The sequence below is a fragment of the Dermochelys coriacea genome, chromosome 2 (assembly GCF_009764565.3).
Source record: "Dermochelys coriacea isolate rDerCor1 chromosome 2, rDerCor1.pri.v4, whole genome shotgun sequence".
Taxonomy (NCBI): Eukaryota; Metazoa; Chordata; order Testudines; family Dermochelyidae; genus Dermochelys; species Dermochelys coriacea.
In genome coordinates, this window is record NC_050069.1 from 1,185,671 (window position 1) to 1,450,789 (window position 265,119).

The window sequence follows — 265,119 nt, forward strand, 5'->3', positions numbered from 1 at the left end:
TATGCTTATGATATGAATATGATGCGACTGGAATATGTTTCATGCAAAAGGTCTCTTGTAAGGTATCATTACAAAGCCTATAACCTACTGAGTGTGGTCATCCCATTTGTTTGCATGTGTTATTTCTAGGTCTGGAGTCAGGATAATAAGATATAAACTTGTATTACTGATGTAAACACATTAAGTGGAAGCCATGAAGGGTGCTTCAGAATCAATGACCTGTAAATGGCTCTGTTTACCTGCAAGCCTTCCTGTGTACGTGTGGGCCAGCCCAGGAAGAATGGAGGCTGGCATCTCACAGGACATGTGACCATGTTACCTGATACTGGAATCCATTCTAAATCTGGGACTTTTCCATTTAGAAGGAGGGGTGGGGACCCAGAGACAAAAGATTCCCACCTTGTGCCAAAGCTATAAAAGGGGGATGGAACAGAACAAAGTGTGGTGGCCAGTCATGAGAAAACTCCTAGTTAACACCTGAGATGTCTGCTGGAACTAACAAGGACTGTACCAGGGGAAAGGATTGGGCCCAGACTTGGAAGGTTTCTAGTCTGTGAAAGAAGCTTATTGGAACATCTCTAAGGGTGAGATATTACCTGTATTCAGTTTCTTAATTTATTAGCCTTAGACTTGCTTTAATTTTGCTTGGTGACTTACTTTGGTCTGTCTGTTATTACTTGAAACCACTTAAATCCTACGTTTTTTACTTCATAAATCACTTTTGTTTATTAGTAAACACAGAGTAAGTGATTAATACCCAGAGGAGCAAACAGCTGTGCATCTCTCTCTATCAGTGTTATAGAGGGTGGACAATTTAGGAGTTTACCCTGTATAAGCTTTATACAGAGTAAAATGGATTTATTTGGATTTATTTGGTTTGGATCCCATTGGGAGCTGGGAGTCTGGGTGCTGAAGACAGGTGTACTTTCTGAGAGCGTAATGTGACACAAATGTGTGGACGATGATCAGGCAGTGGCCTGACAGATCTCTGGGATCGGCACCTGCACCAGAAAGGCTGCCCATGACACCTGTGTCCTAGTCAAGTGACCCATCACAGTCACCGCCGGGGGCACCTTCGCCAGCTCATAGCAGTGGTGGATGCAGGCTGTGATCCAGGACGAAATCCTCTGCGCAGACACTGGGCGACCTTTCATCCTGTCTGCCACTGCCATGAACAACTGTGTTGACTTATGGAATGGCTTCGTTCTATCTATGTAGAAGACCAGCGCCCTCCTGATGTCCAGGGTGTGTAGCCTGAGTTCCTCGTCAGACGCAAGGAGCTTCAGACAGAAGACGGGTAAGTAAATGTCCTGGCCAGTATGAAACTGGGAAATGATCTTGGGCAGAAACGCCAGATGCAGGACAACTTTGTCCTTGTAGAAGACCATATAGGGTGGCTCAGAGGTGAGCACCCTGATCTCGAATACCCTGCGGGCTGACGTTATGGTAACCAGGAATTAAACTTTCCAGGAGAGAAGCAGGAGGGAGCAGGAAGCCAGAGGCTCGTAGGGAGACCCCATGAGCCTTGACAGCACAAGATGCAGGTCCCAGGGGGGACCAGATCTCAGACTTGCGGATAGAAGCGCTCCAGATCGTTCAAGAGCTGCGCCATCATAGGATGGGCAAAGAGAGACCTGTCTTGGAACAGAGGATACAGTGCCGAAATGGCAGCAGGAGGACCTTGATCAAACAGAGGGACAACCCTTGGAGTATGAGGTGCAGCAGATAATCCAACATGTCCTGCAGCGAGGCTTGCTCAGCCCTGAGACACCACTCCAAGGCCCAGCACTCGAACCTTTGCCATTTAGCCAGGTGGGTTGCCCTGGTGGAGGGTTTCCTGCGACCCAGCAAGACCTGTTGGGCATGGGTGGAGCTTCCCCCCCGTCCGCACTTAGCCACGCAATAGCCAAGCCGTCAAGTGCAGCCCTGCCAGGTTCAGGTGTGGCAGATTGCAGTGGTTCTAGAACAGCCGATCCGGCTGAAGAGGCAGTGGAAGAGGGATGGCTGCCGAAAAGCTCAGCAACATGCCGAACTGGTGCTGATGGGCTATGCAAGGGCTACCAGGATAACTGTTGTTCTGTCCTGCTTGACTTTCACGAGGACCCCGTGAATTAATGGCACTGGTGGGAAGGCAAACATCAGCGCCCCCGACCACGCAATGAGGAAAGGTGTCCGAAAGGGAACCTCTTGTCCAGACCCCGAATCGAATAGAACCCATGACACTTTCTGTTCTGCTGGGACGCAAACAGGTCCACCTGGGGAGTCCCCCACGATGGAAGATGATGCTGTCCACCTCTGAGATGAGACGGTCCTGTTGAGGGGTAGGTGGGTAGGTGCCGGGCAGGTGGGCAGCGTTCAGATAAATGTTGTGCCGCACACAGAAGTCCCAGAGGCTGAGCACCTCTTGACAAAGGGCCGAAGACCTTGCACTGCCCTGCCTGTTGATCTAATACATCGTGCCGGTGTTGTCCGTCAGGACCTGCACCCCTTTGCCTCCCAGGTGGGGCAAGAAGGCCTGGCTGGCCCGGGGAACCGCCCTGAGCTCCCTCATCTTGATGTGGAGGGCGAGGTTGTCCCGCAGCCAGTGGCCTGGGTGATCAGCCTGCCTAGGTGGGCTCCCCAGACCAAATATGAAGCGTTGGAGACCAGGATCAGCAACAGGGTGGGGGCCACGAAGGGAACTCCCTGTAGCACTGACGTGGGGTCCAACCACCAATACAAGGGTAACAGGATGTAGTTTGACACCCTGACCACCGGGTCCAGCCCGTCTCTATTGGGAATATAGACCGAGGCCAGCCACGCTTGCAGAGGCGGTAGATGGAGCTGAGTATGGGTGACCACATACGTGCACGCGACCATGTGGCCCATCAGACGTGGGCCCTAGTGAGTGGGTGGCTCTTCAAATGGGAGATCAGGTCTGACATGGCCTGAAAACGCGCCTGCAGAAGGAAGGCCCTGGCTCGCATGGAGCCAAGGACTGCCCCAAAGAATTCTATGCACTGGACTGGCATTAACATGACTTTTTTTATGTTTATTAACAGGCCCAGATTGTGGCAGGTGCAACTCACCAGATCGAGGCTTCTCTGCACCTGCTCCTGAGACCTGCCCTTGGTGAGCCAGTCAGTGAGATATGGGAAAATTGGACCCCTCGACGTCTCAGGTATGTGGCCACCGGCACCATGCATTCTGTGAACACCCTGGGGGCCGAGGACAGGCCAAAGGGCAGTGCTGTGAATTGAAAATGGCGCCCGCCCACCATGAATCGGAGGAAACACCTGTGACCAGGAAATATGGAAATGTGGAAATAAGCGCCCCATAAGTCGAGAGCCATGTATCAGTCTCCCGCATCCAGGGAAGGGATGGTGGAGGCCAGTGAAACCATGCGAAACTTCAATTTCTTGAGAGTCTTGTTGAGGCTCCGCAGGTCTAGGATGGGTCTGATGCCCCCTTTTGCTTTTGGGATTAGGAAGTACCAGGAGCAGAACCCCTTCCCTTTCATTTCCCGAGGGATCTCCTCCACCCTCTCAGGCAAGAAGGTTCTTGACTTCCTGAATGAGGAGTTGCTTGTGAAAAGGGTCCCTGAAGAGGGACAGAGAAGGGCGGTGAGGTGGGAGGGAGGGGAGGCTGTAAACTGCAGGGTATATCCCTGAGATATTACGTCCAGCACCCAGCGGTCTGAGGTGACCTGCGACCAGGCTGAACGGCGGGGTGAAGGTGGGGGACGGGAAAAGGAACTGCGGATCTGGGGAATTGGCTGGGGTGTCGCTCTCAAGCACGCCATCAAAACACGCACGTCTGGCCTCCGGACTGTTTCGCCAGGCCAGGCTGCGCCGGGGAGCGGGAGGCAGAAGGGTGGCGCTGGCTGAACCCAGTGTCTCTGTCCCTTCTCCCAGCAGACCCCACACGAGGCTGCCATGGCCTTGCCGGCGGAGGTGGCCGGAACTGCGGCATGTGCCGACCGTGGTGTGTGCCTGCCCAGCGAGCGAAGGGTGCCTCTGGTGTCCTTCAGCCCAGGCAGCCTCGCGTCCATCTGGTCAAATAACAGACTGTTCCCTTCGAATGGGAGGTCTTGGACGGAGGTCAGCGTCTCCTGGGAGAGCCCGGCGAGTCTGCGTCTCCTGGGAGAGCCCAGCGGTTTGAAGCCAGAAGCTGCGCCTCATCCCCACCGTGGACGCTACCACCCTGGCTGCCAAGTCCGGTTCATCCCAGGTCATCTGGAAGGAGTACCGGGCCATCGCGGTGTATCCAACTGGTGGGCCAAAGCCTGCAGAAGGGACTCCTTGAACTTAAGGAGGATTTAGAAGAATTTAATTCATAAATTAAAATTGTAACAGCCCAAGAGGGCCTGATGATTTGCCACCTGTCATGGCATGAGGGGGAGTCAGGGCCCTGCACTCCCGCACTTCCTGCGATTCCCCATGACTCTCAGCCAGGCAGTAAAATGGAAGATTTATAAGGGATAACAGGAACACAGTCCAGACCGGAGCTTGTAGTTATAAATGGGACCCCTCAGTCAGGTCCTTCTGGGAGCAGGGGGATTAAAACCCAGACTTGGGGGCTCCCTCCTCTTCCCCAGCCAACTCCAAACTGGACAAATCCCTCCAGCCATCTCACCCTGCCTCCCCTGAGCTCCTCCTCCAGCCTTTGTCCAGTTTCCCAAGCAGAAGGTGTTACCTGGACCCAACCCCCCTCCCGGCTCAGGTGACAGGCTCAGGTATTGTCCCAGCCAGTAAAGTCACCCCCTGCTATCCCCTCAGCGATCAGACAGTCCCAGTAAACTCCCCTGCCACATTCCTAGGTCAATCTGCCCCACTCAGTCCCTGCTGCATCCCATCTCTCCCCACTTCCAGACTGAACTGAGTGGGGTCACTCTGACCCGTGATCTGGGGAAGTTCAGGGCCCCCTCTCCGGGACAACGCATCCGCTATCACGTTGGTACTTCCCTTCACATGGACCATGCCCATGTCGTAATCCTGCAGGAGCAGGCTCCACCTTAGGAGTTTGGCGTTGGCTCCTTTCATCTGGTGCAGCCAGGTCAGGGGAGAGTGGTTGGTGTACACAGTGAAGTGTCACCCGAAGAGATATGGCTCTAGTTTCTTGAGGGTCCACGCCGTGGCCAGGCACTCCTTCTCGATGGCCATGTAGTGTTGCTCCCAGGGTAGCAACTTCTTGCTCAGGTACACGATGGGGTGTCTCTCCCCCTTTTCACCCTCCTGCATTAACACCGCCCCCAGTCACAGAATCATAGAATCATAGAATATCAGGGTTGCAAGGGACCCCAGAAGGTCATCTAGTCCAACCCCCTGCTCAAAGCAGGACCAAGTCCCAGTTAAATCATCCCAGCCAGGGCTTTGTCAAGCCTGACCTTAAAAACCTCTAAGGAAGGAGATTCTACCACCTCCCTAGGTAACGCATTCCAGTGTTTCACCACCCTCTTAGTGAAAAAGTTTTTCCTAATATCCAATCTAAACCTCCCCCATTGCAACTTGAGACCATTACTCCTCGTTCTGTCATCTGCTACCATTGAGAACAGTCTAGAGCCATCCTCTTTGAAACCCCCTTTCAGGTAGTTGAAAGCAGCTATCAAATCCCCCCTCATTCTTCTCTTCTGCAGACTAAACAATCCCAGCTCCCTCAGCCTCTCCTCATAAGTCATGTGCTCTAGACCCCTAATCATTTTTGTTGCCCTTCGCTGTACTCTTTCCAATTTATCCACATCCTTCTTGTAGTGTGGGGCCCAAAACTGGACACAGTACTCCAGATGAGGCCTCACCAGTGTCGAATAGAGGGGAACGATCACGTCCCTCGATCTGCTCGCTATGCCCCTACTTATACATCCCAAAATGCCATTGGCCTTCTTGGCAACAAGGGCACACTGCTGACTCATATCCAGCTTCTCGTCCACTGTCACCCCTAGGTCCTTTTCCGCAGAACTGCTGCCGAGCCATTCGGTCCCTTGTCTGTAGCGGTGCATTGGATTCTTCCATCCTAAGTGCAGGACCCTGCACTTATCCTTATTGAACCTCATTAGATTTCTTTTGGCCCAATCTTCCAATTTGTCTAGGTCCTTCTGTATCCTATCCCTCCCCTCCAGCGTATCTACCACTCCTCCCAGTTTAGTATCATCCGCAAATTTGCTGAGAGTGCAATCCACACCATCCTCCAGATCATTTATGAAGATATTGAACAAAACGGGCCCCAGGACCGACCCCTGGGGCACTCCACTTGACACCGGCTGCCAACTAGACATGGAGCCATTGATCACTACCCGTTGAGCCCGACAATCTAGCCAGCTTTCTACCCACCTTATAGTGCATTCATCCAGCCCATACTTCCTTAACTTGCTGACAAGAATGCTGTGGGAGACCGTGTCAAAAGCTTTGCTAAAGTCAAGAAACAATACATCCACTGCTTTCCCTTCATCCACAGAACCAGTAATCTCATCATAAAAGGCGATTAGATTAGTCAGGCATGACCTTCCCTTGGTGAATCCATGCTGACTGTTCCTGATCACTTTCCTCTCCTCTAAGTGCTTCAGGATTGATTCTTTGAGGACCTGCTCCATGATTTTTCCAGGGACTGAGTCCTGTGTCTGAGGCGTCAGTGAACACCATAAAGGCTTGTCAAAGTCTGGGTTTGCCAGAACTGGGCCACTGACCAGAGCCTCCAACGCCCGGAGAGCCTCCTGGCACTGCTCGGTCCAGACCACCTTGTCTGGTTTCCCCTTCTTGCATAGATCGGTGATGGGGGCGGCTATGGTGCTAAAGCGGGGCACAAACCTTTGGTAGTATCCTGCCAACCCAATAAAGGCTTGGACCTACTTTTTGGTGTGGGGAGCGGGCCAGTCTTGATCACCTCCACTTTGGCTGGTTCCGGCTTTAGGCAGCCGCTCCCCACCCGATGGCCCAGGTAAGATGCTTCAGGCATCCCCACCTTGCACGTCTCAGCTTTTACAGTCAGCCCAGCCCCCTGGAGTCGGTCCAGCACTTGTCTAACCTGGGACACATGGTCCTCCCAGGTCTGGCTAAAGACACAGATATCATCAATATACGCCATGGCAAAACTCTCCATGCCCCTCAGTAGCTGATCCACCAGGCGCTGGAAGGTGGCCGGCGCTCCCTTGAGGCTGAAAGGCAGGTCAGGAACTCAGAGCCCCAGAGGGGTGATAAAGGCCAATTTCAGCCGGGCATCTGCATCCAGCGGCACTTGCCAGTAGCCCTTTGTAAGGTCCATGGTCTAGGTCCTTCCAATTTGTCTAGGAGCTCATCAGACCTGGGCATGGGGTAGGCATCAGATACAGTGATGGCATTGAGCTTCCAATAGTCCACACAGAACTGGATCGACCCGTCCTTTTTGGGGACCAGCACTACCGGCGAGGCCCAAGGGCTGGCAGATGGCTGGATAACACCCAAAGCCAGCATGTCCCTGACCTCTCTTTCCAGGTCCTGAGCAGTTTTCCCTGTCACTCGGAAGGGGGAGCATCTTATCGGCGGGTGCAATCCTGTCTGTACCCGGTGGACAGTCAAATTAGTGCGTCCAGGCTGGTTGGAAAACAGCTGTCGGTACGGTTGCAGCACCCCCCTGATCTCAGCTTGCTGTGCAGGGGTTAGCTGATCCGAGAGGGGAATTGTTTCCAGGGGGGAGCCAGCTCTGGTCCCAGGGAATAGATCTACTAAAGGGTCATCTCCCTGCTCCTCTCAATGTCTACACACGGCCAACACCACATTCCCCTTGTCATAATATGGCTTCATCATATTCACATGGTACACCCGGCGGTGGTGCGCCCGGTTCGACAGCTCCACCACATAGTTTAACTCATTTAGCTGCTTGACAACCTGGAAAGGGCCCTCCCAGGCGGCCTGTAGTTTGTTTTTTCTCACAGGGATGAGAACTATCACCAGATCCCCAGTGGCATAGGCTTGGGCCCGCGCCGTGCGGTCATACCAGACCTTCTGCTTCCTCTGGGCTCTGGCCAGATCCTCCCTGGCCAGGCCCATGAGCTCAGCAAGTCTCTCTTGGAAGATCAGGACATACTCCACCACTGACTCTCCATCGGGAGTGGCCTTCCCCTCCCATTCCTCTCTCATCAGGTCCAGGGGGCCCCTCACCCTCCTTCCATATAACAGTTGGAAAGGTGAAAATCCGGTAGACTCCTGGAATACCTCCCTGTATGCAAACAGCAGGTGAGGTAAGTACTTGTCCCAATCCTGCGGGTGCCGGTTCATAAAGGTTTTCAGCATCATCTTTAGCGTCCCATTGAACCTCTCCACCAGCCCATTGAATTGGGGGTGATACGCTGAGGCCCAGCTGTGCCAGACCCCACATTTCTCCCACAAGCACCGGAGCAGGGCTGACATGAAGTTGGATCTTTGGTCTGTCAAGACTTCCTTGGGGAATCCCACTCGGCTGAAAGTGGTCAGCAGCGCATCTGCCACGGTGTCTGCTTCAGTGGAAGCTCAGGGCACTGCCTCGGGGTAGCGGGTGGCAAAATCTACCACCACCAGAATGTATTTCTTCCCCGACCGGGTCGTCTCGCTGAGAGGCCCCACTATGTCCATGGCCACCTCCTGGAAAGCTCCTCTATGATGGGCAAAGGTTTCAAAGCCGTTTCCCCTTGTCCCGGGCGGTCCCCATCCTCTGACAGGGGTCGCAGGATCGGCAATACTGCCGGACAGTGGTAAAGACCCCAGGCCAATAAAAGTTCTGTAGCAGCCTCTGCCGGGTGCCCAGATTCCCTGGTGCCCTGAGAGGGGGATGTCATGGGCCAGGTACAGTAGCTTGCGGCGATACTTCTGGGGTACCACCAGCTGCCTCCTGACCCCACAGGACTCCACTTCCCCTGGGGGAGCCCATTCTCGGTACAGGAACCCCTTCTCCCACAGGAACCTCTCCTGGCAACCTCTCCCCATGGTCTGTACCACACTGAGGTTGGCCAGGTCCCCGAGCTTCCCCAAGGAGGGGTTTTGCTGCAACTCGGCCTGGAACTCAGCGTCTGGGGAAGGGATGGGGCCCGGTTCCCTCTCATTGGCCGGGTCTGAGGCCACAGCCTCTCTGAACCGTGCCCCTCGGCGCTCCCTCCCCACCAGGGTAGGGTCCTGCGCCTCCGGTGTGGTACCCTCCCCAAGGTTGGGGCGCAGTGCCCCTCGCCGGCTCTGGCTACGGGTCACCACCAGGGCGTTCTGGGGGTTGCTTGGCCAGTCCTCTAGGTCCCCCCCATCAACACCTCAGTGGGCAAATGGTGATGCACCCACACCTCCTTGGGGCCCTCCTGGCCCCCCATTTCAGATGTATCCTCACCACAGGTACCTTGAATGGGGTCCTGCCCATCCCTGTCAGGATCGGGTAAGTGTTGGACACCACCCGATTTGGGGCCACCACCTCGGGCCAGGCCAGCGTCATCTCCACGCCCATATTTCAGTATCCATTCACCTTCCTCCCATCCACCTCCAGGGGAACAAGGCCCTCTCTCCGGAGGGACAGCCCCACGCCCACCCTGTAAACCAAGAACCCTGAGTCCAGAGCCTCCAACCCTCCGGAGGAGCTGGCCTGGGGTACTCTTCCCTCCTGAGCAGGTGGTAAGCTGGCAGCCCCCCTTGTCTGGGTCGTCTGCCCCTCGTCCAGCTGGGTCCCTACCCAGTTAACCCTGGGTAGGTTGGGTCTGCTCAGTCTTTCCCTGAGCCTGGGGCACTGGGTCCGTACGTGGCCTCTCTCGCCACAGTGATTGCAGCTCAGGTCACGTTGGTCCCCTCTAGCAGGTCGGATGGTCCTGACGCCAGGCATTCCCCTTGGGAGGGGGTTCTCCATATTTCCCCACTGGGAGGTCCCATGGTGACTCTCTCTCTGCATTGTGGGGGGCCTGTTCTTTTGGGACTCCTCCCTGCTACCCCCCCCCGAACGACTGTTCACAAACTTGTCAGCCAGCTGCCCTGCATGCTGTGGGTTCTCTGGCTTTTTGTTCACCAACCATAGCCTCGGGTCAGATGGGCACTGTTCATACAGTTGCTCTAGTATGATTAGGTTGAGCAGGTCCTCCTTAGTTTGGGCCCCATCTGCCCACTTGCGGGCATATCCCTGCATCCGGAGGGCCAGTTTTAGGTATGTGACCTCAGGGGCTTTACGCTGACTCCAGAACCTTCTCCAGTACATCTCAGGCATCAACCCAAACTCACGGAGCACGGTCTTTTTGACTAGTTCGTAGTCCCCTGCATCTGCCCCTTTCTTTCGGCTGTACACCTCCACAGCTTTGGGGTCCGGTATGGGGGTGAGAAACTGGAGCCTGTCTGCAGGGTCAACCCTGTGCAGCTCACAGGCTGTCTCAAAGGCCGTCAGGAAGCTATCTATGTCCTCCCCCTCCTTACGCTGGGCCAGGACACACTTATCAAAGCTCCGTGCAGTCCTGGGTCCTCCCTTGCTCACCGCAGCCCGGGGCTTGCTGCTCCTCAGCCTGGCCAGCTCCAACTCTTGCTGCCGCTGTTTTTCATGATCCTCCAGCTCTCTCAATTTATCTCTCTCTCTCATTCCTGCCGCCTCAGCTCCAGGGATGGGGAGCTCTGCCAGGAGGATCCCCTGCTGGCTGCCGGGGTCACGGTGCCTTTACCATTTTCCTTATCATTGCCTTGAGGGTTCAGTTAAACCTTTCTACCAGCCCATCAGTCTGCGGATGTTAGACTGAAGTTCTCAGGGTATGTATATGGAGTAGCGTACAGAGGTCCTTCATTAGCTTCGACATAAATGGGGTACCTTGGTCTGTTAATTTTCTGGGTTCCTCCCAGCCCCTCCCCTAGACATAGGAAGGAGGGGTCTCGGGATGCCCTTGGCAGCAGTCTGACCCCTCCCGGCCGGGTCAGGCACCGGGGCCAGCACTGCATCTGCCAGGCTGCTCCCCTCAGAGGCAGGGATCATCCGAGCGATCTCCCTCCTCCAGCTGGGCAGTCAGCTGTTCCTTGGTGAGCCTCCCAATGCGCAGCCCCCTCGGCCTGCACAGCTCCATCAGGTCGCTCTTAAGGCGCTTCACATACATCTTTAGTCTGCAGAAGAGAAGAATGAGGGGGGATTTGATAGCTGCTTTCAACTACCTGAAAGGGGGTTTCAAAGAGGATGGCTCTAGACTGTTCTCAATGGTAGCAGATGACAGAACGAGGAGTAATGGTCTCAAGTTGCAATGGGGGAGGTTTAGATTGGATATTAGGAAAAACTTTTTCACTAAGAGGGTGGTGAAACACTGGAATGCGTTACCTAGGGAGGTGGTAGAATCTCCTTCCTTAGAGGTTTTTAAGGTCAGGCTTGACAAAGCCCTGGCTAGGATGATTTAACTGGGACTTGGTCCTGCTTTGAGCAGGGGGTTGGACTAGATGACCTTCTGGGGTCCCTTCCAACCCTGATATTCTATGATTCTATGATCTTCCTGCTGGCCACTCGCAGGCCGGGGTGCTCTCAGCTCCCCACGGTTTCCAGGAGGACCCCCTAGTGTGCCAGCCCTTCTCCAGGTCACCAGCTCTCTCTGAGGGTCAAGCCTCAGACTCCTCCATCCCTGAGGCTGCTTGCTGCCGTCCCCAGGGGGGTCCCCATTATTGCAACAGTCCTTCTTCCTGTTCTCACACCCCAGGGGTTAAGCGTAGCTCCTCTGCCACCCGAAACTGCTCCTCTCTGAATCTTCAGCACGCCTGGTCCCCGTCAATCCCCCTTCGTTTACTGCTCCCCGGTCACTTACTGCAGGAAGTGCTGTCCACGGGGTGCAGTAGATTCCACCTCTGCCACCAGTTGTCACAAAGTGTGTGGGAGACATGGCCCTGCACCCCCACTTCCTGCGATTCACTGTGACGATGTGCGATTCCTCAGCCAGCCAGTAAAATGGAAGATTTATTAGTGATGACAGGAACACGGTCCAGACCAGAGCTTGCAGGTACAAACAGGACCCCTCAGTCAGGTCCTTCTGGGGGGCAGGGAGATTAAACCCCAGACCTGGGGCTCCCTCCTCTTCCCCAGCCAACTCCAAACTGGACAAACCCCTCCAACTGTCTCACCCAGCCTCCCCCTGGCTCCTCCTCCAGCCTTTGTCCAGTTTCCCGGGCAGAAGGTGTCACCTGGACCCAACCCCCCTCCTGGGCTCAGGTGACAGGCTCAGGTATCGTCTCAGACAGTAAAGTCACCCCCTGCTATCTCATCACTGATCAGACAGTCCCAGTAAAACTCCCCTGCCACATTCCTAGGTCAATCCGCCCCACTCAGTCCCTGCTGTGTCACACCACCCGGAACTGTAGACTGGTGGTGGAATAAATTTTCCTCCCAAACAAGTCCATTCATTTGGCCTCTTTATTTTTGGGGTTTGAGCTGGACTGACCCTGCTTTTCCTTTTCGTTGGCTGCTGGGACCACCAGTGAGCTGGGGGGAGGGTGCGTATACAGTGTGACAAAGTTCCTCCTCTACCTTGGTGGATCCTGTGCTTATTGGCGGATTTGCTTGCCTCGGAGATTCACGGCAGCCCTCAGTTTGGCCACTTTCGTGGCTCAAATCTGCTGTTCTACTCAGATAACCTCATCACCGGCCAGCATGGGGAAAAGGAAGGAGAACAATCCCCACAGTCTCTGCTGATCCACCATGTGGGTCGGGGAACAGCCCATAGACCTTCCCCTCTGGTGGAGCCCACAGTCCAGATCAACTCCTCCTGTGTCTGACCAGGAGTTGGGAGGAACCCAGGCCCGCCCTCTACTCCGGGTTCCAGCCCAGGGCCCTGTGGAATGCAGCTGTCTAGAGAGCCTCCGGGAACAGCTGTGCGACAGCTACACTCCCTGGGTACTTCCCCATGGCCTCCTCCCAACCCCTTCTTTATCCTCACCCCATGACCTTCCTCCTGGTGTCTGATAATGCTTGTACCCCTCTGTCCTCCAATGGTCCACATTCTCACTCTCAGCTCCTAACACCTCTTGCTCCCAGCTCCTCACACACGCACCACAAACTGAAGTGAGCTCCTTTTTAAACCCAGGTGCCCTGATTAGCCAGCCTGTCCTAATTGATTCTAGCAGCTTCTTGATTGGCTCCAGGTGTTCTAATTAGCCTGCCTGCCTTAATTGGTTCCAGCAAGTTCCTGCTTGTTCTGGAACTGCCCCTATTATCTTACCCAAGGAAAAGGGATCTACTTATCTGGGACTAATGTATCTGCTTTCTAACACTCTCTCTTGTAGCCATCTGGCCTGACCCTGTCACATATCCCGCCCCCCCTACCCCGCTCACCACTCCGGGGTTGGGCAACTTGGGGCATCAGGCAGTGTACCCTTGACAAGCCATCTCTATTGCCATGGTGGCTTCCAGCCCGGTGTTGTATGGTGAATTGAAAAGGTTGTAGGGACAGGAACCATCTGATCACCCTTGCATTCTTCTCTTTATTTCGCTGCATCCACTGGAGGGGTGCATGGTTGGTCACAAGGGTAAACCGTCCTCCCAGAAGGTAATAACGTAGTGTTTCCATGGCCAATTTCACAGCTAGGCACTCTCTCTCAGCCACGGCATACTTCTGCTCTCTGGGGAGGAGTTTCCTGCTGAGGTAGAGGATTGGGTGTTCTTCATCTCCAACCATCGGCGATAGGATAGCTCCCAATCCTACTTCAGATGCATCTGTTTGTAAAATGAATTCTTTGTTGAAGTCTGGGGCTATAAGCATGGGATTACTGCAGAGGGCTGCCTGTAGATCCATGAATGCTTTCTCTGCGGCATCTGTCCACTTCACCATGTCTGGACCCCAGGCTTTTATCAGGTCTGTCAGGGAACTCGCTCTGGTAGCAAAGTGGGGAATAAATCGTCGGTAGTACCCCCACACCCAGGAATTCCTGGACTTGCTTTTTCCGATTTGGCCAGGGCCAATTTTGGATAGCCTCTAGTTTGTTCAGTTGGGGCTTGACCATGCCCCTTCCTACAATGTAGTCAAGGTATTTAGCCTCAGCTAGCCCTATAGCACACTTGGCGGGATTGGCTGTGAGGCCAGCCTGTCTTAGCATGTCCAGAACCGCTTCCACTTTTTCCAAGTAGGTCTTCCAGTTGGGGATATGCATAATTACATCATCCAGGTACGCAGCTGCATAACTGTTATGGGGTCGCAGAAGCTTGTCCATGAGATGCTGGAAGGTGGCAGGTGCCCCATGCAGTCCAAAAGGAAGAACAGTATATTGAAACAGACCCTCTGGGGTAGAGAGAATGCCGTCTTTTCTTTTGCATCTTTGTCAAGGGGAATCTGCCAGTATTCCTTTGTTAAATCAAGGGGTGTCAAAAATCAGGCATTGCCCAGGCGGTCAACTAACTCATCGATATGGCATATGGGGTATGCATCAAATTTGGATATCTCATTCAGCTGGTAAAAATCATTACAAAACCTAGTGGTGCTATCGGGTTTGGGCACCAACACAATCGGGCTTGACCACTGACTGTGGGACTCTTCGATGACTCCCAGCTCCAACATCCTTTTTACCTCTGCCTTGATATCCACCCTTTTTGCTGCTGGGACCTGATAGAGCCTAAAGTTACCTTTGCCCCAGGGTCTGTGATAATGTGGTGATATGCTTTGGTGGTCCGGCCTGGTTTGGTTGAAAACACATCCTGGTACCGGTTGATCATCTCAGTTACCTCCTTCTTTTGGTTTGGTGTCAGATCAGTGGATATCCTGATCTGCTCCTGCATGTTATTTCCCTGGATCAGGGTCTCTTGGGCCACTACACACACCTGTCGTTGGTGCCAAGGCTTTAAGAGGTTAATGTGATAAATTTGTTCTTGTTTCTGGCTTCCTGGCTGCCGCACCTTGTAGGTTACTTCCCCCATGGGTTCAACCATCTCATAGGGCCCCTGCCATTGGGCCAGAAGCTTGCTTTCTGCCATGGGTACCAACACCATCACCCGATCCCCTGGTTGGGACTGTCGGACTTTTGCCTGGCGATCGTAATGGGTTCGCTGGGCCTCCTGCACCTTTTCCAAATGTTCCCGTACAATAGGGGTGACCCGGGCTATCCGTTCTCACATCTGCAACACATGGTCAATTATATTTCTCCCCTCACTGGGTTCCTCTTCCCCGATTTCTTTTGCAATATCTAGCATGCCATGGGGGTGGTGTCCGTATAATAATTCAAAGGGGGAAAATCCAGTTGAGGCCTGAAGTACCTCCCAGATGGCGAACATAAGGTAGGGTAGTAGGGTATCCCAATCCTTCCTGTCTCGACTTACCACTTTCCTTATCATTGCCTTGAGGGTTCGGTTAAACCTTTCTACCAGCCCATCGGTCTGCGGATGTTAGACTGAAGTTCTCAGGGTATGTATATGGAGTAGCGTACAGAAGTCTTTCATTAGCTTCGACATAAATGGGGTACCTTGGTCTGTTAATATCTCCTTTGGTAGCCCCACTCGGGCAAAGATCCTCACCAGCTCTTTAGCTATCGTTTTAGATGCCGTGTTCCACAGGGGGACGGCTTCTGGGTAGCGAGTAGCATAATCCACAACGACAAGTATGTATTGGTGGCCCCGGGCTGTCTTCTCCAGGGGTTCCACCAGGTCCATGGCTATTCACTCGAAGGGGACCTCTATGATGGGAAGGGGTACTAAAGGTGCCCTCAAATGAGGACAGGGACTGTAAAGCTGACACTCCGGGCAGGACGCACAGTACCTCCGCACTTCTCCATGTACTCCGGGCCAGAAGAATCGTCGCAGGATCCGTGCCAGGGTCTTCTCTACCCCCAAATGCCCCCCAAAAGATGACTATGGGCCAGACTTAATACAGCGTTCTGGTGTTTTTGAGGTACTAGGATCTGCTGTACCTTCTGCCCCTGTACTGGTGCAACCCGGTATAAGAGATTCTTCTTCATTATGAAGTAGGGTCCTGGTCCCTGGGTTTTCCCTTCCACGGGGACTGCATCTATTTCGGTCACCTCTTTCCTAATGATGTCATACCTTGGGTCTTCAGCCTGGTCCCGTCCAAAATTTCCTCTCCTGGGGCTAATCTGCCCGAGATCTAGGGGGCCAGTCTCTGTTGCCTCTCCTGGTTCAGAGGCATTAGGGTGTGGGTCAGACTCGGGTGCTTCTCTCTCCTGGGCGGCCTTCTTTTCAGCGACCACTTCATCCAGGACAAAGACGAGGACTGTACCGCAGGCGGGGGGCCCTGGTGCTCCATCTCTGTGGGGGAGGGTGGCTAAGGAGTGAGCACAACCTCTTCAGCCTGGCTTCCGGGCATTCGTCCCACTCCCAGCCCAGTGCCGGCGGCCGACGAGTGGAGCAACGGCTGCATAGTCATGACTGGAACTTCCCACCTGTTCCAGTGAGGCCACTAACCCAGCTACCGCTGACCCGACTCTGGTGCCGTGGCCTCAGTCACCCAGTCATGCTGTTGAGGTCTAGGCGAGGGGGCTAAACCATCCTTCAGTACTGGAGGAACCACCTGCCGGAGACCGCGGCAGGGCCGTAGATGTCTGAGTCTGCATAGAGACCACAGATAACGGTGCCCAGTATGAGGGGACCAGGACCGGATGTGTGGAGACCAGTGTCGGTGCTGCGAGGAATGGAGGTGGGACAGAGAATGCTCCCACAGCATAGGCGACCTGGATCGGCGTCAAGACGGCAACCGGCGGGGAGGTGATTGGGACTGGTAATAAGGGGAACTATGTCTCCCTCTCGGTGATCCACGTCGAGATGATGGATCGCGATTGTGGTGCCGGTGACGGATGGCGAGCCCCGGAGGATCTCGGCGGCAGCTCCAGAGACTGGCAGCGCGGAGGTGGAGAGAGTGTCATTGTCTCAGGGAATCGCCGGTGCTCCACTGCTCCCTGAGGAGTCTGATAGGCTGGCTTGCCCTCTTGGGGAGCCTTTGCCGAAGCCTTCAGGCCCTGGGGACCAAGTGAGGGCGTCGGTGCTGGCAGGGGAGCTGGTCGGATATCGCTTACCAGAGTCAGAGGAGGATCTTTCATGGGGCTAATGGCTCTGACCAGAGAAGGCCAACTGCGGGGCTCCGGGGTGGATGGGCGGCCCAAGGCAGGTCCTTTGTCCGATGCCACCTGGCCCTTCTTTCCCAGCACCGAGGAGCTGTGCTTCTTGGCCTTCTTCTTAGGCCCCGGCGATGGGGAACGGTGCCAGGCAGAGCTTGGTGCCTCGGGTGCACTTTGCACTGATGCGGAGGTGCTTGGCGAATCCTGTCAACACATCTCGGAGGTCGGACTCCATCAGGAGGGCCCGAAGTCGAATGTCCCGCTCCTTCTGCATGCGGGGCCAAAAGTTTTGACAGATACAGCACTTGTCTTTTATGTGTGCCTCCCCCAAGCTCTTCAGACAGCTGTTGTAGGGGTCACTAACCGGCATAAGCCTGTTACAGTCTGCGCAGGGCTTGAACCCCAGAGACCGGGGCCAGCTCTGCCGGGGCCAAAGTCCCCGCTGGGACTCTACTAACAACTAAACACTTAACAGGTACCTCACACTAACTACTGAAGCATCAACTGTATACAAGGCCTTAAAGCACGAAGTCCAAAGATGAAAAGCCACTAGCCCTTGCCAAGCAAGGAAGGCGCTCCGACTAACCGTGACCACTGGCGGTAAGAAGGAACTGAGAGGGCACAGGGCCAGCAGTGCCTGATGTACCAGCGCATGGGCACGGCACTCCAGGGGGTGCCACGGCTGGCCCTATGGATAGCGCCAAGGCAAGTCTCTGATGACTGTGCACCTGGGCGCACACACACCTAGAATGGAATCGACGTGAGCAAGCACTCGAAGAAGAATAGTCATTGATAGACCTATCCTCCATGAATGTATCTAGTTCTTTTTTGAACCCTGTTATAGTCTTGGCCTTCACAACATCCTCTAGCAAGGAGTTCCACAGGTTGACTGTGCATTGTATGAAGAAATACTTCCTTTTGTTTGTTTTAAATCTGCTGCCTATTCATTTCATTGGGTGACCCCTAGTTCTTGTATTATGAGAAGGAGTAAATAACACTTCCTTATTCACTTTCTCCACACCAGTCCTGATATTATAGACCTCTGTCATATCCCCCCTAAGTCGTCTCTTTTCCAAGCTGAAAAGTCCCAGTTTTATTAATCTCTCCTCATATGGAAGCCGTTTCATACCCCTCATCATTTTTGTTGCCCTTTCCTGTACCTTTTCCTATTCCAATATATTTTTTTTGAGATGGGGCAACCAGATATGCACGCAGTATTCAAGCTGTGGACATACCATGGATTTATATCGAGGCAATATGGTATTTTCTGTCTTATTATCTATCCCTTTCTTAATGATTCCCAGCATTCTGTTCATTTTTTGACGGCTGCTGCCCATTGAGTGGATATTTTCAGAGAACTCTCCACACTGACTCCAAGATCTCTTTCTTGAGTGGTAACAAGAAAGAGATTTAGACCCCATCATTGTATATGTAGAGTTGGGATGATGTTTTCCAATGTACATTACTTTGCATTTATCAACACTGAATTTCATCTGCCATTTGGTTGCCCAGTCACCCAGTTTTATGAGATGTTTTTGATGAGATCACAAGTTTGGGCGGTCAAGATAACTATGACATAATAAGGTATTTAGTGCTCCATGCCATTCTGACAAAAACAGCACTAGTCACAAGCAATGTAGCTCTTATTGCATGAATTTAACAATGGTTAATTGCTAGACTGAAAAAAGTAATTGTTAATGGTGAATCATCATCCCATGAGGGTGTTTCCCGTGACCTTTCAGAACTGTTCCTGGCCCAATGCTATTCAATAGCTTTATCAGTGAACTAGAAGAAAATATAAAATAATTCCTGGTAAAGTTTGCAGAAATTGGTGAGTGGTAAATAACAGTGAGGATGGGTGGGTTATGCAGACTGAGCTGCATGGCTTGGTAAGGTGGGTTCTTTTGAGAAACTTGTGTTTTAACACAGCCAAATGAAAAGTTATGCATCTAAGAACAAAGACTATAGGCCACACTTATAAGATTGGGCCCTGTATCCTAGCTAGCAGGGATGTTGGCAAAGCGATGGCAGAGACGGGTTGAACATGAGCTCCCAGGGTGATGCTGTAGCTAAGAGAGTGAGCACAATCCTCGGCTGTGTAGGATGCTGAGAAGGAGAAGGGAAGTGATATTGTCTCTGCATACAACCTGTGTGAGCCCACCACTGAACACTGGGTCCAGGTCTGGTGTCCACACTTCACAGAGGGTTTGATGAATAGGAATGGGTCCAGAAAACCTGCCTTAAGGTGTGAGAGAAAAGAAACTAAATCGATTTACTGCAGGAAGGGACTTGGCCAGGACAGCCACAGAGAGGAGACATGCAAGTACAGTGCTCTGTGACTAACTGATCCTGGTTCTCAGGTAACATGCAGAGATGAGACTTTCTAACACAGCCATTTCTTCACTGCCAGTTACAGCCTCCACGGGCTCTGGAACATGCCCCAGCACGGGGGGCAGGTATAATAGGCCGGGGGGGCTCTGCCTCCCCTAGCGCAGCGGCTGCTGCAGGACCCCAGTTGCACATTTGGCGGGAGAAGGTTTTGGTTGATCATGCCCCATGCCGGCTCCGGGGTGGCTGAGGAGGCCTATGAGCTACTCAGCTTCCTGATGCTCTGGACTCCCGGGAGGTGACTGATGAACCCGGGAAGCTAAGGAGCAGAATCTGCCTCCTCAATTCCCTGCAACCTGCATGGGGCAGAGCAAAGCTCAGGTTCCTCTCCAGGAAGCGAGAAGAAGAGAAGAGCTTTTGAATTTTCGCGAGGCAGCTTGGGGTCTGTGAAGGGAAGGCACGGCTGCGGGGGGCTCTGGCAAGCCTGGGGTGCCTCCAAGCAGGTAGGGGGGCACTTAGGGCTCTGGCTGGCCTGGGGCCTCTCTGGCTGCAAGGGGGTCTCGGGGGTCATCGGGGGGGGGGCAGAAGGGGTGGAGCTGGCGGTATGTTAGCAACAAGAAGGTGGTAAAGGAAAGTGTAGGCCCCTTACTGAATGAGGGAGGCAACCTAGTGACAGAGGATATGGAAAAAGCTAATGTACTCAATGCTTTTTTTGCCTCTGTCTTCACGAACAAGGTCAGCTCCCAGACTGCTGTACTGGGCAGCACAGCATGGGGAGGAGGTGACCAGCCCTCTGTGGAGAAAGAAGTGGTTCGGGACTATTTAGAAAAGCTGGATGAGCACAAGTCCATGGGACTGGATGCGCTGCATCCGAGAGTGCTAAAGGAGTTGGCAGATGAGATTGCAGAGCCACTGGCCATTATCTTTGAAAACTCATGGAGATCAGGGGAGGTCCCAGATGATTGGAAAAAGGCTAATGTAGTGCCCATCTTTAAAAAAGGGAAGGAGGAGGATCTGGGGAACTACAGGCCAGTCAGACTCACCTCAGTCCCTGGAAAATCATGGAGCAGGTCCTCAAGGAATCAATTCTGAAGCACTTAGATGAGAGGAAGGTGATCAGGAACAGTCAGCATGGATTCACCAAGGACAAGTCATGCCTGACCAACCTGATTGCCTTCTATGATGAGATAACTGGCTTTGGATCAGGGGAAAGCAGTGGACGTGTTATTCCTTGACTTTAGCAAAACTTTTGACACAGTCTCCCACAGTATTCTTGCCAGCAAGTTAAAGAAGTATGGACTGGATGAATGGACTATAAGGTGGATAGAAAGCTGGCTAGATTGTCGGGCTCAACAGGTAGTGAGCAATGGCTCTACGTCTAGTTGGCAGCCGATATCAAGCGGAGGGCCCCAAGGGTCGGTCCTGGGGCTGGTTTTGTTCAATATCTTCATTAATGATCTGGAGGATGGTGTGGACTGCACCCTCAGCAAGTTTGCAGATGACACTAAACTGGGAGGAGAGGTAGATACGCTGGAGGGTAGGGATAGGCTACAGAGGGCCCTAGACAAATCAGAGGATTGGGCCAGAAGAAATCTGATGAGGTTCAACAAGGACAAGTGCAGAGCCCTGCACTTAGGATGGAAGAATCCCATGCACCGCTACAGACCAGGGACCAAATGGCTAGGCAGCAGTTCTGCAGAAAAGGACCTAGGGGTTACAGTGGATGAGAAGCTGGATATGAGTCAACAGTGTGCCCTTGTTGCCAAGAAGGCGAAAGGCATTTTGGGCTGTATAAGTAGGAGCATTGCCAGCAGATCGAGGGACGTGATCGTTCCCCGATATTCGACATTGGTGAGGCCTCATCTGGAGTACTGTGTCCAGTTTTGGGCCCCACAGTACAAGAAGGATGTGGAAAAATTGGAAAATGTCCAGCCGAGGGCAACGAAAATGATAAGGGGGCTGGAGCACACGATTTACAAGGAGCGGCTGAGGGAACTGGGATTATTTAGTCTGCAGAAGAGAAGAGTGGGCGGTGGGGGGCGGGATTTGATAGCTGCTTTCAACTAGCTGAAGGGGGGTTCCACAGAGGATGGATCTAGACTGTTCTCAGTGGTGGCAGATGACAGAACAAGGAGCAATGGTCTCAAGTTGCAGTGGGGGATGTCTAAGTTGGATATTAGGAAACACTATTTCACTTGGAGGGTGATGAAGCACTGGAATGGGTTCCCTAGGGAGGTGGTAGAATCTCCTTCCCTTGAGGTTTTTAAGGTCAGGCTTGACAAAGCCCTGTCTGGGATGATTTAGTTGGCGATTGGTCCTGTTTGAGCAGGGTTGGACTAGATGACCTCCTGAGGTCCCTTCCAACCCTGAGATTCTATGATTCTATGGCCCCAGCTTTCAAACAGTCTCTTGGCAGGTTTCAGAGTAGCAGCCGTGTTAGTCTGTATTCGCAAAAAGAAAAGCAGTACTTGTGGCACCTTAGAGACTAACAAATTTATTAGAGCATAAGCTTTCATGAGCTACAGCTCACTTCATCGGATGCATCCGATGAAGTGAGCTGTAGCTCACAAAAGCTTATGCTCTAATAAATTTGTTAGTCTCTAAGGTGCCACAAGTACTGCTAGTCTCTTGGCAGAACCCCTTTAGCGTGCCAGACCCCCAGTGGGGCTCACTCTTCTTTCAGGGTAGGTCACACAGCCCCACTGCCTCCCTGACTGAGCTACCAGGCTCCAGCCTCCCGCCTTACCCCTTGTGCTCTGCTCAGCCCGTCCCGCTGAGCCAGACGCCTGGTGGAGACCTGGACACTGCAGGGACCCATGGGCCCAGCCAGTATTTGCAGTGACACCCCAAGCAGAATGGGAGTCGGAGTTGTTAGTCCAGCGGAACACAGCCCTGGCAGGCCGGAGGGTAACACAGATCCGGAAAGGTCACAGCACAGTCCAGCCTGGTCCAGCCACAATTCCCCAGCCAAGCTGCCGTGAACTCCATTGTCAGGCTCTGTCTGGCTCTGACTTCCTTCCTCTGTTAGTCCCCAGGTGAGAGCCCCTAGCCACTTCCACAGCCCACAGCTCCCACCTCCCAGTGCTTCCTTCTCCTGCTGGGTTTCCTCCTCTGCCCTGCTGGGAGGTGGGGAAGCCCCCTCCCTCCGCTCCTTGGTCGCTGGGGTCCATCTCCCAGCAACTGGGCTTTCCATCCTCTCGGATTGCCCATCAAGATAGGTTGGCCTCGGTCAGTCTTTTTAATGAGCCATTCAGGCCACTCAGAGAGCTGGGCAGCACAAGCTTTCACACACACAGACACATACACAAACATACACAGACACACACACATACAGACATACATACACACACACACAGCCACAGAGACACAGCCACAGGCGCGCACACACAGACACACAGACATAAGACACAACACACACACACACAGACACACAGATATAGACACACACACATTGTCTTGGTCTGCCCCGAGCACAAACTTAATCCTTTCTCCCCCATTGGGTAGCAATACCAAGTATGGGGGAAACTGAGGCATACATAAGATTGATAAACCATATTACCAAAAATTCCCGCTTCCTCACAGTGATTCCTTCAGCCTGAGGGGCCTGGTGCTCTAACGAAGGGTATGTACCCTAGAGACACACGTCCCAAAGGCCATTTGTAGGCCCCCCAGGAAACATGAAAGCCTAATTCTCATTTCTCCAGCTCAGTGGCTGACCCAGCCGGTTTCAGGTCTCACTGATGCTAATGTGCTGCCTAAGGCCGACTGTCTGCACGATTGGGCCCCAGGTCTGTGAAGGCCGACATGCCCAAACTGCAGCAAAAGGTTGGCGCTGGAGATTGGCTGTTGTCTATTCCTACCACCATCTGCTGAGGAAACTATTGGCACGCCCAGAGCAGGGAGCACTGGAGGCCAGTCCTGCAGATCTGCAGACTGTGTCCTTGGCTTTGCTGCTGTTCTAGAGACCCAGGTGTAACGATGCTGCCTTTGGCAGGACACAACTGAGATTATCAATTCAGGACAAATTGCTTAGAGCAGGGCAGTCACAGTGCAAGGTTGGGGTCCTTTGCACACCAAACCAGCCAGACAGAGAGGACTTCGGTCTGACCCCACTGGCTAACCAGAAGTCACACAAGCAATTTCCTCGGACACTCCTGTTCCCTTGTATCACCACCAGCACAGCTCCATATGCGGACAAATGGTTATGAAAACCAATACCCCAGTAAAAGAAAAAAGGTTCTCCTGATCTCAAAGGACCAAGCCCCAGACCCAAACTCTTTCTGTGACCTGGTTACCACATTAATGTAGCCAGGCACCTCCAGTAGGTTATTTCCTACCAAAACATCAGCTGCAATTAAATCCAGGACAGCAGCCTTCACAGCTCCTTGAGAGCCCTCCCACTCCAGGTGGATTCTAGCCATCGGCAGGTCCAAAGAGTATTCAGATAGAGCCATTACCGTCACATACTCCCCTGGCAACATGTCCTCTGGCTTCACCAGATGTCCCTTAACTAAAGTCACATCAGAGCCAGTATCTTGCCATCCCGTGCATTCAATACCATTGACGTTTGCCTCCATAATAAACCTCTCACTCCCCTGCCATGTCTCAGTCCTAACATAACTGGTGAGCTCGTCACCTCCTTCCATACTACTAAAAAGAAAAGGAGTACTTGTGGCACCTTAGAGACTAATAAATTTATTTGAGCATAAGTTTTCATGAGCTACAGCTCACTTCATCGGATGCATTCAGTGGAAAATACAGTGGGGAGATTTATATACATAGAGAACAGGAAACAATGGGTGTTACCATACACACTGTAAGGAGAGTGATCACTTAAGATGAGCTATTACCAGCAGGAGAGCGGGGGACTAGGAGTGGATGGTGCATTACACAAAGTAAAACTATTTCCCCATGTTATATCCACCCACCTTCCCCCCCCTGCCCCCCCCCCGTTTCTCAGACGTTCTTGTCAACTGCTGGAAATGGCCCACCTTGATTATCACTACAAAAGGTTTTCTTCCTCCCCCTGTACCTTCCCCCCCACTGGTAATAGCTCATCTTAAGTGATCACTCTCCTTACAGTGTGTATGGTAAGACCCATTGTTTCATGTTCTCTGTGTATATAAATCTCCCCACTGTATTTTCCACTGAATGCATCCAATGAAGTGAGCCGTAGCTCACGAAAGCTTATGCTCAAATAAATTTGTTAGTCTCTATGGTGCCACAAGTACCCCTTTTCTTTTTGCGAATACAGACTAACACGGCTGCTGCTCTGAAACCTCCCATACCACTGAAGACTATGGGGCTGGCATTAGCCACTGCCGGGCTTGTACCTGGACTCAAGGTGGTGCTGTTGTGGCTTGGGTCAGCCTGGGGGCTCAGAGTAATGGAGTTGGCATTCACCGTAGCTTTTGGGGTTGCTGGTTTTGGACTGCTCTTCAGGGCCAGGGAATCTGGTCTCATGTGGCCAAGCACACCACAGTGATAGCATGTAACCGGTTTATTCTTGAGCTGAGAGCTCCTACCCTCTGGGCCCCCCTGAGCTCCTCTATAAGAATAAGGGCCAGGTTTACTTTTAAATTCTTCCCTCCTCTTGAACTGGAGAGGATGGTGATTAATTTTCCCCTGGGGTATACACCTTTCCCGAGACCTGTTTTGAGTATGTTCTGCAATTTCCACAGCCTGTAGGACTGACTCAGGGTCCCTATCACACACAGCTGCTCTCACCTGGTCAGGCACGATGTCTAAGAACTGTTCCAAAGTTATTAACTCCAGCAGTTTTTCAAAACTCCCATGCGCCTTTGCTCCCACAACCCACTTTTTAACAAAACCCATCAGCTTATGATCACATTCTACAAAAGTACAATCATTGGACACTTTAAACTTTCTAAACTTAACCCTGTAAGACTCAAAAGTGACCCTGAATCGCCTCAACACAGAATCTTTAAACAGCACATAATCTAAGGCTTCTTGTTCCCTTAATTCATTGAATACTTCCCTGGCTTTTCCAGTCAGTCTGATCAACAGGCCAGGCATTCGCTGATCATCTGGGATCCTATGAAGAGTGCATAGACATTGGAAGGTAGACAAAGACTCCGCTATGTCTTCAGTATCTTTGTAAATGGGACAGATCCTTTCCCAGTTTCTTTCATTATGGCAGGGAAGCGGAGCACCAGGTGGCGATGGCTTTCTCTGCTCTTCCATGACTTGGAGCTGAAGCTGGTGAGCCCTCTCCTCAGCAACTAAATGCTCCATGTGTCTTTCATGAGCCCGTTCCTCTCTTTCCGCCGCTTCCCTTTCTAATTCGGCCATTCTTTCTTTGGCTTCTTTCTCTAATTCAGCATTCTTTTGCTTTTCCAGCCATCCAATGTCTGCTAGTTTCTGTTCATGCTCCAGTTGCAGTTTACTTGATGCCTTTTGCATTCTAATTACTTCTGTAGCCTCAGGTAAGGGCTGTGCTCCTGCCTCCTGATCACTGGCCATTAACAGATCTCTCAGTTCTTGATTTGTAGCTTTCTTTCTAAGGTTTATTCTCTTTTCTGAACACAGATCTTCCAGGGCTTTTTTGCCAAGGCCCTCATATGCTCTTTGCTCACCCATTGCAACTGCTCTTCAACCAAACTCTCAATACCAAAATTCAAATTTGGATAGCGTGGGGTTCTGACCCAAAGCTTAATTGACCTGGGTTCTGTGGCTCCTAGCACGACTATGCCACTGTAACGATGCTGCCTTTGGTAGGACAAAACTGAGAGTATTAATTCAGGACAAATTGATTAGATCAGGGCAGTCACAGCCCAAGGCTGAGTTTCCTTTATGATGCATCCGATGAAGTGAGCTGTAGCTCACGAAAGCTTATGCTCTAATAAATTTGTTAGTCTCTAAGGTGCCACAAGTACTCCTTTTCTTTTTGCGAATACAGACTAACACGGCTGCTACTCTGAAATTTATGATTAAGGTAAACCAAACCAGCCAAACAGAGAGGACTTTGGTTTCATCCTACTGGCTAACCAGAAGTTATACAAACAATTACCTTAGACACTCCAGTTTCCCAGTATCACCACCAGTACTACTCATTATGGGGATGACCGGTTATGAAAACCCAGTAAAAGAAAAAAGGTTCTCCTGATCCCAAAGGATGATGCCCCAGACCCAGGTCAAATGATAACTTAGATCTTACCCAGAATACATGCTGTGACAAAGTGGGACTGTTCTTAATGTTTCCTCTGAATACTGTGGGGGTGCCTCAGTTTCCCCTAGCCAGTTCTTAAGTATCTAGGGGGTGGGATAAGGGTGTATGATCGTTGCAGAGCCCTAGAGGGCAGGTGCGGGCAGGGGTCTGGACACAGAGAATGGCCGACACCCTGTTCCCTGGCCACTGATGGCCTGGGCCCTTCCCCCCTGCAAGGTGAGAGCTAAAGGGTTGGAGAACAAAGGAATCAGGTGCCCTCCTGGCGGGAAAGGGACAAAGCCCAGAGGAGTGGGGGCGGGAGAGACTTTCAGTTTGGGGCTGGCTGGGGACATGGAGTGAAGTGCAGACATGGTTGTCTGGCTCACTGCCCCCCCAAAATGGACCCAGCTGAGGGGTCCTGGTCTCCGCACCTACAAGCTCTGTGTTAGACCATGTTCCTGTCGTCTAATAAACCTTCTGTTTTACTGGCTGGCTGAGAGTCATGTCTGATTGCGGAGTTGGGGTGCGGGACCCTCTAGCAGCCCCAGGACCCCGCCTTGGCGGACTCGCTGGGGGAAGCGCACGGTGGGGCAGAGGATGCTGAATGCTCCGAGGTCAGACCCAGGAAGGGGGAAGCCGGGTGAGCTGTGTGTCCTGCAGACAGGCTGCTCCCAGAGAGAAGACGCCCCAGAGTCCTGCCTGGCTTCATAGATTCATAGATACTAAGGTCAGAAGGGACCATTCTGATCATCTTGTCCGACCTCCTGCACAGCGCAGGCCACAGAATCTCACCCACCCACTCCTATGAAAAACCTCACCCATGTCTGAGCTATTGAAATCCTTAAATCATGGTTCAAAGACTTCAAGGAGCAGAGAAGCCTCCCTCAAGTCAACCATGCCCCATGCTACAGAGGAAGGCGAAAAACCTCCAGGCCTCTCCAATCTGCCCTGGAGGAAAATTCCTTCCCGACCCCAAATATGGCGATCAGCTAAACCCTGAGCATATGGGCAAGATTCACCAGCCAGATACCCAGGAAAGGTTTCAGAGTAGCAGCCGTGTTAGTCTGTTTTCGCAAAAAGAAAAGGAGTACTTGTGGCACCTTAGAGACTAACAAATTTATTAGAGCATAAGCTTTCGTGAGCTACAGCTCACTTCATCGGATGCATTTGGTGGAAAAAACAGAGGAGAGATTTATATACACACACACAGAGAACATGAAACAATGGGTTTATCATACACACTGTAAGGAGAGTGATCACTTAAGATAAGCCATCACCCACAGCAGGGGGGGGAAAGGAGGAAAACCTTCCATGGTGACAAGCAGGTAGACTAATTCCAGCAGTTAACAAGAATATCAGAGGATATTCATGTTCTCTGTGTGTGTGTATATAAATCTCTCCTCTGTTTTTTCCACCAAATGCATCCGATGAAGTGAGCTGTAGCTCACGAAAGCTTATGCTCTAATAAATTTGTTAGTCTCTAAGGTGCCACAAGTACTCCTTTTCTTTATACCCAGGAAAGAATTTTCTATAGTAACTCAGATCCCATCCATCTAATATCCCATCTCAGGGGATTTGGCCTATTTACCCTGAATATTTAAAGATCAATTACTTACCAAAATCCCATTATCCCATCATACCATCTCCTCCATAAACTTATCGAGTAGAATCTTAAAACCAGATAGATCTTTTGCCCCCACTGCTTCCCTTGGAAGGCTATTCCAAAACTTCACTCCTCTGATGGTTAAAAATCTTCGTCTGATTTCAAGTCTAAACTTCCTGGTGGCCAGTTTATACCCATTTGTTCTTGTGTCCACATTGGTGCTGAGGTTAATTAGGGAGCAGTTCTAGAGCATCACCTGGGGACTCCGTGACACACGCTTATAGCCAGTTCTTATTCACTAAACTAAAATTTATTGAAAAAGAAAAGAGAGAAAGTTGGTTGAAAGATCAATATACATACAGATTTGAGTTCAATTTCTTGAGGTCCAGATACATAGCAGAGATGGTGAGTTTGTAGCTGCCAAAAGTTCTTTTAGAAATAGTCCACAGGTTATAGTCCAATGTCCATATTCAGGGTGACTCCAGTCAGTGACTGGGGATCTCAATCCTTATGGCTTAAGATTTCCCCCTCTTGAAACCCAAAGCAGATCTGAGATGAAGAAGGATCGTGTCCCAGGGTTTTTATATATTTCCTGCAGCCTTTTGGCCTGAGAAAACAATAGGCTTGACTTTCCTTCTCCCAAACATCATGGCAATTAGCACAGTGTAATTTATCCATTAAACAGTTCAGAAACATATAGACATATATACTATGTCACTCACGTGTCTTCCTAAATGTTAATATTCCTTTTTTTGATCTTTGAATCAAAGCTATAGCAATAGACAAGACTTGTTTGCTGACATCACAAGACCTGAGCAAACATCTCCCCTTCTCTCTCTAACAATGCCGGCTACATTTCAAAGCTCTCTTCATTTCCATCTCTTCCTAACCAGTCTCTAAAGTTCGGCCATGTGTCAGGTCAGTCTGTGAGTTAATTAACTCTTTCTGGCCCTGTGTCACCTGTCAATGCCACATAAGGCTCCCGGGTGACAGTTGCTTGTTGTACAGCCATGACTGCAGAGGGTCCCAGGGCTTTGCGTACCATCGCTCTGAGCGGTAACTCTGCAGAATATTGGTTTAAGTCTGGAAAAGTGTGACCTCTGGCCTCGCTTCAGCAACGAGTTAAGATGTGGTGCAGGAGAAAAGGAGTTATCCATAAGAGTACCTCAGACTTATTAGGAACTGGGGAAACTTTGGGGATAGGGGGAGCATATACAGGAAGGATGGGCTCCACCTAAACCAAAGTGGATCCAGGCTGCTGGCACTTCACATTGAAAAGGTTGCAGGGCAGTTTTTAAACTAAGAGATGGGGGAAAGCTGATTGCTTCAGAGGTGCACGTGAATTGGACAGAGACCTCTTTTAGAGGAGAGTCTATTGATAGAGATTCTTTAGGGTTTAGTCAGGAGGAGGGGATGGAAGAGGATGAAGTATGGGCAAGATCAGACGAGAAACATTCACATAAAAAAGAATCTGACACATCAGAAAAGGGCAGACAAACAGTGACAAGTTTTTAAAGTGCTTGTACACAAATGCTAGAAGTCTAAATAATAAGATGGCTGAACTAAAGTGCCTCGTGGTAAAGGAGGATATTGATATAATAGGCATCACAGAAACCTGGTGGAGTGAGGACAATCAATGAGATGCAATCATTCCAGGGTACAAAATATATCGGAAGGACAGAACAGGTCCTGCGGGGGGGGAGGGGAGTGGCATTATATGTGAAAGAAAATGTAGAATCAAATGAAATAAAAATCTTAAATGAATCCACATGTTCCATAGAATATCTATGGATAGTAATTCCAGGCTCTAATAAGAATATAAAACAGTAGAGATCTATTATCGACCACCTGACCAGGACAGTGATAGTGACGATGAAATGCTAAGGGAGATTAGAGAGGCTATCAAAATAAAGAACTCAATAATAGTGGGGGATTTCAATTATCCCCATACTGACTGGGTACATGTCACCTCAGGACGAAATGCAGAGACAAAATTTCTCGATACTTTAAATGACTGCTTCTTGGAGCAGCTGGTACAGGAACCCACAAGGGGAGAGGCAACTCTCGATCTAGTCCTGAGTGGAGCGCAGGATCTGGTCCAAGAGGTAACTATAATAGGACCGCTTGGAAATAGTGATCATAATATAACAACATTTAACATTCCTGTGGTGGGAAAAACACTTCAACACCCTGACACCGTGGCATTTAATTTCAGAAAGGGGAATTATGCAAAAATGAGGAGGTTAGTTAAGCAGAAAGTAAAAGGTACAGTGACTAGAATGAAATCCCTGCAAGCTGCATGGACACTTTTTGAAGACACCATAATAGAGGCTCAACTTAAATGTATACCCCAAATTAAAAAACACAGTAAACGAACTAAAAAAGAGCCACCGTGGCTTAACAACCATGTAAAAGAAGCAGAGAGAGATAAAAAAGCATCTTTTAAAAAGTGGAAGTCAAATCCTAGTGAGGTAAATAGAAAGGAGCATAAACACTGCCAAATTAAGTGTAAAAATGTAATAAGAAAAGCCAAAAAGGAGTTTGAAGAACAGCTAGCCAAAAACTCAAAAGCTAATAACAAAATGTTTAAGTACATCAGAAGCAGGAAGCCTGCTAAACAACCAGTGGGGCCCCTAGACGATCCAGATACAAAAGGAGCACTTCAAGACGATCAAGTCATCGTAGAGAAACTAAATGAATTCTTTGCTTCAGTCTTCACGGCTGAGGATGTGAGGGAGATTCCCAAACTGAAGCCATCCTTTGTAGGTGACAGATCTGAGGAATTGTCACAGATTGAAGTGTCATTAGAGGAGGTTTTGGAATTAATTGAGAAACTTAACAGTAACAAGTCACCGGGACCAGATGGTATTCACCTAAGAGTTCTGAAAGAACTCAAATGTGAAATTGCAAAACTATTAATTATGGTTTGTATGTAACCTGTCCTTTAAATCAGCTTCTGTACCCAGAGACTGGAAGATAGCTAATGTAACGCCAATATTTAAGAAGGGCTCTAGAGGTGATCCTGGCGATTACAGACCGGTAAGTCGAACGTCAGTACCAGGCAAATTAGTTGAAACAATAATAAAGCATAAAATGGTCAGATACATAGAAGAACATAAATTGTTAGGCAAAAGTCAACATGGTTTCTGTAAAGGGAGATCATGTCTTACTAATCTATTAGAGTTCTTTGAGGGGGTCAGTAAACATGTGGACAAGGGGGATCCTGTGGACATAGTTTTCAGAGTAGCAGTCGTGTTAGTCTGTATTCGCAAAAAGAAAAGGAGTACTTGTGGCACCTTAGAGACTAACAAATTTATTTGAGCATAAGCTTTCATGAGCTACAGCTCACTTCATTGGATGCATTTGGTGGAAAATACAGTGGGGAGATTTATATACGCACACAGAGAACATGAAACAATGGGTTTATCATACACACTGTAAGGAGAGTGATCACTTAAGATAAGCCATCACCAGCAGCGGGTCGTGGGGGGGAGGAGGAAAACCTTTCATGGTGACAAGCAAGGTCGGCTATTTCCAGCAGTTAACAAGAACATCTGAGGAACGGTGGGGGGTGGGGTGGGGGGGAGAAATAACATGGGGAAATAGTTTTACTTTGTGTAATGACTCATCCATTCCCAGTCTCTAGTCAAGCTTAAATTAATTGTATCCAGTTTGCAAATTAATTCCAATTCAGCAGTCTCTCCTTGGAGTCTGTTTTTGAAGTTTTTTTGTTGAAGTATAGCCACTCTCAGGTCTGTAATCGAGTGACCGGAGAGATTGAAGTGTTCTCCGAATGGTTTTTGAATGTCAAGAATTATAACATCTGATTTGTGTCCATTCATTCTTTTACGTAGAGACTGTCCAGTTTGGCCAATGTACATGGCAGAGGGGCATTGCTGGCACATGATGGCATATATCACATTGGTAGATGCGCAGGTGAACGAGCCTCTGATAGTTTGGCTGATGTGATTAGGCCCTATGATGGTGTCCCCTGAATAGATATGGGTGAACACAGTTGGCAACGGGCTTTGTTGCAAGGATAGGTTCCTGGGTTAGTGGTTCTGTTGTGTAGTGTGTGGTTGCTGGTGAGTATTTGCTTCAGATTGGGGGGCTGTCTGTAAGCAAGGACTGGCCTGTCTCCCAAGATCTGTGAGAGTGATGGGTCATCCTTCAGGATAGGTTGTAGATCCTTGATGATGCGTTGGAGAGGTTTTAGTTGGGGGCTGAAGGTGATGGCTAGTGGCGTTCTGTTATTTTCTTTGTTGGGCCTGTCCCGTAGTAGGTGACTTCTGGGTACTCTTCTGGCTCTGTCAGTCTGTTTCTTCACCTCAGCAGGTGGGTATTGTAGTTGTAAGAATGCATGATAGAGATCTTGTAGGTGTTTGTCTCTGTCCGAGGGGTTGGAGCAAATGCGGTTATATTGTAGAGCTTGGTTGTAGACAATGGATCGTGTGGTATGATCTGGATGAAAGCTAGAGGCATGTAGGTAGGAATAGCGGTCAGTAGGTTTCCGATATAGGGTGGTATTTATGTGACCATCGCTTATTAGCATTGTAGTGTCCAGGAAGTGGATCTCTTGTGTGGACTGGTCCAGGCTGAGGTTGATGGTGGGATGGAAATTATTGAAATCATGGTGGAATTCCTCAAGGGCTTCTTTTCCATGGGTCCAGATGATGAAGATGTCATCAATGTAGCGCCAGTAGAGTAGGGGCATTAGGAGACGAGAGCTGAGGAAGCGTTGTTCTAAGTCAGCCATAAAAATGTTGGCATACTGTGGGGCCATGCGGGTACGGCAGTCAAAAAAGCGAACAGGATGTTCGGAATCATTAAAAAAGGGATAGAGAATAAGACGGAGAATATCTTATTGCCCTTATATAAATCCATCGTACGCCCACATCTTGAATACTGCATACAGATGTGGTCCCCTCATCTCATAAAAGATATGAAGTGAGCTGTAGCTCACGAAAGCTTATGCTCAAATAAATTTGTTAGTCTCTAAGGTGCTACAAGTGGTCCTTTTCTTTTTTACTGGCATTAGAAAAGGTCCAGAGAAAGGCAACTAAAATGATGAGGGGTTTGGAACGGGTCCCATATGAGGAGAGATTAAAGAGGCGAGGACTTTTCAGCTTGGAAAAGAGGAGACTAAGGGGGGAAATAATAGAGGTCTATAAAATCATGAGTGGTGTGGAAAAAGTGAATAAGGAAAAAGAAAAGGAGGATTTGTGGCACCTTAGAGACTAACAAATTTATTTGAGCATTAGTCTCTAAGGTGCCACAAGTACTCCTTTTCTTTTTGCGGATACAGACTAACACGGCTGCTACTCTGAAACCTGAATAAGGAAAAGTTATTTACTTGTTCCCACAATATAAGAACTAGGGGCCACCAAATGAAATTAGTGGGTAGCAGGTTTAAAACAAATAAAAGGAAGTTCTTCTTCACTCAGCGCACAGTCAACCTGTGGAACTCCTTGCCTGAGGAGGTTGTGAATGCCAGGACTACAACAGGGTTAAAAGAGAACTGGATAAATTCATGGAGGTTAAGTCCATTAATGGCTATTAGCCAGGATGGGTAAGGAATGGTATCCCTAGCCTGTTTGTCAGAGGGTGGAGATGGATGGCAGGAGAGAGATCACTTGATCATTACCTATTAGGATCACTCCCTCTGGGGCACCTGGCACAGGCCACTGTCAGTAGACAGGATACTGGGCTGGATGAACCTTTGGTCTGACCCAGTAGGGCTGTTCTTATGTTCTTCTGATTCCACTCTCTGTAACCCAACTCTCAAGCCTGGCCCGCCGAGGGCGATGTGGAGACCCCACAGTTCCAAGCCGGGCCCCCAAGCACGGTGTGGGGACGCCGCAGCTACAAGGCTGGCCCCCTGAAAGCAGTGTGGGGATCCCACACTGCCCCATTTTGACACGCATATATTAGGAAAAGTCACAGACATGTCACAGGTTTCCATGAATTTTTCTCTATTGCCCGTGACCTGTCCATGACTTATACTAAGATGAAGTGAGCTGTAGCTCACGAAAGCTTATGCTCTAATAAATTTGTTAGTCTCTAAGGTGCCACAAGTCCTCCTTTTCTTTTTGCGAATACAGACTAACACGGCTGCTACTCTGAAACTAAAAATAACTGTGACAAAATCTTAGCCTTACCCATCACCCATCTAGGGGAAAACAGAGACTGCCAGGCTCAGGGGAGGCCTAACAGTGTGTATGTGTGTGTGTGTGGCCTGATGAGACCAGCCTGCCCCAAGGCCAGGAGAACAGACTGGAGGCTGCCAGTGCCAGTCTCGAGGGTGCTGCCTAGCACCAGGGAATGTAGGGGAGGTTGCTGAGCTGTGACACCCTGTCCTCTGCCATGCCAGCCATCCTGAGGGAGGTCTAATGGCACCTGGATGCCACCAGTGTCCAGCGGGTGCCACGGGTAACCTGAACATAGGGAACCCTGGAACTTCAGCTTACTCCTCGCCAAGCCCACAATAGGGACTTGGTACCACACGACATGCTAATTAACCCACTAAAATGCTATTGACGTCACCTGGCAGCAGTGACTGGCCAGGTCTCCGAAGGTACCGGGAAATGGGGAGTCATCACTGAGTCAGCCTGTTTCTAGTGGGGCCCTGCAGGGAGTACGGCTTGGCCCTACACTAGTTGGCATCTTTATCAATGACTGTGAAGAAAACATAAAATCATCACTGACAACGTATGTAGATGACACATAAATGGCAGGGGTGGCAAATAATGAAGAGGGCAGGTCACTGATCTCGCTCTGTAAACATGAGGCCAATTCCTCCAGCCATATTGTGACGCCTGAGGCCTTTGTCTGCAGCCACCTTAGGACAGCAGCAGCCAGGAGCCAAGAAGCAGGAAGTCACAGCCCCACATTCCTTGTACATTACATTAAACGCTGTCCTATCCGACTGTTCAGAAGGCTCCTGTCCCTGTAGCACCCACCAACACCAGACAAAAATGGTTAAAGAAAACTTAGTTTGACGGCATTCTGTCTGGCTAGCAATCACTTATCAATGATTGTGGTTGTGAAACCTTCATTTCTTTATTGTTTTATCTTTATGGTCCCCATTGCCCTATTGTTTGTCTGTACGATCCCTGTCTGGTTCTTTGATTGTTTCTGTCTGTTATGTAACTAATTTTGCTAAGTGTAAATCAATTAAGGTGGTGGGGTATGATTGGTTAGAGAATTTTGTTACAATATGTTAGGATTGGTTAGTAAAATGACTGGTTACGGCACAGCTAAGCAAGACTCAAGTTTCACTATGTAAACTGGGGTCCAAGAAGGAGACCAGCAGAAAGAACACAAGAAACGAAAGAAGGAAAGACCAGGAAGAAGAAGAACTCACCTCTGAGACACAGCCTAAGATCAGAGCTGCTAAGAATCCTCCGCACGACTGTGACGTGCAGCAACCGACTTTGCCTGGCCAACAGGGAAAGGCCGCCTGCCTGACCAGGATTGGTGAGCAGAGCACTGTATGCTTCAGGTGTGCATTCTGCTTGGTGAGTGTTAATAAATAGAGGACAAGGATATTACTGTGTAAGGCTCTTTCACTGTGAAAAGGTCGGGCAAACCCGCAGAAGGTTACGCCCCGAGCCCTAGGAATGGGGTAAGGGCGGGTGCCCTAGAGTGTGTGGGTACCAGCTCTGGGTCGCTTGGTAAGCTGGGGCCATGCTTAGTGGCTGGGGGCTCTCTCCAGGGAAGCAGCGACTCTGAGAAGGGTTTGGGGGTCATGGTGAATTATCATCAACACTGACCATGAGCTCCTTGTGCGACGCTGGGGCCAAAGGATCCTGATGCTAATGCGATCCTGGGGTGTATAAACTGGGGAACCTAGAGCTGGAGCAGAGAATTTATCATACCTCTGTACTGGGCACCAGTGCGACCACTGCTGGAATCCTGGGTCCAGTTCTGGAGCCCTAGTTCAGGAAGGATGTTCATGAAGGGTCAGAGATGACCCACAAGAATGATTAAAGGGTTAGAAAACCTGCCGTAGAGTGATAGACTCAAGGAGCTCAGTCTACTTAACTTAACAAAGAGAAGGTTAAGGGGTGACTTAGAAGAGTTAGGGTCAGAGAGTTAGGGTCATCTAGTCTAACCCCCCTGCCAAGATGCAGAACTACATACAGACTTGCAGTCTATAAGCACCTACATGGGGAAGAAGTATTTGACCGTGGACTATCTGGTCTACCAGAGAAAGATCTAGCACGAGCCAATGGCTGGAAGTTGAATCTAGACACCTTCAGACTGGAGATAAGGCCTAGGTTTGTACCAGCGAGGGTCACTAACCCATGGAACAACTTACCAGGGTGATGGTGGATTCTCCGTCACTGCCAAATCAGGACGGGTTTTTTTTCCTAAAGCTCTGGCCTAGGACTGATTTGGAGCAGTTCCTTGGCCTGTGTCACACAGGGGGTCAGACTGCGTGATCAGAATGGTCCCTTCTAGTCTCTAAATCTGTGACCACCCAGAGCCCTCTCTACTCCCCCGGTCCATTCTCTGCCCTGACACACGCGCCTCCTTTCACTGAGGATGGAGCATGTCGACCCCCACCTCCATTCCCTATTTTCTAACATCTCCTCCTCTGACTCCCAAAGCCCCCTTGCACTGTCACGTGCCTCATCTGAGCACCCCACCCACCTCGCCCCCAGGGCATTGCCCAGTGACTGAGCTCTTGAGCACCTTGGCCCATGACTCTCAGCCCCTTGTCCAACCCTGGCCGCCCCCTCCAAAACCTACATGTGAGCGCAGTGCCTCATCCTGCCCAGTGTACTGACCAGCCAGGGGCCTACAGGGAGGCCTCGACGGTCCACTGTGTGCACCACACTCCGGTCCAGAATCTCAGCAGCTGCACTGTGGGTGGGGGTTCATTCCTCATCCCCTTGTCCCTCTGCCTGCCCGTCCAGTCTCACCTCTGCTCTAGCTCTCCTCTCGCCTCTGCCATTCCTGCAGCTTCCTTCTGCCCCAGTCCAGGATAGTATCTGTCTGACCCCGTCACGTTATTGACTTGAACTGGGACCATACAGAACATGGTTGAGATCCTGTAGTGGCACCAAATCTTGTACAAAGGAGGTTAAGTAAGGGGTTTATGAAAAGCTTATGGTTGGCTGGTTATGATTATGCTGTCTGTATGTAGGTATCATTTTTGTATTTAAAGTTATAAGCTTTGGCACTATACTGTCTGCATTTCAAACTTGTGCTGTGCTTCTGGGTGACACCCCAGACAAGTAGGTGTCAGCTCTGCCTAGCCTGCTGGATGCCCATTAAGGACCATCAGCTACACAACTGACCCACTGAGAGAAGGCAGACACGCCTTGGGACTTGGTATGGACAGACCTCTGAGGTGTTTCCAGGCCATGGGCAGCTTGTTTTTGGAACAAAGGAAGCACAGGCCGCGTGGCAAGAGACTATAAAAGGCAGCTGCATCATCTCCATTTTGTCTTCAGTCCTGCTTCTTATTTCTGGAGGAACCTTGCTACAAACTGAAGATCTGAACCAAGGACTGAATGACCCATCCCAGCTGGGGATGTTCTCCAGAGACTTGATTTGAACCTGCACTTTATTCTCTCACTGCTGCAAGCCTGAACTAAGAACTTTGCCATCACTGTATGTCATGGATTCCATTTAACCCATTCTAGCTCTCCTCTATATCCTTTTTCTTTTCTGAATAAACCTTTAGATTTTAGATTCGAAAGGATTGGCAACAGCATGATTTGTGGGTAAGATCTGATTTGTATATTGACCTGGGTCTGGGGCTTGGTCCTTTGGGATTGAGAGAACCTTTTTTCTTTTACTGGGGTACTGGTTTTCATAACCATCTGTCTCCATAATGAGGGGCACTGGTGGTGATACTGGGAAACTGGAGTGTCTAAGGGAATTGCTTGTGTGACTTGTGGTTAGCCAGTGGGGTAAAAACCAAAGTCCTCTCTGTCTGGCTGGTTTGGTTTGCCTTGATGTGCATAGAAACCCCAGCCTTGGGCTATGACTGTCCTGCTTTAAGCAATTTGTCCTGAATTGGCACTCTCAGTTGGGCCCCACCAGAACCAGCCTCGTTACACCCCCGCGCCTCCCCCTGCCTTCTTACCTCCCTGCCCCCAGCCATCCCGACTCAGCCAGGCCCACAGGAATGCTGCAGTGCCTCCTCCTAGGACCTCTACCCCTCCCCTTGCTCTTCCAGCTCGGCTCAGTTACTGGCCCTATGGGCTGCTCCCTGCCCCTGGGCTGGGTCCCCCTGCTCCTTCACAAGCTCTGCCTTGACCCTGCCCTCCCGCCCCATCTGAGCAAAGTGCCTGAGAAAGTGGCCGCCTCTCAGCCCTCAAAGCCCCGTGCTCAGCCCAGCCTCATCTGACGTCAGCCTGGGCTGCCCGCGGGGCATAGCCCATGAGCCCCTCACCTCCCTGCAGCTAATGGCTCCTCCCAGTGCCAGCTCAGTGCCCTGGGGCCAGGCCTGAGCTGTCCACCCCTTCCCTTAGGCAAGCACCGACCATGCAAGTCCCTCTGAGTGGGCGCATGCTCGTGAGCCTCACCTGGGCTCATCCCTCTCCCGCTGTGCTGGACTTTGAGCATGCGGGGCGGCATTGCATGAACAGCCATCGTGTGCTCTGGCGACACGACCCGGGCATCAGCTCAGCACCCTGTCAGCCGACTGGGCTCCTTGGTCCAGCAGGGACCGTGGGCTAGAGCAGCCAGGACATTGGGGCTCACAGTTGTCTGACCGCGGCAGCTTGCTGTCTCCTCACTGGGCCATGCTAAACATGCCCATAACTCAGCCCCCTCCAGCCCCTGAGTAGTCCCCCTCCTAGTAATGTGGGTCCCCAAAACATCCCCCAATACCCTGGCTCCCAGAGCCCCGTGGAGAAGGGCTGTCCAGCTCTGCTCCAGGATGGGAGGCCAGAGCGGAGCACACTTTCGGGGAGGGGGGGTTTCTAGTGGCAGCTTGCACCTGGTAGCAGGAGCCCCACTCTGAGACCAGAGACTGCTGCACACGCAGCTACAACAATCACACCTATTTCCCCTGCTAAATAGCATTGTAAGCACAGCTCTCGTTGACTGTGAGTCGGGGCAGAGGCCGGGAACGTCCCAGCGTCCGGCCTCCCAGCCTGCTGCCATCGCATTAGTGTCCCGGTGCCCACAGGCTTTGCAACCGTGTCGTGCTGGATTTAAAAGTCAGGCCATTCCATTACAACGCGAGGCCTGGGTCTTGTGTCTCCATGCCAAGATGGACATGATGGCACCTCCCACTGCCCATAGCCCCACTCTCTCACCCCGCCTCCACTGCCAGCTCCCTGACGTTATCCAGCACCCGTCCTGCCCACACGCTATACCACACTGGGACACCCCACAGCAGCTGGGCTCTGGCCCCTTGGCCCCGCTGCGCCTCAGGTCAGTACTGGGGCCAGTAGCGCTTGTGGGGAGACGCAGAACAAAGCTGCCCGTGGTCCTGCTGTTGGGGAGGGGGCTGCATGCCAGCGGTTTATGGGTGGCTGTAAGTGCAGTCACTGGTTGGCCCTTGGCAAGCCCTTTACTGGCAGCAGCTTGCCCACTGACGGGGAACCGGCCCTGAGCCAGGTTGCGGGGGGAACCCTGGGAACTAGGCAAGAGGCGGGAGTTCTGGGACCCGACTCCCCAGCAAGGGGAAGGGTGGCCAGTCCTGCAGACTTGGGCTTGCTTGGACTGGCTCCTGCTGCCCATTGGGGCCTCTCAGCCTGGCGTTTCATGGCACATGCTTAGCACCAGCGGGCATGGGGCCATCACACCTGGCCCTAGAGCCTGGCGGGTGTGGCTCCTGCTCTTCATAGCCCTTTGGGCCCAAGGCTGGGCTGCTGCAGCGTTTCCCTGGCCTGGCCACCGCAGGATCCCCCGTGCCGCTGGCCATGGCCCTGCCCCGGGCTTCGCTGGCTGGGGGGGAGCTCAGGGGAGCACAGACCCCCCCAGCAGAGAGGAACTCCTGGTAAAAAGCCTGGGGAGGGCCCTGGCCTGGCAGCCCTGGCTGCAGGGGTTCAGCACCGGAGTCCTCCTGTGGGCTAATGTCTGGGGGTGGGGGAGTGGGGGCTGGCTGTGCTTGCGGGGAGGTTGGTTGAAGGGGTTCTTGGTATCTGGGGGGAGTTTGGCCCTGAGGGGGTTTTCGGGGGGAAGCGTTTGGCCCGGAGGTGTCTGTGCGAGAGGGAAATGGCCCTGGGGGCGGGTCTGGGCTTTAGGGGTTTCTCTGCATGGGGAGGCAGCGTTTGACCTGGAGGGGAATCAGGGTGGGACTGACCCTGAGGGGATGTGGGGGGAGGAGAGGGCAGGAGGGGGTCTCTGTGGACAAGGGGAGGAGTGTGGCCCTCAGAGATTTGTGGGGTGTGGGGGAAGGAATGGGCCTGTCTGCTAGGAGCTGGGAATGGGGGGCAGGGCATGGATCACTTGATGATCCCCTGGGGATCCCTGACACTGGCCGCTGTCGACAGACAGGACACTGGGCTGGATGGACCTTGGGTCTGACCCCGTCTGGCCGTTCCTATGGTGGGAGGGGACTCATGAGGGGCTGGGCCCGAGGGGTTTGGGGGGGGGAGCTTGGCTGTGAGGGGACTGGGGGGGGGGCAGAGTTGGGGCCAAGGGGTTTCTCGGTGTATGTGTGGGGGGTGATAGGTCTTGGCTGTGATGAGACTGGGGGAAGGTCAGAGGGGGGTGTTTGGCCCCAGCAGTTCCTGGTGTGGAGCTGGGGCTGGCCTGAGGCGCGGGGGGTCCCCAGGGAGTTAGCCCTGCAGGGGGTCCTAGAGGCTGGTGGGTGTTTGGCCCCGAAGGCCCAGGGTGGGAAAGGGGGCTTGGTCCAGGGGTGTCTTGCAGGGCGGGGGGCTGATGCTGAGGGGAGCTCTGAGGGGGGCCTTGGAGTTGGGGGAACTGTGGGCCAAATGCCCCCGCCCCAGGCCCAAACCCATTCCCCAGAGGGGATTCTCAGGTGGGGCTGGGGGGCAGACGAGGGAGGGTACAATAGGGGCCTGAGGGGCCAGGGAGGTTTCTTGGCGGCTGGGCGGATTAAGGCCGGAGGAGAAGATACAGCGCAGCGTGGCTTTCCCGTGGGGGAGCCTGGGGGCTGGCTGGGTGCTGTGAGCGCTGCCACCCCAGCTGCAACGGGGCAGACCCACCCTGGGGAGCTCTGCTCCCCAGCTTGGCGTTTAGTGCATGGGCTGGAGCAGCCCTGCTCCCAGCTCGGTCCCTCCCTGCCCTTCGCAAAGAGGCCCAGCTGCTCCATAGGGGACAGGCCTGAGGCAACCCCAGCCCCAAGCTCTTGCCCCCAGTACCCCTCACCATAGTGTCTCAGGCTGGGGCTCCGGCCTGACTGCAGGCCCAGGGACAGCACCGGCGACCCCCAGCAGCGAGGTCAGAGAAGCAGCCTTGGTTCACCTTGTTGCAGGGACGGACTCCGCTTTGAATTGACGACCCGTAACATACAATGGGCATCCAGGCGGCTGCCCCTTGTCCAGGCTCCAGCTCAAGCCGGGCGGGATGCAGAAAAGAAGCTGGTCTTTCCTTGGGCCCGAGGGCTGAGCGGAGATAGGCCTGCTCGTGCTGGCCAGCTAGGGAAGAGGTGATGCTGCAGGAATTGGTTCTTGCAAACACTGTTGAAAACATCCCTCTGCTGCTGAAGGGGGTGGCCCCATGTTTCAGGCCCTATGGGTATTTCACACAGCTGAGAGCTTTGCTTGGCCATTCCCCAGCTGGCCATCACCTTGTTACCCTAGGTCCTACCTCGGCGGCAGGTGAAGGATTTAGTGAGGGCAGGGTGCCTGCAATGTCCTCACTCCCTTTGGGAAGATTCAGGGACTGACAAGGTACGACTGATGCCTGAATTCTCTGTCGTTGCTCCTGCTGCAGCCTCCATGTTAGCTCCTTCCTGGGTCTCTTCTAAACAGCAGGCAGTATTCCTGTACCTCTCAGCGCTCCGGTTCCCAGGGTGACTGCCCAGAACCCAGCGCCTGCAGGGCTAGCACTACCGGCACAGACCCAGCTCTTTCCACACTTGCTTGTTCCACTCAGCCTAGCAAAGTGCGACCATTCCTGTGTGCAGGCTGCAGAGCACCAAGGAGGGACCAGCCCACACTCCAGCAATGGAGGAAAGGAGCAGCCCTCAGGGCACCAGCATCATTAGCTGAGCTTGCTTTCTGCACCTCAGCCATGTCCCAGGAAACCGGGCCGCGGCCCCAGAATCCAATACGCAAAAGGGCCTGCAGCCAGAGCGAGGCAGGCAATAGGAAACATTGCAGCAGATGCAACATCTGGGTTTTTCCCCCACTGCAGAAATCTCTCCCCTCTGTAGAAGAACCTATATTCCTCAGGGAATACAGGCGAGCTGAGCAGCGGGGCCCAGCAGCTGGGATTCTAGCCGAGGCCTTGGGAGACGGGGTTCAAGAGGGAAATCTGGGTTCACTCTGCCACAGACTTTGTGCATGCTCTTTGCCCAGGTACTTAGCCTCCGTGGTGTGGTTCCCAGCTGTCCCATGGGAGAACAGCTCTGCCCTGCCTTTGGGGGTGGGTGAGAATTGGGAGGTGCTCAGCTACTGCAGGGCTGGGATCCATGCGAGGATCAGAGTTGGAGGGCTTGGGGGGAGCTCTTTGGGACGAACACAGCTCACGACTCGGGCTGTGCCTGGCAGCGCCGCCGGTATAACCATGTTTAGGAGGCCAGGGGAGTGGAAGCAGACTGAGCTGGCTGGGGGCTCTGCCTTGGCAGGGTTCCGGCGAGTCCAGGACTGTGGAATCCCTGGGCACGAGAGCGAGAAAGCTGTGAACAGAGCACGCAGAGCTGCCGGCCGGTTTCCGATAATCTCCTTTACTGCTCTCCCTGTGGAGAGGACCTGGGTCCATACTGCATGTTTTACAAACACTTCACGGTATATACAAGTCAGGTTTTAGTGTTTTGCCCCCCAAAAAGAGAGATGCATTTGGCTTGTTAATCAGCCCCTGCTGCCCTGAACAGAAACAAGCGGGAGCCAGGGGAGCCCAGCGTCCCGAGGGGAGGGAGCTGGGACCGGGCACCCCGGCTCAGGCTGGAGTATGTTACACAATTGCCCAGGTTAGTACATCATGCAAAAGCAAAAACTGGATAATGAGAATAATATAGTGACAAATGCTGAGGGATAACATGACTTGATTTACATGTAGCCGATGAGAGCGGGCGGCGGGGGGGAGGAGGAGGAGAAATGGGTTTGGATCCACATGTATGAGGGGTCGCTGCTGCAACATGACACATGCCGTTCTTTGCCCATTGCTGGTGATGGGGGAGGGGAAAGGCCGTATTAGTGCAAGGAGTCCGGTGCCCTTGTCTGGGGAGCTGGAGCTGGGAAGGCCCTAGAAGCCAGGGCTCGCCCAAAAGGGGAGCCCCACGTGTACAATTACATCACCAGACAGGGCTGAGCCCCAGGGTGCCTTCACGGCTCTTATTGCTGCAGACAGAGGGCGGAGCACCTTTCCGCCCTGGGGGCTGCTGAGAATGGGAGCGGGCGAGACAAGCTGGGGGTCACCGTGCAGGTCCTGCATCAGGCACACATGCGTGTGTGTGAGCAGGCAGCAACGCTCACCCAGGCTCTGCACGGACACCCTCCCCCCACGCATTCTGCTGCCCTCTTTGCTGGGCTGCAGTTCTCCAGAGCAGCCCCCAGTCACGCCCCAGTCTTCAGGACCGGGGACAGAGGATCAGCTCCCAGTGCTGGTGGGGAAGGACAGCTCCAGCAGCTCCAAGTGGCTTTGCACAGGCTGCCTGGAGGGGTGCTGCCTCTCAGAGTCTCAGACTGGGCCCGTTGGACCAGTGCAAAGGGAGGGGGAGTCCTCAGTGCTGTCCCACTTCCCCCCAACACGGGGGTACGGGCTCCACGGCAGCGGGGAGGATAGTTGGAATGGACATCCAGCAACACTACAATAAAGTAAACAAAATAAAGAAAAGGATGGGATGAGACCGGAGGATTTGTTCATGAGATGACACCATCAAACAGAGCCAAGGACGCTGCACAAATATGCTCACCAACACCCCATCTGTCCCCATCTCTCGCCCTCCCCCCAGCAAGCTAGCACCCTCTCGCCATTAGCCCCTTCAGAAGGTCACGCCAAAGGTAGACGACATAAAACATCCCTGACACTGTGGGCCACTGACTGGTACCATGACTGGCAAGCTCACGTCATTGCAGACAACGGGAGCTGCAGATGCTCAGAACCAATTCAGTGTGTAATTGTAGGTTATTTTACCCCAAGCCCACCTGAGAGCAAAGCAATGGCCACAAGCTAGTTCGTGTGGAACCAGCGCACCTTCAAACTGCTCCAAGGCATGTCGACGCCCCTGTGCTCCAAAGTCTGGGGAACACAAACTTCCAGGTGAGCGCAGCCAGCACTAGATTTGCAGAAAGCCCGGTCTCCAAACACAGAGACTCAAAAGCGGTTGGAGTTACCTGTGTGGAGGAGTGCAGCCAAGGAGCTGCTGAGTCCGGGGCTCCCCGGGAACTGATCCAGGACTTGCTAACGTCAGAGACCCAGCTAAGGAATTCTCCCAGTGGCAAGGGGACTTCTTTGGTGGGACTGGAAAAAGATGTCTGACAGAGAGAGAGAGCATCATTACAGGTGGGAAAACACGGCAGAGAAATGAAGAAGGAAAGAAATCAAGGTGAGAAAGGAAAGTAAGAATCGGAGATTTAACAAAGTCAGCACCTCCAAGCTGCTGTGCTGGACTACGACCCCCTCCGAGCAAGGCAGACCTTGAAACTTACAGCTGCTACAAAGCCTCTCGCTCTGGATCCAAGGTAAGACATTCTGCAAGAACCCCATTTAGCAAAGGGTATGGGGGGGTGTCTGGCAGGCTTCCACCACAGCTGGCATGGGACCTGGGCGCAGAAACCTTGCGTGCATACAGGTGTGCACAGAGGGACCGGGGCTGGTTTGTCAAGGCTCTGGTCAGCCGTGCTGGCAGAGGGGTTCTGATAAACACCTGTCAATTCATTAGTCTCTTGATTCAGTCTAAAAAATCAACCTTGTACAGGGCACTTCCCAGATACACAGAGAGAGACAGAGACAGACAAACAGACAGACAGACACACACATGCAGACATAGCCACTGGCCCACAGCAGCACACGGCAATGTAAGATTCCCCTGGGAGCTTGGGCCGGAAAAGCAAAGCATGATGGAATGAGTCAGAGTGAACAAGCAGGCCGGAGGAGGAGGCGCAGATGCAGAGTAAAACCTCTTGGGGGTGAAGCTGTGAGCAGAGAGGCAGGCAGATCCATCCCCATGGCAGCAGGCTCTGTGAAAGCATAGAGACAGCCCCAGCATGCACTTACAGTCTGAGTGCGGAGCCCACAGCGGCTGTGGGGAGTTCTGGGAGGCAGGCTGAGGAGCTCTTGGGAGGCGGCAGGTAGCGGACAGCAGCCTCCTCCTCTGCCCCACCAAAGGCCAGCAGAAAGGGTCCCTGCCACGGCTCCAGAGCTGGTGTGCTGAGGTCGCTGTCCTGGGCGAAAGCGCTGAGGGACAGTGTGGTCAGCCCAGAGTCCAAGGTCACAGTCTCTTTTCCCGGGGAGGGGGAGGGCAGCCGGCATAAGCAGCAGGTCTGGGAGCTGGGGACAGTACCCTCTCCTCCTCTGGGGATGGTAGGGGATGAAGCTGGCAGAGTTAATAAAAAAAGTCACTAGCTGGTTAGGATCAAAAATGCAAACCTGTTGGCAGGTTCTGCCTGGCTGTGGGAGCGGCTCGGTGGTGGCTGGGTTAGTCTTCTCTGCAGATGGTACGAACCGAAGCAAGCTCCTGGGTTACTGAGCTGGAGGGTAGTGTGTGTTCTCTCACCGCTAAATATACAAATACTGTCCCAACAATCATACATATTAATATATATTAGTCTCGTCTTTTTGGTTAAACTCTAGGCACTGCTTTGGAAGAAAATTGGGGTTTAAAAATAATAATCAGATGATTAGCCAGTAGCTTCACCACATGCAGAGCAGGATAAATGGGAAAGTTCCTCAGTGTTTTGGGGGGCTGGGGCAGGCAGGGAGGGGACTTTATGCCACTGTCAGCTGAGGCCTCTGCAGGTTGGGGAACTTCCTGTTTGCTTCCCATCCACAGCTCCCATTTAGGCTGCACAAGGCGAGAGTGAGTTCAGCAGCATCCACGTTGCTCTGGGGACCAGATGTGTATCTGCGTCCGTAGCTTGAGGAAGAGTAGGAGGAGGAAGAGAAGGTCATGGAGAAGCCGGAGCTGGTGGCATCAATGCTCCCTCGCCTGGAGCCTGATCTAGATCCTGTTCGGGAACCCGATCTAGAGCCAGAGGTGGAGCCTGAGCCACTGACATTGTAGGGGCTGTAGTATCCTTTGCTGGACTGGGAGGAAGCTTCCAGCAGGCGCAGGCCTGTTCCCTCCTCAACCATGCTTCTGTCCATTGCATCCTTGTAGGAGATCTTGAGTTTTGTTTTGGGGCAGGTGAGATACTTGGAGTAGGTGTTCACGTCCCGCAGCTTTTGGGCTGTGCGCGTGTCGATGGTGCCTTTCTGCAGCGCATCATCGAGCGAGACCCGGCCTGGCATGTCGGGCTCAATCAGCCCACCCGTCAGGTACTGTACCTCCAGGAACCGCTGGCCGGCTTCATAGTACAGCCAGCCCTTCTTTAAGGCTTGGGCGGCCGACATTTTCGTCTTGGTTCTCGGATCCTCAAAGCCACAGAAGGCCTTCTGAGCGAGGTTGATCCTGTCCACCATGATTTTGTCAACCAGGCCCTTGTTGACTGCATCAGCAACAGAGAATTTCTCCCCTGTGCTGGGGTCAATGATGCCTCCGGTGCAGGCCTGGGACTCCAGCAGCCGCTGTCCAGTGATGTTGTCTACAAGATTGCGGTGCATGGCCTCCGTGATGGACACTTTCTCCAGGGTGTCCGTGTCCAGGATCCCAGCAATCGGACCGGTCTCTTCAGCAGGGTCGCTCCAGGATGTCAGCTGAGCTCTCGCAGGGGCTGGGCTTATGGGGTAGGAGGAAGAAGACCCAACAGAAGAAGATCTTGATCGGAAGCCACTCACGTTTCCAGAGAGCATGTCTGCGAACTCGGTGATGGACAGGGTGCCGGACCGATACTGGTCCAGGGCAGACTGATCAATCAGGCCCTTTGCAATCGCGTCGTCAATATCGTACTGTCGCCCGGACCTCCTGTCGATGATCATGGACTTGACCACCCCGTCTGAGGAGGAGATGGTGATCTCTTCCCACTCACACTCTTGTTCAGAGAGCTCCAGGTAGGTCTGGTGATCGATGAGGCCTTTGCGGTAGGCTTCGTAAACCGACATCTCCTTCCCTGTCTCTGGGTCAACAATCACCACCCTGCGCTTGCGGACAGACGACTTGGACGAGGTCTTTCTCTCCCGCTTTTTCTCCTTCAGAGGGAGTAGGCACAGCCCAGTCTCCGAGTCAGTGATGCACCGCTCCATGAGCTGCAGGTAGGTCAGGTTCTCCTCGGTGTTGGGATCAAAGAAGCCCTTGGTGTCATCGCTGGGGTCCAGGAGGATCTCGTTCATTTCCTCGTCGAACAGGCCCCGCTTGTAGGCCATCTCCACGGGGAGGCGATGGCTTTCCTCTGGATCGATAATGCCTCCCGTGGCGATCTGGGCCTCTAGCAAACGGATCCCATGATCTTTCAGGATCAGGCCCTTCTTCATGGCCTGAAAGAGGGAGATCAGTTTGCCCGAGTAGGGGTCTTTGTAACCGGTCACCGCCCGCTCCGCCGAAAGGAGCTTGTCCTTGAACTCTGGACCCACAATGCCCATCCGCACCGCCTCCTCCACCGTCAGCTTGAAGCCCTTGATGGGGTCGATCACGTACCCAGTGGCTGCCTGAGCCTCCAGGAGCTCGAAAGCTGTGCCAGGCCGGATGATGCCTTTCTTCATGGCTTGGTACACGGAGAGCCGCTCCTTGGTGGAGTCCATGAAGACACCAGCGATGCAGCTGGTGCCCTCCAGGAACTTCTGCAGGTTTTTGGAGACTTCTTCGATGGAGGTTAAGCCATCCTGGAGGCGCTGGGCTGTTGCTTCGTCCATGACCTGGGACCGCACCAGCTCCTCCACGCTGATCTGCTTCCTCAGGCCCCGGAAGGTCAGTTTCCTCGTGTCGCACAGGGGCAGCAGCAGCTGGCCGTTGTTCTCGTCCTTCCGGCACCGCTTGAGGAGCTGCACGTAGCTGAGCTTCTCGTCCGTGGAGGGGTCCACATAGCTCCGGACCTCACTGGGCTCCGACAGCCTGTCACAAGTCTCCTTGCTGAAGAAGCCACGCTGATAGGCGACCTCCAGAGGCAGGTGGAACCCCAGGAACGGGTCGATGATGCCGCCAGTGGCTAGCTGAGCATCCAGCAGCCGGAGGGCTTCCTCAGCGGCGATCAGATCCTTCTTCATGGCCTGGAAGAGTGAGATCTTCTGCTCGCTGTACGGGTCCCTGTAGCCGGTCACAGCCCTCTCTGCAGACAGCAGCCGGTCGTGGATTTCCGGCCCCACCACTCCTTTCCTGACAGCTTCGTCTACCGTCAGCATCTCATTCTTTATGGGGTTGATCATGAAGCCAGTGGCAGCCTGGGCCTCCAGCAGGGGGCGGGCTACCTCAGGGCTGATCAGCCCTTTCTTCAGGGCCTGATAGACGCTGAGCTTCTGCTTGGTGGAGGGGATGTAGATGCCAGCAATGCAGCCGGTTCCGTACAGGTATTTCCAGACGGTCTCTATCTCCAGGATCTCTCGGATGGTCTTGGAGCCCTGCTTCAGCACGTTGTATATCTCCAGGGAGATGATCCTGGCCTCATAGAGGTCGTCAGCTGTGATCCGGCGCCGGACAAAGTCGTAGGAGGTCAGGTCCTGCTGCCGGACAATCTCTGTCTTCTCGATGATCTCGATGATGATGATGATCATGCGCTCCTTGGTCACATTGCCGGAGCGGAACTCCTCCATCAGCCGCTTCCGCTGCTCCTCAGGGATGAGGTCTGACTGCATGATCTCCCACAGGGACATGGAGGAGCCGGCCATGCTGCCCACGGGGATGCTGACCTGCGTTTCCTCAAATGCTTTCCGGGTCTCTGCCTCCGTGTACACATGGGTCGTCTCCACCATTGTGGGCTTCTCCGGCTGCTTCAGAGGCAGGAGGTACAGGCCGGTCTCGGGGTCCTCAATGCACCTCTCCTTCAGCTGCAGGTAGGTCAGGTTCTCCTGCGTGTTGGGGTCAAAGAAGCCCTTGGTGTCGTCGCTGGGGTCAGAGAGGATCCGGTTCATCTCTTGGTCGAAGTAGCCCCGCTTGTAAGCCACCTCCAAGGGGAGGCGGTGACTGTGCACGGGGTCGATGATGCCGCCGGTGGCGACCTGGGCCTCCAGCAGACGGATGCCATGCTCCTTGAGGATCAGTCCCTTCTTCATGGCTTCGAAGAGGGAGATGGTGTTCCCAGAGTAGGGGTCCTTATACCCAGTGACGGCCTTCTCTGCAGAGAGCAGCTTCTCGTGGAGCTCCGGCCCAACGAGGCCAGCCTTCACAGCCTCGTTGACACACAGCTTTTGGTTACTTTCGGGCTCGACCAGGAACCCACTGGCCGCCTGAGCTTCCATCAGGGTGACAGCGGTGCTTGGCCTCAGGAGGTTTCTCTTCATGGCCTCATAAAGGTTCAGTTTCTCCTTCGTGTCTTCCACGTAGATGCCAGCGACACAGTCGCTGCCCCGCAGGAACCTCTTTACAGAGTCCGTCTCGGAGAGGTCTTTCACTGACTTCTTGCCTTCCCTGAGCTGCTCGTACTGGGCTTTGCTAAGGACCCTCGACTCCAGCAGCTCACTAGCAGGAACAGGTGCTCGGAGGCCGCTGAACGTCAGCTTCTCCTGTTTCTTGCTCTCTGTTTCCTCAATGATGGTGATCATTATCTTGATGATCTTCTCAATGGTGACCTTGCCGGTCTTGTACTGCCGCAGCAGCTCCCTCCTTTGCTCCTCGGTGAAATACTCAGAGTGGATCAGCTCCCAGATCGTCACTGTCCTGCCCTTCAAGCTGCCAGCTGGCACCTCCAGGGTCGCCTTGTCCAAGGACTCCTTCGCCTGGCTGTCCGTGTAGACCTCCTCTTGCTGTGACCGGATGGCCTGGTCTGAGAGGGGCAGCAGGTAGAGGCCAGTCTGCTTGTCCGGTCGGCATTTCTTCTGCAGCTGGGTGTAGGTGAGGTTCTCCTGAGTGTCGGGGTCATAGAAGGCCTTGGTGTCGTCGCTGGGAGTGGATAGGGCCTTGTTTGTCTCCTCGTCAAAGTAGCCCCGCTTACAGGCAACATCGAGCGGCAGGCGGTGGCTGTTCACAGGGTCAACTATGCCACCGGTGGCCAGCTGGACATCCAGCAGGCGGATCCCGGTATCGCTGGGGATCAGGCCTTTCCTTAGTGCTTGGAACAGGGAGACAGTCTGTCCAGTGTACGGGTCTTTGTAGCCAGTCACAGCCTTCTCTGCAGACAGCAGCTTCTCATGGAACTCTGGCCCGACAATCCCAGCTCTCACTGCCTCGTCCACCGAGAGTTTCTCATTCCTAACGGGATCGATGATGTACCCCGTGCCTGCCTGGGCCTCCAGCAGTGGCAGGGCAGCCTCTGGCTTCAGCAGGTTTTTCTTCAGGGCGTCATAGAGCGTGAACTTCTGCCCAGTTGACTCCACCAGGACGCCAGCAATGGTGTCGGTGCCCTTCAGATACCTCTTTATGGCGTCTGCATCAGCCACGTCCTTCACAGACCTCTTGCCCTGGTGCAGCTGGTTGTAGAGATCTTTGTCAATGATTTTGCTCTCTAGCAGCTCGGCGGCAGGGACAGCAGCGCGGAGCCCTTCAAAGCACAGCTGGCTCTTCTTCTCACTCTCTTCCACTACGGTGATGACAATCTTGATGATCTTCTCCACGGTGATCTTGCCAGTCTTGTACTGCCGCAACAGGTCTCGCCTCTGCTCCTCGGTAAAGTACTCCGAGTTGATGATCTCCCAGATGGTCACCGTCTTTCCTTTGAATATGCCGAAGGGGGCAGACACCGTGGTTTTCTTGAAAACATCTTTGGCCTCTTGATCCGTGTAGGCCAGGTCCCCTCCTTTGGCTGCTCTGTCGGTGAGCGGCAAGAGGCAGAGCCCAGTCTCAGGGTCAGTCATGCATCTCTCCATCAGCTGCAGGTAGGTCAGGTTCTCATGCGTGTTGGGGTCAAAGAAGCCCTTGGTGTCATCCGTGGGGTCTGACAGAGTCTGGTTCATCTCTTCGTCGAAGTAGCCCCGCTTGTAGGCCGCTTCCACTGGCAGGCGGTGGCTGTTCACGGGGTCGATGATGCCCCCGGTGGCGATCTGGGCCTCCAGCAGGCGGATGCCATGGTCTTGGACAATGAGATCTTTTGTCATGGCCTGGAAGAGGGAGATCTTGTCTCCGGTGTAGGGGTCTCTGTACCCGGTTACTGCCCTCTCGGCAGACAGCATTTTATTGTGCAGCTCTGGTCCAATTACTCCTTCTTTCACTGCCTCGTTTACAGAGAGCCTCTTGTTTCTCACTGGGTCAATTATGAAGCCGGAGGCAGCTTGTGCTTCCAGGAGGATGAGTGCCGTGCCTGGGCTCAGCAGCTGTTTCTTCATGGCCTTGTAGATACTCATCTTCTCGTCGGTGGGTTTAATAAGCAAGCCGGCGATGCTGCTCTGGCCCTGCAGGTATTTCCTGAGGTCATCCCTCTGCGCAAGCTCAGCCACTGTCACCGTCCCTTTCACCAACTTGTCCAAGATCTCTTTGCCCAGGATGCCGGCCTCAACCAGCTTCTCCGCAGGCACCTTCTGCCGGATGCCATCAAATGCAAACTCCGGCTCCCCGTTCTGAGCCAGGCCATCCACGGCATCTCTGCCATTGGGCACCGCTTTGGTCGGAGTCAGCTGAGTAGGCAAAATCGCGGCATCCTCAGGCATGTCGTCTGTTTGGATCATGATCTCTCGAGTCTGGGCCAGCGCAGCCCTGTGCTCCTCCTGTAGCTGTTCCAGTTTCTCCCTTAGCTTCTGGTTTTCCTCTGCAAGGAGTTTCTCTTGCTGCTGCCGCTGCTCTTCCAGCTGCTGTAGCTCTTCCTGCTTACACTGGACATTTTTCTCCGCCTCTTTCTGCTTCTTCTTTGCATCGTCCAAGGCGGCCTTCAGCTGCTGCTTCTCCTGCTCCATCTGCTTCTGTTGCCGCTCCTGCTCTGCCTTCAGGTTCTGAGCTTTGTTCATCTCATCTTCGAAGAGTTTCTCCAGTTTGACTTTCTCTTCCTCAATGAACCTCTCTTTCTGAAGCAGGCTATCCTTCTCTGTTAAGAAGCTCTGCTGGAGTATGTGAGTCTCCTGACGGAGCTGCTCCTGCTGAGCTGTCTGCATCTGGAGCAGGGAAACAAAGAAACATCTCTTAGACCCAACCCCCCAAATAGAGCCCACAAAAACCTGGTGCAGACAGGGATAACCATTAGTGGGAGGGCGCTAACAGGAAAACGCTTGGGGGATAGCAGCAAGTCGTATTACAGGCTAGTGCCTTGGGCTTATGTTAGCTGGTACACGGGCCAACCCCCTGCTGTGGTGCATTAGGGTTAACGGGGTGGGAAGATGAGAAGGAGTCTGAACAATACTGCATGCTAGACTGGATTAAAGAAGCAGGAGAGGGACACTGTTCTTCTGTGGGGGTAAACAAAGCTAATCGTGCCCCATTATGCATCCCAAGGAGCAGGGTGAATGTCCGTACGGCCAAGGACCTTAGAGTCGCCACCGTCTGTGCCTGGCGCTCAGGGAGTGGACACACTGTGCCTGCAGGAGAACAGCACAACTTGTGCAGGGAGGATGGACCCTGCCAACACCAGTAACAGATGAGCAACCTCCATTGGGGGCGTGGGGCAAAGCTGCTCAAATACACTCCTGGGTCAATTACAGGTCACACTGCAGCTGGAGCCTTAGCACTGCACACACATGTGAGCCGTGTGCATGTGCTCACAGGAACTGCAGGAGCAAGGCTAAGAGTCGGGGTCCGTGGAGCAGGGACTTGGTGCATTAGCTGAGGTTTTCTAGAGCACTCCAGTGACCTGGGAGCACACGTCCCCCGAGAGTCGATGGCACTTGGGCTGCTAAATCGTGGAGGTGCTTTTTAAAATCCTCCCCTTGTCTTTGTCCATGTCCCCTCTGACACTTCACCCGTAACAACCCGGGGGGCTGTGAGACGAGTCTGCGGACAGCCCATGTGGGTTATGGAGGATTGTCAGTTACTAAGGGAATGATGGATGGACCCTGGCTGGCATTTTATGGGCGCAGTCAGCTGTCCGAAGGCTGCCATTTACATGGTCAGCTCAGTTAGGACACTAAGCAGAGGGTATCCCCCAGCATTAACATGACAGCAAGGGAGGAACAGGAAAATCAGTACCTCTTCCGATCTCTGCTGCAGCAGCTCTGCCTCCCGCTTCAGCTTCTCCTTCTCCCTCTCCAGCTCAGCAATCGCCCTCTTCAGATTCTCCGCGTCCCTGTCGCTCTGCTGCCTCTGGATCTCCAGCATGTGGACCAGCGTCATCTTCTCCTGGGTGGCCAGCTCCGTCTCGTGCAGCTTCTCACTGATCTCCTCCGCCTGCTTCTTGAACCGCTTTGCATCCTCCTCTGCCTTGACCTGAGCCATACTCATCTCACTCACATGCAGTTTGAGGCGCTCGGCCTCAGCCATGACCTCCAGCTGCCGCTTGCGCTCGGCCTCCAAGAGTTTCTGGAAGCCCTCAGTCTCCTCAGTCAGGCGCTGCTGCATCTGCTCTTTGTCCTCCTGAAGCTTCTTGGCGTGCTCCTGAGCGAGGTCCTTCTGCCTCTGCAGCATCTCTGCCTCCGCCTTCAGCCGCGTGGCCTCCTGCACTGCTTGCATCTTCTCCTTCAGCATCTTCTCGGCCAGCGCCCGCTGCTGCGCCAGGTCGTCCTCCGCCAGCTTCCGCAAGCGGGCAGCCTCCTGCACCTCCACGCTCAGACGAGCAGCCTCCTCGGCCACTAGCTTCATCTTCTCGGCCTCCTCCACCAGGAACTTCTGGGTGTTGTCCTTGTCCTTCCGGATCAGCACCTTGTTCTCCTGCTCGATGCGGGTCTTCAGTTTGATCAGCTCCTCCATCTGGATTTTCACCTTGAAGAGCTCTTCCTCCACCTGGGCCTTCTGCCTCATGGCGTCCGTCACCTCCTCCTTCAGCCGCTGCAGCTCCTCGTCCAGGATACTTTTCTGGTGGTCCGTCTCCTCTAGCTGCAGCTTGACCTTGGTCAGCTCCTGCTCCACCTGGGCCTTCTGCCTCAGCGTCTGCTCTGCAAACTTCTTGTGCTTTTCCATGTCGGCGTCAGCCAGCTGCTTTTGCTTCAGAGCCACCTGCTCAGCTTGGGCCCGCTTAGCCGCCTCCAGCTCGGCCTCCTTCCTGAGCTTCTCAGCATCCTCCTGGGCTCTGGCTTTGGCCTGCGCCTCCTTCTCAGCTCGCTGCTTCAGGCGCTCTGCCTCCTCCACCTGCTGCCGGGACAGGGTCGCATCCTGCTCAGCCTTAACACGTGCAAACTCCGCGTCCTCCGCTGCTTTCCTGGCCTTCTCGGCCTCTTCCCTCAGCTTGTCCAGGATGTTCTGTTCCTGGCGCCTTGTCTGCAGCAGCTCCTGCTCCTTCTGCTGCACGGCAGCCAGGTGGGCCTTCTCCTCAGCCTGAATTCTCCTCTGAGCCGCTTCCTGGGCCAGCTGGATCTGCCTTTCCGACTCCTTCTCCGCCAGCTCCTTCTGCCCCTTGGCCTCCTCCACCTTGGCTTTCAGGCGCTCCACCTCGTCCAGGGCCACCTTGCGCTGCCGGGCGGCTTCCTGCTCTGCAGCCAAGATCTTCTTCACCTTCTCCTCAGCCTCCCTGCGGCGGTTCTCCTCCTCCAGGGCCAGCTGCCGCTGCTTCTCAGCCTCCCGCTCGGCTTTCTCCTTGCTGCGCTGGATCTCCTCCGCGCTGCTCTTGATCTTGCTCAGCTCCAGCTCCAGCTCCGTCTTGCCCGCCGATGCCTTCTCAAAGTTGATCTTGAGGATGTGGATCTCCTCCTCGATGAGGCGCCGCTGCTTCAGCGTATCATCCACAATGCCCTTCTGCCGCGCCAGCTCGGTGTCGGAGGACTTCTTCAGCAGGGTGATCTTCTCCTCGATGTCCTGCTTGTGCCGGGCTGCCAGCTCCTCCAGCAGCTTGCGCTGGTAGGCCTCGTCCTCTGCCAGCCGCCTCAGCCGCTCGTTCTCCGCCTCCTTCTCCTTCAGGGCGATCTCTGCCTCCGCCTTCAGCTGGGAGGCTTCGCTGATGGCGGCCAGCTTCTCCTTCAGGGTCCTCTCGGCCTCGGCTCGCTGTCGGGCTGCTTCCTCCTCAGCCAGCTGTCGCTGCCGCTTGGCCTCCTCCGACAAGGCGCGCAGCCGAGCCGCCTCCTCGGCCAGCTCCCGTAGCTTGCTGGCCTCGGCTTCCAGCTTCTGCTTGGACTTCTCGCTGCTGGAACGGGAACCCTCCTCGGCCTTGGCCTTGCTCTCCAAGAGGGTCTCCATCTCGGTACGCAGCTTGGCCAGCTCCTCCTCCACCTCCTTCCTCTTATGAATGGCCCCACTGATCTCATTCTTCAGGCGGAAGAGCTCCTCCTGCAGCAGCAGGTGTTGCTGCTCCCTGTTCTCCATCTCTGCCTTCAGCCGGATCAGCTCCTGCTCAGCTGAGAACTTCTGCTGGGCGGTGCCCTCTGCCAGCTTCCTCTGCTTCTCCAGCTCCTCCTCGGCCAGCTCCTTCTGCCGCCGGGCAGACTCCTCCATCTTCGCTCTCTTCCTGGCCTCCCTCTCCGCATCCTCCTTCTGCTTCTCAGCCTCCTCCTGAGCCAGGCTCTTCTCGTGAGCCACCTCCTCTGCCTGCAGCCGGAGGCGCAGGGCCTCGTTCGCCTTCTGCCGCCATTTCTCCAGCTCCTTCTCTGCCTCCTGCCTGCACTTCTCTGCCTCCAGCTGCTGCTTCTTCATGCGCTCCGCCTCCTCCTGCAGGTGGGCGACTGTGAGGTGCTCCTGCTTCAGGGACATCTCCAGCCGGGCTGCCGTCTCCACGAAGGGCACCGCGCTCTTCTGCGCCATTTCCTGAGCCACTTGGATCTGCTGCTCCTTCTCCAGCTCAGCCTGCTTCATCCTCCTCTCTGTCTCCTCCGCCTGCATGCGCAGCTTCTCCAGCTCCTCCACGGCCTCCCGCTTCTCCCGGGCTGCGTCCTTCTCTGCCTGTACCTTGCGCTTCAGCTCCTCCTCCGCCTCCCGCTTCCTCTGCGTCTCCTCCTCCACCTGCTTGCGCAGGCGCTCCGCCTCCTCGTGGGCCAGCTTCTTCTGCCGCTCAGCCTCCTCGGCCCGGGCCCGCAGCTGCCGCAGCTCCATCTCCGCGCTGGACTTCTGCTTCTCCGAGGTCTCGAGCTGCAGGCGGACGGCATGGATCTCCTCCTCCACCTTCCTGCGGCTGCACTCCACCTGCTCGATCAGCTCGTCCTTGGACTTGATCTGGGCGTCCGAGTTCTGCTTCAGCTGCATCAACTCCTGCTGGATGTTCTGCTTCTGCCGTTCAGCGTCCACAGCCGCCACCTCCCTCTTGGAGACCTCCTCCTGCATGCGGCGGCGCAGCTCCTGGGCTTCCCTCCCAGCCAGCGCTTCGGCTTCGGCATGTGCCTCAGCCAGCTGCCTCTGCTTCTCCAGCTGGGCCTCCGCCTCCACCAGCCGTTTCCTCTCCTGCTCCTTCACCTTCTCCGCGGCTCTCTGGGAGGGGACGAGTGCAGAGAAAACAAAAGGGAGAAGACGAAATCACAACACAAACCACAGAACCAGCAGCACACACACGACCGGTGAGAGGTGGTCTGGGGCGGGGGTGGAGGATGTGGCATGGGGAAGGCCTGGAGCCCCCGGCTGGCTTCGGGAAGATGTATGGCAGACAGAGGGGACACGGCACTGCTATATCTCACTTAGTACAGCTCAGGGAGGCGGGTGACAGAGCGTGACACAGCAAGCGGGGCGGCTGTGCAGGAAGCAGGGTGACGAACGAAGCAAGAGCAAACAATGGAGCCCGAGCAAAGCCCACGGCAAATGAAGACAGGAAGCTAGCAGCCTGCACACCTTCACCATGCCCACTGCAGGCCTCTCCCCCGGCAGCCACAAGAGGAGCCTTCTCCTGCCGGAGGCCCCAGCACAAAAGCAACAGCTGCAGAAAAGTACTGTCATCTCGGGGCGAGTGAGGAGCCCAGTCAGGCTGCAGAGCCGGGAGAAGGCGTGGGAGATACGGGCAGCAGAGAGAGAAGGGAGACCAGGCAGAGGGCAATGGAGGCACAGGGTGACCCTTTCCTCACCGGGACAGAAGAGAGTCTGTGGAGAGAGCTTTGAGTTCTGCCCTGGGCTGCCGAGCTGGCTCTACAGTGCCTCACTGCCCCACTCCCAGCAGCCCAGGCAAGCCAGCCATGTGGAGCGGGAAGGAGACCTGCCAGGGCGCATGCAAACGCTGCCCTTTCCAGCAGTAGGGACATCTGGGAGTGGATTTACAGCTGCCAGTTCTCTCGGGGGGAGGGAGAGGGAAGCAGCAACCTCGCAGGGCTCCGCACTGCAGCAGGGCTGATCCGGGGGGCTGAGGGCTCCTGTTTCTCTTACACAGTGAGCAGGGTGATGTCTGCACAGCCATGACCACGGGCCTGGTGCTTCCAAAGCCAGGGGATCCCTGCTGCGCTCAGGCCCCTCCCTGGTCTCGGGGAAGGGCTGGGCTCCCTGTTTGCCTAGACTGAGTGAGGTCTCCGTTAGTTCCCCCATTTTCCCTGCCCCGATGGCCCTGTGGGTCGGGAGAAGGGCCTGGGGGCAGTTCCTGCAGGGGGTGGAGGAGAAGCAGGAGGCGCAGTGAGCAGGTGCTGGGAGCAGGCTGCTTGTGGCCATGGGGTGAGGCGGAGAGAGGGAGGCTGAGGAGGGGCATGCGCAGAGGGGAGTACCTGGTGCAGAAATCCCAGAGTCATCCTGGTTTTTTACCCTCCATTAGATCCCAACCAACACAAACATCCCCCAAGATAAAGCACCGGCCAAGCGGCTCCTCTTCCAAGGGCGGAAATGAAGAATTAGAGAGGTTACAGCAGAGAACAAACGAGGAGTCGGAGATCCCGCGGCAGGACAGGCTCCATGCTGACACAGACGCTGACTGTACTAAGTGTATCTGGGAAGTGCCCTCCTAATGACCAAGCAGAGCCCTGGCAGACCCTGGCCGGCGCTGGGGGCAGGGCTGACACAGCAGAGCCCTTGATGAGTATCAATTTGCTGTGCCCAGAGCCAGCCGCCAGATCAGCGCCAGGTTAGAGGCCTGGGCTGGGCGTTAGTGATGTGGGACGGGCAGTAAACATGGACCATGTTCCTTGTTGTTATGGAAGGAGCGAGACCAACACAGCTAGATGCATGCCAGGCCCTGGGCCGCCCCCACCCCCCGCTCTCCTACCTCCTCTTCCTCCAGCCGCCGCAGGGTCTCGCTGATGAACTTAATGTACTGGCTGGTGAGAGTGGTCAGCTCGCTGTATTGCGTCCGCAGGTCCACGTACTGCAGCCAGGAAACACAGGTCAGCGGGTGCATCCGAGGCGGGGGGGGAGACAAGTCCGCAGTGCAACCCCCTCCCCTGAGCTCCTTGGTGCCAGACACCAGGGACTGACCCAGGCTTGGCCCACTAGTGCACCACCCGCACCAGTCCCCAGGCCCATATGCAGAGGAGGGCTGCAGCCCTCAGCTTGGGTCCAGAGGCAGCTCCTCCAGGCTGCCACAGCACCATAGCCCCAGCTGCCCATGATCTGCCCTGCACTGGCCCTGGCTGCTCCAGAGAGCCCCCCAAGCCGGGCCTGCCCCCCTCACCTCCTGGATCACGCTGTCAGACGCAGACTGCACTTTGGGTTTCTTGGCTGGGGAAGCCATGGGTTCCACCTGGGCCTTGTATGTCACCAACTGCAGCTCATAATCCTGGGGGAGAAGAGCCCGTGTCAGAGACTGGCAGAGACCCAGGTGCCGGTGACCCGCTCCACAGGCTCCGCGGGATCCCAGCCTGCACTCCACAGCCGGGGCTCTGCTAGAGAGAAACCTCATCTCCTGGGACACCAGAGTACCCTGGCTCCCGCTCAGCCACCGGGCCCTGATGGGAGTGAACTCCGCCCAGGCCAGCTCTGCTGCCATGTCAAGCACCAACCCAGCCCAGCTCCGCCCGCCTGCGCCAGCACCCCTGCTGAAGAGCCTGCAGGCAGAGGGCTCAGCCTGGCAGGCCAGGAAGCAGCGTGGGATTGTGGGAGGAGCCTCAGGCCCGCACCTTGATGGCGTCGATGTACTGCTTGGCGTATCTCTGGCACTCGTCCACCTTCTCCCGGTTCCGGTCGCACTCCTCCAAGAGTTTCTGGGGAGAGACAACTCGTGAACATCGCAGCCCCTACTCCGGAGCATCCTCGCCCCTCGGCTCCAGGCAGCCCACCCAGCAAAGCCACCCAGGCCGATGGGCAGGCAGAGAGAAAAGCAGCCAGTGGAACAGAATCCCGCCACTGCTGGCTTTCATTGCCCCATGCGCCCCTAGGGGCGTCCCTGATGGGTGCCCTGTCACAAGTGTCCCCACTGGGTGCCCTGTCGCAGGCTGTGACGTTATGAGTGTAATATAAATTTCGCACCCCTTGATAATCTGTACCTTATTTCCTGATAACCAGAAACTTCTATGCTTAAACTCTGTACCGTTTTCTTTTTACTTCAACATTATCTTAATAAAATTATTAAATCTCATTGAAACGTGACAGGGCCAGAAAGAGTTAATTAACTCACTGACTGACCTGACCCATGGCCCGCCTTTAGAGACAGGTTAGGAAGTGATGGAAATGAATAGTGCTTTGAATAGAGCTTTGAAATGCAAGTCTGCATGGTTAGAGATAGAAGAGTAGATGTTTGCTCAGGTCTTGTGATGTCAGCAAACCAGTCTTGTCATTGGCTACAGCTTTGATTCAAAGATCAAAAAGGGAATATTAACATTTAGGAAGATGCTTGAGTGACATAGTATTATTGTCTATGTCTCTTTGAAGGTTGTGATAACCTGTGTCTGAACTGTTCAATGGATAAATGACTCTGTGCTAATTGCCAGGATGTTTGGAAGAAGGAAAGTTAAGCCGATTGTTTTCTCAGGCCAAAAGGCTGCAGAAAATGTATAAATGTATGGGACGCGATCTTTCTTCGTCTCAGATCTGCTTTGGGTTTCAGGAGGGGGAAACCTTAAGCCGTAAGGATTGAGATCCCCAGTCACTGACTAGAGTCACCCTGAATATGGCCATTGGACTATAGCCTATGGACTATTCCTAAAAGGACTTTTGGCAACTACAAGCTCATCTCTGCCGTGTATCTGGTCCTCAAGAATTGAACTCAAGGCTGTCTGTATATTGATCTTTTAACCAACACACTCTCTCTGGGGGGAGGGATAGCTCAGTGGTTTGAGCATTGGCCTGCTAACCCCAGAGTTGTGAGCTCAATCCTTGAGGGGGCCATTTAGGAATCTGGGGCAAAAATTGGAGATTGGTCCTGCGTTGAGCAGGGGGTTGGACTAGATACCTCCTGAGGTCCCTTCCAACCCTGATATTCTATGATTCTATTTGGGGTAACATCTAAGGTATAATTGGACCTGGGTCTGGGGCTTGGTCCTTTGGGGTCAGGAGAACCTTTTCTTTTAGATGATGAACTAAGATTTTCAGAATGTATCATCCTATGGTTGACAGGTGTGTCTGGATGGAGGCCTGAGGCTGGTACTTTAAGGGAACTGCATTATTTGGACGTCTGAGTACCCAGGGAGGTGCTACAGAAGCTGCTTTGGGCTGGCTGGGTAAATCTAACTATTGCAATATCCACCAGTGTTTGGGGTTTGTCTGCCACAGTCTGTTTGCGGTTCACCCTAATTCAGTGATCTCAGCTGGCTCCCATGGGCAGCACCGTCACACAGGTGTCCCTGGGGGGTGGTCCCGCCGGGTGCCCTGTCACGGGCATTACCTTCTCCTGCAGGAGCTGCTCCTGCACACTCTTGCTGTCCATGATGGGCACTGACTGGATCTGCTCCTGCCTTTCCTTGGCGTCCTGGATCCACTGGATGAGCCACGCATAGCTCTCCTGGTAGTAGCGCTGCTGGCGGCCCAGCTGTTGCAGCTCACGCTGGCGCAGGTCAATCTGGGTCAGTATGGCCTGCCAGCGCTCCAGGAGCTGCTGGATCCGCTCCCGGTACCGGTCCAGGTCCACGTCCCGCTCGCTGTGGCCCCTCACCATCCGCTCATTGACATCCTTGGCCTTGCTCAGGTCTGACTGCAGGGTGCTGAAGAGGGGCTGGTGCCCTTCCACCTGCCCACGCAGCCTCTGTGGCACACAGGGGACAGGTCAGCGATGGGCAGCTCCCTGCCCCCACAGCCTGGCCATCCCACCCCCGGCTGGATGCAATCAATGCTCCTGGTGAATGCAGCCCTTGCTGGAGCTCCACCACTTTGCTGGACTTGGGTCCTGCCCAGCTGCTGGGCACTGCTCCCCTCCCCTCCAGCCAGGGCCCCGCCTTCCTCCTAACAGTGCCCCCCCAGTGTCTGCATGTGCGCCCATGCTCTCTCGGCTCTGGGGCAGGGCCCTGCCCCGTGTAATCCAGGTCTGTGTAAGAGATCTGGGCCTGTGGAACACCCGCGCTGCACCCAAAGGAACTGATCCTGTCCGGGCAAGCCAGGGGCCTCCCTGGCCATTACCTTCAGCTCTGCCTTGTTAGCCTCCAGTTCCTTGAGGTCAGAGGGCACAGCCTGCACCTCCTTCAGCTGCTCCTCGTAGCTCTGGACCAGCTCCTCCGCCCCCTGTGTGCTGCGGATCACGAGGTTGATGGTCTTCAGCCTGTAGGGGGAGAAGATTAGCTCGCAGAGGGCAGGGAATGGAAGAGACCTGTGCGGGGGGCAGGAGGGCGACCCCCAGCCCCTCTCACCACATGTCCTGTGGTGAGCACTCCCACAGACCTGGCCAGCCCCTGGGGATGGGGGCCAGCCTGGGCTGGTGGCATCGCACTGTCCCAGACACGGCCGCTGCAACAGGAGCCCTGCTGGCCCGTCCCTGATACTGGCCAGGGGGGCGGCTGCAGGCAGGGAGGAGCTGCCGTGCCATGGTGATGCCTACCCCCCTGCGGTGAAAGGGGCTGGCTCCTGCCCTGGAGAAGGGGGGTTGGAGCCTCCCAAATGGTCTCATTCTCCCTCTCTGAACACGCCTCAGCCTTCAGCCCGCCTGCCCCATGTACCAGGGAGCTCTCCCGGCTAATCACGAGAGGAAACACCTCCCTGGCACGGCGTTCAGACGTGCTGCAAGCAAAGGGTCCCTGGGGCCTGTGCATGAGATGGGAAACACCCCAAGCCTCTCCCCTTGCCAGGGCCGCAGACCAGATGGGCAAACACTAGCCCCTGCGCCAGGCCCAGGCGTGAGATGGCCAAACCCCAACCCTCCCCCCGGAACTGTGTGTGAGGCAGGCAAACTCCAACCACTGCCCCCCAATCACTATTCCGTATGTCGTTACTGACATGAACTGTGACCGTATAGATTATTGTTGCAACCAAGGTCCTATAGTGGCACCCAATCTTGTACAAAGGAGGTTAAGTAAGGGGTTTATGAAAAGGTTATGGTTGGCTGGTTATGATTATGCTGTCTGTATGTAGGTATCATTTTTGTATTTAAAGTTATAAGCTTTGGCACTATACTGTCTGCATTTCAAACTTGTGCTGTGCTTCTGGGTGACACCCCAGACAAGTAGGTGTCAGCTCTGCCTAGCCTGCTGGATGCCCATTAAGGACCATCAGCTACACAACTGACCCACTGAGAGAAGGCAGACACGCCTTGGGACTTGGTATGGACAGACCTCTGAGGTGTTTCCAGGCCATGTGCTGGGCAGCTTCTTTTTGGAACAAAGGAAGCACAGGCCGCGTGGCAAGAGACTATAAAAGGCAGCTGCATCATCTCCATTTTGTCTTCAGTCCTGCTTCTTACCTCTGGAGGAACCTTGCTACAAACTGAAGATCTGAACAAAGGACTGAATGACCCATCCAAGCGGAGGATGTTCTCCAGAGACTTGATTTGAACCTGCACTTTATTCTCTCACTGCTACAAGCCTGAACCAAGAACTTTGCCATCACTGTATGTCATTGATTCCATTTCACCAATTCTAGCTCTCATCTATATTTCTTTCTTTTTATGAATAAACCTTTAGATTTTAGATTCTAAAGGATTGGAAACAGCGTGATTTGTGGGTAAGATCTGATTTGTATATTGACCTGGGTCTGGGGCTTGGTCCTTTGGGATTGAGAGAACCTTTTTTCTTTTACTGGGGTATTGGTTTTCATAACCATTTGCCCCCATAACGAGTGGCACTGGTGGTGATATTGGGAAACTGGAGTGTCGAAGGGAATTGCTTGTGTGACTTGTGGTTAGCCAGTGGGGTGAGACCAAAGTCTTCTCTGTCTGGCTGGTTTGGTTCGCCTTGGTGTGCACAGAAACCCCAGCCTGGGGCTGTGACTGCCCTGCTCTCTGCTATTGGTCCTGAATTGACACACTCAGTTGTGTCCCGCTAGAGGCCATCACAGTCCCAGGCTCTGGCTTGCCCGACCAGGGGTCTCTCGGGTCCCAGTCACCCATTGCCCATCTCTGCCTTTCTGAGCTGGGGTGCCCAGCGTCCCGTCCACGTACAGAACGGCACTAGGATGTCCCCCAGCCCCACCCAGCTGTGCACTGAGCGGGGGGCTGCCCAGGCCCCTCTCCAGAGCGGGTGCAGCGAGTGCAGGGCCCAGACCAGGAGAGGAGGTCAGAGCGGCTCAAGTGCTGGCTGGCACCATGCTGCCCGTTCTCAGCTGGGACCCTTGGAGCTCCTCACAGCCCTCACCCACATAACCGCCAGCGCCTGGCACCCGGAGCAGCTTCTCTTCCAGACAGACAGCAAAGAAATGATGATGAGGGGGTGGGGGGTCACAGCACATACAGAGTCCCTGCCATCAGGGGGAGCCTGGAGGAAAACCGCCAGGGGGAGGGGGAGACAGGGGCTGCAGGGAGTCCCTAGAACACAGGGGGCTGAGGGGGGAGGCCTGGGGGCTGGAAGGAGCCCCCAGGTTGCACAGTGAAGCTATTCAGCCCAGGCCCTACACTCACTTCTCCAGGTAGATGGTGGAGAGGCTGTACACCTGGTCCATCTTCTGGAGAGTGATCTCCAGCTCCGAGCGCAAGATGGGGGCCGAGCTCGAGTGCTCCGGCTGGGCCAACACCTTCTCCGTCTTCTCGGTCACCTTCTCCAGATTCTTTCGGATGCTCTCCAGCTCCACGTGGATTTGCTGCAGAAACGGGGTGGGGCCGTTACTCCAGGCAACCCCGCCTGCTGCTCACCGGTGGAAGGCAGCAACGCCTCAGGCTGGCGCCTGGCCTGGCACTAGCTGGGTTTCCCAAGACCCTCCCTAGAGCAGGCCAGTTCTGGTGCCAAGCCATGCCATGCTGCGCCCCAGCTCCAGGGATATGGCAGAGCGTCTTGCTATCCCACGGGTTGCCCTATCACCAAGTGTGACGTTTTTGTAATGGTTTTAGGAAGCCTGCATGTGCCTCAGTTTCCCCGCACATGGCACTGGTCCCTCGGGGGAGGAAAGGGCTGCTTGCTCTCAGGCACGCTCAGCCCCAGATGTGAATGGCGCCTGGCTGGCTGGGGCTAAGTGGGTCACTGGAAAGGGGCTGGCTGAGGCTACGAAGATAATGTCAAATCCAACGACCTGGCAACCCTTGGAGAGGTGGGGACCTATGCCTACAGGAGAGCCCTAGCGTAGGTGGTGTCCACGCTGCAGCTGTACCCCGCCGGTGGCTCCTGTGTAGACGTACCCAGGGAGGGACAGGACGGGCTGAGCCCAGCCCAGCCCAGCCCGTGGGCCTGAAGCAGGATGCAGCAGGGATCCCTTCTGGGGTCAGCCTGGGAGGGGATAAGTCTGGTCTTGTTGTGGGGATGGAGGTGGCTTCTTGCAGACTGGAGCACAGCAGGGGGCCAGTGTCCTGTGGTAGGTGGGTTCTGATGTCTGAGTAGAGAGCTGACTGGGTGCAGGATCCTCACGGGGGGCTGAGGGAGCATATCTGCTGCTCGCTGATGTGCTGGGCACAGGATCCTCAAGGGGGTGGGGAGGGGTGGGCATACCTGCTGCTCGCTGATGCGCTGGGCACACTCCTTGACTGGGTCTTTGTCGAGGGGTGCCCGGATCTTGTGGACTGTGCGGGACTCGCAGCCCTCCAGCTGCAGACGGATGTCCTTCAGCTGGGAGATGTAGCTCTTGCACATGGACTCGTCTTGCTCCCCTGCGCAGGGTCAGTGGCTTTGTTAGTGACGGCTAGGGAGAGGTCTCCTGGGCATGGCCCTATGGGCCCAGAGGGGCCACCCCACACAGGGGAGGGGCCACAGGATGAGAGGTCTCCCGGGCTTGGCCCTATGAGCCCAGAGGTATCGGGGGCATACCCCACACAGGGGAGGGGTTGGGACAGGAGGACTCCTGGGAAGGGTTCTGCTGGGGGGAGGGGCACGTCACAGACACAGCCTGGGCTGGGGATGGGGGAGAGACGGCCACAGTCCTATTGCAGACATGGCCCCGTGGGGGAATGGCCTTGTCACAGACATGGTCCCCAGTGTGTGTATGTGGAAGGGTATCCTGGCTTTGTGGCAGGCCTGGTTGTAGTAGTAGGATTTTATGTTTGTATTTTGTGTAACTCAGAATGAAGTATAAAGGATAATCATGTCGTATGTATTCAATGTATTGATGTATGATATGATTTGATTGTATTCTGCCGGCCACCCTGACTGGATAGCAGGAAGGAACGACCATGGATCGTCGGGAAAAATGCATCAACCAGAACAGTCCTTATGGCTGATTATGGTCACCTTTTGTTTTAGGATAAGTTTTCACTACAGTAATTCTCATCATTGTATCCACTCATTATACTCCACACCTGAACACAGCCATTATATGGACAACATACCCCCGTATCTCAATGTCTGGACTTTGACCCATTAACCTTTTACCCCCAATTAGTTCTTTTGTAATCCCTTTAGTAACCATATCACCCTTTCTAAAATGTAATCCTGTCTGAAATTTTCTGTAAAATTGTTTGGTGTGAGTAAAGGATGTGTGCATGGTGAAGGATGAGTGTGAAAGCCTCAAAAATGTCCAGATGGTCAAGAAGAAGTGAGAGACTTGGAGAGACAGCAGGAAACAATCATTGATTCTGATGCTAAACAAGTGAGCAGCACTGACAACCTCAGAGGTGAGGCAAACACCACCGAAGGTGAGACAACAAGTAAGAGAGAACAGCGGAAAACCCCAAGATTAACACCATTTAAGGGTTAACGATTACAGAAAGACATTGCAAAATCCTTAGACTAGAGTGGGAATTTACAAGTATAAAGCTGGGGTGTTTTGCCAAAAGACTGGGTTCAGTGATCGCGACCGACAAAGCCCAGCTCCTCACTTGCGCTCTGCAGGACACGTGTGTGTGTGTGTGTGGAGGGGGAAGCGGGGGGGTGGGTATGGCCCCGGTTACCTTTCTCCAGGCTGTGAAGCAGGTGCTCGTATTTCTGGGTGCAGACCCTGTACTCGCGCTCCATTTGCAGCCGGTCATCTGGCAGGAAGCTCTGTGAGTCCTGGCTGTCGCGCATGAATTCCTGGAAATGGGTCTCCAGGCTGCGCAGCGTCTGCCGGTATTCCTCGGGCTGCAGCGTCCGGAACTGGGGGCCAGGCATACAGCCTCAGACGGGCGCTGGCCCCCCTTCCCCAGTACCCCCAAGCCCAGCAAGGACAGGGGAGAGGTCCCACCAGCAGGTGGGGGAGACAAAGCCCCCAGACCAACTTCCGCCCCAGGCCAGCTGTGGGGGACACCCTGTTCCCGGTACCCCAGCGACAGGTGGGTGTTGGGGGGCCAGGGGATCCTTCCCCAGCCACGGGGCTCTCTCTTGAGTTTGAGCCTGAATTTCCCAGCTCCCAGCCTGGCCCCACCCTCCCAGCTCCTCCCTGGCATCTCCAGCCCCCCTCCACAAACAGGGCTGGGGCGCAACGCACCATGAGCAGGGACCACGACTGGATCTGCTGGATGTCCCGGACCAGGTACTGCCAGGACAGGAGGCTCTTCATATCCACGTGCAGCTGGTGCCACAGCGTCACCACGTGCTGGTGGCTGACGTCCAGCCTGGGGAGAACGAGAACCAGTGAGCCCAGCACACATGGCTGGACAGAAGGCAGGTCTCCCAGGCATGGACTCGGGGCCCAGGCCCCGGCTGCACCACGAGACTTGGGGGGACCCACAGAGCTTAAGGGGAGAAAGGCTGCTGCCCCCGTGGCTGGCATGGGGGATGGAGACAGGGCCCCGACATGCATTGCCCCAGGCAATGAGGGGAGAGCAGCCCAGGTGGGAGCAAGGGGAGGGGGCAGCAGAGGGGAGGGGAGGGGAGGGGAGGGGAGCAGAGAGACCCAGACAAAAGGGGGAAGGGGAGAGGGCAGCAGAGGAGCTTGGACAGGAAGCAAGGCGATCTAGAGGGGAGCGGAGGCCTGGGCGGGGAGGGGTCCCGCCGGATGGGGAGGGGTCCCGCCGGAGGGGGAGTGCCCCCGAGGGGTCCTGCCGGATGGGGGAGGGGTCCCGCCGGAGGGGGAGGGGTCCCGCCGGAGGGGGAGTGCCCCCGAGGGGTCCTGCCGGATGGGGAGTACCCCGGAGGCCCGGCCCCGCAGCATCCGCATTCGCACCTGCTGACGGCGTCCAGCGCCTCCCTGTTGGGCGGGGGCACGAGGAAGCAGACGGATGGCACGATGGACTCGCTCCCCGAGCCACTGAGCACCTTCCACTTGGAGGGCTGAGCGTTGCTCATCAGGACGCACTCATCTCCCTTGTGCACTGTGATCTAGGGCAGTCAGGGGGCAGCGTCAGCCCCAGACGCCAGCGCCCGTCTGGCCAGCCTGAGCACTGCCCTCTGCACCCACCCACGGGGCCAGTGCCCCGCGCCAGGCTCTCCCTCTGCACCCCCTGCCTGTGCGGCTGGCCTTGCTGGGCAGGGCAGCTGGGCCCCTCCCCTGGGCACCACCCCCAGGCCCGGGCCGCTGCCCCTCACACCTGCCCCCGACCCCCGGGGCACTGCGCCCAGCCCCCGACCCCTGGACCACACCCCTAGGCCTTCGCTCCCAGCCCAGGGCCCCCAGCCCCACACCTGCCCCCCACCCACGGGGCACTGAACCCAGCCCCCGACTCCTGGACCACACCCCTAGGCCTTCGCTCCCAGCCCCGGGCCCCCAGCCCCACACCTGCCCCACACCCACGGGGCACTGCGCCCAGCCCCCGACCCCTGGACCACACCCCTAGGCCTACGCTCCCAGCCCCGGGCCCCCAGCCCCACACCTGCCCCCCACCCCCGGGGCACTGAACCCAGCCCCCGACTCCTGGACCACACCCCTAGGCCTTCGATCCCAGCCCCGGGCCCCCAGCCCCACACCCCCGGGGCACTGCGCCCAGCCCCCGACCCCTGGACCAGACCCCTAGGCCTACGCTCCCAGCCCCACACCTGCCCTCCACTCCCGGGGCACTGCGCCCAGCCCCCGACCCCTGGACCACACCCCTAGGCCTTCGCTCCCAGCCCAGGGCCCCCAGCCCCACACCTGCCCCACACCCCCGGGGCACTGCGCCCAGCCCCCGACCCCTGGACCACACCCCTAGGCCTACGCTCCCGGCCCCGGGCCCCCAGCCCCACACCTGCCCCCCACCCCCGGGGCACTGCGCCCAGCCCCCGACCCCTGGACCACACCCCTAGGCCTTCGATCCCAGCCCCGGGCCCCCAGCCCCACACCCCCGGGGCACTGCGCCCAGCCCCCGACCCCTGGACCACACCCCTAGGCCTACGCTCCCAGCCCCGCACCTGCCCCCCACCCCCGGAGCACTGCGCCCAGCCCCCGACCCCTGGACCACACCCCTAGGCCTTCGCTCCCAGCCCAGGGCCCCCAGCCCCACACCTGCCCCACACCCCCGGGGCACTGCGCCCAGCCCCCGACCCCTGGACCACACCCCTAGGCCTACGCTCCCAGCCCCACACCTGCCCCCCACCCCCGGGGCACTGCGCCCAGCCCCCGACCCCTGGACCACACCCCTAGGCCTTCGCTCCCAGCCCCGGGCCCCCAGCCCCACACCTGCCCCACACCCCCGGGGCACTGCGCCCAGCCCCCGACCCCTGGACCACACCCCTAGGCCTACGCTCCCGGCCCCGGGCCCCCAGCCCCCGACCCCTGGACCACACCCCTAGGCCTACGCTCCCAGCCCCGGGCCCCCAGCCCCCGACCCCTGGACCACACCCCTAGGCCCTCGCTCTCAGCCCTGGGCCCCCAGCCGCACACCTGCCCCCCACCCCTGGGGTCCTGCGCCCAGACCCAGACCCCGCCCCCCACCCCGCCCCCAATCCCCTCTCACCTCCATCTGCTTGTAGTCACAGACGGCCTGCACTGGCAGCCGGCCCTTGAGCGGAGTGGCCGGGTTGCGTGGCCTGAGCTGCACAATGGCTTTGGCCCGCTTGGCCAGCCCTGTCAGGTGCCCTTTGTACTCTGTGATCTGCTCCTTCTCCTCCTGTGGAGAGCACAGGGTAACGGGGGTAGAGGCAGTGCAGGATGATGGGGGGCAGGGTGATGGGGGGATGGGGTGACAGGGGTTAGAGGCAGTGCAGGGTGATGGGGGTAGTGTGACGGGAGGCCAGAGACAGTGCAGGGTGATGGGGGTGGGGTGACGGGGGTTAGAGGCAGTGCAGGGTGATGGGGGCGAGGTGACGGGGGGGTAGAGACAGTGCAGGGTGATGGGGGACAGGGTGATGGGGGTGGGGTGACGGGTTAGAGACAGTGCAGGGTGATGGGGGCGGGGTGATGGGGGTTAGAGGCAGGGCAGGGTGATGGGGGTGGGGTGATGGGGGTTAGAGGCAGTGCAGGGTGATGGGGGCAGGGTGATGGGGGTGGGGTGACGGGGGTTAGAGGCAGTGCAGGGTGACGGGGGTGGGGTGATGGGGGTTAGAGGCAGTGCAGGGTGATGGGGGCGAGGTGACGGGGGGGTAGAGACAGTGCAGGGTGATGGGGGTGGGGTGACGGGTTAGAGACAGTGCAGGGTGATGGGGGCGGGGTGATGGGGGTTAGAGGCAGGGCAGGGTGATGGGGGCAGGGTGATGGGGGTGGGGTGACGGGGGTTAGAGGCAGTGCAGGGTGACGGGGGTGGGGTGATGGGGGTTAGAGGCAGTGCAGGGTGACGGGGGCAGGGTGATGGGGGTGGGGTGATGGGGGTTAGAGGCAGTGCAGGGTGATGGGGGCAGGGTGATGGGGGTTAGAGGCAGTGCAGGGTGATGGGGGCGAGGTGACGGGGGGGTAGAGACAGTGCAGGGTGATGGGGGTGGGGTGACGGGTTAGAGACAGTGCAGGGTGATGGGGGTGGGGTGACGGGGGTTAGAGGCAGTGCAGGGTGACGGGGGTGGGGTGATGGGGGTTAGAGGCAGTGCAGGGTGATGGGGCGAGGTGACGGGGGGGTAGAGACAGTGCAGGGTGATGGGGGCGGGGTGATGGGGGTTAGAGGCAGGGCAGGGTGATGGGGGCGGGGTGATGGGGGTTAGAGGCAGGGCAGGGTGACGGGGGTGGGGTGATGGGGGTTAGAGGCAGTGCAGGGTGATGGGGGCTGGGTGATGGGGGTGGGGTGATGGGGGTTAGAGGCAGTGCAGGGCGATGGGGGCAGGGTGACGGGGGCAGGGTGACGGGGGTTAGAGGCAGTGCAGGGTGACGGGGGTGGGGTGATGGGGGTTAGAGGCAGTGCAGGGTGATGGGGGCAGGGTGATGGGGGTGGGGTGATGGGGGTTAGAGGCAGTGCAGGGTGATGGGGGCAGGGTGATGGGGGTGGGGTGACGGGGGTTAGAGGCAGTGCAGGGTGATGGGGGCAGGGTGATGGGGGTTAGAGGCAGTGCAGGGTGACGGGGGTTAGAGGCAGTGCAGGGTGACGGGGGTGGGGTGATGGGGGTTAGAGGCAGTGCAGGGTGACGGGGGCAGGGTGATGGGGGTGGGGTGATGGGGGTTAGAGGCAGTGCAGGGTGATGGGGGTGGGGTGATGGGGGTTAGAGGCAGTGCAGGGTGATGGGGGCAGGGTGATGGGGGTGGGTGATGGGGGTTAGAGGCAGTGCAGGTGATGGGGGCAGGGTGATGGGGGTGGGGTGACGGGGGTTAGAGGCAGTGCAGGGTGATGGGGGCAGGGTGATGGGGGTGGGGTGACGGGGTTAGAGGCAGTGCAGGGTGACGGGGGTGGGGTGATGGGGGTTAGAGGCAGTGCAGGGTGATGGGGGCAGGGTGATGGGGGTGGGGTGATGGGGGTTAGAGGCAGTGCAGGGTGATGGGGCGAGGTGACGGGGGGGTAGAGACAGTGCAGGGTGATGGGGGCGGGGTGATGGGGGGTTAGAGGCAGGGCAGGGTGATGGGGGCGGGGTGATGGGGGTTAGAGGCAGGGCAGGGTGACGGGGGTGGGGTGATGGGGGTTAGAGGCAGTGCAGGGTGATGGGGGCTGGGTGATGGGGGCAGGGTGACGGGGGTTAGAGGCAGTGCAGGGTGACGGGGGTGGGGTGATGGGGGTGGGGTGATGGGGGTTAGAGGCAGTGCAGGGTGATGGGGCAGGGTGATGGGGGTGGGGTGACGGGGTTAGAGGCAGTGCAGGGTGACGGGGGCAGGGTGATGGGGGTGGGGTGACGGGGGTTAGAGGCAGTGCAGGGTGACGGGGGTGGGGTGATGGGGGTTAGAGGCAGTGCAGGGTGACGGGGGCAGGGTGATGGGGGTGGGGTGATGGGGGTTAGAGGCAGTGCAGGGTGATGGGGGCAGGGTGATGGGGGTGGGGTGATGGGGGTTAGAGGCAGTGCAGGGTGATGGGGGTGGGGTGATGGGGGTTAGAGGCAGTGCAGGGTGATGGGGGTTAGAGGCAGTGCAGGGTGATGGGGGCAGGGTGATGGGGGTGGGGTGACGGGGGTTAGAGGCAGTGCAGGGTGATGGGGGTGGGGTGACGGGGGTTAGAGGCAGTGCAGGGTGACGGGGGCGGGGTGATGGGGGTGGGGTGATGGGGGTTAGAGGCAGTGCAGGGTGATGGGGGCAGGGTGACGGGGGTTAGAGGCAGTGCAGGGTGACGGGGGTGGGGTGATGGGGGTGGGGTGACGGGGGTTAGAGGCAGTGCAGGGTGACGGGGGGCGGGGTGATGGGGGTGGGGTGATGGGGGTTAGAGGCAGTGCAGGGTGATGGGGGCAGGGTGATGGGGGTTAGAGGCAGTGCAGGGTGATGGGGGCAGGGTGATGGGGGTTAGAGGCAGTGCAGGGTGATGGGGGCAGGGTGATGGGGGTGGGGTGATGGGGGTTAGAGGCAGTGCAGGGTGATGGGGGTGGGGTGATGGGGGTTAGAGGCAGTGCAGGGTGATGGGGGCAGGGTGATGGGGGTGGGGTGATGGGGGTTAGAGGCAGTGCAGGGTGATGGGGGCAGGGTGACGGGGGTTAGAGGCAGTGCAGGGTGACGGGGGTGGGGTGATGGGGGTTAGAGGCAGTGCAGGGTGATGGGGGCAGGGTGATGGGGGTGGGGTGATGGGGGTTAGAGGCAGTGCAGGGTGATGGGGCGAGGTGACGGGGGGGTAGAGACAGTGCAGGGTGATGGGGGACAGGGTGATGGGGGTGGGGTGACAGGGGTTAGAGACAGTGCAGGGTGATGGGGGCGGGGTGATGGGGGTTAGAGGCAGTGCAGGGTGATGGGGGCAGGGTGATGGGGGTTAGAGGCAGTGCAGGGTGATGGGGGCAGGGTGATGGGGGTGGGGTGATGGGGGTTATAGGCAGTGCAGGGTGATGGGGGTGGGGTGATGGGGGTTAGAGGCAGTGCAGGGTGATGGGGGCAGGGTGATGGGGGTGGGGTGATGGGGGTTAGAGGCAGTGCAGGGTGATGGGGGCAGGGTGACGGGGGTTAGAGGCAGTGCAGGGTGACGGGGGTGGGGTGATGGGGGTTAGAGGCAGTGCAGGGTGATGGGGGCAGGGGTGATGGGGGTGGGGTGATGGGGGTTAGAGGCAGTGCAGGGTGATGGGGCGAGGTGACGGGGGGGGTAGAGACAGTGCAGGGTGATGGGGGACAGGGTGATGGGGGTGGGGTGACAGGGGTTAGAGACAGTGCAGGGCGATGGGGGCAGGGTGACGGGGGTTAGAGGCAGTGCAGGGTGACGGGGGTGGGGTGATGGGGGTTAGAGGCAGTGCAGGGTGATGGGGGCAGGGTGATGGGGGTGGGGTGATGGGGGTTAGAGGCAGTGCAGGGTGATGGGGGCAGGGTGATGGGGGTGGGGTGACGGGGGTTAGAGGCAGTGCAGGGTGATGGGGGCAGGGTGATGGGGGTGGGGTGACGGGGGTTAGAGGCAGTGCAGGGTGATGGGGGTGGGGTGATGGGGGTTAGAGGCAGTGCAGGGTGACGGGGGCAGGGTGATGGGGGTGGGGTGATGGGGGTTAGAGGCAGTGCAGGGTGATGGGGGCAGGGTGATGGGGGTGGGGTGATGGGGGTTAGAGGCAGTGCAGGGTGATGGGGTGGGGTGATGGGGGTTAGAGGCAGTGCAGGGTGATGGGGGCAGGGTGATGGGGGTGGGGTGATGGGGGTTAGAGGCAGTGCAGGGTGACGGGGGCAGGGTGATGGGGGTGGGGTGATGGGGGTTAGAGGCAGTGCAGGGTGATGGGGGCAGGGTGATGGGGGTGGGGTGACGGGGGTTAGAGGCAGTGCAGGGTGATGGGGCAGGGTGATGGGGGTGGGGTGACGGGGGTTAGAGGCAGTGCAGGGTGACGGGGGCGGGGTGATGGGGGTGGGTGATGGGGGTTAGAGGCAGTGCAGGGTGATGGGGGCAGGGTGACGGGGGTTAGAGGCAGTGCAGGGTGACGGGGGTGGGGTGATGGGGGTGGGGTGACGGGGGTTAGAGGCAGTGCAGGGTGACGGGGGCGGGGTGATGGGGGTGGGGTGATGGGGGGTTAGAGGCAGTGCAGGGTGATGGGGGCAGGGTGATGGGGGTTAGAGGCAGTGCAGGGTGATGGGGGCAGGGTGATGGGGGTTAGAGGCAGTGCAGGGTGATGGGGGCAGGGTGATGGGGGGTGGGGTGATGGGGGTTAGAGGCAGTGCAGGGTGATGGGGGTGGGGTGATGGGGGTTAGAGGCAGTGCAGGGTGATGGGGGCAGGGTGATGGGGGTGGGGTGATGGGGGTTAGAGGCAGTGCAGGGTGATGGGGGCAGGGTGACGGGGGTTAGAGGCAGTGCAGGGTGATGGGGGCAGGGTGATGGGGGTGGGGTGATGGGGGTTAGAGGCAGTGCAGGGTGATGGGGCGAGGTGACGGGGGGGTAGAGACAGTGCAGGGTGATGGGGGACAGGGTGATGGGGGTGGGGTGACAGGGGTTAGAGACAGTGCAGGGTGATGGGGGCGGGGTGATGGGGGTTAGAGGCAGTGCAGGGTGACGGGGGTGGGGTGATGGGGGTTAGAGGCAGGGCAGGGTGATGGGGGCGGGGTGATGGGGGCGGGGTGATGGGGGTTAGAGGCAGGGCAGGGTGACGGGGGTGGGGTGATGGGGGTTAGAGGCAGTGCAGGGTGATGGGGGCAGGGTGACGGGGGCAGGGTGACGGGGGTTAGAGGCAGTGCAGGGTGACGGGGGTGGGGTGATGGGGGTTAGAGGCAGTGCAGGGTGATGGGGGCAGGGTGATGGGGGTGGGGTGATGGGGGTTAGAGGCAGTGCAGGGTGATGGGGGCAGGGGTGATGGGGGTGGGGTGACTGGGGGTTAGAGGCAGTGCAGGGTGACGGGGGGTGGGGTGATGGGGGGTTAGAGGCAGTGCAGGGTGACGGGGGCAGGGTGATGGGGGGGGGGGTGATGGGGGTTAGAGGCAGTGCAGGGTGATGGGGGCAGGGTGATGGGGGTGGGGTATGGGGGTTAGAGGCAGTGCAGGGTGATGGGGGTGGGGTGATGGGGGTTAGAGGCAGTGCAGGGTGATGGGGGCAGGGTGATGGGGGTGGGGTGACGGGGGTTAGAGGCAGTGCAGGGTGATGGGGGCAGGGTGATGGGGGGGGGGGTGATGGGGGTTAGAGGCAGTGCAGGGTGATGGGGGCAGGGTGACGGGGGTTAGAGGCAGTGCAGGGTGACGGGGGTGGGGTGATGGGGGTTAGAGGCAGTGCAGGGTGATGGGGCGAGGTGACGGGGGGGTAGAGACAGTGCAGGGTGATGGGGGACAGGGTGATGGGGGTGGGGTGACAGGGGTTAGAGGCAGTGCAGGGTGACGGGGGTGGGGTGATGGGGGTTAGAGGCAGTGCAGGGTGATGGGGGCAGGGTGATGGGGGTGGGGTGATGGGGGTTAGAGGCAGGGCAGGGTGACGGGGGTGGGGTGATGGGGGTTAGAGGCAGTGCAGGGTGATGGGGGCAGGGTGATGGGGGTGGGGTGATGGGGGTTAGAGGCAGTGCAGGGTGATGGGGGCAGGGTGATGGGGGTGGGGTGACGGGGGTTAGAGGCAGTGCAGGGTGACGGGGGTGGGGTGATGGGGGTTAGAGGCAGTGCAGGGTGACGGGGGTGGGGTGATGGGGGTTAGAGGCAGTGCAGGGTGACGGGGGTGGGGTGATGGGGGTTAGAGGCAGTGCAGGGTGATGGGGGCAGGGTGATGGGGTGGGGTGACGGGGGTTAGAGGCAGTGCAGGGTGACGGGGGTGGGGTGATGGGGGTTAGAGGCAGTGCAGGGTGATGGGGGCAGGGTGATGGGGGTGGGGTGATGGGGGTTAGAGGCAATGCAGGGTGATGGGGGTGGGGTGATGGGGGTTAGAGGCAGTGCAGGGTGACGGGGGCGGGATGACGGGGGTTAGAGACAGTGCAGGGTGATGGGGGCGGGGTGACGGGGTCAGGGGGTGTGTACGGGGGGCTCCCCTTGCTGAGAATCCCAGGACGAGGCTCCCCTCCGGCCAGCCTGTGCCGTGTGCCAGTTACAGGACAAACCGGCTCCTTTGGCAATGCGGCGTGCGCGGCACTGGGGGCAGGAGCATGGGTCCGTGCGGGGGATGAGCCTCCCTCGGGCTCAGCGGGACTCGCTGGAGCTCACGGGGCGGCGAGGGGGGCTGCAGGCCCAGAGCCCCAGCCTGAGGGGGCAGCGCAGCCGGGCGGCTGCCCCGAGGCAGAGCGAGGCCCCCGGGGGTCAGGCCCACTGAAGGGTTCGTCCTAGAGACTCTTCCAAAGCCGGGGCCAGGCACCTCTCCTGGGGGTCCAGGATGGGAGGTGATAGGGGAGGTGGGGAGGGGTTCCTCTGAGTGGCCCCTGCAGGGGAAGGGGGTAGGGCACTCCCGAGGGTGGGGCGAGAGGGAAGGAAGGTGGCAGGGGGCACTCCCGAGGGTGCCCCGCAGCACGGCGGGGGGGGCGCCGGAAGGGGGACAGACGGGAAATGGGGATTGACTCTCACGAAGGCCCCCAGCAACCTGGGGCGGGGGTGGGGGGAGAGGTCACTTACAAGGGCGTCCTGCAGCAGGTCCTCAAGGCGTGTCACGGTGATGGTGCGGTCGCACGAGAATTTCTTCTTCATGGTCTCCTGTGTCTTTCTCAGGAACTCCTCTGCCTCCTTCACGTCTGAGAAGAACTGCGGGGGGAGGGGGGTCAGCACCTGCCAGCCCCATGCGGGGGCCACTCTGCCTGGCCCAGGCCAGCTGCCGGGGGGGCACCTCAGCTCCCGCCCGGCCGAGTGCCGGGCCCCCTTGGGCGCAGAGAGCTGCGTGTATTTACTGATCTGCGCCTGCCTGGGGGAGCAGGGACAGATGCTGCTCAAAGCGTGACCCCCGCCTGCCAGTGGGGGCGCCCTGCCCCCCCACCAGGCACCTCTCCTCCCTGGCCCCCTGCCCCCTCCCCACTAGGGGCTCTGCCCTCCGGTGGGTGCCCACCTCTCCTCTGGCATCCTGCCTCCCCGCCAGGCGCCTCGCCTCCCTGGCCCCCCACTCCCCGCAGCCAGGTGCCCCCTGGCACCTCTCCCCCCAGGCGCTCCTTCCCTCTCGCCCCCGGCCAGGCCGCCCCCGCCCCGTTACCTGGAAGTAGGCCGTGTTCTCCTTCAGATGGGCCTCGATGCAGCAGCACACCTGGAGCATCCAGCTCCACTGGGTCTGCAGAGCAGCCTGGAAGGCCTGGAACAGAACCAGCGTCACCCTGGGCCGAGCCCCGCAGCCGCCCACTGGCACCTGGAGCCCCGGGCAGGGAGATGCACCCAGCGCAGGGCCCCAGACGCCAGCAGCCCCGGGCCCAACACTGGGATTGTCGGGCTCTCGGAGCAGGGGCCGTTCACTGCCACCCCAGCCTCTCGGCTGGCGAGAAGGGCAGGGCCAGAGCCCTTCCTGGGCTGGGCCAGACTCACCCGCTGCCTGGCGGCCATTTACCACACCCCACCCTCGCACCAGTGGCCGCCGGGCTCGGACTCCTCGTGACCAGGCTGGGACCTGCATGTTTCGTGATTTCCCACAGCCACAGGCTGAATCCATCCTGGGAGGGGGGCTGGTGCCACACAGAACTACCCATGCATGATCTGCCCAGTGCCCAGCGAGAACGGGCCCTGCCCCTCGCCTCACCTCCAACGCCTGCCCGCCCGGTGCCCAGCGAGAACGGGCCCTGCCCTGCCCTCATCTCCATGCCCTGCCCGCCCGGTGCCCAGCGAGAACGGGCCCTGTCCTCGGCCTCATCTCCAACGCCCGCCCGCCCGGTGCCCAGCGAGAACGGGCCCTGTCCTCGGCCTCATCTCCAACGCCCGCCCGCCCGGTGCCCAGCGAGAACGGGCCCTGTCCTCGGCCTCATCTCCAACGCCCGCCCGCCCGGTGCCCAGCGAGAACGGGCCCTGCCCCTCGCCTCACCTCCAACGCCTGCCCGCTCGGTGCCCAGCGAGAACGGGCCCTGCCCCTCGCCTCACCTCCAACGCCTGCCCGCCCGGTGCCCAGCGAGAACGGGCCCTGCCCTGCCCTCATCTCCATGCCCTGCCCGCCCGGTGCCCAGCGAGAACGGGCCCTGTCCTCGGCCTCATCTCCAACGCCCGCCCGCCCGGTGCCCAGCGAGAACGGGCCCTGTCCTCGGCCTCATCTCCAACGCCCGCCCGCCCGGTGCCCAGCGAGAACGGGCCCTGCCCCTCGCCTCACCTCCAACGCCTGCCCGCTCGGTGCCCAGCGAGAACGGGCCCTGCCCCTCGCCTCACCTCCAACGCCTGCCCGCCCGGTGCCCAGCGAGAACGGGCCCTGCCCTGCCCTCATCTCCATGCCCTGCCCGCCCGGTGCCCAGCGAGAACGGGCCCTGTCCTCGGCCTCATCTCCAACGCCCGCCCGCCCGGTGCCCAGCGAGAACGGGCCCTGTCCTCGCCTCATCTCCAACGCCCGCCCGCCCGGTGCCCAGCGAGAACGGGCCCTGCCCCTCGCCTCACCTCCAACGCCCGCCCGCCCGGTGCCCAGCGAGAACGGGCCCTGCCCTGCCCTCATCTCCACGCCCTGCCTGCCTGGTGCCCAGCGAGAACGGGCCCTGTCCCCGGCCTCATCTCCAACGCCTGCCCGCTCGGTGCCCAGCGAGAACGGGCCCTGCTCCTCGCCTCACCTCCAACGCCCGCCCGCCCGGTGCCCAGCGAGAACGGGCCCTGCCCTGCCCTCATCTCCACGCCCTGCCTGCCTGGTGCCCAGCGAGAATGGGCCCTGTCCTCGGCCTCATCTCCAACGCCCGCCCGCCCGTTGCCCAGCGAGAACGGGCCCTGTCCCCGGCCTCATCTCCAACGCCTGCCCGCTCGGTGCCCAGCGAGAACGGGCCCTGCTCCTCGCCTCACCTCCAACGCCTGCCCGCCCAGTGCCCAGCGAGAACGGGCCCTGCCCTGCCCTCATCTCCACGCCCTGCCCGCCTGGTGCCCAGCGAGAACAGGCCCTGTCCCCGGCCTCATCTCCATGCCCTGCCCGCCCGGTGCCCAGCGAGAACGGGCCCTGTCCCCGGCCTCACCTCCAACGCCCGCCCGCCCAGAGCCCAGCGAAAACGGGCCCTGCCCTGCCCTCACCTCCAATGCCCGCCCACCCATTGCCCAGCAAAAACGGGCCCTGCCCTGCCCTCCTCTCCACGCCCTGCCTGCCCGGTGCCCAGCGAGAATGGGCCCTGTCCCCGGCCTCACCTCCACGGTCCGCCCGCCTGGGTGGTCCTCGTGCAGCAGCCTGTCCCCCGTGCTCTGGATCTCCTTTATCTTATGCTCCCGCAGCTCCAGCTCCCGCATCAGCCCCTGGTGCGCAGCAGAGACAGGGAGCAGCAGGTGAGCAGCTGGAGGTGCAGCTCCATGCACAGGCCTGAGCTGTGTCCGGGATCCCCCGAGGGGCAGGCCCCTCCCTGGGGACATGGGGCACACGCACAGAGAGCTCAGGGCAGAGCAGCCCTGCAGTCAGCGCTGGGCCCGTCTTTCTTGGGGGTCAGGACGGGGGGATTGGGGCTTGCTGCCTGGCAGGGCAGCGGATCCGGCTGGGGTCCTGCCTGCCCCAGAAGCCGGCAGCCCCGTCACTGGGACACTCGCAGCGAGCCCGGGAAGAGCCCCAGAGGACCCCCCCAGTCCACGGCCTCCTGGACTAGCTGTGCCCCACGGGAGCTTGGGTCCCTGCTTCCCCTTGGCGCTGAGCGCATCCTCCCCAAGGCCAGCCCTGCTCACAGACGCCAGCACCCGGCTTCGCCTTCCGCCGGGAATGCCAACCAGTGCCAGGCAAGTCTCTGCCAGGGCAGCAGGGAGCCAGCACCCGTGCGGGCACTGCAGGCCTGGGACGCAGGCTGCACGGGGGGCAGGAGTGAGTCCCGGGGGGCAGCCCCGGGGCGGGGCAGTACCGAGTAGTTCTCCTTCTTGGCCGCCATGTTGGGGTTGCAGTCGCTCCAGTCGTAGGCCACCTCCTCCTCCTCCTTCTCGTTCAGCCACATCAGCTCCCGGGTGGCGGCGCCCACGAAGGCCTGCAGGCTCTCCAGGTGCCGCAGCCGCGCCTTGGACGAGTTCTGGGGGCACACACGGGGCGCATGAGGGCACCCCCTCCCCTCACACAGGCCCTCAAACCCCCCTCCCCTCACACAGCCCCCCAAACCTCCTCCCCGCACACAGCCCCCCACAGGCCCTCAAACCCCTTCCCCTCACACAGCCCCCCAAACCTCCTCCCCGCACACAGCCCCCCACAGGCCCTCAAACCCCTTCCCCTCACACAGCCCCCCAAACCTTCTCCCTGCACACAGCCCCCCAAACCTCCTCCCCTCACACAGCCCTCCACAGGCCCTCAAACCCCCCTCCCCTCACACAGCCCCCCAAATCCCCTGCCCGCACACAGCCCCCCACGCCCCCTCCCCTAACACAGCCCCCCACAGGCCCTCAAACCCCCCTCCCCTCACACAGCCCCCCACACCCCCTCCCCGCACACAGCCCCCCACAGGCCCTCAAACCCCCACCATCCCACCCAGCTCCCTCGAAGCCCCCCCGCCCCTGCACCCCTCCCGCCCACTCACCAGCAGCTGGGCGTACTGCAGGTCCAGCTTGCCCAGGCAGTCTCGGTAGGCGCTGCGTGGGGCGGACGAGAGCTGGGCCTGTGGGGAGAGAGCGGTGAGCCCCCGGCCGGCACAGAGCTGTGACCCCCGGCCCTGCTCCGGCCGCAGGCCTAGTGCACGAACCCCATCGCCAGCCCAGCGCAGCAGGGGCGTCTCCTCGCGGGCACCGCAGGCCCCGGGATAGCGCCGGGGGTTGGGGGGTGGGCGTCTCCTCGCGGGCACCGCAGGCCCCAGGACGGCGCCGGGGGCTGGGGGGCTCGGCAGGGGGTGCTCTCTTTTGGAGGAGGCTCTCGTACTGGTCTCTGCAGAGAGCTCCGTGTGCTCCACGGCACCATGGCTGGTGTCACTCACTCACCCGGGCGAGACGGGTAAGTATCCCCCATCTCAGACTCTCTGATCCTGGCCTGCCCAGCCCACCCCAGGGTGCTGCCCCCGGTGCCTCCTGGCCGTTCCGGTCGCTCAGGAGGCGACAGCCTTTCGGATCTGTGTCCACACGGCACCCCCAAGTCTCGCCTGCCCTGTGCCCCTGCAGGGGGCTGCAGCTGGCTGGGGGACGTGAGCAGTGCTGAGGCCATGGAGGCTCACCCGCTGGGCACGAGCCCTCGTCAGGTGGCTGGGAATCCCGGCATCCTGGCGAACTGTCCGCTCAGGGGCCCACGCTGTGCCCTGGGTAACTGGCCACGGAGGCTGTGGGCAGCTCCTGTGTCCCTCCAGAGGGGGCTGCACTGCCTTGGTGGGTGTGGGACCCCACGAACACAGCCCACGGCAGGGCTTGGGGAGGGCACGACCCCAGCACGTGGAGGGCAGGGTCTGAAAAGCCACGTCCCAGCCCCTCGGGGTGGGGGCCGGGCTGCCTGTCCTGCTCAGCCCTCTCCCGCCTCACCTCGTCGGCTCGCGCCCGCTCGATCTTGGCCCGGAACTCGTCAATGGACTGGTGCAGGCCCCGGTGGCTGCCCAGCTGTGACTCCACCGTGGGCAGGTCCACACCCCACTCGGCGCCGTTGAGCCGGCTCTGGTTCTCCTCCACCCAGGCCAGCAGGTCCTGCAGGTAGCGCAGTGTGACGTCCTCCAGGTTCTGCCGGGGCCGCTGGCCAAGGGGCAGGGCCACCTGGGCCGGCTGCAAGGAGCCTGACTTCAGGCGCAGGTTGTACTCGGTGCGGATGGCGACCAGACGCTCGTGGAGGCGGTACACCCTGCGGGCAGAGTAGAGGGGCGCTGTTTGGGGGCACTTGTGCCATGCTTGGGGCACAGATGCCAAACCAGGGGGATGGGGGGCCAGTACAGAGCGACATGGACAGCTGAGGTGGTAGCAGCCCCAGAGTGCCCCCGGGAGGGGCAGGTTCCAGCTGGCCTGTGACTGAGTGGGAATTATGCATTATATCGTGTGTGAATAGTGTGTGTTCCTCAGTTTCCCCTATGAGGAGCAGGGTTAACTGGGTTGGGGGGAAAGGTTGTTTACTCTGCAGAGAGCCAGGTGCGACTGATGCCTGGCTGTCATAGAATCATAGACTTTAAGGTCCGAAGGGACCATTCTGATCATCTAGTCTGACCTGCACAACGCAGGCCACAGAATCTCACCCACCCACTCCTGTAACAAATCCCTGACCTATGTCTGAGCTACTGAAGTCCTCAAATCGTGGTTTAAAGACTTCGAGGTGCAGAGAATCCTCCAGCAAGTGACCCATGCTCCACGCTACAGAGGAAGGCGAAAAACCCCCAGGGCCTCTGTCAATCTGCCCTTGGGGAAAATTCCTTCCCGACCCCAAATATGGCAATCAGCTAAACCCGGAGCATGTGGGCAAGACTCATCAGCCAGACACCCAGGAAAGAATTCTCTGTAGTAACTCAGATCCCACCCCATCTAACATCCCATTGGGCATATTTACTGCTGTGACATTATTGACTTGAACTGGGACTGTATAGATCATTGTTGCAACCAAGGTCCTGTAGTGGCACCAAATCTTGTATAAAGGGGGGTCAAATGAGGTGTCTAAGACAAGGTTATGGTTTGCTGGTTATGATTATGCTGTCTATACGTGTGTCTCATTTTTGTAGTTGAAGTTATGAATATTGGCTCTATACTGTCTGCACTTCAAAGTTCTCCTATGCTTCTGGGTGACATCCCAGACAAGTTGGTGTCAGCTCTGCCTAGCCTGCTGGATGGCCCATTAAGGACCATCAGCTACACAACAGACCCATTGAGAGAAGGCAGACACGCCTGGGGACTCAGCAAAGTAGGCAGGGACTTGCCCACGTGACTCCAAACTCCATTTTGCTGTAAAGAACAAAGCAGGGTCCTTATACCTGGAGGAGACTATAAAAGGCTGATGCCTCATCTCCATCTGGTCTTCAGCCCTGCTTCATACCTCTGGAGGGACTCTGCTACAAACAGAAGCTCTGAACTACGGACTGATGTGGATGTTCTCCAGAGACTTGATTTGAACCTGCACTTTATTCTCTCACTGCTGCAAGCCTGAACCAAGAACTTTGCCATCACTGTATGTCATTGATTCCATTTCACCAATTCTAGCTCTCATCTATATCTTTTCCTTTTCTGAATAAACCTTTAGATTTTAGATTCTAAAGGATTGGCAACAGCGTGATTTGTGGGTAAGATCTGATTTGTATATTGACCTGGGTCTGGGCTTGGTCCTTTGGGATTGAGAGAACCTTTTTTCTTTTACTGGGGTATTGGTTTTCATAACCATTCGTCCCCACAACGAGTGGCACTGGTGGTGATACAGGGAAACTGGAGCATCTAAGGGAATTGCTTGTGTGATATGTGGTTAGCCAGTGGGGTAAAACCAAAGTCCTCTGATGGTTAGAAACCTTCATCTAATTTAAAGTCTAAACTTCCTGATGGCCAGTTTTTATCCATTTGTTCTTGTGTCCACATTGGTATTGAGCTTAAATAATTCCTCTCTCTCCGTGGTATTTATCCCTTTGATATATTTATAGAGAGCAATCATATCTCCCCTCAACCTTCTTTTGGTTAGGCTAAACAAGCCAAGCTCCTTGAGCGTCCTTTCATAAGGCACGTTTTCCATTCCTCAGATCATCCTAGTAGCCCTTCTCTGTACCTGCTCCAGTTTGAATTCATCCTTTTTAAACATGGGAGACCAGAACTGCACACAGTATTCCAGATGAGGTCTCACCAGTGCCTTGTATAACGGTACTAAAACCTCCTTATCCCTACTGGAAATGCCCTGCCTGATGCATCGCAAGACTGCATTAGCTTTTTTCACAGCCATATCACGCTGGCAGCTCATAGTCATCCTGTGGTCAACCAATACGCCGAGGTCCTTCTCCTCCTCTGTTACTTCCAAGTGATGCGTCCCCAGTTTATTACTAAATTCTTGTTACTAATCCCTAAATGCATGACCTTGCACTTTTCACTATTAAATTTCATCCTATTACTATTACTCCAATTTACAAGGTCATCCAGATCTTCCTGTATGATATCCCGATCCTTCTCTGAATTGGCAATACCAGCTTTGTGTCATCAGCAAACTTTATTAGCACACTCCCACTTTTTGTGCCAAGGTCAGTAATAAAAAGATTAAATAAGATTGGTTCCAAAACCGATCCCTGAGGAACTCCACTGGTAACCTCCCTCCAACCTGACAGTTCGCCTTTCAGTAGAACCCGTTGCAGCCTCTCCTTTAACCAGTTCCTTATCCACCTTTCAATTTTCATGTTGATTCCCATCTTTTCCAATTTAGCTAATAATTACCCATGTGGAACCGTATCAAATGCCTTACTGAAATTGAGGTAAATTAAATCCACTGCGTTCCCTTTGCCTAAAAAACCTGTTACCGTCTCAAAGTAGGAGATCAGGTTGATTTGATGCAATCTACCTTTTGTAAAACCATGTTGTATTTTGTCCCAATTACCATTGGCCTCAATGTCCTTAACTACTTTCTCCTTCAAAATGTTTTCCAAGACCTTGCATACTACAGATGTCAAACTAACAGGCCTGTAGTTACCCAGATCACTTTTTTTACCTTTCTTAAAAATAGGAACTATGTTAGCAATTCTCCAGTCATATGGTACAACCCCTGAGTTTACAGATTCATTAAAAATCCTTGCTATTGGGCTTGCAATTTCATGTGCCAGTTCCTTTAATATTCTTGGACGAAGATTATCTGGGCCCCCCGATTTAGTCCCATTAAGCTGTTCGAGTTTCGCTTCTACCTCAGATGTGGAAATATCTACTTCCATATCCTCATTCCCATTTGTCATCTTACCATTATCCCTACGCTCCTCATTAGCCTCATTAAAGACCGAGGCAAAGTATTTGTTTAGATATTGGGCCATGCCTAGATTATCCTTAACTTTCACTCCATCCTCAGTGTTAAACGGTTCCACTTCTTCTTTCCTTGTTTTCTTTTTATATATGTGGCTATAGACCCTTTTACTATTGGTTTTAATGCCCTTTGCAAGGTCCACTCTACATGGCTTTTGGCCTTTCTCATGGAGAGCCTGGCAGAGACAATGCCCACTCTAATTACCCAGACATTTGGTACCTAGTAACTAAGGGCTTGTCTACACTGGCAAGTTTTGTCACCAAAAACTGCCTTTTGGTGACAAAACAGCAAGCGCATACACACTACAATGGGACTTTTGTCGTGAAAAACACCCAGTTTTGGTGACAAAAAATTTCCACCGCTACGAGAGACTTGTGTCTTTTCCCCTCCCTTTATTGTCGACAAAGACCCAGTGTAGACACTGCTGATGGTTTTGTCCACAGAACTGGCTTCAGCCAGTATCCCACACTGCCTGCCCTGATCGCTCTGCTCAGTGTCATGATCTCTGCTGCCCTGCAGGCATGCACCCCTCCCCTTTCAATGCTCCAGGAAGTATCTGGGTGCTGCTCCCTTTGGGGAACAAACAAAGAGCAAATCATTGGAGTGCTGCTGTTCCACCCGGCACTAGGAACACAGACGGCTGCTGCAGCCGGACGGGGCAGACTGCTGGGTGCTTTGCCATTCCTCAGCACGGAGTGCTCCCAGAGCTACTCACGATGCTGCTCTCGGCAGCGCTCAGCTCTTCCTTCCCACAACGCTGCACTGTGGGATACATACCCACGGTGCAATATTCACCCAGTCGATGAGGGTGTCCCCAATGTGGACAGGATCTGCCGACAGAGGGAACACGTGTGAACACCCTTTGGCGATTTTTGTTTTGTCAACTTACAAGCCCTGACTCTCGGCAGGATGCCAGCCTGGTGGAACGAGCTGGAGAACAAAGGGCTGAGGGGGAGGCCAGGTTTCCTGGGGAACAAGGACAAAGGACAAAGCAGGGGGCAGGTGGGGTTTTTAAGTGGGGGGCTGCTGGACTGGGACTAGAAGGGTCAGAGAGCTCTGGGCTCTGGACTGACCCAGCTGGACTTTGCTGTAACTTTCCTGTCTGCGTTAGTGAAGGACTCGCTACGCTGAGTTCCAGACACCTAATAACCCCCCAGGCTGAGAGTCACTCCAGATAAAGGAAACTGGGGGTGCTTTGCTCCCTTTGGATGCGTAAGGTTCCTTGCGGTGTTCAATTCAGGTGGACTCCCTGCAGGGAGCTCAGGGCAGGACCCAGGGGAGCTGAAGGCTCCAATGGTCAGTCCCTGCAGATGGTGAAGCCGAGGGGCTGACCCCAGTGACAGAGTGTGACCCTCGGGGGGGCTGACTCACTGAAGGGGTCCTCCCAGGGGCCGTGACAGAGCCGTGCGAGAGCACCAGGCCTGTGGATCTGTCACTGCCCCGCCCCCCCGGCAGGGGCGGGGCTCCGGCTGGGCCCCGCCCCCCCCGGCAGGGGCGGGGCTCCGGCTGGGCCCCGCCCCCCGGCAGGGGCGGGGCTCCGGCTGGGCCGTTACCTGCGGTACATCTGCTCGCCCTGCGGGTGGCGCCCGTCCTTCAGGGCCTGCACATCATTGAAGAGCAGGCGGATCATGGCGTCCGCCTTGTCCAGGTCCCGCTCGATCTCGGCTGCCTTCTGCGGCTGCTTCCCGGCGTTCAGCAGCCGGACGTCCTGCCGGGGGCAGATGTGTTAAACCGGGGGGGGGCGTCTGAGACACGTCCCCCTTGCATGCACTGCTCCGTCCCCTTGCCCCCACGCTCTATGCACTGCCCTACCCCGCAGGCTACCTAGGGGCTGCCCCAGGCCCTCAGGTGTTGGCCAGCGCAGTGGCAGGCCTGTCCCGGGGGTCCCTGGGCAGCCCCCCGCTCCCCCAGGCTTTGCTCTCACCGACTGCAGCAGGGTGTCGGCCTGGTTCAGCTGCTCCTCACACACCCCCGACTCCATCTGCAGCTTGCTGACGATGCGCTGCAGCCACTCCAGCCTGCGCGGGGTGGGGAGGGGAGCACGGTGAACAACTGCGCCCCGCCCCCGCTGGGGGCCCCCCGTGCAGCCCCCCGCCCCCGCTGTGGGCCCCCCGTGCAGCCCCCCGTCCCCCCGTGCAGCCCCCCGCCCCCGCTGGGGGCGCCCCGTGCAGCCCCCCGCCCCCGCTGGGGGCGCCCCGTCCAGCCCCCCGCCCCGCTGGGGGCGCCCCGTCCCCCCGTGCAGCCCCCCGTGCAGCCCCCCGCCCCCGCTGTGGGCTCCCCATCCCCCCGCCCCGCTGTGGGCTCCCCGTCCCCCCATCCAGCCCCCCGCCCCCGCTGGGGGCGCCCCGTCCCCCCGTGCAGCCCCCCGCCCCCGCTGTGGGCGCCCCGTCCAGCCCCACGCCCCGCTGGGGGCGCCCCGTCCCCCCGTCCAACCCCCCCCCCCCCCGCTGGGGGCGCCCCGTCCCCCACCCCTCCTGTGGGCACCCCAGCCCCCCGCCCAGCCCCCGCCTTCCTCTGCCTCACCCCAACCCAGCCCCACTCGTGCGCACCCCAGTCCTGGTGGCCAGGGCAACCCCAGGCCCCCGGGACGCCACCCCTGCTCTGCCACGCGCCTGTGGGAAAGGCAGAGCCCCCCCACCCCCTTCGTCTCTGCTGGAGCCTGGAGCTCAGGGCGAGCCGGGAGCCCCAGCGGCACTGCCCGTGGCCAGCCTGCGCTCGGCTCTGTTTGCTCGGCGGGCAGCCGGGGCTGGGCTTCCTGAGGGAGGCACCCGGCGGGCGGTGAGTCACCAGCCGTATGGTTCCCATTACGGGCTGCGAGGCCAGGGCGGGAACACCCCGGCCCCGAGCCGCTGCCAGCGGCAGCCTGGCCTGGAGAGGGTCCTGGGCCAGCCAGCCCCCCCGAACAACCCCCCCCACCTCAGCCCCCCGACCCCCGTCAGCCAGCCCTTCTCCCCTGCCCACGGCCCCTCCACCGCCAGCCAGCCTTTCCCCACCCCAGATCTCCATCCCCCCCCCCCGATCTCCCTCCCAGCTCCCGCCCCAGGTTCCTTCCCAGCCCTTCCCCACCCCACATTCCCTCCCAGCCCCCTGGGCTCCCACCTTCCCCCCGAAGCACTGACCTCTCAAATTCAGCACGCAGCAGCTTCTCGCGCTCCAGGATGGCGACATGCAGCTTGCCCCACTCCTTCTCCACATCCAGCGGGTGGTAGCCGGGGGACACTTGCAGCTGCCCGGCCTGCACTGTGCCCTGCGCCGGCAAGAGGGGGTGTTACATGGACTAGGAGGGCCACCCCTGAGGCAGATCGGGGGCCAGCTCCTGATACACACAGAAATGGGGCCTTTGAAGCTACGGGGCCATGGGATGGGGGGCCACGTGAGGACCAATCTGCAGCACCCAGCCTGAGGGGTCCATGGGGCAGTGCAGGAGTGGGGGACACAAACACTGGTTGGCCCCACTCGGGAGGGCTTTGCTCTGGGCATGCCCAGGATCTGCAGGGGCTGGGCCGGTGGGGAGCTGGGGATGCCCAGCTGCAGGGCCCACACCGCATGACACAGAGTCACAGGACAGCTCCCCCGGTCACATGCCGGGCGCAGCCCCCTCGTGCTCAGGGATGAGGGGCTCGGCACAGCCCAGGGGGGGATGGGAGGGGAGGGGACGGGAGGGGCTCGGCACAGCCCCAGGGGGGGATGGGAGGGGAGGGGACGGGAGGGGCGTGGCACAGCCCCAGGGGGGGATGGGAGGGAACGGGATGGGAGGGGCGTGGCACAGTCCTGGGGGGGACGGGAGGGGCGTGGCACAGCTCCGGGGGGGATGGGAGGGGCGTGGCACAGCCCCGGGGGGGGGACGGGAGGGGAGGGGCGTGGCACAGCCCTGTCGGCTGTATGTAGGACTCGGGGCGGCTCTCTGCCAGGGGGTCCCTGGGGCATCACCCCGCTCACCTCCAACGACTGGTAAATGACCTTGGAGCGGTTCTTGTCGGCCTCCTTGGCCGGGAGCTCGGTTTCCTTGAACTTCAGGAACTGGCGCCACAGGAGCTGGGGGGGAAGCTGGGGTTAGGGCACAGGGGAGGCAGGGCAGGCCCCGGGGTAGGGGAGGGGCCCCGTGCGACCCACCTGTGACCAGCTGCCCGGGGGCTCTGTGCCAGGAGCAGGGTCACCATCAGTAGGGCCCATGCCTGGCCAGCCTCTTCCTAGCCCAGCACGCAGGGCTTATCCTCACTAGCCCCTGCCCCCCACCGAGGAGACGACATCCCCACTCCGGGCTGGGACAAGGCCCCCCAGCCAGGGGTTGGGATCCGGAGCTGAGCTGGCCCCACGCACGGCCCCGCCCCACGGGTTCTTCTTGGCCGCCTTTGACTCACGAGGGGCTGGCATGGAAGGAATGAGTCAGACGCCCTCCCCCTGCTTGGGGAGCCCCTTGATCCCCCGCCCGCTGCGCTGCCCCACTCCTCTGGCTTGCCTGCCTCCTAGATTCATAGATACTAAGGTCAGAAGGGACCATTCTGATCATCTAGCCCGACCTCCTGCACAGCGCAGGCCACAGAATCTCACCCACCCACTCCTGCGAAAAACCTCACCCATGTCACCACCCTCCTCCCTCCCTCTCTCCCGCCCACCCCCCCGGGGTGAGGAGCTGGGCCCTGCCAGGCCCCCCTGACTCAGCCTGGCCCTCACGGGGCCGGCTGCCCCCTACGCTGGGCTCAGACCCCCCAAGTGAGGGCAGCTGCCAGCGCAGAGACGGGCTGGGCATCCCAGGAGCCAGATGCCAGCTCCCCTACGGCCCCAGGGACCCACAGACTCTGCCTCCCCCTCGCTGCCATCGGGACGCACCCACTCCCTCGGGAGCTCTGTGGGCCCCTCCTTCTGGGGGCGTCCAGGCGGCTCCTGTGTGGGGGTGGGGCCTGGGCACCTGGGCACACTGCCGAGCTCCCCCACCCAGCACCGGGGCCTTTCATCTCCTGCCAGCGGCAGCTGCGTCGGGCCAGGACGAGAAGGGAGCCAGGAGACAGAACACGCGGCTCGGAGACCCTGGCCCCCCCGCCAGCTCAGGCTCTGAGCACACCCCCAGCCCAGCCCAGGAGCCACTCAGTGCGCAGCCCCCCACCGGGAGGGGCACTCCAGCATGGCAAGGCACAGCCTGTGCTGCTCCCTCTCCATGTCCAGCGGTGGGAGATGGGTGGCAGCTGAAGAGGCCATGTGGGCTGCTCCTGCCCCAGCGAGAAGGGGCACTGAAGGAACCGGGGGGCCCCAAAGGGCACCCGTAGCTGGGGAGATGAGGCTGTGCAGCCTGGGGACAAGAGGTCCCCAGAGCCCCATCCCCGGGAATCAGCCCCACATGGCCCAGACAGCCAGGCCCCTCACCTCGATCTCCTCGTAGCTGGCCGGCACCTTGCGCTCCTCGAAGAGGATGGTGTGATTGCGAATCCACTGCAGCAGCGCCGTCACCACCTCGCGGTACTCCTGCCACCGCAGCTGCAGCTCCTAGGGGACAGGCGAGAGCATGGCCCCGGGTCCCCGCAGCTGCCGGGCTGGCCGGCCTCGCCTCCCCTCCCCGGCCCCCAGGAGTGGAGAGAGAGCACAGAAACGGATGGGTGGGATTCGGGGCCGAGCTCCTTGGCGGGCAGGAATCGCTGGTTTCCCTGGGACCATCTCGGCTGGAATCACCCCTGGATGGGAACCTCAGTGACTGGCCAATCACCCCCATCACCGGAATTTTCAGTACTGTTTTTATGACCCCGTGTGTGCCTCAGTTTCCCCTACATGCTGCACCGTTACCCAGTGCGGGAGGAGGGGACAGGACTGTTTGCTCTCAAGGCATGGCTAAGAGCTTGAGAGCACAGGCCTGGGAGGCGGGAGGGGGGGTAGGGAGAGGTTTCCCCACCTCTGCAGGGAGGCTGAGCAAAGACCCCCCCCAGCTCGAGAACAAAGCACTGTGAGGAGTGAGGTGAGGGGGTAGGTGCCGGCTGCTGGAAGGAGCCTGGGCTCACCTGGGAACTGCCCAAGGAGGTCAGACGGACAGACAGACAGAGCTGGAACAACGGGGCTCTTACAGCTGGGCTCCGGGCTCCGGGCTGACCCCACCGGTCGGGGCTTTAACCCGCGTTTCCCTGGGCGACCCTGAGCACATCCCGTGCTGTGAGCAGCTAGCTAACAACCCGGCTGTGACCGCGCGGAGAGTGTCCCTGCGAACGCTGGGCGAGGGGCACTAGCCCCTGCTGCGGGGCCGGGTCTCCCCAGGGGTCTGGCCCAGTTGGATTCGCTGGGCAGAGCTGAGGGTGTGGGGCAGGAGGACTGGAGCCCCCAGGGTTGAGGCTGAGGAGGCCAAGAGGCCGCGTGGCTGCCCGTGAGCCGGGAGAGAGGCCCTGGGGGTCTGGCCCACTGAAGGGTTCCTCCCAGACCATTCCCAAGCCGGGGCCTAGCACCGATCCCGGGGCTCCGTGACACAGGGGACCCCCACCCTCTGCTGGGAAGCACGGCTGAGCGGGAGACAAAGGCCAGAGGCGTCAGGCAAGGGGAGGGAGGGGGAGCTCTATGCTTAGCCTGCTTCTCTGGCGCCAGCCCCCAGCCTCAGGCACCTTCCTGTTCCCTGGCGTCTCTGCAGATTGCCAGGGCTCCCACGGCCTGTGGCTCATCGGGCCCCGCTGCAGGGAGCGTGGAGAGAGGGATTGCCGGCGTATCATGGCCTGTCCCTGTGGCACAGCGGGGCTCCCGGGCCCTGGCAGGCTGGGCACATGCCAGCCCCAGAGACGCAGCGGCCCCGAAGCCCTATGGCCTCCACAGCCCCATACTCACATTAGCCTTGATGCCGACTGACACCTCGGGCACACGGGGCATGACATCGTACAGCGACGAGACATAGGTGATGATGGACTTCTCGTCCGGCTGGGGCACGTCCACATCTGGGGGGAGGGCAGAGCGTGAGCAGCTGTGGGGGAGCCCCAGCCCAGGGGTCTCCACCTGCAGAGGACTGCCCCCCGTACTCATGGGATGCACCCATTCACCACCGGGCCAAGGGGCTGCTGCACCCAAGGGTTCCCTGCAAGGAGCAGAGCCACTGGGTGGCTGCCCCAGGCCAGGAAGGGGCTGTGTGCGTGGCACAGGGACCCTTCCCCACCTCGTACCTTCAGGGTCCAGCAGGCGCGTCACCCCCAGGTCCCGCTCGGCCACGGTGAAGGCCTGGTCCAGGTTCTCCAGGTTGGTCTGGCGATACACCTTGTTCATGTCGATGAGCATGGGCCTGCATCAGAGACGGAGCGTGTGAGGGGCCCGGCATCCCCAGAGCTGTAAACCCCAAGCCCAGCTTGGAGCCTGCTCTGGGGCCCCACTGACAGCTCGGCCCCACCCCCTACGCCATGCCAGGGCTGCAGCAGCTGGGACGCCTGGGGGCACTGTCTGGTGGGAGCTGTGGGCTGGGCCAGGTCTGTGCCCCCCAAAGAGCACATCACCAGCATCCTCCACTGCAGGGGCTAGGAGAACCCCTTGCGGGCCGGGCAAGCCGCAGCACCGGGCCCCCTCGCGGGCCGCAGCACCGGGCCCCCTCGCGGGCCCTAGCACCGGGCCCCCTCGCGGGCTGGGCGGGCCCCAGCACCGGGCCCCCTCGCGGGCCGCAGCACCAGGACCCCTCGCGGGCCGGGCGGGCCCCAGCACCGGGCCCCCTCGCGGGCCGCAGCACCAGGACCCCTCGCGGGCCGGGCGGGCCCCAGCACCGGGCCCCCTCGCGGGCCGGGCGGGCCCCAGCACTTAACCCTTGCACAACTGGGGGAAACGCGAGATGCTGACTCATACCATGGGCCGGGCCGGCAGCCCCTGTGCGCGCCCTCCCTCTCCCCCCTGCAGCTTGTCGGCTGTGGGGCCAGGAGAGCTCTAACCAGCCCCCACAGCTCAGCACAGTCCAACGCTCTCCCCACCCGGCAGTCAGGCTGGCTCCTGCCAGCTCCCCGGCCCGGCCCAGGCGGGGCACCTCAGTACGACACCGGGGGTCATTCCCCCAGCCCTGCCGCTGGCGCCGCGCCCCTCACAGCTACGAGGCAGCTCCCCTGACTTGGGGGCTTGGGCAGCCTGCCGAGCCCCGCGCCCGCAGCAGGAGCCATAGCCCGGCAGAGAGCGGGAGCCGACCTCCCCGAGGCCTTGCCTGGGGAAGCCAGGTAACGCTGCCCCGAGATGGCAGATCTGCTCCGGCTCTGCAGAGCCAACTACCCCCCCCACCGCCGCTGCACCAGATGCCTGGAGGCCCTGTTCCAGTGGGGGCCAGCCCAGGTTTCTGTCCCCCCCCACTCCGCTCAACAGCTGTGAACGCGGGTACTTTTAACTGACTGCTGCACCCCGGGGCGGATGAGTTGAGGCAGAACAAGCTCTGCCCGTCCCCCCCACAAGATCAGCCCCCCAGCCAGTGCAGCCTGGGGGGAGGGGGCAGCTGCGGCCAGTCAAGGCTTTGCCCTGGCTCCCCTAGCCCACCCACTGCACCGGTGCCTACAGTTCCTGAAGCCGCAGGGTGGAGTGCAGGGAGTACAGCGAGCTGCTGACGTTGGGGGTCTCCAGCACAGCGGGGTCGGCGATCTCCTCGCACAGCATCACCACCTGCTCCTCTGCCCCCGCCCGGGACCCCGTTGAGCTGCCTGGCCCCCGCCGGTGCAGCTTCTTCTTCACCCGCTGGCGCGAGCTCCTCTCCATGCCGGGCTCGAGCCTTCCTCTGCTCACTGCGCTGGGGAGCTGAGACCCCTGGCCGAGCCGCCCTGGTGCCGGGGAGCCAGGACCCCTGGCCGAGCCGCCCGCCCTGACGCTGGGGAGCCGGGACCCCTGGCCGAGCCGCCTGTCCTGACGCCGCGATGCCGGGGAGTCACCCTCTCCCTGCAGAGCGGAGGCTGTGCTATGCTGCCAGCCCCACGTTCTCCCCCTGCCTCTCCCGGGGCGGGGCGGCTCCTGCACATACTTGTTACACTTACAAAGGAAGCTGTAAGGGAGCTGACGTAGCCTCCAGCAGGCCCCCGCCCCCCCCCCCCAGCCGAGGGCAGCGCTGTGTGCCGGGGATGGGCAGCGCGGCCCTGGCAGTCCAGGCAGGTGAGGCATACAGGGTCGGAGGGGGTCCGCCTGCCCAGCCCGGCTCTCAGTGACGCTGGCACGACAATGGGCTGATGGGCTGGAACTTGTCTGGAGATTTTGCATTTTACGCAGGCCCCAAGCGCCAGGCCCAGCTGTGGGGGCTCCTCCAACAGCCGCCTCTCCAAGGGAAGGCAAGTGAGATGGGCCCGATCCCGCTGAGACGGGCCCATTGTGATCTGCCTGCACGTGCTGCCCCTACTCTGCTTGGAGAGCCCCCTCCTGGGCCTCCCCAGCCCACAGCCCTGCTCTGGGAGCCCCCCCATGGGGACTGCAGGATGGCAAGGGGCCCAGATGGCTCAGGGACCCTGGCAGCAGCTGCTGTGTGTCAGCTAAGTCACTCGCTCGGGGAGCCCAGGTGGCTAGGAGAGGGGCTAGCTGGGGGGGCTGTGCCAGCCCCCAGGAGCCTGGGAAGGGAAAACAGTTCCTGCTTCCAGGGGTGGCGCAGGGCGCGGCCCGGCTCCACCTCTCTGAACTATCCAGCTAGCTGTCCCGACATGCTCCCGCAGAACTTGCTGCCTAGGGCGATAGGCGCCTGCCAGAGCCAAGTGGGGCGGGGCAGGGCAGGGCACCCTTGCCAGCCTCTCCCGCAGTCTTTGCCAACTCAGGGATGCAGCCCCAGCCAAGGGGGTGGTTGGGCCGAGATCACACAGAGCAGTCACTGCCCCCCAACCCTCCAGTGCGGCGGCCACCCCAGAGCAAGGGAGCCCAGCACCCCTGGGCTCGCAGAGCTGCGTGTGGGGCAGCCCCCGCAGAGCTGTGCACTGACCACTGGGCACACACTTACCAGCCAGCGAGTTTGAGTCCCTGCTCCCCCCGGCTCCCACCCCCAGTGCAGGCCGTGCCCAGCCCCCGCCCATCTCTCACTTGTGATGGTGGATGATGGCGTTGAAGAGACGTCCATCCCGCCAGCTCGTGGTGAAGTTGTCGCAGTGCAGGCCCTGGTAGCCCTCCACCATGCGCTGCGACCACAGCAGCAGCTTCTCCTTGGCCGTCATGTCCTCGGACTGCCCGCTCACCTGGATGTCCGAGATCTGGAAGGGACGGATATGCGTCAGCCAGCCACCCTGGCCCTGTGGAGCCCCTATCCAGCGCTCCGCTGGGAGCCTCCTGCACCCCCTGGCCCAGGGACACCCTGGGACAAAGCGGGAAAGTTCTTAATGTTTTCTCTGAATACTGTGTGTGCCTCAGTTTCCCCTCTGTGTTATTCAGGTCTCTTGGTGGTGGGATAAGGGGGTGTGACCGTTCCAGAGACCCGGAGAGGGCAGGCGCAAGTGCAACTGGCTGCAGAGAACAGTGGACACCCTGTAGCCTGGCAACTGATGGTCGGTCCTGTCGCGGAGTCCCTGGGCGATGCTCTGGAGCTGCTCCCTACGAAGCCAGTCAGGACTCTGGAGAAGTCTCCTGTCTGGGAGCAGCCTGTCTGCAGGACACACAGCTCACCCGGCTCCCCCCTTCCTGGTCTGACCTCAGAGCATTCAGCGTCCTCTGCCCTCCGTGCGCTTCCCACAGCCAATCCGCCCAGGTGGGGTCCTGGGGAAGCCAGAGGGTCCTGCCCCCCAACTCCGCAGTCAGACGTGACTCTCAGCCAGCCAGTAAAACAGAAGGTTTATTAGACAACAGGAACATGGTCTAACACAGAGCTTGGAGGTGCAGAGAACAGGACCCCTCAGCTGGGTCCATTTTGGGGGGCAGTGAGCCAGACAACCACATCTGCACTTCACTCCTCGTCCCCAGCCAGCCCCAAACTGAAACTCCCTCCAGCCCCCTCCCCCCCTCCTCTGGGCTTTGTCCCTTTCCCAGGCCAGGAGGGCACCGGATTCCTTTGTTCTCCAACCTTTTATCTCTCACTTTGCAGGGGGGAAGGGCCCAGGCCATCAGTGGCCAGGAAACAGGGTGTCGGCCATTCTCTGTGTCCAGACCCCTGCCCACACCTGCCCTCCAGGGCTCTGCAAGGATCACGCACCCTTATCCCACCACCTAGACACTTAAGATCTGCATAGGGGAAACTGAGGCACCCCCACACTATTCAGAGGAAACATTCAGAACAGTCCCGCTTCGTCACAGGTCCCCATCCAGCGGGAGGTGTTGGTGCAGAGCAGGTGACCTGCTGGCCTGGGGAAGAAACAAAGGAGGGAGGAGGGGCAATGGGTGTGAGGGAGGCCAGGCAGTTGGAAGGGGTCATCTCCTGGAGCGGGAGACTGGGGCACCAGGCCCTGGATCCCCCCAGGATGGACTTTGCTGCTCCCGATTCCTGTGCTAACACGCTCTGTTCTACGCTGTGTTCCTGTCGACTAATAAACCTCTGTGTTACACGCGGGCTGAAAGTCACTGCTGCCTGCGGCGTTGGGGGGTGTGCAAGGCTTCCCCAGGGGCGAACAGGGGGCTGAACGCTCCGAGGTCAGACCCAGGGAGCACCGAAGCCGAGCAGGCTCCTTGCCCTGGTGCGAGGTTGCCCTGCGGGGAGTCGCGCTACACCAGAGTCCTGCCTGGCTTCACTCGGGGCCACTCCCGAGCACCCTGGGACTCTGTCTCACCCACCCCAGGACGCAGCTGTCTCCAGTGGCGAGGCTCCAGACAGCAGAGCAGCCTCCTTCCTGTTTCACTTGGGACCGCAGCCCGCGGGGGGCGGTTCGGGGCTGCTCGCACTCAACACAAGCGCCCACGCTGGGCACAAACTCTCAACCCCAGCAGAAATGGCACCTGAATCACAGCCCAGCTCTGCACGCCTCCCCCCCGCCGCAGGGGGCTCTCTGGCCCCCAACCAGGGACATGTCCTGTGGCACACGCTGCCCCCGCCCCCACCCGACAGAGGCTGCAGGCTGGGCCACGACAGTGGGCAGAACGGAAGCACCTGCTCCGCCAGCTGCCTGGCATCTCTCCACTCCCGGTGCTCGCCCCAGAGCACATGGCAGGTCCCGATGCTCTGGGCACTCCATGACCAGCCTGCCCCCGCTGCTCCCCCACTGCTGCAGCAGGGATACTGCCCAGACCCCAGCCTGGTCCCGCTCTCCTGACCTGGGCAGGGACAAGAGCCCACAGGCAGCCTCCTGGAACACCAGGACTCCTGGCTCCAGAGCCCTATGGTTGGGCTCTGCAAGCTGAGCTGCCCCTCCTCCCCAGTGCAGCCTGTGGGGAAGGGGGGCCCTGCCCCACCCCGTTCGCACCTCTGGGGGTTGTGTTCTACTGGGACAGAGGAGCTGCAGAGCCTGGCCAGGAAGAGCAGCGTGCGAGTCGGGCTGACAGCCATGCCCAGCTCCAGGCCAGGCAGCACAGGGGTCCCCAGCAAGAGCCAGCCCCAAGGAGCAGTGAGGCGATGTGTGTGCAGCCGCAGGGGGGACCTGCGTGCAATGGACCAGGGGCGGCCGGGCGGCCAGGCCAAGAAGCCTGTGGCTGGGGCCAGCTCCGCTGGTTCCTGCCATTCCCAGGTGGTTGGTGAGAACTGGGCAGCTCCAGCTTCACCAGGGCTCCGCCGGCCCCCGGCACAGCACCCGCGAGAACAGGAAACAACTGTGGCTAGCTCGCGGGAGCAGGCACGGATGCCAGCCAGGGCCCGTGTGTCTGAGTCATCCCGGCGGCCAGGCTCCGCCCTGGGGCTAAGCTGTGCTTCAGCAGCTTGGCACAGGGAGTGGGTGACTCAGCCTCCAAAACACTGCCCCTGCGGCTGCCACGTTCCCGCCCAGGCAGCCGGCGTCGCCCCTCCCGCGCCGCGCCGGGGCTGGTGGAGCCCAGCATTCCCCGCAGAGGCCAAGGGCCATGCCCCAGCCGGAGGGCAGGAGGCTCCCTCGGCAGGGAGTAGCTGAGGTCAGGTCAGGGGGAGGGAGAAGCAAGGAGCCCCCAGGTCTCACCCCACTCCAGAGCAGCTCCCCCCTCAGCCCTGCCCCACGGCCCTCCCGGCCCAAGCCCCGGGTTGCCAGCTCTAGAGATGGGAGCAGGGCCTCGCCCTACCCAATGCCAGCCCCATGGGAGCCAGTGAAAGAGAGCGAGAGCAAGCGCAAGCGCTCTAGCCCTGGCCTTTCCCAGCAGAGGGCCGGGGGGAAAGGGGGCGGGGGGGCGGGCAGGTGGAGCCAGGCTCACCTGGAAGTGGAGGATGATGGTCCAGATGAGGCCCAGCGTAAGCTTGGGGTTGCCGTCGGCGATGTCATCGTTGCGGATGTTCACCAGCTTCACCTGCCGACACCAGAGCCGCAGTTACGTCATGGGGCCCAACGGGCTCCTCAGGCTGCAGGCCTGGGGCCTGCCCCTCTCCCAGCCCCTGGCGAGACCCCCCCCCCATCTCAGCTGGGGTGGAACCTGCCCCTCCTCTGCTCCCCAGCCCCAGCCTACCCCCCCCCCCCGCAGCTCACCTGCCGGTGTTTCAGGTAATCCAGGGCAATCTGCACATTCTGCAGCTTATGGAAGCGCATTCGCCCCTTCTCGCGGGGCTGCAAAGACAGAAGGAGCAGGAGGGTGAGTGGCCGAGCCGGGGCGCCAGGGCCCCCCTAGTGCCCTGAGCACTCCTCCCCCCACGCAGGGCAGGGCCAGCAGCCCTGGTGCAGGTCAGGTCCCCGCTGCCAAACTGCGGAGCCAGGGCTCTGGGGAGAAGTGAGAGCAAGAGGAACTCAACAGCTGGTGCCCCCAGTCAGTAGGTGCCAGGACCCCTCCCCCCATAGGTGTAGCTCAAGGCGGGGCAGAAGCTGAGCGGTCCCCCTTGGCCAGACCTAGCTGCCCTAACTGGCTCCTCTCCCAGGTGCCCATTCCATTGCCCCATGCCCCAGCAGGCCGGGGGCTGCGCAGTCACCCCGAGGGGCTGCAGCAGGAGCAGGCTCAGCCGTCGGCGATGACAGAGCTCCCCAGGGACTGACGGACAGAGTCAATGGGGCAGCCCCTTTCCTCGCACTACCCCCCAGCCCAAGGGCCCTGCCCTGCAACTGCTGGGCCGCAGGAGCCCATTGCTAGAGGAGAAGCCAGGGCCCAGCTCTCCGGGGTCAAAGAAGAACTGCACCCAGGGCATCCCCTGCTGCCTCCAGTTCTCCCCTGCCCCGGCCCCGAGGCTGCAGGGTGCCACGGCCGAGGTGCTCAGGACAGAACCAGGGCTCACGGCGCAAGCAGGGTTAGCACAGGGCTTACAAACCATGCGGACAGAGGACAGGGGCTGGAGAGGAATGGCTGCTGGCCTCGGCGCCCCTGGCAGGTGGGAACCAGGCTGGTGCTCAGTGCCGGGGTCCCGCCAGGCCCCAGAGCCAGCTGCCCACAGCTCAGCCCGCCCGGTCACCGCCTCTCCAGGTCCCTTGGCAGCACCACTCCCCACGCTGCAGGGCCCGAGGGCAGTGCCCAGGAGACGGGGCACATCCCAGCCGGACTGCTGGGCTGGGACCCCCCTTCGCTAGCTGGAACAGGAGGCTCCCAGCAGCGGGCCGGAGCTGTGGGGCGCGGAGCCTGAAGGAAAGGGCAGCGCAGGGGGTGTGGGGCTGGGCCCGGAAATCCTCAGCCACTAGTTGCTCCCACGGGAGGCTGGAAGGAAATGTGCCGAACGAAACAATAGTAAGGAAAGTGCTGAGCACGGCTGGGCTGCGACTCTGAGCTTCCTCCAGGGCACCTGGATACAGCTGGCCAGCCCTGCCCCATGGCCAGCACCCACCAGCCCCAGGGCAGGCCAGGGCCCGGCTCTGCCTTCCTGCGCCCTCCCCGCACAGCCTGGGGGCAGCGAGAGCTCCGGAGCCCGAGATGGCGCCCCTGTGCGGGGAGCACAGCAAAGTGCCACGCCGCACACAGCACGTGGCGCTCCGAGACGCCTGCTCCTCCCGGCGCCTGCAAGGGGTGCCAAGCACAGCCCAGGGAAATGGGCATGACGCAGTGCAAGCCTCCGGCCCTGCAAAAAGGGACCTGGCGCTCGCACGGCCAGGAGGGACCAGGACGTCCGTGTCAGACCGCGCACGGATGCTGGGGCACTGCGGCCACACCAACAGAGGGGAGAGCCCCCCCCCAAGCGCCAAGCTGGGGCACTGGGGCCAGCCCTGCCTGCTGGGGAGAGCACCCGCTGCTGAGCCCCCACCCCGCTCCCTGCCCTATAGCGCTCCTGGGGCCAGCCCTGCCTGCTGGGGAGAGCGCCCCCTGCTGAGCCCCTGCAGCACTCCCAGCCCAGTACAGCCCTCAGAGGACAAGCCCACCCCAAGCACATTGCAGCTGGCCTCTGCACCAACCGCAGCCCCCCCCGCAGCACCCCGCAGCGCCCCGGGCAGCCCCCCTGCAGCAGGTCCCAGCCGGCGGCGCGAGTGGCTGGGGGCGCGGCGGGCTCGGAGAGGTCTCTGCCCCGGCAGGCGCGGCCCCCAGGAGCGCGGCAGGCCCCAGAGCCTCCCCCGGCCGTGCCTGCCCCGCTGCTGCACCCCCCAGCCCGGCTCGCCCCAGCAGCCCAGCCAGTCGCAGGCGAGCGGCGCGCTTAGCCGGGCTGCGAGCGGCTGGGCTTGCCATGACGTCGTGGCTCCCCAGCCAATGGGGCGGCGCGGGGCCGGGCGGGGAGCAAAGGCGGAACCACTCACCAGCCGCAAGCTCCTGATCAGGTCTCGCTCCCTCGGCTAGCCAGCAAGAGCAGTGCAAAGACAGGAGGCCAGAGAGCAGAGGTCAGGGGTCAGCAGACAGGTACAAAGAAGCAGAAAGTTCAGTGTAGCAAAGTAACGTTAGTGTGTTAAAAGCCCACAATGCACCGGGGGGGCCGAGTCTCAGGGCGCGGGGGGGGCGCGAGCCAGGGCCTGAGCCGGGGGAGCCCTGGGGAGCACGGGGGGCCTAGGAACCAGACTGATTTCCCTAGTAGGTACAGCGAGAGGTCGGGGTCAGAGCATGCGGGGTCAGCAGGCAGGTGTGTCAGGGAAGCCAGGTCACGACCCTCCTCCAAGGGGACCGGGCCCGAGTCTGCAGGGTTTGGGGGAGGTGGTGCTGGGCCGGGCAGGGGCCCAGCCTATGGGTCAGCGGGCGAGGACGTGCCTGGGCGGGGGTGGGGGGATGTGACGCGGGGGGGAGAGAAGAGGGTGTGGCATGGGGGGGAGCAGCGCAGAGCAGATACTCGCCCTGAGAACCTCTCCCCTCCCCACCCCCGTCACCGGACCAGAACCTGCTCCTTGCCCCGACCGGGCCGGGCCAGAGCTCCTGCGCTGGGCAGGACGGGCACCGGAGGGGGGAGGCGGGAGGCGGCTGTGTGGAAGCTGCAGTCTGGAAGCCAGTGGTGCCACCTACCAGGGTATCCCCCGAGAGCACCTCCAGCAGCGAGATGAGGTTGTGGCCATCCCGCAGGTCCTCGTACAGGTCGCTAACATGGCGCTGAGCCTGTGGAGACGGAAAGGAACTGTTAACGGGGGCAAAGCTAACAGCAGCCACGGAGCCGCCAGCCAGCCCTCGGCCGAGCCCTGAGCCCGGCGGGCTGCCCTGACCCAGCACCTCTGCAACCCGCTGACAAGGGGTGCAGGTATCTGACTCGGGCCCCAAAGGACATCATGGAAGGGCTCAAATGAAAGCCACGCTCACACGGGTCATCACGGTCACTGCAAAACGCATGTGTGTGCCATGCAAGGCAGCGTGGATCCGAACCAGAGTACTGCGTGCCCAAAGGCGACATGCCTCCACCTGAGTCCTCCAGACAGGAGACAAGGCAGCACTGTACATCAGCGTGGTAAGCTAGACAATGGACGCCCACTTCCACACACACTCAAACGTTAGCCAAGAGCAGTGATGTCACCAGGAAAGGAGCACGCAGGAACAAACAAGCCCCGGGGGTTATCTGGTCTAGGAGTAAAACCAATGAACTCTGGGGGTGTTTCTAGAAAGCAGAGACACCCCCCCACCCTGCTGATGCTCTACCCTAGGAAGTAAATGGACAGCATGTCAGCAGTCAGGAAAGCGGGGTCTCAGCCAGCCTGGGGTGAAAACAGTGGAGAGAACTTGGGGTGAGAAAGCTCTTGAGCCAGGAGGGGAACCGGTTTGCTAAATGCGGTCTCCAGAAAGTGTGCTAGGATTTGGTTTTGCATCCACCGTTTGTTTTCAAAATCCTTCCCCCGTCACCTGGATATTACCTGGATGATCCTTTCCCCTGTCACCTGGACGCCTGGTCTTTCCTGATAAATGCACAGTGCAGAGGGCCAGCAGGCGCTGGCCCTGGGAGGAGTCTTACAGCGGGTGTGTTCTGTTCCTCGGGGCCAGCGGGCCTGGGCATTCTGCAAATGTCCTGGGTGCAGGGGCTGGGCATGTGCCTAGCGCTAACCTGTATGAAGCTAGCTGGGTCTGTGGGGCCTGGCGGGCACCCTTTGCACTGCCAGAGGCTGGTTGTTTCAGGGCCTGACCCACTCCGAGGGCTGGGCTGGGCTGGCCTCCTTCCCCACTGTACTGATGCTGGCAGGGACAGGCTGGGGCCGGAGCCCAGGAGCTCCGATGCCTGGACCTGGCTCCAGGCGCTGTGGTGCACTGGTCCTGAGCCCTGCCAGCCCATGGCCTCTGCCCCCCACAGACCCAAGCCCATGGCCCTGCCTGGGGAGCAGGGAGGGCAGACAGGAGCCATGCGTGGTGCCGTCGGTCACGCCGTGCATAGGACAGGATGCCACCTACCTCTGCTCGCCAGTGCTGCCGCAGGAGGGGACGGCGGGGAGAGAGAGAGAGGGGGGTTAGGGGCAGAGAGGTGGTGCAGATCCGGCGTTCAGCTCCCCAGCCACCGCCCGGCCTGCTGCCCATGCCCCGGGGCCGCGAGCACAGCAGGGATCCTGGGCCCCCCACACTGGACGCTCCACTCCGGGCGGTGCCCCTGGAACCCCTCGGCTTGGGAGAGCCCGGCCCAGCACTCACCCCCTGGGTGGGGCAGGCGCCAGGGAGCGATGGGGAGCCAGCCGAAGCAGAGAGATTCGCCTCCCCACACAGGGGGCCTCCCCATGGCAGAACTGCAGAGCTGCACCGTGCCTGCCCCCTGCACAGAGCAGGGGCTCCCTGTGCCAACCTCACGGCCCACATGGGTCAGGCCAGCGAGCTCCCACCCACCCAGCCCTACAGCCTGGCCAGCCCCTGGCATCTCCCCCGCCTGGCCCCATGTGCTGCCCCCCATGGGCCACCCTGCACTCTGCCTGTGCAGTGTGCCCAGGGCCCTGGCCATAGGCGCCAGGGCTGTCTGTCTGCGCTGGTTTGGGGTGTGCCGGATGCTTCCCAGCCAGGCCAGGCCCTGCCCCCAGGAGCTGAGTGCACAAAGCGTGGGGGCGGGGATTACAGGCCTGGCACAGGACCGGTGCAGGCAGGCACACAAGCATGTGTGTGGCCAGACACGCACGTGGGGGCAGGGCAGGCGGGGTCCAGCGCGTGCTGCTCTCTGGAGCCGGGCCTGGCTCGTGGTGCCAGGGCAAAGAATGATGCTGAGAGGCAGCATGTCCTGTGCGGTGCAGGGCCGTGGCCGTGTCCCCATACTCAGCCGGGCGTTATTGGTTAGACGCGGGGCCGTGGCCGTGTCCCTGTGCCCAGCCGGGCGTTATTGGTTAGACACAGGGCCGTGGCCGTGTCCCCGTGCTCAGCCGGGCGTTACTGGTTAAACGCAGGGCCCTGGCCATGTCCCTGTGCTCAGCCGGGCACTAGTGGTTAGTCACGGGGCCATGGCCGTGTCCCTGTGCCCAGCCGGGCGTTATTGGTTAGACGCGGGGCCGTGGCCGTGTCCCCGTGCTCAGCCGGGCGTTACTGGTTAAACGCAGGGCCCTGGCCATGTCCCTGTGCTCAGCCGGGCACTAGTGGTTAGTCACGGGGCCATGGCCGTGTCCCTGTGCCCAGCCGGGCGTTATTGGTTAGACGCGGGGCCGTGGCCGTGTCCCCGTGCCCAGCTGGGCGTTATTGGTTAGACGCGGGGCCCTGGCCGTGTCCCTGTGCTCAGCCGGGCACTAGCGGTTAGTCACGGGGCCATGGCCGTGTCCCTGTGCCCAGCCGGGCGTTATTGGTTAGACACAGGGCCGTGGCCGTGTCCCCGTGCCCAGCCGGGCGTTATTGGTTAGACACAGGGCCGTGGCCGTGTCCCCGTGCTCAGCAGGGCGTTACTGGTCAGACACAGGGCCGTGGCCGTGTCCCCATGCTCAGCCGGGCGTTACTGGTTAGACGCGGGGCCCTGGCCGTGTCCCCATGCTCAGCCGGGCGTTACTGGTTAGACGCGGGGCCCTGGCTGTGTCCCCGTGCTCAGCCGGGCACTAGTGCTTAGAGGGGGGGCTGTGGCCATGTCCCTGCACTCAGCCGGGCCAGGTGTTACTGGTTCGCCATGGGGCTGGAGCTGTGTCCCTGCACTTGGCCAGGCGTTACTGGTTAGACGCAGTGCCAGGGCCATGTCCCTGCACTCGGCCGGGCCAGGCTCTACTGGTTAGACAGGGGATGGGGCTGGGTCCCTTCATTCGGCCGGGATGGGCGTTACTGGTTAGAGGCGGGGCCAGGGCTGTGTCCCTGTACTGCAGCAACCTGGGGAACTCCCTGCTATAAGATGCCAGCAAGGTTGAGAACTCAGCAATTTCCAGGGCAGAGCAGACAGTGACGTGACTCATGAGAAGAGCCGAGGTTACAATAGAAAGAGCTCCAGTCCCTCCTATCCGGGGTGAGGGGGCTGTCCCGTCAGTCCAGCACTCCCTGCTGCAGGGTTCCTGCCCCTCCCTCTGGTGCCAGCCCCGTCGGGCAGGAGGCAGGGCCCATGCAGATCAAGCCAGGCACTTCCCGTCTCCCCAGGCCCATCGGAAGGGCCTGGCTGAACTGCTGGGGGGCCAGAGCCGACTTTCCACAGTGGAAGATGCAGCAGAGCCCAGTTTTCACAAGCGCCCGGCTGCGCCTGCGGCGGGGGTGGGGGTGGGGGGAGCAGGCGCTGGGTCACACGATGCTGGCCGTGCAGCTCTGAAATCCTGCTTCATCAACGCCACCCGGAACATCCCCTTCTCCACGGGGCCGGAGCACAATCGCCCATTGAGAGCCGGGCCGCAGGCTGCTGTGTGCTCAGCGCGGCTGTGGGAGGAGAGGCAGCCTGCCAGCTAGGCTGGGCATGGGGCAAAGTGGCTCCTTCTGGGCCAGGGAGACTCCAGAGGCTTGCTCCCCAGCCCTCCTGAACTGCCCCTGCCTGGTCAGAGCACACAGCTTCCCACTGCTCGGGCGCCCAGCCCTTGTCTCCTTGTCGCCAGGCACCCCTTCTCCCACCCCGCCAAGCTCTCCGGCTGGGGCCCACGCCAGGAGGCAGAGCAGAGCCAGGTGCTGGATGTGGATGCTCCTCTCAGCAGGAGCTGGGCACCGCCCTCACATACTATGGCACGGCTGGCCGCGGGCAGGGACTGCTTCCCGCGCTCCTGCCCAGGCATTACCAACCAGTGCTGGGCAGCACCCGGTGGCCCCAGCCGGCCCCGTGCTGCACTGTCTGCTCTGGTGCCCACCCCAGCCTGCGAGTTCCAGGCAAGTGCCCCGGGGGGCTGGGGACAGACGCAATCTAGGGCAGCCCAGGCACCTCCACCCCCTGCCCAGCCTAGGCGCCCGGTGCTCCGATCCAGTGCAGACAGTGCCCCCCCGTCACTTACTCTGTGGCTGCCGCTCGGCGGAGCCTGGTCTTCCAGCCCCAGGACACACACGGGGAGGTGTGGGATGCCCTCCATGTGCCCCTCTCCATCCCGGTTCCGGCATCCCACCCCCCACCCAGGGCAAAGCTGAGGCTGGCCCAGGGCAGCCATGGGGGCGAGGGCACAGCGGGTAGCGTGGCAGTATGCAGGCAGACAAGAGTGGTCACACATGGGGCACTCAGGTAGCCAGCAGCTGAAGGAGGCTAGGGCCCCCCAGGGACTGGGTCCCGTCCAAAGGGGTCTCCCCTCTGAGAGCCACCCCTGGGAAAGGGATTGGGGTGTGCTGGCCCTTCCATAACTGGGCCCCCCATGGGGAGAGTCCCAGCTCCAGTGACTGGGGGTGAATTGCCACCAGGGCTGCTGGGCCTGAAAGCAATGCAGTGACCTTCCCCCAAGCCGGCACTTTGCCCCCTACAATAGAAACCACCTATTGTCAGCTGTTCACTTCACCCATCCTGCAGCAGTGAGTTCCACGGGCTAACCAGGCACTGCTGGTTAACAGTGAGGGACCTGCCCAGCCCTGGGCTGTCACCCCTGCTGCCCTGCCCTCCAAAGAGAGGCCCCACCCCCTACCCCTGTCCCTGGGGGGCGAGCACCCTTACCTTGATGAGGTGCTTGTTGACCCATTTGGTGAAGGTTTTCTTCTGGACCCGGTCTCGCTCATCTGCAAGAGAGGAGACCATGGGTGTTAGTGCATGTGGCAGGGTACGAGGGGCTTACAGAGTCTGCGGGGACACAGGGGAGCTTATGGAGTCTGGGGGGGGAAGAGTGGCAGCAACCCCCCCGGCCAGCAGGGCCAGAACTCAGAAGAGGGATGAGCAAGACCCCGCAGGCTCCCGGAGCTCAGCACAGGCAGGAAGGGGCCTGACTCATCGGTGCCAAGGAAATGGTTGCAATGACTCACGCCGCGCCCCCCGCTGTGCCCCATGTCCAGCCCCAGGGCTCGAGAAGCCGATGGCCAATGCCCCAGAGCAGCCCCCTGCGCCTACTCCCACGTGGGTCACAGCAGCCAGGCACCTCTCCGAGCGCAGCAACCTGGGGCGGTCCCGGCCAGCCGGGCCCCAGGGCGCCCCCTCCAGTCCCCCACAGCACTCACCCCACTGCAGGAGCTGCTGCCCCTGGGGCTGGTGCCTCCTGAGCCCCACACGCTCTAGGGGCCCAGGGCAGAGCCGAGAGCCCCCACAAAGGAGCCAGCAAACAGGCCACAGCAGGGACCCAAAGGCAGTAGGGGGCAGGCGAGCCAAGGGGAGCGGCTCTTCGGCGGCGACGGGCGGGGGGGTCCCTGTGTGGGGGCAGGGGTCTCAGTCACTACTGGGAGAGCCATGCGGAGTAGGGGTGCTGGCACACGGCAGGGAGCAGCTGTCTGCACGCCCAGCGGGCCAGGGCCTCCCGGAGAACAGCCCAGGCGCCCCGCCCCGCCGACACTGGGGTGGGCCCCACAGCAGGCTCAGGGGCTGGGACCCGTTTCCGGCAGGACAGGCCGTGCTGCCCCGGTGGGGACCGGCTCAGCCCCATCCAGCTCCAGCTGGGAACATCGAGCCATGGGCAGGCAGTGCCAGGAATGATTCCCAGGTGCCCCCCTGCTCTCTGCCTGAGCCAGGGGACCCATTTCTCACCCCACAGACACCCCCATCTCTGAGGGCTGCAGGAGCAAGACCCAGCCCCATGGCAGGCAGGGAGCAGAGGGGTCACTCCAAACCCCCCCCAAGGCATTTCTGGAACCAGGGCTCCAGCCCCACGGTCCTTCATGCTGAACTCACCCCTCCAGAGCTCTGTGGGGACCCCGACCCCTCCCCAAGGGGCAGCTCATCCCCATCACCCCCAGCACACAGCCCCACAAGCGACAGGCTCCGCCCAGCTCTGCACTGGCCTCAGGGGGCTCAGGGGCTAGGACACCTGGATTCCAATCCGGGCCCCACACTAGCTGCCAGAGCCTGGGCCAGTGGGGTGGGTGGGGGGAGCACTGACCTGCCCGGGACAGGGAGGAGTCTCCCCTAGGCCCCATGTAACACCCCCAGTGAGCAGGTTACAGCCCAGCGGAGACAGGCGAGCTGTGGGTCGTGAGGACCTGGGAGGGGAAGAGGAGGCTGGGAACACCCGGGATGCGCTAGGGCCCCCTCACACGGCAGTTAGCCCGGGATAACATCCCCCCAGCCCAGGAGTAAATGGCCACACTCCCCTCCCCAGAACCCACCCCTCCTCCAAGCCTGAATTGCCCGAATGAAGAGGGGACCCCCCCGCCCCAACAGGCTCATGCCCGGGGATGGGCTGGCACAGCTGCCCTCCCCATGTAGGTTTCACGTGTCGTGTCTTGTCCAGCCAGGAGAGCGTGGAGATCTGCCCCTGCAGCTCGCAGCCGCCCAGGGCCAGACACTTGCTGGGACGGGTGCCCAGCAGGGGCGTGCCTCCGGGGGCAGGGCTGACTTCCCCCACGGGACCCATGGTGGGGGCTGCACCCAAGGGGCAGCCAGGGGCAGAGCAGCTCTCAGCAGACGTGAGGGGGAGGGGGAGGCACAGACACACCCTGGGGCTCAGCTCCAGCTGGGCACCACCCCCAAGGAAGGAGCACGGTGGCAATCGAGCCCCTGGGACGCTTCTCCTAGCCCCCCCCACCTCATTCCAGTGTGGGCACGGCTGCTCCCCACGCAGGCTGGGTGGGGCAGGAAGTGCCACTCCCGCACGCAGGCAGGGTTCCCAGCGCCTGCCAGCCACTGCACCTACCGGGGGGGGGGGCTGCCATGGCGGGGCTCAGAGATGGGGCTGAAAGCAGGGGGCAGAGCTGGCAGGAGACCCCCCCACAGGACCCCATTGACCTCTCCTCCCTCCACAGCCCCAGTGATGCCCAAACACACCCCAGCCAGGGCAGAGGCCCTGGGCCCCTATAGCTATGGCTGGACAGCCAAGGCCCCTGGGGGGTGCTCAGAGTGACCTAGGGGTCACAGTGCCATGGGGGGGTTGCCCCCCAGCATGGAATGCCCAGGGGGTGGGCAGTGTGTGGGGCAGAGCTCACAGCAGCTGGGGTGCCAGGGCACAAACCCCCCCACACACAGAGCACAGCACCAGGGCCCGGAACTGGCACCACAAGGAGGCTCACTGCTGAGGTCAGCCCCCCCCGATTCAGTCCGCCCCCCCCAACAAACACGCCATGCACAGAGCAGCCTCCCAGTCAGCATGGTCTCCCCACAGCTACCTCCCCATGCACAGCCCTAGGACAGAGCCCCCCAACACCAGCAACCCCCACACCCCCTTCACCAGGCACAGCATAGCCCCCTACATCCCAGAGCAGGCAATCCCCCACGCCCCCCAGGTACACCCCCCACACCCCATTCACCAGGCGCAGCATAGCCCCCTACATCCCAGAGCAGGCAATCCCTCATGCCCCCCAGGTACAGCCCCCATCCCCCGTTCCCCAGGAGTACCATAGCCCCCTACATCCCAGAGCAGGCAATCCCTCATGCCCCCCAGGTACAGCCCCCATCCCCCGTTCCCCAGGAGTACCATAGCCCCCTACATCCCAGAGCAGGCAATCCCCCACACCCCCCAGGTACAGCTCCCACACCCCATTCACCAGGTGCAACATAGCCCCCTACATCCTGTGCAGCAGAGCCCCCCCAGCCCATCCCAGGCCCCCCCATCCTGTAGGTACAGCCCCCCAAATCCCCCATCCCCCAGGTCCATCACAGGCCCCCCATCCTGCAGGTACAGCCCCCCATGTCTCCATCCCCTGTCACAGCCCAGCCCCCATGTTCAGCCCCCTCCGCAGAAAGCCCAGGATGGGGGGCAGGCTGGGCAGGGGCTTGGTACCTTTCTTGCCCTCCGTGGCCCTCAGCACGGCCAGGTAGAGGTTCTCCTCGGGGCCCTCCAGCTCCTGGCTCCGCAGCCGCTGCCTGGACATGGTCCCTGGCACTCCCCAGCGATCTCCGCCCTGCCCTGCCCTGCCCTGCCCTGCCCGCGGGTGGCACCCACAGCCCAGCCGCAGCAGCCTGGCCGGTGACTGGAGAAGCAGCGCTGAGCAGCTCTCCCCACCCCGGCTCCAGCTTCTCTGACCCAGGGGGCAGGCCTGCCCCTCCGCTCCCCAGACTCCTCCTCCAGAGAGCAGTTGGCCTGGGGGGGCGGGGGCTCCCCGCCCGGGCACAGCCCTGCCTGCCTGAGTCAGGAAACCTCCGAGCCCACAGCCACCGGCCTCCTGCTCGTAACCCTTTCCTGCCCGCAGCCAGCCTGCCCTGCAGCAGCCAGGCGCAGGGTCAGAGGGCTGCACCCGGGAGCAGGGGGGCCAGGCTGGACTGTCCCGCAGGAGGGGATCTGGGCCCTGGTGCCCATTCGGGTGCCCCCGATGGGACAGCTGCCCCAGGGCCAGGGATCTCCCGCTGTCATTGGGGGCATGGCTCCAGTGTCCCACAGCCCTTGGGGAGACTCCCCCTGTGAGGCTGGGTGGTGGGCACAGGAAAATACACCTCCCCGCCCTGTGCCGCTCCTCCTCGGCTCCAGCCCACCTCAGCCAGGCCTGGGGGGACAAGGCTCAGTCAGCGCGGGCCAGAGAGACCCCAGGAGCCCCAGAGCCAGCATGGGGAGAGGAAAGGGCCAGCACCCCCCCCAGCCCTGTGCACGGCGCAGGGGAGGGGCTGCAGAGGGTAACCCCAGCCGCTCCCCAGGGTATAGGGTGCTCCGCGCAGGAAGCTGGCGCCTGGGTGCAGCATGGACCTTGCACGCACCCCCAGGGCCGGGGGGGGCTGTGACACATGGCTGCACCATGACTCATGCAGCCTCAGGGATGCTCCCTGCTCCTAGCACAACGCCCTCCGGGGACAGAGCCGGAAACTCTCCCCAGCCCCGTGGGCACAAGGAGCCAACGGAGTTCAGCCTAGGGCCTGCCTGGGGGCCAGGGCCACGTCCCACACGCCCCTGGCCCCCCAGAACAGCCCCTCCCCCCGAGCAGGGCTGAGTACACCGGGGACACCCAGGCCACCGGCACACTGGCGTCGCTAGCCCCAGAACAGCCCAGCCTGGGGAACAGAGGCAGAGACAGCACCCCAGCTCGCTGGCCAGCCCCCCGCGAAGGTCAGGGCCAGAGGGAAGGGCCCCACTAGCAGCCAGGTCAGGAGCTGACAGGGCCTCCCCATCCTGTTTGCTGTCTGGGTGTGACCCACTCAGAAATCACAGCCGCCTGGCCCCGCCACTGCCAGAGCATTTCCCCAGCTGCAGGCTAGGGCTGGGGGTCAGAACCCCCTGGCAGGGCGCTGCAAGAGCCGGGGCTCCCCTGTGACAAGCCTGGACCAGAGCCGGCTCTGAGCAGCCCCGGGCGAGGCACTGGGGCAAAGGCAGGGAAAGCGGAGGTGCTAGATCCAGCTGCCCCCCTCGCTTCCCAGCCCGGGCTCCCCCCAGCCGCTGCCCCCTCAGTTACCAAGGAGCAAAGCTGGGCCGGGGCCAGCGCGGGGAGGAATGTGCCCGACAACGGTTTCTAAACCACAAGTATTTTCCAGCCACTGACACATATGGAGCAATGAGCTGCCGGGGCCCGGCTGACGCCAACGCACGTCACAGAGCTGGGCACTCACATGCTGCCCGCAGCCCACCCAGCCAAGACAGTCACTTCCCCGCAGGGGGCGCTGTGGGGGCGGGGCAGGGCGGGGCTGGCTGGGGGGGAGCTCCCAGCAGGGGGCGCTGTGGGGGCGGGGCAGGGCATTGGCTGGGGGGGAACTCCCAGCTGGGGGCGCTGTGGGGGCGGGGCAGGGCTGGGTGCTGGCTGGGGGGAGCTCCCAGCAGGGGGCGCTGTGGGGGCGGGGCAGGGCATTGGCTGGGGGGGAGCTCCCAGCAGGGGGCGCTGTGGGGGCGGGGCAGGGCTGGGTGCTGGCTGGGGGGGAGCTCCCAGCAGGGGGTGCTGTGGGGGCGGGGCGGGGCAGGGCTGGGTGCTGGCTGGGGGGGAGCTCCCAGCAGGGGGCGCTGTGGGGGCGCTGTGGGGCGGGGCGGGGCGGGGCGGGGCAGGGCTGGGGGAGCTCCCAGCAGGGGGCGTTGTGGGCAGGGCGCGGCTGGGGGGGAGCTCCCAGCAGGGGGCGCTGTGGGGGCGGGGCAGGGCATTGGCTGGGGGGGAGCTCCCAGCAGGGGGCGCTGTGGGGGCGGGGCAGGGCATTGGCTGGGGGGGAGCTCCCAGCAGGGGGCGCTGTGGGGGCGGGGCAGGGCATTGGCTGGGGGGGAGCTCCCAGCAGGGGGCGCTGTGGGGGCGGGGCAGGGCATTGGCTGGGGGGGAGCTCCCAGCAGGGGGCGCTGTGGGGGCGGGGCAGGGCTGGGTGCTGGCTGGGGGGAGCTCCCAGCAGGGGGCGCTGTGGGGGCGGGGCAGGACATTGGCTGGGGGGGAACTCCCAGCTGGGGGGGAGCTCCCAGCTGGGGGCGCTGTGGGGGCGGGGCAGGGCTGGGTGCTGGCTGGGGGGGAGCTCCCAGCAGGGGGCGCTGTGGGGGCGGGGCAGGGCATTGGCTGGGGGGGAACTCCCAGCAGGGGGCGCTGTGGGGGCGGGGCGGGGCAGGGCTGGGTGCTGGCTGGGGGGAGCTCCCAGCAGGGGGCGCTGTGGGGGCGGGGCAGGGCATTGGCTGGGGGGGAGCTCCCAGCAGGGGGCGCTGTGGGGGCGGGGCAGGGCTGGGTGCTGGCTGGGGGGGAGCTCCCAGCAGGGGGCGCTGTGGGGGCGCTGTGGGGGCGGGGCGGGGCGGGGCAGGGCTGGGTGCTGGCTGGGGGAGCTCCCAGCAGGGGGCGTTGTGGGCAGGGCGCGGCTGGGGGGGAGCTCCCAGCAGGGGGCGCTGTGGGGGCAGGGCGCGGCTGGGGGGAGCTCCCAGCAGGGGGCGCTGTGGGGGCAGGGCGCGGCTGGGGGGGAGCTCCCAGCAGGGGGCGCTGTGGGGGCGGGGCGGGGCGGGGCAGGGCTGGGTGCTGGCTGGGGGAGCTCCCAGCAGGGGGCGTTGTGGGCAGGGCGCGGCTGGGGGGGGAGCTCCCAGCAGGGGGCACTGTGGGGGCAGGGCAGGGCGCGGCTGGGTGCTGGCTGGGGGGGAGCTCCCAGCAGGGGGCGCTGTGCGGGCGGGGCGGGGCAGGGCTGGGTGCTGGCTGGGGGAGCTCCCAGCAGGGGGCGTTGTGGGCAGGGCGCGGCTGGGGGGGGAGCTCCCAGCAGGGGGCGCTGTGGAGGCAGGGCAGGGCGCGGCTGGGGGGGAGCTCCCAGCAGGGGGTGCTGTGGGGGCAGGGCAGGGCGCAGCTGGGGGGGAGCTCCCAGCAGGGGGCGCTGTGGGGGCAGGGCAGGGCGCGGCTGGGGGGGGAGCTCCCAGCAGGGGGTGCTGCAGGGGTCGGTGTAGTGGTGGCTGCATTTGCCCCAGTCTCTCCCGCGCTGGCGCCCCGCGCACAAGGCCAACCCCCACTTCTCACACCTTCCAATGAGCCCCTTTGGGTTCTCCCAGGCTGCCCCTCATGCCAGGAAAGCGCCTGCCTGACATCTGCAAAATGCCCTCACTGTCCCCCTTCGACCCCCGACAGCTCTCTGCACCAGGCCTTGCGCAGCTCGACCCGGACTAGGGAGCTGGGGTGCTCCTGCTGCCCCTTTCTCACCCCGTGTCTGTACAGTGCCTGGCACAGAGGGTCCTGCCCCGAGGAGGTCTCTGCCCCCATCACAGGAGCTGGCCAGGTCCCTTCGAACCCTGGATCCGGCAGCAAGGGGGGAATTTCTAGGGTACCCCCTGCTGGATCCCACGTGAATCGCACAGCAAGGGCCCAGCTCTGCGCCCAGGGCCTCTGGGAAGATCAGGAGAACTCGCACTGCAGCCGGCCCCGAGGGCAGAGTCCAGGCTGCCCAGGGCTGCAGCAAACCAGGCTGAGAACCATCGAGAGCGGGGCACCCACCTGCGGGTGGGGTCTGAGCCTACTGCTTCTGTCAACCCAGCACCTGCCCCGGCAGCCACCCCCCTTCAGCCGAGCCACAGGCCCCCACACTGCCTCCTACAGCCGGACACCCCCTGCTACAGCCAGCCAGCCCCGCAGACCCATCACCCCTGCTACAGCCGGACACCCCCTGCTACAGCCAGCCAGCCCCGCAGACCCATCACCTCTGCTACAGCCAGCCAGCCCCGCAGACCCATCACCCCTGCTACAGCCGGACAGCCCCTGCTACAGCCAGCCAGCCCCGCAGACCCATCACCCCTGCTACAGCCGGACACCCCCTGCTACAGCCAGCCAGCCCCGCAGACCCATCACCTCTGCTACAGCCAGCCAGCCCCGCAGACCCATCACCCCTGCTACAGCCGGACAGCCCCTGCTACAGCCAGCCAGCCCCGCAGACCCATCACCCCTGCTACAGCCGGACACCCCCTGCTACAGCCAGCCAGCCCCGCAGACCCATCACCCCTGCTACAGCCGGACACCCCCTGCTACAGCCAGCCAGCCCCGCAGACCCATCACCCCTGCTACAGCCGGACACCCCCTGCTACAGCCAGCCAGCCCCGCAGACCCATCACCTCTGCTACAGCCAGCCAGCCCCGCAGACCCATCACCCCTGCTACAGCCGGACACTCCCTGCTACAGCCAGCCAGCCCCGCAGACCCATCACCCCTGCTACAGCCGGACACCCCTGCTACAGCCAGCCAGCCCCGCAGACCCATCACCCCTGCTACAGCCGGACACCCCCTGCTACAGCCAGCCAGCCCCGCAGACCCATCACCCCTGCTACAGCCAGCCAGCCCCGCAGACCCATCACCCCTGCTACAGCCGGACACCCCCTGCTACAGCCAGCCAGCCCCGCAGACCCATCACCCCTGCTACAGCCAGCCAGCCCCGCAGACCCATCACCCCTGCTACAGCCAGCCAGTCCCGCAGACCCATCACCCCTGCTACAGCCAGCCAGTCCCGCAGACCCATCACCCCTGCTACAGCCAGCCAGCCCCGCAGACCCATCACCCCTGCTACAGCCGGACACCCCCTGCCACAGCCAGCCAGCCCCGCAGACCCATCACCCCTGCTACAGTCGGACACCCCCTGCTACAGCCAGCCAGCCCCGCAGACCCATCACCTCTGCTACAGCCAGCCAGCCCCGCAGACCCATCACCCCTGCTACAGCCAGCCAGCCCCGCAGACCCATCACCCCTGCTACAGCCGGACACCCCCTGCTACAGCCAGCCAGCCCTGCAGACCCATCACCTCTGCTACAGCCAGCCAGCCCCGCAGACCCATCACCCCTGCTACAACCAGCCAGCCCGGCAGACCCATCACCCCTGCTACAGCCGGACACCCCCTGCTACAGCCAGCCAGCCCCGCAGACCCATCACCCCTGCTACAGCCGGAAACCCCCTGCTACAGCCAGCCAGCCCCGCAGACCCATCACCCCTGCTACAGCCAGCCAGCCAGCCCCGCAGACCCATCACCCCTGCTACAGCCGGACACCCCCTGCTACAGCCAGCCAGCCCCGCAGACCCATCACCCCTGCTACAGCCAGCCAGCCCCGCAGACCCATCACCCCTGCTACAACCGGAAACCCCCTGCTACAGCCAGCCAGCCCCGCAGATCCATCACCTCTGCTACAGCCAGCCAGCCCCGCAGACCCATCACCCCTGCTACAGCCAGCCAGCCCCGCAGACCCATCACCCCTGCTACAGCCGGACACCCCCTGCTACAGCCAGCCAGCCCCGCAGACCCATCACCCCTGCTACAGCCAGCCAGTCCCGCAGACCCATCACCCCTGCTACAGCCGGACACCCCCTGCTACAGCCAGCCAGCCCTGCAGACCCATCACCTCTGCTACAGCCAGCCAGCCCCGCAGACCCATCACCCCGCTACAGCCGGAAACCCCCTGCTACAGCCAGCCAGCCCCGCAGACCCATCACCTCTGCTACAGCCAGCCAGCCCCGCAGACCCATCACCCCTGCTACAGCCAGCCAGCCCCGCAGACCCATCACCCCTGCTACAGCCAGCCAGCCCCGCAGACCCATCACCCCTGCTACAGCCAGCCAGCCCCGCAGACCCATCACCCCTGCTACAGCCAGCCAGCCCCGCAGACCCATCACCCCTGCTACAGCCAGCCAGCCCCGCAGACCCATCACCCCTGCTACAGCCAGCCAGCCCCGCAGACCCATCACCCCTGCTACAACCGGAAACCCCCTGCTACAGCCAGCCAGCCCCGCAGACCCATCACCTCTGCTACAGCCAGACACCCCCTGCTACAGCCAGCCAGCCCCGCAGACCCATCACCCCTGCTACAGCCAGCCAGCCCCGCAGACCCATCACCCCTGCTACAGCCAGCCAGTCCCGCAGACCCATCACCCCTGCTACAGCCAGCCAGTCCCGCAGACCCATCACCCCTGCTACAGCCAGCCAGCCCCGCAGACCCATCACCCCTGCTACAGCCAGCCAGCCCCGCAGACCCATCACCCCTGCTACAGCCGGACACCCCCTGCTACAGCCAGCCAGCCCCGCAGACCCATCACCTCTGCTACAGCCAGCCAGCCCCGCAGACCCATCACCCCTGCTACAGCCAGCCAGCCCCACAGACCCATCACCCCTGCTACAGCCGGACACCCCCTGCTACAGCCAGCCAGCCCCGCAGACCCATCACCCCTGCTATAGCCAGCCAGCCTCGCAGACCCATCACCTCTGCTACAGCCAACCAGCCCGGCAGACCCATCACCCCTGCTACACCCGGACACCCCCTGCTACAGCCAGCCAGCCCCGCAGACCCATCACCCCTGCTACAGCCAGCCAGCCCCGCAGACCCATCACCCCTGCTACAGCCGGACACCCCCTGCTACAGCCAGCCAGCCCCGCAGACCCATCACCCCTGCTACAGCCGGACACCCCCTGCTACAGCCAGCCAGCCCCGCAGACCCATCACCCCTGCTACAGCCAGACACCCCCTGCTACAGCCAGCCAGCCCCGCAGACCCATCACCCCTGCTACAGCCGGACACCCCCTGCTACAGCCAGCCAGCCCCGCAGACCCATCACCCCTGCTACAGCCGGACACCCCCTGCTACAGCCAGCCAGCCCCGCAGACCCATCACCTCTGCTACAGCCAGACACCCCCTGCTACAGCCAGCCAGCCCCGCAGACCCATCACCCCTGCTACAGCCAGCCAGCCCCGCAGACCCCTCACCCCTGCTACAGCCGGACACCCCCTGCTACAGCCAGCCAGCCCCGCAGACCCATCACCGCTGCTACAGCCAGCCAGCCCCGCAGACCCATCACCCCTGCTACAGCCAGCCAGCCCCACAGACCCATCACCCCTGCTACACCCAGACACCCCCTGCTACAGCCAGCCAGCCCCGCAGACCCATCACCCCTGCTACAGCCAGCCAGCCCCGCAGACCCATCACCTCTGCTATAGCCAGACACCCCCTGCTACAGCCAGCCAGCCCCGCAGACCCATCACCCCTGCTACAGCCAGCCAGCCCCGCAGACCCCTCACCCCTGCTACAGCCGGACACCCCCTGCTACAGCCAGCCAGCCCCGCAGACCCATCACCTCTGCTACAGCCAGCCAGCCCCGCAGACCCATCACCCCTGCTACAGCCGGACACCCCCTGCTACAGCCAGCCAGCCCCGCAGACCCATCACCTCTGCTACAGCCAGCCAGCCCCGCAGACCCATCACCCCTGCTACAGCCAGCCAGCCCCACAGACCCATCACCCCTGCTACACCCAGACACCCCCTGCTACAGCCAGCCAGCCCCGCAGACCCATCACCCCTGCTACAGCCAGCCAGCCCCGCAGACCCATCACCTCTGCTACAGCCGGACACCCCCTGCTACAGCCAGCCAGCCCCGCAGACCCATCACCCCTGCTACAGCCAGCCAGCCCCGCAGACAAGACACCCTTGCTACACCCAGACAGCCCCTGCTACAGCCAGAGAGCCCCTCCTAGAGCCAGAGAGTCCCACAAAAGAATCACCCTCACTACAGCCAGAGACCTGAAGACCAGTCACTCCCTGCTACAGTCAGACATCCTCACTACAGCCAGCCAGCTCCTGCTACAGCCTGAGAGACCCACAAACCAATCACTCCCCTGTGTCCAGCCAGCCCCAGAACTGCAGGCTTCCCAGAGCTGTGCAGCTTGAGGGACCAGCAGTGCCCCATCACTGCCAGCCGCCACGTCTGCTCAACGCCATCCTGGGGGGCCCCTGAGCTTCACCGCCATGGGAGGCACTTCAATTCCCCCAGCTGGACGCACCCACCTGCCGCTCCCCTCCCTTGCCTGTGGCCACCCAGCCAGGGGTCACCAGGGGCGAGGCCCATGCAGGGGGCCCGGGTGTTACCACAGACGGCTAGCAGCTCCACACCCAGCCCTGCATGGCACTGCTCCCCAGCAGCGCAGAACGGGGCAAGGCAGTAGAAGAACTGGGGTCACCCACCGGACGCCTGCCCCAGACAGCTGGGGAACAGGGCCGATTTGGGGCAGTGCTCTGGGGCTGGCAGCTTTGTTAGAGGGGCTGGGGAAGCACAAGCACGTCTCAGCTCCAGGGGGGACCCTGTCCTCTGCCAGCAGACAAGGGCTGCCCCAGCTGGGCTCCCCAAGGCCAAAGGGGTCCATGGGGGGATGGGCCAGCAAGGTGTGCGTGTGATCTGTGCACCTGTCCCTGCAGGGGAGGGGCTGCCCCGCCTCCCGGGGAGCTGGGGGGGGGAGCTGCACGTTGCTCAATCGCTTGGCTCAAGGGTCGCCGTTACCCGGGCAGGGCCCTTCCCACGCCCGATAGCAGGAGGCGGGGCGAGGGCAAGCCCCGCCCCCAAACCATTAACCCGTCGCTGCCCTGAACGCGGGAGCTGGGTCCGCTGAGCTCAGGTAGAACAAACTCGGGGCAGCCGAGTCTAGTGGCAGGAGTGAGGCCTGGGGGTGCCCTTGTACCCCCCCCACCAACCACCCGGACACTGCGCCCGTCACTGCAACCAACCCCCCCCGCTGCATCCCCCCCACCACCCGGACACTGCACCCGTCACTGCAACCAACCCCCCCACTGCACCCCCCTCACCACCCGGACACTGCATCCGTCACTGCAACCAACCCCCCACTGTACCCCCCCTCACCACCCGGACACTGCACCCGTCACTGCAACCAACCCCCCACTGCACCCCCCCACCACCCGGACACTGCATCCGTCACTGCAACCAACCCCCCACTGCACCCCCCTCACCACCCGGACACTGCACCCGTCACTGCAACCAACCCCCCACTGCACCCCCCTCACCACCCGGACACTGCACCCGTCACTGCAACCAACCCCCCACTGCACCCCCCTCACCACCCGGACACTGCACCCCCCTCACCACCCGGACACTGCGCCCGTCACTGCAACCAACCCCCCACTGCACCCCCCCCACCACCCGGACACTGCATCCGTCACTGCAACCAACCCCCCACTGCACTCCCCCCCACCACCCGGACACTGCACCCGTCACTGCAACCAACCCCCCACTGCACCCCCCTCACCACCCGGACACTGCGCCCGTCACTGCAACCAACCCCCCCCTGCACCCCCCCCACCACCCGGACACTGCACCCGTCACTGCAACCAACCCCCCACTGCACCCCCCTCACCACCCGGACACTGCGCCCGTCACTGCAACCAACCCCCCCCGCACCCCCCCACCACCCGGACACTGCATCCGTCACTGCAACCAACCCCCCACTGCCCCCCGGAGCCGCCCGGCCGGACCCACCGACGCAGCAGAGCCGCCGGCTCAGGTAGCTCCTCCGCTCCGGCTCCGAGCGGCCGCTCAGCAGCCCCTCGGAGCCCCGCAGCACCGCCCGCTTGTAGGCGAAGTAGGCGGCCACGGAGGGCGCGGGGTCCGGGCTGCCGGCCATGCCGCGGCGCTGCCTCCTCGGCCCGGCCCGGCCCGGCCCGGAGCCGCCCCGCCCCGCCCCGCCCCGCGCAGCCAGGGCCGCCGCCAGCGCGGAGCCAGCCCCGCCGTGCCCGGGACCGACCCCCCCCGAGTTCCCCAGACTGAGACTGACCCCCCCAACTAACTGGCTGCAGGGGCTGAGACCTGTCCAAGCCATCAAGGAACCCCCCCCAGCACCCTCCCCAGCCTGGGACCGACCCCCCCGGACTGAGACCCCCCCCGGAGTTCCCCAGACTGAGACTGACCCCCCCCCAACTAACTGGCTGCAGGGGCTGAGACCTGTCCAAGCCATCAAGGAACCCCCCCCCAGCACCCCCCCCAGCCTGGGACCGACCCCCCCCGGACTGAGACCCCCCCCGGAGTTCCCCAGACTGAGACTGACCCCCCCAACTAACTGGCTGCAGGGGCTGAGACCTGTCCAAGCCATCAAGGAACCCCCCCAGCACCCCCCCAGCCTGGGACCGGCCCCCCCAGCCTGGGACCGGCCCCCCCCGGAGTTCCCCAGACTGAGACTGACCCCCCCCAACTAACTGGCTGCAGGGGCTGAGACCTGTCCAAGCCATCAAGGAACCCCCCCCAGCACCCTCCCCAGCCTGGGACCGACCCCCCCGGACTGAGACCCCCCCCGGAGTTCCCCAGACTGAGACTGACCCCCCCAACTAACTGGCTGCAGGGGCTGAGACCTGTCCAAGCCATCAAGGAACCCCCCCCAGCACCCCCCCCAGCCTGGGACCGACCCCCCCGGACTGAGACCCCCCCCCCGGAGTTCCCCAGACTGAGACTGATCCCCCCCAACTAACTGGCTGCAGGGGCTGAGACCTGTCCAAGCCATCAAGGAACCCCCCCCAGCACCCCCCCAGCCTGGGACCGGCCCCCCCAGCCTGGGACCGGCCCCCCCCGGAGTTCCCCAGACTGAGACTGACCCCCCCCAACTAACTGGCTGCAGGGGCTGAGACCTGTCCAAGCCATCAAGGAACCCCCCCCAGCACCCCCCCAGCCTGGGACCGACCCCCCCGGACTGAGACCCCCCCCGGAGTTCCCCAGACTGAGACTGACCCCCCCCAACTAACTGGCTGCAGGGGCTGAGACCTGTCCAAGCCATCAAGGAACCCCCCCCCAGCACCCCCCCAGCCTGGGACCGACCCCCCCGGACTGAGACCCCCCCCGGAGTTCCCCAGACTGAGACTGACCCCCCCCAACTAACTGGCTGCAGGGGCTGAGACCTGTCCAAGCCATCAAGGAACCCCCCCCAGCACCCCGCCAGCCTGGGACCGACCCCCCCTGGACCGAGACCCCCCCGGAGTTCCCCAGACTGAGACTGATCCCAACTAACTGGCTGCAGGCCGAGACCTGTCCAAGCCATCACGGACGTGCAGGCTGCGGCCATGTGCGGGGTGGCCCAGGGTGCAGAGCAGTGGTCCCAGCCTGAGGCCAGCTGCACAGGACCCGCGCCAGGGCCCAGCGCAGAGGGGAGCCCTCGGCACGTTCCTCGTTGGCTCCCTTTCCCGTTAGCTCATCGGAGGAGAGCCCATGGCTCCGAAGACCGGGCCAGAGCCGCCCGGGACTCCCCCTGCACCAGAGCTCACAGGACAGCTGCTGACAACGGCCCCTGGCCGCCAGCCACAGCACGGCCAGCTCCCGGAGCAGCCTAGCAAGGCCCCGAGGCCCTGCGAGCCTGGCCCCCGGACGGCCGCAGCCCCAGGCCTACCCATGCCAGGGGGTTGAACCCGGGGCCTGCGGCAGCGCAGCTAGAACTGAGACAACCCCTTGCAGAGGCAGCCCCGGATCACCTGCTAGAACTGCGCCCGTACCACCAGATCGGCACCCTTCCCTCGTACTGCTCCGAGGGGCAGCGCCCCCCCCCCACCCGAACGGTCACAGCAGGGGATCCCCCCCGCCCCGGAGCACCCAGCAGCAGCACGTCCTGGGCCAAGCATGGGGCTCCTGGCGAGAACGGGTCTGTGCCCGGCCCAATGCCCATTGGCGGTCAGTCTTCCCTTGCAGCCCCAGGCGCGGTTCAGAGCAGCAGAGAGCTTGCTGTCTCCCCATGGCCCGGCATGGCGCCAGGCAGCCCCCTAGCAGCGGGGAAGCAAGCGCAGCCGCACGCCATTGGTGCAGCCCGCAGGCCCCCCCTTGCAGACATTTTCAGGGCCACGCTTGGCTCCCCCCAGACCCAGCAGGACTCTCCCCCCCAGGCAGTCACAATGCACCTTGGTGGGTGACTGCTACGCCCCCTCCAGAGGGCAATGGGTCAGCAAGACCTGCCAACCTGCAGAGCATCTCCAGGGCGGGACAGGGCTAGAGAGAACAGCGCTGGGTGGGACCCGTGGGAGGCTGCGCCTGGAGCAGCGCTGAGTCCAGGAGCCCCTGTCCCTGCAGCGAGGAGGGAGGAACATCCTTGAGGCTGGCTCAGTCTGAGCCTTTGGCAGTTTCCCCAGGTGCCTGGGGCCCTCGTCCCCACAACTTAGCACAGAGAACAGCTGCTAGCCAAAGGGAGCAACGTGCCTGGGTTCTGTTCTTAGCCCTGGGAGTGGGGTGTAGGCGTTGGAGGGCAGGACTCCTGGGTTCTATTCCCAGCTCTGCATGTGACCTGGGCCCAGCCCCGTGCCATCTGTGGAGCGGAGATAAGGCAGGAGCTCCGGGTGGGCCGGGCTGCGGTTCTTACCGCTGGTGGGAGGCAGGAGATGGCTCTGGATCTTATAGGCTGCAGTGTCCCATGGGGGGGTTTGTTCCTTTGACATGCCTCAGCCAGTCTGTCCCCTTGGTGGAGCAGGGTAAGGGAGCCCCCCGGCCTCAGCCCCCAGCTGGCAAAGGGCCTCAAGCACACGCTAAAACCAACAGACACCCTGGCCCACAGCCTCTCCCAAGCAGGATGCCCCGGGGCAGCAGGAGACACTGCCCAGAGTCGCTCCCCTGCAGAGCCGTTCCCAGGGAGCGGGGGCAGCTGAGCGGAGGTCCCTTGCTCCCGGCTCTCGGCACAGGGGCTGGTTCCCTTGGCAGGACCTGCCAGCCCAGGCCCAAACTGCAGCCTTTTACCATTTCCTCTCCTTTCCTCGCAGCTGGTGAGTCACTTGGCAAGAACAGCCCCAGCCACCTCCCCGTTCCCAGCCCTGGCCCCGGCCCCAGCCCGGGGGGGAAGGGGGGGCTAGTGGAAAAGCTGACTGGGGAGGGAGGAGGGTTCCCAGGAGTCCCATGGGGCCTTCCCCGCCCACAACAGCCGCTCCTCCTTCATTGTCGCATGCGGCTCCAGCCAGCCTTAGAGACCGGGCAGAGCCCAAACAAACAACAACCGCCCCTTGCGGTTAGTTACGGCATTTCCCTCCCCCGCCCATCAACAAACCCTCCAGCCCTCTGCCCCCCACCACTTCATCAACACATCCTCCCCACCACTCCCACAGGCACAATTTGTCTGCGGAACTCCCTGCCACAGTGCACCAGTGAGGTGGGGAGCTTAGCAGGCCTCAGCAAAAAATTAGACAGTTCTATGGTAAATGAGCCTCAGCGAAGGGACTGGGAGAGGTCCCCACCCACAGGGCATGGGCCAGCCATTGCCAGTGCACGACGTTGCCCATGAACCAGCTGTCCCAGAACTGCCTGCTGGGGGGAGCCTGCATCCTCCCCTGACGCAGCTAATGCTGGTGCTGTCACACATAGGGCTCGATGGGGCTGGGGGCTGCTCCGGCTACCCTTCCCCCTCCACACTCCCCAGCTGCGGGCAGAGGGAGAGGGGAGGGGCCCCCCGGGGGACAGCAGTCTGGCCTGTGCTGAAGTGAGCAGGGGGCTCCAGGTGTGGGCAGCGCATTGACAGACCCCCCTGCCCCAGGCTGGCGGCACGAGCCCTGGGGCCAGACGAGAGCAGCACCTGGGAAATAGCCCTACTGCACAGCTCCCCCCAGCACAGCCCCCTACCACCAAGCCCAGCCCTTTCGGGTCAGCCATGTCCAGACAGGCGGGGGACCGGGTGCACGCTCAGCCACCAATGGGGCACCTGGAGCTGCCCCTGCTGCTGGACATGGGGCTTAGTGGCCAGAGGCACCAAGGAGATTCGGACGCAGCGCCAGGTGCAGCTCAGGCACTGTGGGGCGGGCGGAGCTCCTGAGCCGCAGCCCCCAGCCCTGTGCCCCACGGCAGGGAGGGCGGGCTACAGACACCGTGCCCAGGGCTGGTATTTGGTATCCAGGACAAACACCCTCCCCCTGTGCGACGCAAACAGACGCTGGTGCTAAAAATACCCACACGTGGGGCGGGGCTCTGCAGACGTCACAGGGCAGCTCCCCTGTGGCTCCAGGGACATATACTACAGCAGGCTGGGCTCACCCCATCCAGCCCCCCACACTCCCAGACACACCCAGGCTGTGGCAGCTCACTGGGGGGCGGGGGAATTAACCCTGACTGGGCCAGGCGGGAGCCCAGGCAGCGTCGGGAGCAGGCTGAGCAGAGAACCCAGGAGTCCTGAGCGCAGACCAGGCTGCGTGAGGGGAGGCCGTTACATGCCAAGGCTGGCAGCCCAGCCCCTTCCGCTGTGGGGTCCATCCCAGGTGGCCTGCAGTCCTCATGAGGGCCGGGGGCGGGGGGCAGACACGAGCCCCGTCCCGCTCCAGGACTCTGCCAAAGCCCCTCCGAGATGACAGGCCCTGGCAGGTGCGACCTTGGCCTGGTGGGTGGAGCAAGATGCCCTCTGAGCAGGCATGGCCCCGTGCCCGGGACGTCGGCCCCTGTTCTGCCTGGGAACAGACCCCGCATGCCGTCAAGGTGCCCGGGGGATTCCTGGGGAGGCAGAGCCCCTCGTGGCACTGCCGGGGGACGGACCCCCTGCCCCGCCCCGCCCCCCGCACCCCACTTTGCAAGGGGCAGCACCAGCCTGTGGTTTCCTGAGCACTCGTGCGTGGGCCCTCAGAGCTGCTGCTGCCATGGCAACGCGGGCCAGCGCCCGCCACCAGATGAGGCAGCGTGACATCCCGGAACGCCCTGCACAGATTCCACGGAAACCGCAGCCAGCGCCCTGGAAACGGCGCGGGGGGGGATCCGGCACCAGCTCCTTCCCTTGCTGGCTACTGCAGCCCCCCAGGGCCGCCAGCAGGCACCCGGGGCAGGGCACAGGGCGGCTCAGCACTCCCGGCACCCAGCAGCAGCCCGAGGCGTCTGGCTCCGGCACAGGGCTGCATCCTGCACCCATCCCCAGCACCTCCAGTGCGCTTCAGACGCTAACCCAGCCCCAAGGCCACAGAGCCAACCATTCAGAGAGAGAACTATGGGGCAGAGCGGGGGCCCACCCCAGGTGCACAAGGGCTCAGCTACAGGGAAGGGAAGCCAGGAACCCTCAGCTCCCATCCAGCATCATCCCCTCAAGCTATTTCCGAGGGACCCACTGCCAGGGGGTCTGGAGGAAAAGGGGGCGCAATGGGGATCCCACCATTTCTGCCAGGAGGAAGCAGGCTCCAGCCTCTAGGGCAGGTGTTTGTACGACTCACAGCAACCCCGCCCAGTCCCAGCTCTGCCCATTGTCCTGTAAACACCAGAACACTGGCACAAAGGTGCAGGGGGGAAAGGGAGGTACCATGGGGGGAGGCAGCCCTAGAGTAACCAGTGGGGCTTGGCAGGACGGCCCCCTATGCTGGAGCTGCCTGGGGGAGAAGACTGTTCTGAGAACCAGCATCAGTTTCATATAAAAATAACCTCAGCAGTGCAGCCCTGCTGCCAGCCTCAACAGCTGGGACTTGGGAACCCGCGCGGCAGCTGGAGACGCCAGGGGCCGCTTGTGAACACCTACACCCCACCCCTCCCGGGAGCAGGCCGGAGCCACACCTGGCGCTATGCAGGCACCCCACTCCTCCCACGGGCAGGCCGGAGCCAGGGAGCTGCAGCTCGCAGGGTCACCAGAGAGAAAAGCTTGGCTCTGCGTCCCCAGAGCCTGCAGCCCGTCCCCCAGCCAGCCTCACCCTGAGCGCCCTGCCAGCAAGCGACCCCCCCCAGCCGGGGGAGAGAGCGCATCTCCTCTCCTATTGACACAGCTGCCCCAGAAACGCAGCACTCAACTCTCTGTCACCAAAGGCCTCCAGCACCCAGCCCTGCAGCAAGTGGGCCCTGGGCAGCAGCCAAAGCCAGCCCAGCAATGCGGTGGCAGCGAGGCAAGCCAGCCCGACACCAGTCCAGCAATGCCCAGCCCCACAGACATCCAGCCGGGGAAGCACCTGCCAACGAGACCCCCAAGCTCAGCCGGACACCCCGTCTGGTCCCCCCTCTGGGCAGCATCTCCCTGTTCCCCTGCACCCCACAGACTAAGCTGAAGGGAGAATTCGCCAGGGAGTCCCCCCTTCCGAGTGGAGGAGGCAGAGCCACTCTAGGGACAGAGGCCTCTTGCTGCCTTTAAGCCAGAGCCACCTGATCACCAGCTCACCCAGGACCAAACGGGCCCTGGACAGGGCCCAGAGCGACGGGGGAGAGGGTTCAGAGCAATGTGGGGAGTCCTGGGCCCAGCCACCCCCATCACATTACACACTCTGTACACCCAGCAGCTACCATGGAGTGACCTCTGGGGAGGACAGTAGGCAGGGCAGAGCTCCAGACCCCCGGCCCGGCGCAGCACTGCAGTTGGGGATGCTGAACTAGAGTCAACCCGACGACCCTTAGCACAGCCCCCCGGCCATGGGCTTGGCCCTTAACAAAGACCATGTTCCCTCCCCCCGCAGAAAAGCCCTGGCATTTAAGAGCTCCATGGGAAAGCTTGTCTGGCTAGGGCAGCGGGACCAGCTCTGCAGACCGGGGGTCTGCACATCTCCAAGGCGATGCCGCAGATCCTGAGCCAGCAGCTGCCCCACCCGGTTTACTCCCAAAGCCCAACAACGCCAGGACAACGGCCCCCAACTGGCTCCCGGCTTGGCACCAGCCTCTCCAGGGACCACGGCATCCCCGGGGCTCTGCAGCCTCTTCCCTTCCCTTGGGTGCCCTGCACTGCCCTGGCACCAGAGCCCAGCCCCACGCTGCGGGTGGCACAGATCCAGACAGGGACCCGGTCCGCTGCCTGCATCCCAGGAGAGTCAGCACCGGGGCTGCCTCTGCCCGCTCCGACTGGCACACTACAGCTGCGGAAAAGCCTTTCCAAGCCAGATCTGCGCCCCCGCAGGGCAAGAGCCTGCGCTGCTCTGGGGAAACTGAGGCTTAGGGAAGGAAATGACCTGCCATGGTCGTAGAACAAGCCTGGGACAAAGCCGGGAGAGAACCCAGGAGTCCCGGTCCCAGGGCCCCGACCCACTGCCTCCCCCTGCCCGATCCGGGAGAGAAGCCAGGAGTCCGGCGGTGACGCAGGGGTTAAGCCGGCGCACACGTGTCCGTGTTTGGCGGGCGGGGGAAGCGGCCGCCCACAGACCGGCCTGGCCCCGCCCGGCCCGGCTCGGCTCGGCCCGGCCCGGCCCGGCCGCTCTCACCTGGGGCGCGGCCCCGCCAGCGCCAGGCCAGCAGCAGCGCCAGCACGTGGGCCCCGGCCACCAGCCAGGGGAAGGGGCCGGCGGGGGCGTCCATGGCCGCGGGGCGAGCTCCGGCTGCGGCTCCCTGCGCCCGCCCGGCCGGCCGCGGACCCGGCCCGGCCTCCTCCTGGCCCGGCCCCGCCCCGCCCCGCCCCGCGGCGCCCGGGTCCGCCCCGCCCGCAGACCAGCGCCGCCCTCCCCCGGCCAGGACCCCCGCCCCACTGGACCCGCTGCCAAGACCCCCAGCGCCCCCCCGTCCCGCGAGGACCCTCACAGAGACCAGCACCCCCCATGGGGACCCCTCTGGGGGACCAGCACCCACCCTCCCCCAGCCAGGAGCCCCTGCCCTAAAGGGAGCCAGGAGCCAGCACCCCGCACCCTCCCCGGGGAGCCCCCATCCCACCTGGGACCCTCTCTGTGCCCTAATGGGGAGCAGGACCCCACCCTGTCTGGGACCACTCGGCCCAGAGCCCAGTGCCCCCTCCCCAATGGGGGACTGCTTCTCACAGGGCAACGAGCCCCCTGCGCCCCACAGCTCACCCCCCATGGGCCCATCCCCTTCACTGCGACCACAGCCCAGCCAGCCCACACCAGACCCAGCTGAACCGGCCCCCCCGGGCGGTCCCCCAGCCCCAGACGGTGCAGGGCCCTGCCAGAGCTAAGAACAAAGATTGCCCCGACCCTCGCCAGCAGCACCAGCTCCCCCCAGGGGCAGGTATGGGCACCCTGCTGCCCCTCCGCCAGCCCCAGCTGCACCACGGCTCAGCACCCATCACTCACAGCAGGCATCAGCAGGGGGCTTTTTCTAGCCCAAGCTGCTGCGGTGGAAATAGCCCAGCCGGCGCCTAGGAGCCGGGCACACGCGTGGGCGAGGCACCGGGATCCTACCTGGCACGATCTTCATGGGGAGGCAGCGTCTCCACAGCCCGGGACGGGGCAGAGGGGGCAGGAGCCGGCCGCACAGAGCCCACACGCAGGCTGCAGTGCCCCCGCTGCAGTGCCGCGAGCCCTGTGCCCATGGGGAAGGGGAGGGAGCAGCGGGGATATAAATATCTCCGCACAACCTGTCATGCCTCCCAAGTTAGAACATGACATGGCAGGCTGGAGGAGGGGCCGGCTGCAGCCCCCCACAGCCCCCTGGCTGGAGATCTCCCACCCTGCAGGCCCAGGCTCCGCCGCCCACGAGATGGGAAACGGGGGCTCTGCCACGGCCTGCGGCAGGCCTGCCCCACCTAGGCCCCTCCCCTGGGGGGTCTGTCCGACCCCGCGTTTGTCCTTTCACAGCGCTCGCCCGGCTGGCCTGTGCCCGAACCCGGCAGGCAGCAGCATCAGACAAGCACTTGGCAGGCCAAAGGGGTCCCAATGCAGCATTACCTGACAAAGCCAGCGACTAGGGGCCTTGGGGCCAGTGCCATCCTGACCCGCACTGGCACCTGTCTGGGGCAGAACAGTCATGGGTATGGCCTGCCCCACCCCATGCACACAGGTAGCCCCTTGGCACAGGGCTCTCTGGCTAAAGTGCCCTCCCCACGGTGGGTACTCAACACCGGCATCCCAACCCCTTCCCAGTGCTGCCAGCCCCACACAGCACGGGCGGGTCCTGGCCAGGCCTCCAGCCTGGGTCGCTGGGATTGGAGTGTAAGTGCCAGGGGAGGGCAGGGGAGTGTCAGAGCCCCAGGGGAAGGCAGACCTTGCAGGGCTCACTGCTTTGTTACCTCCCCCCGGCAAAGAGCCCCAAGGCCCCAGGCCTAGCCCCCGAGCGGGAGAGCGGCTAGCCTCCGGGCAGGTGAGCGGGGTGGTGGGGATCTCGGGAGGGTGCTGGCACAGCAGGTGCAAGGCCAATGCCTGCCCAGGCCAGGCATGCGGATAGCAGCTCTAGGGCTCATCCCACAGCAGCAGCTCCCTGGCGGGCCACCCTGCCTGACCCCACCTTGGGGGCACTCAGCGCATGGAGTCAGCAGATGCCACCAACCCACACCCTCTGGCTCCACGTCCAAGGCCCCAGGCACGGCTCAGCCGATCCCAGAGGCCGCGCTCCTGCCAGGGGCCAGACAGCTTGGAGCAGCGCCTGCCTTGACCTTCCTTCCCGTGAGGCTCAGCCAAGACAGCACCTCTGACCCCCTCCTGGTACCTCCCCTACTGCCCCTCAGGCCCAGCTGCCACTGGGTGACCAGAGCCACTTGGATGGGCAGGCCCCCCAGGAACACACCGGCCGCTGCCTCCAGCTGGGGGAGGGCATTAACTGCTGTGCCTGCCCAACATCACACTGCCGGCCAGTGCCACCCGTGGCCCCTGCCCCCCCGCCGCTGGGCTCAGACCCTGCAGGGCCCTCCCCAGGCGGCCACGCCGTGGGCTATGGGCATGACGCCACAACGGCCCCCCTCTGAGCCCTTCTCCCCGTGGAAACGGCGCAGACTGCGCTCGACAGCACCTGCCTCCTGCACAGGGGCTGGACGCGCAGGGCCGGCAGGGGCGCTGCCAGCAAGCTCTGCACCAGGTGACCGGAGCAGGGGCAGGACCCCAATGCCCTAGAGTCCAATCCAGCTGAGCACCTCACTCCAGCCCAGGGTTTCACTGCAACTGACTCACCAGAGGACAAGAGAAGAACCGGAACTGGATCCCTCGGTCCCCGGAACAGGCTCTGGGAAGAGCCTCAAGTTGCAGAGCCAGATCCTGACAGTCAGAGTCATAGGGTCAGGGCTACTGCAGAGCCTGAGCTGGGGGGGTGCTGCCCCGCCCCCTGCGCATCCCGGGTCAGAGCAATTCCTTCCACCCAGCCCAAAGCCACAGGCAGGTCAGGCCCATCACCGGGAGCCCAGCTGGACGGCGGGAGGGGGGCAGGGGGGCCAGGGCCCATCCCCATCCACAGCCCCCACCAGGGCACTTGTACTGTGCCACTGGGCAGCGGGGGCTCTGCCAGCCCCACTCCCTTCACACCTGGGCCCCCCAGGGGGGTCAGGGCTGTGGCACCCCCCCCACCCCAGCCCCAGCACTTTGCAAATTGGGGGGGGGGCTGCTGAGACAGGCAGGGAGAGATCAACGCAGCCAAGATGAGCTTGGACTGAGGCCCAGGGGGGGAAAGCTGGGGGCAGGGCAGGGCCGGGCCCACTCTCCCCAAGCTCCTACCTTGGCCCTGCTGGATGAGATCTTCCATGAAATACCTGCCATCCTCCCAGTCCATGGCTCTGCTGCAGACCCAGGCAGACCCCGGCACAGCTGCTCGGGCTCCCGCTCAGCTCGGAAGCAGCAGCTCCTCACACACCCTCCTGCCAGAGCAAGTCCCAGCAGCGCCAGGAGCTCAGCGCCTGCCTCGCAGGATACGCCAGGGGCTCGGCCTCCCCTCCTCTTCCTCTTGCCAAAGCCTGGCAGCCGGGAGCCCACCCGCAGGCGCCCGCCCCAGCCTCCCAAATTTACTCCAGCTGCTGTGAGAGGAGCGGCCAGGATTCCTGTGGCAATCAGCAATTCAGCCCCTCTGCTCCGCACCAGCGGCCCAGGGGCCTGAGGAACGCGGGTCCCGGGGGGCTTTCCACATGCCCAGCACTGACGCCTATGTCGGGCTGGGGGGCCTCGGCTTGCTGCGGCTCCAGCCAGGGCAGCACGTGGGAATTACAGCACCTGGAGCAACCCGCTGAGGACCCAGCTCCTATGGGCCCTGGGGCAGCTGCGGACAGCTGTGCACAGTGGGCGCTCACCCCCCCCAGCGCTGGGCAGAGGTGTTAATGAGGGCTGGAGCTGGTGGTTTGGCCCCCTTCCAGCAGACTCCACCCTGGGGCAGCGCCCGTCCGAGCTGTCCTGGAGCACTCAGTGCCGAGCCTGGCGCTTTGCCCTCTCCCCACCTGACCCCAGAGCCCTCTGGCACTGGACCCACCCCAGGGACCTCAGCAAGGAGCAGACCCCGGGGCCCTGGCTCTCGCGCTGAACCCCCTCCTCTCCATGAAAACAGGGCTGGAGGGTCCCAGACGCCGGAGACCCTCTCCCACACCTGCAAAGGCCGGGCTATGGGAGAGCACGAAGGAGCCCCCTGCCCTGTGAGAAGGCCCCCGGAGAAGGCCAGCTCTAGCCCCGCTCTCACCCCTCCCCCATCAGGGAGATAGGCTGCGGGTAGAGACCCAGCTGCCCTCCCCATGGCAACCTTCCCACCCAGCGTGCCCGCCTGCAAAGTGCCAGGCAAAGGGTTAACAGCACAGCCATAAGCAAGCTGGGGAGGGCACAGCCATGGGGGGGCAGGGCCATGGGTCAGCACTGAGGGCCGCAGGCAGAGCCATGGGGCGAGGGGTGGAGCCCAGGGCCGTGGAGCAGGACAGAGAGCTGGGGACGAGGGGTGGAGCCCAGGGCCGTGGGGCAGAACAGAGAGCTGGGGGCGAGGGGTGGAGCCCAGGGCCATGGGCAGAGCCATGGGGCGAGGGGTAGAGCCCAGGGCCGTGGGGCAGGACAGAGAGCTGGGGGCGAGGAGTGGAGCCCGGGGGCCACGGGCAGAGCCGTGGGGCAAGGGGTGGAGCCCAGGGCCGTGGGGCAGGACAGAGAGCTGGGGGCGAGGGGGGGGGCGAGGGGTGGAGCCCAGGTCTGTGGGGCAGGACAGCGCGGGGGGGGTGGCTCAGCCCCCCTGGGGAGCAGCTCAGCGTGGCGGGGAACACGCCTGTGCCGGCAGCTGTTGGACAATGAGCCCATTGTCCCAGCAGAGCAGCTGCGGGGCGGGGCGCTACCTGCCAGAGCCGGGGCAGGGTGGGGTGGGGAGCAGCAGGCCCAGCTGACCCACCCAGCCCCCCGCAGCAGGACATGGGGGCCAGGCTGGCCTGGCAGGGAGCCGGGAGCCCCAGGCCACAGCCCAGGAGCTGCGGCTGACTCACGCCCCAGGAACAGGCCAGCTCCGCGCGTTTCCTGGTGGAAACTTGGAGCCGAGGTGCTCAGCCAGCAGCAAGGCTGAGTCACCCCACATGCAGCAGGGCCAGGGCCTCGGGGAGGGCAAGAGGGGGATGGGGCAGCAGGACACCAGCCCCCTCCTCCAGCGACCGGCTGCCACATCTCCATGGGTCCCCCTGGGCTCCGCCGCGTGGCCAGGGAATCGCGGGTGGGCACGGGGCGAAGCTCAGCAGGGCAGGCCGAAGGGGGTGGGAGGCGACTGAGAAGGGGGGTGGGATCCCCCCCCCACACACACACACAGGCCCAGCCCCTGCCGTCACACAGGCTGTCCGGCCATCGGGGCCCATCCAGAGAGCTGGGGGCCTGCCCTGGGCCCGGCCCTCGGACATGGGCTCTGGTCTCCAGCACCCGCAGCAGCCACACCAGCCTGGTCAGGGCACCGCAGGCGAGGCTCCGGGCGGGCAGGGATGAACCCAGGTGGTACAAATGTGCCGCTGACCCCGCTCGCTGCAGCCCCAGGCTGGCAGATGCCCACCCTGAGAAGCGAACACCCCTCTCCTGCCCCTCCTCTGTCCCCTGAAGTCCCTCGTCCCCCATGGCCTCCGTCCCCTCCCCTCCTGCCGCAGGGCTGGGAGCCGGGGGGAGGGGGGGGTGCAGCTAGGCCACTTGATGTGCCCTAAACAGGGAAGGCAGCCTGCCCCATGCGCCCACAGGGCAATGCCAGCTGGGTGGGGTGGGAGCCCCGGCATGAGGACAGGCAGGACTAGCGGGCACTGGCCAGCACTGACCCTGTCCCCGGAGCAGCACCCTCGCTGGCTGGTAAGATGCCCATGCCCCCTCCTGCAGACCGGCTGTGGCATTAGCCTACCAGCCCAGACAGGCTGCACACCTAGCAAGCAACCGGCCCCAGCCCATCCCTCAGCCACTCCACACAGGCTCCTGGCTTGGGACCCCTACCCGGCGTGAGCCTGACCCCCCACAGTTCTGGGCCACTCATGGGCCGAGGGCACATTCTCACTGCTGGGATGGGCACGTGACCCCGCGCTGCCCAAACGCCTGACGGGACGGACGGCCCCGTGCCCAGAACTCCAGCAGGTGCTGGACTCACCCACCCCCAGTGCCCCAGTGGGGCTGAGTGCGGCCATCCCCCAGCCTTGCGGCAAGCCGGACAAAGCCTCTGACCCACAACCGCCCATGGGACCTGGGCCTGGCAGCACCCCCAGGGCTCTCCCCAGACGCTGCCTGCAGCAGGCCCCACAGGTGGAGAGTCGGGGTCCCTCTCCCTGGGGCCGCCTCTGACCTTGGCAGCAGACCGCAGCAGCTGGAGGAGGACGGGGAAACGATGGCCAAGGATAGCACGGGGCCCTGCACCTGTCGGCAAGCCCAGCCCGACGGGGGCTGGGTCCGTGGGGGGGCTGCCTGCTGTCCCTCAGGGCGAGCCAGAGCTCCTGTCTCGCACAGACTGGCTGGGAAAGGGTTACGGGCAGCCCCAGGTCTGGCCAAGGCAGGCACCATGCCTGCCGCTCTGCCAAGCCCCACCCCCCCACGGCATTCAGACGCCCCCAGGGCCCAGCGGAGGGCGACCCCCCCTCCCCAGGAGAGGCCACGGCCATGCTCCCTCCCCCGCTCCCCGCCAGCATCCCTGGCTCGGAACAGAACCGGCGCAAGCTCTCCAGCTACAGGCTCCCCCCCCACCCGAATGAATGAACACAGCTGCCCCGGCCGCCCAGCGCTGCTCCCTCTGGGGGCAGGACCCGGCCCCACATGCCCCCCACTTCAGAACACGCTGCCCCCTCCGGCAAGGGGTGGGTCGCTAACCTGGGGCAGGGCTGGGTACCGGGGCCAGCCTGGACATTCCCCCTGCTGAGGCAGCCTCCACGTGCTGCTCCCGGGTCTCCTCTCTCCTGCGGTACGCCTGGCGCGAGCCCCCGCCCTCCTCGCCGCCCGCCTGGCGTTTGGGGGGGCAGCTGGCCAGGCCTGGCATCCTCTGCACCCGGGGGCCCGCCATGGGCTGCCGAATGGCCATGTCCACAGTGCGGCGGACGCGCTGCAGGGAGGCGGGCACGATCTCGGGCGGCAGGTGCAGGTACTGGCGCAGGTGGCAGATGCCCTCGTTGGTCAGGTACCAGTAGCAGTGGCGCCAGGCGAAGGTCTCGCGCACCAGGCCCCGCGACCGGAGCGAGCCCATGGCCCGCATCACCTGCAGGTTGGTGATGCCGGGCAGCTGCGGGTGGAAGCTCTGCGGCCGCTTGTCCTTCTTGGCCACCATCACGCCCTCGCGGAACAGCAGCTCGTAGATGGCCTGCAGCCGCTCCAGCGGCATCAGCATCCCTGCCACCATGGCGGGCACGGCGCAGGGCACGGGCGGCACGGGGCACGGGCGGCCCTCTCGGCAGAAGCAGCCGGAGCAGCCTCCCTCCCGGCCTGGCTCAGACCGAGCAGCCGGAGCAGCCGCGCGCTGGCGAGTGACAGCAGCTCCACCCCCGCTCAGGCATGGGGGGGGCATGCCCGCTCACTCCCTGGCTGTGACACACACACGGATATGGGCGCTGGGGGCGGGGGGCGCGGACCCAGCAGCCCCTCCCGGGCACCACACACCCTCCTGACCACGGGGCGGGGGAAGGGGGAGAAGAGAAGAGAGGAGAGGAGAGGAGAGGAGAGGAGAGGAAGCTGCCAGATTTGCCGGCTCTGCTCTGCTCTGGCCAGGAGTTTCATCATAGTTTCCCCTCCAGTTTCCCACAAGTGGGGCGGGGTGAGGGGAGCGTGGGGCTGGGGGTGAGGGGGCGGGCAGGCACCCAGCGCTTTGCTTTCCACTGCACACAACTTCAAAGGCAAACAGATCAGACGGGTCCGGCTGGGAAGGTGAGGATCCGGCCAGGGGCCAGTGCCCCATGCGGCGAGGGGCAGAGCCTGGGCACAAGGGCATGGGGCCAGCGAGGCTGGACGTGAGAGGCCAGGCTGCATTTCCATGCCTAGGGCAGCCTGCCCGGTTCTGGTCCCCGTGGGCTCCAGCCGGCTGGCCCCGGCCCCGCCCCCCAGCAGGCACATCCTTGTCATTCCTGGCCCCCTGCCCGGAAGCCAGGAAGGAGGGCGTTGGCCGGCTTTAACCATTTCCATGCCAGCCCGTTTCCAGTGGGAGAGGAGTTGCTCTCTGGGGCTGACAGGACAGGAAACAGCACCCGGACTGTGGGGCCCAGACTGACCAAGCCCCCCAGCCAGTGCACACAGCACCCCACTAGCCACACAGCCCCCTGGAGGAGTCACCACTGAACTGAGGGGAAACTGAGGCACTGGGCGGGGACAGGACCTGCTCAGCAGACCAGAGCCAGGAACAGAACCCAGGAATCCTGGTGCCCAGCCCCTGCTCTAGCTGCTAGACCCCACTTCCTGCCTGCAGCCGAGCACACACCGGGCCGCCCTGGAGCAAATGGGGCAAAGCGCCCCTAGCCCAGCTCAGCACCCTGGGGAAGACACCTCGCGAGCAGCCAGCCGGTCACCGGGCTGGTTACATGACCCAGCCCTAGAGCCAGCACCCAGGGCCTCCTGCCCCACAAGGCAAAGGCTCTGCACCTCCATCTCCCCTGCCCCGCCCCACTCTATGTCTAGGGGACACAGGAAGTGCCAGTCTCCGCAGAGAGCAGCTCGGACGCCCCTTTGTGGAGGCCCCACTTGCAGCACCAGACCCCCTCCCGCTGCACTGCTGGGCTGGACCCATGCGGGGGTTGGGGGGCGGAGGTCAGCTGCCAGCTGCTAGGGCCCCAGCCCTCCCGGGGCACCACATTGGGACCAGCCCCTGAGGGAGAGCACTGCCCTCCACCCCCTGGCTCCAGCCCCATCAGCCAGGCAACAGAGACCCAGGGTCTACACCGGTCCTGGCCACACAGAACAGAGGAGTCACCTACCCCCAGAGACCCATTAACCACCCCCCCAACACTGTACACACCAATCCCCCCCACCTACCCCCACAGACCCAGTAACCGCCCCCCCAACACTGTACACACGGATCCCCCCCACCTACCCCCACAGACCCAGTAACAGCCCCCCCGACACTATACACACGAATCCCTCCCCCCACCTACTCCCACAAACCCAGTAACTCCTGTGACGAAGCGGGACCGTTCTTAATATTGCCTCTGAATAGTTTGGGGGTGCCTCAGTTTCCCCTAGGCAGTTCTTAAGTATCTAGGTGGGGAGATAAGGGTGCGTGACCTTTGCAGCCCTAGAGGGCAGATGTGTGCAGGGGTCTGGACACAGAGAATGGCCGACACCCTGTTTCCTGGCCACTGATGGCCTGGGCCCTTCCCCCCTGCAAGGTGAGAGCTAAAGGGTTGGAGAACAAAGGAATCCGGAGACCTCCTGGCCTGGGAAAGGGACAAAGCCCAGAGGAAGGCGGGGCTGGGGAGAGTTTCAGTTTGGGGCTGGCTGGGGATGAGGAGTGAAGTGCAGAGGGGGTTGTCTAGCTCACTGCCCCCCAAAATAGACCCAGCTGAGGGGTCCTGGTCTCTGCAACTCCAAGCTCTGTGTTAGACCATGTTCCTGTCGTCTAATAAACCTTCTGTTTTACTGGCTGGCTGAGAGTCACGTCTGACTGCGGTGTTGGGGGGCAGGACCCTCTAGCTGTTCCAGAACCCCACCTGGGCAGACTCGCTGTGGGAAGCGCACGGAGGGGCAGAGGATGCTGGATGCTCCGAGGTTAGACCCAGGAAGGGGGGAGCCGGGGGAGCTGTGGGTCCTGCAAACAGGCTGCTCCCAGAGAGGAGACTCCCCCAGAGTCCTGACTGGCTTTGTGGGGAGCAGTTCCAGAGCATCGCCCGCAGACTCCGTGACAACTGGTGGCAGAGGTGGGATGTACTGCACCCCGTGGATGGCACTTCCTGCAGTAAGTGACTGGGGAACAGTAAAACGAAGGGGGATTGACGAGGACCAGACTGCTGAAGGCTCAGAGAGGAGCGGTTTCAGGGGGCAGTTAACCCCTGGGAGTGTGTGACCAGTGAGAAGGACTGTGCAGTAATGGGGTCCCCCGGGTACTGCGGTGAGCAGTCTCAGGGGTGGAGGAGCCTGCGGCTTGGCCCTGGGAGAGAGAAGGACTTTTGCAGTAACAGGGTTCCCCTGGGGATTGCAGCGAGCGGTCCCAGGGGCAGAGGAGTCTGCAGCTCAACCCTGGCAAAGAGGTGGTGACCTTGAGAAGGGCTGGCACATTAGAGGTTCTCCCTGGAAACCGTGGGGAGCTGAGAGCCCACAGGCCTGTGAGTCCACAACAACTTGGGAACAGCGGAGTGAGGGCCTGTCACCATCTCCTTAAGAAGGACATTGTAACCCTGTGCAAAAAGAGAGGGTTGCGCATTGGGAAGTTCACCAAAGCACAGTTAATCCTGCAGCTGGAGGAGGATGACCGCTCTAAGGAGCAGATTCCTGACCCCAAATGGGGCTACAGCAGGATCTGGGAGCAGCTGGAGTGGTAGCCAGGCATCCCCAAGACTCCTGTCCCGACCAGACAAGGGTCTTCACGATCGGGTTCCCCATCCGGGGATCGGAGACGGATGGGATTGGAGCCGAGTCCGAGAGAGCAAGAGGACGGTGAGAGACCGCGAGAGCCGGAGAAGGAGCTGCAGGAGCAGCAACAGCATGAACTGGCGATGGTGGAGCGGAGAGGCAGAGGGGACCTCCCAGGGGTGAGTGGGGATAGACCCCGGGGTGCCAGTTCTGCAGGGAACCTCGAGACTAAATTGCTGCCCCTGGTTAAGGGGGGGGGAATTTGGATGCCCCCTCACTGCCTTTGAGCAGGCAGGTGATTTGAACCAGGGGAACCCTGCGGAAAAGCCCCAGGGTCTAGCTCCCTTGCTGGGTCCCAAAGCCATAGACTCCGTCAGCCAGATGGGTGGGGAGGTGGACAGGCTCCCACTCCTGACCCCAACCTATATGTCTGTGTGGAGTCTCCTGGGGTCAGGCCCCTTGAACCCCTAGTGGGAGTGGAAGGTGATGGTCAATGGGGAGACATTCCTGGGGTGGTGAGATCCTGGGACGGAGAGATGCTCCCCGCTCTCCTGCACACCGGAGACGGGGCTCAGGGAGCTCACATGGCTCACGCTGGCTCTGATGCAGTGAGGAAAGCAGCGAGCTCGCTGCCTACCCCCACGGGGACAGCAAGGGCAGCGCTGAGCACAGTGGGAGCTGAGACCCCAGCTGAGTGGGGGGAGACACAGGCAGAGCAGGGGATCTGTGGGGAGTGGCAAGGTGCCTGGAAAGGAAAGTCTGGATGAGCCTAGGCAGCCTTGTGAGCTGATGGCTTTGTCTAGTCAGCAGCGTGGGAAGGCGAGGAGAGTGGAAGACGAGTGTCCCTGGACCTTACCTGTTAGCTGGGTGGAAAATTGGGACAGGGAAGGAAACGTGCCTGTGTGTGTCAGGGGTATTGACTTGCCTGTGGAGGGAGCTACCCCGGTCTCCAAGCAGTTGTCTGTGAACAGCCCTGTGTGCTGGGACCAGGGGAATGATCCCGAGCTGTGTGTCTGGGAAAGGAGAAAGTGTCTCCGGCTCTTCTTTGTCTGTGGAGCAGACAGAAGGGGCCTTTCAGCCTGTGATGGTTGAGGGTAGCGAAGTTATCTCAGAGTTGGTTCTGGATTCAGCTAAAGCCCAGGAAGGGAATGGCCCTAAGTTTGTGTCTGCTCGGGAGAATGGCCCTGTCACTAGCTCGCATCCAGTTAGTGTCTATGTAAAATCCCAGAGACCAGACAATTCTGGTGCTTGTATTTTGCCCATTGCTAGTGTGTGGCTAGGAAAGGGTGAAGCAACTCTGTCTAATCAGGGTGAGATCCTAGCCAGGGCACAAGGAGAGCAGAAAGGTGATTTGATCGTGTTACCTACTGAGGGTGTGGAAACCTGTAGCAAGAAGGAAAAGATTCCTGAACTTGTGTGTGGCAAAGGGAAGGAGAAGGCTTCTAACCTTTTATCTAGGGAGTCTGTGAATTTGCCTGAAAGGGGATTGTGTAGGAATCTGCCTGATGGGCCAGAGGTGATTCTGGATGTAAGTGAGACCCAGAAAGAGTCTGTGGTTGCTCAGGAAAGTGTTTCTCTAGAGCAAGCCCTAGGTGAAGAGGGTAAGGGCAGAATTTCTGTGAAGGGTGAATTGTTAAAAGTTAAACAGTCCTCTAACCAAGTGGCTGTGTTTGGTCAGCTTGTTGGGGAGACAAGGTTGTTGAGAGAGGGACGTCTCCATGCTGGTTCTGTAAGTGAACAGTATGTGGCCCAGGTCAAGATGGGGGCTCTTAACCAAGAGAGCCCGAATTGCAGCCCTCCAGACTGGAGCGCTGGGAGAAGACCCAATCCCAGTTTGACCCCTGGGGGTTTTGGGATCTCAAAAGGGCAAGGGCCACATAAACCTTCCCACATGCAGCATGCGAGTGCTATCGACCACCTCCGATCGAAAGGAGGGCATGAAACTGGAAGGGCCTGGTGTAACTAACTCCCACCAAGGAATAGGAGAGATTCCTGGGCATTCATGGGAACACTGGCGGCCTTTGAACTTCCCCAGGTCACCAGCTAAAGAGACCCCGCTCAGTTCGGTCTCAAAGGGGGGAGAGATGTGACGAAGTGGGACTGTTTTTAATGTTTCCTCTGAATAGTGTGGGGGGTGCCTCAGTTTCCCCTAGGCAGTTCTTAAGTATCTAGGTGGTGGGATAAGGGTGTATGATCGTTGCAGAGCCCTTGAGGGCAGGTGCGTGCAGGGGTCTGGACATAGAGAATGGCCGACACCCTGTTTCCTGGGGACTGATGGCCTGGCCCTTCCCCCCTGCAAGGTGAGAGCTAAAGGGTTAGAGAACTAAGGAATCTGGTGACCTCCTCGCCTGGGAAAGGGACAAGGCCCCGAGGAGGGGGGGCTGGAGGGAGAGTCAGTTTGGGGCTGGCTGGGGACGAGGAGTGAAGTGCAGACATGGTTGTCTGGCTCACTGCCCCCCAGAATGGACCCAGCTGAGGGGTCCTGTTCTCTGCACCTACAAGCTCTATTTTAGACCATGTTCCTGTTGTCTAATAAACTTTCCGTTTTCCTGTCTGGCTGAGAGTCACGTCTGACTGCGGAGTTGGGGGGCAGGACCCTCTGGCTTCCCCAGGACCCCACTTGGGCGGACTGGCTGTGGGAAGCGCACGGAGGGGCAGAGGATGCCGGATGCTCCGAGGTCAGACCCAGGAAGGGGGGAGCCGGGTGAGCTGTGTGTCCTGGGGACAGGTTGCTCCCAGAGAGGAGACTCCCCAGAGTCCTGCCTGGCTTCGCAGGGAGCAGCTCCGAGCGTCGCCCGGGGACTCCGCGACAACTGGTGGTGACCGTGGGATAAACTGCACCCTGTGCACAGAGCATCCTGCAGTAAGTGCCTGGGGAGCAGTAAAATGAAGGGGGATTAGCGAGAGACAGGCGGGCTGGAGGCTCCGAGAGGTGCAGTTCCAGGAGCGGAGGAGCCTCCGGCTTAACCCAGAGAGAGAGTGGAGCCCCCTGTCCCGGCGTCCCCGGGCGACGCTCTGGAGCTGCTCCCTACTAAGCCAGGCAGGACTCTGGGGAGTCTCCTCTCTGGGAGCAGCCTGTCTGCAGGACTCACAGCTCACCCGGCTCCCCCCTTCCGGGGTCTGACCTCGGAGCATCCAGCATCCTCTACCCTCCGTGCGCTTCCCACAGCCAGTCCGCCCAGGCGGGGTCCTGGGAAGCCAGAGAGTCCTGCCCCCCAACTTCACAGTCAGACGGGACTCTCAGCCAGCCAGGAAAACAGAAGGTTTATTAATTAGACGACAGGAACATGGTCTAACACAGAGCTTGGAGTTGCAGAGAACAGGACCCCTCAGCCGGGTCCATTTTGGGTCAGGGAGCCAGACAACCACGTCTGCACTTCACTCCTCGTCCCCAGCCAGCCCCAAACTGAAACTCTCCCCAGCCCCCCCTCCTCTGGGCTTTGTCCCTTTCCCGGGCCAGGAGGGCACCTGTTTCTTTTGTTCTCCAACCCTTTAGCTCTCACCTTGCAGCGGGGAAGGACCCAGGCCATCAGTCGCCAGGAGCCAGGAGACAGAGAGTCGTCATTTATGTACCCTGGCCCTTTGCTCTGCAACAATTACACCCCCTTATCCCATCACCTAGAGACTTAAGAAATGCATAGGGGAAACTGAGGCACCCCTACACTATTCAGAGGAAACATTAAGAACAGTCCCACTTCATCACACAAGGCCATAGAACTGTTTAGCCAGATGGGTGGGGAGGTGGACAGGCTTCCACTCCTGGTCCTGCCCTATACGTCTGCGCAAAGTCTCCTTGGGTGTAGCCCCTCGGACCCCCAGTGGGAGCGGAAGGTGATGGTCAATGGGGAGACAGTCCTGGGGTAGCGAGACCCTGGGACAGAGAGAACTGTTGTCAGGCCCCGGGTGGTGAAGCCTCAGATGCTGAGGGGCTGTGTGAGGGTCCCAGGGGTGAAGCCCCTCGCCCTGCCTATGGCCCAGATCCCTGTGCAGACCCAGGAGGGGGGTGGTCATTGGGGTTCTCCAGGATATCAGCTGTGAGACCCTGTTTGGGGGTGACTGTGTCTCTTTGGGACAGGATCCAGGCCCTGCTCCTGTAACGGCCAAGGGTTTGAATTTGAATCCAGGGAACCAATTGGCGGAGAGGGAAATGGTCAGTAAAAATGCAGATGACCTGGCTGGTAGCAAGGAGGAGCTGCTAGGCTCAGGATACCTGCCTGCCTGTAACCAGAGCCCTGGGGCTGGGTGGGACAGAGAGATGCTCCTGCCCCCCTGCATACCAGGCAGGTGGCACACACTGGCTCTGATGCTGTGAGCAAAGCAGGGAGCTCGCTTCCCAGCAAAGCTGAGTGTGAAGCAGCAGGGAGGGGGGAGTGTTGACCTGGGAATGTGGCAGGGGAGTTTAATTGGGGATGGGACACCTGAGAGCCTGTCACCTGAGCCAGGAAGGGGATGGGGGAGGTAACACCTGAGCCCAGAAAACTGGATAAAGGCTGGAAGAGGAGCTGAGGGAAGCGGGGTGAGACACTGAAGGGGTTTTCAGTGGGGAGTTGGCTGGGGAAGAAGGGAGAGCCGCAGAGAAGGGGGTCCAACTCTCTACCCCCCAGAAGGACCTATCTAAGGGGTCCTGTTTATGCCTGCAAGCTCTGGTTTGAACTGTGTTCCTGTCGTCTCTAATAAACCTTCTGTTCTACCGGCTGGCTGAGAGCCACGGGGGATGTGAATCGCAGGAAGCTGGGGTACAGGGCCCTGATTCCCCCAAGCTTCATAACACTGAGCCCAGGGGGATCGGAGACCCCAGCTGAGTGTGAGGAACCACAGCCAGGACAGGACAGCTGCCAACCCAGGCTGCCTTGTCCAGAGGTGCAAAAGGCCCAGGACAAGGGTAAAGCAAGCTTGGGACACCTGCCTGTCAGAGAGGAGCCTTTTTAGAAGGTGGCCTTGGGCTTGGTGAGGGACGGATGGGAGGGGAAGGCCTCCCCCGATGGAGAATCAGTGCTGGAGCATGTACTGACTTTCTGGGAACAGCTCGCTGAGCTCATGGGTCCGGCCAGGGAGAACCTAGCCAGGCCCAAGGGAGGCAGAAGGTCTGGTACGACCACTCAGCCTATGGCACCGGGAACCAGGAGAGGGGTCTTGTCCTGGTGAGGAAGAATAAGCTCCCAGCTGCCTGGGATGGACACTTCAAGGTCATCCAGCAGCTGAATGAGGAGAATGATGTGGTGGAACTGCCCAGCCAGGCTCATGTGGCCACCGAGGGGACCAGATCAACGTGATGGAGCCGTACTGTGACAGGGAGAGGCTGGTCCTGGCCAAGTGTGGCCAGGGGGAGAAGGGAGAGGATCCCCTGGTGGGTCTCTTCCCTGAGACAGGAGCCGGCCCCTTGCTGGAATCAGTTCCCCTCTCTGACCAGCTCACCCCTGCTCAGCAGGCAGGGATCAGAGAGACGCTGCATTCGCACCCACAGCTGTTCTCCAGCCGGCCTGGGCTCACTAACCCGGCTGTCCACTGCGTGGAGATGGGAGCCGGCCCTCCCATCAGGTGTTCCCCATTCAGAACACAGACCAGGCCCTGGAGAGAGAGGTCAGAGACATGCTGTCTTTACGGGTGGTCCAGCCACCCACCAGCCCCAGAGGCCTCTCCCGTGGTGCTGGTCCCCAGGAAAGACAGGTCGATCCGATTGTGTGTGGCCTATCGGAAGCTCAGTGCTATCACCATGTCTAGTACCTGCCCGTGTCTAGGCCTGATGAGATCCTAGACAAGTTTGGGGGGGGAGGGGGGACACTCGTTACCCCATGACCAGAGATCTCACCAAAGGGTATTGACAGGTGCCTTTGGATCCAGATGCCAGGTTGAAACCTGCTTTTGTCACCCCTTGGGGCTGTATAAGTCCGTGGTCCTATCTTTCGGCCTCAAGGAGGCACCGGACGGATCAGTTACTGAGGGGGATGGAGAATTTTACCCCAATGTACATTGATGATATTTGTGTTGTAAGCCAGACCTGGGAGGACCAGGTGTCCCAGGTGAAGAGGGGGCTGGGTCACCTCCAGGATGCAGGGCTGACTGTAAAAGCTGGGACGTGCAAGATGGGAATGGCCGAGGTGTCGTACCCAGGCCACAAGGTGGGGAGTGGCTGTCTAAAGCCACAGTCAGCCAAGGTGGGGGCGATCAGAAACTGGCTTACTCCCCAGACTAAGAAACAGGCCCAGGCCTTTATTGGGATGGCAGGGCACTACCAGAGGGTTGTGCCCCACTTTAGCTCTGGGTTGGCCCCCATCACTGAGCTATGCAAGAAGGGGAAGTCAGACAAGCTGGTCTGGACCAGGCAGTGCCAGAGGGCTCTCTGCATGCTGAAGGAGGATCTGGTCAAGGGCCCAGTGCTGGGAAACCCAGACTTTGACAAGCCCTTTATGATGTTCACCGATGCCCCACACACGGGGCTGGGCATGGTGCTGAGGCAGGCCAATGCAAGGGGGAGAGAAACCCCATCATGTACCTGAGCAGGAAGCTGCTGCCCCGGGAGCAGAGCTATGTGGCCATAGAGAGGGAATGCCTGGCCCTGGGGTGGGCTCCTAAAAAGCTGCAACTGGATCTATTTGGGCGGCACTTCACTGTGTACCAGGACCACTCACCCTGCCGTGGCTGCACCACATGAGAGGGGCCAATGCAGAGTTCCTGAGGTGGAGTCTGACCTGCCAGGATTATGAGACGGAGCTGGTCCACGTTAAGGAGAGTGCAAATGTTCTAGCTGATGCTTTGTCCCGGAGAGGGGGGCCTGAACTTCCCCAGGTTACTGGTGATACCAGTCAGCTCTGTGTTCTTGGGGAACCAGGGTGCAGTATCCAGCCTTTCTGACCCATGAAGGACCCTCCCCACCCCAGCCTCTGCTTGAACCAAAACCGATCAGAGAAAAGACTTGCAGAGAGCAGTGAAGGGCGGTGGGAGACACACTTCGACCCCTCCTGACAAGGGTGACAAGAACAAAGGCAACTCCCCTAGGCTCATTTGCATCGAAGATGGGACAGGGAGGCATCTCCATTAGCACACAGATTGGAGAACAGAGACTCCAAGGCAAGAACCGCAGGGAACTCTGGGACCAGAAAAGTAGGGAAGCACTGCATGATGGGGGATCTCTGCTCCAGATGTTAACAAACCCACGCCTGCACACACCCAGCTCAGTAGTTATCAGACCAATTCTAGTAATAAATCCTTGACTGATATCCAAAATGCTGAAGCAGCCTAATTGCATTGTGAGCTCCCTGGAAGAAAACACTACACATAGCCAGGAATGATCAGCCCCTCTTGTCTAGCCTAAAGAAAACCCTTGAGTCATCAAAGACTCCTGTGGCACTTTATAGACTAACAGACCTATTGGAGCATAAGCTTTCGTGGGTGAATACCCATGACAAAATGGGTATTCAGCCACGAAAGCTTATGCTCCAATACGTCTGTTAATCTATAAGGTGCCACAGGACTCTCTGCCGCTTTTACAGATCCAGACTAATCCGGCATCCCTCTGATACTTGAGTCACCAGTTTACCCATAAACAAATCTAGTGTGCTCCCTTGAACCACTGTTGTTTCCCAAAAAAACCCCGACCCATGCTCAAGTACATGTTCTGATGCCTGGATCCAAACTGTGCATCCGTTCCATTGGGACTTCATCTTCTCCTGACTGATCGTGCTTGGGGCTTTGCCTGTCTCCAGCACTCCGGACCCTGAGCTACCACCACCACCTGGGAACCCCGACCCGTTCAAGCTTCATGAAAGTTGGTGAGATCCCAGCTCTCTCTGTTTTCTTTTCTACCTCAGGCAGGTATAGTTTTCTATATGTGACTTTTGTAACCTTTAACAATGTAACTGTTATGTTTGTTTAGGCTCTTCTTGTGTGGTTATCACTATTATTCAACAAATAACTTTTAAGGTTAAGCTGGTTGCTTCTCTCTCTCTCTCCGAGCTTTACTCTTTTGTGTTTCTGGCTTCCCCATTTACTCTGCAGCAACGCTCTTCTTACCTAAGCTAAAGATCCCTGCAGCGTCCCAAAATCCTGTGGGGTTTGCTCATCAAGTGGGTTACGACCAGAACAACAGTAATGTGAAAGTGGGGATAGGGACATGCTGAACCTGGGACAAATGAGGGTGGAAGCTTGGAAGTGCTGCTTGACCCGGTCCACTCAGACTCTGTGTGTGTGCGCACGCGCACATCTGATTCTGGGGCTGGAAGAACCCAGTCCTGGGGAACCTAGATCCTGCAGGACAGCTCCATTGGGAGGGAACTTGCAGCAGGGAGAAGTAGAGCGCCATGTGAGAACACAAGTAGTACGTTGATAGAATTACAGAACCCGCCACCCCAAAGAGTAATCCTAATAAATGAGCATACCCCAACGTAATGGGCAAATCTGGTAACACTGACTACAGTGACCCCGCTCAGTTTGATCTTGAAGGGGGGAGAGATGTGACAAAGTGGGGACCTTCCCTTGTTATGCTGTATGTGAGTCTTACTGTTTTGCAGGAATGCCATGTCTGCCTCAGTTTCCCTGCATATTGCACCAGTGTCTAGGTAGTACGAATAGCCATGTGTGACTTTTATGGGAGTTGCTCCAGCTGCCTGCTCGGATGCTGTGGCAGCCCCTTCGTAACCTGAGACCCAGGAGGGGGATGCGACCAGGTAACTCTGGGCCCGGGAAAGTGAGACAAAGTCCGGAGGTGGAGCAAGGGACTGGGCAGGGGCCAGGGGCTGCCCCTGGGGCTCAGGGTGAGGACCAGAGCCCTGGCTCTGGGCTCCCCTCCCCCCAAGATGGACTTGGCTGAAAGTCACTGATTTCCGTGCTAACAAGCTCTGTTCTATGCTGTGTTCCTGTCGACTAATAAACCTGTTTTACTGGCTGGCTGAGAGTCACGCCTGACTGCAGAGTTGGGGTGCAGGGTCCTCTGGCTGCCCCAGGAGCCCGCCCGGTGGGGCAGAGGATGCTGAATGCTCCGAGGTCAGACCCAGGAAGGTGGAAGCTTCTTGCCCTAGAGACAGGCTGCTCAGAGAGAGGAGGCTCCCCCAGAGTCCTGCCTGGCTTCATTTGGAGCAGTTCCAGAGCATCGCCCGGGGACCCCGTGACACATACCGATCCCCCTCACCTACCCCCACAGACCCAGTAACCCCCCACACCTGTACACACTGATCCCCCTTGCCCCCACAGACCCAGTAACCCCCGACATCTGTATACATCAACCTCCCCCCACTTACCCCCACAGACCCAGTAACCCCCCCCGACAGCTGTACACACCGATTTCCCCCCATCTACCCCCACAGACTCAGTAACCTCCAGTACACCCAGTCTCTCATTTCCCACACAAGGGCTGGAAGAGAAAGTCCACGGTCACTTTTTATGGCACTTGAATGTGCCTTCCCCAAAGCAGAAAACTCCAGCCGAGCAGGAAATCACATGGAGAAATCCTGTTTCAATACAGAACAACAAACAGCCCTCCAACCGCACACCCCAAGGCGTCACCCGCCACCCCACACAGGGTATCCTTCCACCGTTACAACCCCGACATAGTGGGGACCACACATGGAAAGAAAACTTTTCCACCACCTCTTCTGTCCTTCAATGCTCCCCACAGACCAATACGCACCAGCTAGAGACAGCCCATGCAAAACCTTCCGAGGACGTATCAACCTCCCCACAACACACCTCTTGAGATCCAGGGGTCCTACACGGCCTGTCACAACGTGTGCGCACCTTATGCCAGGCACCGAGCGCCCCAACAGCAGCTGTGCGGGTGAAACCAGACAGTCACTAAGCTCTCCAATGAACTCGCACAGGAAATGATCAAGAGCCGCAAAACACCATGTCCCTCATGGGCCCACCCTTCACAACGCGATCCCACCAGGTCTGACCTCTCAGTCCTTGTCCTCAATGGGACCTGCACACTGTCCAAAGACAAGCCTAGAGCTTCAACTCCTACCTCGGCTAGACACTAAAACCCCTTGCCTGAGCAGAGACGCTGCCTTTCTGGCTCATCACAACCTGTGACCCACGAATCCCCATTTGTCCTGGCTACAGGGGGTTAATGGGCCGCTGCACTCGAAATGTGGTCCCTGCCTGGACTGCACTATTTCCCGTCTGTGGCGCCGCGGGGTCCTTCCCCAGGCCGGAGAGAGCTCGGCAGACAGAGGCCAGAAGAAGGAGCCAGGCCCTGGCCGCCCACAGCAGAGCCCACGAGAGGCACTGCAGCCCTGCCCACCTGCAGTGCCCGCTGAGGCAGGGGGCTCCGGGAGCAGCTTTGGCCCTGCTGCCTCAAGCTGGGCACATGCCTGCCTGGGAAGGCCATGGGGATGGAGCCCAGCCCTCTGCCCACATTGCCGCCCCCAGGCACACAGCCACAAGCACCCGCAGGTCCAGGCTCCAAGCCCAGCACCCTGCCAGCGCCACAGGGAGCACTGTGGCCAGCCAGGGCCCTTTACTGTCCCCAGAGCCTGTCAGCTGAACCCCACCAAGGTCCTGAGAATGGCTGGTTCGCCCCCGTCACCAAGGCACTGGCAGCCCCCTGAGCCCTGCCCTGGCCCAATGGCAAGCCCCATTCATCACAGCCCAGGAAAGCCAGACAGAGCCACGCTGCAGGGAGCTGGGCCCGGGGGGACGGGCAAAGCAGCTGCCTTTCAGGGTCTCTGCTCACGCCAGGATAGCAGGACTGGGTCCTGCACTCTCAGGAGCCCAGATGGGCAGGCTGCCAGCCCCTCCCCCCACAACCCCCCACCTCCCAGCTCCACAGGAGCCAGGCCTGCCAGGGTCAATATTTGTTCCACCACCACCAAGCCTAACTCCTGGTCCTGTTTGTGCGAGAGGAGGGAACAGCAGGAGGTCGGGGGCAGGGGGGAGCAACTGGAAAATGGGGGAGCGGGAAGAGCAGGCCAAGAAGGGAGGGCCGAGCGCAGGCGGGGAGGGGGGTGGGCAGACTCGGAAGCTGAAGGGGGGAGTGGTTCTCTGCGGGCCATGCATTGTCCGGAGCGTCACTGCAGGGGGCGGTTCCCGTTGGCCCAGGCAGGGCAGGGGGCCGAGGCCCCAAAAGTTCCCCCATGCACCGGCAGCTCCAGCCTCCAGCCCTAGTTTTTATGGGGCTTGAGGCTATGTGCTTGCAGTGCTGGCAACCGACAGCAGAGGGCAGCAGCGCCCTGGGACGCTGCACCTGGGAGCAGGTAACTGCTGCCTGACCCCTGCCCGCGAGGGGGCGACCCTGAGCCCAGGGGCACCTGGGACCAGCTGGGGGCTGAGCAGCTCCTGACACTGCAAACTGCCCCCCTTCGAAAAGGCCTTTCCACTGCCCGAATGACAGACACCCCCCACGCCTCCCTGACAGACAGACCCCCCCACACTCACTACCCCTGACAGATGTACCCCCCCAAAAGGCCCCCCCATGCCTCCCTGACAGATCCTCCCAAAACCCCAACAGACCCCCCGCAAAACCCCAACGGACACCCTAGGCCCCCAACAAACGCTTCCTCCCCTAGCACTGATGGACACACGCACACCACGAGCCCCGCACAATCAGGAAATCTGAACCCCTCTCTGCACCCCGCAGCTGAGCAACCGGAGCCCCCCACAACTGCTGTGCAGTTTGCTCAGACACTGGGGTGATGGGAAGCTGCAGGACACCCTAGAAGAGAGGGCAAGGCCCAGGGGGCGCAGCCCCGGCTCCCAGGTTCCAGTCAGACTTCACCCCACTGCCCCTCGCTGGGGCGGGGTTGGTTATACCTTTTCCAAAGGCTCCCAGGCCCAAGGCACGCATGGGCCTGGGCTTTGGGACCCACGGCTCGCACTTGGCCCTGCACTGCAAGGGGCCCCCCTGGGCTGCTCTGCTGGCTCAGGGGCTCCCTCCCCGCCACTGCCGGCAGGCGGCCAGTGCCCAGGACTGAGCTGGGATCCGAGCAGGAGCAGGGAGGGGACGTTACCTCTGGTGCGAAGTGCTGGGACCGTGGCCCAGCTCAGGGGTCTGTGCAGCACAGGGGCCGTTGGGGAGGGGTCATGGGCTACCTGCCTGGTAGTGACGGACCCCAGGAGCTGAGCAAGGGGCGACTGCATCAGGCTGGAAGGGCCTGCGTGGGGCAGACGGCTAACGGGCTCGCCCGGCCAGGAAGGGAAGGGCCCACGCGAGCAGAGGTTGCAGCTGGAGCCAGGCGGAGCCAGCCTGGGGCAATGGCAGTAGCGTAGCTGGGGGGAGCGGCCGCTCCCCCACTGAGCACAAGTGGCGCCTCTTTAATTTGTTCTCACCCGGCGGCACTCTGGGCCTTCGCCAGCCAGGGCCTTCACTCGCTCCGGGTCCCTGGCGGCATTTCGGGGGTGGGGGCCTTCAGCGCTGCCGAGGACCCAGAGTACCACCCAGTGAGTACAAGCAGGTGGCACCCTTCTTTCTGTCCGCTCCCCCGGCTACGCCACCGGTTATATCAACCACGAGGGGACCCTCCCCGCACAATCCCCAGGCCGCCCTGGCTTCTCCAGCGCGGGTCACGTTTCAATCCAAGGCGGGACGTTTCTCTATGGCCCGGGACTGGCAGGAGCCCAGCCGGGAGGGTCACCAGGGGCACCGGGAACTGGAGATCTGGTAATTGCCTCCCGCCCATGCTCCCTGCCCTGACTCCACACAGCCCTTCCCCCGCCCATGCCCCCGCCCCCTGCCCGACTCCGCACGGCCCTTCCCCCACCCATGCCCCCGCCCCCTGCCCCGATTCCACACGGCCCTTCCCCCGCCCATGCCCCCGCCCCGATTCCACACGGCCCTTCCCCCGCCCATGCCCCCTGCCCCGACTCCGCCCGGCCCTTCGCCCGCCCGCGCCCCCTGCCCCGACTCCGCCCGGCCCTTCGCCCGCCCGCGCCCCCTGCCCCGACTCCGCCCGGCCCTTCGCCCGCCCGCGCCCCCTGCCCCGACTCCGCCCGGCCCATCCCCTGCCACAATTCCGCCGGTGCCCCTCACTCCCGACCCCAACCCCAGGTTTGGGCTGCCCATGCACACAGATCTGCCAATGGCCCCTCCCCCCCTTATTTATAGAGTTCAAGCCGAGCAGGACCATTACAATCATCTCGTCGGAGCTGCCGTGTCCCGCAGGCAGAGACCCGGGCGCCGCCCCTCCCAGTGACCCTGCACCAGCCCCTAGCTGAGCTAGTGGGTCTTGTGACAAACCTCCATCGTTACACACGCTGACCTGGCCGGTCTGACCCCTGCCGGAGCAAACGCTGCCTTGCTGCCTTGTCTACGCTCCTTCAACTCCTCGTCCAGACGCCGTCCAAGCAACAGACTCCCACCCCCAGGACCTGTGCTAGTCACCTGTCTGAACGACCCAGCGTCCACCCCCAGCCGTGGGGCTGAGCGCTCTAGTGCTGAGTTGTCACCCCCCCGGCAGGGACCCCCCTCCCGCCATGCAACGTACTCCCCAGACACGGCTCTGCTGATGCCCCTCACTTCTGACACGCAGCCCCCTGCTACCCTGGCCACCCAGCTCTGCCAATGCCCCTCCGTCCCAGCTGGCAGCCTCCAGCCCGGGGAAGTCTGTGCCCAGGAGAGGCCCCACTGATGGATTTCGTGGTGGAGACAGACACCCAGCAAGCTGCAGCTAGTTCCCAGCTCCCGGTGGGGATGGGCCAGTCCCCCATGAAGCCCTTCAGAGTTAGCAACCACCCCTGGCACTTAGCCAGTGCACGCCCCCACCTCTGCTCCAGGGCCTGGGACCGCGGCAGTCAGCACCGGCTGGGGCGCCAGGGCTTTCCCTGCTGAGCCAGGAACAAAGCGGCTGTTTGTGGAGGGCAGCGTGGCCGGAGCCAAGGAAGGGCCTGGAAGCTGCGGCAAGTGGGGGCCAGATTATTCATCAGGCTGGAGCTGGCAGGGGACGCGGCCCATTCTCACAGTAAATCAGCCAGGCAGACAAAGGAGAAGCCCCTCCCCGCTCGGCACAGCCCATCAGACCAGACCAGCCCACCCGAATCGCAGCCGGGGCAGGAGCACCTGCTGCTAACCAGCCCTGAGAGCCACGGTCCCCTGCAGGGCCCTTCTCCCCCTTGGCACTGCCCCCCACCCGCTAGCCTGCTCCAGGGCAGCTGGGGTTTGACACAAATTCACCGGTGGGGGGGCGCCAGGGCTGGCCCGTTAACTGCTGAGCAGCAGAGTCCAAGCACCTCCATGCTCTGCCCGCCGCAGGGACTCGCCCTGGGGCCCCTCCCGGGCTTTGAGACAGGGACAAGCCAGGACACATCTGCCCCAACATGCCCAGCGCAGGGCAGCCAGTGGGAAAGGCGGGCGCTCACCAGCACCTGGCCTGATCGTTACCGGCCGTGCAGTGCTCGGAGCCTGCAACGTGCTAAGTACAATCCCCATGATGGGCCCGGCACGTTTCCAGCCAAGCCTGGGTGTTTATGTAATAACAGAGCCCACACGGCCCTTCTGTGCCCTCAATCCCAACCTGCAGCCCCCTACTAGCCTAGCCCTCTGCTCCCTGACCCCCAGCCCCCTGATAGCCCAGCCTTGGCTCCTCCTGCCAACTCTGCCGATGCCTCTCAATCCTGATCTGCAGGCCCCCCTGCCCGCCCCAACCACCTCCCTCCCCTCCCCTCCCTATGACCCGTAGTCCTTGACGCTCTCTCCCTTCTCTAGGCACAGCTGGATGAGCTGGTGTCTGTCCTGGGGCCAGCGGGTGCTCAGGCTAGACATTCCCCCCAGTCTCCGAGACAGGCCTGGCTGCAGCCCCTCAGGGTGCAGTGGGGAGAGCCGCCCCGAGGACAGGGGCCTGGGTCAGAGTGGGGTCCCCAAGGACTCTCCACTAATGAACTATGGGGAGTTTATTCAGCTTCTCAGGCTGGGCAGCTCAGGTCCACAGGGACACCTGGCCAAGCCAGACCCAGGCCCCCCAGCACGACCGCTCAGCACAGCTGGGCCCCTGCACATGGTGCCCCTGCCTCGTCCTATTCCTCGGCCACAGCCTGCTCTGCTCCCCACCCTGCTCCCTGCAGTCTGCTCCGCACAGCTTCCTTTGCAGCCCCCGCGGCAGGAAACCCCCCCAACCTGTGACACCAAGCCGCCCCAGCCAGCTGGGCAGGGGCCATCAGCAAACAGCACATCCACAGGCCACACGGCCCAGAATACGCCAGCCCAGCCCACAGCCCCTCTGGCGCTGGGGGGAGCCTCCTGGGGCCACTGACCCTCCGGGGCTGGGCCCAGCCCTAGCAGAGTCTCCACTGGGTGCCCAGGGCAACGATACTGGTGCCCTGCGTGGCCAGGTGTAGCTGTGCCTGGAGTCAGGCCGGGCTCGGGTCCAGGAGAGCAGCCCCCTGGGGACCTCCCCCTGCAGGGTCTAACATGGAGCAGCGAGGGCTGGTCTGGGGGCGCCGAGGGTCCTGGGGTCCAGACCCGACCGGCCACCCACGGGCACAGCCCGGGCTGGAGCCAGGGCAGCCTTGCCGGAAGCGGGCAAGTGCGCGGCTGTCACCGTGCCCAGGTGCGACCTGTGGCTGGAGGGGGTCCCCGCGCCCCAGAGCACCTAGACATGGGCTGAGCCCGATCCATGGGGCGGGAGAACCCCCCCCGGGAGGAGCAGCAGCAGCAGGGCTCGAGCGGGCCAGACCCACGCACACCCCAGAGCCAGCTGCACACCCGTGGCCGGAGGGGTCCCCGCGCGGGGCTCGGATCCCCGCCCAGGCGAGCCCGGGGCCGGGCGGTACCTTTCAGCGAGCTGATCTCGTGCTGGATGCAGCGGGACGCGGCCATGGCGGGTCCCGGGACGCGCCTGCGGCCGCCTCCTGCCCGGCACTGCGGGGCCGGCTCCGCGGGGGGGCGGGGCCCCGCCCGGCTCCGCCCCCCGCCCCGCCCCGCCCGGCCCGCGGCAGCCAATCAGGGGCCGAGGCCGCGGCCCATTCATTGATCCCGAGCGCCGGTACTGCCGCAGCGCCGGCCCCTCCCCCCCTTCCCCCTCGGCCCCCCCGCCTCGACCCCGGGGACCGGGCCTCCTTCCTGCACGCCCCCCCCCGCATCTACCCCTGGGGCCGGGCCCCCCCCGCATACCTCGGCGACCGGGCCCCCCTCCCACACGGCCCCCTCCCCCAATCTACCTTGGGGGCCGGGCTCCCCCCCGCACAGCCCCCCCGCCGCAACTGGCTTCAAATAATGAGATTTTAGAACAAGACGGAACCTTGGACCCCCCTCGGGACCCCCCCGCACCCCATCTGGGCCCCTGCCCTCCACACTCCCCCTGCCCCAGGGGGCACTTCCCCTGCCACGGGGAGGGCTGGGTTCCCGTGACCCCCAACCCGGGCGCTGGGTTTGGGGAAAACTCCAAATGGCGCACGTGGCAGCTACGGCAGGCGCTGGCCCGAGACACGGGCCCATCGCCACCCCCAGCACCCCCTGCACGCACATGGGCCTGGCCCCACAGGACACCTCCCGCGGCAAGCCCCCCAGGCTCCCGCTGAGAACAACCCGCTGGAGAAGCCAGTCCCTGCCCCCGAGGGGCTGAGCCCACGGCCCGGTCCCCTGCCCCGGCCCCGGTCCCCTGCCCGTGAGGGGCTGAGCCCACGGCCCGGTCCCCTGCCCCGGCCCCGGTCCCCTGCCCGTGAGGGGCTGAGCCCACGGCCCGGCTCCGGCCCCGGTCCCCTGCCCGCAAGGGACTGAGCCCACAGCCCGGCTCCAGGCCCAGCTCCCTGCCTGCAAGGGGCTGAACCTACGGCTTGGCTCCAGGCCTGGCCCCCTGCCCGCGAGGGGCTGAGCTCTCGGCCGGGCTCCGGGCCCGGCCCCATGCCCATGAGGGGCTGAACCCTTGGCCCGGCTCCGGGCCCTGCCCCGCACCGGTTCATTCATTACCCTTCTAAGGGCCGGTCATAGGCAGACCGGGGGCCGAGCGCTCTGGCTTGGATCCCCGTCCCCAGCCCTCCAACTGGGCCAGCAGCACTAAGGGTAGGTCTGCACAGCAAAGAGAAACCCGCAGCTGGCCCGTGGCAGCTGGCTCGGGCTGTGGGGACCCTGAAGAGCTCGGCTCTGTTACCAGCTCCCCTGTGCACCGTCAGAGCTGTCTGCAGCTCAGCGCCCAGCTGTGCGATGTGGGGCACAGGGCAGCACCAGGCCTGCGAAGCACAGGGTGGCCCCAATCATACTGCCGGGGCTTGGGCGCCAGCCCAGTGTTGTGCTCTGCCGGCATGCCCATGTCCTGTCCCTCCCCCCCATAACCACCCCATGCACACGGGACATGCCCTGCCCTCCCCCCATGCATGCCCAGGGCACAAGCATGGATGGGACAGGTCCTGCAGCATCCCATGGGGATCATGATACCCAGGGACGCTGCCCTCCCTGCAGGGCTGGGGCTGGGCTCTGCATCCTGGCAGGCTACTCCCTGGCAGGTGCCAGCTTTGTGCTACTGCTGCAGGATTGCAGCCCCTTGCAGGAGGGTAATAAATCTAGAGCAGGAGGCCCCGTGCCAGGGGCGGGCCCTGGTGTGGAGCATGGTGCTGACACCCCGGCTGTGTGGAGCAGTGCTGCCTCAGCCCTGCCGGGGGTGGGCTGGGGAGAGGGTGCCTGGGAGCCCACAGGGCAGCAGGCGGGTCCCAGCCCTGCAGGGGGTCAGGCCCAGCCTGCAGCTTCCCCGGGCCAGGTCCTGGGGTGTGAGGGCAGGAGATACGCAGCTTCGAACGAAAGGAGCTTTGGGGGCGACACCCTCGAGGAATCCCAGCTCTTCCCTGCTCTGGCTCCAATGTTGGCACCTGGAGGTGGAGCTACCCTCAGGGCAGGTGGGTGTAGGCTGGGGGTGCACCAGGCCTACCCGCCTTGGGGCCGATGCACTTAGCGGGGGCTCAGAGGCCCCAGGAGCTGGCACTGCCAAGCCGGCGGCTCCAGCCTGAGCCCACACTGGGAACTAGCCACGGCTCAGCTCTGCCACAGCCCCTCCCTGCCCAACGCTGCACAGGACAGGGCCACCCCGCAGCCCCTAAAGAGAGCACCCCCTGCTAGGGCACTGCCATCCCCCCCATCCGGGCCCTGCACCCTCCAACACCCCACTTGGCACTACTGACGCTTGCAGTCACTGCCCCCCGCCACCCCGGCAGCCTCCAAGGCCCTGGCCAGGCTCAGCACCTCCTCACCCCCCAGCCACATCGCCCATGTTCCTCGCCAGCTGCCCGCCAGCACCCACCACCATGGGCACCCGCACCTACCCCCCGCTCCCGCAGTCGCCGTGCTCACACAGCCACACGCACCGCCTGTCACCGTCTGCCAGGGATCTCTACCAGCAGCCCAGCCCCAGGGAATTCACCTGGGGGGGATCGGCCAAGCTGGCCCCGGGGGGGCAGTCGTTGCAGGCCATAGCCAAGTGCGAGTGCACGTCCTGACCCAGGGTGGGGACTGAACCTGCGACCAGCAGCCCCTGCCCCAGCCCTGGGAAGTGGGACCTCTCCTTGCCCTGTGCAGCTCAGCGAGCGAGCGAGCTCCAGCCAGCAGCACCCCCCTTGGGGCGGGCAGATGGGCCCAGAGCTGGTCCCCAATGAGTCTATTTCCCACCTGGTGGAAGCTTGATGGGCTGGTGCCAGCCCACCCCTCGCTGGCAGCCTCCACAGGGACGCCAGGCTCAGCCCACACCTGGGGTCCTCCCTCTCCAGGGAGCCCCGCCCACTTCTCTCCAGGCCACACCCACCTTCCCTAGCCCTGTGAACCCTTTCCCAGCAAGGCTGACACCTCTGGCAGCGTGGGGAGCAGCTCCCCCTCTCCATGGGAGGGCAGGGGGATGTCCTGGAGACGAGGACGGGGCCCTGGTGGGGCCCACGGCTCCACCATCACTTACACACTGGAGGGAAAGGCCCTGGGTGCCCCACCCCCCAAAAGCAGGGCATGGGCCTGCTGAGCCCCTCCCCATCTGGGGCAGGGACAGCGCTGGGGCCTCGCCCACCAGCCCCTGCACAGGACGTGCTCAGCCCCCCAGTGAGGTGCCCTAGAGTCCCCCTGTCCCTAGAGGGGATGGGGGAGACACTGGAGAGGGCCCAGAGCACACGGCCCAGCCGCTCTCCACAGTCAGTGCCAGGGGGCTCTGGTGTAGGGAGCAGGATGGGTTCGGTAGGCGGCACTTCCCTTCACAGTCAGCACTGGCCCCGGTGTGGTGCTAGGGGTGCTGTGCTGCCAGGTGGGGTGGGGGGCAGAAGCTGGGATGGGTGGCAGGCAGGAGCGTCCAGGCCCTGCCAGTCTATATAAATCCCCAGAGTGCCAGGAAACTCTCCTATATTTTATCAGACGGGTGACTCCCCAGCCCTGTGCCCCCCACGGGCTTATGTGTCAGACGGGCACCCCTCAGCCTCTGCCTGCCCCCTATCGGCCTGCACGTCAGACAGGCGACCCCCCAGCCCTGTGCCCCCCACGGGCCTGTGTGTCAGACGGGCACCCCTCAGCCTCTGCCTGCCACCTATGGGCCTGCACGTCAGATGGGCGACTCCCCAGCCCTGTGCCCCCCACGGGCCTGTGTGTCAGACGGGCACCCCTCAGCCTCTGCCTGCCCCCTATCGGCCTGCACGTCAGACGAGCACCCCTCAGCCTCTGCCTGCCCCCTATGGGCCTGCACGTCAGACGGGCCACCCCCATTCTGTGCCCCCCACAGGCCTGTGTATCAGACGGGCACCCCTCAGCCTCTGCCTGCCCCCTATGGGGCTGCACATCAGATGGGCGACTCCCTAGCCCTCTGCCCCCCAACGGGCCTGCATATCAGACGGGCACCCCTCAGCCTCTGCCTGCCCCCTATGGGCCTGCATGTCAGACAGGTGACCCCCAGCCTTGTGCCCCCCACGGGCTTGTGTGTCAGACGGGCACCCCTCAGCCTCTGCCTGCCCCCTATCGGCCTGCACGTCAGACGAGCACCCCTCAGCCTCTGCCTGCCCCCTATCGGCCTGCACGTCAGACAGGCGACCCCCCAGCCCTGTGCCCCCCACGGGCCTGTGTGTCAGACGGGCACCCCTCAGCCTCTGCCTGCCCCCTATGGGCCTGCACGTCAGACGGGCCACCCCCATTCTGTGCCCCCCACAGGCCTGTGTATCAGACGGGCACCCCTCAGCCTCTGCCTGCCCCCTATGGGCCTGCATGTCAGACAGGTGACCCCCAGCCTTGTGCCCCCCACGGGCTTGCGTGTCAGACGGGCACCCCTCAGTCTCTGCCTGCCCCTTATAGGCCTGCATGTCAGACAGGCCACCCCCAGCCTGTGCCCCCCACGGGCCTGTGTGTCAGACGGGCACCCCTCTGCCTGCTCCCTAGGGGCCTGCATGTTAGATGGGCGACCCCCAACCTGTGTCCTCCACAGGCCTGTGTGTCAGACGGGCACCCCTCAGCCTCTGCCTGCCCCCTATGGGCCTGCATGTTAGACGGGCGACCCCCAACCTGTGTCCCCCACGGGCCTGTGTGTCAGACGGGCACCCCTCAGCCTCTGCCTGCCCCCTATCGGCCTGCACGTCAGACGAGCACCCCTCAGCCTCTGCCTGCCCCCTATGGGCCTGCACGTCAGACGGGCCACCCCCATTCTGTGCCCCCCACAGGCCTGTGTATCAGACGGGCACCCCTCAGCCTCTGCCTGCCCCCTATGAGGCTGCACATCAGATGGGCGACTCCCTAGCCCTCTGCCCCCCAATGGGCCTGCATATCAGACGGGCACCCCTCAGCCTCTGCCTGCCCCCTATGGGCCTGCATGTCAGACAGGTGACCCCCAGCCTTGTGCCCCCCATGGCCTTGCGTGTCAGACGGGCACCCCTCAGTCTCTGCCTGCCCCTTATAGGCCTGCATGTCAGACGGGCCACCCCCAGCCTGTGCCCCCCACGGGCCTGTGTGTCAGACGGGCACCCCTCAGCCTCTGCCTGCCCCCTATGGGCCTGCACGTCAGATGGGCGACCCCCCAGCCCTGTGCCCCCAACGGGCCTATGTGGCAGACAGGCACCCCTCAGCCTCTGCCTGCCCCCTATCGGCCTGCACGTCAGACGAGCACCCCTCAGCCTCTGCCTGCCCCCTATGGGCCTGCACGTCAGACGGGCCACCCCCATTCTGTGCCCCCCACAGGCCTGTGTATCAGACGGGCACCCCTCAGCCTCTGCCTGCCCCCTATGGGCCTGCATGTCAGACAGGTGACCCCCAGCCTTGTGCCCCCCACGGGCTTGCGTGTCAGACGGGCACCCCTCAGTCTCTGCCTGCCCCTTATAGGCCTGCATGTCAGACAGGCCACCCCCAGCCTGTGCCCCCCACGGGCCTGTGTGTCAGACGGGCACCCCTCTGCCTGCTCCCTAGGGGCCTGCATGTTAGATGGGCGACCCCCAACCTGTGTCCTCCACAGGCCTGTGTGTCAGACGGGCACCCCTCAGCCTCTGCCTGCCCCCTATGGGCCTGCATGTTAGACGGGCGACCCCCAACCTGTGTCCCCCACGGGCCTGTGTGTCAGACGGGCACCCCTCAGCCTCTGCCTGCCCCCTATGGGCCTGCATGTTAGACGGGCGACCCCCAACCTGTGTCCCCCACGGGCCTGTGTGTCAGACGGGCACCCCTCAGCTTCTGCCTGCCTCCTATGGGCCTGCACGTCAAGACAGGCGACCCCCAGCACCCCTACAACACCTGCATGTGAGACAAGCATAATGTAAAAGCTGCCAGACTGGGTCAGACCACTGGTCCAGCTAGCCCAGGATCCTGTCTTCGACTGCAGCTGGTGCCAGAACGTCAGAGGGGATGAACAGAACAGGGAATCATCAAGTGACCCATCCGCTGTCACCCACTCCAAGCTTCTGGCAACCACAGTTTTAGGGACACCCAGAGCATGGGGTGCTCATTTTGGCTAATAGCCATTGATGCACCGATCCTCCATGAACCAATCTAGTTATTTTTTGGACCTTGTTATACTTTGGGGTTTCACAACACCCTCTAGCAAAGAGTTCCACAGGTTGACTGTGCGTTGTGTGAAGAAATACTTCCTTGGTTTGTTTTAAACCTGCTGCCTGTTACTTTCACTGGGTGACCCCTAGTTCTTGTGTTATATGAAGGGGTAAATCACACTTATTCCTTATTTAGTTTCTCCGCATCTGTCATGATTGTATAGACCTCAATCATATCCCCCCTTAGTCATCTCTTTTCCAAGCTGAAAAGTCCCCGTCTTATTAATCTCTCCTCTTTTCTGAACCTTTTCCAATTCCAATATATCTTTTTTGAGATGAGGCGACCACTGGGCCTCTTGGCCGAGGAGCGATGGGCACATTCCCAAAGCTCTGGTGCCCCCATTCCCCATGCTATGGCATGCTCCCCCCATCCCCGCCCAGTTATGGTGTGCTTCCCCCCACACTCCATCCCCTACGCATTTCTCTCTGCCCCACTCCTTCCCCCACTCCAGCCCCAGCTACAATGTGCTCCCTCAACCCCCACCTCTAGCCTCGATGTGCTACCCTCTGCCCCACACCTTCTCTACCAACCCCAGCTATGGCCACATTCCCCTCCACTCAGCCAGCAGGGGATGGGCACATGCCAGCAGAGGGAACACAAACACAACCGTGGCACACACCTGTGCAAAAACACAACACATGCCCCCACAGTGGTTGGGCATCACTTCGGGGGAGCAGAATCACTGTCCCCTTGGACAGGGCGGGCTCAGGGCTCCCCTGGCCTCCACCTGCTTGGCAACACGGCTCTGCTCCGACCGCACCCTAGGGGCTGTGCCCGGTCTGCAGGGCCAGGACGAGCCAGGCACACGCCAGTCCCGGGGAGGGGAGGCGGCTGTGGCACCACGCCGTCCCTCCCGCATGGGGCAGAGATGGGGCAGGGCGAAGACACAGCCCCACGGGGCCAGACACAGCTGGGGGCCACACTCCATACCCATGGGCAGGTATGGGGCACAGCAGCAGAGGGGGGCTGGGGCAGGGGCACGGCCGGGGCTGAGAGAGCCCCAGCCCCTGACAAAGACACGCCTCCCCCTGCCAAGGTCCCACCAGTGGGAGAGGACACGGGTGTCCCCTCCCCCCGTACCCTCAGACACTGTAGGCAGAACAGCACCAGCATCCAGGGACTGGCCCAGCCGGGGTCCTCCACACCCTCATGCCCAGCTGTGCCCCACATGCCCCCAGCCGCCGGAGGTCCAGGAACCCTGAGTCAGGGGGCAGCAGCTTTCCCGTCAGCCTCCCGAAGGAGCAGGCCAGGCCACATGCATTTCCCCTTTAAGGGCAGGCCTGGCTGGCTGTTGGGGGGGCTGCCCTCGCACAGAGCGGGCCCCCAGCTCCCCTGCATCTGTCAAGCCTGCAAACTGCCCTGGCGGCTCAGAACCAGAGACCAGGAGAGGGCTGGGGGTGGGGGGCGGGCTCCTGGGGGGGTAGGGGAGGGCTCTAGGGGAAGCCAGAGGGGTTTAAATAGCTACAGAGATTCCGTTCCTATTGATACGTGCCCAAAGCCCTGGGCTCCGGAGAGCCTGTAATCCCAGCCAGCGGGTTCCCGTCTGACCCCCCCCACCTGCAGCTCTGTCCCCTGGCCCCAAACTCCCATCCCCCCCCCCACTCGTCCCCCATCCCTCCTTCCATCCCCACACACACCCCATCCCACCCAGACACCCCCGTCCCTGTGCCCCCAGCGCACACCCCGCCCGTCTCCCAATGCCCCCAGGGCTCTGCAGAGGGCTCAGCAGGGTCTCACACACGGGGGGGGCCACTGGAACAGGGTTTCACAGGCAGGTCCTGACTGCCATGGGCCAGGCCGGAGCTCCCGGGCACAGGGCCCTGCTGCAGGTGCGTCCCAGGAGGGAGGATGGGGCAGCTATCAGATCCAACCCCCTTTTACATAGGTCCCCTGGGGGAAGCAGCACCCCCCCAGCATTATACGGTGCGATCCCCTCCCCGCCCCAAGCCAGTGGATCCACCTGGACCCCAAACCCACAGCAGCTGCCAGCTCCTGCACCACAGATTTCACCCCAGAGTCCAGCTGGGCCCCAGACACAGCCCCTCCGGCCTTCCCAGCATTTACAGCCCCAGCCCCACGGCGCCCTCTGGGCCATGGGTCCACGGATGAGGACATGGGGCCTGATGGGCCCAGCGGGGCAGCCGGGGCCCAGGGGGTGTCTGGCAGCGGGCCCCCAAAGTCAGTGCATGCCACAGGTGCTCAGCCCTGAACACATCAGAGGGGGCAGACCTGCCTGCCCCATGTCAGCCCAGGCCCCAGGGCTCATCAGTGCTGAGCCTGGCTCCAGCCACACCCCACGGCCCTGCCTGGCTCATTCTAGACACCCCTGGGACCCGAACCCCAGCCCTGGCAGCTGGTCCCCGTCAGAGCCGAGCCCCACGCCTGATGAAGGGCTCCTGCCAGCAGTGCCTGGCATGCCCTATTATGGGAACGAGCACACGGGCGCTCCCCTGGCCCAGCCCTGGCCCTCGGAGCAGGAGCCCCAGCCCACCAGCCCTGTCTGGAGTGCCATGGGGCCAGCTGGGGGGGAGGGGGGGCAGAGCTGGTACCTTTGTATCTCTCCCGCACCTCCTCATAGGCTTGGATAAAGTCCTTCTCCTCCGGGTTGGGGGGCAGGCTGCTGAGGCTGAAAGCAGCCATGGGTCAGCGCAGTGGAGAGCTCCGGGTGTCTCTCATGGGTGCCGAGGCAGGGGCAGGGGCCGGGGCTAGGGCTGGCAGGCAGCAGGCATGGACCGTGAGAGCACAGCCCAGCCCAGCTGCTGGAATGACATTCCAGCCGGCCGGCCCTACCCCTTAAAGGAACAGCCGCCCACGGCTCCAGGGGCTGGGAGGAGACGGCCCACGGGGGCTGCCCCCCCCATGGGGCAAAGGCAGGATAAAGGGGGTGCTAAGCATTCGTATACTGCTGCAGGGAGGGAGCAGGGCCTAGCCCCATATCACTCAGAAGGAGTAGCACAAGTCAGGGCTCCCCATACTCACCTCTGACCCACTTCACCACTCCACGGTGTGGGGAGACATCCAGCCAGCCCTGCCCCCAAGCCCAGCAAGCCGGGGACATCACAGACAGAGTCTGATGGGGAATTATTCCCCTGCCCCAGGCAGGCTAGGACCCACGGCCCTTCCAGAGCACCCACAGCCGTGAGCCGGCCTAGTGACTGCTGACCAGCCATGGATGCAGCCAGCTCGGGGGTGCAGCGCGGCAGCCCTGGTTAACGGCACAGGGCGGCCAGGCAGCTCAGCCAGATGACAAATGCAGCTGATGCAGCAGAAGGGAATTGGGGGCAGGCCAGTCACAGACACGATGCTGGCGGGAACAAAGGACGCAGGCCAGCGTCCTGGCACCGGAACACGGGCCACTTGGGGCTCGGGGCAGCGCAGGCTGGCGGGTCCCCTCCTCCCCCGCCCGCGCCGGCCTGGTGGCAGTGAGCTGGAGATGCAGGAGCCTGCACAACAGAGCTCCCAGTGCGGATAATGGCAGCCCCAGAGCACCCGTGGCTGAGCACTGGGGGACAGAAACCCACCTCGGGGCCAATTGCCCGGCCTCTGCCACTCAGTGGCTGTCTGTGCATCCGGCTCGCAGCCTGTTTTCGTCTGTCTGTCTGTCTGCCTGCCCAATTTCCTCCTAGAGAGAATGGCGACTCCACTTTGCTCCCCAGACCCCCGCAGCCTGCATCCCCCCAAGGAGCCAATGCCCTTAACCTGCAGCTCCCTCCATGGCCCCCCAGACCCCGTGGCTCTACCAGGGTAGCTGGAAATGCTTTTGCTCCCTCGCCGCATCCCAGCCAGGCCGAATCCTGTGGCCGTGAATCCACTTCATGGCCCTTTCCCCGAACTCGCTCGCCCTGGCTGGCTGCACACACAGAGCGTGAGGCTCCTGCAGGCCTGGCTCCGCAGCAGAAGGGATCGTGTCCTTTTATCACGCGGCTCATTCACCCCAGGCTTGTCCCGGGGTCTTTGTAAAACTCCGTCTCTGAACTCAGGCCCTGCCATATTTCCAGCTGCCCCCTCCCCTGTGCTCAGATTCTCCCCCATCCCCATGGCAGGGCCTGACACCCCTACTCCCCTGCACGGAGGCCACTGGCCAGGAAGCAGCCTCTGCTCTGCCCGCTCCTGGGTCAAGTGCTGCATGCGCAGGCCTTGCTGCCATGGCACATGGGCACACATGGCTTGTGGCGCCAGCCACACTCGCCAGGGCAATGTGCGGCTCCAGTGCACAGGCAGAACCCTGGCAGGTACCTGCACCCTGCCCCAGCTGCGCTAGGGACACAGCCGGCAAGGGCACAGAGCTGGGCGGCGAGGGCACAAGATCTGCAGTGAGGTGCATGCATCTGGCCAAGCCCCCACGCCCCAGGACGGGATTTGCAGGGTAACTCGGCTGCTATTCTGAGCTGTCAGCCCCGGATTTGGCTCCAGGACTGCATCTCATTTGCAGCTGCTCCCAAGTCAGGCAAGCGGGAGACCAGCGGGCCAGGTGCCCATCTCTGGGTGCTGCCCTGTTCCAGGAACGCTGGTGAGTCACTGGGAGAACCAGGGGGAGGCAGGAGTCACATACAGGAGGAGAGGGCATCAGCCCTAAATTTAGCTGCCCAAAGCCCCGGGTAATCCAATCTGGTGCGAAGGGCTCAGCGGGAGGGAGGGGCAGAGCCCGGCGCCCGACAGAAATAGTGCGGAAGGTGTTCATTCACCGCCAGGGACATGCCGGCCATTGCCCACAGGCACAGCCCACGGGAGGGCACGGCGGGCACTCCTCAAGGGCAGGGGGGCTCCTGCAGCTTAAGGGGGCTCTGCCAGGGCCATGCTCCTCAGCCGGGCTGGCTGCTTCCCAGCGCTCCTCCACGGCACCATCTCTACGGATCAGGGTGGGGTGCGGACAGGCCGGAGCTGGCGGGGACCAAGCTCTCGCCTGGCACCACAGGGATGGGAGAAGGGAGCTGCAGCCACGCAGAGTCCGTGTCTACCCACAACCCTGGGGAATCCCTCGCTGCAGCGTTGTCGCACCAGGCCCTGAGCTGGCTCCGGCCCCCGCCCGAGCTGCTATCACGCCCCGCCCCGGCCCAGCCCCCACAGTGCACATCCCCTGCCCCTGCCTTCCAGCACAGACCCCATGGCACACTACAAAACACACCCACACACACCACCCTGTTCCCCACACCTCACCCCCACCCCTCAGCACAGACCCCAAAGGCACACCCCATGTGACGAAACGGGACTGTTTTTAATGTTTCCTCTGAATATTGTGAGGATGCCTCAGTTCTTAAGTCTCTAGGTGGTGGGATAAGGGTGTAAGATCACTGCAGAGCCCTAGAGGGCAGGTGTGGGCGGGGGTCTGGACACCGAGAATGGCCGACACCCTGTTTCCTGGCCACTGATGGCCTGGGCCCTTCCCCGCTGCAAGGTGAGAGCTAAAGGGTTGGAGAACAAAGGAATCCGGTGACCTCCTGGCCCAGGAAAGGGACAAAGCCCAGAGGAGGAGGCTGGAGAGAGTTTCAGTTTGGGGCTGGTTGGGGACGAGGAGTGAAGTGCAGACGCGGTTGTCTGGCTCACTGCCAACCCCCCCATGGATCCAGCTGAGGGGTCCTGGTCTCTGCACCTACAAGCTCTGTGTTAGACCATGTTCCTGTCGTCTAATAAACCTTCTGTGTTACTGGCTGGCTGAGAGTCGCGTCTGACTGCGGAGTTGGGGGGCAGGACCCTCTGGCTTCCCGCCGGGGTGGACTGGCTGTGGGAAGCGCACGGAGGGGCAGAGGATGCTGAATGCTCCGAGGTCAGACCCAGGAAGGGGGGAGCCGGGGGAGCTGTGTGTCCTGCAGACAGGCTGCTCCCAGAGAGGAGACTCCCCACAGTCCTGCCTGGCTTCATGGGGAGCAGTTCCAGAGCATCGCCCGCAGACTCCGTGACACCCTACCACCAACCCCCACATGCCATCCCATCCCCCATACCTCACCCCTGCCCCTCAGCTCAGACCCCTACCCCACAGCACACCCCAACACTCACCCCCAACCCCCACACCTCAGCACAGACCCCCACCTCATGGCACACTCCACCGCTCACCCCACCCCCAACCCCCACACTCTGCCCCCCCCACCCGCATGGCACACCCCGCCCCCCCCCGCCATGGTGCACACACCCCACCGCCACCCCCCAGCACAGGTCAGAGCCCCACCCAGAACCCCCAGTCCTCCACCCACACCAGTGACAGCCCAGCTCCCCCACAGAGCCCTCCAGCCGTACAGGTCAGAGCCCCCCACTTAGGACCCCACCCTCGCCCCTATCCCGGGTGACACAGTGCTTCTCCAGGCACCAGCTGCTTTGGCTGGACCAGGCCCTGTCCAGGCCTCAGGCCTTATCCCCACAGCGCCCCCCACAGATGGGTCAGGACTGGAGACACCCCCTCCCAGGCCGTAGCAGGAGGCTCTGCCCTCCCCGTGGGCTGCAGGGGATCAGCGTGCCCCCAGCAGGGGTGGGGCAGTCGGGGGCTCTGGACCATGAGTGGTTGGGCTGACTTGTTCCCACTGCCTGTCTTTATCCTGAATTCAGCAGCCGCAGCACCAGTGCAACATGGCCTGTCCCCAGAGCCGCCGAGCGCAGCTCTCAGCCATGGCAGGCACCAGCCCGGCCGCATGGGCATCAGGGAGCCACACCTTCACAAAGTCAGACTGTTCTTAATGTTTCCTCTGAATACTGTAGGGGTGCCTCAGTTTCCCCTATAAAAAAAACAGGAGGACTTGTGGCACCTTAGAGACTAACATTTATTAGAGCATAAGCTTTCATTGGTTACAGCTCACTTCATCGGATGCATAGAATGGAACACAGAGTAAGAAGATAGATAGATACAGAAAAGGAGGAAGTTTCCATACAAACTGTAAGAGGCTAATTAATTAAGATGAGCTGCTATTAGTAGGAGAAAAAAACTTTTGTAGTGATAATCAAGATGGCCCATTTAGACAGTTGACAAGAAGGTGTGACGATACTTAACATGGGAAAACAGATTCAATATGTGTAATGACCCAGCTACTCCCAGTCTCTATGCAAACCCAAGTTAATGGTATCGAGTTTGCATATTAAATTCAAGCTCAGCAGTTTCTCCTTGGAGTCTGTTTTTGAAGCTTTTCTGCTGCCAAGTTGCCACCCTTAAGTCTTTTACTGAGTGGCCAGAGAGATTGAAGTGTTCTCCTACCGTTTTTTGAATGTTATGATTCATGATGTCAGATTTGTCCCCATTTATTCTTTTGCGTAGAGACTGTCCGGTTTGGCCAATGTACATGGCAGAGGGGCATTGTTGGCACATGATGGCATATATCACATTGGTAGATGCGCAGGTGAACGAGCCTCTGATAGTGCGGCTGATGTGATTAGGCCCTATGATGGTATCCCCTGAATAGATATGTGGACAGAGTTGGCAACGGGCTTTGTTGCAAGGATAGGTTCCTGGGTTAGTGGTTCTGTTGTGTGGTGTGTGGTTGCTGGTGAGTATTTTTGTTCAATATCTTCATAAATGATCTGGAGGATGGTGTGGATTGCACTCTCAGCAAATTTGCGGATGATACTAAACTGGGAGGAGTGGTAGATACGCTGGAGGGGAGGGATAGGATACAGAAGGACCTAGACAAATTGGAAGATTGGGCCAAAAGAAATCTAATGAGGTTCAATAAGGATAAGTGCAGGGTCCTGCACTTAGGATGGAAGAATCCAATGCACCGCTACAGACTAGGGACCGAATGGCTCGGCAGCAGTTCTGCGGAAAAGGACCTAGGGGTGACAGTGGACGAGAAGCTGGATATGAGTCAGCAGTGTGCCCTTGTTGCCAAGAAGGCCAATGGCATTTTGGGTTGTATAAGTAGGGGCATAGCGAGCAGATCGAGGGACGTGATCGTTCCCCTCTATTCGACACTGGTGAGGCCTCATCTGGAGTACTGTGTCCAGTTTTGGGCCCCACACTACAGGAAGGATGTGGATAAATTGGAAAGAGTACAGCGAAGGGCAACAAAAATGATTAGGGGTCTAGAGCACATGACTTATGAGGAGAGGCTGAGGGAGCTGGGATTGTTTAGTCTGCAGAAGAGAAGAATGAGGGGGGATTTGATAGCTGCTTTCAACTACCTGAAAGGGGGTTTCAAAGAGGATGGCTCTAGACTGTTCTCAATGGTAGCAGATGACAGAACGAGGAGTAATGGTCTCAAGTTGCAATGGGGGAGGTTTAGATTGGATATTAGGAAAAACTTTTTCACTAAGAGGGTGGTGAAACACTGGAATGCGTTACCTAGGGAGGTGGTAGAATCTCCTTCCTTAGAGGTTTTTAAGGTCAGGCTTGACAAAGCCCTGGCTGGGATGATTTAACTGGGACTTGGTCCTGCTTTGAGCAGGGGGTTGGACTAGATGACCTTCTGGGGTCCCTTCCAACCCTGATATTCTATGATTCTATGATTTGCTTCAGGTTGGGGGGCTGTCTGTAAGCAAGGACTGGCCTGTCTCCCAAGATCTGTGAGAGTGATGGTTTGTCCTTCAGGATAGGTTGTAGATCCTTGATGATGCCTTGGAGAGGTTTTAGTTGGGGGCTGAAGGTGATGGCTAGTGGCGTTCTGTTGTTTTCTTTGTTGGGCCTGTCCTGTAGTAGGTGACTTCTGGGTACTCTTCTGGCTCTGTCAATCTGTTTCTTCACTTCAGCAGGTGGGTATTGTAGTTGTAGGAATGCATGATAGAGATCTTGTAGGTGTTTGTCTCTGTCTGAGGGGTTGGAGCAAATGCGGTTATATCGTAGCGCTTGGCTGTAGACAATGGATCGAGTGGTATGATCTGGATGAAAGCTAGAGGCATGTAGGTAGGAATAGCGGTCAGTAGGTTTCCGGTATAGGATGGTGTTTATGTGACCATCGCGTATTAGCACCGTAGCGTCCAGGAAGTGGATCTCTTGTGTGGACTGGTCCAGGCTGAGGATGATGGTGGGATGGAAATTGTTGAAATCATGGTGGAATTCCTCAAGGGCTTCTTTTCCATGGGTCCAGATGATGAAGATGTCATCAACGTAGCGCAAGTAGAGTAGGGGCATTAGGGGACGAGAGCTGAGGAAGTATTGTTCTAAGTCAGCCATAGAAATGTTGGCATACTGTGGGGCCATGCGGGTACCCATCGCAGCGTCACTGATTTGAAGGTATACATTGTCCCCAAATGTGAAATACTTATGGGTGAGGACAAAATCACAAAGTTCAGCCACCAGGTTTGCCGTGACATTATCGGGGATACTGTTCCTGACGGCTTGTAGTCCATCTTTGTGTGGAATGTTGGTGTAGAGGCTTCTACATCCATCATGGCCAGGAGGCTGTTTTTAGGAAGATCACCGATGGATTGTAGTTTCCTCAGGAAGTCAGTGGTGTCTCGAAGATAGCTGGGAGTGCTGGTAACGAAGAGCCTGAGGAGGGAGTCTACATAGCCAGACAATCCTGCTGTCAGGGTGCCAATGCCTGAGATGATGGGGCGTCCAGGATTTCCAGGTTTATGGATCTTGGGTAGCAGATAGAATACCCCAGGTCGGGGTTCTAGGGGTGTGTCTGTGCGGATTTGTTCTTGTGCTTTTTCAGGGAGTTTCTTGAGCAAATGCTGTAGTTTCTTTTGGTAACTCTCAGTGGGATCAGAGGCTAATGGCTTGTAGAAAGTGGTGTTGGAGAGTTGCCTAGTAGCCTCTTGTTTATACTCCGACCTATTCATGATGACGACAGCACCTCCTTTGTCAGCCTTTTTGATTATGATGTCAGAGTTGTTTCTGAGGCTGTGGATGGCACTGTGTTCTGCACGGCTGAGGTTATGGGGCAAGTGATGCTGCTTTTCCACAATTTCAGTTCGTGCACGTCGGGGGAAGCACTCTATGTAGAAGTCCAGTCTGTTGTTTTGACCTTCAGGAGGAGTCCACCCAGAATCCTTCTTTTTAGTGTTGGTAGGAAGGATTCTGTGGGTTAATATGTTGTTCAGTGGTGTGTTGGAAATATTTTTTGAGTCAGAGACATCGAAAGTAGGATTCTAGGTCACCACAGAACTGTATCACGGTTGTGGCCTGGAGGGACAAAAGGAGAGGCCCCAACTCTTCTGCCAAGCTAAGTGTATAGCTGGAAAGATTAACAATATTGTTGGTGGGTTAAGGGAACTATTGTTGTGGCTCCTTGTGGCATGTAGCAGTTTAGTGTCTTTATCCTTTATAAAGAAGCAAAGTTTGTGTCTTAAATGGCTTGTCTAGTTTTTGTAAAATCTATCCAAACACTTCAACCTCTCTGTCCACTCAGTAAAAGATTTAAGGGTGGCAATTTTGCAACATAAAAGCTTCAAAAACAGACTCCAATGCGAAATGCTGAGCTTGAATTCATATTTAACTTGGGTCCTGAATAAAGACTGGGAGTGGCTGGGTCATTACACATAATGACTCTATTTTACCATGTTAAGTATCCTCACACCTTCTTGTCAACTGTCTAAATGGGCCATCTTGATTATCACTACAAAAATTTTTTTTTCTCCTGCTGATAATAGCTCATCTTAACTAATTACAGGTTTCAGAGTAGTAGCCCTGTTAGTCTGTATTCGCAAAAAGAAAAGGAGTACTTGTGGCACCTTAGAGACTCTAAGGTGCCACAAGTACTCCTTTTCTTAACTAATTAGCCTCTTACAATTGGTATGGCAACTTCCACCTTCTCTGTATGTGTATATCTATCTTTAGTCTATGTTCCATTCTATGCATCCGATGAAGTGAGCTGTAGCCAATGAAAGCTTATGCTCCAATAAATTTGTTAGTCTCTAAGGTGCCACAAGTCCTCCTTTTCTTTTTGCGAATACAGACTAACACGGCTGCTACTCTGAAACCTGTCAGTTTCCCCTAGGCATTTCTTAAGTCTCTAGGTGGTGGGATAACGGGGTGTAATTGTTGCAGAGCAAAGGGCCAGGGTACATAAATGGCCGACACTCTATCTCCTGGCAACTGGTGGCCTGGGCCCTTCCCCTGCAAAGTGAGAGCAAAAGGGTTGGAGAACAAAGGAATCAGGTGACCTTCTGGCCCCGAAAGCAACAAAGCCCCGAGGAGGAGAGGGTGGAGAGTGAGTCAGTTGGGGCTGGCTGGGGACATGGAGTGAAGGGCAGACGGGGTTGTCTGGCTCACTGCCCTCAAAATGGACCCAGCTGAGGGGTCCTGGTCTCTGGACCTACAAGCTCTGTGTTAGACCATGTTCCTGTTGTCAATAAAACTTCTGTTTTACTGGCTGGCTAAGAGTCCCGTCTGACTGTGAAGTTGCGGGGCAGGACCCGCTGGCTTCCCCAGGACCCCGCCTGGGTGGACTCGCTGTAGGAAGCGCACGGAGGGGCAGAGGATGCTGAATGCTCCAAGGTCAGACCCAGGAAGGTGGAAGCCATGTGAGCTTCTTGCCCTGAAGACAGTCTTCTCCCAGAGGAGACTTCCCCATACTCCTGCCTGGCTTTGTAGGGAGCAGTTCCAGAGCATCGCCCGGGGACTCCGTGACAACTGGTGGTAGCGGTGGGATGTACTGCACCCCGTGGATGGCACTTTCTCCAGTAAGTGACTGGGGAGCAGTAAAACAAAGGGGGAGTAACGAGGACCAGGCGTGCTGAAGGCTCAGAGAGGATCGATTTCGGGGGGGCGGTTAACCCCTAGGAGCGTATGACCAGCGAGAACGACTTTTGCAGTAACAGGGTTCCCCTGGGGATTGCAGCGAGCGGTCCCAGGGGCAGAGGAGTCTGCAGCTCAACCCTGGCAAAGAGGTAGTGACCTCGAGAAAGGCCGGCACACTAGGGGTTCTCCCTGGAGACCGTGGGGAGCTGAGAGCACACAGGCCTGTGAGTCCACAGCAATTTGGGAACAGCGGAGTGAGGGCCTGTCACCATCTCCTTAAGAAGGACATTGTAACCCTGTGCAAAAAGAGAGGGTTGCGCATTGGGAAGTTCACCAAAGCACAGTTAATCCTGCAGCTGGAGGAGGATGACCGCTCTAAGGAGCAGATTCCTGACCCCAAATGGGGCTACAGCAGGATCTGGGAGCAGCTGGAGTGGTAGCCAGGCATCCCCAAGACTCCTGTCCCGACCAGACAAGGGTCTTCACGATCGGGTTCCCCATCCGGGGATCGGAGACGGACAGGATTGGAGCCGAGTCCGAGAGAGCAAGAGGACTGGGAGAGACCGCGAGAGCCCGAGAAAGAGCTGCAGAAGCAGCAGCAGCATGAACTGGTGACGGTGGAGCGGAGAGGCAGAGGGGACCTCCCAGGGGTGAGCGGGGATAGACCCCGGGGTGCCAGTTCCACAGGGAAACTCGAGATTAAATTGCTGCCTCTGGTTAACGGGGCGGGGGGGGGTGTGGATGCCCCCTCACTGCCTGTGAGCTGTCTGGCGATTTGAATGAGGGGGACCCTGCGGAACAGCCCCGCTGTCTAGCTCCCTTGCTGGGTCCCGGGGCCATAGACTCTGTCAGCCAGATGGGTGGGGAGGTGGACAGGCTCCTACTCCTGACCCCAACCTATATGTCTGTGTGGAGTTTCCTGGGGTCAGGCCCCTTGGACCTCCAGTGGGAGCAGAAGGTGATGGTCAATGGGGAGACATTCCTGGGGTGGCGAGACCCTGGGACAGAGAGAGCTGTTGTCAGGCCCCGGGTGGTGCAACCCCATCAGATGCTGAGGGGCTGTGTGAGCTCGGTGAAGGTCCCAGGGGTGAAGCCCCTCGCCCTGCCTATGGCCCAGATCCCTGTGCAGACACAGGAGGGGTGGGGCTGGCTGGTCATTGGGGTTCTCCAGGATATCAGCTGTGAGACCCTGTTGGGGGGTGACTGTGTCTCTTTGGGACAGGATCCAGGCCCTGCTCCTGTAATGGCCAAGGGTTTGAATTTGAATCCAGGGAACCAATCGGCTGAGACGGAAATGGTCAGTGAAAATGCAGATTGGCGGGGGGGGGGGGGGAGAGTGTATCAGGATACCTTCCTGCCTGTAACCAGGCAGGTTACAGGTGGGGTTGGGTGGGACAAAGATATTCCCTGCCCCCCTGCACACTGGAGAGGTGGTTCACAGAGGGGGCTCACCCTGGCTCTGATGCTGTAAGGAGAGCAGCGAGCTCGCTGCCTGTCCCCACTGGGACAGCAAGGGCAGCGATGAGCAAGGGGGGAGCTGAGACCCCAGCTGAGGGGGGGGACCCACAGGCAGGGCAGGACAGCTGCCAACCAGGTTCGCCTTGTCCAGAGGCGCTGCTGGGAAGTGATCCCACGACAGGGAGGGAGCGACCAGGGACAGGGCTCAGCGAGGCTGTGACCCCAGGCCCAGCCCGCGAGAGGGAGCAGGTCCCGCTCCCTCCCCCAGCAGCTGAATTCCAGACCGAGCCGCAGGAGGATCCCTCCTTGGAGGAGCTGAGGGAACTTGCTGGCCACAGGCTGCAAACCCCCGTGGGGAAGGCTGCAGGGACAGATCCCCGTGGGAGAAGGGATTCCTGGACCGGGAAGGGGCTCCCCCAGGGGAAGTAGAACTGTGGGGGATCAGGAGGCAGCTGGTGGTGCCCCAGAAGTATCGCCACCGGCCCTGGTGTCTATTGATGACATCGGTATCTCTAGCCAGACCTGGGAGGAACATGTGTCGCAGGTGAAGAGGGGGCTGGGTCGCCCCAAGGAGGCAGGACTGATGGTAAAAGCTGGAAGGTGTAAGGTGGGGATGGCAGAGGTGTCGTACCTGGGCCACAAGGTGGGGAGCGGCTGCCCAAGCCCAGAGCTGGCCAAGGTCAAGATGCGGGCTCTTAACCAAGAGAGCTCAAATCACAGCCCTCCAGACTGGAGCGCTAGGAGAAGACCCGATCCCAGTTTGAACCCCAGGAGATTTGGAGTGGAAAAAGGGCACGGGCCGCATAAACCTTCCCACTTGCCACCAGCAAGTGCCATCAAGCACACCTGACCCAAGGAAGGGCGTAAAACTGGAAGGGCCTGATGTAACTCCCACCAAGGAATAGGAGACATGCTGGGGCATCCATGGGAACGTTGGTGGGTTCAAACTTACCCAGGTCACCAGCTAAAATGACCTTGCTCAGTTCAGTCTCGAAGAGGGGAGAGATGTGACCAAGTGGGACTGTTCTTAATGTTTCCTCTGAATACTGTAGGGGTGCCTCAGTTTCCCCTATGATTTCGTAAGTCTCTAGGGGGTGGGATAATGGGATGTAATTGTTGCAGCGCAAAGGACCAGGGTACATAAATGGCCAACACTCTGTCTCCTGGCAACTGATGGCCTGGGCCCTTCCCCCTGCAAGCCCAGGGCAGGGGGGTGGAGAGAGAGTCAGTTGGGGCAGGCTGGGGACATGGAGTGAAGGGCAGACATGGTGGTCTGGCTCACTGCCCCCCACAATGGACCCAGCTGAGGGGTCCTGTTCTCTGCACCTACAAGCTCTGTGCTAGACCATGTTCCTGTCATCTAATAAATCTCTGTTTTCCCAGCTAGCTAAGGGCCACGTCTGACTGTGGAGTTGGGGGGCAGGACCCTCTGGCTTCCCCAGGACCCTGCCTGGGCGGACTCGCTGTGGGAAGCGCACGGAGGGGCAGAGGACGCTGAATGCTCCCAGGTCAGACCCAGGAAGGGGGAAGCCGAGTGAGCTGTGTGTCCTGCAGACAGGCTGCTCCCAGAGATGAAGTGAGCTGTAGCTCACGAAAGCTTATGCTCTAATAAATTTGTTAGTCTAAGGTGCCACAAGTCCTCCTTTTCTTTTTTGCTCCCAGAGAGGAGACTTCATCAGAGTCCTGCATGGCTTCATAGGGAGCAGCTCCAGACATCGCCCAGGGATGCCGGGACAGTGGTGTCAAGGCGTGATGGGGAGTCAGGGCCCTGCACCCCCACTTCCTGCAATTCCCCGCGACTCTCAGCCAGCCAGTAGAACAGAAGGTTTATTAGAGACGACAGGAACACAGTCCAGACCAGAGCGTGCAGGCATAAACAGGACCCTTAGTCAGGCCCTTTTGGGGGGCAGGGAGATTAGACCCTAGCCTCAGGGCTCCCTCCTCTTCCCCAGCCAACTCCCCCAAAACTGGAAACCCCTCCAGCCGTCTCCCCCAGCCTCCCCGCAGCTCCTCCCCCAGGCTTTGTCCAGTTCCCTGGACAGAAGGTGTCACCTGGCCCCAACCCCCCTCCTAAGGGAAGCCTCCCATTCCCAATGAAATTCCCCTGCAACATCCCCAGGTCAATGCTCCCCCCTCCCTGCTGCATCACACGTGGGGGGCTGGGGGCTGCAGCGAGACCCGCCCCCCTCACACTGACTGGAACTGGGGAAACCCCACAGGCCCATCTGGTCTGTCCCTGGGGCCTGGACCTGCCTGGCCTGGGGGCCCTCTGGTCTGGTCACTGGGCTCTGCCCATCCTGGTCTGAAATGAGTCCACACCCTGAGGGGCGACTCCCAGTCCTCATCCCGGTGCCCCGAAACCTGAGCTGTTGCCATGCTGCCCATGTCTGACCCCCACTGGGCCTGGCACAGCTGGACACAGGGGGGCTGGGGTCCCCCTGTCTTCCCCGTGTGTCCTCTGGCCTTGCACAGTGGGGCATGATGGGGGCAGGGTGGGGGCAAGGTAAGCCTGCCCTACGTCTCCCCCACCCCCAGCCTGGCACAGTGAGATGTGGCTCATGGGGCCACAGGGCCTGGGGGGAGGGGCTGTCTTCAGCACCCCACACAGCACTCTAGGGGAAAGCAGGGCCCGTCTCCGGCGCCCCCACACCGGGCCCCCGCTAGGTGCTCCCGAAGGCCCAGTGCTGGCTACTGACTGGGGGTGACTGAGGCTGACGCCCGCGGGCCCCCGGCCCTACATCCAGAAGCAGCTCTTGGAGCTGGGGCACGGTACCCGGCTGCGGGACAGGCCGGGCTCCCACACACCCACCAGCTGGCAGAGGCGGGCGCCAGGGCAGGGAGCCAGGACCTTGCACGGCCCCCGCACCCCCTTTGCTCAGTGTCAGGGGGCCCCCTAATGGCAGCTGCTGTCACTGCAGGGAGACCCTGGGCAAACCCCAGCACAGGGCGGCGAGGGGCTGCCCACCCTCCAGGCACCCCCAGGAGCGGCTTTACCAGGGTGTCCGGTGCGGCAGGGGGTGCTCTGCACAGGAGCCAGGGCCCCCCACTAGTCCCTCCGCGCCCTCCACAGCTTACCCTGCTGGGCCCCTCCCCAGATAGACACACCCTCATGGGCTTCCCCCCACAGGGAACGCCAGCCGCCAGCTCCCTCCAGCTCTCCCCCTGGCTGGGGAGAGGGAGCCTCCACTCAGAGCATGTCCGTGGCTCCTTGGTTACAGGAACGGCTGCAAGTCTGGCTCAGCCGGCTCCCCACACCCCTGTGCCCCCTGGACCCCGCCCCACAGCAACTGCCCAGCCACTGGGCAGAGCTCCCAGCAGGGGAAGGGGGCACAATCCCTGACAGAGCTGCACTCCCGTGGGGCAGCCCCCAACCCCCAAGTGCAGCAATATCCTGCCGCCCCCGACAGCCCCACTCAGTGCAGCGATGCCCCACGCTTGCCATGGTCGCACCCAGCCCCACCCATTCTCAATGCAGATTCCCACCCCCACAAAGCCGCCCCACTCCTGGTGCAGCATCGCCCCAACACAGATCCTGCACCCCAGGGTGCTTTGCCATACACAACAGCAGCCCCCCGTAAGCTGCTGCTCCCCTGCAGGGTCCCAGTACTGTCTGCAGGGAGCGACTGCTCCAAGGAGCCCCATGCCAGGGGTCTCTGTGTAGCGTGGGGGCCCTCTGCCCTATTGGAGACTCCTCCATTCCAAAGGGATCTCACAAAACAGGGTGTCTGGCGGACAAAATGGCAGATGAAATTCAACGTTGGTAAGTGCAAAGTAATGCACATTGGAAAACATCATCCCAATGCGACGTACACCAGGATGGGGTCTCAGTGAGCTGTTGCCACTCAGGAAAGAGATCCTGGAGTCAGTGTGGAGAGTTCTCTGAAAACCTCCACTCAATGGGCAGCGGCAGGCAAAAAAGCAAAGAGAATGTTGGGAATCATTAAGAAAGGGATAGATAATAAGACAGAAAATATCCTATTGCCTTTATATAAATCCATGGTATGTCCACAGCTTGAATATTGCGTGCAGATGTGGTCACCCCATCTCAAAAAGGATCTACTAGATTTGGAAAAGGTTCGGAGAAGGGCAACAAAGATGATCAAGGGTGTGGAACAGCTTCTACACGAGGCAAGATTACAAAACCCGGGACTGCTCATCTTAGAAAAGAGATGACTAACAGGAGTAAGGCAGAGGACTATAAAGTCGTGACTGGGGTAGAGACAGTGACTAGAGAAGTTATTTAACCTTTCCCACAACACAAAAACACAGAGGTCACCCGATGAAATTAACAGGTATCAGGTTTAATACAAAACAAGAAGAAATATTTTTTCAGCCAATGCACAACTAACCTGGGGAACTCAATGCCATGGGATTTGGAATGGCCAAAATGGTCAGGGATGAAATGCCATGTTTGGGGCAGGCCTCAACCTCTGACTGGCAGAAGCTGGGAGTTGAAAACAGGGGTGGGTGTCACGGAGCCACGTGCGATGCTCTGGACCTGCTCCCTACGAAGCCAATCAGGACTCTGGAGAAGTCTCCTCTCTGGGAGCAGCCTGTCTGCAGGACACACAGCTCACCCGGCTGCCCCCTTCCTGGGTCTGACCTCAGAGCATCCAGCATCCTCTGCCCCTCCGTGCGCTTCCCACAGCCAGTCCGCCCAGGCGGGGTCCTGGGGAAACCAGAGGGTCCCGCACCCCAACTCTGCAGTCAGACGCGACTCTCAGCCAGCCAGTAACACAGAAGGCTTATTAGACAACAGGAACACAGTCTAAAACAGAGCTTGTAGGTGCAGAGAACAGGACCCAACACCTTCAGATGGCACTTTTGCAGAGGAGGGGCCCAGGCCATCAGTTGCCAGGAGAAAGGGTGTCAGCCATTCTCTGTGCAGACACCATCACACCTGTCCTCTAGGGCTCTGCAACAATCACACACCCTTATCCCACCACCTCGATACTTAAGAAAGGCATAGGGGAAACTGAGGCACCCACACTGTATTCAGAGAAAACATTAAGAACATTCCCACTTCATCACAGTGGGTCGCTCCATAATTGCTTTCTGTTCACTGCCCCAGAAGCTCTGATACAGACTACTGCTGAAGACAGGGCTAGTTGACCTGTGCTCTCGCCCAGTACAGACGCTCTTATGTTCCCACAACATGGCCCCGACGTTTATAGGTTCTGTTCATGGAGTTTAAGACCAGAAGGGCCCACTGTGACCATCCGGGCTGACCCCGTGTCCTCCATCCCAGAATCACAGAAACGTGGGGCTGAAGGGACCTTGAGAGAACGTCACATCAGCCCCCCATGCTGAGGAAGGGTCAAGTAAACCTACACCAGCCCTGGCAGGTGTGCATCCAACCTGTTCTTAAAAACCATCAACGATGCAGGGACCCCACAACTTCCCTAGAACGCCTGCTCCAGAGCCTAATCCTGAGAGTGGGAAAGTAGTGGCCACGGAGAACAACTGATTCCCCTGAGTAAAAACTTTACCTTCTCTCTCTCCTATCCTGGGCCCTCCACAGCTACAGCACCACACTCACAAAGAGAGCTCAGATTGGGTTTGCAACCTGCTAGAACCTCCACAGCCCGTTCAGCAGCTCTCCATCAGCCAGTTACTCCCTGTTTTGTAGCTGTGCGTCAGATTTTTCCTTCCTAAGTGCAGTGCTTGGCACTTGTCGACTGAATTTCATCTTGCTGATTTCAGACCAATTCTCCTATTTGTCAAGGTCTTTTTGAATCCTAATCCTGCCCTCCAAAGTGCTTGCCACCCTCCCTGCGCGGCGTCACCTGCACATTGTATAAGCCTAAACTTCCCTAGGTGAGCTGTTCCAGTGGCTAATTCCCCTCACTGACAGGACACTGCACCTTCTGGGTAGCCTGAATTTGCCTGGCTTCATCTTCCCAACATCAAATCTCGTTCTGCCTTTTATAGCCAGACTGAAGAGCCGTCTGCCATCAGAAATCTCCTCCCCTGTAAGGGCTTGTAGACGTGCCCAAGTCACCTCCAAAACGTCTCTTGGATAAGCTAACTGGACGGAGCTTCTTTAGTCTCTCCCTGGGAGGCCGGTGTCCCACACCTCACACCATCCTTCCCAATTTGCCAACATCTTTGTTGAAGTACCAACACCAGAACTAGGCCCAGTGCCCAAGGATGGGCTCACTAAAGCCACACACAGGGATCGCGCCACCTCCGTGCGCTACTTGATGGTTCCCTGGTTATACATTCCAGGATCCCGTTCACCTTATAGCCCCAGCATCGCGCAGGGAGCTCAGGTTCAGCTGGTCCCGTCACGCCCCCTACATCCTTTTCTGTGTCCCTGCATTCCAGCAGCCAGCCCCCAATCTGACACCTGGGGCCCACGGCCTCTATTCCCAGTCATGTGACCCCGCGCTATGACACACGCCAGGCCCCCACGTGGATTAAGCGCGTGAGGTTCAGAGGAACCCACCGTACCAAACAATCCAGACTGTCCCCATATTTACCACACCACCAACTTGGTGTGGGTGCAAATGTTACCAGCAGTGATTTTCTGTTTTCTCCCAGATGATTGATGAAGAAACTGAATAGTGCTGGGCTGAGACCAGATCCCAGGGGGACCCCTCTAGAAACACACCCTCGGGGTGACGGTCCCCCATTCACAATGGCTGCTGGTGATCTGCCAGTCAAGCTGCACTGTTCACACAGCAACTGTCTCTCACCAGGTCCAGAGGGGGAGAACTACGACCCTCTGCCCAGAGCAAGCGCAATCCAACCCTCCACTGTCATCACGAGCACACCCTACCTGCGATCCGGATCACGGCTCTCTCCGCCGGGTCCAGCACGGTCCCGCTGCCCAAGGACGACTTGGTTCTTTTGGTCCTCTGGTGCTTGGCCAGGTTCCAAGGCAGAGTGTCCCCAGGGCTGGGGGAGCTGCTGCTGCCACTTGAACTCTCCTCTGCCATCCTAGGCTTCTCCTTCCTGCCAGCAGACATCAGCTCCTGCAGGGTAGGAGAGCGTCAGAGCCCAGATCCCCACGCCAGCTCTGCCCTGGCACACCTTGCTGCAGTAGCCATGCAACATCCCAGCGAGCCCAACGCACCCATGGACTCAGAGGCACTCCACCATGCAGTCTGACCTTCATTCAGGAGTCTAGCCTCTATGGACACCCACCCTCCCGGCGTCTCCTACACCTGACCACCCAACACACAGTCTGCCCATCTAATACACTAGCACAATCTTTGTACACCCGTCCGCCCAGTGTCTCCTCCCCCCACCACCCAGTCTGCCCATCTAACACACCAGCACACCCAGCAAGGGAGGAGGGGGCAGGAACAGATCCTTGCACAAAGGCCAGGCGCCAGCCACGTGCTGTGCACAGACACCACAGTGATGGCACCAGGACAAAGAGCTGGCCACCTCCCCATAGCGAGAGATACAGCAGCACCCAAACACCCATGGCCACCCACACACACCTACAGCCCCACTGCACCCAAATACCCACGGCCACTCACACACACCTACAGCCCCACAGCACCCAAACACCCACGGCCACCAACACACACCTACAGCCCCACAGCACCCAAACACCCACGGCCACCCACACACACACCTACAGCCCCAAACAAAAACCCACAGCCACCCACACACACCTACAGCCCCACTGCACCCAAAAACCCACCCGCACACATCTACAGCCCCACTGCACCCAAACACCCACTGTGATGCAGCAGGGAGGGGGAGTGTTGACCTGGGAATGTGGCAGGGGAGTTTCACTGGGGATGGGAGACCTGAGAGCCTGTCACCTGAGCCGGGGGGGGGGGAGGAGGTAACACCTCTGCCCTGGAAATGTGGACAAAGGCTGCAGGAGGGAGCCTGCTAGGTGGGTTTTTAGTTTCAGTTTGGTGCTGGAATGCAGGGAACCCCAGGCTGGGGTCTAAGCTCCCTGCTCCCCCAGAAGGACTTGACTGCGGGGTCCTGGTTGTACCCCTAGCTCTGTTTTAGACTGTGATCCTATTGTCCAATAAACCTTCCATTTTACTGGCTGGCTGAGAGTCACAGTGAATCCCAGGAAGAGGGGTGCAGGCCCCGGACTCTCCCACACTCGGTGACAACTGGTGGCAGAGGTGGGATCTACTGCACCCCGTGAACGGTGCTTCCTGCAGTAAGTGACTGAGGAACAGTAAAACGAAGGGGGATTGACGGGGACCAGGCGTGCTGAAGATTCAGAGAGAGACGGTTTCCAGGGGCGGGTAACCCCTGGGAGTGTGTGACCAGACAGAAGGACTTTTGCAGTAACAGGGTCCCCCAGGGGATTGCAGCGAGCGGTCCCGGGGCGGAGGAGTCTGCAGCTCGACCCTGGCAAAGAGGTGATGACCTCAAGAAGGACTGGCACCCTCGGGGTTCTCCCTGGAAATCGTGGAAAGCTGCCCAGGCCTGCGAGTGGCCAGCAGGGAGATGTTTGCTAAATGCCTTAAGAGCGACCTGGTGGAGCTGGGCAGGCCGAGGGGGCTGCGCATTGGGAGGTCCACCAAGGAACAGCTGATTGCCCAGTTGGAAGGGAGGGATCGCTTGGATGACCTGATCCGTCCCTGAGGGAAGCTGCCCGGTGGACGCAGTGTGGGCCCTGGGACCCGACTGGGCTGGGAGGGGTCAGACTGCTGCCAAGGACATCCCAAGACCCTGCCTACCTATGCCTGGGGGAGGGGTTGGGGGAATCCCAGCGAATACCAAGGGCACCCTGGCCTCGGCAGCCAGCAGGGGATCCTCCTGGTGGAGCTCCCCATCCCTGGAGCGGAGGCGGCTGGAATGGGAGAGGGAGATGAAAACGTGAGAGCTGAAGGATCATGAAAAGCAGCGTCAGCATGAGCGGGAAGAGAAGGAGAGGCAACGCCAGCATGAGCAGGAGGAGAAGGAGAAACAGAAGCAGCATGAAGAGAAGCAGAGACAGCATGAACTGGAGCTGGCCAGGCTGAGGAGCAGTGGGGCCCCGGCTGCGGTGAGTAAGGGGGGACCCAAGACTGCAAGGAGCTTTGATAAGTGCTTCCTGGCCCAGCGTAAGGAGGGGGAGGACATAGATAGCTTCCTGACGGCTTTGAGAATGCCTGCGAGATGCACAGGGTTGACAATGCAGACAGGTCCCAGTTTCTCACCCCCTTACTGGACCCCAAAGCCATGGAGGTGTACAGCCGAATGACAGGGGCAGAGGCAGGGGACTACGAACTGTTCAAAAAGGCCCTGCTCCGCGAGTTTGCGCTGACTCCCAAGATGTACCGGAAAAGGTTCCGGAGTCAGCGTAAAACGCCTGAGGTCACATACCTACAACTGGTCAACCGAATGCAGGGATATGCCTGCAAGTGGACAGCTGGGGCCCAAGCTAAAGACGACCTGCTTGACCTAATTGTACTGGAGCAACTGTATGAACAGTGCCCTTCCGACCGGAGGCTATGGTTGGTGGACAAAAAGCTGGAGAACCCACAGCATGCAGGGCAGCTGGCTGACCAGTTTGTGAACAGTCGGTTAGGGGGTAGCAGGGAGGAGTCCCAAAAGAACAGGCCCCCCCACGATGCAGAGAGAGAGGCACCATGGGACCTCCCCACGAGGAAATATGGAGACCCCCCACCCAAGGCGAACGCCTGGCATTGGGACCCTCCGACCTGCTAGAGGGAACCAACGTGACCTGAGCTCCTATCACTGTGGCCAGAGAGGCCACGTACGGACCCAGTACCCCAGGCTCAGGGACAGACTGAGCAGACCCAACCTACCCAGGGTTAACTGGGTAGGGACCCAGCTGGACGAGGGGCAGACGGCCCAAGCAAGGGGGGCTGCCAGCTTACCACCTGCTCAAGAGGGAAGAATACCCCCGGTCAGCTCTGCCAGAGGGCTGGAGGCTCTGGACTCAGGGTTCTCGGTTTACAGGGTGGTCGCGGGGCTGTCCCTCCGGAGCGAGTGCCTTGTTCCCCTGGAGGTGGATGGGAGGAAGGTCAATGGATACTGTGATACGGGCACGGAGGTGACGCTGGCCTGGCCCGAGGTGGTGGCCCAAGATAGGGTGGTGCCCATCACCTACCTGACCCTGATGGGGGGGTGGATGGGACCCCATTCAAGGTGCCCATGGCAAGGGTACACCTGAAATGGGGGACCAAGGAAGGCCCCAAGGACGTGGGGGTGCACCACCATTTGCCCACTGAGATTTTGATGGGGGGGACCTAGAGGACTGACCAAGCAACCCCCAGACCACCCTGGTTGTGACCCGTAACCAGAGCCGGCGAGGGGCACTGCGCCCCGACCTTGGGGAGGGTACCACACCGGAGGCGCAGGACCCTACCCTGGTGGGGAGGGAGCGCCGAGGGGCACGGCTCAGAGAGGCTGTGGCCTCAGACCCGGCCAATGAGAGGGAACCGGGCCCCATCCCTTCCCCAGCCGCTGAGTTCCAGGCCGAGTTGCAGAAAGATCCCTCCTTGCGGAAGCTCAGGGACCTGGCCGACCTCGGTGTGGTACAGACCATGAGGAGAGGTTGCCAGGAGAGGTTCCTGTACCGAGAATGGGCTCCGCCAGGGAAAGTGGAGTCCTGTGGGGTCAGGAGGCAGCTGGTGGTACCCCAGAAGTATCGCCGCAAGCTCCTGTACCTGACCCATGACATCCCCCTCTCAGGACACCAGGGAATCTGGGCACCCGGCAGAGACTGCTACAGAACTTTTACTGGCCTGGGGTCTTTACCACTGTCCGGCAGTATTGCCGATCCTGCGACCCGTCAGAGGGTGGGGAACGCCCGGGACAAGGGGAAACGGCTTTGAAACCTTTGCCCATCATAGAGGAGCTTTCCAGAAGGTGGCCATGGACATAGTGGGACCTCTCAGCAAGACGACCCGGTCGGGGAAGAAATAGAATCATAGAATCATAGAATATCAGGGTTGGAAGGGACCCCAGAAGGTCATCTAGTCCAACCCCCTGCTCAAAGCAGGACCAAGTCCCAGTTAAATCATCCTAGCCAGGGCTTTGTCAAGCCTGACCTTAAAAACCTCTAAGGAAGGAGATTCTACCACCTCCCTAGGTAACGCATTCCAGTGTTTCACCACCCTCTTAGTGAAAAAGTTTTTCCTAATATCCAATCTAAACCTCCCCCATTGCAACTTGAGACCATTACTCCTCGTTCTGTCATCTGCTACCATTGAGAACAGTCTAGAGCCATCCTCTTTGAAACCCCCTTTCAGGTAGTTGAAAGCAGCTATCAAATCCCCCCTCATTCTTCTCTTCTGCAGACTAAACAATCCCAGCTCCCTCAGCCTCTCCTCATAAGTCATGTGCTCTAGACCCCTAATCATTTTTGTTGCCCTTCGCTGTACTCTTTCCAATTTATCCACATCCTTCTTGTAGTGTGGGGCCCAAAACTGGACACAGTACTCCAGATGAGGCCTCACCAGTGTCGAATAGAGGGGAACGATCACGTCCCTCGATCTGCTCGCTATGCCCCTACTTATACATCCCAAAATGCCATTGGCCTTCTTGGCAACAAGGGCACACTGCTGACTCATATCCAGCTTCTCGTCCACTGTCACCCCTAGGTCCTTTTCCGCAGAACTGCTGCCGAGCCATTCGGTCCCTAGTCTGTAGCGGTGCATTGGATTCTTCCATCCTAAGTGCAGGACCCTGCACTTATCCTTATTGAACCTCATTAGATTTCTTTTGGCCCAATCTTCCAATTTGTCTAGGTCCTTCTGTATCCTATCCCTCCCCTCCAGCGTATCTACCACTCCTCCCAGTTTAGTATCATCCGCAAATTTGCTGAGAGTGCAATCCACACCATCCTCCAGATCATTTATGAAGATATTGAACAAAACGGGCCCCAGGACCGACCCCTGGGGCACTCCACTTGACACCGGCTGCCAACTAGACATGGAGCCATTGATCACTACCATTCTGGTGGTGGTAGATTTCACCAGCCGCTACCCCGAGGCAGAGCCCTGAGCTTCCATTGAAGCAGACACCGTGGCAGATGCGCTGCTGACCATTTTCAGCCGAGTGGGGTTCCCCAAGGAAGTCTTGACAGACCAAGGATCCAACTTCATGTCGGCCCTGCTCCAGTGCTTGTGGGAGAAATGTGGGGTCCGGCCCAACTGGGCCTCAGCGTATCACCCCCAGTCCAATGGGCTGGTAGAGACGTTCAATGGGACGCTAAAGATGATGCTGAAAACTTTTATGAACCAGCACCTGCAGGACTGGGACAAGTACTTACCTCACCTGCTGTTCACATACAGGGAGGTACCCCAGGAGTCTACTGGATTTTCATCTTTCGCACTGTTATATGGAAGGAGGGTGAGGAGCCCCCTGGACCTGATGAGAGACGAATGGGAGGGGAAGGCCACTCCCAAGGAGAGTCAGTGGTGGAGTATGTCCTGTTCTTGCGAGAGAGACTTGCTGAGCTCACGGGCCTGGCCAGGAAGAATCTGGCCAGAGCCAAGAAGAAGCAGAAAGTCTGGTATGACCGCACGGTGTGGGCCCGCGCCTACGCCACCGGAGATCCGGTGATGGTTCTCATCCCTGTGAGAAAAAACGAACTACAGGCCACCTGGGAGGGCCCTTTCAAGGTTGTCAAGCAGCTAAATGAGGTAAACGATGTGGTGGAGCTGTCGAACCGGGCCCACCACCGCCGGGTGTACCATGTGAATATGATGAAGCCATATTATGCCAGGGGGAATGTGGTGTTGGCCGTGTGTGGACATTGGGAGGAGCAGGGAGATGACCCTTTAGTAGATCTATTCCCTGGGACCAGAGCTGGTTCCCCCCTGGAAACAATTCCCCTCTCGGATCAGCTAACCCCTGCCCAGCAAGCTGAGATCGGGGGGGTGCTGCATCCGTACCGACAGCTGTTTTCCAACCAGCCTGGACGCACTAATCTGACTGTCCACTGGGTACAGACAGGATTGCACCCGCCGGTAAGATGCTCCCCCTCCCGAGTCACAGGGAAAACTGCTCAGGACCTGGAAAGAGAGGTCAGGGACATGCTGGCTTTGGGGGTGATCCAGCCATCTGCCAGCCCTTGAGCCTCGCCGGTGGCGCTGGTCCCCAAAAAGGACAGGTCGATCCGGTTCTGTGTGGACTATTGGAAGCTCAATGCCATCACTGTATCTGATGCCTACCCCATGCCCAGGCCTGACGAGCTCCTAGATAATCTGGGGGGAGCTCAATACCTCACCACCATGGACCTTACAAAGGGCTACTGGCAAGTGCCGCTGGATGCAGATGCCCGGCTGAAATTGGCCTTTATCACCCCTCTGGGGCTTGACCCTGCCTTTCGGCCTCAAGGGAGCACCGGCCACCTTCCAGCGCCTGGTGGATCAGCTACTGAGGGGCATGGAGAGTTTTGCCGTGGCGAATATCGATGACATCTGTGTCTTTAGCCAGACCTTGGAGGACCATGTGTCCCAGGTTAGACAAGTGCTGGACTGACTCCAGGGGGCTGGGCTGACTGTAAAAGCTGAGAAGTGCAAGGTGGGGATGGCTGAAGCGTCCTACCTGGGCCATCGGGTGGGGAGCGGCCGCCTAAAGACGGAACAAGCTAAGGTGGAGGTGATCAAGACTGGCCCGCGCCCCACACCAAAAAGCAGGTCCAGGCCTTTATTGGGCTAGCGGAGTACTATCAGAGATTTTTGCCCCACTTTAGCGCCATACCCGCCCCTATCACCGAGCTGTGCAAGAAGGGGAAGCCAGACAAGATGGTCTGGACCGAGCAGTGCCAGGAGGCTTTCCGGGCGCTGAAGGAGGCTCTGGTCAGTGGCCCAGTTCTGGCAAACCCAGACTTTGACAAGCTCTTCATGGTGTTCACCGATGCCTCAGACACAGGACTGGGGGCGGTGTTAATGCAGGAGGGTGAAAAGGGGAAGAGACACCCCATCATCTACCTGAGCAAAAAGTTGCTACCCCGGGAACAACACTACGCGGCCATCGAGAAGGAGTGCCTGGCCACGGCGTGGACCCTCAAGAAACTAGAGCCATATTTCTTCGGGCGACACTTCCCCGTGTGCACCGACCACTCTCCCCTGACCTGGCTGCACCAGATGAAAGGAGCCAACACCCAACTCCTGAGGTGGAGCCTGCTCCTGCAGGATTAGGACATGGACCTGGTCCACGTGAAGGAAAGTGCCAACATGATAGCGGATGCGTTGTCCCGGAGAGGGGGTCCCAAACTTCCCCAGGTCACGGGTCAGAGTGACCCCGCTCAGTTCAGCCTCGAAGGGGGGAAGAGGTGTGATGCAGCAGGGAGGGGGAGTGTTGACCTGGGGATGTGGCAGGGGAGTTTCACTGGGGGTGGGAGACCTGAGAGCCTGTCACCTGAGCCGGGAGGGGGAGGGGGAAGGTAACACCTCTGCCCGGGAAACTGGACAAAGGCTGCAGGTGGGAGCCTGCTGGGGGGGTTTTGGTTTCAGTTTTGTGCTGGGTGTGGAACGCAGGGAACCCCAGGGCTGGGGTCTAAGCTCCCTGCCCCCCAGAAGGACTTGACTGAGGGGTCCTGGTTGTACCCACAAGCTCTGTATTAGACTGTGTTCCTATTGTCCAATAAACCTTCCATTTTACTGACTGGCTGAGAGTCACAGTGAATCCCAGGGAGAGGGGTGCAGGCCCCAGACTCCCCCACACTCCGTGACACCCACCCGCATACACCTACAGCCCCGCACAGTCCCACTGCACCCAAACACCCACGGCCACCCAAACACCCCTCCAGACCCACTGCACCCAAACATCCACGGCCACACACACACCCCTACAGCCCCAAACACCCACTGCACCCAAACACACACACGCACACACACCCCTACAGCCCCACAGAGCCCCACTGCACCCAAACTTCCATACACATACACACCCCTAGAGCCCCACTGCACCCAAACATCCACGGCCACACACCTACAGCCCCAAACACCCACTGCACCCAAACACCCACCCGCACACACACTCCTATAGCCCCACCTCACCCAAACACCCACAGCCACCTACCCACATCTACAGCCCCACTGCACCCAAACACCCACACTCACCTACAGGCCCACTGCACCCAAACACCCACAGCCACCCGCACACACCTACAGCCCCAAACACTCACTGCACCCAACCAAACACACACACACACACCCACCCCCTTACGGCTCCACACAACCCCACTGCAGCCAAACTCCCATGGCCACCTGCACACAGCTGCAGCCCCCCACACGCACTGAGCCCCCCCCCCACACACTGAACCCCACGCACACACTCTCACGTACTGAGCCCCGCACTCGCAGCCCCCCACACGCACTGAGCCCTGCAGCAGTGCTCACAGCTCGGCCAGGCATTCTCCGACATTAGCACAGCTGCTGCCACGAAGCGCTCCATCTCTCAGGAACACCCACAGATGGGCCCTGACACATCCACGCACGCCTCCCTGCTGCACGGACACTGTCCCTGGGGCAGGGGGTCTCTGGTGCAGAGGCCGCAGGGCTCCCCGAGGCTTGCAGCCCCTCCTGTCAAGGCAGCACTGCCCTCGGGCAGAGGCTGCCTGGCATAGAGAAGGCAGGTGCAGGATCCCCGAGTGCAGGCCCTGATCTGTGACGCCAGGCCAGGATGCTGGCTCTGTGCCCAGCGGTCACAGCTCACAGCCACGTCCCGGTGACCCACACGGAAACACGGCGTCAACCCAGGCCGGAGCCAAGGAGCAGGGGTCATGGCACGGACTCTGATGTGGGGAGAGCCCCTTAGTCATGGCTACCTAGCTGCCTCACTCATGTCACCTTACACCTAGGCATCCACCAGGCCCCACTGTCCCCCAGCACCCATGGAGCAGACGCTGCAACGCCACAGCACAGCTACAGGCAGCCACATGTGGCCCTGGGCTTCACCCCACAGCACTCCCGCATCCCTGCCAAGCCCCCAGGCCTCTGGCAGCCCCCACCCAGCGCCCCCTGGCACCAAGCCCCAGGGCCTCCTACATCCCTACCAAGCCCCCAGGCCACCGGCACCCCCGACTCCACACAGAGCCCCATGACTCCCCCCGCCCGCCGACCCCCAGCACCAAGGCCCCGGGCCCCCCCACCGAGCCCCCAGGTCCCCGCCAAGCTCCCCGGGCTCCCCCGACCCCACATGGAGCCCCCAGACCTCCCACATCCCTGCCAAGTCCCCCGCGCCATGCCCCACCTCTGCACGGACCCCCAGCCAGGCTGCTCGGGGGCGGGGGCGGGGGCATCGCCATCCCAGCGGGATGAGCAGACTCCCACCTCCCCGTCCGTCGCCTTGCACACGGGCTCGGGCGCCAATCAGAGGCGGGCGGCGGGCCCGAGCAGCCGGGCGGGGGGGGGGCAGCGGGCCCGGGGCCACGCGTCTCCCAGCCCAGGGACCCGGGGGATGGGCTCCGGGGGCTGCGCGCCCCGCTGGCTGCGCGCCCGGGCCTGTCCTCGGCAGGTGCCGGGGTCCCCCCCTCGGCCCTGCCGCCATGCGCCCCCCGGCCAGCCTGGGGCCGAGCCCATCACCGCCGCGTCGGGGCGCCCCGCACCTGCCCCGGCTCAGCTGGGGCGGAGCGACCTGGCGGCGGCGGCGGCGGCGGCGGCTGCGGCTGCGGCCCGACCCCGGAGCAGCCCGCGCCCACTCACCGCCTCCGGGTCCGGGTCCGGGTCCGGGTCCGGGTCCGCCGCGCCGCGCCCGGGCAGAGCATGGGGCTGGGATGGGGGCCGCGGCGGGGCGGGGCGGGGCGGGGCGGCGCTGCAGCCCTGCAGTGCGGGTGCGCGCACAGCGCGGGTCCGGCTGCCAGTGCGCGCGCACAGCGCGGGTCCGGCTGCCAGTGCGCGCGCAGAGGGTCCGCCTGCCCGCGCGGCGCGGGTGTCGCTGTGCGTGTGTCTGAGAGCGCGGGGGGTGCGCGCCAGCCTGTGTGTCTCTGCGCAGGGGCGTGTCAGTCGGGGGGCGGGTCAGACGGCGTGTGGTGGGGCTGTCAGTCATTGGGGGATGTCAGGGGGCGGCGGGGGCGGTCGGTGGGGGGTGTCGGGCAGCGTCTGAGTGTATTTCAGGCAGTGGCGGGGTGTCAGTGTATGGCTGTGTCAGTCGCTGTGTGGGCACGTCAGGCAGTGGGGGAGTGTCAGGCAGAGGACAGGGGGTATGTCACTGGAGGAGTGTCAAGTAGGGTATGTGTGTGTGTCAGGCGGGGGGGTGTCACTGTGTGGGCATATGTCAGGCAGTGGGGGAGTGTCAGGCAGGTATGTGTGTGTCAGGCAGTGGGCGGAGGGTAGTCAGGTACCCGGGGGGTGTCAGGCAGGGTGTGTCAGGTGGGGGTGTCACTGTGTGGGTATATGTCAGGCAGTGGGAGAGTGTCAGGAGTGTCAGGCAGTGGCCGGGGGGTATGTCAGGCAGTGGGAGAGTGTCAGGAGTGTCAGGCAGTGGCCGGGGGGTATGTCAGGCAGTGGGGGAGTGTCAGGCAGAGGACGGGGTATGTCACTGGAGGAGTGTCAAGTAGGGTATGTGTGTGTGTCAGGCGGGGGGGTGTCACTGTGTGGGCATATGTCAGGCAGTGGGGGAGTGTCAGGCAGGTATGTGTGTGTCAGGCAGTGGGCGGAGGGTAGTCAGGTACCCGGGGGGTGTCAGGCAGGGTGTGTCAGGTGGGGGTGTCACTGTGTGGGTATATGTCAGGCAGTGGGAGAGTGTCAGGAGTGTCAGGCAGTGGCCGGGGGGTATGTCAGGCAGTGGGGGAGTGTCAGGAGTGTCAGGCAGTGGCCGGGGGGTATGTCAGGCAGTGGGGGAGTGTCAGGCAGAGGACAGGGGGTATGTCACTGGAGGAGTGTCAAGTAGGGTATGTGTGTGTGTCAGGCGGGGGGGTGTCACTGTGTGGGCATATGTCAGGCAGTGGGGGAGTGTCAGGCAGGTATGTGTGTGTCAGGCAGTGGGCGGAGGGTAGTCAGGTACCCGGGGGGTGTCAGGCAGGGTGTGTCAGGTGGGGGTGTCACTGTGTGGGTATATGTCAGGCAGTGGGAGAGTGTCAGGAGTGTCAGGCAGTGGCCGGGGGGTATGTCAGGCAGTGGGGGAGTGTCAGGAGTGTCAGGCAGTGGCCGGGGGGTATGTCAGGCAGTGGGGGAGTGTCAGGCAGAGGACAGGGGGTATGTCACTGGAGGAGTGTCAAGTAGGGTATGTGTGTGTGTCAGGCGGGGGGGTGTCACTGTGTGGGCATATGTCAGGCAGTGGGGGAGTGTCAGGCAGGTATGTGTGTGTCAGGCAGTGGGCGGAGGGTAGTCAGGTACCCGGGGGGTGTCAGGCAGGGTGTGTCAGGTGGGGGTGTCACTGTGTGGGTATATGTCAGGCAGTGGGAGAGTGTCAGGAGTGTCAGGCAGTGGCCGGGGGGTATGTCAGGCAGTGGGGGAGTGTCAGGCAGAGTGTGTGTGTCAGGCAGTGGGTGGGATGTCAGGCAGTGGGTGTCAGTCGGGGGGTGTCACTGTGTGGGTATATGTCTGGCAGTGGGTGGGGGGTAGTGAGGTAGTGGGGGAGTGTCAGGCGGGGGGGTGTCAGGCAGTGGGTGGGGTGTCACTGTGTGGGTATATGTCAGGCAGTGGGCGGGGGGTATGTCAGGATCTCCCCCACACTCTGCCAGCACCAGCTCTCCATGCATGATTGCCCAGGAGGAGGTGGCAGGTGGCTCCCACGCGCCCCGCCCAGAGCCACGCTGGCCCCCAGCCAGATGGAAGAGCAGGGTCTATCGGCCTCATGCACAGACAGGAGAGCGCCAAGCCGCATTAACCCTCCCTGCGCCCTACCCGGAGAGAGCAGAGATCCCTCTGGAACCCCACCCCCCACCCTGGGACTTAACCTTCCCTATGCCCAGAGACCCCCCCCCCCAGCTCCCCGAGCTTAACCCTGCGCAGGTCAGAGAGCTGGGCCAAGGCTGCCTAGGTAGGCACTAACCCCACTAGGGCAGCTGGAGCGTGACTGCCCAGACCTCACCATGCTCTGTCCCGATAGGAGAGAGGGGCTGTGCCAAGCCCCCAAGAGAGACTCACCCTGAATCCTGCCACCCCAGGGAACAGCCTCCCAGCTAGGGGGAACCCCAGCCCCTGCAAGCACCCGGGGGTGGGGGGAACACACCCACAGGGCCCAGGGCTGCTCCCTACAATCATTCCTGGGCTTTGCCCTATTGCAGGGGGCTGCTGAGAGTGCAGCCTCCAAAACCACACCGGTCTTTGGCTACAATCTGCCAACAGAAACTCAGATGCACTTATATGGCCCATCGCCGCAGCATCAGGGCTTGACAAAGCCCTGGCTGGGATGATTTAACTGGGACTTGGTCCTGCTTTGAGCAGGGGGTTGGACTAGATGACCTTCTGGGGTCCCTTCCAACCCTGATATTCTATGATTCTATGATTCTATGATCAGGGCTGGCCCTCTCCCCGGCACTCTCAGCCACTCCTGCTGCCCGTTAGCTGCTCCCCAGGCATGCAGTGGCCAGCGCCGGGCAGCCTAGGATGCTGAGTCTTCCCCACCTGAAGTGCTAGGCCAGCTGCCCTCAGCTGTGTTTCCCCAGGCGAGTCTCAGCCAAGCGTCCCCATGGCCCAGCTCTGGTTTCACTGGGGTTTGCACCGGTCAATACTGTCTGCAGGCCTCAGTAGCCAGCTCGTGGGGGAGGCTGTACGCACGCGGTGCACGGCCCAGGGGAGCCCAGTTCCAGATGTTGCCACTTCAACAGGGATGTTGACAAACTGGGTGGGGTTCAGAGAAGAGCTAGGAGGGGCGATTCGAGGGCAGGAAAACCCGCCTGGGAGTGAGAGGGCAAAGAAGGCGTCTGCAGAGCTCATCAGGAGACAGGAGGAGACCAGCCCAGTCTACAGCCACCCTCCTGGAGAGGAGCCTTCTGCCAGCGGACGGCGCTTTCCTCGGGCAGAGCAAGAGCCTAGGTGGGACGCCAAGCTAGACAAGCTCAGACTGGAGCTAACTCGCCTGGGGCCCAGCACCGTGGGGGCTGGACTCAGGCGTCCGGGGCACTGGCGGGCATGAGGCAGGAGGCCAGACGGGTGATCTAACAGCCCACTGACCTGACACCTCCCCTACCGCCCCCAAGCCGCTGTGCTGCTGCCCTCACAGCCCTCGGGGCCTCGTGCTGATCCGGGGAGCGCGGCCACAGCTGAGTCCCCCTGAATTAGTGCAGGAGCCAAATACCACATTACCTCCGTGTCCGTGTGAGAACCCTTGACTCAGAGCCGTTACTCCAGATTCACCCTGCAGCTCTAGCCCAGACCCCGGGGCAGCCCCAGCGCCAGACCCTTCCCCCTGGTCCCCGCATCCACATGACATGACCCCACGCAGCCCTGGGACAGCTGCTGGGGCCCCCTGGCACAGCGTTACTGGGTAACTCGGGGGGCTGATCCCCATTTTGCAGCAGTCGGAGACAAGGAGACCCACTTCAGGCACCTGATTTTACCTAAACAACAAACTGAAGTCACTCAGCCCCTGCCAGCGCCCACCCAGTGCTAGCCCCACACGACCCCTGCCCGTATCCCCAGCACAACCCCTGCCCATAGCCCCCTGCGTGACCCCTGCCCGTGTCCCGAGCACAACCCCTTCCCATAGCCCCCCGCATGACCCCTGCCCGTATCCCCAGCAAAACCCCTGCCCATAGCCCCCCAGGTGACCCCTGCCCATGTCCCTGCACAACCCTTGCCCATAGCCCCCCACGTGACCCCTGCCCATGTCCCCGCACAACCCCTGCCCATGTGCCCAGCACAACCCTTGCCCATAGCCCCCTGCGTGACCCCTGCCCATAGCCCCCCGCATGACCCTTGCCCATGTCCCCGCACGACCCCTGCCCATGTCCCCAGCACAACCCTTGCCCATAGCCCCTGCGTGACCCCTGCCCATAGCACCCCGTGTGACCCCTGTCCGTGTCCCCAGCATTACCCCTGCCCGCCCCCGCGAGATTCCTGCCCGTGTCCCCAGCATGACCCCTGCCCATAGCCCCTCGTGACCCCTGCCCATGTCCCCACATGACCCCTGCCCGTGTCCCCAGCACAACCCCTGCCCATAGCCCCCCGCGTGACCCCTGCCCATGTCCCTGCACGACTCCTGTCCGTGTCTCCAGCATGACCCCTGCCCATAGCCCCCCACGTGACCCCTGCCCGTGTCCCCAGCACAACCCCTGCCCATAGCCCCCCACGTGACCCCTGCCCATGTCCCCGCACAACCCCTGCCCGTGTCCCCAGCATGACCCCTGCCCATAGCTCCCTGCGTGACCCCTGCCCATGTCCCCGCACGACCCCTGCCCGTGTCCCCAGCACGACCCCTGCCCATAGCTCCCCACGTGACCCCTGCCCGTGTCCCCAGCACAACCCCTGCCCATAGCCCCCTGCGTGACCCCTGCCCATGTCCCCGCACGACCCCTGCCCATGTCCCCAGCACGACCCTTGCCCATAGCCGCCAGCAAAACCCCTGCCCATGTCCTCACACAACCTCGCACATGTCCCCACACGACCCCTGCCCAGATGCCCCCCAGTGCAAGCCTCTGCTCATGTCCCCGCACGACCCCTGCCTGGATCCCCCTAGTGCAACCTCCTGCCATGCCCCCCCATATGACCCCTCTCGGCACCCGCTTGCAAAAGCCCCATCCCTAGCTGCCACCCTCGCCCGCCTGTCCTGTGTCCGTGCAGTCCGCTGCCAGCCTGGACGGGTCAGAGCGGCCCCTAGTGGCAGTGGGCTGCACTGCAGGTGCCTCCTGCGACTGGGCCCAGCGGCTCCACAGCTGATGGCTGCAAAGGCAGGAGGGGTGTGAGCAGAGGCAGGACCAGCCCCTGCACTGCCCCCTCCCGCAGCACAGCTGGGGCTGGAAGTGGGAAACATGCTCCTTCCTATCCTCTGCCCTCCTCCCGGCCATCCTGGGGCACACAGCCCCCCTCCCCTCCTCTTCCCCAGCTCCCGAGGCAGGCCCCCTTCCCCTGGCTGGGCCTCGCTGGGCTCCCAGCCCAGCCCCAGGGAAGTGCCTACGTCCTACTGTAGCCAAGGGCCCCTAATGGTGCCACCGTGGGAGGGCAGGCGGGGTGCAGGCTCCTTCCCAGGCCTGCATGGGGCAGGGTCCACCAGCCTCCCCGTACCTCAGGCTCAGGGCACCAAGCTCTTTGGGCATGGGATGGTCTCACCCGCCAGTCACTGGAGCCAGGCCAGGGACCAGAGCGAGAGGAGGCGGGTTTGTAGCCGAGAGGGCAGCATGGCTTGGCGGGGTGGGGCACGGAGCAGGGCTTCCCACTGCCTCCTAGGAGATGCCATCCCTGCGAGTCTCGTTGTGTCTATAGCTGAACCATGACGTATACACACACTCCACCCCATCTCACAACGCACCCCTCCATCCTGATACTGCACCCGCACACTGCACCCCCTCTCACACACTGCACCTCACACACACATTACACCCCAGAGACATTGCACCCCATCTCACATACTGCACCAGCACCTGACATTGCACCCCACCCACTGCACCCCCACCCCATCTCACATTGCACACACTTCACCCTGTTACTGTGCCCCCACCCACATTCTGCACCCCTCAATTACACACACACACTACACTCCCTGCACACACACTGCACCCCATCACACCCCCTCCCCACACACTGCACACACCCAGAAACTGCACCCCTCATTTATGCACACACTGCAGCCCCCCTCTCATCACATCTCAGGGAGAGGCAGCTCCCACATCACACGCATGTGCACGAGCGCACACACACATCTATTCTCCTTCATTACAACTGTGGGGGCAAGATCCGCTCCCTATCCAGGTCACTCTGCCTGGAGCGCTCCCCGCCTCCTCCCCCACCACCACGATGGTAATAGGCAGTGTGACACTCTGTATCTTGGGGGAACACCCTGCGCCCCCATGTTCATCCTTATAATACGATTGCATGGTATCCAATGCAAAGATTGTCAAGTTGGGTGTCTTCGGAAGGCTCATGATGCCCTGAGCATTGTTGTTATAGTGATGTTATAGGTTATAATTTCATGTATATAGTTATGAGGCTGAAAATGTGTCCTCATGACTTAAAACAAGCCCAGGAAAAGCTGTCCAGGAGCAGAGGAGCAGTTCACAGCTCATCAGGGCATGTATGGGACAAACCCAGCCCAGCCCCATAGGAACAAAGGACACTGGCCTAGGCAGCAACAAAGGATCTGTTGGACTCTCCAGTGAGCTTCCCCCCCCCCCGTTCCCTTGGTCAGTTTGGGACTGCGATGAGGTAATGCTCACATAACTCTGAAGAGGGAGGGGGGCAAAGATAAAAGGGAGAGACGTTTTCCATGCTCTTCCTCTTCCATCTATAGCCACCACCAAGTGACTGAAGTGCTGATCAAAGGGGAGAGCCTGGCTGAAGAGCAACCAGCCAGCCTGGGGTGAGAGGCATCGGAGTTTGTAAGGGCTTTGAAAGTGTTACGATCAGCTTAGAATGCGTTTTGCTTTTATTTCATTTGACCAAAGTTGATTTGTGCTTTGACTTATCACTTAAAATCTATCTTTATAGTTAATAAATTTGTTTGTTTATTCTACCTGAAGCAGGGCGTTTGGTTTGAAATCTGTCAGAGACTCCCCTTGGGACAACAAGCCTAGTACATATCAATTTCTTTGTTAAATTGATGAACTCATAGACGCTTGCAGCATCCATTGGGCATAACTGGACACTGCGAGACAGAGGTTCCTAGGGTTGTGTCTGGGACCGGAGATATTGGCTAGTGTCGTTTGGTTGCACAATCCAAGCTGCAGCTGGCCAAAAGTGCTCACACATGCTGGGAGCAGCTTACATGCCCGAGGCTGTGTGTGAACAGCCCGGGAGTTGAGGTTCTCAAAGCAAAGCAGGGTAAGGCTGGTTCTCAGAGTTGAGGATTAGAGTGACCTAGCAGGTCACCGGTCCAGATAATACCAAGGGAACATCACAGGCAGCAGGTGGGGCAAGGAGAGACCCACAAAGCCCATCACCAGGGGGCCCTGTCCCACAGCCAGAGATGGGGATGCAAATATTGGCGATGGGCCCACGAGCAGGATCCTTGCTGCTTTCTGGCCCTCCCTGCCCTTCTGGCCCCAGCCTCAAGACCTGCCCCAGTTCCCAGCCTGGCTCTCTGGCTGTGGGCACATCCCAGCCCCCCAAGCCCAGTGCTTCAGGGCGCAAACGCTTAGTGCCCCCAGCTCAACGAGAGGGGAACCCCCCACCCCAAGCAACCCCAGAGACAGCTGCTCCATGCACGCCCATGCTCCAGAAAATGACCTGCTGACTCCAGGCCCAACTCCCCTGCACACACGGCAACACCCGCACACACCTCCACTGCAACCACCTCACACTGCCCCACAATCACCCTCCACCGCACACAAGGCAACCCCCGCACACACCTCCACTGCCTCACAATCACCCTCCCCTGTGACAGCAACCCCCGCTGTGACAAAGTGAGAATTTCTCATGGTACTTTGGATGAGAATCACGTGCCTCAATTTCCCCTATATGCTACATATTTCACCAGGTGGTGGGCAAAGGATGTTTACTATTGGCAGAGATCCAGATGGGATTGGTGCCTAGCTGCCTGGGCTCCATGCCCATGGAGAACCCAGAAGACAATGCCCCTGACATCTAGTTGTCTAGCAACAAATGACTGTGGCCTGCCAATCCCCTGCTGCTGGAAACCGACCAGATGGAGAACAAAGAGCTGAGGTGGATGGTCAGGTGACCATGTTTGCCTGGGAAGTGGACCCCAGGACTGAGAAGAGGAGCTTGGTTAGTTGAGGGGTGTCTGCTGAAAGCAGGGACAAGCCTGCGAGAGGATTCTGGGCTCTAGTCTGATCCAGTTGGACTTGGCTGCCACTTTTCCGCTCTCTCTACTAACCCAGGGTCTTCCTACGCTGTGCTCCAGACAGTTAACAAATCCTTCCGCTACCCCGCTGGTCGAAAGTCACGGCAGACTAAGCTGGGGGTGCATTGCTCCCTTTGGGGTCTCACTGCAGGGTCCAATCCAGGTGGACTCCCTATAGGGAGCTCACGGCGTGACCCAGGGGGACTGAAGGCTCTGAGGGTTGGTCCCTGCAGGCGGTGAAGCCGAGGGGCTGACCCCAGTGACAGAGTGTCACAGAGTCCCCTGGCAATGCTCTGGACCTGCTCCCTACGAAGCCAGTCAGGACTCTGGGGAAGTCTCCCCTCTGGGAGCAGCCTGTCTGCAGGACACACAGCTCACCCGGCTCCCCCCTTCCTGGGTCTGACCTCAGAGCATCCAGCATCCTCTGCCCCTCCGTGTGCTTCCCACAGCGAGTCTGCCCAGGTGGGCTCCTGGGGAACACAGAGGGTCCCGCACCCCAACTCTGCAGTCAGACGTGACTCTCAGCCAGCCAGTAAAACAGAAGGTTTATTAGACGACAAGAGCACGGTCTAAACAGAGCTTGTAGGTACAGGAAACAGGACCCCTAAGTCAGGTCCATCTTGGGGCCAGGGGTCTGGGCCTCCCTCTCTTTCCCCAGCCAGCTCCCCCACTGAAACTCTCCAGCCCCTCCTCTCCTTTGTCTCTTTCCCGGGCCAGGAGGCCGCCTGATTTCTTTGTTCTCCAACACCTTCAGTCAGCACATTTGCAGGGGCCATTCTCTGTGCAGACACCATCACACTGGCCCTCTCGGGCTCTGCAACAATCACACCCCCTTATCCCCCCACCTAGATACTTAAGAACTGCATAGGGGAAACTGGGGCACCCACACAGTATTCAGAAAAGCATAAAGAACTTTCCCACTTTGCACACAGAGTGAGACCCTAAGAAGGCTAACTTACTGAAGGGGTCCTCCCAGGGGCTGTTCCAGAGCCAGATATGAGCACCGGATCTGTGAAACCATGACACCTGCACACACCTCCACTGTAACACCCTCCCACGGCCTCACAATCACCCTCCCCTGCACAAATGGCTGCAGGGAGCCTCTCTCTGCGCAGCTGAGGTGGGAGTTCAAATTGTGCAACTGCGAAAATCTGCCCACCTCACACCAAGGGTCTGGCTTCACAGAGATGCTGGGCACTGCCACAGCCATCCACAGCTACAATGCCACAGCTGGATTCCCAACCCTACTCAGAACGGGCTGCCAGAGCCGCCCACGAGGAGCTGCCAGAGCACAGCCACAGGCCCGGCTGGGAGACAGAGAGCTGCTTGCCCAGGAGCAGAGACGCATAACCGCAGCTCCGCGGCTCAGGGAACCAGGCATTGTTATGGCAGAGGCTGGGGCAGCTCCCAGAGACCAGTGCCCCGGTGCTGAACAAGCCCAGCACAAAGACATGGACCCCGCCCGCAGGAGCTTCCAACCTCAGCCTGAGCTAGGAACCAGCGTGTGGCTCGGGCTGCTGGGGCGCCCAGAGAACGGCGAGGAAGACAACGAGCCCTTGGAGGGAGGCCATTGCCAGACAGACAAGCAGCCCCCCACCCACCGCACTCCTCCGAGACCCTGCCAGCAGGTCCATGTCCAAGAGGCCGCGGTGCAGGCCAGGCAGCCTGTCACATCTGCACCGAGCCCCAGGCAAGGCCCAGTGCCCTCGAGCCGCATCTGGGTGGCTCCACCTCATGCCTAGTGCTGGGCTGACTGAGGCAGGAAGGAAGTCGCAGCGCGGGCACAACCCCACAGGGCAGTGAGCAACCAGCACCTCTGGAGAGGGACCCACTGAGGACCAACTCAACCCACAGCCATGGCCTGAGCAGGACACCATCCAAATGCCCAGCTGGGCAATGGGGCCTGAAGGGCGAGGGGGCTGGGCAGGGCTGAGAGCAGAAGCACCAGCCATCCCAAGAGCTCTGAGAAAACAGCCACTCCCTAATGTGCAGCAGGCCCTGGCATGTACCCAAAGGGCAGGGGACCCATGGCCTGGCCTGACCCAAGGGGGAAGCGCAATGCTGGTGGTGGCGGGAGAGACCGAGGCTGACCTGGCCCCCAGATACCCTGGCCAGGAAGCTCCCACTGCCTAGCAATGCCATTGTGAGTCTGGCCCACGCCCAGGAACCCTGAGGCACGAGCACAAGGGGCAGGCTGGCATGGCCCCTGCTCGGATTGCTGTGTGCAGGCGGGGAGGACCAGAGATGGGGACTGCAGACAGTGGGCGCAGGAGTGGGGATCCCAGAGAACCCCCCCGGCAGGGAGGTGGATCTGGAGAGACTTGTGGTTGGTGACACTTCGGGACAGGCTGTGCCAGGCCAGGAAGCCCTGCAGGAGCTCTCGGGCCTCGTCTGCACGAGGAAGTGGTGCTGCTCTGACTAAGTAGTACATGCAGCATTGCTGTAGCCATGCTGGTCCCAGGATAGCAGAGACAAGGCAGGGGTTGGGCACCTCATCCAGAGCACTAAGTGCCCCATAGCGACTATGTGGGTGTCCCAGACAATCCCTGCACTCGCGAGAATGCACGCTTGACAATGAGAAAAGACAAAAATACTGGCACCCACAGGCGAGCACTTTTCCACAGCAATCATTCCACAGCTGATCTCTCAGCCCACATCCTAAAAGGACACCAGCACACCACGCTGGCTTTATGGCTCACCACAGCAATCTGTAACCCGCCAACCCCCATGTGTCCTATGGCTACAGGGGTGTTGACAGGCCCCTGCACCCAGAACAGGCCCTGACAACGCACCGTCACTGCTTGGGCTGCACTGTGTGTCCCCTCGTCTTTAGCTGGGACACTCGCCACCTCTCCCAGGTCTGAGAAGACCTTGTCTCTCACACCCCAGAGTAAGAGGAAACGCCTCCTGTGAGGAAGTGGGACTGTTCTTAATGTTTCCTCTGAATATTGGGGGGGTGCCTCAGTTTCCCCTATGCAGTTCTTAAGTATCTAGGTGGTGAGATAAGGGTATATGATCATTGCAGAGCCCTAGAGGGCAGATGTGGGCAGGGATCTGGACACAGAGAATGGCCAACACCCTGTTTCTTGGCATCTGATGCCCTGGGCCCTTCCCCCCTGCAAGGTGAGAGCTAAAGGGTTGGAGAACAAAGGAATCCGGTGCCCTCCTGGCCCGGGAAAGGGACAAAGCCCAGAGGAGGGGGGGCTGGAGGGAGAGTCAGTTTGGGGCTGGCTGGGGACATGGAGTGAAGTGCAGACGTGGTTGTCTAGCTCACTGTCCCCCAAAATGGACCCAGCTGAGGGGTCCTGTTCTCTGCACCTACAAGCTCTGTTAGACCATGTTCCTGTTGTCTAATAAACCTTCTGTTTTACTGGCTGGCTGAGAGTCACGTCTGACTGCGGAGTTGGGGGGCAGGACCCTCTGGCTTCCCCAGGACCCCACCTGGGTGGACTCGCTGTGGGAAGCGCACGGAGGGCAGAGGATGCCGAATGCTCCGAGGTCAGACCCAGGAAGGGGGGAGCCGGGTGAGCTGTGTGTCCTGCAGACAGGCTGCTCCCAGAGAGGAGACTTCCCCAGAGTCCTGACTGCCTTCATGGGAAGCAGGTCCAGAGCATCGCCTGGGGGCTCCGGGACACCCCCCCCACACCCCGCCTCTCAAAGGAGGGTGTGTTACAGTAGCACAGCCCCTAGTGTGGCTGCAACTACATGCGGACACTGGTGTTATCCTGGGTAGCTCTCCCTGTAGGCAAGGGAACAAGCTGTATTGAGACAAGATGCCATTAGACCGATGTGCCTGCGCCCACAGCAGGGCTTGCTGCTAGGACTGTACCACTGACCAATTCTCCCAGTGCAAACTCTGCGCAGGCCAGGCCTTCTGCTGCTCCAGGCCCTGCGTCACGGGGCAGTCACCCCAAGGCGGAGACGCTCCCCAGACAGACAGGAGGCCGCAGTGAAGGGCTCTGCAGCACCCTCCCACGGGGCGGGGACCAGCCAAACAGGAGCCCGAGGGACACTGGGGAGAAGCTAGAACAGAGGCACGTTACAGAGACGCAGTCAGAGCAGCCCCACCCGGCACCCTGCTGCCCACGGGCTCCCCAGCAAACCCTGCCTGCGGCACGGGTCCCAGCTGCCGAGCCAGTGGTGAGCGGGCTGGAACTGGCCATTCCATCGCCCCTCGGCAGGAACAAGGGCACGCGGAGACAGAGCCAGTCACAATGCACAGCCCGGGCCTCTGCTGGCGAAATGGAGCAGAACCGGAGACGGGGACACTCTCCCCATGAGCAGCCCCCGCCCAGCCGCCCCAGGCACCGGATGTGGCGCACCCAGAGCCCTTGTGCCATTGAAGCTATTACCACTGGAACCCGGAGAGCAGGGAGCCTGGGGCATCTCCCATCTCCTGCCTGGCCACAGTGCCCTTTGGCAGCTCCAGCCCCAGCCATGAGAGACATGGGGGGCAGGCCCGGGACTTTCAAATACCTGCACCCATTCCTGGCTGTCAAGTCCATCCCACAACCCTGCCTCCCCGTGCGCCCTCCTCGGGCTGCAGGGTCTAGGCTGCCCATTGCCACAGGCTGCACCAATCCCCACAGACCCACCGTCCCCCGAACCACACCACAGCTCCGGCCGGCTGGGCCATTCACCCCTCCCACAAAGGGGGAATCGTGCCAGCTGGGGAACCCGGCACGGGGGAAGGGGATTGGCATGGTGTGAGAGAGGGGTCCTGGATGCATGGAGAGCCACGTGTGGGGAGGGCCCCTGGCCACCCACGCTCTCGAGGGTCCCACTGGCTGTGAGGGGAGAATGCCCCCTGCTGAGCCCCCAGCCTGCTCCCTGCAGCACTGGCCCCATAGCGCTGCACTGGGGGCAGTGCTGAGAGGGAGGAGAGCGCCCCCGGCAGTCTCCTCTCTGGCTGTGCGTTTATACCCACTTCACCGCAGCTCAGCTCCTGGCTGCCCCTTGGAGGTTTCAGCTCCTGACCCTGACTGACCTTCGGCAGCCGTAACTCAGTGATTATCAGCGTCCGTGTTGCCGTGGGGTGCAGCAGTGCTGGAACGGCACGCGCCAGCTCCCTGGTCAGCGAGGAGCCGGCCAGAGCCCCACGCTGGGCTGACCCCACACTGGCACGTCCATGAGCCTGGGGATGGGGGGCTTGGACCCTCCATGCCTTGGAGCATCTGCAGCCCAGGAGGGTTGGAGCAGGAGGTGGGGACCTGGGAAATGCATGCCACTACCTGAGGGGCGTGGGACCCTGCCCTGGGTGCCAGGGTGCCCTCTCCAAGCCCCATCATGGGGGTCCCAGCCCCCATGCTCCATGGCATCCCACTGGGGCTCCTACCTGTCGCTGGGCTACCAGGCGTGTGCTGGCCCTCCTGGCCTCCTTGTGCAGCGGTCCCCGTGCTCTCTGGGGCTGCTCCAGCCGGCTGAGAGCAGGGTTCTGCTTCGCACCCTTCTTCTTTCTCTTCTGCAGGCGACAGATCAGAAACAAGGCAAGGGGGCCTCGTCAGTCCCAGCCAGGATGCCCCGGGCACCCTAGCCCAGCCCCAGCCCGCCCTGCGGCCATGACCCCGGGGCCGGCAGGCTCCCCCGGCACACGGCACCACCATGTTCTCTGCAGCGCCCCCTGCTGGAAGAGGCCGGGAGCTCTCCCCCAGCCAGTGACGTGCCCCGCTCCTCACAGCGCCCCCTGCTGGGGCTGAAGTCACTGGGCGCTCCCCCCCATCCCACAGCCAGTGCTCTGCCCCACTCCCCAAAGCACCCCCTGCTGGAACTGGCCAGGGCTGGGGTAGCCAGGGGCTCGCCCCCATACCCCAGCCGGTGATGTGCCCTGCTCCCCACAGCGCCCCTGCTGGGAGAGGCCGGGCTGGGGAAGCCGGGAGCGCCCCCCAGTTGGTGCGCCCTGCTGGGAGCGGGTGGCCGTGTGCCGTGGCTGCGAGGGAGGCTGTGCCCAGCCACTCACTCTCCCCCAGCGAAGGGCTTTGTGCTGGGCCAGCCGCTGGCGCGGTGCTGAAGTGACTTCCCTCATTAGCAGCCCAGACAATAGGCGCCTTTCACCGCCCGGCTCTGCCCCACTGGCCTGTGAATGGGCCCCTCGAGAGCCGGGACAAAGATCCCAGCACACGTGGCTCTGCTCCGGGATGGCGCAGACCTGCTCGTGGCAGGGCACCGGCTCTGGGAGGATCTGCAGGCAGGCCTGAGACGCGGTGCTTTGCAGACAGTCGAAGGGGGGGCTCCCCACAGCTGCTGTCCAGGGGGCCAGGGACACAGCAGCTGAGCTGAGCTGGGGACAAGGGATGGCATAGGGAGCGAGGAGGGACCGAGCGAGTGCGGCAGTGACCGTGTGGCCAGATGGGGGTGGGAGAGGCGGGGACGGCGTGTCCGGGACACGGGTGGGTACGTTATCGATCGATGCGGGAGAATGGCCCCCCAGGACCGAGGGGCCGGGGGTGGGACACGACTCTTACCTCCGAGCCGGCCTGAGATCTCCCACCTCCCGACTGTTTGCCTGGAAAAAAAGCAAACACAGTCTCAGGGGACGGACAGATGGACACATGGGGGACAGATCCAAACGTTAGAGTGCCTGAGATGGTACCACACTGTCCTACATGGCTCACTGCCCCACACCACACCGCTCTGCCCCACACACCACAGCACCTCATATACTGCACCGCCTACGCAGCACACTGCCCCACACACCACACCACACCCTGCACTGCCCCACACACCACACCGCTCCCCATCAGACTCCCCAGGAGCCAACACTCCCCTTCCTTGCGCTGACTGTCTGCGCCGGACTCTGGGTCCCCTGTTTGACAGGCAGGGTCTCCCCAGTGCCGGATCCAGAGACTCTCTCCCCTCCCTACCCGGGCACTGCATGCCTCTGCAAGGGCTTTGTTTGCAGCAGCATCCCACTGCGAGCGCCGGTCTGATTGTGTTTGTGCCAGTGCATGCCCATGCGAATATGCATGCCAGCGTGTGCCCATGTGAGTGTCTGTGTGCACCAGCACATGTATTTGTGTGCGCCAGTGTGCCCACGTGACTCTTTCTGTGTGCCAGAATGTGCCCACATGAGCATTTGCGCTTGCCCAACCAGTGCCCACACGAGTGCTTGTCGCCCTGTGGACACAGGCACTGAGCGGCGCCGGCCATGGCATCTCTTACCCCTGCCCCAGTGAGCAGGTTCTGCTCTTAGGGACACGGGGTGGATCCGGACTCACCCCCCCGCAGCAACTCTGGATTCACACTGCACCCTGGGCTTGGAGCGCGGCCCCATCTCCCGTACTGGTCCGAGCTCTGACTGGCCTGATGCTGTGTCTGGCTGCCCTGGGCTGCTGTGTTGCTCCGGGCTTGGAGCCGCAGGGCGTGCTGGGAGCTCCTGGAAGGAAGCCAGGGCCCCCTGTGCACACAGATAAACGGCCACAGACACTAACGTCTGGGAGCAGACACCCTGGCAGAGTGAGCCGCCCCCCGCCCCCGCCCAGCCTAGCTGCTCCCATGCTGAGAGGGGGTAGCAGTTCCAGAGCCGCCCCCCAGTGCTCCCGGCCAGAGAGGAGCACCAGCCTGGCAGGGCTCTGGGCAGCAGCGGGGGCAGGCAGGGAGTTGAGCGGGGAAGGCTGATGCAGCGTCTGCTTGGGTAAACAGGGAACCATGCCTGCGCTAACCGGGTGCACTGCCACCCAGGCTTTCCTCACCCCACACCCAGCACCATACACACCCGTCCCACAGCAAGCAGTGCCGGAGGAAGGAGGTCTGCTTGGAGCCGCTGCTTTCCCCAGCTGGGATCAGTGAACAGCCAGGCAGCTCTGGGTAAGTCAGCCACAGCCCTGAGCGTCCTCCCAGCGCCCCGCCCGCTATCCGGCAGTTCTGGCCTGCAGCAGTGCCCATGTCACGAGACGTCCGCTCCGCACATCACAGCAAGGGCTCTGCAGTGGGAAGCTGGCCTGGTCTGAGGTGCCAGTTCCCAGGTGTGATCTCAGCTGGGCATGTTGCAGCCCACAACCATGGCACCTGTGCTGTGCAAAAGGCTGGCTCAGTGTATGGCTCGGGGCCATGTGGGAGGAACTCTCCTCGGAGCTGGCGCTGGGTCAGTGCCCAGGCCCGGTGCTGGAGCTGGCTGTGTTGAAAGCTGCCATTCTGGCTGGTGGATGACAGAAGACAAGCACCTGCCCTTCAGGTGGACGGGGGTGTGTGCAAAGGGGGTTGCGTCTGCCCCAGAGCCCAGGGCTGTAAGGACACTAAGGCAAGGATGAGACAGAGGGGGGATGGGATGGGGCAGACTTGTCCCTCTTACTTGGGGGTGGGGCGTTCTGATCGCCCCAGGCGCTGTGCTAAGAGGTCATAAACTTGGCACCGAGAGAGCCCAGGCCAGGTCCCCAGGTTCTGCTTGCAGCTGGAGAGGGTGGGGCAGAGCCCTGGGGCCAGGCTAGAAAAGCAAAGGTAACCCAGAACAGCTTCTTGCCTTTCCCCCCTCCCCCCCCAAACAAGGGAAACCCTTGCACCACTGCCAGACTTCCTGCCACTCCCCAGGCAATATTTTTTGCAAATGAGTGAACTGACTACTCCAGCCCTGCTTCAATCCCCGCATGCTGTGGTGGAACCAGAGCAGAAAAACCTCCCGTCTTGACTCTAAAATTACCAGTGCTGGCGAATCCAGCCTGGCCCTTGGGACACTGTTCCCATGGTTGGTTACCCACCTGGTTAGACGTAAGCCCCTTTCCTGTCTGCATTGGTCTAGCTTCTGCTTCTAGCCATTGGATCCGGTTACACCTTCCTCTGCTAGCCTGAAGAGCCCATTAGCAAATCTCTGTTCCTGGTGCAGGTACTTACAGACTGGGATCCCAACGCCCCTTGACCGGCTCCTTGTTAAGCTAAAGAGACGGAGCTCCCGGAGTGTCTCACTGTATGGCAGGTTTTCTAACGCTGTAATCACCCTCGTGGCTCTTCTCTGAACCCTCCTCAATTTATCAACATCCTTCCTGAGTCATAGATACCAGAACTGGACCGAGGATCCCAGCAGCACTCACACCAGGGCCACATACAGCGGTACAATAACCTCTCTGCTCCTCCTCGAGATTCCCCTGTCCCCTTAGTCCTTTTGGCCACAGCATCGCACCGGGAGCTCACGTTCCACTGATTATCCACCACAAGCCCCAAACCTTTGTCGGAGTCCCAGGATAGAGCCCTCTGGCTGTAAGCATGGCCTGCAGGCTCTGGTCCTAGGTGGCTACATTTACAGTTAGCCCTGTTCAAACACGTCCTGTTTGCTTGCACCCAGCTTACCAAGCCGCCGAAAGTGAGATCAGTGACTCGTCCTCCCCACCGCTCCCCCAACCTTTGTGTTAGCTGCAGACTTTATCAGTGCTGATTTTATGGTTTCTTCAAGGTCATTGATACAGATGTTAAATAGGGTAGGGCCGTAGCAGATCCCACTGGTGCGGCGCCTCCTGCTGGTTGTCTGGGAATTAGCTCTTTTCCAGCATACAGAGCTCCCTCTGCCGGTTGGTGTCTCGCCTGGCTCAGGCCCCCTGTCCCTCCCAGACCCCGGTGCCCCTTACCCTGGGGTTCTGCCCACCGCAGTACCCCACTCTGGGTCTCCCCAACTCTCTATGCCCACCTTGCCTCAGTGGCTACTACCAGTCTTCATCTAGCCCCCGCTCGCTGGGGCAAACTGCAATCTGTGATGGCCACTGAGCACTGGCAAGGGGGTTGGACCAGCTGCCTCAGCCTAACCCCGGGCTGCCCCTCCCAACCCCAGTGCCTGCTTTGGCCTTCACCAAGGCCTCAGCCTGGGGGGTTGCCAGGCTGGAGCTCCCCAGCTCCTCTTGCCCTGCCCTGCTCTGCCCCAGGTACCCTGTACTCCCAGGCAGCCAGGTTCTTCCCCCTCCAAGGTTGGAGAGAGACGCCTACAGCTCCCGGCTCACAGCCCCTCTATGGGGCCAGCTGTGGCCTGACTGGGCCGGCCACACCTGTGGTCAGCTACGCCCGCAGCTGCTTTCACTCCTTTTCCCGGCCGCAGCCCTCTCCAGGGCTGCTTTTAACCCCCGTTCTGCGGGAGCGGGGCAGCCAAGAACCGATCCCAGTGGTTCCCCACTGGAACCGCCGGTCCCGAGCAGGGATTCCCCACCCCCCATAATAACAGGCGGTGCTGCCCTCAAACCTGCCCTTCCCCTGTGTCTCCGGTGTCCCACCCACGGCCACCCACCTCCCCCAGCCCTTGTCACACTCTCTTCTTACGCGGTATCTGACGCCAGCTGTGAGCTCTGGGGAGGGTCTGTGTGCACCTGTGATGCCCGGCGTGGCAAGGCCCGATCCAGATGGGGTGCTGGGCACTGCCACAGCACAAACATTAACAAGTGGCTGCCATGGCAGCTACTGGTATTTTCAGGCCTGGGGGAGCAGGGGCTGACAAGGACTGGGGGGATGGGCCAAGGATGGGCTGGGGGTGACAAGGGCCTGGTTCAGGGTGACGGGCTGGGCTGGTGGGGGTGATGAGGGCCAGGGTTGATGAGGGGAGGGCTGGGCTGGGCTGGAGGTGACAAGGGCTGGGGGTGATAACAGCCGAGCGGGGGTCAGGGTGACAGGGCCGGGTCAAGAGTGACAAGTATTGGGGTGACAGGGCTGGCGGGTGACAAGGGCAGGGCTGGGGTCAGGGTGATGAGGGCTGGGGTTGACGAGGGCCAGGCTGGAGTCCAGGTGACAGGGCCGGGTTGGAGATGACGAGGATTGGGGTGACAGGGCTGGGCCAGGCTGGGCTGGGAGTGAGGAGAACCGGGCCGAGCTGGGGGTGACAAGGGGTGGGCCAGGCTGGAGTTGGTGATGAGGGCTAAGGAGTGACAAAGGCCGGGTCGGGGTGACGAGGGCCGGGCCGGGCTGCGGGTGACTAATGAAGGCCAGGCCGGAGTCAGGGTGACAGGGCCGGGTCGGAGGGTGACGAGGGTTGGGGTGACAGGGCTGGGCTGGGAGTCATGAAGGCTGTGGGTGATGAGGGCCGGGCCGGGGGTGACGAGAACCAGGTCAGGGGTGACAAGGGCCGAGCTGGGCTGGGGGTGACTGACAAGGGCTGGGCCAGAGTCATGGAGACAGGGCTGGGTGGGGGTGACGAGGGCCAGGCCGGAGTCAGGGTGACAGGGCCGGGCTGGGGGTGACGAGGGCCAGGCCAGAGTCAGGGTGACAGGGCCGGGTCGGGGATGACGAGGACCAGACTGGAGTCAGGGTGACAGGGCCGAGCTGGGGGTGACAAGGGCCAGGCCAGAGTCAGGGTGACAGGGCCGGGTGGGGGTGACGAGGGCCAGGCCAGAGTCAGGGTGACAGGGCCGGGTGGGGGTGACGAGGGCCAGGCCGGAGTCAGGGTGACAGGGCCGGGTCGGGGATGACGAGGACCAGGCTGGAGTCAGGGTGACAGGGCCGAGCTGGGGGTGACAAGGGCCAGGCCAGAGTCAGGGTGACAGGGCCAGGTGGGGGTGACGAGGGCCAGGCCGGAGTCAGGGTGACAGGGCCGAGCTGGGGGTGACGAGGGCCAGGCCAGAGTCAGGGTGACAGGGCCGGGTGGGGGTGACGAGGGCCAGGCCGGAGTCAGGGTGACAGGGCCGAGCTGAGGGTGACGAGGGCCAGGCCAGAGTCAGGGTGACAGGGCCGGGTGGGGGTGACGAGGGCCAGGCCAGAGTCAGGGTGACAGGGCCGGGTGGGGGTGACGAGGGCCAGGCCGGAGTCAGGGTGACAGGGCCGAGCTGGGGGTGACGAGGGCCAGGCCAGAGTCAGGGTGACAGGGCCGGGTGGGGGTGACGAGGGCCAGGCCGGAGTCAGGGTGACAGGGCCGGGTGGGCGTGACGAGGGCCAGGCCGGAGTCAGGGTGACAGGGCCGAGCTGGGGGTGACGAGGGCCAGGCCAGAGTCAGGGTGACAGGGCCGGGTGGGAGTGACGAGGGCCAGGCCAGAGTCAGGGTGACAGGGCCGGGTGGGGGGTGACGAGGGCCAGGCCGGAGTCAGGGTGACAGGGCCGGGTGGGGGTGACGAGGGCCAGGCCGGAGTCAGGGTGACAGGGCCGAGCTGGGGGTGACGAGGGCCAGGCCGGAGTCAGGGTGACAGGGCCGGGTGGGGGTGACGAGGGCCAGGCCGGAGTCAGGGTGACAGGGCCGAGCTGGGGGTGACGAGGGCCAGGCCGGAGTCAGGGTGACAGGGCCGGGTGGGGGTGACGAGGGCCAGGCCAGAGTCAGGGTGACAGGGCCGGGTGGGGGTGACGAGGGCCAGGCCGGAGTCAGGGTGACAGGGCCGAGCTGGGGGTGACGAGGGCCAGGCCGGAGTCAGGGTGACAGGGCCGGGTGGGGGTGACGAGGGCCAGGCCGGAGTCAGGGTGACAGGGCCGGGTGGGGGTGACGAGGGCCAGGCCGGAGTCAGGGTGACAGGGCCGAGCTGGGGGTGACGAGGGCCAGGCCGGAGTCAGGGTGACAGGGCCGGGTGGGGGTGACGAGGGCCAGGCCGGAGTCAGGGTGACAGGGCCGAGCTGGGGGTGACGAGGGCCAGGCCAGAGTCAGGGTGACAGGGCCGGGTGGGGGTGACGAGGGCCAGGCCGGAGTCAGGGTGACAGGGCCGGGTGGGCGTGACGAGGGCCAGGCCGGAGTCAGGGTGACAGGGCCGAGCTGGGGGTGACGAGGGCCAGGCCGGAGTCAGGGTGACAGGGCCGGGTGGGGGTGACGAGGGCCAGGCCGGAGTCAGGGTGACAGGGCCGAGCTGGGGGTGACGAGGGCCAGGCCGGAGTCAGGGTGACAGGGCCGGGTGGGGGTGACGAGGGCCAGGCCGGAGTCAGGGTGACAGGGCCGAGCTGGGGGTGACGAGGGCCAGGCCAGAGTCAGGGTGACAGGGCCGGGTGGGGGTGACGAGGGCCAGGCCAGAGTCAGGGTGACAGGGCCGGGTGGGGGTGACGAGGGCCAGGCCGGAGTCAGGGTGACAGGGCCGAGCTGGGGGTGACGAGGGCCAGGCCGGAGTCAGGGTGACAGGGCCGGGTGGGGGTGACGAGGGCCAGGCCGGAGTCAGGGTGACAGGGCCGGGTGGGGGTGACGAGGGCCAGGCCGGAGTCAGGGTGACAGGGCCGAGCTGGGGGTGACGTGGGCCAGGCCGGAGTCAGGTTGACAGGGCCGGGGGGGGGTGACGAGGGCCAGGCCGGAGTCAGGGTGACAGGGCCGTGCTGGGGGTGACGAGGGCCAGGCCGGAGTCAGGGTGACAGGGCCGGGTGGGGGTGACGAGGGCCAGGCCGGAGTCAGGGTGACAGGGCCGGGTGGGGGTGACGAGGGCCAGGCCGGAGTCAGGGTGACAGGGCCGGGTGGGGGTGACGAGGGCCAGGCCGGAGTCAGGGTGACAGGGCCGGGTGGGGGTGACGAGGGCCAGGCCGGAGTCAGGGTGACAGGGCCGAGCTGGGAGTGACGAGGGCCAGGCCGGAGTCAGGGTGACAGGGCCGGGTGGGGGTGACGAGGGCCAGGCCGGAGTCAGGGTGACAGGGCCGGGTGGGGGTGACGAGGGCCAGGCCGGAGTCAGGGTGACAGGGCCGAGCTGGGGGTGACGAGGGCCAGGCCGGAGTCAGGGTGACAGGGCCGGGTGGGGGTGACGAGGGCCAGGCCGGAGTCAGGGTGACAGGGCCGAGCTGGGGGTGACGAGGGCCAGGCCGGAGTCAGGGTGACAGGGCCGGGTGGGGGTGACGAGGGCCAGGCCGGAGTCAGGGTGACAGGGCCGAGCTGGGGGTGACGAGGGCCAGGCCGGAGTCAGGGTGACAGGGCCGGGTGGGGGTGACGAGGGCCAGGCCGGAGTCAGGGTGACAGGGCCGGGTGGGGGTGACGAGGGCCAGGCCGGAGTCAGGGTGACAGGGCCGAGCTGGGGGTGACGAGGGCCAGGCCGGAGTCAGGGTGACCGGGCCGGGTGGGGGTGACGAGGGCCAGGCCGGAGTCAGGGTGACAGGGCCGGGTGGGGGTGACGAGGGCCAGGCCGGAGTCAGGGTGACAGGGCCGAGCTGGGGGTGACGAGGGCCAGGCCAGAGTCAGGGTGACAGGGCCGGGTGGGGGTGACGAGGGCCAGGCCGGAGTCAGGGTGACAGGGCCGGGTGGGGGTGACGAGGGCCAGGCCGGAGTCAGGGTGACAGGGCCGAGCTGGGGGTGACGAGGGCCAGGCCGGAGTCAGGGTGACAGGGCCGGGTGGGGGTGACGAGGGCCAGGCCGGAGTCAGGGTGACAGGGCCGAGCTGGGGGTGACGAGGGCCAGGCCGGAGTCAGGGTGACAGGGCCGGGTGGGGGTGACGAGGGCCAGGCCGGAGTCAGGGTGACAGGGCCGGGTGGGGGTGACGAGGGCCAGGCCAGAGTCAGGGTGACAGGGCCGAGCTGGGGGTGACGAGGGCCAGGCCGGAGTCAGGGTGACAGGGCCGGGTGGGGGTGACGAGGGCCAGGCCGGAGTCAGGGTGACAGGGCCGAGCTGGGGGTGACGAGGGCCAGGCCGGAGTCAGGGTGACAGGGCCGAGCTGGGGGTGACGAGGGCCAGGCCGGAGTCAGGGTGACAGGGCCGGGTGGGGGTGACGAGGGCCAGGCCGGAGTCAGGGTGACAGGGCCGGGTGGGGGTGACGAGGGCCAGGCCGGAGTCAGGGTGACAGGGCCGGGTGGGGGTGACGAGGGCCAGGCCGGAGTCAGGGTGACAGGGCCGGGTGGGGGTGACGAGGGCCAGGCCGGAGTCAGGGTGACAGGGCCGAGCTGGGGGTGACGAGGGCCAGGCCGGAGTCAGGGTGACAGGGCTGGGGGTGACTGACGAGGGCCAGGCCAGAGTCAGGGTGACAGGGCCGGGTGGGGGTGACGAGGGCCAGGCCGGAGTCAGGGTGACAGGGCCGGGTGGGGGTGACGAGGGCCAGGCCAGAGTCAGGGTGACAGGGCCGGGTGGGGGTGACGAGGGCCAGGCCGGAGTCAGGGTGACAGGGCCGGGTGGGGGTGACGAGGGCCAGGCCAGAGTCAGGGTGACAGGGCTGGGGGTGACTGACGAGGGCCGGCCTGTGGGGAGGCGGCTGGGTCCAGCGACAGCCGTGGTCTGGGTAATGTGCACCCAGCCTCGTGCCAACGGGCCCCTCTCAGGGCCTGATCCTGGCACCGCGGGGCTCAGAGTAAAACTCCCCTTGCCGCGCGTCCGAGTGGGGGCAGGCCCGCAGTGTCGCTAGGGTCAGTCTGTAATGGGGGGAGGGGGTCCTTGGGTCAGGCCCCCCATGGCCTGTGCTGGCAACACGGGACGCACTGAGCCCGGGCCCAGACCAGGAGCAGACGCCGGCCGGGTGCAGGACGGGAGGGCCCCAGCGCACCTACCTGCCAGCGGCTGGGCCCCGGGGCGCGCAGGCTGCCGGCCCCACAGGGAGCACACCAGGAACAGGACCCAGACGCAGACAGAGCTCAGCCCCAGCGCCGTGACCCAGGCCACGCGCAGCCACGCGGGGTCCCTCGGCACCCACGGGCCCAGGGGGGACATGCTAAGGCACTGCCCGGCCGGCTGCGTGGCGCTGTGTGTGTGCAGAGCCCGGCCCCGTTAACCCTGCCATCCCCGCCCGCTGCAGAGGGCCAGATGTGCTCCAGATGTGCTCCAGCCCCTCCCTGTGAGTCACTGTGGTGTGAGGCACAGCTCCAAGCCCTCGCCCCCCCAGCCCCAGCGCAGCGCTGGGTAACCCTTGGTGGGGAGGGGCCCAGCTGGGGGGCCGTGGGGCTGCAGGCCAGCAGGGTATGTGGTTACAGACAGCTGTTGGCACAGCCTCTCCCCCACCCCCGGGCCTCACACCCCTCTCCGTCCCTGCTTCCTTCATTCACCCCCCAGGCTCCAGCCCTCCCCCCTCACCTTTCCCAGCCTGGCAGAGCTCCACGTGCCCCCAGGATAGCCCTGCCCCCACCTCGTTATTCCCCAGGCAGGGGGCACTGTGAGGAGTGGGGCAGAAGGGCTGGCTGAAGGGCAACTCCCAGCTACTCCAGCCTCTCCCCGCAGGGGGCGCTGTGGGGGGGGCAGGAGGGCTGACCATGGGGGAGCTCCCGGCTACTCTAGCCCCACCTCTCCCAGCAGGGGGTGGTGTGGGGGGGCAGGAGGGCTGACTGGGGGTGGGGGGAGCTCCCAGCTATTCCCTCTCTTCACCAGAGCATCGCCTTCCTGGGGACCATGCTCCACTCCTTACTGAATGCCCTTCCCTCCTGAGCATCACCATGGGCCCCCGAGCCATAGTTCCCCCATGGCCAGACCCCACAGCCAATGGGGCTGCTCTTCCTACCCACCTGCTCTCTGGCTGGGGGCAAATGGGTGCCACCGTGGCTAGATCCTGTCCCGCAGCCATCTGTCCTGGAGGGCTCCAGGGGGCCCAGTGCACTGGGGACAGAGCTGCTGGAAGTATAGAGGGTCCCGGAGATCCAGCACCCAGGCCCCACAGCTCCCTAGAAGGATGAGCCCCACCCAGTGTGAATAGAGGCGGTGCCAGCCCCTGCCTGGAGCCAGCAGCATTGCTCATGGGTACCCTGGGCATGTCCATGCCGCAAGGTCTATAGTGGCACAGCCGCAGCACCCTAGTGTAGACACGTACTGCCGTGAGGGAATCCCCCCCTTGCTGTGTCCATGGGGGCGCGGAGAACCAAGCCAGAGCGCTCAGGGTGCGCCATTGTTCACAGCCCAAAGTGATATTTGTGTGTTGCCTCGACGATGGCCTGCTCTGTTCATCCCCTTTGGGGCGCCTGGTACTGGCCGCTGTCGGCAGACAGGACACAGGGCTCGATGGAGTTGCAGCTAGCAAGAGATGTTAAGAGTAACAAGAAGGGTTTCTTCAGGTATGTTAGCAACAAGAAGAAAGTCAAGGAAAGTGGGGGCCCCTTACTGAATGAGGGAGGCAACCTAGTGACAGAGGATGTGGAAAAAGCTAATGTTCTCCATGCTTTTTTTGTCTCTGTCTTCACGAACAAGGTCAGCTCCCAGACTGCTGCACTGGGCAGCACAGCCTGGGGAGGAGGTGACCAGCCCTCTGTGGAGAAAGAAGTGGTTCGGGACTATTTAGAAAAGCTGGATAGCACAAGTCCATGGGGCCAGATGCGCTGCATCCGAGAGTGCTAAAGGAGTTGGCGGATGAGATTACAGAGCCACTGGCCATTATCTTTGAAAACTCCTGGCGATCGGGGAAAGTCCTGGACGACTGGAAAAAGGCTAATGTAGTGCCCATCTTTAAAAAAGGAAGAAGGAGGATCCTGGGAACTACAGGCCAGTCAGCCTCACCTCAGTCCCTGGAAAAATCATGGAGCAGGTCTTCAAGGAATCAATTCTTAAGCACTTAGAGGAGAGGAAAGTGATCAGGAACAGTCAGCATGGATTCACCAAGGGCAAGTCATGCCTGACTATCTAATTGCCTTCTATGACGAGATAACTGGCTCTGTGGATGAGGGGAAAGCAGTGGACGTGTTGTTCCTTGACTTTAGCAAAACTTTTGACATGGTCTCCCACAGTATTCTTGCCAGCAAGTTAAAGAAGTATGAGCTGGATGAATAGACTATAAGGTGGATAAAAGTTGGTTAGATTGTTGTGCTCAACAGGTAGTGATGAATGGCTCCATGTCTAGTTGGCAGCCGGTATCAAGTGGAGTGCCCCAAGGGTTGGTCCTCGGGCCGGTTTTGTTCAATATCTTCATTAATGATCTGGGGGATGGTGTGGATTGCACCCTCAGCAAGTTTGCAGATGACACTAAACTGGGAGGAGAGGTAGATACACTGGAGGTTAGGGATAGGATACAGAGGGTCCTAGACAAATCAGAGGATTGGGCCAAAAGAAATCTGATGAGGTTCAACAAGGACAAGTGCAGAGTCCTGTACTTAGGAAGGAAGAATCTCGTGCACCGCTACAGACTAGGGATCGAATGTCTCGGCAGCAGTTCTGCAGAAAAGGACCTAGGGGTTACAGTGGACGAGAAGCTGGATATGAGTCAACAGTGTGCCCTTGTTGCCAAGAAGGCCAATGGCATTTTGGGATGTATAAGTAGGGGCATTGCCAGCAGATCAAGGGACGTGATCGTTCCCCTCTATTTGGCACGGGTGAGGCCTCATCTGGAGTACTGTGTCCAGTTTTGGGCCCCACACTACAAGAAGGATGTGGAAAAATTTGAAAGCGTCCAGCGGAGGGCAACAAAAATGATTAGGGGACCAGAACACATGACTTATGAGGAGAGGCTGAGGGAACTGGGCTTGTTAAGTCTGCAGAAGAGAAGAATGAGGGGGGATTTGCTAGCTGCTTTCAACTACCTGAAAGGGGGTTCCAAAGAGGATGGATCTAGACTGTTCTCAATGGTAGCAGATGACAGAACAAGGAGCAATGGTCTCAAGTTGCAGTGGGGGAGGTTTAGGTTGGGATATTAGGAAACACTATTTCACTAGGAGGGTGGTGACGCACTGGAATGTGTTACCTCGGGAGGTGGTGGAATCTCCTTCCTTAGAGGTTTTCAAGGTCAGGCTTGACAAAGCCCTGGCTGGGATGATTTAGCTGGGGATTGGTCCTGCTTTGAGCAGAGGGTTGGACTAGATACCTCCTGAGGTCCCTTCCAACCTTGATATTCTATGATTCGATGACCTTGGGTCTGACCCAGTCTGGCCGCTCTGATGTTCTTATGATGCAGTGGGGCAGTCTGTGTTCGAGCACAGCCCAGGCTACAGACTTCAGGGCCAGAAGGAACCATGGGCTGACCCCGTGTCACACAGCCAGAGACCTGCCCCAGATCATTCCTAGGGCAGAGCTTTTAGCCAGCCTGCCAGTCTGGATCTGACAATCGCCGGTGACAGAGAATCCACCCCGGCCTTGGGGAAATTGGCCCACTAGCTAACTACTCTCACTGTTGAAAATTTACGCCTTATTTCCAGTTGGAATTCATCTCATTTCAGCTTCCAGCCTCCGACCACCTCAGCCCTTTCTCCGCCTGTGATTAAATATTTGTTCCCCAGGTAGGTGTAACCCAGCTGCCCAGTGGAGTCGGCAGCAACTAACGCCGGGGCAGGTTCAAAACAGAACCAGCTCAAACCCCCACCCAGCAACCTGGGACACCAATCATCACCCCTCTCGCAAGCACGGAGTCTGTGGGTAACAAGAGAGCAGGGAACCAAGCCGTCACGGACTCCCCAGGCGATGTCTGGAGCTGCTCCCTGCGAAGCCAGTCAGGACTCCCGGGAAGTCTCCTCTCTGGGAGCAGACTGTCTGCAGGACACACAGCTCACCCGGCTGCTCCCTTTCTGGGTCTGAGCTCAGAGCACTCTGCATCCTCTGCCCCTCCGTGCGCTTCCCACAGTGAGTCCACCCAGGTGGGGTCCTGGGGAAGCCAGAGTGTCCTGCACCCCAGCTCCGCAGTCAGACGTGACTCTCAGCCTTTAGCTCTCACCTTGCAGGGGGGAAGGGCCCAGGCCATCAGATGCCAGGAAACAGGGTGTCGGCCATTCTCTGTGTCCAGACCCCTGCACACACCTGCCCTCTAGGGCTCTGCAACGATCATACACCCTTATCCCACCCCCTAGATACTTAAGAACAGCCTAGGGGAAACTGAGGCACCCCCACACTATTCAGAGGAAACATTAAGAACAGTCCTGCTTCATCACACAAGCATCAGGCTGAGAAATCACCATAGGCACATTCACAAACATAAAAAGAAAAGGAGGACTTGCGGCACCTTAGAGACTAACAAATTTATTTGAGCATAAGCTTTCATGAGCTACAGCTCACTTCAGCAAACCCGACCCCACCACACATTGTCCAGTGCCTGTTGCCTCAGTTTCCTACGTTGCAGTGGGAAAGGCCAACAAACAAATGTCCCTCTAACACACCATCTCCCTGCATGGCCCCCCACTCACAGCCGGCTGTCCTTGGTCAGCAGAGAGCTGGAGTTCAGAGGTGAGTTCATGGCGTTCACCTCCCACGGGGCATGGGAGGGGGGACACTGAACAACACCTCTGCGACTGGTGTAGAACTGATCAATGAAATTGTTCACTTTATGACTATAACTTCATAAGCAAAGTTTTATGAATGAAACAACATTAATTCATAAAACTGGTTACCCCAATAACTGGCTAATTGCTGCTTAAATCACTGAAACTTGCACTGTTTCAACATTGTAACTTCTGCTCACTGTTTGCCATTCCTTACACTTGTCCATATTGTAACCCAAACTCCATTTTAACTTGTCCCAAACTCAATTTTCAAATGCTCACTCCCTTTTGTAAAAGCTTGCTGTGACCTTCATTTTTGCAAAACCCTGCTGTAATCTGATTAGTGTAGTTTAGATGGTGTGAATGAGGTATGTATGGATGATGGAATCAACCTCCAGCCCCAACCTGTCCTGATGAAACACCAAGGGCTGAAGATGCAGACAACAGCCGTGACAAAGCAAGAAGAGTCCACCCTCAAAAGAAAAGAACAAAAGTACAATTGAAGGAACATCAAAGCCAGGTCCTAGGCTGAAAGTCACATCTGCAATTGTCGGGTGATCAATCACACCAGACCCAGAGGCAGCGTGACACAGCAAGACCTATAGACTCTGGATTCAAACTAAAGCCTACAAAAAGGATGGGTGAGATGGAAGACTTTGGAGGGTAACATTCTGCTGCCAACATGGAAGGGCATCGGTGCCCAACAGAGACCCAGCCCTTCCTTGTGCCCGGCTTTCCTGGCCAGTTAGCTGCCACAAGCTGCGAACCCAAGCCACGAACCCAAGCTACTTTCAGGACTGGTAACTATACAGCACTGCAGAACATTTGGGGTAAAAAGAAAAGGAGTACTTGTGGCACCTTAGAGACTAACAAATTTATTTGAGCATAAGCTTTCGTGAGCTACAGCTCACTTCATCAGAATGAATGCATCCGATGAAGTGAGCTGTAGCTCACGAAAGCTTATGCTCTAATAAATTTGTTAGTTTCTAAGGTGCCACAAGTACTCCTTTTCTTTTTGCGAATACAGACTGACACGGCTGCTACTCTGAAACCTAACATTTGGGGGGGGGGTTGTGTGTGAGTCTGTGTGTATACATAGGTATTAGATATTAGCTATTGGTCATAAATCAAATTATGTAATAATAAACGTGGTATCTTGTCTTGTCCCCTGAAACGATCCTGTGTGGTTTTGTCTGTATAACACTGACTCATAGGTCGGGTGTCTCCCTGCTGTTCTCCCATCGTCACAGCCTCAGGTTCCACCACTTCATCCACTGCTCAGCCATTTCAGCCTTAGGCAGCAATAAATCACCCTCAGAAACCCCCAACCCAGCACTCGCAATGACGTCTAACCAGCTCCCTCCCCGAGAAACCCTTCACTGATGACACACAGCCCAGCTGGCCTCAGCACCCTTACCCCTGCTGAGTGAGTGAGCCCAGTTAGGGGCAGCAGCTCCATCGGGGCAGGTCTGCTGCCCATCGCTGGACAATCGGGTAACAATATCCCATTACCCTGGCACCCAGTACTGCAGAGATTTGCAACTCCAAACCAACCAAACGTGACCATTCTGGTGAAGCAGCCCCACCTGCTGCACCCAGGCAGAATTGGTGCATCTGTGCACACCCCATCTGCTCCTGAAGTCCTCCCTCAACCCATCCCTAGGGGCCAGGGGAGAGCTCAGTCACACCCCGCTGACTCAGGGTCAGCTAAACCCTTGGACTTCTAAATCCTGGCTAAACCCAACATGGCTGCATTGGAGAACTGGTCACCTGCAGTTTTCCAGCAGGGGCTGCCGCTGGCCTTGTCTGCGCTAGGAAAAGGGGCTTTTCCCATGTGCTGGCTAATTTGAGGCCCCCCCATGGATCCTTGGCCTACTCCACATGGGAACCCCCCCACCCTGCCCGGGATTCTCCCCGTGTCCATCACCAGCAGCTGAGAACCCAGCTTCTATCCCACGGTTCTTGCTGGGAGATGCCTGCGGGTGGGCGGCACCATGCCTGGCACTGCCAGGTCTGCTTGCCTTGCTGCACAGCTGGGCACCGGCCCTGGCACCTGTGGGGATGCAGTGTGCAGTCCTTGTGCTGACATACCCCAGAGTGTATCCTGGGCCTGGCCCCTGGGGGTGCTGCTCCCACGGCCTGGGAACCCCGGCTGCAGCTGCTCATGGCTGGGCCTGGCGGCTCTGGGAGAAGTGGCTACTCCTCTGAGCCAGCTGCAGGGAATGGCTGTGTCCTCCTCCCCCCAGTCTCTATGCACGTTGGGGGGCAGCGACCGATGCCAGTGCCATGCCTCTGTGGGGGCTGCCCATCTCAACATGGGGACCGTGAGGGACCTGGTGCCAGGATTCACATGCTGCAGGGGAGTGAGGGAGCAGTGGGAACTGCCAGTGCCTGCAGGGGGCAGGGAGCCACCCTCACCAGTGGGGCACCCCTCTGCCGTGGGGTGGGGGAGTACAATGGGGGAGCAATGGCACAGCGGGGTGACTGGGCCCAGGCAGGGAGAAGTGATCTGCTGGGTGTGGCTCTAAGTGGCTGGATAGGTGAGTCCCCTGGGCACAGGGCCATGCCAGTACCGGCAGTGCCGGCCTGGCCCAGTTGCCCCCCCCACCCCAAGTTCACAGTGGCTTTAGGCAATGCATTGGGCTGGCCACGGCAGCCTGATTTCCACAGTCACCCCCACCACCACCCCAGCGTGAATCAGGAGTGATTCCCTGGCATCCCATGTAGCAGGGGCAGGGAGCAGGGAATTGGGTCTGGGGTCTCTTGCAGGAGTGCGGGTGGTTAGGTGGTGTGACGTTATTGACATGAACTGGGACCGTATAGATCATTGTTGCAACCAAAGTCCTGTATTGGCACCAAATCTATAAAGGGGGTTAAATAGAGTGTCTAAGACAAGGTTATGGTTTGCTGGTTATGATTATGCTGTTTGTATGTAAAAAGAAAAGGAGTACTTGTGGCACCTTACAGACTAACAAATTTATTTGAGCATAAGCTTTCGTGAGCTACAGCTCACTTCATCGGATGCATTCAGTGCATTAACACGGCCCCCTCTGTTCTCCAGAGACTTGATATGAACCTGCACTTTATTCTCTCACTGCTACAAACCTGAACCAAGAACTTTGCCGTTACTATATGTCATTGATTCCATTTAACTAATCCTAGCTCTCATCTATATCTTGTTCCTTTTATGAATAAACCTTTAGATTTTAGATTCTAAAGGATTGGCAACAGTGTGATTTGTGGGTAAGATCGGATTTGTACATTGACCTGGATCTGTGGCTTGGTCCTTTGGGATCGAGAGAACCTTTTTTCTTCTACTGGGGTATTGGTTTTCATAACCATTTGCCCCCATAACGAGTGGCACTGGTGGTGATCTTGGGAAACTGGAGTGTCGAAGGGAATTGCTTGTGTGACTTGTGGTTAGCCAGTGGGGTGAGACCAAAGTCTTCTCTGTTTGGCTGGTTTGGTTCGCCTTGGTGTGCACAGAAACCCCAGCCTGGGGCTGTGACTGCCCTGCTTGAAGCAGTTTGTCCAGAGCTGGCACCCTCAGGTGGGTCTCGCCAGAACCAGCCTCGTCACAGGGGGTGACTGCTGTGAATCAGTGCCCAGGCCTGAGTCTGCCCCCCAGGCATGTCCAGCCGCAGCCTCCCAGGGTGGGGTGCAGGTGAGATCTGGGGTGAGCATGCCCCAGGGGGATGGGGGAGTCTGGGACAAGTAAGCCCTGGGGGTTGGGCTCTGGGACAGGCAGCCCACAACTGGGGCAGGGGAGCTCTGGGGCAGGCAGGCCATGGTCTCGGGGGGGTGGGGCTGGATATCTCAGGTATCCAGGCCCCATAGGGGTGGGGGAGCTCTGGGGTGGGCAGGCCCCATGGGGGTAGGGGAAGCTCTGCTGTGGGCAGGCCATGGGCTCAGGGGATGGGGCCGGGTGTCCAGAGTACCCAGGCCCTGAGAGGGGCAGGGGGAGCTCTGGGGTGGGCAGGCCCCATGGGGGTGGGCAGGGGGAGCTCTGGGGCGGGCAGGCCCTAGACCAAGCAGAGCTGAGCTTTCTGGGCATGGGCAGCCCCGCAGTCCTGGTGGCAGCGCCGGGTGGCTTGGGCAGCAGGAGAGGCTGGGAGGCCATGAATTCACGGACTCTGTCTGGGAGACTGACGCACGGGGGGGGGGGGGGAGCTGGCTGTGCTGTGAGGGGGCAGGGCAGGACCTGGCCCTGTAGCCTCTGTAAGTGGCTCCCAGGGCAGGGAACTGGCTATGTTGGCCAGCAGTGTCCCTTGGGAGGAGCCCGTGAGCCTGGCATGTATCCCAGCCCCAGGGTGGGCGTCTCTCATCCCCCAGCCTTCTGACAGCAGGCAGCAGATTCTGGCAAGGACCCGCTAGCTGGGTCCCTCGTCTCGGGGGAGAGGGGGCTGTATAGGTTGCTGGCCATCAATAATAAAGGGTGGGGGTACAGAGAGGGCAGATCTGAGCACTTAGCACCAAATCTAGATGTTGAGAATGAAAATGATGAAGGACCCAAAAGACACACAGTGAAGAAATGTGTGAAATGCTCCCACCCTACTCCAGTGCTAGGGGCCAGGGGAGCAAACAAGGGGACTTGGAATGGCTCGTGGGTCAGTGTAAATTCGATCGAGCTGGTATTTCTGAAACCAGGTGGGATGATTCCCAGGACTGGACTCTGAAAATCTATGGTTATAACGTGTTTAGGCAGGATTGAATGGTCCAGAGGGGAGGGGGCAGGGCAGAAATGGCTCTCTCTACATGTCAAAAGTGGCATTACCTGTTTCGGAGTCACTGAGAACTCAGAAGAAAATAATCTTGAATAAGGTTGGATGTTAGTGGCTGCTACAAATCTCCAAATCCCACTGGGGAACAGGCGGACCAGCTCCTTTCACATCTATCTGCTCCGTGTATGAAGAAAAGCTGCGTGATCACAGAGGATTTGGGGGACGGACACTTCAGTCTGCATGACACATGCTGGAGGTCTCACGCTGCCGCGGATGTACTCTAACATCCTCGGAATTCCTAAACATTACAGATGATAATTTCCTAACTCAGAAAATGTTGCAACCAACACAGGAGAATTCTGTGTTAGACTTTGTCTCGACAGGTAGGGAGGCACTGATCACAAAACTATAAACTAATGGTAACTTAGATACAATGGATCATGACTTGATCACATTTATAATGTGCAAATGGAATAAAGTCCAGACCATAAGAGATACACTTGGTGATTTAAAAAGGCCAATTTCCCAAAGCTGAAAACAATTATATGCCAAATTAGCTGTGAGGAAGAATTTAATCAGAAAAATGTGAATGATAATTGGGAAGTGTTTAAGAACAGTGTACTGGATTTCCAAAAAAACACAATCCCACGATTGAGGAAGAAGACCATGTTGGTTAAAAAAAGTGACCTGATTTAGAGGGGAAGTGAAGACAGCTATAACAAAAATAACAGTATATAACAAATGGCAGAAAGGGAAAGTTGATAGTAATGAATATAAATCAGAAACTAGGAATTGTAGAAAATAGATAAAGGAAGCAAAGGGACACAAGGAGAAATGTATGGCCAGCAGAGTTAAGGACAATAACATGGAGATTTTTAAGAATATTAGAAACAAACAAACAAAAAATCCTAACAATAGGAGTGGTCTAGTACTAGACAGAAATGGTAGAATTGTAAATAATAATGCAGAAAAGGCAGAAGTGGTCAATAAATATTTCTGTTCTGTATTTGGGAAAAAACAGATGATATCATTATATCCTATAACACTCTTTCTATACCACTAGTATCTCAGGAGGATTTTAAACTACAGCTACTAAAGATAGAAATTATTAAATCAGCAGGTCCAGATAACTTGCATCCAAGAGTTTTAAAAGAGCTGGCTCAACAGCTCGCTGGACCGTTAATAGGGAACACTGGAGAAGTTCCAGAAAACTGGAAGACAAATGTTGTGCCAATATTTAAAAAGAGTAAAGCAGATGACCCAGGTAATTACAGGCCTGTCAGCCAGACTCTGATCCTGGGCAAGATAATGAAGCAGATGATATGGGACTTGATTAATAAAGAACAAAAAGAGGGTAATGTAATTAATGCCAATCAGTTTGGGTTTCTGGAAAATAGATCCTGTCAAACTACCTAGATATTTTTTTGACAAGATCACAAGTTTGGTTGATACAGGTAATAGTGCTGATGTAATAGACTTCTGTAAGGTGTTTGACTTGGTATCGCACGATATTTTGATTAAAAACTAGAATGATATAAAATTACCCTGGCACCCAGTAAATGGATTAAAAACTGGCTAACTGATAGGTCTCAGAATGTAACAGCAAACGGAATCACCATCAAGCAGGTATGTTTCTAGTGGGGTCCTGCTGGACTGGATTCTTGGCCCTAGGCTATTGAACATTGTAATCAATGACCTAGAACAAAACATAAAATCATCACTGATAAAGTGATGCAGCTGACACAAAAATTGGGGGACTGATAAATAGCAAAGAGGCCAGGTCATTGATACAGAGTGATGTGGATCACTTGGGGAGCTGGGCACAAGCAAAAAATACATATTTCACTACAGCCAAATATAATGTAATTCATGCAGGAACAAGGAATGCCAGCTGGACTTACAGGATGGGGGACTCTAGCCTGAGAAGCAGTTACTCTAAATGAGATTTGGGGGTTGTGGTGGACAATCAGCTGAGCGTGAGCTCCCTGTGCGATGCTGGAGCCAAAAGACCAAATGACACCCACGGACATGTAAACAGGGGAATCTTGAGCAGGAGAGAAGTTATTGTACCTCTGTATGTGGCCCTGGTGCGATTGCTGCTGGGATCCTGGTGCCCACAGTTCAAGAAGGACATTGATAAACTGGGGAGAGCCCAGAGAAGCCACGGGGGTGATTAAAGGATAGAAACCTGCCTTAGAGCGAGAGACTCCAGGAGCTCCCTATTTAGCTGACCCAAGAGAAGATTAAGGGGTGACTTGATCACAGTCTACAAGACTAAACCCTGGCCACTCTGTGGTGCTGGCCCCACCTCACCTGCCAGGCTTCTGTGCAGAATCACCTGGCACCTAGCTCTGCACTCAGAGCCAGTACCACCATTGTACCACCTGCTCCTGACTCTTGGGGAGCTGGCAAAGTTTTCAGACAAGACAAAACTACTCAAGATAGTTAAGTTCCAGGCAGACTGTGAAGAGCTACAAAAGGATCCCACAAAACTGGGTGACTGGGCAACAAAGTGGCAGATGAAATTCAATGTTGATAAATGCAGAGTAATGCACATTGGAAACCATAATCCCAATTATACATCTAAAATGATGGGGTCTCAGTGAGCTGTTGCCACTCAGGAAAGAGATCCTGGAGTCAGTGTGGATAGTTCTCTGAAAACCTCCACTCAATGGGCAGCGGCAGCCAAAAAAGCAAAGAGAATGTTGGGAATCATCAAGAAAGGGATGGAGAATAAGACAGAAAATATCGTATTGCCTCAATATAAATCCATGGTACGCCCACAGCTTGAATACTGCAAAGAGTTCTGGTCACCCCATCTCAAAAAAAGATATATTAGAAATGGAAAAGCTGCAGAGCAGGGCAACAAAAATGATGAGGGGTTTGGAACGGCTTCCGTATGAGGAGAGATTAATAAGAGTGGGACTTTTCAGCTTGGAAAAGAGATGACTAAGGGGGGATATGATGGAGGTCTGTAAAATCATGATCGGTGCAGAGAAAGTGAATGGGGAAGTGTTATTAACCCCTTCTCATTACACAAGACCAGGGGTCACCCAATGAAATGAATAGGCAGCAGGTTTAGCACAAACCAAAGGAAGTATTTTTTCACACAACGCACAGTCAACCTGTGGAACTCATTAGCAGGGGAGGTTGTGAAGGCCCAAAATTTAAGTGATTTCAAAAAAGAGCTAGATAAGTTCCTGAAGGACAGGTCCATCAGTGGCTGTTAGCCAGGATGGTCATGGACACAACTCCATGTACTGGGTGCCCTTAAACCTCTGACTTGCAGAAGCTGGGGATGGATCACTTGATAATTGCCGTGTTCTGTTCATTCCCTCTGAAGCAGCTGGCAGTCTCAGCAGACAGGACCCTGGGCTGGATGGCCCATTGGGCTGACCCAGGCTGGCAGTTCTTATGTTCTGTTCTTACAGCAGCCCTCCAGCATCTGCCAGGTCACTCTACCCCGTAAGTACCGGTCCGGGGATTCAGCACCTTGGGGTTGGGGGTGCTGCTCTTCCTCAGGGCCGTGCCAAGACCTGCAGCCCACGCTTTGCCAGCATTCTGCTGTGGGGTGGATTAACCAGCGCTGGGAAGGGGGTCTGGAGTAGCACTGTGTGGGCACGGGGAGGGGACACATCCCAAGGTGTTGTCTGCACTAGGGAAAGGTCTGTCCTGACCATGTGCTGGTTACCTGCCCCCCGTACCCTGCGCCCGGCTCCTGGGGGAGCTACAACCACCCTGTCCACGAGTGTTTTGTGGGTTAGTCGCCCCCAGGGGGAGGAAGGTGGCCAGCAGCCAGCCAGGGCTCCAGCTCGCGGGAACAGAAGCAGCAGAAGCCAGGCCCTTTGAGACTGTGGCCAGCCCTCCTCAGTCTCCTCACCTCAGCTGCACCCCCACCTGCCCCTCTGCTCCCCTCACCCCGTCCCCTCCCTGCTCTGCCCAGTTAGCTGCTCCCTTCCTAACCAACCCCCCTCCTGGCACTAACATCTACATGGCACCGTCCCCTCGCCCACTCGGCTGGCGTGGGCTGCCCCTTCCCCCACCCTGGGGCTGCCGGGGCCAGGGACACTCTCCGCTGGCTGCAGGAGGGGCTGGGGAAACAGGGGTCGGCCCTAGACTGTGAAAGGCCTTTTCCCTACAAGCTGGGAAGGGGTTACTGCAGGTCAGTTAGGGACACCTGAGTCCAATTAAGGGCTGCCTGAAACCTGTTAAAACCTCTCTCCTGGGGGGGGGGGGGGGGGGTGAGAAGGGGACAAACTGCTGCAAGGCTGGGGCAGCAGGAGATCGGCTTTTCCCATGGGAGAGAAGCCCAAACCCAGTGCCTGGTTAGGGGAAGGACTGACCACCCTGGGGCCAGCCACAGGCCAACACCTGCCCCAGTGAGGGGGCCAGGGAAAGGTCTCCCCTTTTGTTTTGGTGCTTATAGACTTTTCCCCTTTGTTTGGCAGGGGAGCGTTCCTCAGGCCTGCCCCAGGACAGTTCTGAGAAACAACCCCCGAAGAGGGAAGACAGTTACCCTCCAGCGTGGGGCTGATCTTCCCCTGTCCCTGCCAGAGCAGGGAGCACTAGGTTCGGTGAGGCAGAAAGGGTCTTGCCACAGTAGCTCCTTGGGCCCCCATTGTTCTGTGCCCCGGGGCTGGGCGCTCTCTGGGGCAGGGCCCTGCTCTGCTCTGGGGTTGTGCCACAATGGTGCCTGCAGCTGTCCGCACGTTTTGGAGGGTGGGCACCAGTGCTGGGGTGGGGGGGAGTTGCCCCCAGCTCCCCCCTTTGAGAGGCCTTCGAGCTGCATGGCGTGACTGGCACATGGGGTCACAGCACCGCTCAGCTTCAGCTTCATGGCTCCTTGCCAAACCCATGGGATGCTGCGACCCTACCAGGAGATGTTCAGCTGTGCATACCATTGGCACCCCGGGGCACCCAGTGCAGCGCCTGGCACCGGGGGTGGGCGAGCCTTGGCAGGGCGCTACGGTAACTCAGTCAGTCCGAAGGGAGAGGCCTGTCTCTACTACCTGACGGGGATGGGGTATGGCTCTGTCCCACGGGCCCCCCGGCCCCGTACGCAGCACCGGGGCTCAGAGCAGGGGCCCCTGCAGGCGCGAGTGGAGGGGGAGCTGCCGGACGCTCAGGGCCTGGGCTGGCCGGACATGCCTGGACACACCAGGGTTCCTGACCACGCGGCCCTGGGGCTGCGGCAAGCACAGAGTTAACCCGCGGCGCCAGCCCGCCCCAGGCTGCAGGGGAAGGAACGTTTCCAAAACGATTCTTTTCATGTGTGACATGAACAGCGGCTCCCGCGCCAAACCACAGCCCTGGCAGGGCAGCTCAGGGCCGGGGCTCCCACCGACCCAGGCAAAGGAAGAGGGCAGGGCAGAGGGAGGGGAGCGAGGAACGGGGCAAGGGTCTTTGGCTCAGGCTGTTCAAACTCGAATGACCTTTTCAGCCTGTTACTCAAGGCCATTTGGCGCCTGTGAAATGGAGGAGCTGGGCAGATTGCAGCCTGGGCTCTGCCGGGGCCCCTCAGTCCTGACCCACAGGCCCGGCTAGCCCAGCCCTGGGCGCCCCCCACCCCCACAGCTCTGCCGATGCCCCTCAGTCCTGACCCACAGCCCCGGCTAGCCCAGCCCTGGGCGCCCCCCACCCCCACAGCTCTGCCGATGCCCCTCAGTCCTGACCCACAGCCCCGGCTAGCCCAGCCCTGGGCTCCCCCCAGCTCTGCCGGTGCCCCTCAGTCCTGACCCACAGCCCCGGCTAGCCCAGCCCTGGGCTCCCCCCAGCTCTGCCGGTGCCCCTCAGTCCTGACCCACAGCCCCGGCTAGCCCAGCCCTGGGCGCCCCCCACCCCCACAGCTCTGCCGATGCCCCTCAGTCCTGACCCACAGCCCCGGCTAGCCCAGCCCTGGGCTCCCCCCAGCTCTGCCGGTGCCCCTCAGTCCTGACCCACAGCCCCGGCTAGCCCAGCCCTGGGCTCCCCCCAGCTCTGCCGGTGCCCCTCAGTCCTGACCCACAGCCCCGGCTAGCCCAGCCCTGGGCTCCCCCCAGCTCTGCCGGTGCCCCTCAGTCCTGACCCACAGCCCCGGCTAGCCCAGCCCTGGGCTCCCCCCAGCTCTGCCGGTGCCCCTCAGTCCTGACCCACAGGCCCGGCTAGCCCGGCCCTGGGCTCCCCCCCACCCCCACAGCTCTGCCGGTGCCCCTCAGTCCTGACCCACAGCCCCGGCTAGCCCAGCCCTGGGCGCCCCCCACCCCCACAGCTCTGCCGATGCCCCTCAGTCCTGACCCACAGCCCCGGCTAGCCCAGCCCTGGGCTCCCCCCAGCTCTGCCGGTGCCCCTCAGTCCTGACCCACAGCCCCGGCTAGCCCAGCCCTGGGCTCCCCCCAGCTCTGCCGGTGCCCCTCAGTCCTGACCCACAGCCCCGGCTAGCCCAGCCCTGGGCTCCCCCCAGCTCTGCCGGTGCCCCTCAGTCCTGACCCACAGGCCCGGCTAGCCCAGCCCTGGGCGCCCCCCACCCCCACAGCTCTGCCGGTGCCCCTCAGTCCTGACCCACAGCCCCGGCTAGCCCAGCCCTGGGCTCCCCCCAGCTCTGCCGGTGCCCCTCAGTCCTGACCCACAGCCCCAGCTAGCCCAGCCCTGGGCTCCCCCCAGCTCTGCCGGTGCCCCTCAGTCCTGACCCACAGCCCCGGCTAGCCCGGCCCTGGGCTCCCCCCACCCCCACAGCTCTGCCGATGCCCCTCAGTCCTGACCCACAGCTCCTTGCTAGCCCGGCCTGTAACAGAGGCTCCCACTGTTCTGGGGGGTGAGCAGAAGTCCCCATCCCCTACCCCACACAGAACAGCCCCACACGTGCGGGGAGGGGGCCACGCCCTATTTGTCTTTGCTGGAACATTCCCCCCCCCGTTAACGAGCCCAGGGAGCAGCAACACAAAGGGGCGGAAATGAGGCCTGCGCAGAGCTGCCAGGGCAGGCCGGGCAGCGGGCCAGACCGGGCCTGGCACATGGCACCGGGGCGGGGCCCTGCTGCAGCAGGGTCGCTGCCCCCTCTTGTGCCAGGAACCGGGAACGGCAGAGCCCTTTCCAGCCACGCTGCTCATGGGCCGGAAGGGAGGTTCTCAGCTAGTCTGGGCTCCTGGGATGGGCTCAATGCACCAAGGGACCCTCTGGGCAAAGAACCAACCCCCCCAAGCCCCACCCAGAAACCTGGGAACAAACCCCCCGGGCTCCCGGCTGGCAGCAGCTCCCAGTGCCAAGCAGTGGAGTAAGGGAGGGGAATCCTGCCACGGATCAGGGCCAGCCCGCTCCACAATGTACATGCCCGTACGGAGCAAAGTACACACCCGGCCCAGGAACACTGGCTGGCAGCCTGCCCGCCCTCCAGCACTCACGTCCCCCGAGTTCCCAGAAGCTCGTCTGATCCTGTATGTTACAGGCCAGGGAACGGCTCCCAAATTGCTCCTGTTTGAACGAAAGCAGATGGTTTAGAAACGTCACATCCACGCTTGAGTTTAAGGAGAATCCACCAGGAGCCCTGGGAAATGGGTCCAATAGTTAATTCCACTCACTGGGAAACCTTTACTCCTCAGTTCCAGTCTGTCTGTCTAGCGGCCGCATCCAGCCCTTGGATCGTGTTGGCCCTTGGAAGAGCCCTGTTCTCCCTGCAGGTCCTTACAGCCTCAGGTCCAATCACCCACAACTGTCGCTTTGTTCAGCTCAATAGACGGAGCTCCCTGAGTCTCTCACTACGAGGCAGGTTTTCTGACCCTTTAATCATTCCTGGGGCTCGTCTCTGACCCCTCCCCAGTTTATCACCAGCCTTCTGGAATTACAGACACCAGACCAGACCCAGGATCCCAGCAGCGCTCGCCCCAGGGCCACATACAGAGGTACAATAACCTCTCTGCTCCCCCCCCAGATGCTCCTGTTTTATGCATCCCAGGGTTGATCCCTTTTGGCCGCAGCATTGCACGGGAAGCTTGTGTTCAGCTGATTAGCCACCAAGTCTTTCTCAGTCATTTCTTGCCAGGACAGTCCCCACCCTGTCAGCATGGCCCTTCTTTGTTCCTGGAGTGTGACTTTAGATTTGGCTCTGCTAAAACAGTGTTTGCTTGTGCCCAGCTTTGCAAGTGACCCGCATTGCTCAGTGTCAGAGCCCTGTGTCCTCATGAGTTACCCTTCCCTCAAGTTTTGTCTCATTTGCAAACTTTATCATTGTGATTTGATGTTTTCTTCCAAGTCACTGATAAAGAGGCAGGACCCCCCTAGAAACACCCGTTGATGATGCTTCCCCGTTTTCAGTTACATGGAACCATAAAAACGTGGGGCTGGAAGGGACCTTGAGAGATCATCTAGGCCCCTGCTCTGGGACAGGGCCAAGTAACCCTAGCGCAGGGGCAGACAAACTTTTTGGCCTGAAGGCCACATCGGGGTTGCGAAACTGGATGGAGGGCCAGGTAGGGAAGGCTATGCCTCCCCAAACAGCCTGACCTCTGTCCCCCATATGCCCCCTCCCACTTCCCACCCCCTGACTGCCCCCCCCAGAACCCCTGACCCATCCAACGCCCCCTGCTTCTTGTCCCCTGACTGCCCCCAGGGACCCCACCCCCTATCCAACCCCCCCCGCTCCCTGACCCCTATCCACCCCCCCACCCCCGACAGGCCCCCCCGAGACTCCCATGTCTATCCAACCCCCCCATTCCCTGTCTCCTGACCGCCTCCCCACAAACCTCTGCCACATCCAATCGCCCCCTGCTCCCTGTCCCCTGACTTCCCCCTGGAACCCCCTGCCCCTTATCCAACCCCCCCCCCCCCCGCTCCCCGTTCCCTTACCATGCAGCTCAGAGCACCAGGACTGGAAGCTGCGTCGTCCAGCATGGGGGGCTTGACGGCATGGCTGCGGGGGAGGGGGGACAGCAGGGGAGGGGCCAGGGGCCAGCCTCCCTGGCCGGGAGCTCAAGGGCCAGGCAGGACGGTCCCGCGGGCCGTAGTTTGCCCACCTCTGCCCTAGAGCATCCCTGGCAGGTGTTTGTCCAATTGTTCTTAAAACCCACCAACGATGGGGGTCCCACAATCTCCCTGGAGGGCCTGTTCCAGAGCTTCGCCCCTGAGAGCAGGAAAGTTTTTCCTAATTTCTGACCTAAAGCTCCCTTGCTGCTGGTTGAGCCTGTTACTTCCTGTCCTGCCCTCAGTGGCCCCGGAGAACAGCTGATCCCGGGTCTCTGTAGAACAGCCCTGAACAGCTCGGAGGACTCTTCTCAGCCCCCCCTCAATGCTTGTCTCAAGACTAAAGGTGCCCAGAGTTTCACCCTTTCCTCACCGGCAGGGTCTCTAACCCTTGATCGTTTTTGTGGCTTTCCTCTGGCCTCTCTCCAATTTGCCCCCATCTTTCCTGAAGTGCGGAGCCCAGAACTGACACAGAGCTGGAGCTGTGGCCTCCCTGGTGCTGAGCAGAGTGGGCCAGTGACCTTTATTAACCAAACTGGTCATCTCGGCAAGAAAACCCATCCAGTTAGTCCGGCAGGAGCCAGTCCCAATAACCCCCCTGGACTGGCAGTAATGATACGACCCTCTTTTAATTCTTCAGTAAGTCCCGTATCAGCTGTGCCATTATGTCGCCCGGGCGCGGTGTCAGGCTGACCCGGCCCAACCTTCGCTCTCCCCCAGGCCCCTGGAACATGCGCCCGGAGCGACTGAAAGTGACCCGGAGCAGCCCAGCGAGCGCTGCAACAGCTGCCATGCACCCTCCTGGGCGCGGCCTCCCTCAAACCCTGCGCCACTGGGGCCAGCACGTAGCAGCATCTGCGTCTCTTCACCGCTCCCCCCACCCTGTGCCACAGAACCCACGTGCTGTACCCCTGCCCAGAGGTGCCCCCCAAATCCCCCTGCCTGGCTCCCTGGCTCAGCTGCCTGGAGGGGCTGGGGTCAGGGCTGCCCTGCTCTCCCAGCACAGATGGAGCCCCCCTGCAGCCTCCCCCCAAAGCCAGTGCCTGGCTGGTTATGGTGACTGAAGGAATTATGGGGGCAGCCCACGCAAATGAAGCTCCATGGCAGCACGTCCCTCTTGTCACCAGCAGAGGGCACAGGGAGCTCCAGCCTAGGCTCTGACAGCCCCCTACCCCAAAGCTCACCCCGTGGCCCCCGCACCCGGCCGCTCGCACCCGCTGAGCCGGGGGGCCCCGCCGGCCGGAATTACAGACTCCAGGCAATGGAGACTCTGGCCCCACCCCCCAGCCGAGCTCTTCCAGCGGCTAATGATCCTCACTTCAAAACGTGCCACAGAATCGAGGCTAGTCAGCTGGTGCCCCCCAGCTTCCCACCATGGGGTCCCGTTCTGCCCTGGCTGACAAATCAAAGAGCTGGCTGCTCTCAGAAATTGCTTTCCTGTGGAGGTAGAATTCCTCCCTCCGACCCTAACTGCCACACTGCTTCAGGTCACCCCGAATCAGCGGCAGAGCCAGGGAGAGAACCCAGAAGTCCTGGCTCCCAGCCCCCCCTGCTCTAATCCACCAGCCCCCACACCCCTCCAGAGCCAAGCATAGAACCCAGGAGTCCCATGTGGACCAACATATGCTGGGTCGCATATAAATATATGTCATATTAATAACATGTATGATCCACACCATCCATACCTTAGCATGCATTAAGCACGAGTAAGAATTTCAGCACAAACACTGGCACAGCCATACGGCCCAACCTGGCCCATCCCAAACCCCGTCCACGTCTGCAAAGGGTCCCCCAACACCCTGCACTGCTGATGTAGATAGGAACTGTCAGTATCAGGACAGAGACTTGTTTCCTCCGAGCACCAGAAAGGCAGTTCCCCACCCACACCTACAGAGCTCGGGGTTCTCTGGGCACCCCTCCGGGCCTGCACTGCATGTGCTCAGAACAAGGACAAAGGGGGATGGGCGCCATGGGACCAAACACGGTAACGAGCTGCTGACCTGCCTCCAGGCTCCGGTGACGTGCACGGGGCCTTTTACGGCCGAACAAGTAGGAGATGGAAGGTGGCTTTAGGGTTGTAAGTGGGGGTGACGTTGCTGTGCAAGGTGAACGGGACATCGCTGCCCAGGCCAGCTCCTTGGGGCCTTTTTCCTGGGCCACGTGAATAAACCAAGGGCCATTGTGAGAATCTCTCCCAACGAACCAAAGCGTGGGCCAGCGCTGGACTCTACAATTTATCAATTCCTGGCTTCCAGACCCTGCCCCCACCTTGTCCCCTCCCCTCTACAGCTGTCTCTGCTCACAATTGGGCTGTTCCCACCCTGGCACTGCTGGCACAAGGCTCTGGGCAGAGAAGAGGGGCCTTGACTCCAGGGGCAGGAGCTCATGGCCTTCATGGGGATCCTATTGGGCCCCAAATCCATGGCTACTGGAAAAATCCTGATGCTTGATTGCCAGCCAGACAATGGGGGCTCCCTGGGGTGACCCCTATCAGCCCTTCCCTGCTGGAGCCTGGCTCACTGCTGTACAGCTGGGAATGGATTCCTCCACCCTGGGGCAGGAGGTGGGTCTAATGGTCAGAGCAGGAGCCTGCGAGCCTGAACTGCTAGCCCTGGGACACAGCAGCCAAAGAAGCAGAAGAGGGCTCCTGCGACATCTGCTCCCACCAGGGGCAAGCAGGGCAGGATTCCGACCTCCCCAGCAGAAAGATCATCTAGTCTGAGCTCCAGGATTGGGAGAACAGGCGTGAGGAACATCAGAACAGCCAGACTGGGTCAGAGCAAAGGTCCATCTAGCCCAGTGTCCTGGCTCCTGACAGTGGCCAATGCCAGGTGCCCCAGAGGGAGTGAACAGAACAGGGAATCGTCAAGTCATCCATCCCCAGCTTCTGGCAAACACCATCTCTGCCCATCCTGGCTAATAGCCATGGATGGACCTATCCTCCAGGAACTTATCTAGTTCTTTTTTGAACCCTGTTATAGTCTTGGCCAGGCCTGCACAACTCGTAAAGCGGCGAGGGCCAGATTACTCCAAAGAAAACAGCTGAGGGCCGAAACCTCCCCCTCCCAGCGCTGCCCAGCCCCACAGAAACAAACCCTCCTTCCCCAGCACTGCCCCGCCAAAACAGCTGTGGGCCGAAAAGGAAGGTTGGGGGGGGGGGTGATACTTTATTAAAAAATTTTCAATTAAAGCAAACTTTTTTTTAATTTTAAATTTTTTTTATGAATCATGGAAAAATGAAAAACACCTGTTCCGTTGAAAGAAAACATTTGCACTTTTCATAATTACCTTGCAAATTTAATGAGAGATAGTACATCTCTTTTTGGCAACAAGCTTGTCATATTCAGGGGTCATATTTGAAGTGGATATTTTCACAATATCTTCCAAACGGTCGTCAGTCAGAGAAGAATGTTGCTTGTTTTTATTCATGTTCATGATGGAAAATGTTTGTTCACATATGTAAGTGCTTCCAAAAACACTGAATGTTTTCAGTGCAACTTCAATAAGATTTTTTTCATTGTCCAGACTTTTGTAGAAGTCCCTCAGGCTGCTTTCTCTGTGCTTATTTTGGTAAACTGCCAAACATTGAAGTTCAATAACCTCCAACTGCAAATCTAGTGGCCCTTCCTCTGGATCCACAGAAAAGGGGTCTTCAATCAGCTTCAACTGGACTTCATCTTCTTCATATAAAGTAAGTCTTCTGTCAAATTCTTCAATCAAAAAATTAATGTGCTTTGTGTATTTTTCTTCTAACTCGGCATGTTTGTGCTGAGGGATATGCTGTGCACAAGTGGGAAAATGACACATTTTGCCTTTTGACAGCTGACTTCTGAAGTTTCAATTTCATTTTGAAAGCTTTCACTGCTGCATACATTTTAAATATAAATTGATTTTTCCCCTGAAGTTGAATGTTGAGAGCATTCAGGTGTGCTGTAATATCACAAAAGAAAAAGAGATCTTGATTCCAGGACTCATTTTTAAGCTCTGGGAATTTTATTGGCCCATTTTCTAGGAATTTTGCTACCTCCTCTTTCAAAGCAACGAAACGCTGGAGCGCTCTTCCTTGACTCAACCACCTCACTTCCGTATGGTAGATTAAGTCGCTGCACTCGGCGTCTACCCCTTCAAGAAAGGCTCAAAATGTCCTATGTTTTAGTCCTCTAGAATGGATGTAGTTTACAATGGAAACTACCACCGACATTACATGCTCAAATTTTAAGACTTTGCTACACAAAACCTGCTGATGTATAATGCAGTGATGTTTGGTTATTTGTCTCCTGATAAATTCTTCAAGAAGAGTAACTGCTCCAACATTTTTTCTGCACATAGCTGGAGCACTGTCAGTACAAATGGCCACCAAGTTTGTGAAATCTAATCCCAACTGATCATTCATGCACTTTATCACTTCACTGAAGATTTCTTTTCTGCTTGTGCGACCTGTCATGGAGCGCAGGCCAGCAAGCGCTTCAGTAATTTCAAAGTTTTGATCAATATCTCTCATAAAAATAAGAAGTTGGGTGGTGTCTTTAAATCCGTGCTTTCCTCCTTAGCTAGGGAGTAAAAGCAGAATTCACTGACTCTCTGCTTTAACTGATCACTTAGATTGGTAGAAAAGTCAGCTCTTCTTCCCTGTACAGTCATGTGTGATAGACTGACATTCTCTTTTCTGGACATAACTCAGATACAGCAATCAACATACACTTCTTCAAAAGCTTGCCTTCTGTGAAGCATTTCCCAGCAGCAGCAATTCCTTAGAAATGTGAAAGCTTACTTTACTAACCGTACCGTTTTCAGGGCTCACTTCCTTGAAAATTTGCTATTCTCCACTAAGGGTTTTCATTAAACTGGCTGCTTTAATTATTATTTCATTTGGGTTCAATTTGGCAAGATTGAGCTGTTTAGTTTCAAAGTGTCGCCGAAGATTGTATTCTTTCGGAACGGCCAGCGTGTTGCGACACACAAGGCACGGTATTTGTCTTTGGAAACAGTACATAAGGAATTATTCGTCCATTCAGTGTTGAAAACTCTGTGCTCTGATTCTCTTTTTCTCTTCACTCATGGTATCCATTATGAAGCTCAAGATTGTATTGAATAAATTCACACACAAGGGAAACACTCACAGTCACACACAAAGAGAAGAGAGATCTCACGGCGCATGGCACACTAGCAAGGCACTGATGGTGTGTGGAAGCCCATAGAGGGGGAAAGAAACGGCGTGCATAGGGTGACCAGATCACAGCAGTAAAATAGGACCCATCCCCTCCCCGCTCGGCCCCACCATCACACCCCTCTTCACCCCCTAGCGCCCCGCTGGCTTGCTGCATCCCTCCTAGTCAGTCCACACCCACCCCTCACCTCCTCCCTCCCCTGCCAGAAACCCGCATGCCTGCCTCTAGAATCCCTGCTGGCTCACTGCTCGCCTCTTTGCCCACCTGCTTGCCCCCGACTCGCTGCTCGCCCCCCCAAGTATAAAGCCTCATTCAAAGGCCCAGGGGTCACTATATTACTGCACACAGCAGTCAATCAATGCAGTTGTAGATAAATCTCTGCATTATGCATTTGTGTATAACTTTTATATGACTTTGTATTGAACCTTGGTAATATGTTATAGCAGGCCCCTAAGGTAGAATAATTAAGGTAAAAGAAAAATGTCTTTTTGCTAGAAGTAGAATAAGATCTTCCCCCCACTTTGTAATCAATTGCCCTGTTGAATGAATGAGGTGTGAATGAGGAAGGCGTGGAAGGCAGCACCTCCAGACAGCTGCAACCCTTGGAGAGGTGATGGGAGCCAGACCAAGGACAATCAAACTTGTCAAGTGGGCTGACTCGAGAACAGACATCCTGACCGCCTCAGGGGTTAGAAGCCAGCACCTTCCTTTAGGAACACCCTCTTTGCAGCACTGGGACAGCCCCCAGCCCAGAGAGAAGCAGCAAAAAGGACCAATGGACACAGTCCCAGATTTTGAATCTGGGAGATTTGCGTAAGAGGGAAGCGGCTATAAACGTGAGGTGTCTTGCAGAGAACCCTGGGTTTTGTCTTGTCAACTTCAGAGCATCGATCCGGATCGGCAGAAGCCAGGCTCCCCCCCTCCCCATCTAACTCACCTGGCCAGAGAAGTTAAGGGGACAACTCGTTGGTAACAACAGCAAGACAGAGTGTTTCTGGGTGCGTGTGAGTGCATGAGTGTGATATAGCTCATATGCATGATAGTGTTATTACATGTAGTACTAATAAATGTAGCGTTTTGCCTTATTTCCCCTGAAAAGATCCTGTACAGTACTTTAAGTACAACACAGTAACAAAAAGTAAAACACTGAAAAGGGATGCCCCCCTCCAGCCACCGACTTGCCACTCACTGCCTCAGCCCCCTGCCGCCAACTCACCTGCCCCCCAGCCACTGGCCTCTTCACCACCCCGCCCGCCCGCTGGGTGTGGAGCGCTTACCTGGGGAAGCTCCTGTTTGGTGCTCTGGATTGGGGTGGGGAGGTGCAAGAATCAGGGCAGGGGGCTGGGGGTGTGTGAGGGGATGCAGGGGTCAGGGTGGGCAGAGGGTGTGTGCTGGGGTCATGGGGGTGCTCACGGTGGGGGCTGGAGGGGATATGCCCCCATTCCAGCCCCTTCCCCAAGACCACACTCCCTCCTCTTCTCCGTTACCTCCTCCCCAGAGCAGTGAGCCTGCTGCGGCTCCGCTTCTCCCCCTCCCTCCTGCTGGCGGTGGCAGGGAGATGGGGAGGAGAGGGAATGTAGCAGGCTGGGGGAAGAGGCTGGGGAGGAGCCCCAGCTGCCGGCAGCATCAAGCTTCTGCCCCCACAGGAGAGAGCAGGGGGACAGAGAAGAGCCGGCTGGGCCGGGGCCCCTCTGGCAGTATTGCCACCACTGCCCTCCCCCGGCTCACCTATTCGCCTCCCGCCGCTGGCTCACCTCCTCAGCCCCGCCACCAGCTCACCTGCCACTGGCATCTTCACCCCCCTGCCCACCTGCCAGCCGGCCAACCAGCCGCTTGCTTACAGCCCCCGCGGGCCGTACAGTGAGCCCATGGGGGCCGTGCATTGTGCAGGCCTGATCTTGGCCTTCGCAACATCCTTTAACTGTGTGTTGTGTGAAGAAATACTTCCTCTGGTTTCTTTTAAACCTGCTGCCTATTAATTTCATTGGGTGACCCCTAGTTCTTGTGTTATGAGGAGGAGTAAAGAACACGTCCTTATTCACTTTCTCTGCACCCGTCACAATTGTATAGACCTCAGTCATATCCCCTCTGAGTCGCCCCTTTTCCAAGCTGAAAAGTCCCAAATTTTATTCATCTCTCCTCAGACGGAAGCTGTTCCAGACCCCGAATTATTGCTGCCCTTTTCCAATTCCAATACATCTTTTTTGAGATGGGGTGATCACATCTGCACTAGGGATGTAAATATTGGTCTAAAAAGTTAACCGGTTAAACAAATAAAATTATATCATTTAACCAAAGTGACTCCAGCAGCCCAGGGCCAGAGGCTTGGCTGGCCACGGGGGTTAACCTCCAGTTAACGGTAAGACTAAAGCTTACTAGTTAACCATTTACATCCCTAATCTGCATGCAGTATTCACGATATGTAGGCATACCACGGATTTTTTATAAAAGCAATATAGTCTCTGTTTTATCATCTAGCCCTTTCTTAACGATTCCCACCTTTCTGTTAGCATTTTTGATAGCCGCTGACATTGAGTGGATGTTTTCAGAGAACTAGCCACAATGACTCCACGATCTCTTTCCTGAGGGGTAACAGCTATTTAGACCCATCATTGTACTTGCAGAGTTGGGATGATGTTTCCAATGTGCATTACTTTGCATTTATCAACACTGAATTTCATCTGCCATTTGGTTGCCCAGTCACCCAGTTTTGTGAGATTCCCTTGTAACTCTTCAGTCCGCTTTGGATTTAACTATTGTGAGTAATTTTTTGTCATCTGCAAATTTTGGCACCTATTTACCCCTTTTTCCAGATCAGTTATGGGTGGTCAGCCATGGGACTGCCCCCGCACAGCCCCACCCCCAGTGTGACTCCAGGCACTGGTAGCAGTAGGCGCTTATCCCCAAGCAGTGGAGCCACACAGAGCTGGCCTTACAGTTGCTCCAAGGAGGGACCCCCCAGCCGCCTGGAGCCCAGGGACACAGAGGGAGAGGCTCAGGTTGCTGTCTTTATTCCATGTCTGGTTTCCAGTGCTCTCCATGACTTGTGAGATTCTGGCTCCTGGTCCCACCCCCCCGACAGAGCCGTGGCACCAGCCCTTGGGCGCCATATGCGGGCAATGGACAGAGGGACTATACAATGTCCAAGAGGCTGGGAAGGGGGGGCCCCCTTAGCTCCAGTTTGAGGGGGCCCCGCCCTGCAACGGAGCCTGGGGACCCAGAGCAGCCCAGTTCCCTGTTGGACTGCCAGGGCCATGCGGCTCCAGAGTTGCTCACTGGGCAGGGGCTGATCCCTGGCCTCTCCCCAGGGCACAGCTCAGCTGATGAGCCCAGGGCCAGGCCCCTTCTCCACTCCCAGCTAGGCTGGTGCAGAGAAGGCCCAGGGCAGGGGAGCCGCAGGCATAGAGCAGCAGAGACGGTCATGAAGGCAGAGTGCGAGCTGGAGCAGGGTAACCCCTGCAGAGGGCTGGGACCCAGCCCGGCCTGCACCCAGCGGCTCAGCGGGGCGCCGGAGGCTTGGACAGCTGGCAGGTGATGAGGTACTGCGGATAGGCCTGCGTGTCGTTGAAGATGACGAAGATGGCTGGCTTCTTGGGGTTGTCGACCACACTGTCATAGCGCAGCGGGGCCTCGGCTGCCTCTTTGAGGGGTGGCGCCCGCATGTCCCGGCTGCCTGCCGTGTAGTCCCCAGTCAGGGTCTTAGCCACGAAGATGTATTTGTTGCCGTCGGCACTGCATGGAGAGTACTGCTCCTGCACCGACAACACGGCATTCACCGCAAAGTACACCCCGTGCCCGTAGAGCGTGGCTGGAAAGCAGGGAGGCCGAGGGTTAGCACAGCTGGCTCTGGGCCGCAGCACCCACAGAACAGCCTGGATAGGGGGCCAGCTGCCACCTGCAGCAGGACAACCTGGCCCTGGGAGCCAGGATTCCTGGGTTCTGACCCCAGCTCTGAGAGGGACTGGGGTCTAGTGGTTAAAGCAGAGGGGGCTGGGAGCCAGGACTCCTGGGTTCTATGCCTCGCTCTGGGAGAAGTGTCCAGGGCTGGAGCAGGGACAGACTCTGCCAGGCAGAGCCGATTCCAGAAACATCAGTTCCCTCCTGTGCACGGAGGAGTCTTGGAGCCCCCGAGTTCCACATGCGCCTGGCCCCTCCCTGTGCTGCTCCCATCCCCGCCTGCTCACCGTTCTTGCCGCAGAAGCTGCGGTTGAAGCCATGCTGGCAGATCTCCCGGCTGGCTTCCTCCGTGGTGCCATGGAAGAGGAGGCGCTCCACGGCCTCGTGGCCGCACACCTTCTCCATGCAGGCTTTCTTCAGCTGGTACTGCTTGTACAGCAGCGGGTGGATCAGCTTCTCCACCTGCCACAGGGACATGGGTCAGTCAGGCGCGGCCAGACCAGGCCGCTTTGCCGCAGGGAGGGACAGACGCCCCTACTGGGCAGCGATGGCAGCATGGCCAGCAGCTCCCGAGGAGTCTGGGTCGGGGGGTGATACCACCTCACACGCAGGCTCAGACAGGCCCTGCCCCAGACTCCCAGAGCAGCGGTGACACTGGAAAACACCCCTTCCGGCAGCCTAGAACAGCCAGGGAGTGCTGGGGTACCAGGCTGCCTCACGGGCACCAGTGCAGCCAGCAGGGGGTGCACACAGGACCACAGGGAGCAGGGTCCCAGGCATGGCCCATCCTTTCAGAATGAGACTGTGCCAGCATCAAGTGGCAGGGAGTCCCACAGGGTAACTGTGCTTGGCTGAGAGGGTCCATCTTAGTTGGTCTGGAACTGTGCGTGCCACAGCCTGCCTGGGGCCTACGCGAGATGGGCGAACCCCAGCACCCACCCACCTGTCTGGTGGCCAGCGAGGAGGAGGCTGTGGCAGTGTACCATCACTACGTGGGATAAACGTTCTCCCACCCACTCCTTGTGCGCCAGTTCCCCTGCTGCACGCTGGACATGAGCAAATGGAATCCGACAGCCAGCCCCCAGCACAGCCATGGCCCTGGGGCGGGCAGAGCAATCAGCCCGTCTGTGCTGCCCCCCCGGATACCTTCACAATGCGAATCTTGTTGTGGAAGTCCTCCAGCGTGTCGTAGAACCGACGCACGGTGTCGCGGAACTCCTCTGAGCCCTGGCCCAGCGGCACCAGCTTCACCGCCTCGTCCAGGTCCAGAGCGGGGCCCTTCTCTTCCGTGGCTGTGGGGGTGGGAGGGGACAGGACGTCACTCAGCAGGTGGATACCAGACCCACCCCCCTGCGCTGCAGCAGGTCAGCGCCCCACATGCTACAGCACAGAGCCCCCAGCCTCACACTGGGGCACTGGGATCAGCACTGACTGAGGGGAGAGCGCCCCCTACTGAGCACCTGCACCCCGCAGCACTGTGCCCTGCCACCACACTGGGGTAACAGGGCCAGCACTGACGGACAGGGGAGAGCTCCCCACCCCGACCCCCACCCCACTGCCTGCAGCACAGCGCCCCCTAGCAATGCATTGGGGTCACACATGGAGTGCAGAAGGGAACCATTAAAATCTAGCCCAGGGTTCTCAGCCTCTTCAGGGTGGCAACCCCTTCATCAAAGGGCCACCCCCCTCCTTACCTTTACAAAAAAGAAAACAGTCTCTGAGCCACCAAATAAACTCCAGAGACTTCTGCACGCACGAGGCCAGCGAGGCTGACAGAGCCGACATGGCCTCAAAGGGTCAGGGTGCGCAGAGGGGCTACTCCACAACTGAGGAGAAGGGCTTCCAGCTACACAGAGAGGGGAGGAGGCTGGGACAGACCTGTGAGATCTCCATGCCTGACTTTAGTGCAGGAGAAGGAAAATCAGCTCACGGAGGTGCTAGTACGGGCTGGGGAAGAGAACGGAGCCCCCCCCCCCCACTGACCGGAGCGGCAGCAGGCAGGCATTCCCGTGAGTGAAAGGGCCCTACTTAATCTGGCTAGGAAACTGGGCGAGGACCAAGAGACACAGCCGAGATGCTTGTACACGAATGCAAGGAGGCTGGGCAATACAATGGAGGCTCTGGAACCACAGATGCAGGCGATCACACTGGGAATTACAGAACCATGGTGGGATCGCACTCAGGGGTGGAACTGGTCTGGGCTGTTTCGGAGAGAAGAAAGAAAGGCTGATGGAGTAACGTTGCACAGCAACAGAGCTGTAAAGGAAGACTAAATGACAGTGTGGACAAAACTGAGGCTGTTTGGGTCCAAATCACTTTGGGGGAAGGGGGACTGTGGGGTTCTGTAAGGGACAGTGTTAGAGATCTGCTATAGACCCCCAGGATCAGCCCTTGGTATGGGCAGAGATCTCGTTAATATCATTAGAGAGACACACTCTTGGGAATTGTCTCACAATGAAGGACTAACTTCCCAGATATAAACTGGAGGATAAATGCTAGTAACACAAACAAACCAAACAAACAAAAGGAAGTATTTTGTCACACAACACACAGTCAACCTGGAACTCTCTGCCAGGAGATGTGACGAAGGTCAAAATATAATTGGATTAAAAAAAGAACTAGATAGATTCCTGGACGATAGGTCCATAAATGGCTATTAGCCAGGATGCTCAGAGATACAATCCCATGCTCTGGGTGTCCCTAAACCTCTGACAAATTGGGACTGGATGACAGTGGATGGCTCACTCAAAAATTGTCCTGTTCTGTTCATTCCCCCGAAGCATCTTGCACTGACCTCTGCCAGGGACCGGACCCTGGGCTAGACGGACCATAGGTCTGATCCAGTCAGGCCGTTCTCATGTTCTTAACACTGGTAGGTCCTACTTATTCCTGGATGTGATAGATGACAGATTTCTACATCAAATCGTCACTGAACCAACAAGAGGTGATGTAATTTTGCACTCCATTTTGGTAAGCAGCGAGGGCATCAGAGAAGAGCTGCTCACAGAAAAAGAACCTCGGATCGAGTGGTCATATGCTGAAGATCTTTCCATTTAATTTAAACCGAATCAAAACCAGGCCGTCAACTCTGATTTTCAATTTCTGAAAGACAGACTATGGGAAACGAAGGGAGTTTGTTAGTGAAGTCAGCTGGACTGAAGAGCCCAAAGAAATAAATGAAGCAGCAGCTTGGAATTTCTTCCAGTCACTCTACAAAGCCATCTGTAACTGGCATTCCCAGTAATGGGAAGAAGCTTGTAGGGAAGGGTTCCAGGCCCACCTCACACGGTTGTTGGGAGTCAGCAAAGAGTCTCTGGGGAGTGAAAAAGTGGGTCGATCAGCAAGGAAAGGTACACTGTGGGTGTTGGGAAGAGTAGGGATAAAGGGAGGACTGCTGGAAGTGAAGCTGAATTAGCTCTTGCCAAGGAAATTCACACACAATAATAGGGTTTTTTAGTCTCCTCAATAATAAAGGAATAAGGAAGGATGAGGCTGGGCCACCCTGCGGTGGGGCTGGGAAAGAGATTAAAGACACTAGTTATGAACATCGTGGCTGGGTTTTCAATCCGGACAGTAACAGGGACCATGTAGACGAGACTGGATGGCGACACAAAAGGAAATTCCGACAGCTGTGGTGGAAGAAAATCTTGCAGGGTTTAATGCGCTCAGCTCCGGGGCACTGGGTCATTGCTGTCCCAGAGTACTGAGAGAACCAGCGCAGGAGGCTGCGAGTCCGGGAACCCGGGAGCAAGGCATGGTAAGAAATCCAGCTAGTGGGGGTGGGACCATGTGCCTGGAGAACAGCTGATGCTGTGCAGGTATTTAAGAAAGGGACGCAAAGCGACCCGGGCAATTACAGACCTGTTAGTCTGCCCTTGGGAGCATACAAGGCTTTAGAATGAACGGGGGAGGAAAGCAGAACAAAATTCCTGCAGGCCCGTGGTAAAGAGGCTGTAATGCACCTGGGCTTACCAAGGCAGCCCGGGGCAGACTCACCTGTTCCCCTTGGAAGAACTCCGTTATTTTCTCAGAGAAGGAATACGGAAGACCTGATACCCTGGGATTTCAGGGCAGCCTTTGGCACAGGAAAGTGAGTTAAATTCGGGAAGCTGGGGCTCAGTAGGAGCCCGGTACGGTGGGGAGGACCTGGCCAAAGTCTTGTGCTGCAAGATGAACCATCGCCCTGCAGGGAGGTGACATGGGGAGTGTCTCCAGGATCGGCCTGGGGCCCAGTCTCCTTCAACAACAGGAGCGTGCAAATGAAACGGGCCGATGGGAAGCCGGGAGGCCTGGTCAATCCGGGGGGCAGAGGGAGACCGGAAGTTTCCAGGAAGATCCAGAGCGACACGAATAGGATGAAATTCAATAGTACAAAGCGCAAAGGCAGGCATTTAAGGTCTCACGATAAAAATGTCTGCTCCAGGCCGGGGGCTTGTCAGCCAGCCATGTCGGAGGAGAGACCTGGGCTGGGGGCTGAGCACAGGATGGCTACAAGCCCCCAGCGTGATGGGCTGTGAAACAGGGAAATGCAGGCCGGGGACGTAGCAGGCAAGGCCTTTCTAGCCGGGAGACAGATCGACAGCGTTATTGCCATGGAGCGAGGCCCGGGGGAGACGCGGGTTGGACACTGCACAGTTCTGGATCCCAAGCTCAGGAACGGTGCGCTCCAGCTGGACCGGGTGCAGAGAGGAGCTATGTGGATTAGCAGGGGCATGGAGGGCCAGTCTGATGGGAGCAGACGTTGGCTTGTCTGGCCAGGCTGAAGCAGGGAGCCGATTGCTCTGTATAAATACATCGGGGAAAAGCTAAGCAGGGCAAAGAGCTGGTGAAGCTAAAGGACAACGTTGGCACAAGAAGAAATGGGGAGAAATGGGCCAGGAACAAATTCCGGCCAGAAATCAGAAGGTTTCTGAGCATTCGAGGCGGGAGATTCTGGAGCAGCCTCCCAGCGAGAGCTGTGGGGCAAACAGCTGGAGAATGTAACCCATGGGACCAGACGAGACAAGGGGGGGTTGTGCTGGTAGGGGGAGGGGCTCACTCCAGTTTGTCTCATGTTCCTCAGGGGGTCTGGTTCCCTCCCCCCGATACTCTGGGTTGTATCAGCTCTGTCCTCCGAAGGTCAGGATGGCCCCGGCTAGAGCTGGGACATTGGCTGGGCCGGGCCAGGGCTGCGAGCAGCCTGCAGGTGCTTGGCTGGCTGGTTCTCACTCACATGCCCAGGGGCTGACTGACGGCTTATGTGGGGTTGGGAGAGAATTTCCCCAGCTCAGACTGGCAGGGACCTGGGGGGGTTTTGCCTTCCCCTGCTGCGTGTGGGTCCCTTGCCAGGATTACCTGGGGGTCTCTCACCTCGTCCTTCCCCTGCCATTGTGGGGCTTTGGGCACTGGGGCCCCTTGGCGTTCGCTACCCATGGCACACGCCAGCTGGGTCTCCTGAGGGCTGGGAGCGTCTGCTCTCATTCCGGGTGCTAGACTAGAATGCAGGGCGTGGGGTGGGGGGTGCGAGACGCAAGAGCTCAGACTGGACAACCTGCCTGGAACCCCGACTCCACCCCATGGGACCCACCAGCTGCCAAGGCCTGGCTGGTCTGACTGCCTGCACCACAGGCCGGAGAACTACCCGGGGCGGGCCCCGCAGGACAGTGCCGAGCCCCCCATGGCCGGAGGCAGCAGCAGCGGGGCTGGGAGCACGCACCTGTGGGGCGGCCGTTCTGCGGGGCTGGGGGCTCGGTGCGCGAGATGGCCAGGGTGCGGGCACTGCTGGCGTCGTACTCCTCCATGCGCTCGAAGTCTATGGTGAAGGGCCTGTCGTCAAAGAGCACGTCCAGCTGCTTCTGCCGCTGGCGCCAGGCCTGCTCCAGCAGGGCGCTGGCCTCTGAGGAGTAGGGGATGGCGGTGGCGGTGCCGGGGGGCTCCCAGCGCACCCAGCGCGCGGCTGGCTCCCCCAGCGGGCGCTGGGCCTGCAGCAGGCGGGGGAGGAGCCGGGCAAGGTCGCGGGCGGCGCAGGCCGTGTAGTCGGCAAAGCCGTGCACAGTGGCTGTGGTGTCCTGCAGGGAGATGCGCACGGCGTGCTGGCGCTGCAGCTGGGCCAGGTACCCGCGGCAGCGCGAGGGCAGGGCCCGCAGGCCCTCGCTCACCACCTTCTCCTGGCGCTGCTGCGCCCGCAGCGCCTGCTCCAGCTGCCCCGGCAGCGCGCTCACGTCCTGCTCGTAGGCCGAGTAGATGATGAGCTGAGCGGAGCCGGCCACGCACAGCGCCTCCTCCAGGGACTCCTGCAGGGCGGCCTGCAGGCTGTGGTCAGGTGCGGGCTCCGCCGAGGCCTGGTGCTGCTCCTGCTCGTAGGAGCGCAGGGACAGCTCCGTGGCGCGCTGCAGCTCCTCCTCCTCCCAGTGCTGGCTGTCCATGGACTGCTGGATGGCCAGCAGCAGCTGCGCCTCCTCCTCCACGCTGCACTCCGGCTGGAAGGCGGCCTTGGTGGTGCAGTGCAGCTGCTCCTCCTCCTCATTGCCGTCTGCCAGGCCCCTCCGCTCCCCGCCATTCCCCGCAGGCATCGCCTCCTCCTGCCCCTCAGCAGTGCCCAGTTCCCCCATGGTGTACAGATCCTCCTCCGCCACCTCCTTGGGGTGGCTCACTGCTGAGCCCGGGGCCTCCCCAGCAGCAGGGGCAGCCAGCTGAGGAGCCCCTGCCACTTCTCCGGGCTCCAGGGCGGCCAGCAGGCCTTTAATCTCCTCTGTGGGGCGACAGCAGGTCAGACAGGCCACGCCCAACCCTTGGGGAAGCCCAGGTGCTGGGCGAGGGGATGCCTAGCTTCTGCCCCCGGGCTCACTCTGCACAGTTGAGCAAGGGGAAGATTTGCCAGGGTGGACAGGTAGGGGAGTCCGAATGACAATTCCTCCTGCCGCAGCCGGTACCCAGGGCAGGGCCATGCTGCCGGCAGTGGGGCCAGAGCCGGGTTCCATACTGCGGGGCAGGCTCTGGGGCAGGCTGCCTGGCCCGGAGAGCTGGCGACAAGCTGCCAGCCACCACAGCAGTGCCGGGGCTCACATGGCAAGCGCAGGCGAATGGTGCTGCCACCCTGGCCATGAACGCTCCCCCAGGGAGGGCTGGGGCTGCAGGATTGGACCCCTGACCAGTGCTACCCCACCCCAGCCACACAGAGCCAGGAAGTTCTGCCCTTTATCCAGGGCTCCAGCAGGGGGAGGGCTGGCCACCTGCCCACGTGCTGAGTTCTAGCCCCTGCCCTCTCCCCCAGGCATAGGACAGAGCCCGCTGGGGGTCCAAGTCCCTCGGGAGAGGCCCTACCTATGTTGGTGGTGCACCAGTCAGTGGTGGCGCCGTCTGGCGGCTCCAGCTGTGTGGGCAGCTGGGTAGTGGGCAGGGAGTCTCGGCGGCAGCTCAGAGGAATGGGCTCCTTGGGCAGCTCCAGGTCCTGCTGAGACAGGGAGGCAGGACAGACATCAGTGCTGCAGACACCAGCCAGGGACCCGGCTCCCTGCCAGCACCCAACCACCAACAGCCTCTGCCCAGACCAGCCCCCCGCCCCAGCTCTCTACCTGCCCTCATCTGACTGCCCCCTACACCTGCCTGCAGGCTCCCCGAGAGACTTGCGCCACCACCATGGCTGCACACCCCTCTGCAGAACCACTGCCCAGCTCACCCACCTGCCGGTGGCTGCCCACCCTGTCCCAATGGGCCAGCACTGAGCCTGGCAGGCAGGGTGGAAGGGCAGGGCCCCAGCTGTGCTCATTCTGGGTCCCAGCCAGAGCCCCGCCTCCCGAGCCACAGCAATACCTGTGTATACGGGGGGCTCCAGTGGACCTGCTCCAGCCCAATCACGCACTGGAAGCGTCTCTCCAGATCCCGGAGGATGCTCTGGCCTCGCTTGTCCAGCAGGAAGCGAGCGATGCCAGGGTGCCGCAGGGTCACCGGCTGTGAGCTGATGGTGCCCAGCAGGCTCTGCAGGAACTCTGCCGCTGCCCGGCACGCACCCGCCTCCCCGCTCAGCTGCAAGAGAAGAGACGGCATGAGGCACTGGTAGAGTCTGAACCCGGGGGTGCTGAGAGGGGTGCAGCGCCAGCCCCTACTCCGCACCCGCAGGGAGTGAGAGGGGGACGACACGTGCAGCATCAGCTCCCCCCCGGGACAACATGAGGGGGACGACACGTAGTGCCAGCTCCCTCGTGGGGTGTTGGGCGGAACATGCCAAGGGTCACAGTGAATGAAGCTGGCTACAACCTCCCCCCCTTTCAATTCAGCTTGGTGCAGACTACAGCTCCCAGAATGCAATGCTGACGTGAGCCACATGACCTGCCTGCACTGGCTGCTGGGACCTGTAGTCCCCCCAGGCTGCATGGCCCTAAACAAGGAGCCCGCAGGCTGCCCAGAAACAGCCGTGGGGGCCCGGGGCCATCCTGCCCTGCCCCTCCATGCCCAGCCCCACGCGCCGGCACTGCCCGGGGAGGCCGGCTGCTCACCCTGAAGCCGGTGACGTCGGTGCCCTCCAGCGGCAGGAGCGTGACCTCGGCGATGCTGGCCAGCAGCTCCTGGTAGCAGAGCTGCAGGTAGCGCAGCATCCCCGGCTCCATGGACACCAGGCTCTCGTCCAGGGCGGTGTCCTGCAGGAAGCCCTGCAGCTTCTCCCTGTTCTCCTGCTCCAGGCCGCGCAGCGTCAGGGCCTGCAGGTGCTCGCCGCCCGGGGCCAGGCGCAGGGAGCAGCAGTGCAGCGAGGCCTGGAGCTGCTCCCAGCGGGGCGAGCCCAGGGCATGCAGGTGCTGCGCCGACACCGGCAGGCAGAAAGGGCTCAGGGCCGCACTCAGCGAGGAGGTGGCCTGGCGGGCAGCTGCAGGGCTCAGCGCCGTGACGCTCAGCGCGCTCCCACTGGGTGCGTAGCAGGCCTGGCTGCCCAGCAGCCGCTCCACCTCCTCCCGCACGTCGCCGCGCTGCAAGAAGCAGAGGGTCTGGGCTGGGAGCGGCAGGAGCTCCTGGCCCATCCCCTGCAGGGCATCCAGGAGCTGCTCCTGCAGCTGCTGCCGCCGGGCTTCATCCCCGCCCGAGATCCAGGCCCCGCTCTCCTCCAGCCGCAGCATCAGCTCCGGGAAGACAGCCTGCAGCTCCGGCAGGGCCCCGCTGGATTCCAGCAGCTGCCGCTTCGCGGCGTCCTCAATGCTCACGCAGATCGCCGGGGGCCCACCATTCTCTGCCGCTGCCTCCCCTGGAGGGGCCTCGGCTCCCTCCTCCGGGGGGCGGTCGAGGGGCTCCAGGAAGTCGTAGTATGGGCAGAGGTCCAGGTCGCTCTCCTGGAGCCTGTGGGGCTTCTCCAGCACCCGCTGCACAGCTGCAGGGCAGCGAAACGGGCACATGGGGTCGAGAGCTGCCTGGGAAGATGGACACACCCAGACCGCCCAGGGAGGGGTGCCAGGCCCACTGCCCCAGCAACCTCAGCCGGACCCGGCTCCACTCCCTGCCCCCGCCCCAGAGGGGGGCTCCGGACCCTGTGCTGGAGCCAGCAGCAGCAGTCTCCTGCCTCTCTGCCTGCAGCACTGAAGGGTCTGTGTGAGCTGGGCCACGTGCCAGGCTGGAGGCACGCGCTTGCATTCACAGCAGACACCCCCCTCCACGCCCCACCTAGACCAGCCTCCAGGAGCCCTCCAGCCCCAGAGGGCAGCTGAGCGCTGATCCCACCCTGCCCCAGCCCCACGCACCTGCCCGGTCTTGGAAGGAGACAACAGCCGCCCTGCCCCCTGCCAGCACCCTCACGGCCTGCACGCTGCCCCCGCCGCTCCGCTTGTTCTCAAAGTAGAGCTCCAGCAGGTCCCCGCTCAGCCTGGTTCCCCGACTCCACACCAGCACACTGTCTGTCTGCTGCACCCACCCCACAGCCAGCGGTGTCCCGTCCAGCAGCCGCCGGCGCACGCGTTCCTCCACAGCCAGGAGCTCTGCCAAGGCAAAGAGCATGCCACTGCCAGCCCAGGGCAGAGATCCCTCCAGCCCAGTCTGGCCAAGGGCAGAGATCCCCGCCCCAGGGCAGAGCGAAAGAGACACCCCCACCCAGCACTACATCACAGAACTGGCAAGGGCAGAACGGGGAAAAGAGCCCCGTCAGGGCTCCTGGGGGAATCTGCTGGAGGGAGAAGCTGCGGGGAGGCAGCTGGCCAGGCTTCAGGTCACCCCACTTACTTTCCAAGGTCAAGAACACCTGGTCACGACGGCTAAGCCTGGCCAGGAGCAGAGCTCAGAGATGCTGCAAGCTCCCACTTCTGCCACCTGCTTCCCAGACACCGCGAGCACCAGGCACTCTCGAGCCAAGAGGGACCAAGCCACCCAGCGCCAGACTCTAGCCAGCAGCGGGTGCCTATCCCGGGCTTCTCCAGAGTGGCCGAGAGAACAGGGGAGCACAGTGACAGAGACTAGCCCTCTCCCCAGCCTGGTCAGGTGATAGTGAGACACGCAGGAGCCAATAGTGCTGGGAAGGGGTCGCTCCTGTCACCTCTTTAGTTTCTAAGCCATTTGCCTGGGGCGGGTGAACAGAGGACAGGCAGAGAGGGTCAGAGCCAAGGTCCAGCTCGCTTAAGCTCTTGCCTCTGAAGTGGCAGCCCCAGGTGCCGCAGAAGAAGGTGTGAGAATGCCACAGGTGCAGATGGGAGACAAGCTGCCCCCCTCGTTAGGAATCAGCCTGCAGGCTAGCAGACAGTGATGGGCTTAAACCCCAGGGCCAGACGCTGAAACTCCCCTCCAGCCTGAACTGTCCCAAGTGGGGATCCTGCTCATCATGGACTTGGCCCATCCTTCCTGAGCTCGCCAGGTCGCGCCACTGCCCTGCTCACCCCCGGTTTGCAGAGCTGGCTGGAAACTCAAATCCCCTTCCTCAGGAACTCCCACAACCACCAAAAAAGTTAGAATGGCCCAAAGCTTTCCATGGAGCAGGAGCGCCCCAGTTTGCTTTGGAACAAGTCAAAAGAACATTTCCATTGGAGTTTTCAAACATGTTTCGGAGTCTCCCTGCACTGCCTGCAATACCAGAGAGTCCTGGCTCTGGGCAGGCCAGTGGCTAGCCGCCCCACAGCGAGGAAGCCCGAGCTTCTGAGGAGAGGGGGAGCTGCAGAACTAGGAACCAGTTTCCAACAGAAAATGATTTCGTGGAAAGTGAATTTTCCAATGAAAAATCATTGACTGAAAACTCCTGAACAGATCCAATAAAACGTATGAAACACCTAGGAACCTAAACGTAAGAACGGCCAGACTGGGTCAGACCAAAGGTCCCTCTAGCCCAGTATCCTGTCTTCCGACAGTGGCCATTGCCCAGTGCCCCAGAGGGAATCATCAAGTGATCCATCCCCTGTCACCCATTCCCAGATTCTGGCAGACAGAGGTTAGGGACACCAGCCCTGCCCATCTCAGCTAACAGCTAAGGCCCTACCAAATTCACGGCCATGAAACATGCATCACAGACTGTGAAATCTGGTCTCCCTGTGAAATCTGGTCTTTTTTGTACTTTCACCCTGTACTATACAGATTTCATGGGGGAGACCAGTGTTTCTCAAACTGGGAGTCCCAACACAAAAGAGAGTAGGGTAGGGGGGGTCCACAAGGTTATTGTAGTGGGGGTTGCGATATCGCCGTCCTTATTTCTGCGCTGCTGTCAGCGCTGGGCAGCCGGAGAGCGGCGGCTGCTGGCCGCGCACCCAGCTCTGAAGGCAGCACCCTGCCAGCAGCAGCACCGAAGTCAGGATGGCAGCACCAAACCAGGCCACCCTCCCTTCTGCGCCGCTGCCTTCAGAGGTGGGCTCCCAGCCAGCAGCTGCCACCTTCCCACTGCCCAGCTCTGAAGGAAGAGCCACCATCAGCAGCAGCGCAGAAGCAAACGTGGCAATATCACGACCTCCTTACAATAACCTTGTGACCCCTCCACGAGCCCCTTTTGGGTTGGGACCCCTACAGTTACACCATTGTGAAATTTCAGATTTAAATAGCCGAAATCATGAAATTTACTATTTTAAAAATTCTATGACAGTGAAATTGACCAAAATAGCCATTGATGGACCCATCCTCCATGAACTGGTTTAGTTCTTTTTTGAATCCTATTATAGTCTTGGCCTTCACAACATCCTCTGGCAAAGAATCCCACAGGTTGACTGTGAGTTGTGTGAAGAAATATTTCCTTTTGTTTTAAACCTGCTGCCTGTTAATTTCATAATTTCATTGGGCGACGTCTAGTTCATGTGTTCTGAGATGGAGTAAATGCCACGTCCTTATTTGCTTTCTCCGCACCCGTCACGATTGTACAGACCTCCCTCGTCTGCTTTCCAAGCTGGAAAATCCCACTCTTTTTAATCTCTCTGCAGACGGAAGCCGTTCCAGATCCCTCATCATTTTTGTTGCCCTTGTTTGTACTTTTTCCAATTACAATATATCTGGTTTGAGATATTCAAGGTGTGGGCGTACCAGGGATTTATAGAGAAGCAATAGGATATTTTGTCTTATCTATCCCTTTCTTAATGATTCCCAACATTCTGTTCGCATTTTTTGACAGCCGCTGCACATTGAGTGGATGTTTCCAGAGAACTATCCACAATGACTCCAAGATCTCTTTCCTGAGTGGGAACAGCTAATTTAGACCCCATCATTTTGTATGTATAGTTGGGATTATGTTTTCCAATGTGCATTACTTTGCATTTATCAACATTGAATTTCATCTACCATTTTGTTGCCCCGTCACCCAGTTTTGGGGGATCCTTTTGTAGCTCTTCACAGTCTGCCTGGGATTTAAGTCTCTTGAGTAGTTTTGCATCATCTGCAAATTTTGCCACCCCACTGTTTACCCCTTTTCCCAGATCATTTATGAACATGTTGAACAGCACTGGTACCAGGACAGACCCCTGGAGGACACCACTATTTACCTCTCTCCATTCTGAAAACTGACCATTTATTCCTACCCTTTGTTTCCTATCTTTTAACCAGTTACCGATCCATCAGAGTGTAGTAGGAGGATTTTATGTTTGCATTTTGTATGATTTAGAATGAAGGATAAAGAATAATGAGGTAATAATGTAGCATGTATTAAATGTATTGGGATATGATTTGACCATATCCTGCCAGCCACCCTTTTTTGAATAGCAGAAAGGAATGGCATGATACACCTTTGGTAGAGATGCATCAGCCAGAATCTGTGTGTCTGGACTGATTTCAAGGAAGTAACAGACCTTTGTTGTAGGTTTAGCATTTCTAAATAAGTAAAAGAATACCATGATTGTTTTCTTTTGCATTGCAACTTGATGTTCCTGTAGAAAATGTTCTGTGTAAATCAATTCTGTTTTGTGTGTGAATGAGGAATGTGTGTTACGAAGTAAGTGTGATGGCCATTGCTGAACCAGATATTTTAGGGCGCACCGGAGACAGACATGAGGGCGCCAGGAGGCTGGAACATGCCCCTATTGAAATGTCAGAGGAAGGCAGATTGACGACTCTAAAGATGAGATAGGCACCCATCAATAAAAAGAAAAGGAGTACTTGTGGCACCTTAGAGACTAACAAATTTGAGCATAAGCTTTCGTGAGCTACAGCTCACTTCATCGGATGCATGCAGTGGAAAATATAGTGGGGAGATTTATATTCACAGAGAACATGAAACAATGGGTGTTACCATACACACTGTAACGAGAGTGATCAGGTAAGGTGAGCTATTAACAGCAGGAGAGTGGGGGTGTTGGGGGGGGGAACCTTTTGTAGTGATAATCAAGGTGGGTCATTTCCAGCAGTTGACAAGAACGTGTGAGGAACAGTGCAGGGGAGGGAGGGGAATAAACATGGGGAAATAGTTTTACTTTGTGTAATGACCCATCCACTGCCAGTCTCTATTCAAGCCCAAGTTAATTGTATCCAGTTTGTAAATTAATTCCAATTCAGCAATCTCTCGTTGGAGTCTGTTTTTGAATTTTTTTTTGTTGAAGAATTGCAACTTTTAGGTCTGTAATCGAGTGACCAAAGAGATTGAAGTGCTCTCTGACTGGTTTTTGAATGTTAGAATTCTTGACGTGAAACTAAACAAGCCATTTACAACACACACTTTGCTTCTCTACAAAAGAAAAAGGACACTAAACTATCTAAACTACTACATGCCACAAGGGGCCACAACAATAGTTCCCTTAATCCACCCAACAATATTGTTAATCTATCCAACTATATTCTTAGCCTAGCAGAAGAATCTGTCCTATCTCGGGGCCTCTCCTTCTGCCCCTCCACCCACCACAGTTCTGTGGTGACCTAGAATTCTATTTTCGACGTCTCCGACTCAAGGAATATTTCCAACACACCTCTGAACAACACGCTAACCCACAGAGAGCTTCCTACCAAGACTCAAAAAGAAGGATTCTGAGTAGACTTCTCCTGAAGATCGAAACAACAGGACTAGACTTCTCCATAGAGTGCTTCCGCCGACGTGCACGGGCTAAAATTGTGGAAAAGCAGCATCACTTGCCCCATAACCTCAGCCGTGCAGAACACACCACCATCCACAGCCTCAGAAACAACTCTGACATCATAATCAAAAAGGCTGACAAAGGAGGTGCTGTCGTCATCATGAATAGGTCGGAATATGAACAAGGCAGCTCTCCAACACCACTTTCTACAAGCCATTACCCTCTGATCCCACTGAGGGTTACCAAAAGAAACTAAAGCATTTGCTCAAGAAACTCCCTGAAAAAGCACAAGAACAAATCCTCACAGACACACCCCTAGAACCCCAACCAGGGGTATTCGATCTGCTACCCAAGATCCATAAACCTGAAAATCCTGGACACCCCATCATCTCAGGCATTGGCACCCTGACAGCAGGATTGTCTGCCTATGTAGACTCCCTCCTCAGGCCCTACTTTACCAGCACTCCCAGCTATCTTCGAGACACCACTGACTTCCTGAGGAAACTACAATCCATCGGTGATCTTCCTGAAAACACCATCTGGCCACTATGGATGTAGAAGCCTCTACACCAACACTCCACACAAAGATGGAGCGCAAGCCGTCATGAACAGTATTCCCGATAATGTCACGGCAAACCTGGTGGCTGAACTTTGTGACTTTGTCCTCACCTATAACTATTTCACATTTGGGGACAATGTATACCTTCAAATCAGCGGCACTGCGATGGGTACCCGCATGGCCCCACAGTATGCCAACGTTTTTATGGCTGACTTAGAACAACACTTCCTCAGCTCTCGTCCCCTAATGCCCCTACTCTACTTGTGCTACATTGATGACATCTTAAGCATCTGGACCCATGGAAAAGAAGCTCTTGAGGAATTCCACCAGGATTTCAAGAATTTCCATCCCACCATCAACCTCAGCCTGGACCAGTTCACACAAGAGATCCACTTCCTGGATGCTACGGTGCTAATAAGCGATGGTCACATAAACACCACCCTATACTGGAAACCTACTGACCGCTATTCCTACCTACAAGCCTCTAGCTTTCATCCAGATCATACCACACGATCCATTGTCTACAGCCAAGCGCTACGATATAACCGCATTTGCTCCAACCCCTCAGACAGAGACAAACACCTACAAGATCTCTATCAAGCATTCTTACAACTACAATACCCACCTGCTGAAGTGAAGAAACAGATTGACAGAGCCAGAAGAGTACCCAGAAGTCACCTACTACAGGACAGGCCCAACAAAGAAAATAACAGAACGCCACTAGCCATCACCTTCAGCCCCCAACTAAAACCTCTCCAACGCATCAACAAAGATCTACAACCTATCCTGAAGGACGACCCATCACTCTCACAGATCTTGGGAGACAGGCCAGTCCTTGCTTAAAAAAAGCACCCCAACCTGAAGCAAATACTCACCAGCAACCACACAACAGAACCACTAACCCGGAATCTAACCTTGCAACAAAGCCCGTTGCCAACTCTGTCCACATATCTATTCAGGGGATACCATCATAGGGCCTAATCACATCAGCCACACTATCAGAGGCTCGTTCACCTGCGCATCTACCAATGTGATATATGCCATCATGTGCCAGCAATGCCCCTCTGCCATGTACATTGGTCAAACTGGACAGTCTCTATGTAAAAGACTAAATGGACACAAATCAGATGTCAAGAATTATAACATTCAAAAACCAATCGGAGAACACTTCAATCTCTTTGGTCACTCGATTACAGACCTAAGAGTGGCTATTCTTCAACAAAAAAAACTTCAAGAACAGACTCCAACGAGAGACTGCTGAATTGGAATTAATTTGCAAACTGGATACAATTAACTTCGGCTTGAATAAAGACTGGGAGTGGATGGGTCATTACACAAAGTAAAACTATTTCCCCATGTTTATTTCCCTCCCTCCCAACCACTGTTCCTCACACGTTCTTGTCAACTGCTGGAAATGGCCCACCTGAATCATCACTACAAAAGGTCCCCCCTCCCCCCGCTGGTAATAGCTCACCTTACCTGATCACTCTGGTTACAGTGTGTATGGGAACACTCATTGTTTCATGTTCTCTGTGTATATAAAATCTCCCCACTGTATTTTCCACTGCATGCATCCGATGAAGTGAGCTGTAGTTCACGAAAGCTTATGCTCAAATAAATTTGTTAGTCTCTAAGGTGCCACAAGTCCTCCTTTTCTTTTTGTGGATATAGACTAACACAGTTGCTACTCCGGCACCTCTCAATGGGGACAAGATAGCTGTGATCAAAACCAGCATGGGATAACTCCCCAAGGAACTTGATGAAACAACAGGATAAAGGATGAGAAGGACAATTTAAGAAAAAAAAGCACCGAAAACAAGAATTTTATAGAGCTCAGTCATATCTCCCGACTAAGGAGGACAGGTCCATCAATGGGTATTAGCCAGGATGATGTCCCTAAACTCTGTTTGCCAGAGGCTGGGAGTGGGCGGCAGCGGATGGATCACTTGATGATTCCCTGTTCTGTTCATTCCCTCTGGGGCACCTGGCATTGGCCGCTGTCAGCAGACAGGAGACTGGGCTAGATCATGGGTGGCCAACCTGGGGCTCTGGAGCACATGTGGCTCTTCAAAAGTTAATATGCTGCTCCTTGTATAGGCACCGACTCCGGGGCTGGAACTACAGGTGCCAACTTTCCAATGTGCCGGGGGGTCCTCACTGCTCAACCCCTAGCTCTGCCACAGGCCCTGCCCCCACTCCACTCCTTCCCGCCCCCTCCCCTGAGCCTGCCATTCCCTCGCTCCTCCCCTCCCCACCCCCATCACACCACAAAACAGCTGATCGGGAGGTGCGGGGAGGGAGGGAGAGGTGCTGATCAGTGGGGCTGCCGGTGGGTGGGAGGCGCTGGGAGTGGGGGGAGCTGATGTATTACTGTGGCTCTTTGGGTACATTGGTAAATTCTGGCTCTCTCTCAGGCTCAGGTTGGCCACCCCTGGCTAGATGAACCTTTAGTCTGACCCAGTATGGCTGTTCTTATGAATTCATTTAGTTTCTCTGCAGTGGCCTTACCCCCTTGCGTGCTCCTTTAGGATCTCGATTGTCCAGTGGCCCCACTGGTTGTTTAGCAGGCTTCCTGCTTCTAACTTTCTTAAAATTTTTGCTGTTACAGCTAGCCAAAGACTCGAAAAGTTTTTCAAATTCTTTTTTGGCCTTCCGAATTATATTTTTACACTTCACTTGCTAGAGTTTATGCTCCTCTCTATTTTTCCCAATAGGATTAAACTTCCACTTTTTAAAAGGATGCCTTTTTGCCTCTCATGGCTAAACAACAAAGTAAAAGAAGCACTTTTTTGGTTCTTTGTGGTTTTTAATTTGGGGTATAGATATAAGTTGAGCCTCTATTATGGTGTCTTTAAAAAGTTTCCATGCAGCTTGCAGGGATTTCACTTTTGGCGCCGTACCCTTTAATTTCTGTTTAACTAACCTCCACATTTTTGTGTAGTCCCCCTTTCTGAAATTAAATGCTACAATGGTGGGCTGCTGTGGTGTTCCCCCCACCCACCCAGGATGTTACATTTTATTATGTTATGAACCTTAAGACTCCTGCGTGAGCCTTAGGCCATGATCCAAATGGATCGTATAGCTTCTCTGGGGGCAGATGTCTGGAGTGGAGATCGGACTAGATGACCACAGTGGTCACTTCTGGCCATGGGATTGCTGAATCCCTATGCTTTGCTTTCCGTCTCCTAGCTAGGTTCTGACCCATGAGGATACTTCGCCTCTCACTCCATGACGACTCAGCTTGCCAGCAGCCTCTTATGCGGGACCTTGATTAAGGCCTTTAGAAAGTCCAAATACAAGTATGTCATCTGCATTGTCCTTTAGTTGCTTCTTGACTGAAACATCCAAAAAACTCTAAGAGCCCAGTGAGCTGCTCTTTCCATTCGCAGCATCTGCGCTGGCGAGACCCTGTCACATATTGAACTTCCCGGGGTTCTGTGATTCTAGTTTTAAGGTAGGGCTTACTGGTCTCGAACACCCTGAATCTCTCCTAGAGCCTTTTAAAAGAATAAGTACCACACCTGCTGCCCAACTATCCTCTGGAACAGCAGCTGGTTTGAGTGAGATTATATACTTTTGATAGAAGCTCAGCTACTTCAGACTTAAACTCTTTCCCAGCTCTTGACTGGACCAGCGGGGCTAGTGGCTTACTGTTCCTCAGATTCTCAGTTTGCTCCGGCACCTCTCCTGACACCCAGATCTATGAGAGCACCTGACCTCTGTTACCAGGGGCATGTCTACACTACAGCGGCACAACTACAGCACACCCAGGGAATTCTTCCATTGACCTAGCTAGGTGTAGGTCAGCTAATGACACAGAGGGCAGGAAATTTCCCACAGCCCTGAGCAACGAAGCTAGGTCGATTTCAGTTTTAGGTGCAGATCAGGCAAAGGGAAGAGGAGATCGGGGGGCAGAAACTTTCCCAACGTGCTCTGCTGTGAGCACTGAGCAAAGAAATCACTGGGCTTTGCTGAGGGGGCTCCTGCGGACCCAGCAGGCCCAATTTCTGGCTGCTGACAGACAAGCAAAACATCTGGTTGTTAATCTACATCTTTAACTGCTCTCCAAATTCCATGCTGACCCTTTGAGCCTCCCGCACACTTGCTGCCTCCTGTAGACCCCAAGAAATGAGGTGTGGCCTCGAGGCAGGCTCCTCCGGCCACTGCCTCCCCCCCCCCCGTCAGCCCCAGCTGGGGGCCAGCCCCTACCTGAGTCACTGAGCGGCTCTGGCAGCTGCACCAGGGCTTGGTCCCCAGCTGGGCTGCGGTGGATGGTATAGCGCCCACTCTGGCAGTTCAGCACACACTCCACGTAGAGCTCCAAGACACTGCCCTCCGTTTGGGGGTTCAGGCCCCGAAGAAGAACCTTCCCATAATCCTGTGGGGCAGCTGGGCGAACTGCCAGCCTAGTGTCCTGCAGGGTGTGGCTGGGCTTGGCAAGGACCCTCTGTGCATCTGGGAGGGAGAGACAGACACCGTGAGCCCCACTGCCCTGCACAGCAAGGAGGGGCTGCCCCATCCCACACACCAGTGGCTCTGCTCCCCCAGAGCCTCCCCGGCACTGCCCCGCCAGCTCAGGCCAGGCCAGGGAGCTGCCCCCACCCCCAGCTGCCGTGTGGGTGCTCCCAGCCCATGAGGAGCCAGAGGAAGGGGGGCTTAGCCCCAGGCCCGCACGCGCGTCCCTGCGCCCCACACTCACCCTCGGGGCTCTCGAAGGTCAGGATGGCGCGGCTGCCCTGGCGCCTGCAGTCCAGCACGGGGCCGCCCCCCGAGCGACGCCTGTTCTCGAAGTACAGCACCAGCAGCTCCTCCTCCATGTCCAGGGGGACCCCCAGCACCTCCAGCGCCCGCACCGCCTCCGCCATCCTGCACGGGCACCCGCCGCTCAGCCGGGGCAGGGCTGCGCCCAGCGCCCCCCCACAGGGTGCCAGCCCCACTGTCCCTGGAGGCGGGGGCAGAGACAAGGGAGCCCCCAGATGGGGCGGGGTGGGGCAGGGCATCCCGTCCCCCCCAAGGGGCCAAGGCCCCCCCGCAGCCCCCAACCGGCCCCCCCGACACTGGGGCAGGGCCCCCCGGCCCCCCCGACACTGGGGCAGGGCCCCCCCACAGCCCCCGCCCCGCACGACACTGGGGCAGCCCCCCCCCGGCCCAGGGCCCCCCAAACTCACCCCCGCCCCACCTGCCGGCCCCCCCGCCGCGGACCCGGGCTCGGACCCAGCCAGGCGAGAAACGAAAGTGAAAGTCGGCGGAGGAGGGGGCGCTGCGCAACCTCGTCCTGGCCCCGCCCCCTCACCCCGGGCCCCGCCCCCTCCCGGCCCCGGCCCCGCCCCCTCACTCCTGCTCGACCCCCCCGCGGCGCTACCTGGCGGCGGGGCCGCGTCTGCGGCTCCTGCGTAAACCTCAGGACGGGGCCGGTCGCTCCCAGCGTGCACTGCGGGGGGCGGGGCTCCGGGGGGGTTTCAGAGCCGGGGGCGGGGCTGCAGGCCGGGGGCGGGGCTCCGAGGGGGTCTCAGAGCCGGGGGCGGGGCTCCGGGGGGGTTTCAGAGCCGGGGGCGGGGCTGCAGGCCGGGGGCGGGGCTCCGGGGGGGGTTTCAGAGCCGGGGGCGGGGCTGCAGGCCGGGGGCGGGGCTCCGGGGGGGGTTTCAGAGCCGGGGGCGGGGCTGCAGGCCGGGGGCGGGGCTCCGGGGGGGGGCTCCGGGGGGGTTTCAGAGCCGGGGGCGGGGCTGCAGGCCGGGGGCGGGGCTCCGGGGAGCTGTGGGGGTGGGGGTGTCGCTGACCCTCACTGTGCAGCTCCTTGTTCACAGTCTCTGGGTCCTCACCCCAGTCGTGGGGGGCTGCGGGTCCGTCATAAAGCTGCTAACTCTTCACCCCCTTTCGTTTCCCTTGCTCCTTCCCCTGCCCCCCAGCTCTGCAGGCAGCACGGGGTGCGGGTGGGGAGCTCCACAGGTGGGTATGGAGTTGCTGGGAGGCACAGGGGGTGCTGGGGGTACAGGGATGTGGGGAGCTCTGCAGGGGGTACAGGGGCGCTGGGGGTACAGGGATGAGGGTGGAAATGGGTGTCCTGGGGGCATGGGGCGCTGGCGTGTACAGGGATGTGGGGAGCTCTGCAGGGGCACCGGGGTGTACAGGGATGTGGGTGGATATGGGTGTGCTGGGGGCATGGGGCACTGGGGTGTACAGGGATGTGGGGAACTTTGCAGGAGGTACGGGGTGCTGGGGGTACAGGGATGTGGGGAGCTCTGCAGGTGGGTACAGAAGTGCTGTGGCAGGTGCAGGGACCTGTGGTGATAATTGTTCCTACACATGGACCCTAACTGGGAGCTCAGCCGTGAGCAGGGAGTGCAAGTCGATAGAGTCCCGCTGACCTGGATCAATCGCTGCTGCTGGGGAGGGGGCGAAAGGGAGGCAGAGCCTGGACCAGTCCAAACACACCGGCCTGTCAAGAGAAGCGTGGCTGAGCTGGCCAAGGCTCTCGATCGCACACAGCTGGGAGCCCAGGATCACGGGGGCAGGTAACTTCCATGCCCTGAATGGGCACTGTTATGTGCCAGCCTGTGACCAAGTGGGACTGTTCTTAATGTTTCCTCTGAATACTGTAGGGGTGCCTCAGTTTCCCCTAGGCATTTCTTAAGTCTCTAGGTGGTGAGATAAGGCGGTGTAATTGTTGCAGAGCAAAGGGCCAGGGTACATAAATGGCGACTCTCTGTCTCCTGGCGACTGATGGCCTGGGTCCTTCCCCCCTGCAAGGTGAGAGCTAAAGGGTTGGAGAACAAAGGAATCAGGTGCCCTCCTAGTCCGGGACAGGTTCAAAGCCCAGAGGAGGAGAGAGTGGAGAGTGAGTCAATTGGGGCTGGCTGAGGACATGGAGTGAAGTGCAGATGGGGTTGTCTGGCTCACTGCCCCCCAGAATGGACCCGACTGAGGGGTCCTGGTCTCTGCACCTACAAGCTCTGTGTTAGACCATGTTCCTGTTGTCTAATAAACCTCTGTTTTACTGGCTAGCTAAGAGTCGCGTCTGACTGTGGAGTTGGCGGGCAGGACCCTCTGGCTTCCCCAGCACCCCGCCTGGGCGGACTGGCTGTGGGAAGCGCACGGAGGGGCAGAGGATGCTGGATGCTCCGAGGTCAGACCCAGGAAGGGGGGAGCCGGGGGAGCTGTGTGTCCTACAGACAGGCTGCTCCCAGAGAGGAGACTCCCCAGAGCCCTGCCTGGCTTTGTAGGGAGCAGCTCCAGACATCGCCCAGGGACGCTGTGACACAGCCCTACGCAATGCCTGACACTTCCAGTGCTCTCCCCAATGTGCCGACTTCCCGGTGCAGGGACATTTCATGGGGCATTTGCCACGGGACCAAGCAGGCTCTGCTCCCCGGATCCCAGACCTTGTGTAACACTGTGTGATGTTGGTCAGGGCAGAGTATGGGGACAGGGCTATGGACCGGGCACCAGGGCCCACAAAAGGTTAATCCAGTCCTGCCTGCAAGGAGTTCCAACATTGATCTTCCCGCATGGGGCTGAGGGAAGTGGGCAGTCTGTGTGCAGTGGGGCAGCAGTGCCAGGGGTAGATGCTCTGGCCTGCTCCACCCAGGCCAGCAAGAGGAGGACAAAGAGCAGCTGCAGGCAAACACTGTCCAGGGTGAGGTCCCCAGTATGCTGTGAATTCCCCTGGCACTGGCATCCATGCACCCATCCTGATAAGGTCTGTATGGAAGAGAGCCCAGGCTCTGCACAGTCACACAGGAAAGACTGATTGGGTTGAGGAACAGTTTGATTTCCTTCTTGGACAGGGTAACTGGTTTGGTGGACGGGGGAATGTGGGGGACATAATACACCTGGACATCAGCAAGGTTTTTGTCAGTCCCACGTGACATTCTGATCAGTAAGCTGGAGAAATGCGGGCTTGGCAGAAGTGCCATTTAGTGGATACAGAATTGGTTAAACAACTGCAAAGAAAGAGAAGCTGTTAATGGGATGATGTCAGATTGGAGGGAGGTCTCAAGTGCGGTTTCAAGGGATCTGTTCTGGGTCTGGTGTTGTTTAACATCTGTATCAATGACCTGGATGGAGGACTAGAGAGCGCACAGATCTAGTGTACAGATGACACAAAGCTGGGGGGGATTTCTGACACTTTTGAGGAGAGAGCTAAAATTCAGAGGAAAGGAGTACTTGTGGCACCTTAGAGACTAACAAATTTATTAGAGCATAAGCTTTCGTGAGCTACAGCTCACTTCATCGAATGCATCCGATGAAGTGAGCTGTAGCTCACGAAAGCTTATGCTCTAATAAATTTGTTAGTCTCTAAGGTGCCACAAGTACTCCTTTTCTTTTTGAGAATACAGACTAACACGGCTGCTACTCTGAAACCTGTGAAAATTCAGAGGGATCACGATAAACTGGAGAACTGGGCTAGAGATGTCAAAATGAAATTCAAGAAAGAAAAATGGAAGGTGCTCCACAAAGGCAAGAATACCAAATACACAAATACAGACTTGGGGTGGGAGCGAGGTGGCGGGGGGAGTAACTGGCTTGGCAGCAGCACTGCTGAGAAGGATCTGGGAGTTCTGGTGGATCACAACCTGGACACGAGTCAGCAATGCGATGCTATTGCAAAAAAAAGCAAATGCGATTTCAGGTTGCAGGAATAGAAAGGGGTGGCAGGTTTGTGTAATTTTTGGTGGTGCCCAGAATGGGTCCAAATCCTATCCCCACCCCAAACACCCGCCTAAGGTTCTGGGATGGAGTTTGGGTGCAGAAGGGGGTTTGGGTGCGGGCTCTGGGATGGAGTTTGGGTGCTGGGTGCGGGCTCTAGGCTGGGGCAGGGGTGCAGGAGGGTGTGCAGGGTGTGGGCTCTGGGAGGGACTTTGGGTGCAGGAAGGGGTTTGGAGTGCAGACTCTGGGAGGAAGTTTGGGTGTGGGCTCTGGGATGGAGTTTGGGTGCTGGGTGCAGGCTCTGGGCTGCGGCAGGGGTGCAGGAGGGGGTTTGGGGTGCGGGCTCTGGGAGGGAGTTTGGGTGCAGGCTCTGGGATGGAGTTTGGGTGCTGGCTCTGGGTTGGGGCAGGGGTGCAGGAGAAGGTGCAGGTGCGGGCTCTGGGAGGGAGTTTGGGTGCAGGAGTGGGTTTGGGGTGCAGGTTCTGGGAGGAAGTTTGGGTGCTGGATGTGGGCTCTGGGCTGGGACAGGAGTTGGGGTGCAGGAGGGGGTTAGGTGCTGGGTATGGGCTCTGGGAAGGGGTTGGATGCTGGGTGCAGGCTCTGGGCTGGGACAGGGGGTTGGGGTGCAGGAGGGGGTGCAGGGCATGGGGCTGGGGAGTTTGGGGTGCAGTAGTAGGCAGGCTGCCCTGGGGTTGGGGCAGGGGGCCAGTGAGGAGGACTGCCCCCAGCCCTCTCCCTGCCAGCAGCAGCGAGCTCCAGGGGAGAAGGCGAGGGGAACCCCGTACCCCAGCATGACACTCACGCAAGCCCCAGGCTGCTGCTCAGGAGGTCCAACCAGGATAAGCCCCTCCTGACCCCCCGCCCCAGAATTGACTCGGAGTCGCCTGCTGAGGGGGGGGGCTGCCATGCCATGCCTCCCCTCCTCCCTCTGCAGGTGCAGCAGCCCCCTCAGTCTGCCCCCCGCCGCTCCTCCCCCCGGTCCATACAACTCGCCACCCCTATGAACAGAGTCACAGCAGACAAGTCCCGGAGGTGACCATGCCGCTCTACTCGTCGCTGGTCAGGCCTCGGCTGCAGTGCGGTGTCCAGTTTTGGTCACCACTGTCTAGAAAGGATGTAGAAACTGGAAAGGATCCAGAGGCGAGCGACAAGGATGATCAAAGGGGTGGAATGCAGCCATAGGAGCAAAGGCTGAAGGACCTGGACTATGTTTAGTTTGGAGAAGAGGAGATTAAGGGGGGGCATGATCGGGGTCTTCAGTTACTTGAAAGGCTGCCATAAAGATGGAGAAAAGTTGTTCTCTCTGGCCCCAGAGGGCAGGACAAGAGGCGATGGGGTCAAACTCCAGCACAGCAGGTTTAGATTAAATCTCAGGATCAACTTCCTAAGTGTAAGAACAGTCGGACAATGGGACAGAGCAGGGGCCTGGGGAGGTCGTGGAAGCTCCTTCATGGGAGGTTTCAAAAGGAGGCTGGAGCCGTGTGTCCATCTTGGTTGGTTTAGAAACAACAAATCCTGCATCGTGGCGGGCGTTAGACTCGCTGACCCTTGCGGGCCCTTCTGACCCTGTGGGTCTATGATCCTATGACCCTGCCCAGGGTGGTACCTCACTGGAGGTGTTCTGAGTGGGGGCGAGTCACCATAAACACTCCCCACTGTTCTTAGTTTCTGGAGGAGCTCTGGTTACCCATGGTGATCCAGAGTCCCTTCACGCAACATGGTCCCCAAGGCCCTGCGTGCAGCCATGGTATCTGTCACAACCCTGTTCTAGCTCACGCTGGTTACGGCCATGATCAGTCAACTTGAGGGCACCCCCCGGCAGAGCCCTGCCGGGGTACAGAGGCCAGCCCCGCTT

The 265,119-nt window shown here is 60.0% G+C and overlaps 2 protein-coding genes and 1 long non-coding RNA gene across 29 annotated transcripts; all 3 read right to left on the minus strand.

The window, feature by feature from the left end:
- Nucleotides 1-45,938: 45,938 nt before the first annotated feature.
- On the minus strand, nt 45,939-212,504 carry PLEC (plectin). 22 transcript variants are annotated; one of them, XM_043507194.1, is made up of 37 exons: nt 212,321-212,504; nt 203,467-203,507; nt 202,341-202,466; nt 178,995-179,190; nt 106,200-106,261; nt 102,605-102,619; nt 101,243-101,332; nt 100,552-100,587; nt 98,380-98,457; nt 98,111-98,203; nt 94,901-95,067; nt 92,059-92,174; nt 91,730-91,836; nt 90,299-90,418; nt 88,877-88,972; nt 88,057-88,184; nt 86,862-86,955; nt 86,491-86,645; nt 81,514-81,823; nt 80,592-80,669; nt 79,932-80,093; nt 79,240-79,344; nt 77,147-77,242; nt 76,582-76,707; nt 69,517-69,669; nt 67,812-67,966; nt 67,134-67,260; nt 66,619-66,802; nt 65,225-65,382; nt 64,207-64,385; nt 61,782-61,920; nt 61,054-61,410; nt 59,351-59,434; nt 58,906-59,010; nt 58,501-58,599; nt 53,442-56,798; nt 45,939-52,414 (listed from the first exon to the last, which is right to left on the minus strand). In XM_043507194.1, exons 1-37 carry the CDS (start codon nt 212,478-212,480, stop codon nt 46,079-46,081), a joined length of 14,190 nt encoding a protein of 4,729 aa, XP_043363129.1. In that variant the 5' UTR covers nt 212,481-212,504; the 3' UTR covers nt 45,939-46,078. The 22 variants fall into 22 exon arrangements, with proteins under 22 accessions (XP_043363129.1, XP_043363131.1, XP_038247630.1 ...); XM_043507196.1 differs by lacking the exon at nt 212,321-212,504 and adding an exon at nt 204,717-204,832; XM_038391702.2 differs by lacking the exon at nt 212,321-212,504 and adding an exon at nt 204,220-204,366.
- A 25,783-nt stretch (nt 212,505-238,287) lies between these two features.
- On the minus strand, nt 238,288-260,044 carry PARP10 (poly(ADP-ribose) polymerase family member 10). Of its 6 annotated transcripts, none has more exons than XM_043507209.1 (11): nt 259,981-260,044; nt 259,318-259,484; nt 258,828-259,073; nt 249,347-249,580; nt 248,120-248,979; nt 247,437-247,649; nt 246,948-247,077; nt 245,341-246,375; nt 240,792-240,937; nt 239,933-240,107; nt 238,288-239,556 (listed from the first exon to the last, which is right to left on the minus strand). In XM_043507209.1, the coding sequence occupies exons 2-11, from the start codon at nt 259,481-259,483 to the stop codon at nt 239,246-239,248; spliced, it is 3,516 nt and encodes a 1,171-aa protein (XP_043363144.1). In that variant the 5' UTR covers nt 259,484; nt 259,981-260,044; the 3' UTR covers nt 238,288-239,245. The 6 variants fall into 6 exon arrangements, with proteins under 6 accessions (XP_043363144.1, XP_043363147.1, XP_043363146.1 ...); XM_043507212.1 differs by lacking the exon at nt 259,981-260,044 and adding an exon at nt 259,787-259,913 and having other exon boundaries at nt 246,948-247,074; XM_043507211.1 differs by lacking the exon at nt 259,981-260,044 and adding an exon at nt 259,787-259,913 and having other exon boundaries at nt 240,792-240,945; nt 245,349-246,375.
- On the minus strand, nt 241,794-243,635 carry LOC122458564. The gene is made up of 2 exons (XR_006278609.1): nt 242,440-243,635; nt 241,794-241,846 (listed from the first exon to the last, which is right to left on the minus strand). It is a non-coding gene; the product is annotated as an uncharacterized LOC122458564 (long non-coding RNA).
- Nucleotides 260,045-265,119: the final 5,075 nt, after the last annotated feature.

Bases quoted from the DNA above. Each gene is read 5' to 3' on its own strand.
- PLEC (XM_043507194.1), bottom strand. From the start codon at position 212,480: ATGTCCCCCCTGGGCCCGTGGGTGCCGAGGGACCCCGCGTGGCTGCGC. The intron at 98,458-100,551 runs GTGAGTGGTTCC...CTGTCTTTGCAG, and splicing joins TGATCAGGAGCTTGCGGCTG to CCCCGCGAGAAGGGGCGAAT. The intron at 64,386-65,224 runs GTATGCCCACCC...CCGTTTCTGCAG, and splicing joins AGCGCATCAGCGAGCAGCAG to CAAATCCACGTGGAGCTGGA.
- PARP10 (XM_043507209.1), bottom strand. From the start codon at position 259,483: ATGGCGGAGGCGGTGCGGGCGCTGGAGGTGCTGGGGGTCCCCCTGGAC. The intron at 240,108-240,791 runs GTATCCGGGGGG...TCCCTGTGGCAG, and splicing joins ACAAGATTCGCATTGTGAAG to GTGGAGAAGCTGATCCACCC. The intron at 239,557-239,932 runs GTGAGCAGGCGG...CCTGCTTTCCAG, and splicing joins CAGCTTCTGCGGCAAGAACG to CCACGCTCTACGGGCACGGG.